At 40.6% G+C, this 265,992-nt stretch overlaps 4 protein-coding genes and 1 long non-coding RNA gene across 10 annotated transcripts; 2 read left to right on the forward strand and 3 right to left on the reverse strand.

Moving 5' to 3' along the window:
- Positions 1-10,564: 10,564 nt before the first annotated feature.
- Positions 10,565-20,241, reverse strand: DAPL1 (death associated protein like 1). The gene is made up of 4 exons (XM_059820560.1): positions 20,184-20,241; positions 15,705-15,792; positions 12,381-12,444; positions 10,565-10,824 (listed from the first exon to the last, which is right to left on the reverse strand). The coding sequence occupies exons 1-4, from the start codon at positions 20,239-20,241 to the stop codon at positions 10,705-10,707; spliced, it is 330 nt and encodes a 109-aa protein (XP_059676543.1). The 3' UTR covers positions 10,565-10,704.
- Positions 20,242-20,477: 236 nt separating this feature from the next.
- On the forward strand, positions 20,478-46,232 carry LOC132317417 (uncharacterized). 2 transcript variants are annotated; one of them, XR_009484076.1, is made up of 6 exons: positions 20,478-20,548; positions 24,588-24,641; positions 27,416-27,504; positions 31,691-31,793; positions 39,948-40,055; positions 45,900-46,232. It is a non-coding gene; the product is annotated as an uncharacterized LOC132317417 (long non-coding RNA). The 2 variants fall into 2 exon arrangements; XR_009484077.1 differs by lacking the exon at positions 20,478-20,548 and adding an exon at positions 23,170-23,183.
- A 3,996-nt stretch (positions 46,233-50,228) lies between these two features.
- On the reverse strand, positions 50,229-126,709 carry PKP4 (plakophilin 4). 5 transcript variants are annotated; one of them, XM_059820730.1, is made up of 21 exons: positions 126,573-126,709; positions 112,573-112,685; positions 100,049-100,083; positions 94,878-95,009; positions 94,529-94,719; positions 93,157-93,715; positions 88,715-88,906; positions 86,910-87,130; positions 83,539-83,667; positions 80,087-80,300; positions 63,460-63,643; positions 61,902-62,019; positions 61,212-61,403; positions 60,893-61,066; positions 59,931-60,081; positions 57,558-57,753; positions 55,502-55,586; positions 55,285-55,402; positions 52,597-52,728; positions 51,775-51,848; positions 50,229-51,201 (listed from the first exon to the last, which is right to left on the reverse strand). In XM_059820730.1, exons 1-21 carry the CDS (start codon positions 126,699-126,701, stop codon positions 50,953-50,955), a joined length of 3,588 nt encoding a protein of 1,195 aa, XP_059676713.1. In that variant the 5' UTR covers positions 126,702-126,709; the 3' UTR covers positions 50,229-50,952. The 5 variants fall into 5 exon arrangements, with proteins under 5 accessions (XP_059676713.1, XP_059676709.1, XP_059676711.1 ...); XM_059820726.1 differs by having other exon boundaries at positions 94,884-95,009; positions 126,573-126,701; XM_059820728.1 differs by having other exon boundaries at positions 50,229-51,129; positions 126,573-126,701.
- A 51,543-nt stretch (positions 126,710-178,252) lies between these two features.
- CCDC148 (coiled-coil domain containing 148) lies at positions 178,253-233,813 on the forward strand. Its single transcript, XM_059820492.1, has 14 exons — positions 178,253-178,304; positions 179,216-179,337; positions 185,638-185,741; positions 186,374-186,456; positions 186,622-186,785; positions 187,048-187,143; positions 187,236-187,417; positions 194,185-194,323; positions 196,437-196,643; positions 216,794-216,934; positions 222,340-222,458; positions 228,812-228,929; positions 231,557-231,697; positions 233,667-233,813. The coding sequence occupies exons 1-14, from the start codon at positions 178,253-178,255 to the stop codon at positions 233,811-233,813; spliced, it is 1,815 nt and encodes a 604-aa protein (XP_059676475.1).
- Positions 233,814-238,438: 4,625 nt separating this feature from the next.
- Positions 238,439-245,998, reverse strand: UPP2 (uridine phosphorylase 2). The gene is made up of 7 exons (XM_059820493.1): positions 245,973-245,998; positions 245,192-245,309; positions 244,027-244,185; positions 241,720-241,834; positions 240,870-241,079; positions 239,109-239,255; positions 238,439-238,611 (listed from the first exon to the last, which is right to left on the reverse strand). The coding sequence occupies exons 1-7, from the start codon at positions 245,996-245,998 to the stop codon at positions 238,439-238,441; spliced, it is 948 nt and encodes a 315-aa protein (XP_059676476.1).
- Positions 245,999-265,992: the final 19,994 nt, after the last annotated feature.

Below are 265,992 nucleotides of genomic sequence, written 5' to 3' on the forward strand. Positions count from 1 at the left end.
GAAAATGACCTCTGTGTAAGGTCTGGTCTTGTAGACAGCAGCCTGGAGAACTCTGCATTGGTGTGTGCTGTTTTCTTGTCTGTCAGGAGTACACTTCTGAAAGGTGTAGGGAGGTAGGACAACAAAGAAGCCTTATCAGTTATCATAGGAACTGCTGTTCTAAAGTCGAAGTGGAGGGGACAGGGACTTACTCTCTGAATATATACTTATACCTGAATGATTTTCTGTTTAAGTATTACTTTTTAGCCAGAATCCACATAGGTTCATTACACAAAAGCAGATGCTGCTTAGAAAAGAAAAAGGTAAGAAGGACATCTCCTACCTCGCTGCAGAAGCTGGACTGACAATGAACACAGAAGGCTAAAGCAATTGTAAGTCAGAGGTAAAGTATTGTGAGAGTAGATCTAAGTTACCCAACAAGTTTTCTATTTCATCTGCAGATCAGCATTAATTCCTTATTTAACTTTTGCATGATTTTTTGGAGGCTGTGTGGGAGATTGTGTCTTTTTTGTTGCTCCAGTGAATCAGAAAACCAGCAAGAGATGGGTAGTAGACTTTGTCTGGAATAAGGTAAGGAATGTTGTTATTCAATCCCTGCAAGTGTAATAGTCCACAAACACATATATAGGCACTGCTCAAAAGACAGCCAACTGCATACATGCAGCACGAGGAACAAAACCTGGGATACATCTCTTCAAACGTGTACTTATGCCAGTAGTCTACAGTCATTTGAACTGAGAGTGGGGGATTTATAGGAGAAATAGAATAGCTGAAGAGTGTATTGCAGGTCCCAATAACGTTAGCAGGTAACTAAGATTCTACATGAGGCCAAAAGCAGGTCTTACACTTTCAGAACAAGCAGAATTTGGATCCTAGCCTTGCTTCTACAGGTCATCTGCAGCATGGTCACACCTCTGAACTCCTAAGGAGCCACTGATGCTTGAAATATTGATAAGGGCTACTAATTAGAAAAATCATATTCATAATACATTCTGTCTCACTTTCAGTGATAGAACTAACTAACATCAGGGAATCTTTTAAGGGAACATAACAGACCTTGAGTATTTAAAAAATTACTCTTGGTTACAGGAAACAACAACAAAGAGCAATACAATTTAGCGAAAAATGTAGGGTGGAAATTTTAGTGCACTTTATGTAGCCTCCTGCTTGAAACCCAAGAAACCACAGGACAAATCCCTACACTTACGAGAACTCTTGTTCATTTCCAATTTCTCATGTAGCCCTCTTTTAACTTAGGAAGCTCTAAAGGCAGTTATTGAAAATGAGTGACCAGTTACTCATTGCCTATGCAATGAGATGCTAAGAAGTTAGAACTAATGATATGAAACGTTTAAAGGTCTGAATTAGGGAATCTTTTACATGATGCACATGGATTTTTAATTACTGTTCAAGCAGCAAGTGATGATTTGGCTACCTGGACTGTCTATGGATTGCGTGTGCCAGAATTAGCTTTATATATATATATAAAAGAATAAATATATGTCAACCACTTAAGTGAAAATGGTATACTCTTAGCTGAAAGAAGAATTGGGTCCAATGATTAAGACCTTTTATCTCCTTAGGTTTTCCTGTCTCTCTGCTCCTTCTATAACAATTCATCTATCATCTATTAACACTCAAGCATTCCAATTTCTTTATAGAGTCATTTGAAGAAAAAAAATACAGTATGATGACAGAATATAATGGTGGAAGCAAAACTGCTGCAAAAGAAGGCAGCAGGAAGAAGACGCTAGTAACATGTCCTAGAGACCAATCTGAGACAAGCTAGAATTTCTGCTTTGCCCTTTAGGCTCCCTCCCTTTCCTTTCCTGTACCAAAATAACTAATACAAACTGGTGCAAAGAGCAGGGTTTGGGTTTGTTTGGGTTTTTTAGTCTTTTTTTTATTATTTACTTTTTTTATTTTAGTGTATTTATTTAGCATAAAGCATCAGTTCAGAAAATGCACTTTAGAAAATGGAAAAAAGTTTTCAGATCATAAAGTTTGAGAGGCTTACTATATTATGAATTATGTGCTCCTACCTACAGTAAAATCAAAGACTAAGGGACACACATGCTTTATATTTGAAGAACTACTAATAGTATTTGTCTGGAAATGAATGCCCATGTGGAAAATACTGAACACAGTAGTAGTTTCAATGGAAAAAAAAGTATTTTGATTGGTAGGAAATAATGCCTTATAACACCTTGTACCTTGGCAATCCCCAAGATGTAACAAAAAAAATTCAAAAAAATAACCAATTAATGTCTTGAAAAGCTGGAAGCACTAGAAACATCTATCTGATGAAAACAATCATGGAAGTAAGGAGAGCTGTGGTTATGGCTAGTAATCTGTGCTGTTTCACTAGGGTATTTTTTCTTTATACTTCTATGGCAATAGGTCTGACATACAGTATTAATTTATGTTTCTGAAGATTCTGTTGGGAAAGACTGTCTCAAAAGAGACCTAATGGAGTTCTTCAGTTACTACAGTTCAGCTCTGTAAGCACACTGTTGAAAAGGTGAGTGCTGCTGAGGTCCTTCTCAGAACAGGGATTTTTTGCCCCACCAAGCTGGAACCCAAGCATAGTGAAAACAGTGTTCTTTCACATTTTTGTTACAAATATTAGAGACTGTTCTTTAAAATAAGAATTTGGTTTTAATCAGTGAGCCATAAAACCAAAATGCTTTGTGCCTCACTGGCAGTGTTTGAAGGCACAATGCATACACCAGGCTACTGAAAGTTTGTGCATGAGCTGGGGAAGATACCAGAGGTGAGTAGTCCTTGTTGTTCCTTTTGAAAGGAAAAGTAGGGTTGGTTAAAAAAAAATAATAATATTCTGAGTTTATTATCATTCTACCATCCCTACTAGCTTCAAACTTAAGGTTCTTCAATGCGTGAAGTGTGAGCTTATTAGTTTAGAACAGTGTATCATTTAAAAGAGCAGATGCATGCAGTATATCCAATTTTGCTAGCCAAATTTCTAAATTCCTTACAGCCAAGGCCTGCAGAGTTTTGGGACATTCTGCCACCCCCTCCCCCCACCCCCCTTTTTTTCTTTTTATTCATTACAATTCAAGGTAGCAAGGCCAATTTTAGACTGCTACTAAAGGACTAGCAGCTAGAGTTTTCAACATAATTGGATGGCTCTTTGTAACGTATTTTAAGTACTGTCTTTAGAAACCTTGGAAGACTTTTGTATAGAAGAGTTCAAATGCATACACACTGTGGACAAGCAATTATATGCCTACCCATCTTTGACTGGCATCTGTGAACAGCTCCAACAAAATCATCATCTCATTCCAAATTTGGCTTTTTGACTTGTTTTACTTTCCAAGGCTGAGATCCATAGAATAAACCAAGCTAAAAGTTTTCGGTTTCAGCTGGTTTTTTAATAGATAATCTTGCTTTTCATTGTTTTTGATGTTTCTTGATAGTAACATATAAAGAACAAATATTTCAGGCTTGTGCAGCTTAAAGATAGCTCAGAGTTTGCTCCAACTCTTTAACTTTGAAGAAACATACCAAATATGGAAAATTTAAACTAAAAGGAATTTAAGAAAGTAATGAACAATGAAAGTAGAAGGTTGGATTTAAATTTGAAAGTCAACCTTAATTTTAGTGACTGTTCTATTTCAGTATACAGTAAAAGCATATTGTGCAACTAAAATGATGGCTATTACATAAAACATTTTTTATAATAGCATAGGAAAAGTCTTAATCATTCCTTTATATAAAACTAACTTCTGAATTAATCACCAGAAGTAAACCCAAAATACAAGAGAAAAGCACTGTGTGTAAATTAAGTCAGTTTCAGAAATTTCATCCCTTTATACCTAAATGTTGAATATAAAATGCTGTATCCAACTTTTCAACATTGCCTGGTTCATGAGGCAATGAATTTGTTCTGAAGTGACCACATTTAGAAACACAATATGAAAGCATCTACAAAACCAGCAAATCTTAATTGTGTAAACTTACCTGATACCAAATATAGTATGCACTTTAACCTGTTCCTTGTTCTGTGTTTCCTTTGTGATCGACTACAGCTGCAAACACAGGAACGTAAGAGGGATAAGGAATCAGATACCACTTTTTGTTACCATCAGGTTATGCCCTTTGTGTCTTTACAACTTCTAGAGTCATGTCCTCTATGAAATACCAAATGATGCTTTCATAGACTAATCTCTTACTTTTTTTCTTTGAAACTTTTTCAGCAGATTAAAATATACCTCCTTGTAAGAAAATAGCTGTGTTCTCTGAGGCAAGCTCAGCTGGCCGAACCTGAACAAGCTGTAGGCATACAGCAACCTCTTGTGGCAAAAATAGTATACACAGAATAATTAAGAACTATTGAAATTTCTTAAGCTACTCTTGATATGAGTCATAAACCTCTATAAAATCTTAAGTGTCAGCAAACAACTGGAGAGTTGGAGACTCTCTTTTAGCTGGAGACTCTCTTAGCTGGAGAGTCAACAATACTCAGACTCCAGAATTGTAATAGTCCTTCTCTTCAATTGAAGAATGAACTAAACATTGGTAGCCTGTTATAAATGAAGTGCCAGACTGAAATTTCTGTTAATAAATTATCTAAAAGTTTTTCACTAAAATTCAGCAAGAGTGGAATAATGGCCAGGAGTAGAATCCCATGACCAGGTTTGACAAGAATAATAAACATGCTATTACCTTGCATCATTGTTCTCTGCATGGTTTTGCTGAATAAAGGGAAAGCTATGACTGGTTTCACCAGGGCAATCAAAGCGCCTTTAGAGTTTACAGTAGCTCAGCAAGACTGAAAACAGTTAAGAGTACAGGCCTAGTTCAATAACGTATTCTGCAGAGTGCTGGCATAGTAGCAGCCCTTCAGCTGACAGCGGGGAGGACAAGAAACAGTGACAAAGCTAGAGGCCTGGAAGGCAAAACAAATGGAATCCTGGTATCTGCAAAGAATCCCATGACACCTACTCTCTTTAAAAAGATTTAACTCACAAGTGGTCCAAAAGTGTGAAGCGCACATTTCTCCAGCTAAACTCATCAGCTGCAAGTATCTGTCCTGCTCACACCAAGCAGGAGAGGATAGTCTAGAAGATGCAGGAAGGGAACAGGAGGAATGGCAGCATGTTGAAACACCAGTCCTCACGGACAGCAAGGTTGTCCTTTACTGTGAACCTGTTATGGGAGCTATGCACGACAGAACAATCACAGTATGAGTATCGCAGATGACACCGATTAGACGAAGGAATTTTTTTACATTCTAGAAATATACTCCTCTAACACTGAAACTAAAGATGAACTCAGTAAATGCTTGGGCTTATGTGTGTACCAGTTACCAGAACTTCTCGGTTTTGTACACTAGGGAGAGGTTACTGTGCTTGAAACTATTTGCAAATCTGTACATTCTACTAAGAGAGGAACAGGCTGAACAAGTATGTCTTGGAAGGGATAGAGGCTTTAAACAACAGTTAATACTTATTTACTAAAATTAAGTCTTTTGTTATAGTTCTCTCTTATTGTAACTTCCCAGATTTGCCATGTGTAATTTCTTTGCCACTTCATCTGCTGCAGTTTCACGCAGGAGTCAGAAGTCACACACTCTCAATTCAGACCTCAGTCTGTACACTTAACAGCAAATATATAGTTCATTCCAGGCCAGTTAAAAGCTGTACACTGCCAAATTCCCAAATACCTCTGTCAAGCACCACCCAACCTGGGAGTGTCAAGTGCTTAAAGGCAGAGACTTCCTTGCCCAAGACGAAATTCATCCCTGCAGAGAAGTCCAGCAAAACATGTACGTCTTACTCAGGCCATCAAACAGAATGTGTGACGTTCTCAAGTTTACCAACATGTTGAACCAATCAACATTTACTGAAATCTGTTTTCACTGCTTTCATTGCCACTTGGCTTCAGTCGTTCCCATCTCTATGGTGTTTGGAGGTCTACAGATAAAAACAACTGCATATTAAACAACATCGTGTCCATCAAAACACGAAGATCAACAGAAGAAACAATTTCCTGAAACCATGCCATTCTTGTGGAATGCCTGCATCATTTGTAATAATCCTCAAGAAGCCTGAAAATAGGCTTCCGGCAAGGTTTCAATTTTTCTAGCAAACCAACTGTACTTGTTCCTTATGTTCTGAATTTAGCTGTAGTTCATATTTAAATAATGAAAGCAAAGTACTAAATTGTGGTGAATGGAGTTAAATCCAGTTGGCGGCCAGTCACAAGTGGTGTTCCAGGGCTCAGTACTGGGGCCGGTCTTGTTTAATATCCTTATCAATGGTCTGGATGAGGGGATCGAGTGCACCCTCAGTAAGTTTGCAGATGACACCAACTTGGGCAGGAGTGTTGATCTGCTGGAGGGCAGGAAGGCTCTGCAGAGGGATCTGGACAGGCTGGAGCGATGGGCCGAGGCCAAGCATATGAGGTTCAACAAGGCCAAGTGCCGGGTCCTGCACTTGGGTCACAACAACCCCACGCAACGCTCCAGGCTTGGGGACGAGTGGCTGGAAAGCTGCCCGGCAGAAAAGGACCTGGGGGTGTTGGTCGACAGCCGGCTGAATATGAGCCGGCAGTGTGCCCAGGTGGCCAAGAAGGCCAACGGCATCCTGGCCTGTATCAGAAATGGTGTGGCAGCAGGAGCAGGGAGGGGATCGTGCCCCTGTACTCGGCGCTGGTGAGGCCGCACCTCGAATGCTGTGTTCAGTTTTGGGCCCCTCACTCCAAGAAGGACATTGAGGTGCTGGAGTGTGTCCAGAGAAGGGCGACAAAGCTGGTGAGGGGTCTGGAGCACAAGTCTGATGAGGAGCGGCCGAGGGAGCTGGGGGTGTTCAGTCTGGAGAAGAGGAGGCTGAGGGGAGACCTCATCGCTCTCTACAACTGCCTGAAAGGGGGTTGTGGGGAGGTGGGTGTTGGTCTCTTCTCCCAAGTGACTAGCGATAGAACAAGAGGAAACGGCCTCAAGTTGTGCCAGGGGAGGTTCAGGCTGGATATTAGGAAAAGCTTCTTCACTGAAAGGGTTGTCAGACACTGGAACAGAGGTGGTGGAGTCCCCACCCCTGGAGGTATTTAAAAGACGTGTGGATGAGGCGCTTAGGGACATGGTTTAGTGGTGGACTTGGCAGGGTTAGGTTTACGGTTGGACTTGATGATCTTAAAGGTCTTCTCCAACCTAAACGATTCTATGGTTCTATGAAATTAAGACTTGAACTAAATAAAACAAATTCCCTAAAACAGAAGACACAACCAATTCATCATAGTATCATTAATAATGGTGCAAACATAAACTAAAATGACACACAGAATGGAAGGCACAAGCAGGATGAAAAACTAAGTTATCTATTATCTAGAAGTTCAAAATACAGTTTTAGTGTCCTGTTTAGCTCTTGTTATTAAGCATACTATTATAAGCATGACACCTTAATAAATAGAAATAAATTAGAGAAAATAATGCACCTGACAGTGCACCTGTTAAAATACAACAGGTGAGTAAAAGACTCAGTTGAAAAGGGAGTGCTCTTAATTATAGAATGTTCTTAGTTATAATGTATTTAAGCAGAAGAGTTTAGTTTGTTCTCTATACAAATCTTTCAGATTCGCTCCAAAGACTAGTAAGTGCTATTGACATAAAAAGCAAGTATGAAACGCTACTTGTAATACCACCACAGGGGAAAACATCCTCCAGAAGCAGGAAATTAAATAGATAAATTGCCAGGATTTCTTGCTCTGCAAGATATGTGTTCTAGCAGAAGAGGAGCTTGCTCCTCCTTTACATTTAGTAAACCCATGAAACTGAGTTTATCAAAATTAGACCTCCTGACTTCTTGTTAGGTCATCTTTTTAGACCTGAAAATTTTACACAGGTAGAACATGGAAGATACTTTACGCTAAAGCAGGCCTTCTGCTAGGCTGTTTGGAACTACCATACCATCGCTCCAGATGTTCCGTACATATACAGATGCTAGGCACTGCTGCAACACATGCACGGATTTGTTTTTCCAGGCTTCTTAGAAGCCTCTTAGAAGCATATGCTGAGCCTATGGTGCATAACTCCAGTTCACCGATACAGTAGACACTACGCTTCCAGAACTTGAGTTACTGTAGATACTTAATTAATCCATATGGTATTGAACTTCCTAAGTGCGCATTGCACAGAGTAGTTCTGTTTAAAAGGTCCTGTATACTATTACACCCATAGGCAATGACTGTATGACTACCTGATTTATGTCACGCAAGTAATTTTCTATAGCTACCTTCTACATTGAGCATGCCATCCCTACCCTGAACATACTACTTTAAACAGTTTAAATAACATTAAAAATAAAAAAACAAACTGCAAAATCAAATAAGGAACAAACACAAGGGTAGTCAGATCCTTTGGTTTATTCACTGCCACTTGCAGCGATGTTAATGTTACATCACAACATGGGTGTTTACAGAACTGCAATGACAAAGCACTGCAGTAACAGGTTGAATTCCCACAGAGTGATTTGCACACAGCTAGAATAGGAATGTCTCCAACCACTCTAGGGATACAGGATAGAAATAAGGATCTCAGATATCTCCATTCCCACAGTATGTGAGTAACTCCTCACAGCAGGGTGCAACTTACCACAGTTACCCATTTCTATTGTGTGCCAGGATATGTCGAATCCCTTCCAGGCACCAGGAAAGGTATATGTTAAGCACAAATTGGCCAGAACAATCGGGCGTCTAGTTAATCTAGCATTCAGGGGAAGGCTGAGTATAACTCGGGAAAAGACAATCCTTTTCCTAGAAGATCTCATTTTGCATTAAATCCTTGGCCAGAATATAAATAATTTTCCAGAAGCAGATTACTTCATAGAAAGTAATGTTCATAAAGGCCCTCAGAATCCGATCCTATAATTTTTCACTAGCCATTGACTTTCTTCAGAAACAAAACATATAAAGATTAGAATTATAAAGATTTTACTAATAGTCCTTCTGTAGGGATCATGCATTAGCCATTGACGTTAGAGTGCATGGTGCTATTTTTGGCCTTGATAGCATGAATAATCATTTCACACACGATGGACAGCTTTAACTCAAATCATGTTTCATCATTTACATTCATATAGATACTCATTTATATACAGTCAGCCTGGGGAGTGGAAAGCGTGCTATATATGAAATAAAATCAGAACTAGCTGTTTTCCAAATCCTGTACCTACTTTAAATACTGTAAATATCCATAAAGTATATTGCTGTTGTTGTCCAGGATAACAGTGACAATATCTTACAAGTAGCTACCAGTCAGTTAAGGAACATGGGAGAAAACCAAGTCATCTTCATAGAAGCAGCACTATTTTAATTTTTCCTACTTATTCAAGGTGTAACCAAATTATTTATTGCACATACTACTAATCACCACCTCCTGTGATCATGATTTAATCTTTAATCAACATATAAAGTTATTTACATTTTATGGATGGATGAAATGAAGCAGACACTCATGTTAAATGGTAACACTAATTCTGGGTAACCCACCTGGAATCCCTCTGTTTAAGAGGGAGTGCGTTTCCTATGTTTGTAATAGATTTCCACTGTAGTCATGTGGAAAGCACACTATAAAAAGAAGCCTCATTGACAATATAAACATTTTTGAGCATCACCTTTCATATTAAGTCCATTTGGACTCCTTGACTACAACTTCAGTGACATGTTCAACTGCAATCACTACCTTAAAAAAAAAACAGTCCCAGCAGAATTCAGAGCAAGAAGTCAGCTGAGCTACCTAACCAACTAGCAGCAGTAGGAGAGTGTTACCCTTGGGACTGGGCAGGACCAACTATTTCTATTCTCTTGATGACAGTGTAAGCAGGCAAGGCTCAAGGATACTTCCTGTACTTGTATTTACAATTGCTCCTCCCCATTATTAAGCTTGACCCCTCAAGACCCTACTACTGCCAGTCCATGCTCAGTCTCATCGCCTTTCAGCTTCATATCACATTCTACCAACCTTAAACTCCATATTCACATCACTGCATTCTCTGCACCTTGACTCCTCCCTCGTATCTGCCCTCTCATCCCAGAGGTTCAGCTCCAAGTCAGGTACTTCCTTCACTCATTCCCCCAATCCCAAAGGAGTTCACACAAACAAAATGTTTTCACTTGGTTCCTCCTACTGTCTGGATCCCAGCAGAGGAGCTGGATTTCCTTACAGAAAGAAATGCAAGGAAAAAAAATAGTTTTTCCACTGCATGGAAATCTTTCCCAGGACTTTCTGAAGGTTCTTATTATGCAGTAAGCCTAAGGCATACATTCAGCATGGAACACCTCAGCCTCAATTAAAACAAAAACCATGCCTTTCAGTTGTGACCTGCTTTTTTAGGATCATGTTCACTTCAGTTTTGCTATCATTAAATAGAAAAAAAAAAAAAAAAAAAAAGAGGGCTGACAGTTTCCAGTACTTCAGTCACAATTCACACGGTAAGTGAAGCTGTTAGACTTCTTGGCACTGAATAATTATTGTACATTAGTAAAACCAGGTTAGACAGAAGCCATGATATTTTAATAAATCCTGAGTACATTTAGTAACTATTCTTATAAAGTACTTTATTGTCAGTAACAGAAATACAGTAAGATACAAGGCACACATCTTTTGATCATTTTACCACAGTGTGCTAAGTGCTACTTAGAATAGAAACTCGCTTTTAAGTAAACATGAGTATTTTAATGAATAGCTTAACATTTTCGTGGCTGTTGAATAATGTGAATTCTTTTAGGCAGTATGAACTTCTCCAAGGCAGGCTGTGGCTTTTGGTGAGCCACTTGTAATGCTGCTACATGAATTTTGTGGCTCATCTGTAACATTAAGGGGGGAAAAAAGTTGTGATAGAATACAGCTTTTCTGCTATTCTCTTGCTAAATTCTATCATATGAAAGTAGTTTAAAAACAGTAGTAAAACCTAATTCCACAAAAAGTTCAAATGATCAATACATAAAACGGTGACTCTGTACCTTTAACTGTAATTTCTGTTTTCAAAGTGATATTAGCCTGACTACCTTCAGTGAACTGTTAATTTTTTTTTCCCCTCCCTTTTTTTATTAGTTTATAGAATGAGCTGTCAAGATAAGGAAAGCAGAGCAAATAGTCAGTATGCCAGAGTTAACAGTAAGTTTCTTCAAATTCTTATTTTGCCAGATTCAAATCATCATTATTACAGTATCTAATTATCACTTTCTGAACTACTGAGGAAGCTTCATGTATGAGATTCTGGAAACCAACAGGAGAAGGAAATGGTAGGTCAGAACAGAGGAGATGGGGACAAGTGGAAGAGAAACAGGATGAGTTGTATTTGTTCTCCTTAACAAACAAGTCTTAGCAAAAATTCAAGATCTACATACTAAAGCTATAATCACATTTGTTGATGAAAGGCTTATGTAGAAATGATGCAACTGATGTTTTACCAAGCTCTATGGATGAGGAACTCTGGTATGCTTCAGAATCTAAAGACTGCAAGTGTATGAGAAATAAATGGTAACTGTTAGATCTTCAGATTAGCGTGCAAATTAAATAGCTGCTTGTTAAATCAGCTCTTGCAAAGAGTCTGCATCAACAGCCTAGCAAGAGGTACTGGACAGTAATTGTAAGCATAATGACCAATAGAAGGGTCCATCAACAGCTTTGCGACACAAAATTTTAAATTATCTCATAGTATTTCCAAGAGAGAAATCAAGAAGATGCTTGACTGTCTAGTGTCAGGCCTCAGGTGAAATAGCTGCATATGCAGCAACAGTGGAATACGCTGTGCCTCCTGTCTCGGGGATCACTTTCAGTAGTTTGACATTAGCTTACCATCCTGGTATCCACTGTGCACTTGTCAGCGACACCACCCACCTCCTGCAAGACGCTATCTTTCTGCTTCTCTAAGTTGGACCCTTATAGAAGTTAAAGCTATTTCCACAGTGGGATAAAGAACTGAAGACTAGGTTTTGTTCTGAGTTGTAATCCCAGCTTTGCCACAAACTTGCTATGTCACTTATAATTCTTCCCCACATTTCAATAAATCTAAATCAACATACCACTTTAAAAAAAGGACACACCTTAATATCTTGCTGTACTTTTCTGTAACAGGTATACATAACTACCCTGGGGCTACTTAGTGTTAAATAGGAATGGAATCAAACATGGCAGAGTAAGGAGGGAGGGCTAGTTACTTTTTAGCCATCTAGATTTTTAGCCACACAACCACTAAAGAAACAGATCATCTCAAGAATATTTAGTGGTAGATGACAAGCCTACAAATGTCAGATGACAGCAGTTTAAGGAAAATTCATTTTTTAAATTTTTTTTTTAATGTTTAGCTTTATGGAGAAGCCCTGACAAACACGTATCTTGTCCTTCCAGATGTACTTACTTTGCTCAGCACTACTGCTAGCAAGACACCCATGTTCTGAGTTTTTGAAAAACTGGCAATAGCACTGTAAAGCAAAAGAAAAAAGTATTTAGCACTTCCATCTCACAGAAACACTCGTCACTTTAATTTTCCAGACTTAACACAAAATATTTCATAACGGAAATTTAGATTTTGGAGCTAAATCCTTTAATCACATTAAAGACTAAAAAAAGGTATCCTGCCTCAGAATAGAAAAATGCAAGATCTGTGTTGCAGGCTGTTTTATTTATATATAGTTTTATACAAAAATCTCTATATAAAATATCCTTACATATCTCAAAAAGGATTTTTTTTGTACACTGTGGAGTAGCTTCACAGAAGCTGAGCACTGATATCCAGAAATATAAAATTTTGCTTCGTAGTTTTCTTGATTCCAATCTAGACCCTCTGCTTTTGGGGAGTGTTTCCTTTGACAGCAGCAAGTTGTCAAGCAAGAACTTTTTGTGCAAGATTATCCCATTAACTTCTTCATATTCCAATAAAGAACAGCCATGTTACCTATATTCCACAAATAAACAATCTGTGGATATGAAATAATTTAGTTCAGCAACAGGAAGAACTATGGACTGCACATTCTTCTGATGATACCATTATTTGCAGTGACACCTCTGTAGCTTAAAATGGAGTAGAAAAAAAATCATTATTACCCTTACACATGGAACCAGATACCTTAAATGTGACTCTTGAAAAAGCAGATACTGCTTTAGTTAAGTTAATGATTCTGTGGATCGGGCAAGACACAGTTCCTACTGAAATGTCAATTGAGCAATCAATAGTTTGCCACACTGACAAATACAAGTTATTCAAGATCTGTTTATGCCATCAAATAACTATGACTATGGAAAATACAGCAGCAAAATTACACCCAGACAACTGGCAATCAGTGAAAATAAAAACCACAAACTAAAAACCTCGAATCAAGTTATTAAAAAACAACAAAACCCCAAGAACACACCAAACTTTGATTCATTTCTCTTAAATAATGAGGTATAGCCAAATGTAATCTATTGTCAGAAAACTGTCAGGCAGGCACCTAGTTATTAACATGATGCGTTACATTCTATTATGCCGTATATTACACAGCAACTTTAGAGCAAGCATGGGTTGGTGTTTTTTTTTTTTTAGAACTGAATCTCAAAGCTCAGCTCCTGCCAAGACCAATCTCAGCTCTGAGTAGCCACCTGAAGCTATGACAGTGACTTTGAGCCTCTCAGATAAGATCATCTGAATCAGAAACTTAGAGGCAAGGAGTCTGTGTATGATAGCTACTAAACTACTTTACAAAGTTCTCTGTGACTTCTGTGATTGCAACCTAACAATGAAACCCATCATCCCAAAAAGGTATGTATACTATATTGAGTAACCATTGATTCTGGCACAGAGAACTAGTAAACAGGAAAGAAGTCAGTGTTACTGGCTCAGCTTTTTCCAAAAATTATATTTTACATTAGTGTCCTCCAAGCCAGTGAGGAGAAAAACACACAAACAAAAACCTACAGTGGTGATTTCTGTAGCCTGACAAGAAATAGTGTCAATATGTCAGTGTTAAATATGGCTAAACCCAGCTAATTTAGAAGTTATCCAACTGATTACAACAGTTTAGAGGAAAAAAATAAAATCACATCTTGGTCCAAAAACTGAGTTCAGCTGTCAGTCTAGTCACAAGCTTCCCTTGAATATTCCCAGAATATTTAATCTTGTTTTGTTTCAGTTTATTTTCATGCATAAAGCTAGTCCCAAATTGGGACTACAGGAGAAGCATCTACATCCAGAGAGAAACCAAAGCCCACACCTACAGGTAAAAATATTTGCTGAAAAGTGCTTTTTCATAGCAAGATGACAAAGTCACTTTTAAAGCAACAACAGATGTGTTTCCTACCCATACCTAATAAAGTAATGCTCAACAGTTTCCAAGGGAAAAATGAATTCCAGGCTATCCTCATTCTAAAGGGAATGAATCTCCTGCCCTCAAGAGTGTACAAGATCAGACTGTGCTCTCCTCTCGGAGCTGGGCCACTGAGCAGCAAAAATTTAATGTTTCATAGGGCTAGAAAAAAGTGTACAGTAGGTGCAGGAGCGCCTCATTAGAGGCAGCTATCGAAGTTCCAGTCTCAATTTACACATTATTTTGAACACTGACAAAAGGGACAAAGGTATGAAATGCACACGAGTTACAATGCCGAGTGGAATTTTAGATGGAGGAGGATATGTACACCACTTCCTTGCACAGCAAGGTCACATCTATCAGAACACAGCAGATTCATTCGAAGAGCAAATCACTGGATCAGGCTCCTTTGAACAAAACCTTAGCGTCACACTGACTGGTGTCTGAATGTCACAGCAATTATGAGGGGTGCTAGGTACTCTGCAATAACTATGCAGTTCTAGATATGCCCCAAAAGAATTGCAGGCTCTTAAAGGGAACTTTTTCTGCAAAAAAGAAGGTATGTGGTGAGATAAGGAGCATCCGAACTGGGTGGCCACTGAGAAATTGCAATAGAAGCAAAAACCTGAGTGTCTAAATCCTATTATGGCACTGTGTTCCATTTAGGATTTGGACTCTAATGCAATTTCAGCAACACTACAAGTCATTAAAATTTTACCCTCTCATCCTTATATTGGTCAACTTAACTTTTTGTTAAGTGATATTTAAGGAAAGTGCATATATTTTAGAAAAACTTTCAGTCTTCATTTGAAAAAGCCACAAGAAAATACTTGTTTTGATGTCCACTTCAACCAGTCACTGGTACCTTATTCAAAAGTAGAAGCATGCCTTTATTTTGGGGCAAAATAGCTTGAGTAACTTTATGAAGTAGAAAACAGAAAAAGTCAAATTAGATTTCAGATTGAAATAGGAGATATAGCCTATACAGAAGATAATAGGCTCTTTGTGGTAGGTGGGAGATGTGGGTTTAATTTCCTTCGGAATGAGGACAGCCTAAAATTCATTCTTATTTCACTGGAAACTGTTTGACTGTTACTTTATTAGGTACAGGTAGGCAACACATTGTTTTAATTTCTGTTTCATAACACATGACAATAGAGAAGAGATTCAGCCTTTGTCCTTCATTGCAAGGCATTGTCCTTAGGTTTTGAAGCTGGGTTTTTTTGGTTTGTTTTTAAGTCGATGATGACCTCAAAGTTGCCTTTTATCTATAAATTGCACAAGTTAATTTAAGAATTAAACTCTTCAGAGATTAAGAGCTGCCTTTGTTTTCAACCTTCAGCCCATTACCTATGAACTTTAACTATGGGGCAGGGGGAACAAGCCCTGCGGTGCAATACCTTGTCTTTTCTTTTCCTGGAGGTTTAGCATTTTTCTCAACAGGTCCGTTTTCTTGCTTTTTAGACACTCTCATACCTCCAGCTTTGACTGCAAGAAAAAATACAATTTATGTAAAAAAAAAAAAAATCTACAGAATTACACACTACATTATGTACACTTAGAGAAGAAAAAAAAATACTTAAACCCCAGATAATTGTTAACAAGAAATCATCTTTCAATATTTAACTCTATGCTTCACTTTTAAACACATGCACACACAGAAGTAAGCCAAAGCGGTCTAACAAAGACTGTAAACTTTTGTGTCATGGCATACTCAAATCAACTTCCAAATACTATAATCAAGAAGTCAGAGGGGTTTTGGTCACTGCTAACTATATTACATCTTAACACCTTATTATGTTAATATGCATTCTTCCTCCATAAATCTCAGATGTAATAGTTTCCATTTGAAATTTTAAAAAGCAAAACAAACAAACCTCTAAACACTTTCAGGTTTTCGAACAATGTCACTAACAGCAATAAAGGTTTCCCGATTTGCTCAAGGTATTCCAGAATAAACCTAACAATGCAGATAATAACCAGCTACATACTTATCTTGGATTTGTGTTCTAACACGTTTAATCATATTTTGTTAAGATATCTGCCAATCACAAAACCAATTAGCACTAATTAAGCTATGACGACCTAACAATAACAATTTAAGTTCTGAGGCATGTCAGAAAATTCCATTCTGAACAAAGAACATGTAAAGTAATCTAAAACATCTTGTTGAAAGAAATACTTTCTCCCTGTTCATGAGGGTATTTTAAGTTTTAAAACTGTGAGGGTAAGAAATAACAAACTTCGTATGCATTTCTCATTATTTTGAAAAAGTTGCTTCACCTTACAGCAAGGTTCCTATTCTTGTTGAGAATAATCAAGACTAGAGTTTTCAAACTCAAATATTTGGGGGCAGAAGTGAATAGGGAATGGAGAAAAGTTTCAAGAATTACTCAGCTAAATAGCATGAGAAATGTATTTGGTCATTTTCGGGGCAGCAGATGTGTCCATCTGTAACTAACACCCATTTTCTATCAAATCTGACTACTCACCTTGCATTTCCTAGTTGCAGGTTTAAGTTTAGAAACAAGAACTCTCCTTCAGTCCTGTCCAAAGCAGCCTTACAGTGCTGGAGTTCTGCAATATCTAGACTTGGGTTTTCTTTTCTTTTTAAAATTACATACATACAGTTAATTATACTGCTGTATAACCAGCAAATGAATTGCCTAGACATCTTACCACTGCAAATACACTAGAGATCTAGGCTGAACCAAATTCTTTTGAGACTCTAACTGCAAAATGCAAAGTCTCCTCTGAAATGAAAGTGTCAACCATTTCCAATTATCTACCAGTGAAGAGAATCAAGATTCTAAATACCCTCATCTCACAAGCTGTGAAACTCTTCCTTGTCTTTGTAAGCAGGAGATAACATGAGAGGCATCTTTAAACAACAATGACAGAGGATTTAAAAAAAGCAAAACCAAAACAAAATAAAAAAACCTCTGGAATATTTCAAGATCTTAGACTGACGTCTTCTTGACATCATTTTCCCTTTATAACAAGTTCAACCAGAACACCAATGCAAGTTATCCCAAGGATTCTTCCACAGCCTATCAGTTGCTTCGATTTTTTTGCTTTTTAGGAATGAGTCAAACCGCAAATGGGAACCCAACTAAAATTTTGGAAGTAGCTAAAAAGCCATAACTGAACCTAGATCCATGACTTTTGGTTTGGGACCTTCACTAAGCACACCCGTGCAGGACTGGCAATTTCTAGATACAAGCGTTTTTTATCGTTTTAATTTAGCAGGGTGAAGAGATCCAGACACACAGAGAGGCAAAGGCATTTTAACACTATGAAGCTTTACAAAAAGCACAAGGGGAAGCCGGGATGTTGGGGGGGTGGGTGGGAAGGAGAGAGATACCCAAATTGGGAAAAGATACTTGAACACTAAGTGGCCAATCAGGCATTGTGTCTACTACCAACAAGCCCACAGAAGCAAGGTTTTTAAAATGATTAGGAATAATGCAGGACTTATTTCAGTCTTTTCACTGACCTGAAAATAGCTGCTAGTAGCAGCTGTCAAACCTGCTCATACACATCCATGGCAGTGGAAGAGTTGTTTTAATATAGAGTTCAATTTTTGCATTTTTATAAGTGCCCTATAAGCCATGTAATCTAACAGTTAAGAGTTAAGAACTAGTGCCAAACTCTTTACTAATTTCCATATTTAAAACACTATATATTTTTAAAGAAAGAAAGGAAGGAGGAACATCCCCCTTCTCCCCCCCCAAAAAAAAAACAAAAAAAACCCAAAACAACCCCCAAAAACCAAACTGAAAACAAAGGCACTGAGCTCTGTTGAATCCCGAGGTTCCTTATGGATACTACGATCAGAATAAGGTGTCCACCTTCAACCTGCTTTGTTCACTAAGTGCAGAGCTGATGCAACTTATTCCTGCCATCCCTACTCCTCTGCCAGCGATGGTCTCCTACTGCGGTGACAGATAAGCCTCACCAAGATGCAGTTTACTGTCCTGCAAATTAATAAAAACCAGTTACCCGCGCTAGGCCACTGACTGTAGCGGTTTAAAGGCCCTTTCAGGTGCAACTCAACTGTCTCTGCCACACACACAGACACAAAAATCCAGGAAAGGACTAGAGACAAGTGAAGCTGAAAAAAAACCTTACATCCCAATTCATGTAGAAGCATGCTTAAAAAAATAAACTTTCAAGAAAACAAAACAGATTTTAGGGGTATGATGAGACACACAAGTTATGCCTTGTGCTCTTCAGGCAATAACTGCTCCAAATAAACCGGGGGGGACACGATCCTAATTGGCTTAGGCTAAGCAGTGACTGTACAACGGTTCTGAAGGCTAAATCTACAGAAGCTCTGTACAATACCCGTACCAATTCAGGCAGTCCGGCAGTTAGAGCTATTACTCAACAGATGTAACCAAAACAAAAGGGAAATCTTTGTAACTTAGAAATCGTTAGAATAGCTGTAAGATAGGGAGCTCCGGAGTAATCTCACTTCAGACAGCTCGGCCTTGGAAGAACAGACGCACGGAACCATAAAAATAAGAAAGTTGCAAGATGAGTACAAAACCAGCCTTGAAGGACTTGGTATACGTGATCCCAGGATGGAGCTTGCGCAGAACTAGAGGTCAACGAACGGACACTAGAAAACGACCCCCAGAGAGCCCCTAAGACCCCCTCAAGAACTGTAAACCGCATGCGTAAAGGCTATGCAAATATGTTAATTAGTTCCCGGAAATAAGATTAATATATATAACAACTCCAGGAAATCTAATGTGTATGTATGTAATGGGCCAGTATAAGCTGGAAACTAACACCGTTTAGGCATGCACGCTAGGTGGAATTATGCCCCGTGCATCTGGCGCCGCAATGAAGAATGCCTGCTTCCTGGAACTTCAAAATTAAGTTTTAGAGAGTGTTACTTTGCCACTTTCCAGTAACGTGTATGTGTACCCAGTACACACGGGAAACAAACCAAGTACGAATGCTAGCTCTGTGTTTTGAGACACCAGCTCCACACCGTTTAGTTAGTGAGGCACCGTTTAGTCAGATAAAGAACTCCAAGGGGGAGGTAGGGAAAAAAACCTGGAAGTTTTTCACGCTATGATAGGAGGCGAGGAATAAGACTGGAATACAAAAAAAAAAAAAATTACTGCATTAGAACATTGATACCTATTTCGCTATGCCTTGCTAACGCACTCCTGAGGAGGAGAGCGGCAGACCCTCACGCCACCCCGCTCCATCAGGTCCGCAGTCAAGCAGTGCAAGTTTAAATTTCACGGAGCGGGTACGGCGTCAAACGTCGCGGTGCGGCGTCTCCGGACGAAGCGGAGACGGCTGAGCACAACGCACCCCTTTCCACGTCCACACCGGGGCGAGTTAAGACTGCAGGCTCCCTTCAGAAGTGCTCCTCCCGCAGAAGGGCCGGCCCCGCGCCCGGCGAGCAGGGACGGGGCGGCCCCGACCGCCCGGCACCCACCGATCCGTCCTCCCGAGCCCCCGCTGCGGCCGCCGCTCCGCCGCCCCTCAGGCCTCGGGCGGGGCAGACCAGGAGCCCGCAGGTGCGGGAGCGCCGGCTGCGGCGGGGCAGCGCAGCGCGGCCCGTCCCGGCGGCTCCGCGGTGTCAGGCGCTGCCCGGAGCCGCGACTGCCGAGGACGGCCGACTTCGGCGGCCGCGCCCCCTCACAGCCCCGCCAAGCCGCCGGCGGGGCCGGCCCCGCACGGCCGTCCCAGGGCGCCGGGGCTGCTGCCTTCCCCCTGCGCGCGGCGGGGCCGCCGGCGGGGGCCGCGGCCCCGGGGGCGCCCGTCCGCGCCGGGGAGAGCGGCCGCTGCGGAGCGGGAGGGTCTCTCACGCCGCCCCCCCCGCGCGGGGAGCCCGGGGCGGCCCCTGCCCCTACCTGCAGGGCTGCGCCTGCCCAGCGGCGGGAACGGCGAGACGCGCCTCCTCCGCGCCATGGCGGGGCCAGGGCGCCGCGGCGGCCGCGCAGCGCCGGGGGCGGGCACGGGGGCGGGCACGGGGGCGGGGCGGCGGCGGGCGGGCGCCGTGGGAGGGCCGAGGCGGCTTTCGTGAGGGTCGCGCGGCGGCGGGGGGCGGGGGGCGGGCGCTCGCCGCCCGGAGCGGGGCGGTCCGGCGGAGGATCGCGGAGGAGCGCGGGGGCCGGGGCGGCGGGGGGGGTGTTCTGTTCCAGCAGGTCAGCACGGGTGGAGCTCCCTGCCGCTCCTGACTGAGGGAGGCGGCAGCGCTGCAGCACGGGGGCATCGCGTAAGTCAGGCGAAAAGGAGGAGGGGGTGGCCGAAGGAGGGAGGTTCCCTGTGTGAGGGGTGGCATTAGATTGATCGCTGTCCCAGCTCACTCCGGCGGAAACTGTGGTATTTAGCTTAGAATTTTTCTCGCTTGTACGTGCCTCAAGTTTTTTACTGTTGTTTTTGGAATTTCACCGTTGATTTGTGGTTTTGTTAAATTTTTTAGCTGCGCTTCCTACAGAATCCAAGGTCACGCGTTCAGCCTCTGTGCTTTGATGCATTCCTTCCCGTGACTGAGGACTTTTCAACCCCCCGGGTGCTCCCGGCCACGTTTGACAGAGGGCCGGGGGTTGCAGATACCGCTCCCTGCTCTGGATTTAGTGAAAATCGGTGTCTGTGCGGAGGAGTGCCTCAGCTGCTCGCGCCCCGGCTGAGGGCAAGGCCGCGGTGGGAGCTCACCCCGTGGCGGGCAGCCGGCGCTCTCCGTGCCACAGGCCGTCCCGTTCGGAGCTGGCGTCCCCTCAGAACCTGAGCCAGGCGCTTACGGCCGCCTGTTCCCTGGAAACGCCCTCTAATACATAGGCAGGTGAGGGAAGAGTCTGGTTTAGTCAATGGAGCTAACGCTGACTTCAGTGGTACAGAAGGAAAATTTCATTTACAGTGCCAGGTATCGTATTACAGCATCTCATTTTTTGCTGTCGTAGTGATAATACGTATTTCAGGCGTATGGGTTTGCTATGCTATTTTGCTGCGCCTGCTAACTACTTCTAATGAAAATAAGGAAGTTAGTGTAGAGTTGGGTACAACTTTGTATCCTGACTGAAGAAAGTATTCTCTTCTGGGACAAAAACTAGTCGTCCGTTTCTCTTGGAGTTTTTAAGTGGTACTGCAGCAGAGCCTGGTTTTAACTGTCAATGATACCAAGTTCAGCTGTGGATTTGTGGTCCAAATTTTAGGACTGATGTCTAATGTTGTAATAGTTACGAACAACCTCCATACTGTTATGTAAATATATGTAACTGTGCATTTGTCTACTAGGTGCCCAATGTCTGGGCAAAAAGCCTCTAAATTACAAATTTTTTCTCTCTAGAGAAGGCTGGACGGCTTTTTGTTCCACTGATCAGGAGATGCACAAATATTTGAGGAAAACTTTACCTTTACAGTTAATCCATATTTGTTGGGGGAAGCCACAGTGAAATACAGAAGCTTTACAGTGATGATAGGAGACTTTTTTAGTCACTTTTCCCCCCAGTTTTAAACAAGTATTTTAGCAGTAAGGCTACAGATAGAGCTTCGAAGGACTATGTGCCGATCTTTTATTTCAAGCAAAAGAATGTAGAACTTGATGTAGTGGGGTAAATCGTATCCTCTTCAACCATTAATATCTGCTTGAGACAGAAGTTAAATGTTGACATTCACAGGCCTTTTTTTAAAAAAACATCTGTGACTTTAACATAAACATTGGTGTTTTACACAATGAAGGCAATTAAAAAATTTTTTTTTACTGTCCATTTTAAAGCCTTGACATATCATCATGACCAATTTAAGTCTTCTGTTCATTAAATACTAACACAAGCCCTACTTTTTTGTATGTCACTTAACAAAATGATCCCCCCTTCCATTTTTCTTAAGAAGCTGCTAAAAACTTGAAAACATTAAAAATACCTCACAATGCCTCCTATTTCTGCATTATTGTATGATTTTACCATCTTTTATTACTAATGCATTACTGATATAATTTATATTATAAGATCTTTATCTTGAAGAGTTAGTTATTCTGTTCCTGCTGCCTATACCTTACTGAAAATTGCGTTTTTGCCTAAGATACAATAACTTACATGTTAATCAACTAGCATGTCATAAATGCAGGAGGGAAACAGCATGAACAGTAAGGACGTAAGTTCCAAGAAAGGACAGCAACAAAGCTGCTGGGCGAAGCCACATGAGGATTATAAGAAGTAGTCTCTCATTGTCAACAGGTTTTCCAAATCCTTTGGAGAACTAAGGCTGAACTTTGTCAGCTTAAATGAGACATTTGAAAGATCCATTTAATTTATTATAAAATCGAGTCACCCATTTAACTTGGAAACAAGTTGGTAACAGACTGTTTATTGCTCACCAGTTGCCTAGGGCAGTGGTCTCCAAAGTAAGGCACGCGCAGCCCAGGGTTGTGCAAGACTGATCCGTTGGTGTGCATAAAGAAAATTTTAGAATTTCTACTTACATTTATTATCTTTAAAAAAGAAAAAAAAGAAATTATGCTTTACTAATATTTAATATACAGCTTGACACTGGTGCCCTCAGTTGGTTGGTCTTTATGTTAGAGGGTCCTGTGTCATGTACGGTACCAACGTCTCCTGGAGGCAGAGGGGTGTTCACAAGGCAGAGGGGTTCCCAGTGGTGCCTTCATTCGTTTGCTCACTTTTAGTGGATCGTGATGTATTGCAGTTTGTGTGTGCCTGGTTGAGTGGATTTATGAGTTATATTATCTAGTTTTAACTAAAATAATGCTCACAAAATGGACAAGTGGCTTAAAGAGATTCCTGCAAAGAATCCATGGGTTGAAGATAATGCGAGTGCAAGCGAACAACAAGAAAATGGCAGAGCTGACGCTTCACCTACTCCTAGTACAAGCTCGTCAGCCACGTTACAAGGTAAAAACAATGACATTCTGATCAGTTCTGAGGAGAAGTCAGCCAAAAAAATTTGAAATTATCAAGAAGACTACTTGAAATACGGATTTATAGCTGCTGTCATTAATGATGAACCTCACCCTGACTGTGTATTGTGCCCTGAGATTATAGCTAATGGTAGTATAAAGACATCACAATTAGCAAAACATTTAAAAATTAAGCACCCAGAAAATGAAGACAAACCTCTACGGTTTTGCAGTGATTTGTTTTAGAGTCATGTGGTAACTCAATCACCTACATAATCACATCAGTAAACTTAATTGTAAATCTTTAGAAGCCTCTTTTGAGGTTTCTTACTGTCGTGGTTTAACCCCGTTCAGCAACTAAGCACCACGCAGCCGCTCGCTCGCTCCCCCCTGGTGGGATGGGGGAATTGGAAGGGCAAAAGTGAGAAAACTCGTAGGTTGAGATAAAGACAGTTTAATATGTAAAGCAAAAGCTGAGCACGACATCCCTTTGGTCAGCTGGGGTCAGCTGTCCTGGCTCTGTCCCCTCCCAACTTCTTGTGCACCCCCAGCCTGCTGGCTGGTGGGGTGAGAAGCAGAAAAGGCCTGGGCTCTGTGCAAGTGCTGCTCAGCAGTAAGGAAAACATCTCTGTGTTACCAACACTGTTTTCAGCACAAATCCAAAACACAGCCCCATAGTAGCTACTGTCAAGAAAATTAACTCTATCCTAGCCAAAACCACTTAATTGATAAACACTTAATTAATAGCGAAAGACAAAAAGGTACATGCCATCAGGGAAACACTTTTTCTTTCTGTGGTGGTAACAATGGCTGAAATAGTACATGGAAAACAATATGGAGACAAAGTAAAATGCATTCCTTTGTCAGCAAATGCTATTGGAAGATTCATAGAAAACATTGCTGAAGATTTGAAGAAACAAGCGTTAGCACACATGCATTGTGGGAGGTTCGCTATACAGTTGGCTGAAAGTCCAGGTTATTTCTAACATGTTTCAGTTTACGGTATTGCTAGATTCTGTTTCAGTAATGACATACAGTAGAACTACTTTTTTGTGAACCAGTAAAGGAAATATATATACTGGATACATTCTCATCAGCAAATGAGTTCTTTAAGAACAGCAGTGTTTTATGGAAAAAACATGTAAGTGTAACCACTAATGGAGCGGCTGTTTTGACTGGAATAAAGGAAGGGTTCTAGAGTAAGCTTACAGAGATTGCACCACACATAAAATTAATGAGCTGCATCATTCATAGGCAAGCTATTGCAGCAAAGAAGTTGAAGCCAGAAGTGCACAAAGTGCTAAAGGATGTCATCAATGTGGTTAATTTTGTAACAAGATGACCTTTAAGTAGTAGAATGAGATGGGGAGTGACCATAAAAATCTTTTGTACCACACAGAGGTTTGCTGGTTATCTCATGGCAAAATGCATTGAAGAGTTCTCAGACTTCAAGGTGAGTTACGCATTTTTCTTTCACAAGAAGGTAAGTGTTCCAAATTTGCTGACTTTTTCTGTGATGACAAGTGGCTGTCAGTAGGATGTAATCTAGCTAACATTTTCAGAAAAATAAGTACACTTAATGTGTCCCTTCAAGGTAAAGGGGACACTTTAACAATGAACGAGAAGGTAACTGCTTTTTGAAAGAAACTGGTGCTATGGAGAGCATTTTGAAAACAGAATCACAGAATCGTTAAGGTTGGAAAAGACCTGTAAGATCATCAAGTCCAACCGTCAACAATATACATAACAATAATTTACAATTCCAATTACAAAACCAATAAACATAGCAATAATTTATTTCCAAATGGACGTTTGGAAATTATTGTTGTGTGATATTGTGCCAAAAATGATGTGTCACCTATAAAACCTATCATATCTGTACACTTAAAAAACTTGGAAACAGAAATTTGTAACCTATTTAAAAATCTTCCAAATGAAGCGTTTCAATGGGGTTTGAACCCATGTGTTAAAAATACAAAAATGCAACACCTTTCCATTAGTTTGCAAGAACAAATGATTAACATCAGGGAAGGTGAAAATTTACTAGCCAAATTTCAAGTAAAGCCTTTGCATAATTAGCAGATGGGAGTGAAAAATGAGTATCATGATTTAGTAAGTGCAGCCAACAATGCACTTCCTCCATTTGGATCTGCGTATCTTTGTGAGGTGGTTTATTTCAGCTACGATGGCCGTTAAAACCGAGTATCAAAACAAACGGACACCTTCAAATTGCTGTTATCACGAAGTGTTAAACCAATATTTTAAAAAATAATGAAGCAATTATAGCTTCAATCATATAGCTCTCACTAAAATGTTATTATTGTTATTAATATTATATTGTCCATTATTAATTTTGTGAGAGCAAAAAGGTTGCCTGTACCATTAATAAATAAAATTATAAAAAAAATTTCATCTTTATCGCATCCTTTTTTAATTTCTTTTTTGTGTATGTTTTATAATGTACTTTATTAGTACTGTAGTACATGTATATAACTTATAAATTAATATACATATATTGGGGGTGTGGGCTCAATATTTTTTTTACTGATAGGTGTGCGTGATAAAAAAAGTTGGAGACCACTGTTGTGGGGGTTAGATTTAAATTTTCTGTTTGAATTGCAATCTTCTGGACATAACTGACTTTGTATTGCTAAGTTTTTAAATGCACAATCCAGCAAGCCTGTTGCTGAAATGCACCCTTATTTTGATAAAAAGAAGCTAGAATTTAAGAAGTGCATATGTAGATGATTTTATTATTCTTATCTGGAATGGCCCAACTGAGAGTCATGGGCAAGTCTGTTCAGCCACTATCTTCTCTGTTACGTTAGCATGCTGGGATCAGACAGAACTGTTGCGTGAAGCTGTGGAAGCTGGAGCGTACCCAGAAACACCCAGCTTCAGTCCTGCTAGTCACTGCTACACCTGTGTGGGAAAAGGGACTCCTGTTCTGTAGAGCTGAGGTCAGAATTCTGCCTCTGTATGTAGTGTAAGGAGTCGTCCCAAACTAGCATTTGGCCTGTCAATGAGGCCAGAAGCAGCCTATTCAACTGAAAAACATCACAGTTTACTTTTGAAAGCCTAAATCCAATTTAACTAAACAGGGCTTTAGTGCTAAAGCGGCGAAGACTGTAATCCTTGAGTAGTTTAAGCAACCCTCCCGCATTTCAGTGTGCAAAACCTACTTAAGTATTCATTATTGCCCTGTGTGCTTAAAGAACAAAGTAAGAGTATGTTGGCAACAACACAAAAAGGGTATGGTGATACTCACAAGCTTTTATTCTTAATGTGTGAGAAAGAATCCATTAAAAAAATAGGCAGTTTCAAAATACTGTAAATACTTTGGATGCATAGTATCCAAAATACACATGCAGCATACCAGTGAATTACTTGCACTCTCAAATCAAGCCTGGAAGACTGTTAGCTGCTAGATACGGATACTTTCTCTCTGTTGTGAGTTATATACATATAAAAAAGAGTTAAAAAAAACCCCTTTGTTTCCAGGCCTGTTATAGTTTACTGTCACACCTCAAAAATACAACAATGCAGCCTTTAACAAACCCTTCTGAATTGTCTAATGCATAGTAATAAGAGGAGTTATACTACTTAACCTGTATAAAAATTTCACAGAATTTATTAAAAATACCCACCTGTCATAATGTTTAAATTATTGAGTATTTCATCACTTCAGCCAAAAGATCCAATTCTGGCATTCAGAAAGTCTAGCCTGAATTTCATTTGCTCTTTGAAAAGCTGTGGTATGAAATTAATTCTTTGGCCACAATGAAGTCTCTTTGCCTTCGGTAGCACCGTAATTTCACCCTTAATTAATACAAAATGTCCATGAAGTGACTGTGACATTTGTGTTAAACAGATATATTTTCAAAGTGGTAACGTCAGTGATAATATTTTATACCAATGAAAATGACATTCAAAACTGCAGTGAACTAGGAACATGCATTATTTTTCTTTGTTGCTTAATATATTAAATACATATAATTAGTCGTAGTAGGCTTCGGTTAAAAATTTTCCAGCACTGGCTGGCACAAGCAGATTTTTCAGGTGTGATTTTACATACTTTCCCATGTATAGTTCATTGTAATTGTTTCCCTTCTTAAATAAGAAACTAGCAACTTAGTGACAGAGTGTTAATGAAATATGATACATTCTGCTTAGATACTGTCATTGACGATGAAGACATGTTTTCTTAAACTGTTTTTATTGCCTCAGATGAGTATCAAGGTAGTATGGCTACTGGAATACCCTGCAAAAGTTGAAGAGAGTACTTGCTAAAAACAACAAAGGACCTGGTTTCAAAGGTAGTGTTCATTAATGTTTTTTCTTACTACGTATGAAGCTTTTTGTGTGATTGATACCTAATTCTAAAATAATTCTACTGTGAACTATTACTCAGATTTTCTCAATCTTTTCTGTGATTTTTATCATCCCTGAGTTCTGGTAGTTAGTCCTGTTTCATCCTGTTTGGAAATAGCATTGTCCAAAATAAATGTCCTATGTAGGAATAGCATCACCCAAGATAAATATCTGATTATAATAATCTTACAATGAAACATAAGAACTGGAAGTAGATACAGCTAATCTGGAATTACTTATTTGCTAAACTTCTTCACAGTTTCATTTTCAGTATTTAAAATGAAAAATTCCATTAAGGAATTATCTTTTAGTGTTTACCATCTATGTTGTAAACCATGTTGTGGATGAAGACATCTTCATCACAAATTTTGGCATTGTGTTGCAATAGTCGGTGGCTTAAAAAGACAGCTACGAAAGCACTGCTTGCAGTTCCCTGACTCATGCAAGAATAACCCCTGCCTGAGTCAGAGAGCAAAATCTGCATATATTGTGATGAGACTGTGTTAATTTTATCTGCAAGCAGTTGTTGAAACCGTAACACATAATGCCAAGGAGATTTTTCTAGAATATTGTAAACATGTTCTGCTCTGCTGTGCCAAAGCATTTCATCACAAAAATTATCTCTTTTAGAGAGCTCTTCTGAAAGCAAAACATGAAAGAAGAAAAAATAGTTAGTCTCATGATTTATTTGGGGTTGTCTTATTCTTGGATCTCAACAATTAAAAACAAAAGAAGAGAGAATGTGAAAATAGGATGTGATGAAGTGGAATCAGAAGAATGGGGAAATGAAGTAGAAAAAGTAGAAGAGAACATGGAATAAGAAACCAGTAGGGATTTACAGCACGACAGCTACCTTGTGGATGACTACTGTTGGCTTGGATTTTTAGAGCAGAAAAAGTTAAAGGACATCCAGTCTAAACCAGATCTATTTGCTATTTTAGTTCTGTATGTTTGAGGCAGGAAATAGCTTTGAAATGCAGCAATTTCCTCCCTAAAAAAGCAACTTACTTTGCAAATATTAAAGTCAATAGTACTGCATGTCTCTGCCAATAAGTGTTTAGCTTGAAATGCATGATGACAATTTTGATTGGGGAAAGAAATTCTTTCAAATAAAATGATCTGAAGGAGAGATAACAAAAGAAACTTTTTCTGAAGCATTTGTTCAGTAGTAAGGGGTTTTCATGTTAATGTTACTCTGCCTCAGCAGAGAAATATTGGGTTTTCAGTTTATTTACGTGACCTTGGGTGTGGTACCTTCCTTATAGCAGAGCTGAATGATTCGGGAGCTTTTCCTTAAGATAATACAGCATTTATTTTCTCTGCATCTACTAATAGCACTGACAAATGAACCAAAGTCAGTATCTCTTCGCACTGGTTAGGTATCAGAAGTTTCTTTTTTCTATTTGCATGCTAGTCACTATTAGATATTGTCCGCAGGTTTCGATCCTAGAAGTTGAAGCATGCAATAGCAAACCTGTTAAATCCTTCTGTCATTCCTTCTCCCAGCAGCAGTGTAGTTCTCAGGCAGACATTGTAAAAGAGCTATGAACTTACTTCCGTATTTCATTATTGACATGTTTTGGAAAGTTGTGGTGGTGATTCCCATCCATGGTGCTTTCATTTCAAATTTAAGGCCCCATTAGAGCTTATCTACTCAGATGAGACGTAACCCTCACCAGTGGATACTTTTTGTAAATAGTTTTATTTTAATGTGCTGGCACAGCCTACTTTACTTTTTTTGGGAGTGGACCTAGAATTCACATAGGAAAATGAGGTATCTTGGAGATGCTGCAGGATAAGGAAGAAATAGATGTGAAGAAAAGCGGGAGTGAGAAAATTAGAATAAATAAAGCACGAGAGCAGAAAAATCTGGAAGACCCATGTGAGCCTGCTAAACTTGGTGCAGCTTGCATCTCCTGCACGCAGGTTCAGTGTCAAACTCTTCGCCATTACTCTGTTCCCCAGTACCCTCAATTCAAACTTGGAGTTTGGCAGTTGAACTGTTGGGATTCTTTTGATACTGTGACAAATAATAATTAGATGTATTGGCTTCATGTTTCTGCTTAAAAAACTAGCTGTGTTAGTGAGGTAACCATCTCTACGCATTGTCTACAAGCATACTTCAGTATCAAAACCTAGTCCTTCCTGGCTTTAGTTAAAAACAAAACAATATTCCTACTAAGGCATAAAAGCCATAGCAGTTCTCATCCATGCTTCCTGCAATATCCATGCTATCCTGCTTCCACAACCTCTATAAAACTAATTGAAAGAAGGCAATTCTGAACAGGTTTAGATTTGTATCTGTTGGTTTGAATGTTTAAGCTTGGCTTTTCAGAGAGTTGTCTAAAAGACAGCTCCTTCACTGCCTCTAAAATCCAGACTTTAGGTCATACAGTAAAAGTCTGTACTTTTAATGCTGAAACTAGAGTGGCAAACTGAGCCATTGATCAATGCTAAATTAATCCCATAGTATGGAAACATAAGTGCAATCATGAAAACCACATTGTGCAATCTGATGAGTGTGAATCATGAAATACATGGAACATGAAAGAAACTTTTTTACCATACAGGTTGTAGAGGTGATGGTTCTTAACTTACCACAGAAGGCAGTCGTGTAATACAGATTTGGTGTGCTGCCTGAAGCGTTAATAATAAAAAAGTTTAGTGCCATTGTACAGCTGTTCCAGAAATTCTTGGGAAAATCGTGGGAACTTGGTTTAAATAAGAAATAGTAAGTCGATGTTGTGGATTTCTTGTGATATTAAATATAATTCACCATTTCTGGTGAATAATACCTCTCTCACTTGTTACATATTTAAACCAGAAGCTGTTGTGAATGGAAATCATATCTGCATAGTACTTACCAGAGTACCTTCTTCTTGACAGGTAGCCCGTGGCACTATTAAAATACCACAACATCAGCATAGATTTGTAAATCTGATTTTATTTAATGCTTTAATTTATTTAGATTTTTTCTGTTGGAAATTATTAGACTGGTTTGTCTTTGTAGGGGGAATAAGTGAGAGAGTCATTCTTCTGTGACCATGGGATAGTGCAGTTGAAATCTCTTCCTGCCATTCTCAGTCCTATTTCCATTGAAGTCACAATCATGTAAATATCAGACTTCAGAGATGTTCATCTAATGCTTGGGATAGATTTCTTTTAATGGTAGTAGTCTGTGAATGACTGAATTAGGAATGGAATTTATATTGTAATGGTTCTATGTATTTTTAGAACGTGGGATTTTTTCATAACGGAGGCACATGTGGGAAAGCCTGAGGGCAGACACAGAATTTTAACTGTGATAAAGAGACAGTAGTCATAGGAAATTTTTTAAGTGGTGTTCTCAGTGCTCTGGAGCTCTTTCACCTTTCATGACAATTCCTCCTTTAGAAGGTACATTCTACAGGCAAGTTATCACCTGATTGCAAATTTTGAAAAGTCACTTGGCAGAATCAAGAATCAACATGTTTCCAAGCAGACTGTCTGATTACTTGATCTAATCTAGCTAATAGCTATTAGCATGATTATATACCAGGCACAGTCCACATCTAAAACAAGCGCTTCAGCACCCAGGCATATGGAATATCTTCCTCATGTATCATGTTTTATTTAATTCATCTCTCTGTGTTGTTAAATCTGTTGCTCATGACTCTACAGTATTTTCCCTTATTCATCTTACCTCCAGTATTGCTATACTGATACTGTTTTTACATCTGGTAATTGAATGGTGAAATGCTATTGCTGTGCTCTTAAGCTCAGTTACAGACAGGCAATACATTTTTCAGTTTATACAGCCATTTTTAGATGCTGCAGGAGCATGATGCAGACAACAAATATTCTGGTGCAGGTATATGACTTATTTTTTATTGATACATGCTTAAATTTTTTTTTCCTCTGTCCTGGGTTTTTATTGTCTCTTTATAGTAGTTCAGCATAAAGTTAATAATGTTGCCAAGAACATTATTGTTAAGTGTATCTGAAGCATGGAGAAGACCAATTAGTGAAGGCAGCCATATGCTCAGTGATTTTTATATTGATATAATTGTTCACTAGTGCATATATTATGTATCTGACAAAATCTGTAGGAAGTCTGGCTTCACATCTGTAAAGCTTACATGTTTCTTCTAGGAAACTTGAGAAGTTCGAGTTCTGGTTCTGATCTGGATGCCAGTTGTTTCACAGATTACAAGAGCAAAAGAAGTGTCCTGGCACTGCACGATAGTGCTGGAAGGTAAAGGCTAATATCATTAAGGAGAAAATATACCTTACTAGCTAATTTTTGGTTAAAGAATCAAACTTTTTAGACAGAATGACCAGAAAGATATACCTTTGTCATCATGTGTTTTATCCACTGAAGTGTCCTTGTTAAAAAAAATTATTACTGGGTAGTGGAATAAGTGAATCTATTCTAAAGAATTAAATTGCAACATACTGAACTGTATGGAAACCCTTATACAGATTTCACTATTCCTGTCATATAACAGCAACACTTGCTTGCTCAAAGGTTAAACATGAGAATTCACTGTATTTTCTTGCTGTTGATCATGGCTTTGGACATTCACCCTCAGAAAACAGCTTAATGGTGGGAAGCAAAAGAAAGCAAAATATTTTTTAGTATGTTGCAGGTTTTACATGTCATGTGGTATTGAACTCCTTGGAGCTAGCCAAGTGCAAATTACTTGTCATCGTATCTATTTTTCTGAACAAGTATACAAAAGCAACCTTTTGTATGAGAGTGACTAGCCACTAGAGGGCACGTGATATTCAGTAATTTAATAGTCATTCTTTACCATACATAACTTCATACTGGACCCAGCTGTAAAGAAGAAATTTACCTTTTTCATGGAGGGTAGAAACTGATTCAAATTCTTCAGTAATTGCCATTGGAGCAGCAGCTTTCTGAAACAGTAGTGATTACGGGATGCTCCTTGGAAGCATATCGATAAGCTGGAAAATGGAAGGAGAGAACTTGTGAATTGCCCCTGCTCTCATTTGGCTGGCTATCACTTATAGCAGGGTTGGGATAACATTGTAGTAGTACGGAGCTAAAATGTAATTTCTGTATTTACGTAGAGGAATAAAAATTAAACAAGAGGAAAATGTTATAATTGATAGTCTTTGCAGAATGTCATAAAAATTATACAAAGGTGCTAAAATTGAATAATCAGAATTAGTTTTAGTATACCCATTTTTCTTCTGTTTGTGTTGTTACGATAGTTATGGGGAGATTCATCTTGCGAGGCAGATGACAGTCTTTCCTTGTTTGAGTGTACGGGTCAAGGTTGAGGTGTGGTGGGTTGACCCTGGCTGGACGCCGGGTGCCCACCAAAGCTGCTCTATCACTCCCCTTCCTCAGCTGGACAGGGGAGAGAAAATATAATGAAAGGCTCATGGGTTGAGATGAGGACAGGGAGATCCCTCACCATTATCGTCACAGGCAAAACAGACTCGGCTTGGGGAAATTAGTTTCATTTATTACCAGTCAAAATCAGAGTAGGGTAATGAGAAAATAAAAACAAATCTTAAAACACCTTCCCCACCCCTCCCTTCTTCCTGGGCTCAACTTCACTTCCGATTTTCTCTACCTTCTACCCCCAAGTGGCACAGGGGGACAGGGAATGCGGGTGGCGGTCAGTTCATCACACGTGGTCTCTGCCACTCCCTCCTCCTCACATTCTTCCTCTGTTTCAGCGTGGGGTCCCTCCCGTGGGAGACAGTTCTCCACAAACTTCTCCAACATGAGTCCTTCCCACGGGCTGCCGTTCTTCACAAACTGCTGCAGCGTGGGTCCTTCCCACAGGGTGCAGTCCTTCAGGAACAGACTGCTCCAGCATGGGTCCCCTGTGGGGTCACAAGTCCTGCCAGCAAACCTGCTCCAGCGTGGGCTCCTCTCCACGGGTCCACAGGTCCTGCCAGGAGCCTGCTCCAGCGTGGGCTTCCCACGGGGTCACAGCCTCCTTTGGGCATCCACCTGCTCTGGCGTGGGGTCCTCCCCGGGCTGCAGGGGCACAGCCTGCCTCACCATGGTCTTCACCATGGATGCAGACAGAGTGGGTTAGTCCTTCTGTCTTGTGAGGTGCCAATCACTTAGAAGAAAATGAGAAGGAAACAGAGGCACAAGGATTCCTCTCTTTCCCCCATCAGACTACAGAGTAGGATCAGCATGTATGGGGCAGTAACACATATTATGCTATATAAATAATATGTGTTGCAGGCTGTGGAAATAGAAGTCTTGGGGAAGCGTGTCCTTGTGATCTTGTTTACATACTGCTTGGAAAGTGCAGGAAGTGATTTGTCTGTACTGTGTTGACAGGGAAACAAAAGTATTTCATATTCTCATAAATGTAACTCTATAGATGAACTGCCACTAGATGGTGGTCATGAAGCAGAGGATTTTAGCATTTGTAGGACCAAGCTGAAATGAGCTTTCCCAGCTCTTCATATCTCCTCTTAACACATAGGCTTTGTAAACTACGCAACTTACACCCCTGCGCATCAACTAGGACAGTTTTCATGCTATTTGAAGAGAAATCTTCATCTTAGCATGTTTGTCCCCATAGCAGGATAGCAGCTATAGCCTTACAATTTACAGCCAGACAGTTTGTTCCTCTAGCACTATAGCAGGATACGTGCACAACACCTTCTGTGCCATTGGACCAAACGGGCTTTATGGTCTTGTTAACTGCCACCATATCTTAAAAGCACTTAGATTAGGGAGGATAATCACTGAGACAAAATTGCATGGCAGCTAGATCTGCAAAAACCACCTAGTGAGCATTTTCAGAGTGACTTGCTTTTCTGTGCAATTTGTTAAGTCAGTAGGCTCTGTTGAAGACTATATTCTTAGATTTCAAGTTTGGTTTCAAATATGGGTCATTTTCAACCTTGTTCAAACAAACGGACTTAGAAGTTTACTTGTGCTGAGAGTGGTTTTGCTTAGTCTTTTTTACAAGCTTCATTGTCAAAATTCATAACTGGTAAAGAGTTGAACAGAGAGTTTCAGTCATGTGAAAGGAGTAGGGTTATGACAGAGTTTCCTTTGTAGCCCTTAGTATGTCAGGCATGAGCAGGGGTTAACATTCCTATAAAATTTAGAAGATTTTTTTTGTTTTCAACGTTTGAATGTTTAATAATATCAGCAAGCTAGACAAATTCAAACTAAATGCCTTTTTGACAATTGATGAATGGCCTTATCCCGGTTTCATTGTATGGGTTTATAATTGTGTGCAATATTTGAAATTAGATAAATCTTCTTCTAAAACAACATAGTAACCTCTCTGGATGAGTGACAGCTTTAAATAGGATCTGGATCAATAGGAGTGCTGGAGAATTTACAGCCAAACTGAAGGAATGTATATTTTGTTCTCTTACTAGGCACTCATATACAAGGATTGTTTTTTGGTCAGGAGGGAGATTGTCAACAGTAGTAATTCAGCATCTCATGTGATATGATGATCTAAGTTTCCTGTATCTCTGGCCATTCTGGGGATGCACTGGCAGACTCTGGATTTACTTAACTATTTGGATAATTTTAGGACATAGTCAAATGAACTGTGCTACAAAGCTTGATGATAAGCCTTCTGTAATGATCTGGAGGTCTTTTGTATTTAGTCCTAACGGAGATCAATCTTTTCTCATACTGTGTGATTACTTTGTGTCGATGGATGTATGTGTAGAGATATTTACTAATATTTAGGGTACCCTGAAGTAGTAAGGAGATACGGTGCCTGAGATTATTGGCCTGCTCTAGGACTCAGACTGGTCAACTTCATGGCTAAGGTCAGTGAACCAGCTGACCCTGACAAGCTGATCCAGCCCTTCAGATGTCTGTGGAAGTGCTACTGCTGTAGTCTCCCAAAGGGAATGCCTGCTTTGCTTTTTACAGCACTATGAATCTCTATTGGCATGAGAAAAAAAAAAGTTGAAATTTCTTCCTGTGGCAGGATAGTGCTCTCTGCACAAACCGCCTGTAGGCAGTTGGACCAGACAGCTGTTGTGACCTTGCTTGTTATTAGCCACTGCCACACCCATTACATTCTTTTATAACCACTTTTATTCCCTAGACTAAGCACAGAAGCAAGAACTTTCTATTTTTGCAATTTAATAGCATACCTTCCCAGCAAACACTGCCTTACTGCGTACTTTTCCTGGCCTGTGTTCAGAAGGGGTGTGATCAACACCTGAAATTTCATCTATCCATGTTAACTAGTCTGCCCTCACTCTTTAAATAATGCGTAGGAGTTGAATCAACTTTGCATGTGGTTTGAGCAGAAAGAAATGCTTTGAACATCTAAAGAGAACCAAAACCTTAATATTATGTATGAATGCCCATGTTCAACAATGGAATGGGCAGTTACGTATGATGGTATCTCTGAAGAAGCTGTTGCATTCTCTTTTTAAAACACCATAAAGTATTCCTGTTCTCATACTTTTTTTCTTGTCCTCAATCCCTCTTTAGAGCTTGCCTACAGATGTGATTAATTCCTCATTTCAGCTTCAGTCTTTTTTTTTTAAACTCACTAGGTTCCACAGACAAGGGAAACTGTTGTCTTAATTGTTTGCTTGCATGAGCCAACATGTCACTGAAGATTTAATGTGCAGATTTATAGTATTCTCATTGGCAAAGTATTTTAGCACAGACCATCATCATCATCATCATCATCATTATTTGGATTACTAAATCCTTTTGCTATGGGGAAAGAGCCTATTTCAAAATACTTACAGCGACAGACTTTGCAGTGGACGAGCAAGTGTTCCATTTTCTGCTCTGTGTGTAGGCTTAACCCTCCTCCTAATAGTTCCATTGATGGAGCAATGAGTGTCAGCTGTTTAATTTCCTAGGGTAACACTGCTGCTGGTGACTGGCAGGTTTTCATTGTTCTTCATAAGGCCTTCTGTTAACACACTGATGGATCTCTGAATCCAAAAACGTCCACTGTGTTAGTGACCAGCTTGTGTGAACTGAGGGAAGTCTACCCTAGAAATTTCAGATCATCTCACATTAGCTATGACATATAAAGCTTTCATGTGGCACGCTGACTTTTTCCCAGCTTATCTTCAGTAACTAATGAAAAAAACCCCATCCCTTATGTGAAAGTATGCGGGACTCATTTCAATCACAGAATCACTAAGGTTGGAAAAGACCTGTAAGATCGTCAAGTCCAACCGTCAACCAACAAACACCACCATGCCCATTAAACCATGTCCCACAATGCCTCGTCCACACGTTCCTTGAACACCTCCAGGGATGGTGACTCTACCACTTCCCTGGGCAGTTTATTCTTGTGCTTCACCACTCTCTCAGTAAAGAAATTTTTCCTAATATCCAGTCTAAACCTCCCCTGGCGCAACTTGAGGCCATTTCCTCTTGTCCTGTCACTTGTCACTTGGGAGAAGAGGCCAACACCCACCTCTCTGCAACTTCCTTTCAGGTAATTGTAGAGAAATAGAAACAGGGATAAAAAATGTTGATCTCTTTGTCCACGATACTACTTTTTGTTTCCTAACATTTGTATGAAGTTTTGTATAAATGCATGTTACAGTCCGAGGACGCATATGTCTTATCTATGATATACAGAAGTTGGCTTTAAATTTGCTAGTGTGAGCCCATCTAGGAATAACAAGAAGCTCAGTCAACACCTTACCTATTTACCCAGCTTCTTGGGTAGATTTTGCAGCCTCCATTGTGTTCCATACTATTGAAGCTACACATTTAACAATAATCAAAGTAGACTAAAGCTTTAGTTCCCAAACTGTGCTACTTGGGCCTTTGGGGTTATTGAATTCGTATTAAGTGTTTCAGAGAAGTGTGTTGTCATTATAGTGTTTCCAGTTACACATACAAAGAGATAGATTGACATGCAACACAAGTTATCAACACGTTAACTGTAACCCATTTTCCTGCTTCTTCCTTTAGTGTAAGACACACATACAACAATCTAATGTAGCTGTGTTACCAGTCTGTTGTTTTTAAATCTCCTTTGTATTCTATAAGCTCCTCTGGCCAGACTATTACTTTCCTGAGTGAAACTTGAAACATACTAATATCATTAGATAAATAAAATAAATGTAAACTAAGGTTTAGTCTGAACTGAATGTTGTCCAATATGCTTTTTCCTTCTCTCATGAACTGTAATTATTCTCTTGTGTGTGGAATATACGAGTAATTCCCCTATTTTGCAGTTCTCCACTGACCTTTGTCAAGTCTTGACCTTTGTCAAGAAACATGTCAACTCTTCCTCACACATTTTCCACTGTGGTGGGCAGTCATACATGTAGATGACAAGGTGGAGCAAAGCAGAATGCCGAAACAGTAGTAGGTCATGAAGGTGGCATCAAAGTAAGTCTTTTGACTTGCTCTCATTAGAACAGTGTTTTGTTTCTCAGGCACAGAATCTCAGTTATGCACATTATGTTTCTGACTCTTGCTTTTTTTTTCAGTGTTTATACCTCAGTTACTTTCATTTTACCTTTTTGCTTTTGAAGGGTAAGTATGACTAATATAAATGAGGCCCAATTTTGTCCAACAGAGTGAAATTCTAAATGGGTTGTGTTAGGTTGGAGTATGTAACACATAAGACCTTCTTTCATAGCTTTTATTTCTTTACTTCGTTTATTTAAATTTAGTTTTATATGAATTTGGTTCAGCAGAGCCTGCTGTTCTCTGTTCTAGAGGGATGCTTGGATATATAGTCCATTGTCTACCTGATGTACATTTGTATGTGTAGGATGGATGGGATATTATCGTGAATATACCTTTCCTAATCTTCATTTTGATAGCAAAACAACTGATACTAGACCTTGATATTATTTACTATAATAAACTCTATTGCAGAATTTGCATTTAAGCAGAGGGTATAAGTGCAGAAGTAGCAAGTCAATTTAAAGCAGAAGGAGGCACCCCACTGTTACATGTGAGACTGATAGCAGGCAATGCTTTTTATAGAATAAGTAATGCATTCTAATGCAGTTTGCTGATATAGTACAAATTTCTTATTTATTTTCTATGATGTCCATTATGTTTTTAGAAAGTGATGCATCCATATGGAACTCTGCCTTTGGTCTCAGTCCAGATGTGAATCATTGCATGGGAAATATGAGCATTCAGTGTGCTCTAAGCCACGGAAGAATGAAAAAAGCCACTTTTCCAGCTTTTTTTTCCTCTTTTCACCAGAAAGTTATGCAGAGAATGTAACTGTTCCATAAGAGAGAGTAAAATGAAATTATGCTAAAATCTCACAAAGCATTAAGTGACTTTCTGAGTAAACTTCTTAAACATATGCAGAACTTAGAAAAATGTAATGAATCCTTTCCCTTCAAACACCCTCCTTGACAACAGGCAAGGTTAAGGGAAAAATAAAGTATGACTGGTTTTCTGTGTTTCAGCTCTTCATCTGTAGGTGGTTTACTTTCTAAAGATCTAGCTTCTTTCATTGGAAAAATGCATGCTATTGCTTTTCACCTACCGTGTATGCTCTAGCTGCTAAAATAGCTGATAGAAAGTCTTTGAGAGGTAGTGCTATGGGTGCTTGCTTTCTTTGTTTTGGCACTGCCCATTTTAAAATGCTGCCATAAATGAAATAGTGCTCATGGCAGATTGAAATTAAAGTACACAAGTCTCAGAGAAGTCTCCATGTTTTCATCTCAAAATTGAGAACACGGGCTTTTGACAGTTAACGCTTACTCTGGGAAATAACCTGTTCCAGATATTCTAGTGAAACTTGTACCGGGTTTAGGGAGATGCAAACACGCTCCCACACAAACTTGAGGAGAGGCTTACTGAAGCAAACTGTCAGTGCAGTAGTTGAGTCGTTGGTACCTGCTCTACGTCTGTGTACTACTTCGGTTTTATTTATTTGTTTGTTTTTAGCAGTATGGTTTCAGAATAGATTTCTAGTGTGGAAAGCTATATAGCTGATGATAGATTTGGTTGTCCTACATCATGTTGACAAAACCCAATCAGAACTGTATTTCTGGAGTTAATCTAAAAGTCCTCTAGAATGTTCCAGTTACACATTTTAAGCATACCTGATTAGGTTTTATGAAAGTAGCACATCTAGGATGATTACAGCAGCATGTCTAATTATGATGTAATTATCAACTCTACTGTTAATTAAAATGCCACAAAGAAAGCTAAGTAAATATTAAAAAAAATTTTGATAGCCTGAAAAACCTAATAAGAGCAAAAGAAAGCTCCATTTTTTTAAAAATACATGCACTTTAAAATGATGAATGCCCTGTAAGTTTCATGCATCTAAATATACAATATTTAGACTTTCTAATAAAGTAATGATATCTTTGGATAAAGGAACTCACAAAATACCACTTTGTTGCTAATTGTGAGCAAATGAAGAACCTTGCTGTCGATTTCTGTCTTCCTTTGCAGACTGTGACTTCTCCCACCTACGTTACGTGTTTGGAGAGAGGTATCCCTCCATATCCCCTGACAGAATGCTCTGAACATTACCCTGCTCCTGATTTAGGCTTCTCTGAGGTAAAACATCAAGGTCTTCTCCTTACCAAGAACTAATTACATACTGCAAACAGTGCTTTATGTACACCAGTCTTATATCATGTTTTCACGAGTTAAGGGCTTGGCTGGGAAAGAAATTGGATTGCTGGCTGTTTTCATGTCTTACATTTGCCAAACTCAGTGACTGACCTTTTATGTCACATCTGTCTTGATGATGAGAAGTGCTAATCTTTTAAGAACTTGAGTTTTGGATCCAGGCTCTGAGAGTATTCCCATCTTAAGCTAATGGTGGGCTGCTCAGAGAATACAGCCAGCAGCATACTTCAGATCAGAATGTCCTGCAAGTTCATGGCTGTGTTTATTCAAGACCACTCACCCAGTGGCCACCCAACAGAAAGCAGACACATACGCTCATGAGAATGTGACAGAAAAAAAAAAGGAATAAATCTACAGTCAGATGTTACAGGAACCACAACACAGTATATATGTTGCATTCACATTGTGTCGAAGGCATGTTTTAGCTTTGGAAAATGCTATTATGTGCTTCATAGAAAATGATTGTGGTAGGTAGTGAATGTTGCTCAGTACTCACCGGAGGGCCTGAGGCCTCTGCAGCCGATTCCTCTGAAAAAGTTGGTCTAAAAGGCATCAGACCTTTTGCTGTAGGTCTAAGCTGACAAAAGTCAGCCTTTTCAGGTCTCCCTTTCTGCAGTCCCGTTGCCATGCTTACACGTTGCTTGGCAAGATGGGAGGCAGCGTATCCCCTGTGAGTTGTCTTTTGGCAGCCTCCTCTACTGGCATTCCATAATGTGATGGTAATTGTACCAACGTATTTCCTGTCAGGCTTCCCATTCAAACCAGTAGTGCAGGAGGGGTGTATAGCTGTTAGTTGTTTGTGAAGAGATTTGCAGAAACTCACTTTGAGAGTGGCTTCTTGATAGTAAAAGCTATTGCCATGTGCGTGACAAGTTTAGAGGAACAAACTTTGCCATAGGTGAGCAGGTTTAGCCAGCCAAAGCTTATGGTTTTGTGGCTGTGGCTATCTCGTTTGGCATAGTTGTTATGAGTAAACCATGGCATTTGCGTCACTAGCAGATCATTTTGAAAATGTTCTCTCCTGAAGCAGCATGCCATGGGTTTTGAGATTATTGAAGCTCTTCTTGGACGAGAGGAAGTATGGTGTGGCTGTCTGTAGAGAATTGCATATGGGTAGAGTTGAGTGTTCATATGAATCTACTAATTGAATTGCTTGAGATGCTGCTGGTCATACAAAGGAAATGTCAGCCTTACAGAAGTCATCATAACTCCCCTGCAGTTTAGGGCATACATAAATGTTGGAATCCAGCTGAGTCTGGGCACTTCTCTTTGGAATGGTTGTACTTTGGATACAGTTTGTCTTTTGTCAAAGTTTCCAGAAGCAGTGAATGGCAAATCAGCAAGAGTATTAAAGTCTGCTGATTGACTGTCCCTTTTAGCTGGAGGAAAAGGATGATGCTTAGAAGAACTGAGAAGAATGTAAATTAATAATAAAAAGCACTTACACTGTACAAACAAGAAATTGCATATCTCAGCTTTAGTGAAAATAAAGCTAGCGTGGCATCTCAGATACGAGCTCAGCTAAGAATCAGTATGGCAAGCCCACAGCTTGTAAATCCTGTTTAATTCTCTCATTACTCTTTTGTAGTGTAAATACAAGGCGGTTTATAGATCATCCGGAAGAAATTTCAGACCAGACAAGTTCTTTCACTGATTTGAAACATGTACATTTTTTAAAGGGGGAAAATCATGTTTATTCTGAAATTATATCTATGCTGTGGCCCTGCCTCTTTTGTGCCAAAATGGGCAATAGAGTGTACATTTTCTGATTTTTTGAGAGTAGGAAAAGATGTGTACGTTAAAAGGATTAATCTCCAAGTGCTTTGATTAACAAGCAGTTATCTTTAAGGGAAGGTCACTTACTGCATGAGGAAGATTATAGGTAGTGGTGTTTCTGTACAGTTCTTCAATGTGGTGTGTTAAATCATAATCCTGGCTATATGAGTGGAGTGGAGCATGCAGAAGTTGACTGTGCTTAGTATTTTATGCAGTAGTTATTTGCCAAGATGTGGTGGGGTTTTGTGTTTGGGTTTTTTTTTTGAAGTGGGATATATTAGGAGTTTATAAGCACAGCGATAAGGAAAATGTGGGACGGGAAGATAATCAACAAATGGGATATCAAGAACATATGGCTCCCAATTGATGAGGGAATTCTCGGTCTCACAGGCCAAGGTGCTGATGCTAGAAAGGCATGACTTCTCCCTGGCAAGAGGTGATTCCATCCCTAGGAGAAAACAGAAATGGGAAAAGCAGTGAGCTGTATGTGTTTGTGTATTCTTCTGTTCACTGCCTGTGTTTAGAAAGGACCTTTTTAAAAGAAAATATACATTTCTGATGAATCAGCCTTGATTTGAAGCCTCCAATTGTTGGTCAAAAATGACTCAGAAGAGCTGGTTCCAATAGAAAGAGAGCTTCCTAGAATGCTATGTGAATGCTATGCAAATGCAGTAGTCTCTAAACACTAGTTTAGCTATTATTCTGGAATGGATAGAACTCTAAATATTAGAAAGAGGAGGAGATAGTGTATGTATCAACTTGAAAACGAGGTATTTGCTGGTCCTTATGTAGAAGCAGAAAGCTGTATTCAATGCTATTTGCAGCTGCTGTGGAGATGAGCAAGTTCTTAGTGCTTTTTCCATCTGTGGAAAGATAAAAAACCAGGCACATTTTCCATGCAGTTCAAAAGAGCTCACCTTTTGTTCTGCCATATACTGCTCAAACTGTGGACTGGACATGGCCCCTTCCACCTCCTTAGATCTTAACTGGCACACTGAGCTAGTGAACGTACGTACTTACCAGATCGTGCTGTGCTAACCATATCCTTTTCCATAATATTTCAGCTCCTGTAGGGAAGGGCATGTTCAAATTTTAGCTTAGCTTAAAACATATAATCACTGCTGTGTATTTTCTTGTAATCTTAGGAACAGGCCATTAGTTGTATCTGTAAAGATAGTCAGAACACACAGACTACTTTGCTGTAAAAAAACAACCCTGAAATACAAGTTTTGACAGTCTTTTTTATATCCCACAGTACAAAACCAGTATATTCAGCTCGGTTTCTTCCCTTAATTTGAGTTTGTCCAACAGGAGATACTTTTTCTGTGGTCAGGTCTGGAAGTTCACATCCCATTTGATACACCTGTGTTGAAAACCATCCCTGTTCTATTTATTAATCAGAGGAAAAACATTTAAAAATATATTGTCTGATCTTCAAACTAAAATAAATAGGGAAAAAGAGTGCATTAATTTAAATATCCCCATGTAAAGTGTGTAAAACACACACACCTCTGGAGCTAGACAGATCTCCTTCTACAGAGGTACTTGGCTTGTATTTATGTTCCAGTTCTTTCATAAAGATGATAAATATGATTGCTGTTCTAACGTTTTCTGAAAAACAAACAGCTTTGCAAATAGTAACTATCAAAATAAAGCAAGAAAATGAGAAAGCGATTTACATAAAAGTTCCAGATGCTTATCATCGTAATGGCTACTACTACTACTACTACTACTACTACTACTACTACTACTGAGAATTATTTTTAATCTGCTAAATGACTCTAAACTTAACTTGTTTTACATAGAAAATAAATCTCAGTAAGAATCTCAAAAGATGTGGTTTTCCTTCTCTTGATGTTTTTAAGCTTTCCTGCTCTCGCTTCCACTTTAGCTCATTAACCTAGGCACTAAGAAACTCAGTTTGTCCTCTTTATCATCTTCACTCCTGTTTTTTTTAGAACTCTGCTAAGTGGGTTTTTTCCTAGTTGAAGGGATGATTTGCATTGCTATGTCTTTTATGTTCCCTTAGCATGGCAGTAAATGATTATACAAGCACAGATGAAGGAAGGGTGTCCTGTGGACCAGTCTGAAGAATATGTAAAATTGCTCAGTCCCTGCTTGCTGCTGTTTTTTTGGCAGCAGCTAGAAGGAGCCTGGAGAAGAAATGCACCTTTTGTCTGAGGCAAGGTAGTATGTGTCAGTGGGCGCAATAGTCTCTGCAAAAAAGGTGTTAAAATGCTTCATTCTAGCCCTGTATAAAGGTATAAAGTGATGAAATATTAGGGCTAGGGAGTCTAAATTCCTTGGTGTAGAAAGAAATCTAGAATAGCCTTAGTTAAATCCGTACAGCAGTCAGACTTGGAGTTAAACTTTGTTGCGGAAGGTGATTATCATAATTAAAAAAATTACTTCATAACAATCCCCCAAATCTGAAAATACTAGGAAAAAAGTTTATTCCAAATTATATATCTATTCCATGACACGGGAGCAAGGTTTGTATTTTTCCAGAATCTTTATAAAGTTATATTGGAAATAGGCCCCAGGTGAATTGTAGACACATGGATAAGTCCAGGTATTTTTGAGATCGAGTTGGTTACAATTATTCAGTGTTACGAGCTCTGGCTATGTAGGGTTAAGTGTGAGGATGTGAATTGGTGTTGCCTATGCTGCAAGTTGAGCAAAACCCATGTAAATGCAGTCTGTCTACCAACTCAGCCTTTTAGAAGTCAAAAGTGCAATTCAGCAGCTTATTTCCCCCCAGTAGCTCATTAAAAATAACGAAGTTTTATGTATTTTTGATCTTCAGAAATGCTATTGTCCACCTTAAACCTAGCAACAGCTTTACACTGTCAGACAAGAGACCTGAGCACTTTGCTGACAGTGACCTGTTGGACTTGGCTGGGGAATAGGGTGGGACAGACGTATTAAACTCGCACTACCTTCAGTGACTGTATTAATAAATACACGAAGGATTCATCTAGTAATGTTTCAGTGTACATGACATTTTAATATCCACGTTATCATATTATCCTGAGGCAAGGGGATATATCTGTTAGATGTTTGGCTTCTTTTTTTTTTCCCCTTTCTTTTTTCCCCTTTAGTACCTTCAAGTATATCTCTGGCAGACTTGCTGTTTCTTCAGTATCTGAAAAAGTAATTAGTGTTTAAAATCCCTTCCCAAGTAAAGCTTTTTTTTTTTGGAAGAGTTTACTGTAGTTTTTTGCATTTAACCAACCAAATGTTTTGACTCTTTCTTTTCCTCATTTGTACATAACTGCAGTCTTTTTAAGGATTGATGTTTACTTCTCTCTTATTCCGTTACCTTGCAGTTTAATCATACTAGCTTTTTTAATTTTTATCTTTCTGAAATGTCTCGATAGATACTATGCATTTGCTTTAAGCCTTTAATATAGTGTCATTAAGTACTTTTCCTTCAATTCACAAACACCCCTTTCACAGTGCTCTTTAAAATTTTTTTACAAACTTTCAGGTTTTATGTAATTGTCATTTTGAAGTTAAACATCATAATAATAGCTGTCTGGCTCTTCCTTAGGCTTGTTTAAAAAAACTGAACTGGAACGGTGAAAAGGGCAGTTCCTGAGTACTAGTTCTGATACACTGTAGTCACTGCTGTGCCATTTCAATTTCGTAATTTTGGACCAGGATCTGGGTGTTCAGGAGCAAGTCAAGAATTTACTTTCCCTCTGATAGAGAAGTTGTGGAGAAATTCCTTTGTTTTTTTTTTAGGGAGAGGTTGCTCCCTGCCCCCCACCCCACCCCCCAGCTTTTATGCTTTGCTTCAAAGACTGCCTCATTCTGAGTTGTGTACTCTTCTGAGCCTGTTGTACGTTGCTAGACTTTGATTTATTAAAAAAAACAATTTTAAAAGTAAATATGTCAAACTAGAAGCCAATGGTATTATTCAGAGATCTTTAGCTCATCTTTGGAAACAAAGTTTTAACCTACAAGGATCACCTAAATTTTCTCTTTCAGTTATATGGATGTAACGTGACTGTGTCGTATTGGACTTAACTGCAGCCTGACTGAGGTTTTGTGAAGAGATGCAGATATCAGGAATATCAGAAGAGATGCAGTATGAGGCTCAAAAGTTAGTCACAGAACTTGGCAATAAAAAAACCAACTCAGCATTTGTTTTCAGCACTTATAAATGCTATTGTTATTCCTGTTGCTATCACTATTACCGTTATAAGTTACTACCTCAGTGATATTTCATTGACTTTATATAAACATGAGCTGCCATCAGATGTAAATTCAGTGAAAAAACATCAGATGGGAGAAAATTAATAAAGGTCATGCTTTCTTTCTGAAGAACTGTTACTTTCATATGTAGCAATGTATGATGTTCAGGGCTGTTGCATAAGATTCACATGTCAGCTGGAGACTGGTTTCTGAAAAAAGGCACAGGAAAAATAACCTTATTGTGTCAGCGATTTACATGAATCGCAAAAGGTGTAGTACCTTTGCCCAGCTTACGGTGGGTGGGTCAGCTTAAAAATTACCTGACTGATATTTTTCCCCTCATGGATGATTCTGTAATAGAGGTCACATTACAACGTAAATGTTTCTAAATACCTATTCACAGGATTTTCTTCTGTGTAATTTCAGTACAGTTAGCCTAGCCAAGTTTTAATTCCCAATCTGTTGAAGTAAGTGTTACAGGCTATGGCACAGCATGACAACTGTATGTTTTAAGTACCTAAATAATCTTGTTGATCTTTCCATTTTATAGGATGCATAGCAATTTCTCCCCTTAAAGTATTTTTAGACCTGTGTACTTCAGGCTTTTGGGAGCCTAACGCTGCTGTATTTACGCAGATACTCAGCTTGATCATGGCCTGCAGAGAACCGCGGTTTGCTTGGAAGACAGGAGTGTCGCTGTCCGTGGGCTAGTTATTCGGAAGCTCTGTTTTGTTGAAAAGGGGCTATTTTCCTCTTGATGAAGACTAGCAGATCTTTTCAAATCTGCGAGGCTGACACCTCAGTAGACGCTGATCATTGTTAGGAAGGCACCATTGTGCACAGTAGCAGTGGACAGTCTTAAACTTCAGTAATAATTGTCCAGGTCCAAGGAATGATGGAGCAAAGTAAGTGGTGCAGCCAGAAATTAGTCCTTGCCTCATTTCCGTCTCATAGCCAGAAATGAATCCTTGCACCTTTATGCCACAGCGTGTGAAGATTCCTCCTATCTGGCCTTACCTACGAGAAATTTCATAGTTGGTCTCAGAATGACAGCTTTCCTTCTAAGCCCTTTATCTACTGTTGTTGACAGCTGCAATAATTGACCCATAGCCACAAACTCATGGTTTGTTTGGGTTTTTTAAAAGTTGACTAACGTTTACATTGTTACCTTTTATGAGCATTAGTCTTTCTCGCAGTAGCTCAAACACAGAATGCACACCACTGGTGTCCTCGGCTGAGGTCTTCTCAGTTAAGCCAGTGCCTCTTAGCTGGGATAGGCTGGAGAGTTTGTCTTTCTCCAGCATTCGCAATCCTTCTTATAGCTAAACCTTGGCTTTCTGCATAACTCATCTCTGCTCCTACCAGGCTCATCCACATCTCTCTCCTTTTGCTACCCTGTAAAGTTGGGTTTGGCCGTGAAGGTTTCATCTCACTTGGCAGTTCACCCATATTTGTTGGGCCTGTTCTGTCTTCACATAGCTGTGTCGTCATGCCAGAGCCCGGTGTTCTCACTGTGTATGTGTCTAGAGCTAGTATTTTAGGATATATCCTAGATCTTTGTGTTACACTAAGATGAGTCACTCCATTTCTCTTCCTTCAAGCATACAGGAGAAATTTTACAAGGCAGTGCAAGACTGCAGCACTTACAAGGGGCTTGGTGTGAAGCAGCAATACCCAGCTTGGGCAGAAGCGATCTGTTGACTAACCTAAATCCCTAGCTGAACAGATGACGTGCACGGTAGTTAAAAATGTTCGCTGCAGTATCTGAGGAAAGGTATGAGCCGACTACAGTTCAGGCGTACTCTTCAAGACAACTAACAGAAGTCAAAGAATCATCTCATGGATGCTGTCCTGAAAAAAATTTCTCATCTGTCCTTTCATATAGACTTCTTGTATGTAATGATACCAATTCACCAAAATTTCGTGTCAGACTGTTGAGAGTTACAAACATTCATGTATGACTTACATTGCCTAACTTGTTCATAATGGACACGTCTCCTTCAGGCAGGAGTAAAGACCACCAAAAAAAGAGAAAAGTGTCTTTTTAGGGGCCAGGATTCTTTTCAGCCTAGTTAACTAATAATCCTAGTTCACTTCGGTTTCATCTCCTTTTTAACCGTGTTGTATTTAGTCTTTTTACAAGATAGAGAATCGTGGACAGGTTACTTTAAGCACTTGTTTCCCATCGTTCTTTGGTGTTTAGTGAACGTAAGTGTTCACTGAGGTCAATGCTACTTTCAGTTGTCCTCCGTGGGAGTGAGTTACACAAAAGGACACACACAAGTCTGCTGCTGAGTCTCACTGTACACCACCTCAATCTGTTCTAATCCAAATCATATTTAACTCCCTGCTTTTGAAGTTTAATTCCTCTTTTTCTTTCACCATATTTGCAATTATTAGAAAGGCGGAAACAAAGTACTGAATTTCCCAGGGCACTATTACTACTTAACTTCCAAATCGGCATCACCTCCTCCTAAGGACATCCACTTTTTCAAAAAGTTAACAGTTTTTATCTTTCTCAGTAGAGCATTAGTCTGAATACAAAATTGTGAATACAACGCATGTTAAAAGCATTCAGCTTAAATTTATGCTCCTGCCATTTTGCAACAGGCCCAAAAGCCAGACTGCACTGTGAAAGTGAACAATGAAAAGAAATTGTGCTGTTTCTTCCCCACTTCCACACATTGACTCTGAAACTACACATAAAGTGAAATTAACCAATACACTGTACAGATAATTTTAATCAGTATAGCACCGAGACATAATGTGTAAAAATACATAAATAAATGAGACCAGTAAAAACGAAAGAAAACTAACATAATGAACTACATATATATTCTACAGCATGGAAGATCCAAATTGGGGGTGCTGTCCCGAATCTTGCCAGTTTTGATCTTGATGAAACTGCCTCGGATGAGAAGCAAAAATAATTTCATCATGCAGCTGTTCTGTTGAAATAATTGCCTCCCTCTTTTTTGGAGAGTTATTAGCAGATTCAAAGCAGCAAATAGTAACAGACTATGACCCATTCAGTCTATTATTTTGTTATCTGAAGCTAATTTAAATCTTCCTGGGAAAATGAAATGCCAAATAAGTATATTTGGCTCGGAAAGCTTACCACCTTTAGTAGGTTATAGGCATACCTGAGCATCAACGTTGATCTGCGTTAGTCTGCGTACCAAATGTTGCCCATGAGACTGAAGGTAGAGCAATGATGAAAGATCAGTGGCGAAATTATTGTTAAGAAACAAACTCAGTCGGGTAAATGGAAATTACTTCCTATCTTAAAAGAAAAAATGAAGTCTTCTAGGAAAGAGAAGGCTCCATCTGCAGAGTGCTGGCCCTCGGCAGCACACGTCGCACTGCAGCCAGCGGGGAACTACATGGCTGCAGAGCAAAGTTACAACCTAACTCGCCGCTTTTACTGTGCTGTTTACCCCTTCATTTCTTTTCCCTTTTACAGTCAGGGGGCTGAGGTAGCCCAACCAGTGAAAGAAAAGTGAATTTGCCTTATAATCTGAATTTGGAGCAGTTCCACTTACCTTTTCTCATTTCACTGAGGCAATCAGGATATTTGGAAACACTGAAAGCTGAAGAAAAGTGCAATGACAGGGAACAACAATTATGATTACAGACAGTATAAAGTTAACAGACTCTATGGCCATAAGGAAAGTGTGATTTAGTTACTTAAAATAATCAAAGACTTTTATTGTAAATAAATCCAAGCAGAATGTAGTAGTCAAAATGGAGACTATAATTTATATGAAAGCAAGATCCTCTTCAATTTCTTGGGGAGAGCAAGGGGAGGAGTAGAGGAGTGATGGGAAGAAAACAGGACAGAGTTCTGAAAGATCTTGGATTGCCCATATCAAAAGTAAAAATACCAGTCTAAGAAATAAAAGGAGGAAAGTGCATAATTTCACACTTTGCCTGCCAGCCTGACAAATTCAGAATATATGCACTGAAGAAAGCTGGGGAAATGGCCCAAATGTTTTGATATATTTAACCTGCTTAAAAACATGCAATTAGAGTTCATGTTCATGGTATTTGTTTCCGACTATCACACACAGAAAATAAAAAAAAAAAAAATGAACAGGGAACAGCTTTCCATGGATGAGACTTCCATATTTATTGTTATTCCATGTGCATAGAAAATGGCAGTGAAGTTTCTTATGAAATAGGCAGGGAATGGGAGAGGTGTAGATATACTGGACTGGACTTTGTGCTTCAAAATTACACTATTCATTTTTAAAAGGTGTTTTTTTTTTCCCCCTTTTAAAATTTGTAACATTTTCTTGGATTTTTTTTTATGCATGATGTTTCAAATTCCTTTTAAAATGACACACTGCATTACAAATGGATGGCACTTTAAACCAATGTGGCATTTCCATATTTACACCAACGAAAGAAATTTACAAGACGTAATAGCATACAATCTTTGACATTTAGTAATAGCAATAAAACAAGGGCATCCATTTTATTTTTTCTGTACAAACTATCAGAACAAGACTTTTATTCACATAAAAAAAATCATTTTGCTCTGACTTACACGCTTTCCAAATCCATTTTACTCAATTCTCAAACCTTTCATCACATCGCCCACACCCTCACCAGACTACAGGAGCTACAAGTAATTATACCTAACATCTAAACAGAGCAAAAAACCCATCCCTTCCAGTTTTTCTTCCTGATAATTCCTCACTCAAAAAAAAAAAAAAAAGAAAAAAATCTTCCTTGTTCCTTCTTTTATTTCACTTTCACATTTCATAACCAGAACAACAAATGAGGCCATTCCATTTCTTCTCAAGCAAGATGAGAAATACACTGTTGTTTCTTCTCTTTGATGCTACACCCAGGAGTCAGGTGAACCTGGGTACTGTTCTGCTCTATAAGAAGATCGTCTGGTGGAATAAAAGTCCACATAATTTGTGGTTGATTTCAGTCCATACTGTGTTGTGTAATCTGAAGTAGCAGGAAAGTGAACTCGATCATCAAAATACGGGTCTTCATAGCTATGTGGGGACTGCAAGTATAATCTGTATGCATCATAGTTTTTTCTGTTGGTGTCTTCTTGACTGTAGTACAATTGCTGATGCTGTGGGCAAAATGATGGAAAAATAAGCTTTCAAAATATAATAAGCAGAGAAAATACTTGTTTCTCTAACTTACACACGTTATACAGAAAAAAAAGTGCAGCTCTACCAATGATGATCGTAATGTGGGTTTCAAACCTCCGTGAAATGTACCTAATTTTGTAATTAAACTACAGGGAGGAAAAACCTCTAAGCCTGCCTGCATGTCTCCTCCTGTATTCACTGGGAAGCTAGTAGCTCTCCCAAAGTAGTCCTTGTAGAGCGTAAGTAGAAACTACAGAACCTGACCATACCTACCAAAAAAAAAAGTCAAGTCAGAAAAGCGGTCTCAGATCCCACCATAAGAACACACTAAAATATGTGACTATAAAAAGAAAACACAAAGGTCGTAGAAATACATAAGCAATTGTCAGTTTAAGTACATTAATGCCCAATAACAAATTAACTATGCTAGATACACTCTATTAAAAAGCACTCTAATATTATGAAGTATACTCAAACTTCCTTAGTTCCATTAAACACTATATGCTGAGTCTTGTTACCAGTGTCATTTCAAAATTAAATCTTGGAGTCACCTGTAGTCGTCTATTTTGTTCTCTTGCTGGTGAGGAATAGGAACTGATGTAAATTGGTGAAGGTTTGCTGGAACCTGTGAGAAAACAGTTTATGGCATGAACTTCAGTCTTTATTCTTTTGTCTACAAGTTGATTTGCTTCTATTTTACCTAGAAAAATTATGTAGCACCCAAACAATTAACTCTGCAGACTGCAGTGTCTACTAATAATATAACAACACAATACAGGCAGATTTTGTCCCTCAGCAGTAGTTAAATTGAAACAAAGAGGCTTTTTGTGTTGCTGTTTTTCGTTTTACAGACTAATAACCTTTAAAACAAGGAATTTCCTTCTTTATTCACTCTTTTTTTATTCACTGTCATCTTTATTGTTTTGCAACTTGTGTCAAATAGTAAGAAGGAAAAGTGAGATCAGGGAAAAGACGAACTCTTGGTGTAATTTAATAATGTAACAATATTATATTATTATAATATACAACCACACGTTATTATTTATAACATAATAATGGTAATATATAATGTGCATAATAAAATAATTTTCTGTAATAGGATTTTAAATAAAAATTCCAAACACCTCTCAGTTCCAATATATAAACAGATCTTCTCTTACTCTGGTAATGTGTGCAATTTCAAAGGAAATAGCAGAGACGGATGAAAAACCTGCTCTGTTCCACATGCAATGAATGTAATGAATAACAATGGAAAACAACATTAAGTAGTAACAAGCCTGCTAATGCAACTGTCCATATGATGATTGTACAAACTCCTCATATAAGGAATATTTACATATTCCAGTTAAAAGTTCACCTAACTGTTATCTTACCAGTATATATGTCTTTATGTGTAATGACATCACCTTGGTTATTATAATACTGCATAGAAGGTTGCGTTCTATCATATTCAGAGCGGGGTTCTCTAATTCCTAATAAAGCCGGTGATGAGGACGTGCTGCCAACTGATGAAAAAAGAAAGGTTATCAGTATATGCAACAAAAGCCTTTCCCGTACCTAACCTTCTCTTTACTCTCTCCTCATCCCTTCCTTCCTCAAGGATTAAAAAATGAGAGAGATGTGGGTAATGGACAAAACTAGTACATAGTTCTTCCTGCATGAAGAACCCCAGCGACAAAAGCTATCAACAACGTACTATGAGATTGTAATTTTATACTTTAATGGCGAGTCACTGCTCGATAATGCTTAAAACTGAAATAAGAGACCTTGCCCGTTCCAGTTTGCATGTGACACAACTTGTTTGCATTTAGAAGAAGATACTCCTGCTAATGCTTATGATTTTATGTAAGCTATATTTAAATAGAATCTTTAAGTCCATCCTATCATTTGGGACAGGACAGAAAAATTTACAGTCTGCCTGGCTGAAGTGATCCATGTACACACTTGTATTACTGTTCTTTGATTAGCATGCAGAAGTGTACCTTGGACGTCTTGTGCTCCAGTTGGCTGACAACCGTTGTCAGATCATAACAATGGATTGATTACTTTATATTCTTACAGTGAACACCTGGATCTCTACAGTAGTCGTAAAACGTTTGTTCTGCTAAATCTTCCCTGTTTTACAGACCACTCACGTTTTGTTGGCTTAGAAAGACTCCAGTGACACAGAAGAAAAAGACTTCAAAATAATTTCTAGAAATTTTGCTTCCAAATATTAATCAATGATATCTTCTTCCATTTTCTGTGTCCATTATGTCGTATCTCACAATTTCGTGTTAGTATGGATAGTTTAATTACTGTTATTATCCTGCCATATTCATGGCTAAAAAGCTAAATTTGGGGGTGGCATTAAAATTCTGACATGGGTCAACATAATGTGTGTGTGTGTTAATAATTGAGTAGCTGAAACAAGAACAACTGTTACAGGCCAAGTGTAACTGTTCTACCATGTGTCTACTGTGCATGCGGTAATCAGCAAGGCTGCTACCGCAGTACCCTCTGTGGACATGTTCTTTGCATCAAACTTCCACCTTACTGGTTTAAGCTTGTTCATGCTCTGGAACAGAAAAGCAGACATTTCCTATTAGGGCTTTTTACTCAGTGTTCTTTGAAGTACAACAGCCTCTGAATATTGTGTTAGACCTGCCCACTTTACTTCCTACTTGTAGTTCAAAGAACTGGAGTAACACAGTTGTTCTGCTAGCGTATCTTGGGAGAGAAAGCACCAAGGTAAGAATTTGACAGCAGGTATTGGAATATCCTTTTACACTTTGGTAGAATCTGGTCAGTTCCCTGAGCCTAAGCCATATTTGCTGCCTTGTCATTGCTTATTTTGAGAAGATGTTTTTGCTCTGGCAATGGATACATAGCTTAAACATTCTGTGAACTCAAGGGGGTGTTTTGATGCCAGTATGTGTGACTTGGTGTAACAGTAAGAACGGCCTTCAGTATTGCGTGGTTTGAGAGCAACAAAGATACTTGGTCAGGACATTCTTTTGCAGTCCCAAAGGGCTGGGAGAAAACCGACCGTGGAGCACAGTAAGATCAGAATAACAAAATCCTCTAGAATTGGTAACTGCAGTCTGCTGTTGTATGGCACTAGACAAAGGAATCAGTCTAGTATGTCGTACTGTGGTGGTTGAGAGGAACTCTGGGCATGAAACGTACACTTTCTTTCCCAAGACACTATAGGTATACTTCTTGCAGGAAAATAAATCCCTGGTTGAGTCCTTGTTTTTCAAGTCACCCATGTCATGAAGAAATGTGTGAGGGTTGTTACTTTTATGTAAAGTAGTAATTAAATAAGAGTATTGTAGGAACTGGTCACTTATTTTAGCAGTCATGGTAGGTAGATATTTCTTGGTATTAACAGAGATCTATTCACATAAAAATAGAAGAGTAAACTGGATAAAATAAAACGCCAAATGAAGACAATATACAAGGCTTCAAGTAGGTTTTGTATCAGCCCCCTCATGAAGATCTAAATCCTACCACTGAGTTAAAGGAACAAAGGTGAGAAATAAATGAGAAGGAGCCAGAAAAGTAAGATTTTTGTATTTGTCTTGCTCATCCTAACGGCATATTACATAATCAGGAATGAAAATAGGTTCCTCACTATTGGTCTGTTGCTTTCTATGCTGTCAACTACCCATGTTACGTGAGGCTACATCTACAATGCCAAGTCCTCAAGTCCTACAGCACAGAAGGAGTGGCTTTGTAGAGGGAAATAGTTGGTAACGAAGTCCAGATGTGTGTACTCTGAGGATTTTACTTAGCGCCAAGTCTAACCTGGTCCCATGAACTGAATGCCCGTTAGCAGTTGGAGTACATTAGTGGTCTGGAAGCACACCATCTGATTTGGTTTCATCTAAAAGGAATACGATTCACACGTTCTGAGACTGCAGTTTGATTTGCATTAAGGAGTAAGTGGGGAGATTTGCTTCAAAGTGCTCCTTATCCAAATTAAAACGCTAATGTAGTAACCTGAGAGGCTATCTGAGTTTAAAAAAATGGGATACCAGGTACCCCTACAGTAAATCTCTTTGCAGTTCTTGACTGACCTGACTGTATGACAGGTGACATCTGTTGATTTGTTGTTGATAAAGAAGGATGCGATTTGAATCTCTCTCGCTCTAGCGTTGATACTGGTGTAATAAAATGACTTTGATTCCATCCATCCTGTGGAGTGGCAAAAAGAAAAAACCATCATAATAAATCACTTTTCATTAAGAGGTTTTGTAGAACTATTTTCCACTGTAGGCTCATTTTGTAATTTACCTTTTTATAAATGCTACGGAGATCTCTGTATTGCCATAATGTGTTCAGTACCTGGGCGGCTGCCTTGACAACTTTCAGTGACGATCTAAGGAAGTAAAGAATATTACATTATTAGAAAGGCACTTAATTCCACTTAAAAAGAACAATGTTCCTGAGCTACATAATAGCCTAAACCTTGATGCTGTGAAGCAAGTCAGGTAATCTCTCCAGGTCCCAATAATGCATGCCTGCATTACCACAGTGTGAACACAGCTGTGTCAGCAGCCTCACCAAAAGGCTGGTGCAAAACCTGATTAAGCATGATAATAATTTCCCTCTCCAGCCTAGGAATTTTCTTTTCAGGTCACCCACGTGAGGAATACAGATAGAAGGCTTGAAATAGCTACTGTCATTGTCTGCAAGAATTAAAAAACATGAAAAAGAACATTCTATTTAGTGCATTTCATAAAAATGAAGACTACATACTTTAAATCATTGTACAAAATTCCTAACTGTAGGAAAAGAATAACCAAATAAAAGACAGCTGGTGTTAAAAGTCTCCAGACATCCTCACAGTGAGACTTTGTTCTCACTTCTTTGGTGCACTACTGAAAACTACCGCGGCTGGGAAAACACTTTTCCACTCTCGAGAGCAAGGCTAGGAGAACTGCTGTAGCTATTATTAAAAATAAAATCATGCCATCTTTCTAAAGAGAAATGGTAGTAAGCTGGTAGCAGTACTGAAGTAGTGATGTGATATCAAATGCCACAGCATGACGTCAGTGTTAAACATACGCCTTTTTCTGTCACTGTGAAGATTCATCCAAATACTTGAAAGAAAAGACTGAAAAAAATCACAGTTGATAGTCTTAATGAATGAGTAGACACTCTCAGTATGTTCACAAGATTCTAAATTTGTTTAGTGAACCCTGTTGCCTCATAAATATAAGTGCAGATGTAACTTTACATGTTGTCTCCACAGACCAATGAAGTCATACGAAGGATCACTGCATTCACACCTGAGTCTGTGTCCCTTCAACATACAAAGTAGTATAAATTGTGGATACTCAAAATACAGCCCACTTCCTTTTGAATCAAAGACTTTGCTAAAAATGTGGTATGTTTAATTCACACTGACCAACCTCTCTGAGAAGAGATCCTTTTCTCTCCTTTACCATCTGATCAAACACTGGGAACAGTACACAGGGCTAACTATATCATCAGCTTTCTGCTATCCATAGAAAGGAGATCTGCGATATCCTGGTTTGTACAGGAGTCCTGCATCAGTCATATCAGACTGCCTATCAGTCATGATTTGCATCAGTCATGTTGCTAAGGAGTACAGAGCAGCGATGCTGGTCCAAGCCAGATGTGGTCCGTGAGGCTGACTTAGTGCTGACCCTGCCTGACCCGGGAGCCATTACATATTCCTGCTCAGCTGCCCAGTTCTGAAAGGTTTTATTACTACTAAATAAACACAATGCCTGATCAAGCCCAGCGCTGAACTCTGCTAACAAAACCCCTAGCAGAGGGGCTGGCACAGCCGTACCCGAGTAAGTCTGCAGAGAGCCTGCTCTTTTCAATCAACGCTTGCTTTGCAATTCTATTCGAGAAAATCCCACTGGCTAGGTAAACTGCTTGGTAGGCCAAGTTTTCTTTACAACCCACCAAATGGCCATGCTAGATACAATTAATAGCTATTGTGATACATCCTGACAAAGGTGCTAACATATCCTGACTTTGAAAAGCTCTAAATATTCTATTAGTCTTGTGGGTGTTTGAGAGGGGACAATTTCTTTTTAATATATTTTAAGCTGAACAGGGCCCATTAATGTGATTACTGCATGCAACTGTAAAAGCCTCCAAAAGCTTTAGATAGAGAACACACTGCAAGAGAACGGTGGTACCGACTGCCTCGTCTTTCTCCATGTGATTCAGACTTTGTTAGCTACTCAGATCAGGACTGCAAAAGCAGATCCTTTTGGTTTTTTTAACTCAGAAAAACATTTCCCACCTTCTCAAGCATTTTAAAGGGAATAGAGAAACAGTTTGGGTAGGAACTTTGCTGCCTACTTGCCTGTCACCTCTTCCTTTCGTTATGTTCACCAGCTTTTCTATTCCTCCAGTATCAGCGAGGGCTTTGGCATTTTCCATGTTTTTGCTAGTGACCTCATGCAAAGCACAGCAGATTGCTGCTACAGTCTCATCAGACAATATGCTTGGACCATTGCCTCCTGGAAGTCGATTAACCAGATCTCGCATAGCATATTTACCTATAAAAACCCATCAACAGAACCAAGTAAAAAAATACATTTTGGTACTTAAGGTTTGAAATTATAGGACTCATCACAAAACTGCATCTGAAAGCAATAAAAAGGAACACAGGATCAAAACCATGGAAACCTTCCAAGAATTCACATTTTTACACAGAGTCAAAAGAGACTAGAGATCAATTTTTGAACTTTTTTTCCTTTTAGCTTAAAAATTTGAGAAGTTGCATTTTTGCATTAAACCAGGAGCATTTGTAAACAGGAATTATTTGGAGAAAGCAGAATCATTCAAGCAAAAATGTTACACTATTTATTATGATTGAAGGAGTGGTGCACATTCCTAGGCTTCTTTTACGGGAGGGTTAAAGAAAGCCTTACAATAACTTGGAATTTTTTTCTTTCAGACATCCTCTTCACCTTATTTGTTACGCATAAGAGATCAGATCTCAGCTCTTTCAGATTTCAGTTCCTGAGTGATGCACAGAAATAATCACACTGCAGACAAAGGAAGTTAACTAAAGCTAAGGTAATTCCGCTCCTCCCCCCCCCCCCTTAGGCTGTGCTGTTAATTGAATGATTAATTGATTTTATTGAAGAGGTGTTTGTACATAACAGTGAATAATGAATAAGCTTTACACAAAGCCATTAGCTATCTATTTGCATAATGTGCCTGAGGGGGAAAAAGTATCCAAAAAGGAATTCTGCAAACACAAGGAACAACTTTTCAAACACTCTGGAACACTATCACCAACAATGCTGGGTACAGTAGTACCCTGTCACTGCCAATCTTTCAGCAAGCTCATCAACATGTTTGCATAAACCAATTTATATTGCTATTTGTTGGAGTCCCCAATCTCTTATTTTCTTCAGTTTAGACCATGTAAACCCATTATTCCTGCCCCTACCAACGGCAGTAAAGTTGCATAAAATAGATTACTAGCATGGGGTAATTTATGACTCACTTCGTGTCTCAAAATATTTTATACAAAGATTAGTTTCAGAGCACATCTGAAAAGCCAGTAATTCTTTCATAGTTAAAGCTTTGACAGGGAGGGAGGGAGAGGGAACAGGTGGAGGTGCATTCCTGAACTGAAAAGTTCTGCCAGGAAGGGAAAAAAAAATCCAGAAAAGAGATTATCACCTGAGTGTGACCTGTGTATGGCTGATGCTGTAGAGCAGAATTTTCTTTTTACTAATTTCTTATGTATGTAATACCTACACTGCAAGAAAACATGTTCTGAACATCCAAGATGGAGAAGCTTCAGAAATACATAACAAAATTCTGTTCACCAGCATTTATCTTTTTGAGTATAATGATACTCTTATCTTTATAGTTGTTATATACTTATCCCACTAGTCTACAACACAGAAAATGCTTCTGTAACACTTTTTTAGATGATGACATGTGTTTGCAGGGTTCATTTAGGCCACAGTAGTCTGAAGCTGAGGGTGAGGCGTGTTGAACACTTACCGTAATAGACTGAGATTCCTGATCAAGGCAGGAAAAGTGTTGTTTGGGTTTTTTTTAAATGCTAGATGAGAAAGGCACAGATGAATGCTTAAAGTACTAAATGTTAAAATTGACAAAGGCACAGATGAATGCTTAAAGTACTAAATGTTAAAATTGAAAAAAGGGAAACAGTAAGTTTTTCCAGTAAACACCCTTGTTGATTACTTAATTCAAAGACACATATATACTGCTCTGTATCTGGGTTTTCATGGAAATATTTCACTAGGAGAGGATTTCTTCCCTCTCCCTACTCAATAATCTTAATAAAGTATTTACTGATGTACTGGCAGCAGAGCTGTCCTATCCTCTTAGAGTATGTAAGGGACCTTGAAACCCTCTGAGAAAGTTACCATTTAGCTCCAAGGAAGTAGAGTTGTGTGTTTCCATCATGTTTTGTACTGACAGTTTCCTGTCCAGTTTAGTTTAGCTGAGGTGACTTCCACCCGTTGTAAGGAGATTGCCATGCAAGATGGCTAAAAGCAAACTAAAATGTCAATATTACTCTGAAAAGCTACTGCTGTCAAAAAGATTAATTTCTGTGACACAACTGACATGATATAGTAAAATCAAGTACACTATTTTGATCGGTAGAATCTCATCCAAGTATTTTTTCAGTACAAGGTCTGACATGTTGGTAATTGTGCTTTCTTCAGTACACTTCGGTGCTTACCAATAAGCTCCTTATTACGAACATCTAATGCCATATTCCTTAAGGCAGTTGCCACAGATGAAACAACTCTATCATTATCCATTCTCAGCAGCTCCACAAGGATTGGTAGTCCTTTTTCTTTTCTTACAGCAGCTCGAATGTATGCTGCAAACTATAATAAAATTCCAGTTACTCACAAATCTACTACAACATTCTGACTGAAATAATCTCTTACTGGATTGTAATTTTTAAGTATGTTAGAGGACATTTTCCAACAGATGACATGTTAAATGTGTATCTTCTCTATTATTATAAAGGGTTGTCTCTTCATTGTTTTTCACTCAATTCCTCATGCAAAGCAGTATTTAAAAACATGGTCTAACAGACAAAATATCTTAATAGATGACAAATTATTGAAAAGGGAATAGTTTTGTAGTTCTTTTTTTTAAAAGACCAATTTGGTAACGGTCATAGAATGAAAAAGTCTTAGCTATTTTTCTACAAGCAAAGGAAGCAATTTTTTTTTTAATCTCTCCATGACAAATACATAACATTAATAAGGCGTTCTCATGCGGTGCAAGAATGTATGGAAATAATACAAATAATAAAGCAAATACAAGCAATTTATTTATGCTGATCTTATTTTGATGGTACCTTCCCACCAGAACTCACAGCTAGAACATGCTAGAAGATTATTTTGACCTAATATACAGTGGAAGAAAGCTTTTTCTGTTTATTTAAAAAAAAAATGGTACCAATGTCAAGGCCAGTTTCCATATTACTCTTCCTGTCTACCATCTTTGTCATTGCTTTTCGCTATGGAAATAACATTACTGCAGCACATAAGCACTAATGATACACACTAGAGAGAAACGCTCGGATGCATATGAGAAAATTACATGTTCCTTCCGAACACATCCCAGTATCTTTTTAAAAAAAGAGCTAAAATACAACGATAGGAGGAAGAGGGGGAATTCACATACCTTCCAATTGCCCGCAGAAAGATTCTGGAGAGATCCTGCAGAGCCCTCTAGAGTAGCTGGATTGGAGCTTTCTGCTAGAAGCGTTAGGTATGGCTTTACCACAGATGGGTGCCATAGCATTTCCACCCCTTTAGGAGACTTGGAAAATCCTGGTATAGGGCCAACTCCATCCCACTGAGAAATGAACATGGATTTGTAACTACATGAAACCTCTGTATTTCCATTCAACATATGATAGTTTTTCTTCAAGCTACATACTGCCCCCCATCATTAGCTAAACTACAGTTGATGTATTTGTAATACAAGGAAAACAGCAAACCTGATCCTCCTGTGAAGTTTTTTTTTTCTTCTTCTTTTTTTTCCCCCAGCAACTTGGCTCTGAATCTTTGCTAGGGGATTCTTTTCCTAACAAGTCATCCAATTCATTGATTCCTAACAGACGTGCCTGAGGTACCTCCAGTTCCAAACGGTAAGAAAGGTTTCTCAAGGTACACACACAGTTTTCCACTGTCTGAAGCCAAACCAGAAAGATGTCACATAATTAGTTATTTTCTTACATGGTGATAAAGCAAACCAAACAAATTAGGTAGAGGTGAAAAGGCATTTGGAGCACAAGCACTAAATTCTAATGCTGGGCCTTGGGCATTGCTTTGCTTCTCTGGGAAAATTGCAATCTCTCTCCTGATTTCCTCAAATAGAAAAATATTTATAACAGCAATCTCTGCTGTAATGGCTTATTTTTTAGTATTCTGAAAATGAAGAGTACAAGAGATTATTATTATTTTATTAAAGAATGAGTACTTCAACACTGATGAAAATGAAAAGCACAGAACAAGTTACGCTGTGTTATGCAACAGAATCTGATTGTGCATCAGTAAACTGGGGCTGGGAGAGAAGACCAGTTGAGCTAAGCACATCACAGTGCTAAATTATACTATACAAACCCCCAAAGATCCTATCAGACATACAGGTTAGCACTAAGAATCCCTTAGATGAAACATGCATGCACCTTGCTGTCATAATCTGATGTGTTCACACACGTGTGGATCACATACAGCAGTGAATCAACCAGCCCTTCGCAAGACCTCATCTGCTTCCGGGCTTCTTCACCTGCGGAGCTTAGATTCCTAAAGGGTTGAAATGATAAAGGAACACAGTGTATTCACAGATAGACATACATACAATCATTTGATTAGATCATTTGCAGTAGTTTTTTTATACAGCCGATTGGTAATTGAGAATTCAAAAGCAAACACACCATATTGCGCAGCAACCCACCCCCGGTTCTTGTAAAAGATAAATATGATTAAAAACTGCGATTTCAAGATAGCATTGACTCATTGACAAAAACGGCCATAAGTAGAACCCCTTTCCCACAGACTTTTCCATTCCAAGCCCTCTCTGTTGAACGAGCCCAGATCTATGGTTTGTGTGTGCTGTAGAACAGATAGCTGAGCTTGTCTGTGTTAGAAATACCCTTTGTTGCCTCTTTTTAAAATTGGATCCATTCAGTGATCTGTTCTGTCATGCAGCCTCATTAACATTTGTACTAGTGCTACATAGACAGACTTCTAAATGCATAAATTAGGGTGTAGAAGAGGAAAAGGCTGCACTGTGCTTTAGAATAAGCACTGAAGGATGTAGACAAATATTGGCCTTCAAGGCCACCATACAGCAAAAGCTGAAGCTTACCCTGTGACTGGATGCACACTGAAAATGGTACTGCTGCTACAAAAATGCCACCGTGCCTGTCCACAGGGGTGCTTTTTCTCTAGACATCGTGTTTGCACTACTATGCTAGCACAACCTTACGTTCAAAAGCAGCATATAACTCGTCATCTTGAAAAACAACCCAATGAACAACAACAACAAAGTACTTTATGAAAGTATTCTGAAGTTTAGTAGGGTTACCAGCAAATACAAAGTAATTCCAGTTCTGTTTAAACACAATTGCCTTACTCTGCTGTTTAATGGAACACAATTTGAAATCTAATAAATTAAAATTATAAACAAACCTACAAATGAACAGAAATAGCTCATTTACTACCCCTGGCCCTTGAATTCTTGCTCCAGACATTTAAGTTTTGCCTGTTATTATTCCAAATACTCTTTTTTCTTCTCACTGCTGTTGGAGAAATCCACAAAGGGAATAGTCAAACACATCTTTACTGATATGTATGAGTATACAAACATAATTATTTAAATCTATACAACATCAAAGAATCACCAAATGCACAATTTTTTTCCTAAATAATATTCATAAGCCCTACACACAATACAAAAATTGCAGTAATGAATAGGGGGAAAGTACAATGATTGTAATTTATTAAAAAAAAACAACGAAAATTTTAACAACTAGTTAGAATCTCTTAGTGACTAGCTTTGTACTTTTCCTATTTTTCTAATATGGAAAAACTGCCACAAATGCAAAAGCTGCCTAAATGATAGAACTATATGTAATTCATAGAATGCAACAACCCTTTTGTCTTAAAAATTACCGTGTATAAAGGACCTGTTGGATAACATGTTTACTCTGTAAAAGGGAGTCTTCTAGAACAGCAAATTACCTCAGGCATCCTGTAGTATTGCGTAGAACTAGGGAAGTCTGAAACTTAATTTTATGATCATCATCAAAGGAAGAACTGTTCCATCCAGAATGTGGCACTATCACAGTGTTTGTTAGTGTTGACAGAGCATCTCTAATGATTGTCATCTTTACTGCATCGCACGAAGACAAGTTCCAGAGAACCCCTTAAGAAAAGATTTCCATTGCAGTAAAGTCAGAAAAGACTTGGCAAACAAATATAAAGCAACATTAACAACTTAACAGACATCACTTTAAACAGGAGAAAGATAATTTACGTATGCAAAACCAAAAGAAATATAATTAGTCTGCGATGTAACTTTAATATTATACCAACATTATTGGTCAGTAAGTGGTCAGCAAAGCTGCCATTAAAAGAGTCACTTTACAGACTGAAATAAATATTTGTACACTTCAGATTGTAATGTACTCAGCAGCCTTCACCTTAGCTGTCTGGCTGCTGCATAAGCTCTTTGACGGAAGAGTTGGAATGCGAGATGATAATCAGAATAACCCTAACAGATCAGCAGCTAGGTCTCCCACAATACTCGGACAGAAAACATGCCTATCTGAGTAAATACTCTCCTCTTTTCTGAAGGAAACAGCAGGAACACACCCTGACTGGCAGGAGATGTTCCCTTCTCTCTTTCCTGAGGTACAGCTCATTCTGCCCCCTGAGAGGCGAGGGGGAAGACCTCACACCGCACTACGGGAGTCTAGAGGAATACTCCCTACAAGCACACAAACCCGTCTCATTTGCAAAACGCCTTTCCATCTTTCTGAAACATATGTGCCTCGAGCTCACTACATCTCTCTAATGCTAGTATCTTTCTTCGATATCTAAAGCTCAATCCCCATACTGACTAGCTGTAATGGGAAGAAAAATCTGTCTTTTTTTGTAGCATGCCAGGCAACATGCCAAATCAGTGCAAGCTGGTATAAACGTGCCATAGCAGATGCTTCTGTTCCTAAAGAGGTCACTAATGCATTTGCCAGATTAATTCAGCACAAAACTTCATAATAAAAAATGAAAGTAATTTAGTCATTTACTATTAACTAGAGTTTTATTGATATCTGTCATCTACATGCACGTTTGTCGGTGCGCACGCACAGTCACTGCAGCTGGAAAGGAGTGGGGTACCAGTGACACTGCTTCCCAAGCGTGCTCCGCAGGAATGGCACCCTGCACTACTAGTTGGTTCCTCTCCCAGAAGAGAATTCCAGTCCAGAAGGCAAGGTGTGAATATTTACATGAACAGAAAAAGTATCTCCGAAGAAAGCAGCTGCTGGTAACCTCCTTCCAATAACTGTTCATATGGAGGTTACATCTACCGGTGACCATCAGCAGTAAGCTCCCGACTTAGAGGGCTTACGTGGAAGAGGTCACTACTGGAACTGTCATTGCTCTGTTAAGAGAAATGCGTCATGCTTTGTGCTTCAGACAACAGTACAGCCTTCAGTGGAAGGGCAGCTAAATCTCAGAAATAAAAATGCTCCTTACAGATGCCATTGAAACTGCATGCCCTCTGTGAGTGTGTAACCTGATCCCTAGTGGTATTTTCATTTGTTGCCTCATTAGTTCTAGCCAGTCGGCAGTCTGAGATGAGAAGGCATAGTTATCAGAAGAGATAAGGCATTTTTCTGAACTCTTCATCCTATTCAAAAAAAGGCATGAACATCTGACCTCCAAAGGGTGAGTCTTCAACAACCCTGTAAGAAAGAGGTTTGGGAGAGGGAAGAAACAGATCGTTATCCTGATTTATATGAAACTTGGAGATTGAGGTTATAAACTACTTCTTACAAAGAAACATGGAAGAGATTTGGCAATATTCTTAAGATATTGTTTACACTGGAAATCTCTACAACTTTGCAGGCAAAATTTAACAGCTAAGAGAAAGGTCGTAAGAATACAAGAGCAAAAATAAAGCAAGAAGAAACCAAATCGATGGACGTCATGGCTGAAAGATCATCAGTGTTTTGCAAACATGAGGTCTCGTGAAAGAATTTCTGAAAAAATGACAAAGAAGATAGATTGGCAGATGGGTGGTAGCCATTAAAGAGTTTTCAGTAAAGGTCCCAAGTGTGTGACGTGACATGATTCTAGATCAGGCAGAACCTGGAAAGCCAGTATCCAAAAAGAAGGAATGCAAAATGAACAATGGAGGGGGCGGATAGGGTTTTGGTTTGTGGTTCCCCCCCCCCAAATGTTAAACATGGAAAGAATGGCCTGTACTGATATTACTGCTTTCTTGCATTGTGTGCCCTGGGATATTAGATACTTAAGTGCAGAGCTGAACATACAGGAGCTAACGTAAAAATCCTACAGAAATGTTCTTCCTGGAAACGATAGCAAGAAGTCTAGAGTATTTTACATTCACCTATTAGCCAAATGAAACTGCTATCAATCTTTTATCCTCAGGCAGAATTCTATAGTTCCCTACCCTGCAGAGTCTTCTTACATGACATTCAGATACAAAAGTATGTGTTCTGATATAAATTATCAGCAGAACTGTATATACAAGTAATATGGTAGAGACAGCATTTAATCATCTTTTTCGTCGTGAAACACAGCTTAAAGTTCATCTAAATTCTCACCAGGTACTCATCTTACTCTAAGTATTTTCCTCACATACAGTATTTTACTAATCGTAAAGTAGTATGGCTGTGTAAACTCAGCAAAAAAAACATTAAGCAGCATTTCCACAATAACTCAATAAAATTGCTGCTATAAACGATACGGTTTTCAGTTTGACTATGTCTTGAACATTTAGTTTCCTCAGAAATAAATTATGGGGGGACAAGACAGTAAATGTTACAAGAGTTAACAAAAAAAAAAATTTCTCAGACAGCAAAAGTTTTTAATACAGCCACACAAAAATAAAGAAAAATCTTTGCATGAAACATCCTGTCTTTTTCTCTTCAGTAAAACAACTAAGGGGGGGCGCCATGGGGGGAATATATACATAAGGAGATTTATGATTGTCTTGATTTCTAGTTATGACATAGGCAGCCAAAGTACTTAACACGTCATACAGTGGTTCCTAGAGATTCTTATCTCTGTGGTATAGCTCACACACAAAGATAACTTGAATGTTTGGATGAAGATTATGGTTGCTAACTTGGCTGTCCTTGAATAATGCAACTTTCTTCAGCAGCTCACTTACCTAGGAACCAGACTTTTTGGCAATTAGACAAAGATTGTACAATGAACTCTCCTAAGAGCCAAAACACCCTCACAGACCTTTCAGCTGCCTTTTCTAAATCCTAGGCAGATTTGTTTGACTGCGGTTGCTTCAATGGAAAGCAGAACAAGCCCAAAGCTTGAGATGGGACTGTTCTGATCATCTCCTTACACTGACTTCCCCAAAGACAGCTAAAAAACTTTTAAACTCAAAAGTCTCATTTTCTGGGAATCTAAACTAGGATATGTATCTTTAAATGCAAAAAAACCCCACATAATGCAGTTAGAAACAGTTTCCAGGCAATTCTCCTGGCTGTATCACTGAAGAATCCAGGTGTGGTTTCACCCAACCAAATGGCTTTTGGAACCTAAGTTACAAGTGAGACAGATGTAAGGACAAGTTTCAAGTTTGTCCTATTGTTGTAATTGTGGCATTAGCTGGGTATCAGCTGGAGAGCAGCCCTGCAGAAAGGGATCTGGGGGTGCTGGTGGGCAGCAGGCTCAGCAGGAGCCAGCAGTGTGCCCCGGCAGCCCAGAGGGCAAACTGCGTCCTAGGGTGCATTAAATACAGCATAACCAGCCAGTCAAGAGAGGGGATTATCCTGCAGTATTCAGCACTGGTGGGGCCTCACCTTGAATACTGTGTGCAGTTCTGGGCCCCACCATTTGAGAAGAATGTGAAGGTCCTGGAATGCGTCAAGAGGAGGACAACAAAGCTGGTGACAGAGCTGGAAGGAATGTCCTATGAGGAGCGGCTGAGGACTTTGGGCTTGTCTAGTTTGGAGAAAAGGAGGCTGAGGGGCGACCTCATTGCTCTCTGCATCTTCCTGAGGACGGGATGTGGAGAGGTGCTGAGCTCTTTTCCCTGGGGTTCAGGGACAGGACGTTTGGGAATGGTTCAAAGCTGTGCCAAGGGAGGTTCAGACTTGATAATCGTCAGCATTTCTTAACCAAGAGGGTAAAGAAATGGTCAAACCCTGGAACAGGCTTCCTGGAGAGGTGGTCAATGCCCCATGCCTGTCAGTCTTTAAGAGGCATTTGGACAATGCCCTTAGTAAGATTTTTCTTATTCTTCATACCACCTGTTTATTATACTCATTTTGGTGTTCAGGTATCCTCTTCCCACAGTTCCTGATACTCACCAAATGACGATAGAAATCTGACAGCCAGTTGCTCTTTTCCCCTTCCTAACTCCAGGCTCTAAAATCTAATTTTTTCCAGCCTGGCACAATCACCTGCTATTTCACAGAAATATTAGTTCCATGAAAATTATACATTTTCTTCCAATAGTTTGACATAGACCAAAATAATAAATTAATTTGTAAACAGCAAAAAGTAGAATCTCTCATTCACAGTCTAGTAATTCTAAGGAACTAAAGAAGAAAAATCTACAACAATAGACAATTCACATGTTAAAGTGTTCAGAGATTCTTGATACTTTTAATACCATCACAGACCCATTTTTGAGCCACGTTAAAAGTATTATTTATGATTTTTAACTCCAGCTCCTGTACAGCAAGACTTCCAATGGCAAAAGAGAATTGATTACAAACTGGGAAATAAAAAAAAAAAAAATTAAAAAAATTATAATTGCCTTTGCCTTCAGGGTTTATTTCTAATAAGCACGAAATTTGGTCCCAATTATCTTAAAATAAGCACTCTTGCCCAACTCTTCAAAGTTGTTGTGTAGGGTTTTTTCATAAAAGTTTTGAGTGATTCTCAAAAATTGTTTATGGCTTCACCAAACTTTGTATTGCATTACATTTACACACTCAAAGTAACCTGAAGTTTACTTATTCTTCAGGTTTAACAGTTTGATTACATAAAGCAAGCTATTTCAAATACATATCCAATTTCATACCATAAATCTCTTCTGTGACTGTATGCCCTCACTAGAGAAAAATACTTCATGGGTAAGTAACAGTGAGAAATCTAAATGCTTCACTGGCCTATGGCGTTAAAGTTTTTGAAACTGTATTTCATGCAATTTGTGATGCAAACTAGAAATTAGATCTCACCTAAACTTCCTCCCTGCCCCCTAAAACACTGGTTGTTAAGGCAAGTTATGCAAGAGAAAAATCCTATTTTGAGTCTCAGACTACTATTAGTTACTTAACACATACAGGAAAATAGCATGCTCATTCTACGTGACCTAGCTTTGAAAATATTACTGTATGGTTATTCACACTGAGGTAAATCTCTCAGCCTTGCTAAGTATGACTGCCTCTAAATATTTACTGGTTAACCTATAGCTTGTGAAAAAGCTGGAGCAGCTGGGTGCTGTTTGAAATGCCAAGGCAACAAAAGATGATATACTACATACCTAGGCATCGTTGGACCAATGCAGTTAGCCACAGCAGCACTCACTACACCTGTACGGGACGTGGCATGCACAACCCTACCTTGCTTTCAGAGGATCACTGTAACTCAGATGCTTCCTAAGAAATTGGAAGAGACTAGCCAGCAGCATCTTTTTTCATACGTGGGCACAATGGCAGACTGAAAAGACCAGCTAGAGGACCTCCCTAAACTTGATCCCTCCAAGAAGCCTGTAAAACTTTTGCAAATATTAACTGTTCCATGAGGATTAGCCTGGGAGTGTTCGAAGAGCAAATCACTAGAGTTCCACTGGGTAACTACGTCAAAATTTGCCCAGAAGCTGGACTCTCAAGGAAGTAGCTTGATTAAATGATGAATGATTTATTACCCCTGTGTTCATTATGCGAAGGCAAAAGCTCTCACCAGGACACTCAGTTTCTTATTTTGGGAGAAGTCTTCAGCTATTTATTTTACAAAGTAGAACTGTGTATTACACAGCCCTTTAGTCTTCATGTTAAAAATGAGGCTACAATCTGACTATTTGTAGAGTGCTTATTTTAAAATAACTGGGACCAAATTTAGTGTTTATTAGAAATAAACCCTGAAGGCCAAGGCAATTATAATTTGGGAAGTTTCCATTCAAAGATAAGGAAAATGGTGGTAGGAGGTGGAACAATGCTGTATTAAGGCAAGGTCTAAGTGACTTCTGGGATTACAGTGCAATTTTGTATGTCACTTAAATAACAGTGTCTTTGTATTCCTACTGTTGTGGAGGTACACTTAAAAACAAGTATTTAACTGTTACAGAATCATTTGCCAAAGTCCAAAGACACAGTAGGTAGGGGATGAATTCCCCCCAAAATTGCTTTTCAACAGCTATTAGCTGCAACTTCCATCATTCTGGAAGACTGGTGAACATCCCATTCACAAAGAACTCTGTGTAGCAAGAGGAGTGCTAAGTCCATTGATCTACCTAAGCAGATCTCTATTGTCCCTAGCATCTCTGCATTTGGAAGGGGAAGACCTTCTGCTTGCTACTCACGTTACACTTTAGTTTGTGTATAATTCAACCAATTGCTTCAGCTGGCCTCATGTCTCTTGTCAACATACTATAGAATACAGCAGAAAAATCACAAACCACTATTAGTGCTTGACATTGCCTAGAGGTGAGGAAAACCTGAGAAGAGAAGGCTAAAGTTAAAATGATAACAGCATTACCAAGCATGGATAATTCTTAATAGAGGAAGGAAATCAGCAGTAACAGCGCCAGAAAAAAAACAAAAAAAACCCCAAACAAACAAAAAAACCCCAGTAAGCTTTGCAGGAGAGTTTAAAATGCCATATGAAAAAGCTTCTGTAGTTCTAAAGAAAAGTGGGTCTTTTTGTTTTCTTTTTTTGACCAGGGATTGCCTGCGCTATTTTTGCCTGAAATTCTGACCCTTACAGCTCTCAGAGGTGACCATGCTAAAATAACATCTCTGTGAACATTGTCCAAAATAATCCTACTCAAGAAATTAAAATAAGTAGCATGATAAAGTTCAGAGCCTTATCTACACAAAAATTTGCAGTTGCTATCATTGACAAAACCGCTTTGGTATTAGCAACGGTTGGACATTTTTGTCATAAAACTTATTTTAGATAAGACAGAGAATTTACCTTGACGTTTGCATCTAAAGTGACAAGGAACATAAATCTTTAACAAACACAAGTACCCATCTCCAAAGTTTTAGCCAGTCATTTAAATTGATTAGATCATAAGAATAAAAATGAAAACAACATTTAAGGAGTACGTTGTTGGCCTTCTTAAAAAGGAAGAAACTTTCCAGGTCATATTTAATATTACCTAGTATAGAGAAAACCTAGATGTCTGGCTCTTGAATGAAATAATCTAGCATAAGTATTAAAAAATAATGAAAATATGTAACCCTGATTTAACTGTAGATAAAATGCTTTCAAATAGCTGAGATGTATGTACAAAATATACTAAAACACAAGCACTCATATCAAGCTGTGTAAACTACTTTGATGAGCCAGAATATGTTGTCCTCTAAAGAGGCTGAATGGGAGAGAAAAAAATAAATAGTTCAAGATCATGTGGGAAGATGAAAGCAGAATAAAAATGCTCAACAGGTTATTCAGAGGTATAATCTAAGTTTAAAGATGTAGATATACATCTTCTATAAGATTGGGTCCCAACAAAATCAGTATAAAAATCCTAATAGCTTTAATAAAAGAATCTTGATGGAAAGCGTATAGGTTTATGCACTAGATCTTAAAATTAGCAAAATTTAGGGACTATACATTGGAGTACTGCCAAAGTCAGGCAAGTCCTTTAAGTCAGCTAAGAGAAGTTACTCACTGAAGGTATTTTAGAGCCCCCTCATCTTTTCCCTATCTTGTCCTGAAACAATTTTTTAGAATTGATGTAACATCACAAATCAGCGTGTTAGACAAATATTTGTCACACAGGTAAAACATGGATGTGGTCCTGGACAATCTGCTCAATGTGACCCTGCTCACGTGGAGGGGGGCGGGAGTGGACAAGGTGACCTCCAGAGGTCCCTTCCAAACTCAACTGTTCTGTGATTTTCTGAAAACAGAAGCCCAAAGTCCTGCACAAGAGGACTCTGAAAGAAGAAACACTTAAAACAGGCAAAAATACTGAATTATACAGCCTCCTAAAGCAGATCAGAGGGATTGTTCTTTGACCTCATCAGTCATCTGCCTTGGCATAAGGATACCTGCTGACAGCAGATCTAGCGATTGTTATTTACAGGGCTTTGAAGTTGTTTTAGACCTTGGATAAATAAATAGAAGATGCAACAAGGGACAGGACCAGCTAGTGGCAGCTGATAAAAGTATTTGGAAGTAACAATAACCTTGTAAATGGGAGGCAACAACAAAACATAACCCTCCAATCACAATACCATGAATGAAGTTGAGGACTACTGATACAAGGACAAGGTATTTGAGGTTTGCCTTATGGATGCAGAACAGAGTTCTGTTTTAACACCATCAACTTCACAATAGATCTCATGTTTGAAGTTAATGGGTGCAGATAGGTACTCTATTCTCTAAAAATGATGGCAACTAGAAATAGTAATGGTAGGTGTTTTCAGGATATTTTCCACATAGATTTGGGACATACATTAACACTTGCAAATGAAAAAAAAAAAACAAAAAACAAAACAAGTCTTGCCCATAAACTTCTGGTTTTCTAGACTGAAACCCCTACTACTTAGAAAATGAAGAGAAGAAATAAATAATTTAGATCCCATCCCTGAACCTGACAAGCCTTGGTTAAAGCCAAATGATCTTGACTATCTAACGTAAACTATGGTCCAGCAAAAAAAAAAAAAAAAAAAAAAAAAAAGGATCATCTGGAGGACTTTTCTGATGAACTGACTATAGAAGTGAGCGCTTAAAAGGGACAGAGATGAACCAAACTGAAGAAACACGTATACACAATAGTGCAGCAGAAAGAGTTTGGTTTAACAGTTTTCTCCTGAAAATTTGAAAGAATCAGCTTTTTGTTCTAAAGGTCCTGGGTGTCTGGCTCTAAGATGCTGGTCGAACTGTTCCAGTACACCTTTAATAGCAGAAATTAATTTTAAGTGATGATGTTCCTTCCTCATGTAGAAGATACTTTAAAGGCACTTGAAATTTCTACAAACTGTAACAGAGCAGAAACAGAGAGACAGATCTAAACCACTAAGTTTCAGTGACTGAGGTTTTTGGAGGTAATTTTCTGTTTTGCTTTTTTTTTTTTTCCCCCCCTAAGGATTCAAAAAATATTTAGAGAATAATGGAGAAAAGGATTCTTCCCAAGAAGGAAATTACTATTAAAAGGAAAAAGGACAAGACTCTGGAGCAATAGAGTAATCTTTTCAGTATTCATGTTTTTGTATCACTTTACTCAGAACCTATCTGGAGGTTCAAAGATCTGTGATGAGGAAATGTCTGCCAGTTAGGTCCAGAGATCAAACTCCTCATGCCAGCTATGATACTCCCTGTAACACCAGTGGACACTAAACAGCTGATCTAACTGCATATAGAGAAGACAACTTGGGTGAACTTCTGTGAGGATGACATATGCTTGAATTAACTCACACAATGAACCAGAAAATTAAGTAGAAACAAAGAAAGACCTGAAGACTTAGGCAGCAAGGATCAAATTTTGTTGTGGAAATGTGATCCGGACAAGGTGGTATGGAGTAGAATGAAGAAAAAAAATAAAAATCCAGAACTGGAACATCTAGTGAAAACAGGTAGTTTGGAATCTATAAACACAAAATGGCATTTAGTGTTTGCAATTGTTTTTAATCAAATCCTACTGCATCTAGATAGGTCACAGAAATACTGAAAAATCAATTTTCATAATTTTCCATAGGGTACTTTAAACTGGGGAGAAATTATTTATGAAGAACTGTTTTTTCAACACACTACATAGTAACAGTCTGTTTCTACATGTTGCTTGCTGCACAGAATACCATGGGGTAGAACGGGTGCAAGCAAAGTATGTGTAGGCAGATGGATCTGTGATTATGCACAAGACTACTATACTGGGCTCAAGAGAGTATTACTGGAACCCATGACCTGACAACAGCTGTGAAATGCCTCACTTGGTGCTGTAATGTATGGAAGATGGTGTGTTCATTTAGATCTGCAAGGGTCAAGATTTGGCCTATAATCAATTGCAGTAACAGAAGGAAAAAGAACAGCTCTGTGTTCTCACAGCACATACCTACTGTAATCTGAGCTTGGAAAGGTGGTGTGTCCAAAGCTATTGTTCTTTGTAAATCTCAGCAATCTGATGATTTCTATTACAGTGTAAATCAAATCAACACCAGAATTTGCTTTTCTACTGTGCTGACATAAAGAACTCCGTGTATATGAAGTATATCTTATGTTACTGTTGAAACACGTTGGTGTCATATACCTCTCAAGAAAAATACGTGGACATTTTCTTTTGATACCTTTAGCATTCCTTCTGCTAGTCCTATTCTAAAACCAGTATCTTCGGGCAAACAATTGAAAAGAATCATTACTTTAGACAATTTGATGTCTTCTCAATTGCAATTATAAATCCTGAAATAAAAGCTTATGTGATTACCTAGTACTAATTCATTTAATCTCTTAAAGGTTCAATATATGCTCTTCAGTAACGAGTTTAAGGCATCTCAGATGTGCAATTAATAATGCTACTCTGACAGCAGACATCAAGACTGAAACGGAGACCCAAAATACCTTCACGTAAAAACCCCCCAAGTAGAGCAATCTAGATATATTTGTTTCCTTACAAGCTGATAAAAGTTTCTATCCAAGCTTTCAAATACAACAATGAAAGCACTGGAACTAGCATAAATATTGAAAAAACAGTGCCATGATTTTTAACACCATCCACCATCTCCAAAAAAAGTTCTCTATAAAATTGCTGGAAATTGCTGAGGAGTAACATATTCAAGCGTTCAAACTGATGGCCTTCTATATAATTAAGATAAATTATATTTAAAACTCCACTCACAGATTAATAAATGCAGTAAGCTTCATCTCCTATACTAAGGTATGGAAAAAGACTAGCATTGTAATAGCACAAGTGTAGTGCTCTTTCATTTACTTTACAAATGGCAGCATCAGCTGAAAACTAATAGCAAAGTACGTAACACACAGTAGAAACTAATAGTGAAGTAGATCATAGCTGACCTTACTGAAACACAAAAGTATGAAACTAATGTATGTGAAATTTCACTGGCCTTTTTCTACCATTATGTGGTAAGGCATATGGAATGCAGAAAATACTGCAATAGCAGTACATCACAAGTAACTATTTCATTAATTAAGATAAAAGTTAATAGCTTGTTAACTAGAATCTCAGATTTACAACAGTTTTGTTGTTGCAGACTGTCAGCACCTCATGAAATACAAGGTTTTATTTTTATTGATTTTTTTAACGTCAATGCCTATGACAGTAATGCTGCTTCAAGTCTTTGGGCCGTGGTGCAAGAAAACCAGTAGATTCCACTTTACAGCAACATACAAAAACATCAAACCTAACTGCAGCAAATGCCAGCTACTTCACTTACAAATCATCGCTTTTCTTCATAATAAAGAATTTTCTGTCCACTTCTGGGCTTAACTTGGACAAGATTGGTTAGCTTCTGTAACAGCAAAAATTAAGCAGGCAAAAGAAATAATGCTGTGTAGATCTTCAGCCACTTTACTAACAGTTGCTGGAGTTACTAGAAGAGCTGCAATCTGTAAGCAGAACTTTGGCTTCATCTTTCTCACTGCTCATCAAAAGTAAGCTGGGACCAAATGAGTTTGTTGATCCTTACTAGCTCCTCACGGATGACAGGCTAGCAATGTTACTTAAATGAGAGAAGTTGTTGCATGGGAAATTATCTCCTAACATCTCCTTGTCGCTAACATTTTCTCTTCAGGGAAAATATTAAGACAATTGTGTATTGACTATTCTGATGTCCAAAATTTTTGATATTTATTCATAATCCTTCTGGACTTGGATCTATGGCAATATTTTCAGGTGACAAATCTGTCTTTTCCAATACATAGCAATGAAGCGTGAGGACAATTAAAAACCACCTTCTCTCTGATTCAGTAGCTTTTAGTGTTGTAAGGATTTTCTTTTGTTGGTTTGTTTCTTCTGGTTACAGGTTTAGTGTTGAATTGGTTACATTACTGATGTAACTTGAGCAACTGTAATAGGATTGTTAAATAATTGCTCTGTCCAGAAAATCCCTTACGTGGCAACTCTTCAAAGCTTTATTTTGTTACCTGATTCAGAGAATACAATTTCATTAGGACTGTAGGACATCAACGCATAATGATGTCTTGTGTCTCCAGTCAACAGTTTTAGCTGTTTAAAGTCAAGCTTACGTCATGGGGTAAAAAAAAAAAAAAGACAAATCTGCAGGGACAATTTCTGGATGGGAAAGAGAAAAATATGATTTGCTCATTCCTTGCTGAATGGCTTTGTACTCTGGGGCGTTGTGGGGGCTCAACTATTCAAGGAACCCTGGAATTACCAGTGGCAAAGAAATTTGTTTCTCCTCTGTACCCAGCCACATTTTTTCATGCTTTATTTTGGTTTTGAATCTTGGCATTTTAATCCAGATTTTTAAGACCCTACGATGAGTTTACTGCAATGAATTCCACTGCTCACACCAAGCAGTGTTAACTAAGCGGGCAGCAGGTTTATTAGGAGTTCTTCAGCAGCTGCACCAGCTTGCAGGTCCGCTGCTGAACGTGGATGATCATATGCTACCTCTGCAGGCTTTACACAGTTGATCACAAAGCACTTTGGATTGTATTCAGACTAGAATTGAGGTAAACATTATAGTAACATCAAAGCTGTGAGGGGAAACTACACCCATTTCACAGACTGCTTAGTTTGCAAAATTGTGGGGGACTTGCAGCTATTTCTGTACCTTCTCAAACGTTACCTCCGGTTGCCTGGAACTGCAAAACCCTGGGTCACTTTTGTGAAAGTACACAAGCAACAACGCACAGTGTCAACTGCTGCAAGAATGCAATCTCTCACAAAGATGACACTGTGTATACAGAAGATCATGCTGCTGGACAGAGAACAGCATTTCTCCGCTGAACTGGCTGAGGTAGTACTAATTTGAAGAAATAAACTATGAAGAATTGCCAGGACCATCAACAACCACCTCCTTCCCCTTTAAGGAAAGGGGCAGAGCTTTACCACACAGCTAAGCTAGTGATTAATTGTTGCTGGAATTTGTGCTCATTCTTCCTTCCTTCCAGCTATAAAATCGTACCGCTCCCCCAAGTTCAGCACTGTCACTTGCTTGACCTTTCAAGGAGGAATCCTGACAGAATACCAACCATTCAAAATAGTTGATCACAGATTTTTCTCTGAGGAAAGCATGGTTTGTGACCCATTTCTGCTGCTGAAGATCTGATGAAAATCAAGAAGCTACTCTATTAAGGTAGGCATCTGACTCGCCTTCTCTGGAAAACTTGCACTAGTGGAGTACACCACTGTTTCTTACATTTTAATATATTAAAGGGCTGTTTCTGAGGGTCTCTTGAAAGCAGATTCAATTGTTAGAAACTGCACCTGGGTTCAAGAACATGACTATCTTGATTTATACCTCATAGACAGTTTTCTGCTGTATAAGCCTTCCAAGACAAGAGATCCTGAAATTCACAGATTGACTCCAGGCTGTGCTGACTGCAACGTCAGAACATAACCAGACAGCATAAACCAGTGCACATCCTTCATGTCACTTGCTAGGGATTGGAGCTCTTGTACACAGTCAGGAAGGCCCCAACAATATTTCTGCTGCCTAGTGCTGAAGTGTGCCGGAATGTGAAAAACAGTAGCCTCCAGGAAGCGCCGGTGCTGAAATCTAATGAAATGTGTTGCAGTTACCAAAAAAAGAGTACTTTCCCTTCTAAGGGCTCTTTGACTGCATAGCACAGGAGAGCAAGGCTGCCATGGGTCAGCGGCGATGAAAACTGCATGCAGCTAGAGCAACCTCAGTGAAGAGTTATCCTCTTCCAATGCATTCCAAAGTCCAACTTTTAAAGACTTTTCTTTAAAAAAAGTCTTCATTTTCATATAATGATTATAAAAAGTGATTTAACACATTTCATTTTCTGAATAATCTACAGCCATTAAAAAGATGACTTGCTTCCCTCTTAAAACATTCTTGTGGTTTTACAGTTACACTTTCTGTATTTTTTAATGTAACTTTCTATTCAGTTTCCACTTCTTTCTCTCTCTGCATTTCAGTCTTCTCATTTCACTGTTAATTAAATATAGACCCCAGTATTCCTGCTGTTTTCTAACTCCTCTAAAACATGTTTGTGCAATTAAACCCTCCCCCAGTATGCTAGCTTTTCAAACTTACCATAGTTAACCTTTAGGGCATGTTACCAAATGATTTCTGAGGTTAAAAGATTGCTTTTGACTAAATAATTCCTCATAAATCTTATATAAATGAATTAATGTGAAAAATATCTATACAGATTGCAAGAAGCTTGTTATTCTAATTTCACTTGTGTGGGATAATAAAGTTTTCGTCTAACTGCATATTAAAGTAAACTGGATGAATTCCACTTGCAATGACACCAGATATACCTGTTATCTTTCAAAGGCAATTGATACTGCTAATAATGAAAGTATAATTTATTCAGTAAGAAAGACAGACCATCCTCAGGAAAAAGAAAAGCATTCTACTTCATTAAGAAATGTTACACTGGAAAATCAATTTTATATGAAAAATTACGCATAAACTACAGCAGTAATGAATAGTGCTAATTTTAAACTAGAAAACAGACATATAGTGTTTCTAGTGGTGTAGATTGATACCAATTTCTCTGTATTTACATTACCTTAATCTGGAAACATAGTAAACTGTGTGTGGTTTGCTAGTTTTAGTTCTGACATAGGTGGGGTTTTTTAACTATTAAACAAATAATCATTGGCTCTTTTCCATTTCTTTTCTTTACATGGCTATTTATAGAAAGCATTTAAAAATCCCTAAGCTCCAAAAGTCTGCTGTGGATTCTTCTCAATCATTCAGCATTGATCTAATTCTAACAGAAGTCAACGCCACTGACTTAACCAGAAGACAATTAGGTCAAAACCTTCCATTTTGTTGTAGCTGGTTAAAAAAATTAAAAATATATCTGTTAAAAAATGAGTCAATTTTTATGAAGTAGTACTCTTTAATTATAATTCAAATTAAATACCATATTTATTTGAAAAATCTTTTTACTTACAGATGATGTGCTGTATCTTTTTTGAAAGATAACAGTGTAGCGTTGTTTTTTTTTTTTAAATAGTGACTAATACCTTCTATAATTAAGAATTTGACATTGGCTTTGTCTGTGGAACCATCCCTAACATCTTAAAAGCACAAGTAATTTAGATGCATAAAACATGAATTCTGTAGAGCAGACAAGGCAGCTAATGTGTAATTCTAGTTTTAAGCATTCCATTTACATAACTTCTTAAGGAAAAAAACATATCCTTCTAGAGAGACCATGAAAGCTACAGGTTATCTTAATGCTTGCTTATGTGGAACATACTTAAGGAAAATAGTCTGCATATGAACTTAAACGCCTTGGATACCTTTTGTACAGAGTCCTTTCTCTACTGAATAGCTTTTCTAAACAAGGAAATAACTTGGAAAGGGTCCCAGCATGACACCTCTGTTACTTCTAACTTGAACACCGTTGTGCAACTTTGCTCAGTAGGTAAGTAGTTAAGCTTTGTAGCTTAACAAAATCAAATGAGGGAGCTACTAAAACTTGAAAGAGGAATTGTTTAAAGAAAGTGAAAACTCTGCTTTTTTTTCTATCCTCTCATATTTTTCAATCCCCTAAAACCTTTATAGACAAATCACTCCCATATTAATAAAAAGAGATAGCAGATGTATGCAGTTCCCAACAAATCCATCTTGCTTCGATGGAAACGGAGTTCCCTCCTGTGTTAGAACTGCAAATCATTTATTATTTCTGCACTTTCTGTCTGCACCAAGTGCCAAGTAGGTTCATGGGTTCTGAGCTAAATCTGCTACCTCATACTCAAGAGACTAGGAGTGTGTACACGGTCACTTGCCATGACTCTGCTAGCAGGCTGGGCACTGAGATGCTTCTACAATTTGAATACTTGCAATTTTCTGTCTGGACTTGAACACACATTTACATAGTCTGGGTCCAACTTACAAATTCTGCAAGATCTTATTTAAAAATGTTGTCCACAGATTACAAAAAAAAAAGCCTGTAATAAAACAAGCGTTAGGAGTCAATAAGGAAATACCTATCCAAGACCTAGCTCTGTATGCAGGAGAATCATACCAGGGAAAAACTTACCCTAAGTGGAGCTTTAGTGCAACTACCTCAAGATTCACTTCTCCAGTGAATCTATACTTCTATGCTAATACCTTACTGCCAGTAATCAAAATAAGTGATTTTGTATTCACAAAATATACCAATGCACAAATAAAAATCCAGTCGATGTACTCAATTCCAGTCACTTACCAGTTATTCCAGTCTTGTCCACTTCAGAAAAATAATCTGTATTATAGTTCTCTGCTTGTTTCTATTCAAAACTTACCTGTTACAAGCTCTTTTACTTCTGCATCAACAGATTTTCTCAACAATCGTAAAAGGGCTGGTATCCCACCAACATTCTTCATTGCTATTTTGTTTTCATCAGTAGACTTTCCGTAAACAAGGTTTCTCAGTGCACCACAAGCATTCTTCTGAACTTCCAGGACTCTGTGATCCAAGAGATCAACGAGGTGCTTGATTCCTCCTAGCCTACATACCTAGAAAATGAAATGTTGGGAACATCAGCACCCACTGATTTCACCCATTTCACTCTACAGATTTAAAAGGCTTTTATTTTTATAAAACCAGCACATTCCATTCTACTTCAGGAAGAAATATTGTTGGTAAATCCTAATAACTTGATTGTTACACTGTACTGAAAATTCCTGTGAACCACTCACATCCTTGTTGAAAAGGCTGACGGACATTTTCAGTCATTTGCTGTGTTCAGAGAAGAGCTGTTCCTGCTACAGTTTTGCTTCCCAGTAATGCAGTTTTTAAAGTAATTTCCTACACCTCAGAATATCTTTTTAGGGAATATTAGAAATAAGAAGTTGCAAAGATTTAAATGCCAACTTCTACACTCAGCTACACACACACACACAAAATCAGTTCAAATTAGCATATATCCAGACCTATTGGCATATCTGAAGTTCTTTTAAAAAGGAAGGTCTACTCTGCAGAAATTTCGTAAAACAAAAAGAAATTTCTATAACGTTTGTTTTAAGCAGGTGAGTTGCATTTATTCTTTGTTATATATTTAAAAAAAATTAACATTGTGTTTTAATATCTCATTTCCATGTAGTACTTTTCTTTGTTCAAAACAACTTACAGAAATGATAAAAGATTAAAGTATTTTAGAATTCTGTAATATTTACTAAATAAAAAATATGTTAAAGAGATAACTAAGTAGTATTACTTACAAGATTAACACTCATTTTAAATTAAAAATCATCACCAAAAGACTACCAAAATACTTTCTATGAACTGTATTAAAAAATATGAGCTATTTTGCAATATAAGATTGATCTATTATAACCTGGTATTATTTTAGCACAGTGCAATAACTTTTGTGCCATACTATCCACAGAATATACCTAATGAAGTTGGCATAGGATCTCTTTAAAAACCCCACCCCTACAGCAGCTAAACTGCTGCTGCCCTAAGAAGGAGATCCCATGGTGAAAAGAAAGAGATACACCATCATTCCCAAATACTTGGCTTATAAAGGATGTACTTCTGGGCCAAACAGTTAGAAGAGATGTGAAACATATCAGTCCTAAGGATTCTCTAGTTCAGCATTAAAAGTGCTTTTAAAGGCCCCCCTTCTATTCTAACCTGTATAATAATGAGTTTGGCAAGCCACAAGGCTATTTGAAATACATTAACGTGTACAAGTTACCATGGATTTTTGGCTTAAAAAGTTCAGTGTCTTTTATTGGCCATAACACAAAGAGAATAAAATTATTCTCAATGAAAACATAACTGAGATTTAGCCAAATCGTTTTAAATTGTTACTTTGAAAAACAGAATCTTCTATTACATTCTTGAAAATCGTATTCGGTATCAAAATGTTTAATATCTTTTCTACGCCTTGAAACAGCCAAATCGAAGAGGCTCAGAAAAAAAATAGTTGAAATGCAAGGTCTATGACCAACACTGTATGTGATTTTTACCTATCAAAACACCTCTTAAGCATTCTAGTTCATTTTTGCTAGGCTTTTAATATCCTTAACAGTCTAGCAAATTAATCTGGTCTTTACCACAGCAATAATGAATGAAAATACAGAAGTAGCCCTCAAATAAGGCTTTACTGAATTTGGCACCAAAATAATTATGATCCTTTCCTATTCCAAATAGTTTCTTGTGCTGGCCTCTGCTTTGAAGGGAACATGAATTGCAACTTCCCTCTTGCCACAGATACGATAATGTTTTCAAAACAAGCTGATCTCTAGCCACCATCCCAACTCAAGGGACAGCTTCTTCTTAAGAGACTGAAAGCCTCATCAGGAAACACTGACTTGCTTTCCCAACAGTGCAGGAATATTCTTTTTCTCCTAGAAGACAGACAATTGCATTCTGTCATATTATTCTAGAAATTTCTAACAGCTGATTATTCCCATTCAAAAGAAATAACTGCCAGTACATAAATCTTCTCTGTTTGAAAAGGAGAAATTCTCTGTTCCAAGATTCCACACACTAGGTGGAAGGCAGGCTACATTTACAGTTGTCTCTCTGACTACTGTAACTCGTCTTCTAAATCAAGACGACAACCTTTTTCTTTCGATAAGGTTTTATGAGCTTGATTATATGCTATGTCTATTATCCTTTATAGACTGATTTAAAATAAACTGATATAAACTGATTTAAAAACATATCAAATACTTCTAATGCTAAGTAGGGTAAACAATTGAGACACCACTTCATACATAACATACACGTCAGCATCACACTCAAATTCTGCTTAAACTTTGGCATATTTCTTTTAGTTTTGCGTACTTTTGAAAAAAATTAAAGCAGACATTCCATAATTTCTAAAACAAATTCTGTAATAATGAAAATGGGAACAGTGAAGAAACACAAGATCTCCTATAGATGACCACGTGCAGACAAATAATATCCCAAGAATTCCTAAATAAGCTGTCACATCCCTTATAACATAGCAAGACTACCTTATAAATCTGTCTACATCACTGCGATTTTTACCAGAACATCAAAACCACCACCATCTTTTCATCTGCTTTCCAGCAACAGTGAATTATGTTGGGCTATCTTCTTATAAAAGTTGCACCAACATTTTATTAACATAAATAATATTTATACTGAAAATAACAGATAACGCACACACATATGATAGGAACGAAAAAGCAAATTCCTTCAGATCAATAACTCATAGCTGACCTGCAAAAAGAGCAGCTCTTCAGATGCAAACAGTTTCTAGAAATTTCAACAATAATCTGAATTTTCACTCAGGTGTATCCTTCCTCCACATCATATTGACATAAATAGTATCCTCTATGTATTTCTAGGGTTGGATTTCTTTCCTTTGCTTGACAGCTCAGTCATTCCCTATGATGCCTTAAAGTATCTTGATCAAAATCAGTGAAAAGCCTTCCAGAATTCCTGTTTTTCTTGGTCTCCAGTCATCAACAGGTTACATAAAAACAGGCTCTGGTAAACATACGTTACAGTTCTGCTAGATTACACAACTTGAATGTAAAATATTTTCACATAATTTCCATGCAGCCTCTTACGACAGGAAAAATCTGTGTGTGTGTAATTACACACACCTAGGTACTTCAATATTATCATACATCTGGTAAAAACAGAAACACAAGAGGGTCCAAAACACTGTGTTCTGATAAAAACAAAAAAAAACCCACAGCAAAAAGAGGCAAGAGGTCTAGTTTTTCTTTTATAGTTTCCCCAGGAACAGAAACGTACTCAGTACAGTACCTCTGTTTTTACTTTGTTATCTCCAAAGCACAGGTGCTGAAGGTAGGCAGCTGCATTTGCCTGAACCGATGGGAATTGGTGTTGAAGCATGTGAATGACTTCAGGCAGTTCCGGATCTCTCCAAGCAAACTCCCTTCATTAGATGAACACATTCAAGAGAAGGCATTAGTTATAAATGTATGTTTATTTACTAAGTAGAATTACTAGAACATCTTAAGTGTTTTTCAACAATTCTGTTTTTGTTCTGGAGTATCAGAGCAGGAGGAAAAACAGGTATATTAGAATAACTGTGAGTCACATCACCAATTGGAAAAGGACGCTTTATATCCTATGTTCTTCAGTTAGCTTGGTTGTTGATCACACAAATACACACACACACACTAAAATTACACCAACTCAAACACTGCAGCCTACATAAATCTCCCCAAACTTAAATATATAATGCAACAGATACCCACTTAACAATGCTGATCAGGTGCATCTCTTCCACACAACATTTTTTTTCTCAGTGCTCAACGGTCTTCCTAGTTTGAAGTCAATTATACTTCAACAAAAGCTGCAAGCCTGAAATTTCATCATCATGATCATATGCAGGAAGTTTGCATAATTTGAGTTATTCAGGGATTGTAAACTTAAAACCATTAAAATCAAATCTCCTTCATTAAACAAAATGATTTTGCACAGACAAATCCTGGAAAATTCATTAAATATATCCATGCCCAATCCACAGATTTAGAAATATCTCCATTAACACTTGCTGGGCTATCTTCCTTCTGTAAAGGAAGGGAAAGTTCAGTTATGTGCCTACTTTGAACTGCACAACAACTTAAGAGGTTTACTTCTCCATACTAATCATAGGAAGACCTTGGGGAAAACTGCCTTTCTAATAAAACTAGTAGCTTTCTGAATGCACCCTAACTCTTATTCTAGAGTGATGCTTTCAAATAGCCCAGTCTGCGGCTATTGTAACACACTAACCTAACCTCACCTCTGCAATAGCATGATATGCAAATCAGAAACTGAAACAGATTAAAATGTAAAGTAAAACTATTCCACTGTGAAATTACAAGATAAGAAGGTGCATCAGCAATGAAAACTGAGTCAGAATGTCTTTAAAGTTCCTTGTTATGAATGTGAAGCGTCCCTATAAGTAACTTTTCACAGAATCACTAAGGTTGGAAAAGACCTGTCAGATCATCAAGTCCAACCATCAACCCAACCCCACCATGCCCACTAAACCATGTCCCACAATGCCACGTCCACACGTTCCTCGAACACCTCCAGGGATGGTGACTCCACACTTCCCTAGGCAGCCTGTTCCAGTGCTTCACCACTCTCTCAGGAAAGACATTTTTCCTGATATCCAGCCTAAACCACCCCTGGCACAACTTGAGGCCGTTTCCTCTTGTCCTGTCGCTAATCTTGGGAGAAGAGACCAACACCCACCTCCCCACAACCCCCTTTCAGGTAGTTGTAGAGAGCGATGAGGTCTCCCCTCAGCCTCCTCTTCTCCAGACTGAACACCCCCAGCTCCCTCAGCCGCTCCTCATCAGACTTGTGCTCCAGACCCCTCACCAGCTCCGTCGTCCTTCTCTGGACACGCTCCAGCACCTCAATGTCCTTCTTGGAGTGAGGGGCCCAAAACTGAACACAGCATTTGAGGTGCGGCCTCACCAGCGCCGAGTACAGGGGCACGATCCCCTCCCTGCTCCTGCTGGCCACACCATTTCTGATACAGGCCAGGATGCCGTGGGCCTTCTTGGCCACCTGGGCACACCGCTGGCTCATATTCAGCCGGCTGTCGACCAACACCCCCAGGTCCTTTTCCGCCGGGCAGCTTTCCAGCCACTCGTCCCCAAGCCTGTAGCGTTGCGTGGGGTTGTTGTGACCCAAGTGCAGGACCCGGCACTTGGCCTTGTTGAACCTCATACAATTGGCCTCGGCCCATCACTCCAGCCTGTCCAGATCCCTCTGCAGAGCCTTCCTGCCCTCCAGCAGATCAACACTCCCGCCCAACTTGGTGTCGTCCGCAAACTTGCTGGGGGAGCATTCAATTCCCTCATCCAGATCATCGATAAATGTATTAAACAAGACTGGCCCCAAAACTGAGCCCTGGGGGACTCCGCAGGACTGACTTTCTTGTAAGCCATGCCAGAACAGGCCAGCAGCAGCATGCAGCTAGCAAGCATTACTACTTAAAGGTAAGATTATCCGATTAACATCATTTAGATGAATGCACCAGTCAGTTAAATGAAATTAATCAATCTCACAATATCTATTAAAAAAAAAAAGAAATATATTAAGTTCCACTAATAAACAGAACAACAAAATCTATTAAAAATAGTGCTTTTTATTTTTGAGACTGAAGTATCGGGCCAAACTAGTAAATAACTGAATCATGCTATGAGCCTTCTGTAACACAGGAAGCCCAAAAGATTTCAGTGTAAGACCCTAGTTTGACCATAGCTATTAGCTATCTTTTTTCAAAGTTTATTTGGTGCCCTGATGTTTCCATATGAAAGACTCCCGAGGCATCACTGGAGTCTACATCCTCCAGTATGAGCTGCTCTGCTTTCAGTTCTTTCTAAACCAGCGGAATGTGTAATCTGCTTTCATGACCAAGGATTGTCCAGAAGCTGCCTCAATGAACTGGCAATCTGAAGATGGACTGGAATTTCTAGCAATCACATACCATAAATCCCTCCAAGCTTTGTATGGACTGGGTTTTGATACTCCCATTTTAAAATACAAGGTTTTAATGAATAGTGTCTCTAATAAATTGTAATGATAATATTACACTTGTCACATGCCCACACTGTGTACATACATGTACTACTTCAAACTAGTAATTATTTTAAAAATATGAATGTGTATTTGCTTTCAAAATGGTACATTTATGTTTCATTTTTAAACTTATGTTGTTTTGAAATTTAAGCAGGCTGCTCATTAAAAATTCATTCAAATAAACTAGGTATGTACTTTCTAATTTTCAAACCCTGATTCCCATTCCCATAAAGAGAAAACTTACTACAATATTACAGGTTGCTCTGTAGAGTTACTAAAAAATAGTTGGAATAATCCAGTCAATTCACATCAAATTTTTAAGTACTTCATTTAATAACTTCTACATAAAAATAAAGATGGAAGAAAAATGGAATAATAACTAAATGCGTAAAAGTTGCTCCTTCTTACTGTAACAAGTAGACTGCATTTATTTGGCTATAAAGGTATAGATCTTAATATCTAAATCAGTCATGATTGTTTAAACAATGTAAAACTGGAATATGCACAACAAAGTGCCATATATATTCAAGGAATGTATTAAAAATCTTATAGCAAATACGTTATGATTCTTGAAAGCACAAATGGACTTGCCTGGGGTCTTTCTGAATGCTGTCTATGGATGGAGATCGCGTGGTCCCATCATCAGCGGGCATTGCGTGCTGCAGCCTGTTATAACTGGACTCTGACAGTCGATACTGCATTGACCTGTAGGGTTCCGCATAGGTAGCTGTTGTGTTCAGAGCATAATTATTTCTTTGGTATGTGAGTGTGCTACGCTGACTGGATGATCTTTGCAGATTTCCGACTCCTAGTATAAAATCAGTATTAAAACAAACTAGGTAACAAATGTCTATTGAAGGGAAGAGGCAATACATGGTTAAAAGTGTAAGCAAAAAAAAAAACCCAAACCACCAAACAATAAACCAGTCTTAAAAATGTGTACTGTTCTCAATGTTGAAAGCTATCGCCAGATTTAAGGGAGCAATTAGTCAGTGTCCGAGGGAAGATAGAGAGGTTAGTTACAGAACTAAAGGTTTGGTGGAATCAGGCTTATGCCTCAGCTTGCCTCAACAAGTATTTAAAGAAAGAAATGCATCTTGTGCCATCAAGCAGAAATGAGGATGCAAAATGTTTTCAAGGTTTATAATAAAATTCAATTACTAACAGAAACATCAATTTGCCAACTGTACTAAAAAGAAAATGGAAAAATAAGTAAAAAAAAATTTATATAGTTTATATCATACTTTCCTTTTCCCAACTACATGTACATTTTCCCTGACAAAAAGCTAACAAAAGGATGATTTCAAAGATTAAGCTGATTGTTTCAAAAACAGGAACATGTATCTTCCTGACTTAACAGAGCTGTTGTGGTAGCTTTTGTTCTTCCAAGGTAAGTGATGTTAGGTAGGAAAGTAAACAGAGAATTCCAATTTCTAGTCATATTTCCTCATTGGCACATTCTGACAAACTTCCTTTGTTTAGTCTAGGTTGTAGAAGATAGGAGAATTGCAAAAACTGTTGCCCTACTTCAACATTCCATACTCTTAGTATTTCAGTTACATTAAAAAACATTAAAAAGCAATTTTCAAATATGTGAAAACATGGCATATGTATCGGACACTTCTCTATAAATATTTCTAGAGAGTTACTTAGTTAAATCACTAATATTTTGAGAGTTTTTGGAAATTACTCCACTATACAAATTACTAATCAACCTTAAAGAACAAACTGCACTGCAACATGTATTAGATTTCTCTTTACAGAAAATCAGTTCTAATACTAATCTAATGCCTATGCACTTCATAATATATGAGTAGCAATTCTATGAAATACTAGAGAAATATTTCAGTTTCAATACAGGATCTTCAGCTATAGTATTTGAACATTATCCTTTGCTGAGAAGTTGGGTAAAAGCAGTATTTTTACTGTGAAAGATATGGTAGGTAATTTAAGTGTGCAAGCTATCATTTTACTGTACTGATGAATAAAAAAAATATGAACAAACTCAATTCGTAAGAGAACGATGCACAGAGAATGCAAGAGGAAGCAATAAATTTTTTGTGTCATGAAATAATGCTTTGCTTGAATGTACCCGAGTGTCTGATATCAAACAGAAAATATTCTGACCCTAAGCTGACACTGATATATAGCCCCAAGTATTTCTTGCAAACATCACAAACACTTTTTAATTCCTGCTGGTTATTTTAAGTCCTTCAAACCTAGTTTCTATCTCCATTAATTTATAACATCCAGTTTCTCCTTTTAAACTTGCATTATATATCTCATATATGTTCTCCTATATGCCATAGGTTCCAGGAAAAACTCCAGTAAGTAAATTAAGCAGGACTTTGGGACACAGTCAATGGAAGAGCTTTGGAAGGCCTTTACCCACCTGACCCTGTTCGATATAACGCTGACTGGGATCCCTGGTGGAGCTCAATTGTTCCATGATTTGGACTACGGTACACAGGACTGTAGTAAGTTCTGCCTTCATAGATAGGGGTGATGTGCAAGTCAGGAGATACAGTTGATCGTAATTCTTGTCCTAGTTGACTGTGTTGACTAGCATATGAACTCCTCAGGCCTAAAACCAAGAAGAGAGAAATATGTACATGGCCCATATCAATTAAAAATAATAAATCTGTCATGCTTGAATCTTTCTTCTTTCAGCCAAGAAAAGGTGTTAGTTATATCTACAGTTATAAAGATTTATTGATTAATCCATTATTAAATGAGCCATACTGAAAGATTCATTGACAAAGCAGCAGTTCTTTGATGAAAAGTTTTGTCCATACACTGACAACTGTAAGTTTTCCAACTCAATTTTTTCGGTAGCATTTATAGTTGAAAGTCTAAAACATACATAGTAAAAGCTAAGTCAGCATGTACAATTCACAGATTCAGCAATGACAAGGTAAGTTGTGAACCTGACAGAAATCCAATTGTGAAATAGGGCACAGCCTAAAGGGACTCATAATCCTGAAAATGAATCAATGTGTAGCAGTAAGAGCAAAAGTCGTCTTGGTAGTGGCAGCAGAGATTTAAACATGTGGAGAAAAGTCTTTATTAAGGTTTGAATAGCCCATGAGGTGGATATATCTATTGCTATGCTGCAGCTGTGTGAGAATCTCTTTTTTCACCTTGCCTTTCAGCTGTCCCTCTTGAATTCCTTTTAAGTTACCTCTGCCTCATTTAACTTAAATTCCTCAGCAGTGGACCTCCTGCTACCACTTCTGCAGCGCTAGATCCAAGTACATTATTGGCAGAGGTGCAGAGCAGCTTTTCAATAACAGCATTTTGAATAGAAATGCACAAGTTCAGACTTGCTTCTCCTTGCGAAGGTCCTCGCTCTATCTGCTCCATAGAAACTTCATTCATGTTGCCTAGAATTTCTTTCTGTGCATTCCAGTGTGTCGCTGTATTTCTGTAACCAGCACTGATGTATCTTTCCCCTGACTACTTTGCTGAATCAGCAACCAATCTCCTATTAAGTTCACTGTTGCCATCCTGATTAGGAGGTTAGTGGTACAGTCTTAATCCTGTATTTCTTCTTTTTCAGCCCTAGAACATTTTTTGACATACAGCACCTCCCCTCCCATTGACTATCTAATGCATCCTTAAATATACTTGGCTTCCTGGTATTGGTGTTGTACTAACTCGCTACCCACCACCAACTTTCTCACCTATTTTTAATGCTTTCATTTAAAGCATCCTAGTTCCCCTATTTTATAAGTTACACTTCCAGAGTCTATAGAGAAGCACTAACATACTAAACCGGGTAGTGGAAAAATAGTTACAATGCAGTTAATTCTGAGAGTTCTTCACCATTTCCTACTTGAGTTTTGTCAGCTTCTGTGCTGCTCCCTTAGAACTGAGGGTACAGAGCTTTTGCAAGTAACAGGATGCATGACCCAAAGGAAAAGCTCTTCTCTACTTATCAGTTTCTCCCCTACCCCTACTCTTAAAGAAATCTTTTGGAAGCATTTCAGAATTGCTGTATTCCAACACTCCTCTCTAAACTCCACACTTCTGTATCGTCTGCTTCACTGCCTTACATGCTCCTAACTGACAGTCTCCTTGGCTAACCCTTTAGCTAGTTAAGTGCTAAACAAGCCTCAGATGGTCATATTTAATAAAATATAAGCCAAACCCATATTTATTTTAAAACTTAGTTTACTTACATATTATATAATTGCCACATAACACTTTTGCCACCTATACCAACTTGGTTTCTGAATATTACACTACCAGGAAAATTCTCTTTAATTTTGAAAAGCTTTTATTTTTAACATTTGTATTCCAGTCTCTTGAATTTTTACTTCCTTTGAAACAATGACACAATACTACTCCTTTTGCCTCTGAGATTTACCTTGCCATGGGGTCCTCTTCCACTCTGACTTTTCTTTACTGCATCTTGCAATGGCCTAATCTCCCCTTCACCCCTTTTGAACTCACTCCAGTTCCTTCTGCTCTTGGCATTCTTCGTTTATTCTGTGATTTCACCAGTTTTGTTCTTTTAATTAAATTATTCAGAGTGAAGATGTCCAAATATACTTCCCATCGTACTACAGTAAATAAGCGTGACAATCACACACATCCCACTTGGTCTCAGACCAGCATTCCTCATGCTTCCCTTCCTAGACTGCTAACCTAATTTTTTTCAATTTTACAACATAATTTATTGTCATCTTTCTTGCCTAAAATTATATGCAGAGTTTATCTACAATATTTACTTACTACATCAAATCATAAATTCTTAACAGAGTTAAAAAAAGTTAGCAAATAAGTATGTAATATATGGGTGGTATAGCCAAGGCAAACACGTTTTTAAATGTTTAGTCATTCACAAATTCAAGTAGGGCATAAAACCAGCATAATTTTTGGTTTTAAAAGATATTTTTTAAACTATTTTATAAAATTAATACTGTTTTGTCCACTTTGGCATTACCACTGTAAGCACTAAAGCTTTAGCAGCTATCAAAGCAATAGAATATGCTAAGTGAACTATGCAAAGGTAATGAAATGATGGAGATTACGGAACAACTTCAAAATACAATTAAGTAGTGATGCGTAACCAAATGTATCCTGCATTTGAGCATTTTCCCCTCCCCCCAAAAATTACAGACCTGCTCTATCACAGTGTCTGCAAGGAAACCTTTGGGGGTCTCACAGGTCATCACTAAGAAAACACATCTATAGGCAGTGAAAACAGAGGGACTTCACCAAAGCAAAGCAGGCAACTGGACCTATACCTCCCAGCTGATGATGCTATCTCCCGGGAAGACACTCATCTTATTAACATTACAGTTTTCCCAGAACATGCACCACACGGATACTCTTCTTAAAGACTGTAGGCACAGAAGGAACAGAGGACCTGATCATATATCCATCCTCTCCTTCAGCTTACTTAGCAGGGAAGAGTTCTGGATTATACTAAAGGCTGCTACAGTACTAACCTTCCCCCGCATCTAAACTTCCTCTCAGAAAACTGATTGTATACAAATTTCAGTTGAAGATTTCAGGTGTTATATTGAACTGTTCCCTCTAAAGAAACATTAGAACTAATTTATAATAGAAAATGTAAGAGGTTTTTTATAATACTGAGGGATTCTTACTCATAGTTTGTAACACAGAGCACAGGAAAGTCATACCATTTCAAGTTTCCTGGAAAGACTACAGTTGAGATTATAAAATAAGGTTGAGGTTATAAAATAAGATGCTATCCAACCTTGACTACCACAGTTGCCAATTACTTCCTTTATACTACAAGCATTAAATTTAAAGCATCTGTTTCTGAATTACTGATTCACTAGCCTAACAACTCTTTTTTTCTAAAGATGTATCAGTTCACCTGTTTACAGACAAGGTGATATTCTCAAGCAGTGGTATTTGTAAAGTACCTTAATAATATTTTAAGAGTACAAGATTACTGTTATATCACAAATTATGCAGCCCACTGCACTGCATTAATTTAAACTACTGAATAGCCTTTTCATATCAAGCTGATTTCTGCCCCCCGCCCCCGCCATCAGACTGGTAGATTACTACGTCTTGCAAACAGAGGTAAGGGAGAAGACACCTTACACCTTTTGCTGACGAATGAGAATATTTGGGGATTTCCTGCAGTATAATAGTTTAAAAGAAAAAAAGAGACATTGCAGATTGTTCAAAAGAGCGTATGGTCTAACTGCAAAACCACCTTGTCTGCGGTCATTTAGATGAAGGTCAGAACAAAACCAGTAACACACAAAGAACTTAAAATGTAAAGTAACTGCATCTTAATAAGAACTGCCTCTCAGATGAATAGATTCTACCTTTTAGGGCTTTATTTTAAGCTAATATTACAGTGGTTACCCTATATTTATGTTGAAGTATTTTGAGATAGCCTAGAAATATTAAGCAAAAAAAAGACTAAAATTCAGTGGTACTAACTTACATACTTTAAGAAAGAACTAGACATAAAACTAGTTCCAGCCTAGTATCTTTTACTTTGTGTTTAACCTGCACATACATTTAAATGTACTTCATCTTTGAAAATACTGAAATGCCTCTGTTTGGAAGACTCAGAATTTCACTTAGCTACTTAAAACATACAATTTAATTTAACACATGGCTAGCAAGCCAGTAATTGAAGAGAAAAACAGTATTCACAGGGACCTTATGGTATGATAGATACATAGTGTTTGACATCAGTATTTACAAGCGATTTGATACATCCACCACAATTAGGTCCTAGTGCTACATTTCATCCATAAAACAACTATTGCATTATGGGTTTTCTACAATTGTAGGTTTGCACCAAGTTTGAAGCTGTGTCTTTACCTTTTTACTAACCTGTAAGACTATCTGGACGTGGAGGGACCATTCTTTCATATACATCATACTGCTGTCCATATTGTTCAATATCATGAATTGTTCTTTGCAACGTTGTTCCCAAATGCTGTGGAACTGCAGTCATGCCAGAACGCTTCGGGGAAGAAGATCCCAGCTGAGTTTGGGATGGAGAAGCTACTCTGGTTTGTACATCAGCAAGGGCAAGAGGAGAGCCAACTCTGACCGATGTTTGGTATTGGGAAGTCCCGCCATTGGGATTTGCCGTCTGTCTGGATGTAACCGAGCCAATGCGCCGCACAGCCGTTGGGGAGGCAGGTCTCTGTGCAGCATATGGGGATGCTGCCCGCTGTGCTGGCAGAGTAGTGGATGAATATGCATGAGAAGTAAGGGATCTTTGCTCAGTAACTGATGGAGAACCATACCCGCTACCCAGAGATGTTCGCAGTGACCCCCTTGAAGGGGAAACACCTGTGCCGACCATGTAAGAGGGAGACTGTGCTCTGGATGGGACTGAACTGACACGTCTCATGACTCGGTTGGTAGCAGTATTTACTGAAGGCTGTTTAGAAACAAAAGCATTTATTAGTTTTATTGTTTAGACCATGTAGTGGATACATAGAGAAGTTAACAAGATATACAGACAATTTAACAATATATAAAAGCAGCTGGAGAGTCGCTTTTATGCCAAATGTAATTCCTTCAAGTTTTCCTATAAAATAACTTCTTTTCTAACCAGTATTTCTTAATATATAAAATGGCAATTTAACATTAAAACAATCATCCGTTCCTCATTCTTATTTAGCTTTTTATGTTAATATGCACCTGTGCTTTCTTTCCTCACTACCACTTTGGAAATTCATGAACAGTAATGCAAAGAGTTCTAATAGAAGCTAATAAAGATTTGTCGATTACTGTCTTACTATCATTCTGATTAATGAAAAAGGAGGGGAAAAAAAGCAGAAACAGCAGAAGGTACAGGATCACAAATACCATCTTCCTTTAACCACTATGTTTACATGCAGACTAAATTCTAGGAGGTTTTCCCCAATATCACAGCTGAATTTTAAGTGAGTGATACTTTCTTGATATTGTATTAGCAGCGTACTCTGCAGTCAGGAGTCCTCAGAAGTTTTGCTTCATTTAAGCTGCAGTGAGTGAACCAGATTGCATGCATGCTGATTTCAGCAAACAAGTCTATGTCTGCTGCAAGCCATTTCTTCCTTTTAACCAGTGAAGGTGTTACATAAAAGTGTAATTTAATAACATTAATTCCATCCTATACAAAGGTAGGTCCAGCTATACAATTACTGTCTTTAAAGCTGTGTTACAGACAGTGTACAGACAGAGGTAAAGTGTACTATTTTGAGCATACCTGGACTGATGTCTGCCCTTCAGCTCGCGAGCTTCTCACCAAATGGTTATTAGCAGTTCCAATAAGGGAATGCTGCTGTCTGTTTTCTGATTTGCTCAAGTTTTGGCTGTTATGGAAACTGCTTACTTCCTGGTAACCACTGTCAGAGTAAGAATTCATTTGTGTTGAACTTCTGGAGTTACCTATGGACCCTGTAGATATGAAGCCAGCATAAGAATAAAAGCATCAAACAACTTCACAAAAATAAAATATTATATAACTTTGTTATTTGTTGTATTCATAATTGTATTACATTTTTATACAGTCAATACAGAAATATATTCTAATATTTAAAATGCACACAACAGACCCTCACTTTCATGGAGAGATGTCTGTTCTGGTGAGTAGAGGTTCCCTTGTTCTGGTTCTGTCCTAATGTCATAGGCATTGGTATGAACACTCTCTGACACTTGGGGTTTGTTTACACTGGTGGTTGGAGGATCTGAAAGAATAAATTAATTAGATAAATCCAATGCTTCATACGTAAGTTTCCTGAAAAGTCAATCATAATAATTTTCTCACACATACTAACTAAGAAATTACTTCCAACATAAATAGAGTCTACTGGTAGACAGGTATCATCTACCAAACTAAATGAAAAGAATATTAATACTAATGCCTGAGAATCTTGTTTCCTGTAGTTTTGATGTAGTTCTACAAGTCTAATTTTTCAAATGTACATTCCAACCTATTTTAATGAAAAATGTAATTGATCACCTAGTATACTTTGCAGAGTAGAAACATTGTGCAACTGTGTTGCAGTGCACAGAGGATAACTATCACTTGTCTTAAGGTCCTGTAATCTCAAGAGCTTCATAAATAAAAGGCTGAGTTGAATTTCATCATTGTTTGCATACCATCAACAGAAGCTGCTGCAAATTTTATACATTTTTAACTTCATATACTACTATCCAAGTGTTTACTTTTTAACAACTCTTAAGCTAACTTCAGTTCTCGGAGTATTAGCTGAACTTTACAGACAGCAAAGGAAAGTGTCATCATACATAAGAGAAAGCAAAGGAGACATCACAACACTATTATGAAGAAAGGAAAAAGTTAAACACAGTCTGGAAAAAAGGACAAAGATGAGGACACAAAACAACAAGAAAAACTAAATCAAAATTATTTCGACAGAATTATTAAGCATTCAATTGCCATCATGTTACACTTATTGATGAAGAACAGGAGTCAGAGATGCAGTATAGAATCATAGAATCATTTAGGTTGGAAAGACCTTTAAGATCATCAAGTCCAACAATTGACCTAACCCTGCCGAGTCCACCACTAACCCATGTCCCTAAGAGCCTCATCCACACGTCTTTTAAATACCTCCAGGGATGGGGACTCCACCACCTCCCTGGGCAGCCTGTTCCAGTGTCTGACAACCCCTTCAGCGAAGAAATTTTTCCTAATATCCAAACTAAACCTCCCCTGAGGAAGGGGAGTAGGAAATGTGGTTTACGTTTAAAGGTAACACCAGGTACCTAAATTTGTGCTGAAGAAATATATGAATGAGCCTAAAGTGGAAACCAAAAGAAACATGCTAAGAAGCAACAGTCTAGTAAAAACTGTGACTGCTATGCATCAAAAGTTGTGAGGTGCGGACAGTGAAGCCTGCTAAGTGGTCTTTGAAAATGAATATAACAGCATGTTACAGAAAGAGGCAAACCTGTTAGGAGTTTGCAGAAATTTGATGCTAGGAGGAAGACGGAAAAAAGGGCTGAAATAAATTCTATGCAATAGCTAACAAAAACTCTCTCAGACTGACACAGAATACCCTGATATAAAATCTAGTGGCACTCATGGAAAAAAGTCCCCCACAAAACCAACAAAACACAAACCAAAAGAGCCCTGACAGATGAGCTATTGGAAATTCTTTATAAAAGTTGTTATTACAGTATACCTCAAAACAGAAATACAAAGCATAGAGTATTTGTACCTATCAAGCTGTAAAGAAATACTCTGATTTTTACCAGTAGCTGTACACAAAATGCTGGTGTCTCGCTATTTGCACCATTAGCCATAATGGAACATTCATACTAAAAACATTACTCGTTAATTGCTATTACAAGGAATGTTTGAACACTATTCAAATACCAGATTAAAAAATCAATACATTGTAGAAATTACAGGCAGTCAGCACAGTTATTTATCAGTAGTACATTCTTACGTCAAAACCATCTAGTAAAATTTGATGCTCATTAATTTATTATAATAGGAGTATTATGAACAAATTTAATTAAGATTTAATAAGAAATGTTACTACACTTCTATTAATTTAATCATCAGTATGCCTAGAAATGATACAGAGAACCAACACTGAAATAACTCACTTCCACAGCTCCTGTTACACTAACTTGACAACACATCGTAACAGACATCAGTGGGTATTACATATTCTTTAGAATAAAATACTTGCGGGGACTGGGACATTTAAATTATAATTATATTCAACTTCAATATTTTAGTCGTCAATCTTTTTTGTTTAAATAATACAAGGCCCTGTTATTGTAGTTACTTGATATTACATGATACTAAATCAATGTCAAACTGACAAATAATCAATTTTGGGGGAAACACACAGGAAGAATAAAGTTCAATTGTGCAGTGCCGTACAGATGTTCCTAAGAAGAGGTCTGAACCAAAACCTCACTTCTATCACACATTTGCCACCAAGCAAATGCTTTCACAATGCTAAAAAATAAAGATTGTTTAGGCTCTCCAACAAAGGCAAGAATGCACAATAAAATGAATTGTTGTCTTTCTATCTCTCTCTCTGCTACTATAAATCATGAGGAGAGTGCCCTGAATAAAATAATAGCCTTTTTATAAATGGCTGCTGATCTAATATTCTATTTACAAGCATCTGCAAAACAACATCATTTTATATTTCTGTTAAAAATTCTGTATAATTCTACTGATTCATAGAGCAATTACAGCTACGGTCACATCTTATCACACCGTCTACTAATGTTTTTTGATATAAACTACTATCTGCAGTCAGGAAAAAAAGGTGATTTAAGGGAGTGCTTTCATTCACCTTTAACTTCAGTATTTTTCACATTGCACTTGGTAAAGCATCACCTAGTGACGCTTCTTCAAAACATAGCTCAAGAGAGAATCTGTAAGTAAGTAAAAACCCTCCAAGCATGCTTTAATCACAGCATAAAATGTAAACATTAAGTGAAATGTATATCACAAAAGTCTAAGCAAAAAATGTATTTTTTTCAAACATGCCCACTTCTGAGCAATTACTCCAGAAAAGCCTTACTTTAGATACATAGAGATGTGAGAAATATACATCTAGATTTACATTAATGCATACAGTATTTAAATAGAAATATTATGTTTGCCATATGTTAAGTGACTTCTTAGCAGGGATGTGCACAGGGGATTTTTAAAGAAAAGAAACACACAAATGGCAGGAGAGAATTAAAGGAGAAAACAAAAATATGAGCTGGATAGATGAAAAAAAGAAAGAGGAACTAACAGAAAGTTAAGGAGAAAAACAAACAGTAGACAAAGAATAAGTTACAGGAAAAACTGAGGACAAACTAAAGAAATGGAATGCAATTGGATGAGATAAATCAGTAAAACAATGACCGAGATCTATCAGAAGGTATCTTTACCAGTTGTGAACTCTCGCTGGAACACTACAGAGCCAGGGAAAATAATGTGATTAAAAAAAAAACCACCCACAAAAATAATTTTCACATTGAAAGAATAAGTAAAACTAATTTCTCAATTACTTGAAAAAACAAATTTGACTTCTGTTTAAAAACATTGCTAAAAGAATACCTGAAAAGCACCACCATGACTAGTAAAAACAAGCAGGCTGTTGAGAGTATTAGATTTAAAAGAAAGGAAAAAAGCTAATGTGTGCCTCACCTCAGCTGAGACAATACCATGATGGCAACTGAAACCATGTAAATACAATTATACACAAGTTTAAGAGCTTAGTCTCCAAATAAAACAAAAAACAGGAAGGGGAATGGAAAGCAGATAGTTTGAGAGACTTATTTACCTAAAATATTCACAACTATCATAATTATGAATATGCTTGAGTGAACAGGTAAATACAATGTCATTGTTATTCTTTGTAGAGCAGAAACTGGATAGCTCTTAAAAGTGCATGCATCCTTATATAAAGATATGATAGTAACACTATGCAGAACTTGGTTAATAAAACTTTTAGCAAGCTACCTAAAATGCTAATTGCATTTTGACTACATTAGACCTGTTTTGCTTAATACGACATTCCAGCAAGAGTACATGACTGAATTAAAGAAACACAATACAGTGCAAAAGGCACAAGCCTTATGAGGAGAGGCTGAGGGAGCTGGGGTTGTTCAGTCTGGAGAAGAGGAGGCTGAGGGGAGACCTCATCGCTCTCTACAACTGCCTGAAAGGGGGTTGTGGGGAGGTGGGTGTTGGTCTCTTCTCCCAAGTGACTAGCGACAGAACAAGAGGAAATGGCCTCAAGTTGCACCAGGGGAGGTTCAGGCTGGATATTAGGAAAAATGTCTTTCCTGAGAGAGTGGTGAAACACTGGAATAAGCTGCCCATGGAAGTGGTGGAGTCACCATCCCTGGAGGTGTTCGAGGAACGTGTGGATGTGGCATTGTGGGACATGGTTTAGTGGGCATGGTGGGGTTGGGGTGGTGGTTGGACTTGATGATCTTACAGGTCTTTTCCAACCTTAGTGATTCTGTGATAAACCAATTCGCAGGGAGTCAAGGGCCCATTTCTGGTCCTGCTGTGTGGTTTTGACATGTTGACTTCTGCACATACACTTCATCAATCTAAAGAGATGACCACTGTTCAGAAGATTGACTCTTCAACATTAAGTATTTTAACTGATGTAAAAAACCTAACTAGTTAAATGCTCTTATCTGTGAAGGACAGATTGGATTGTTTCAACAGACACCTGAATGTCACTTTTAAGATACAGTCTTATCCATTCCACATAATATAGTCAAGAGTAGATGTGAAAGTACTACAAGACAAATGTTTCTTGTTTTGGAAAGAAAGTTCTAGCTATCCTGAGATACAGAAATAGAAAAAGCACTCTCAGAAAAGCCTTCGCTTATTGGAGATTTTCCCAGTTAAGTAAGAATATCTGTAACAAGAAAATCAGTTTTCAAGCTTAAAACATACAGTATTTTTTCATGATCCTTACCTGCCAAGGGGAAGACTCAAAAGGATTTTTAATGAATTGCAAAGGAGACCCAATACACAAGACTTGTTACAGACACATCACACACAAAAATGCAAAGGCACAAAAAGGTGGCAGAAAAGTACCTGCAACTACCTCTATGCCAAAACAACCCTTTACAGTAACAGAGGAACACAGAAGTCTCTTCATGTGCGAGATAGAGGATATTAATGTTATACTTTAGAAAAGATACTTGAAAAACATATGTAGCATTGCTGCTAATGTTCAGTTCACTTCAAAACAAGCAATGAATGCAAAGAAAATACCTGATGATCTCCAAGGAAATGACTTCTCAGTAGAGCTGCAGAAAGGGAAAAAAAAAAAAAAAAAATCACAAAAATGAACCATGTGGCTAATTTGCATTTATTTTTAATTTTTTTTAACTAAAGCGTACAAAATTGTACGAAAAACTGCAGCAGATAAAGTTTCAATAGCCCATGTAAATAATACTCTGCAGCACTTTACACCTGACAACTAAGCCGTTGGCTATTGATTTTAATTTTGTATTATTCAGTGGGAATGCCCTGTAACTTACTGTATGGCAGATTATCAAGCAGCGTAACCTATCTGCAACAGGACAGGTAAGAGCATGATTTATGATATGCCCTTCCTATTTAAGGTGTAATGGCGTAAACAGAATAGTATACAGCAAGCCTTCCCAGTCACATGTGTATGATTAGCAGTAAACAAACCACTTCAAAGACAGAAGTGTTTGCTGCTCGTGGTAGGATCTAGCAAAGGAAGTTTGAGAATCACAGTTCTAGAGCATTTTGCTTCTAAATGTAAAGAAAATGAAAAAAATGAACAGAAACAGACCTACAATTTTTACTGTTATTTCATCTTCCAGTTTTCCAGAGATAATTCTGATCTTTTGCATATGATGAGAAATCAGACCATTTGACATACCAAAGCATACACACCTCTAAGTGTAAACAGGTAACAGATTTTACATTGCCAAGGTTAAAGAGATGCCTTAAGAAACAAGTATCAAAGCAGGTGTTTAATCAGTGTAAACCCCTACTTCTCTTGCATTTTTCCAATAACTATTTTATATGAAACTATCTTAACCATTTTGTTTCTTCTACAAAGCAATGTTCTTTCATGTGTTGATAATAGTATTGGTGCACGACTACCTTTGCAGACAAATGCAAAATTCATCTATGTATTAATAAAATTATATAAATTTTTCCATAAAGTATGTAGAGTATTTCCTCACTCTGCATATGAACTATCAAACTTTGAATATTAAATCATTTTTGCAATGATTATAAGCTGCTATTTGCCAAACAAAAAGCTATTTAAAGGAAAAACAGGCAAGTCCATCAGATTCTATGATGTCTAAATATAAGCATGCAACTGATTTTGGGTAAGATGTATCTATTTCTAAATTAGTATTATTCATTTTACTTCTTTCTACCACAGCTACTAATTACGAAAAACTTTAGCACAGCAACATGAACAATACTAGATACTTATTTTCTCAAATAAAAACAATAATTGAGGAGCCTTTTTTGGAAACAAAGTATTAGTGTATAAAAGAGTGCTAAACTTGCATACTAGCACAAACTGATCTACAATTACAACGAAATTTAAAGAAAAAGGAGAATTCAAATGCAGGCTTAAAGTGCCTGAAAGCCAACTTCATATCTAGGTAGTGACGGAACTTTTACTACGTATTGGCTACTCTTTCCCTCAGTCTAAAATTTTAGTGTCTTTTGTGGTGCTACACTATTTTTTTCTTTAGAACGTACATAAAGTGGGCCAGTTAAATAGACCGAAACTTGGTGTATAGAATTACAAGTGAGGAGCTGAACTCCAGACTGAGACCTTCCAGGTTCATCTGCCTTCACAAGTTTCTTTGCATTCTACTGTATTTCTGAGATGCTTGTGGAGAGAAGGGTGCTCAAACACAGACTCCATCAAATTCAGATGCATGCCTGAACTTTCACAGATATTCCTGAAGAACCATCTTGACCAAGTCCAGAAGCACAAATATCTTAAGTTTAGACAAAGACGAAACAACTTAGCAGTACTGGAACACAAGTCTAATGTCAGAAACACTAAATAAGTATATAAACAAAATCAAACTACATGCCAAAACAGGATAAGCAACTAGTTGAATAGAATGTCATCCTATGTTTTTTTAACTAGGATAGTTTAAGAACTTACCCTACGACAACCTGCCGCTACCTTCCCCAAAACTCAGCTGCTGTGACCATGTGAGTTCTGTCATCCCACCTGAGTGCAAAGATTAGTTTAAACTACCTTTGGTGGTATAGTTTAAATTAGGATTTAAACAAACCCAGATTTTGCATGACAGAACCTGCTAAGGCATTTCAGGAAAGAAGGTCATAGCCTCCAGCTAACAGGCGGTAATAAACGGCTATGGATGGTGATTTCTTAAGCTATTACAACTTTCTCCGCAGCAGAACAGACTAAGTGAACCTGGTACACAAGCTAGACAGCTCTGTGAAAAAGCAAAAGTATCTAGAGACACCTGGAACGCTGCAGCAAAGGAACTGTACTACCATCACCTGGCTATTCCAGAGCAGGAAGCAGTGTCGACACCACCAAACCTCCATTTTTGCACGGCCTTGGGTTCATTCAGTTTAAATAAAACATTAAAAATATTTCTCATTTCTAGTACACTACCATTGAATTTAACTAGAGCATTAACTCCAGAATGTTTCTTTGGCGTATTTTGGGGATTGTAACTACATGCCAAAGTAAATTCTGTGCAACTTTAATGGTTTTTTCGCTTGCAGACTGAACCTTGTAACTATTTTGATGAAACCTTTAAAAATATTTCTACTGTTAAAAATTCACGAGGAAATTTGTACCAAAACTGGTATTGAATTCAAAAGAATTTGTATAAAACTGAATGAATTTTAATTATTGAAAGCCAGCTTCTGAATGTTAGTTAATCTACATGAATTCTTTACAGAGTACATTCTTTACTCTTCACCGAGCAAACTGGGATATAATGGGTTCTTTAATCAATTACTGTTAGCCTATTCATTAATACTTTGCGCCACTGAAATGAAGAAATATGAAGACTGTTTGACAGATACTGTGAACACTGGCCCCAGATTTCTCACGCTAACTGAACATCAAGTTTTACACTCTTCACCTTTTACTTTATTCCTCAGACTTTCTGGAAACTCAATGCCTTATAATGAGATGACACCATTCTTTGGTGCTAGCAAAGGCAAGAAGCGCTAAGCATAGAGAAATACTTTACACTTACATACACAAGATTATAAAAAACCCCAAACGTATCTCTACTCAACACATCTGGCTAACTGAACTGTCTTTACATGTACAGGACTTACAAATGATAAAGGTTGCTCTGACTATGGGTCATAAATAGAAAGCTACTTCATGAACAATTACACTGGTTAAAAATTCAACTTGATTCTTATTAAATTATTTTTGCAAAGTCCAGCATCTACCACCTACTGACTTCATCATCTAATTTTGTCACCTTACAGATGAAATGTTTTGAAGTTACCAAATCTTTCTGCTTTGATAAGTAAGTCTAATGCATTTTATTCCACTGTTTAAAAACCAGGGTGGTCAAATACTGCACTACCAGTGAGAAGCTGCTGCCATTAACTAGTCATTATGCTGTCTCTTCCTGATATTAACATGTACTAGATATCTAAAGAGAGCCCATATATGGTGCACTGCACTTCTAAAAATACTTAATTTTAGCCCACTATTATCCTTGAAAAAGAATTAGGTTAGCAGGGTAGACATGCAGAAATTGTATTTTTCTTTCAGAACAGTCTGGTATGATGTATACAGTTTTCGATTAAAGAAGTTAGAGATAAATACTATTCCAGTATAGCAGCTATTTTTAAATGCTATGGAAGGAAAGCATAGATAAAATATCAGACATACGGTCATGTACGTGAAAAGAATCTTCTCTTCCCTTCTCAAGCTGCTTCATAACAGCACAAAGAATAAGTGAAATAAAAACATAACTCTACACTAAGTGCATATAAAATACATACACCGAAACACTAATTTTTTAGCCAGTAACACAAATATTTGGTAACTGAAGATGAAGCATGCATACAAACTCTGCTGAAATCCATCTATTCACTTTTTTTTTTGTCCTTTGTATTTTTTTTTCTCCTCACTTGTATTTCCTAAGTATCTGGAGTTTGTTGTGGGGGCTTTTTGGTTTGTTTTGTTTGTTTTTTGGGTGTTTTTTCAGTCCCTTTCTTAATTCCACACCTTTTCTTTGCCATCTTTCAGCTTTAGTTCAAAGCTGATGTCTTAGACACAAAATTAAACCAGCTGCCAATCTGGAAAAAAAAAAAATCTGATAAAAGGAAAAGGTTTTGTATGAAGTCATTTAGAGACAAAAAGTACAAAGTATCACTAGTACCATTTTACATTCTTCAAGTGATAGCTCTCAGATAAACACTTTCCAACTTTGGATTTCCAAGTTAGAAAAGGAGGTCAACATTCATCTCAGTTGAATGGCTGTGACAGCTCAAGGACTTGGCCACACTTCAAAGGCAGAACTGGCCAGTCGAGGTCACGGCCAGGTCTCTGACAGTACCTGTGTTTGGGATAGCAAGGCTACAGGAACAATACTAGAATTTAAGAAAATTGCATATTTCTAATTTTTTTTAAGATGTCTTAAGCAGTATGTTATCTTTTAAAAATTATGTAAACACAACTATGATCTTCAGTTTCTAGACTGGACAGTTAACTTAAATTCTCAGTGCTACATACATCTTTTGCAGCTGTTATATGTCATGAAACAGTTTAAGCCTATTATCTTAGCAAGTATTCCGTAAGATGAAACATATTTCTGATTTAAACAGTACCGCTTGAGAGAAAAGTAGTGATTTCCATTGCCTATCTTAACTGCTTGAATATACCGCTGTTGTCACCAAAAAAAGGCAACAGCTGAAAAAATGAAGTAATATTTATTAAATATTTCTAAAATGGTGAAAAGCTGTAAAAAGCTAAATATGTAATTCTGTTGAAAACGTATGTACTTCACACATATTTCTTTAGTATTTTAGTTTACTGCTTGGCTAAGCTTTCATCATTGGAATACATCTGTTCTGTCAGCCACCCAGTAGCAAATGGTTTATTCACAGGGATTCGTGCTTGCTGCTTAGGCGGAGCTGCCAGCCAAAACTTAAGTGCTTGTTAAGACTGAATGTGTTGTTTTACTTATCCTTTATCTTCCATTTTAAATATCTACATCAATAACACGTTTACAATTTTATGCAGTATGAAGACTTAAAGCTTTGTATAACTGTAAATTCTCAGTATAGGGGGATTTTTCTAAAAAATGGCATATATTAAACTCCATAAACTTGTAAAACACATCACAAGCACCTGGCAACCATCAAAATCAGTATAACAAGAATTCGTATTTTTGCTTTTCTTGTTGATACAGGTTAGCAGAAGTTTTCACAAAAATTTAAACTAAACAAAGTAATTTTCAGTCTTCAACTTTTCTAATAGCTATCTTCTTGAGTTCACTAATATGCCTAATTCCTGTACCCACTCTGCTAGACACTGTACGAAGAACCATAGCCATCTTATGTCCCACATACAAAAATTAAACAGCTCTGCCATCAAGAGCAAACGGTCCTACAACTCGCTAGGTGTTTTCAGCTGACACAGGCAAGCACTAATGCTTTGGGTATTAATTTAGAAAGCTGTATCTGGAATACTACACCCGGATGTAGTCACTAATACTGAAGGATGCTATTTCAGTTTGAAAGATTGAGACTCCCAAGCCCCCACAGCAGGCAGCCACGCAGAACAGCTGGGCACGGGAAACACCAGCCCTACGGACAGCAGAACACTGCTGCCACCCTACAGTCCTATGCTGTCTGACACCACGCACAGTTGGCACTGTGACAGTATTAACAGCACACTGCCCATTGCCAACATCTTCCTACCAGTACCACAAAATAGTATTTCAAACTGCAGGTCTCTGGCATGTTTAACTGTCTTCGGAAAGAATTAAGAGTCCTTCAAATATTATTTTAGCTAAACGATGCACCACAGTAACTACCATGACACTCACTGCCTTTTCAATACTTCAGGCATTTTCACAGGGTGACCACCTGATCAGTCACAATTGTCCACTAGAGACTTTAGGTCATCTTGCACGAGCACTCGTACAAGCAGTTACCATAATCCAGCTGACACACAGTCACTTACTGCGTCTCAGTCTGTAGTGCGCGGTAGATGTACATTCACAGAAAAATAACAATCCTGTTTTGTAGCACAGTCTACTATTGGGTAAGATAGTAAGTATTTACATATGCAGCTGAAGTCAGCATTAAATCATCACTCTTCAATTGATCACCAGAGCAAATAATCAGTAAATTACAATTTTTTTTTTTATATTTGAACATCAGCAAATTGCATATAAGAAACAAAATTCCTCCATTCTACTGGCATTCAAAAGCTTTGATGGAATTTCAGAAATGCTTACAGTCTGGGTAAACAGAAAACAAAAATATGAATACCTGAGCTATAACAAGAAACTTTGCAAGTTTCACTCATTTTCAATGTAGACATGCAAAAAATAAGCATTTCTAAATTTCTGTGGACTCAAGACAAGTGATAGCACACCCTGTAATTTTAAATGAACAGTTGATGCTGCCTGAGTGCCACAGCTGAAGTGTGACAGAAAAGACATAGCATTCAACATCAGAGACTTGGAATGATGTCTTCTGTATCTCAAGATAAATGCTTTTGATCACCCACCCCCTAAGCTAAACATCTTAATCAGCCTTATTAAATGACGGATTGACTGGAAAGATAGTGACTCTTTAGGACCTAGAAGTTAGAGTAGGGGACCCTATAACGCTTCCTGAAGTCATCTGGTAAAACTACAACCTAGAAAATATGCAACACATATTGCATACACATCAAAGGTTGTATGTCCACTTTAACCACTAATGAACCTACCTATAAGCATGATTCTTATTGTATTTACATTCCCAGGACTGCGTGAAGACCTGAAGTAAGCAAGTAAGAAACTGTGCAAACCAGAAGTAAACACACCAATAGAAACTTCTGTCTAACATGTAGGTACAATCAAAAAAGCAGATCTGAACAAGGCTGTGAAGAAAACATGAAAAAATCATGAAAATTTGCTGATGTTTTAAGACCAATGGCTCTGTTCTTGTTTTTTCTTTTTCTTTCTTTTTTTTTTCCCCCCTACTAGGGAATTAGCAGAAATGAAAGATAAGAAAAAATAAGTTCATTACCTAAGAATTCTAAAGTAAGGGCATTTCAAAGCTCAATCAAATAGTAAAGACAGAGGAAGAGATACTCAATGAGACTGTTTTTAAAACAGGAGAACAAACCTAACACAGTCCATTCTCAAGTTCTGAAATTCAGGTCACAAGATATCATTACAGTCTAAAACATAATAAAATAAACCCCAAATCTTTATATGTAACTATTTGTAATACAGAGAACAGAAACTCTACAGCTAGATTAAAGATTTATAATACACTAAGAACTGTAATGCCTAAAACAATCATAGCATGGACCAATTTCTAACAAAAGGAGACTCCTCCATTCTGCAACAGAGATAGGTACTTCCTCCAACCGTTTAGCATCAGCAACTGTCAGGTGACCTGATGACCGGTTATTTTATCTAACATGGCAAGTGGTTCCTAGCTAGCTACTTATGAAGGAATTACTCATAATTTCTTCTAAATTGTTAGGATAAATTGACTATTAATATCTGTACCCAAAATATTCTTCCAACAGCTCTATGATGATCAGCTAGAAGATCTTGATTTAAAATTATTCATTACTTAGCTAAATTCTGTCAAGTACACTTTAGCCCTGCTTTTATTGTACGCTGAAGCTCTGCAAAGAAAATTAAGTATTTTTTTCGCTTACTTTTAAATTTAATATAGCGCTTTAATTGATTTGTTTTCAAATTTCGGTAAGTGTAATATTAGTGTAAATAAATAAATAAACAAGTAATTTAAATTACTGTGATTCCTTCCTTCTACCTGCCCCAAAAGCACATACTGATTCTAAAGGTAATTTTCATGGACCTTATAATTTGCCACGAAAGTTTGGTGACATCATATACTTCAGTATATACAAGCAATTTCAAATACACCTTTTGGAAATGCTGAAATATTTGATATGTCATAGGAACAAAATGAAAATCATTTCTGTAAGGATAATTACACCCAGATCAGCTCACTCCGAACAGTCTTGTCAGGATAAACTTGCTGCTGCATGCCGTGGAATGCCCCGAGCGTGGGGGCAGCGCAGAGTTTGGAAGTGTTTCGCATGTTACTGCTCCTCAAGTGAAACAAAAGTTACACAGCTTAATACAACAGCGTGCTGGCTTTCAAGCAAAACTACTTGCTCTGTTTACACTCTTCATAAGCATTTTCCCATCTTATGATAAAAAAAATTGTGTGATCATGAAATGCCATACACTGTCATCTCACAGAAAGTTTATAGTGTTCAATCACAGAGTGCAGTATTTTACTCAATCACTTTGGAATATTTTCTACTACTACAGACAGTGCACACTGTATTTCAGTTGGCATTGGGAAAAGAAGATTATCTGCTACTTAAAGCAGTGAAAATAAACCATCCTAATAGCTCTGAAATACATTTACTTTTACAAAACTCAGAAGACTTCAGGTAGGCACATTATTATTCAAACTGACTGTTCAGTACTTTAAGCGTTAAAATTTTTTTGATTATTTACTGTACTGCCAAAAGGGCTTGCATTCTGATGAACTCTAGTGTGCCATTTATGTACTTTTCTTTTGTTAAAGTGCTTGTGACAAGCTGCTATTATGAGTGCAGTATTTTACAATTAAAATAACAAGTATGAGCCTTTTGGTTTCCCAACACCACTCAGTTTTCACAACATACACACAATAGATAACTCACAAAAAGAATTAGTCGGATGTGAGAGTCATACAGCCAACTCCCACCTGAGAGGTTAGGGAACGTGTTTTATAAAGTGAGTCTGACTACTGACCCTTGATACATACTGATATCTACCTGCATCAGCACATACTCCAACACACCTGGCAGCCCAGAACTGAATCCAACTGAATCAGTAACACTACAGATGGAAAGTTAGCTGCAATACTGTATCTGTTTGTACCGGAGGCTGAACAGCCCAGTGGCTTCTTCATAGAAACCTGCGCATGTTATAGCACGAAATGAAAAGTAAGAAGATACAACTGAAACCTCACATTGTTTTTCCCAGTCTATCATCTCCCATCTTGTAGTGTATAACAAGGGTAAAAGTATTTAATACTTACACGTAACACTAATCATGTATCATTTCAGGCTCTTAAGAGGTTTGAAAGTTTAGGGGATGCCATGAAAGACCTTAGAAGTGTTGAGCCCAATACCCGTTTATAAAAGTAATTATGAGAAGAAATAATTTTAACAGGCAAATAACCTACAAGTACACAAAAATAAAGCTGTATTAGAATCCAGGGCTGCAGCTGATCTAGTGTTTCCTTCTCCATCCATTACACTACAATTGATTAGGATCTGCAGATCTGCTCTTGTTCTCATCTTTCACACTCCTCTTAAGAGAGCAAAAAAGCCGACTACTCCTGTGTGTTGCCTGCACTTACAATATAGTTGTAATACAGGTGGGCAACAGACTAACAAACTTAAATTACAAGTACCCTCTGTTTGTTCCGCTTTGTTCATGTGTACAAAGCAATACACGCATTTCTTAAGGACTAGCAGTAACAGAAGGAACCATGCTTCTGAAATGAGAGTCCTTCTCAGGCGCACTTAAGTAGGTGACAGTCTGATCACCGGTGCCTACCTCCAGATGGATTTATCCAGGTGTACATCTGCACGGGGTACACTTCATACTGTGCCAGTGTTTGGGCTCACAGCCATGAAGACTGGCTGAGAAGCTACAGGTACTAGTGCAGAGAAATTTAAGTTGGTTTAAAGTACCGATTTCACATTTCCCCATTCCCTCACCAGCTGTTACCACGACTTCCCTTGGGCTGGCACTTGTGCAACTGGGTGATGAGCTGGCTCAGAGGGATGACGTGACTGACATCCAGAAGAGCTTGAAGCCTAAGCTGAGACCACCAAGACAGGCCTGTGCTGCCGCAAAAGTACCTGTGACTTCATGTCAGCATCTGTTCTGCAAAGCAGCACCACTTTCAGGACAATGCTGGCTTGCAGGAATCCAGCTCAGAAGTGGGTAGATCAGAGGCATTGCTTATGACCACCGAAGTCAACAAAATCTTCAGCTGGACCTCTGAAATTAAATGCTCCCAAATGTTTTAACCACATTAAAGGAGACTAAAGCATTATCTTTGAAACAAAGCATTGTTGATTTCCTCAAGGGTGGAAAACTTGAACAAAGGATAAAAATAAAAAGGTGTATTCATCGTTTAGTTTTGCTTGATTTTTTAGATTTTGTCATTGTTTTTTTGGGGTTTTGGGGGATTTTTTATATAAGACTATCAGACAATTCTTATATCTGGCTAGGAGAAACACCATCTTGCTCTCTAAATGCTTAACTTGTCTGTGTTTCTGGGAGCAGGCTGTTAGCTGTCCATGACCAATCTCTCAACACAGCATTCAGTTTCCAAGCCTTTTCTCCATATCTTCTTCCTGTTTATTTAATTTCCTGTCAGCCTTAGCAAAACATTTACATCACCTAGTTTGGAGAAACACACATACCTTTTTATGGCTATAAATTTCAATGCTATATTTGTGTCTGCTGTGATACTGCTCTGAGAGATTGTTTTACCTTGATTCTTTCAACAACTCTTCTAACTACACTGGAAGCAACTGGTTATGAAGAAAGGAAAGCATCTAATTCAAATACAGATTTTTTTTTTTCCCCAGCTTCTCACCCATCTCTTAAAAGGAATATCCACATTAAAGAATAAGTCAAAAAAATTAACCAAGGACACGTACATCTCAGAACACACTGTCCAAACCAAGTTTTAATCCTGTGTCCTTCAGTAAAAAAGTAATGTAGCATAGCATTCTCATCTATACAGGACCAGACTCAGCTGGGATAAGAAAATTTAGGAAAACAAAAACAGTGGTCAGAATACAGAGGTATCTGTAAGAACTAAGAATATAAGTAGGCTTTAATTTTAAATGTGTAAAATACTTTATTAATAACTACAGAAAATTTATGGCCCAGAAAACAAGAGCTTGAAGAGTTTATTTAGATTCACAAATGTACTCATACTGAAGTATACTACAAACCAACTTATATGCTGATATTTTCTCCCCCTAAACTTTCATCATCTTTTTTTATACAAATAAACATCATTTAGCTGTTAGGAAGCAAACAAAAGAAGACATGACTCCATGATGTCATAATCTATAAATCATGTTTTCCATCTTGGTAAATGATAGTACTTGATAGAAGTATAGAATCTAAATTATTGTGTAGATACTGGTAATTGTACATTATTTCAAAAACAACACAATCTTATTTGTGGCATAAGCTAACTCTGGTCTTTGTACGTGAAATTCTCTGGACTTGGGATGTAGAAAAACCTTTTCCTTTGTATTACTCAGGCAGATTCACTGAAAATTAACATTTAAGACTGAATGAAAGGTGGCTGGAGGCATAAAATAACTGAAGCTTTTTACTTATTCTTCAATAGGAATTTAACTTTTTTAGCTTTCAAAGCAAAATCTGAGCAACAGCTGTAGAAATATGTGGATCTAGAGAAAAGATACGCAAGCATGAAGGGTATAAAATAGTCATCTTATCCAAGGAATATTTTTTAATATTTCAAAGTTTCTTAAACAAAAGTTCTCATGCTGGTAACAATACTGTCAAATGACAACTCAGGTCAAGTAGTTTGATGTATAAAAAACAGATGTTAGCTGGTACACTGCATTTTTAAAATTTGTTTTTAAATAATCGCCTCCTGTTTCTTAAGTTTTCATAAGAAAAATTTTCCATTTATCTTGCAGAAATATTTATTATGGCCACAGGAGGAAACATTTCAGAATGATACCCAAGTTTATTGCTGAAAGAATATAGAAACAAACAGTATTTAAGGCAAGAAATTATGCTGTAACCCGAAATGGAGGTATAAATGTTTCATAAGAGAACACATTGTTATCAAGGCTTTCAGAATAAAGAGCTACCAATCATTTAATATGCTTGAGATAAATGAGTGCCCAAACACATTTAGAGTTAAAAAGTTTGCTAAGGAATTAAAAAAAAAAAATTTAAAAAATCAGAATACTAGTTAAAGCTGAAATATTAACAAAATGCTTTGCTATAGTTATTGTCATCGTATGTAAAATATATTAGGTATGTTCCACACTATTTAAATATGCTAACAATACACTTATAGCAAGATGTTCCCTGAAAACAAATGTAACAACAGAAAGTATTGCAGAAAAGCTGGATGAAACGCAATAGTTAATTCAGGGAAAAAAAAAAATTGATTAGGGCATTTAACTAGCACTGTTACTTTGATACAAATATGTATAAGTCTACTGTGTTTCTCTTTGGCTGAATCTTAAAAACAAACTTCAACATACTTAAAGAGAAATTAAAGCTTTACATACACTTTATTGAAAATGTAATCAATGATTAGAGCGGCCTCTTTAAACTGTCCCATAACTCTTTACAGCAAATCTGCATTATTTTCATACGTCGGATATTAATGGAAAGTGAACAGCTATCAGTGAAAATATATGTATGTAGGACATAAGCACCGCTAAAAAGTCCTTTAATTTATGGGACATATGAAAGTAAAGTCATCAGGACTTGTACCTTGTGCTGGCGATACTTGGTGATTCTGCTCCAAGCCTACATCTTTCTAGCTGATTAGCCACAATTTGCCTTTCCACTTCCAGTTCTCTGGTAAGTCTTTGAAATTGGAGCTCCTGAAATTTCAAAATAAAAAGAAAAGCATTCTTGATGTTAAAAAATGGGTGTGGATTAATTCTGAAACAATCACTGTTTCATCACAATCATGTTTCTTGTTTTGACTCTTCTCCTTAGTGGAATAAACTATTAGAAGATTAAAGTGGGAATTTAGTGGTTCTTTAAATCAGTGATTCATGCAAATATTGATTTATCACCTGTTACAAAAGGAAAAACGTGTTTAAGCAGTTGTGGATTTTATTCCTGCAATTAAAAGTTTTGTATCTCCTTATGGTGCCACAATCTAACAAAATCGGTGCCTATAAAGTCAGTCTTCAAATTAATCTATAACAGAGGTATACCAGAAAATATTGTATCCTAACCTCTCCAATTGTAAAACTTCAAATCCTAAGCTATGCTATGTTCTGACTTTGGTATTCCAAAACTTAATATTTATTATTTCAAACTGGCTGAGGGTAGAGATGTGCTATCTTTCACCATTCCCGATTTCAGCTTTTGTTATATTCTTGGTCAAAGGCACCAAACCTCAGCCTTTGTAAAAGGCTTTCGGAACATAATGCTCAGAGGAAGACATGGGAAATACAAGCACTGCACAGAATGTTTGTGTGTTATTACAATCTGGAAACATTTTCTATAAACGTGATACTCTGAAATCTACACTATGTCATCAAGGGATATTAGTGGTATTTTCATCCACAGTTAGCTTTTGTTAATGATAGAAAAGAATTCTATCAGAGCAATTGTATTATTTTTCAAACTGATAATTCTACATCCCCTGAAGTTTAAGTAAACTCTTCAATACTACTTAAAAATAGATGAACACCAATATTTAATAATCTGATTAAGCAAGTCTTATATGCAAGTGAAATGCAGCACAGAAGCATTCCTTTAATTTTCAAGTGCAAATTACTAATAAGGGGTTTTCTTCTGAATGAAAATAATGTAATTGTATTATGTAGTAGTTGCATGCCTTGCCGTATTACAAAAGTCACCTTTCACTCATAGATTACAGTTAATGCAAACTATTCTTTCACACCTCACATTACATGGAATGAGGCTTAAATACTTCACTTTCATTAATGGTCCCTGAAAGAGCTCTCTACTTCTTGCTGTTTGTACACCTTTTCAGCAAGGTAAAGCATGGTTCAGCAATGTACCCTATGGCTTTCAGCACTCTGCAAGTACCTCTCTACCTCTCACAGCAGGGCAAAACAGAGGTCAAAGTAACAGTGTACTTAAAAAGCTACTCTAAAACCAAGATTTACCTTGCAAAAGTAAGACAAAGTTTTTTCTACCAACAACAAAATGAGATCACCTCCAAGAACCCCAAACAGAAGGCTAATTAGCACTGATTTCATTAAGAACCCAGCTGAAGGCTAAGTCAAACAGCAGCTGCCGTACTGCTGAAACTACTCTATATATTAGATGACAAAAAAAACCCCCAACCTACTTCTGAAATTCTGAGTCAAGCTCCATAGACCAAACTGGCCTGTTAAAAATATGCCACACAAGCTACTGCCCCTCCCAGACAATATAAAGAATTGTCAACACTTTCAAACATTTCTCAGAGCTCACTAACCAAACTGAATAAACACCCCTTAATATTCCAAATATTGGCCAGCAAAACTGTTTGCCTCCAGGATGTGGAACTCGCCCACTACTGCCATGGGACACAAGCATCCACAGAACAAGACTGCATTTTTCTACTACTGCTCTACGAAGAACGGTTCAACAGAACAGAATATTCTGTAGTTCTGTTAAAGATAAATATGCAAACCATGGGAGGAGCAGGAGGGAGATGTGGTCCTCAACTTCCTCCTGGCCACCCCTTCCGTTAGGTTGGCATTTACTGTCAAGCTTCAGCATTAGAGAAGCTTAGCACAGTCAATGCTCAGACATGAAAGAGCATTTTAGGACATATGTCCTAAACTTGGATTTTATCAAAACCTGCTTCTAGACAGAACTCTACAGCCAAATCCTTTTAATCCTGAGAGCTGATATGAAAAGCCTCATGAACATGATAACCTGCAGACCACAGCAAATCTTATGGGCCTGCATATGGACTAGAAAGTATGGATACTATCAGAAGGTTTGTATGACATGTAACTGCATCCAGTAGCAGAGACCCAGTCGCCACAGTCTGACACCAGGTCTCAGCATGATTCAACTTCATGTTATATCAAAGAGGTACACGTGCACCCAGTCAGGTCATTTGGACAGTCTGTGTTTTGGAGAGAAAATATTAAAAAGTGTATTAAGCAAAAAAAGTAAAAGACATTTATAAATGAGAATTTATTTTCCAATTCTAAGTCTGAATATAGGTAATAGACCCATCTAAAAGCTGATTCACCAGCCAGTCATTAACATGCTAGTGGAGAATGCCATGATTTCCAAAAAACATCCAGATGCTGAAGCTCTGTAAGTTTTGAAGCAAATGTCAGCAACACAACCTTTTCCCCAAGTAAAACATGGTGTATTATATAACACGTAACAAACATAAATCTTTAAAATAAACAGTATTGCACTGATTGTTTGCAGAAATAATATAAAACATTTACCCTATGTTTAAAGCCGTTTCCTGTTCCTTCCTTTTAAATCAATATTTAAATAGCAATGTCATTGATACAGATGAGGAGTTTGAACACAAGACTCAAGTTGCACATTGTTTTTTACTGATCTTTTAATTAGATTAATAAAATAAAACATATTCTAGCCATTATTTGCTTCCATCCAAGCAGTCTCTATTAATTTGCCTTTTCATTACAGGCAGAGGCATTAATGAAAATAACATTATTCTAGAAAACATACTCTTAATACATGCTATGAATACACATTCATCTGAGCTCTCTCCTCTCTTTACTATCTTCTCCTGCACTCTAACACAGTCCTTTACACCAGCTCACGTGTATTTCTGCAGGAAGGCATTTTATAAGGCAAATGTTATCACTAGGCAACTTTTGCCATTTTGCATTCCAGAAGGAAAAAATTACAGTAAATTACCAAATCCTACAAAAAGGTTGACATTGTCTAGAAAGCCTTTTTACATAAAGTGAATCAATTAAAAAGGAGCATGTAACAAAGAAAACAGGACAAAGCTCCAGTTCCAACATTTACAATGGCAGAAATCAGATACACAAGAGGGAAAATAAAATCTGGGCTTGTCAACCAGGCTTGCATCTACACGATCACAGCTTTTTAAACTAATTTGTCACACACTTCTGTCCTAAAGGTGTTTAAGAGATGAAACAGATAATTAAGATCATCAGAAAAATCAATAATGATTTACATTTTACAACTGTAAAACAATTACAGGTTTAAAAGACAAAAAAGCCCCATTGAAACTAAAAGAATGACCAAAGCAAGAGAAGTCTTCTCTAAAACACTACAAAAGTGTACCAGCTACAGAAAATACTATTTTTTGTAGCACGGAAAAGGAATCAAGATAAAATACAGAAAGAGAAAATGGAAGATACGCTATATTTTTCTCATTTCAGTGTACTTTCTTTATACAGTATTAATAGGTACACAATTTCCTTCCCACCCTCCCTGAGAACTCCTCAGAGTATATTCAAATTCTTCATCTGGAAAATAAAGGTCCACCCAATTCCAATAATCACCTCAGAGTTTTGAGGATTTCAGGCAATAAAAAAACCACAGGATTAATGAGATTTCAAATCACAGAATGGTTTGGGTTGGAAGGGACCTTCAAAGAGCATCTAGTCCAACACCCCTGCTGTGGGCAGGGACATTTTCCACTAGACCAGGTTGCTCAAAGCCCTGTCCAACCTGACCTTGAACCCTTCCAATGATGGGGTACCCATGACTTCTCTGGGAAACCTGTTCCAGTCATCATAAAAAACCTTCTTCCTTATATACAGTCTAAATCTGCCCTCTTTCAGTTTAAAACCATTGTCCCTTGTCCTGTCACTACAGGCCCTGGTAAAAAGTCTTTCTCTGTTTTTCTTATGATCCCCTTTATATATTGAAAAGCTGCAATAAGGTCTCCCTGGAGCCTTCTCTTCTCCAGGCTGAACAAGCCCAACTCTCTCAGCCTTTCTTCACAGGAGAGGTGTTCCAGCCTTCTGATCATTTCTGCAGCCTCCTCTGGATCCACTCTAACAGGTTCTGGTCTTGTACTGGGGACCCCAGAGCTGGATCTACATGGGGTCTGGCGAGAGCTCAGTAGAGGAGGAGAATCACCTCCCTCAATCTGCTGGCCACGCTTCTTTTGATGCAGCCCAGGATACAACTGGCTTTCCAGGCTGAAAACACACATTGCTGGCTCACATATAATTTTTCATCCACCAGGATCCCCAAGTCCTTCTTCGCAGGGCTGCTCTCAATCCATTCATCCCCCATTCTGTACTGATACTGGGGATTGTCCTGACCCAGGTGTAGGACCTTGCACCTGGCCTTTTTCAACTTCATGAGGCTTATGCTGGCCCACCCCTCAAGCCTGTTAAGGTCCCTCTGGATGGCATCCCTTCCCTCTAGCAAAGTGAATCAACTGCATCACTCAACTTGGTGTCACCTGCAAACTTGCTGGAGGCGCACTCAATCCCACTGTCTGTATCACCGCGAAGACAGTAAACAGTATCAGTCCCAGTACAGACACCACTCATTACTGGTTTCCACTTAGACATTGAGCCATACTATAACTCTTTGGACATGGCCATCCAGCCAACTCCTTATCCATCTAACAGTCCATCCAACAAATCTGTCTTTCTACAATTTAGTGCCAAGAATGTTGTGGGGGACCATACTAAAGGCCTTACAGAAATCCAGGTAGATGACATCAGGAGCTCTTCCCTTGTCTACTAATGCAGTCACTCCATCATAGGCAGCCACCAGATTAGTCAGGCATGATTTGCCTTTGGTGAAGCCATGTTGGCTGCCTCCAATCACCACCCTGCCATCCCTATCTTTTGACATATCTTCCAGGAGAATCCGCTCCATGATCTTACTGGGCATTGAGGTGAGGTTGACTGGTCGGTAGTTCACAGGGTCCTCGTTTTTACCCTTCTTAAAAATGGCTGTGATGTTTCCCTTTTGCCAGCCACTGGGGTCTTCGCCTGACTGCCATGACTTTTCAAATATGACAGAGAATGGCTTGGCAACTACATCAGCCAGTTTCCTCAGGACCCGGGAATGCGTATCGTCGTGTCCCATGGACATGTATGTTCAGGTTCCTCAGGCGGTCTCAAGCCTGATCTTCACTTACAGTGGGAGGGATGTCATGCCTGACTTGAGGTTCAAGGACTTGAGAGATGTGGGAAGAGATTGAGGCAAAAAACTTTTAACTTCTTAAAACTAAATTAATTTCAGTTACTTTAACTGAAAGCAGCACGGTAGGGAAAGGGAAGAACTCTTATCTTTCTGCTGATAATTCATTTTCTAACTTGATATATAACCTCTTAAACATATGCAGTTTGGTCTCCACAATGAGCGTGTAAGCCCTATCTAGAAAATGATACAATTTGGTTTTTACTGGCAGAATGATGCAAAGAGATACACATTTAGTATTGGACTGTTGTGTGGCCTGCCTAACAGAGTTCTTAATGCAGACAATTTTTCTCTTAAAAAACCCCAACATTGCAATATGAAATTGGTATAGGTAGTTGCACAACATCCAAAGTAACAAATTTCCCATTTAAGTAAAAAGCCCTATTTTTTCCCCACACTGCAAAAATCCAAAGCCAACTAAAACAAAAGAACCATACTTCTACTTTTCTTGGAGGTGGCAGAGGTGAATGCAATAAATGGACAACATAGCAATAAATTTTACTTAATTTATTTATACTATGTTGAAAAAGCAAAACTCACTAGTATTCTTACAGAAAAACTGTGCTAAGTAGAAATAAGAGGAAAAAACCCACTAAGCAATGTTTGGCCACTTCTTCTGAGGTACCTGCACTGTTATTTTGGATGAACACCATCAGTTGTCTATTTACAGTATCTTTCATAACTTTATATTTTGATGCTGACAAGAAAAAAAAAAAAACACAGTGCACTGAATTGCAAAGGTATAAAAGGCATGCAACTAAATTGCCATTTTTAAATCATTCTCATGCTCAGGAAGATCTAAGGTATTTTTGCAAATGCAAGCAAAGCAGCAAAAAAAATTCAGCTCTGTTTTCTAGTCTGAGGAATGTTCTTACGTGTGCAGCCTGTGGTTCCAATGAAGTAGCAAAGTTTACATAGTTTTTGAAACAATGAGTGCTGGCTTTTGTATGTCTCTTCCTAAATTTGTTATCTGCAGCGGTAGTTGATGTGTCTTAAACACCCGCATAAATACATAAGAGAGATAATTTTAGAGGTACCATCTTCTTTACAGCTGGAATACCTCATGTTTTAAGCCTTTTTTTCTTTTAGCTTAAATCATGGTATTATTATAGAAAACTAAATCCTAATCATTCTAAATAAGTGCAATGATCACCTTCATAGTTTATGCTTCCTCATAATGACATTTTATACGACTCTGAACGGATACCTACCACCACCATGTTTATCTGTCAGACAGTATAGTATTTATTGCAGGAATCTATTTAAATTTGTTTCTCTAGCCAGCTTGTCTGAAAGCAGTGGGAGAGCATGCTCCTCGAACAGGATGCTCCCATACAATGCTGGCTGCTAGCAACACAGAGAAGCTGCTGCCCTAGGCAAAAATCACAATTAACTGATTTTAACGATACGGCTTGACAAAATGACACGACAGGCCTCAAATAACACAATAAGCTTGTTTTCATTTGCAGAAGAACATCTCTGTAGCAAGAACACACTAAAATTATAGATGTAGATTACAGAATACACTGCCATACGGCATCAAAAGGACAAACCAAATCTTCTGAAACATACACACTACAATGCCTTGGCCAGAGCTACTGTTTTCTCAAAATTATCCAATATACATCAAGGGGAAAAAAATGCCCTATAATTCTATTCACCTGTTTAGCAGTAACTACTTAATCACCTTATAAAACTACAGTTTTTGTATTCATAACCTAAATTCCACTGCAAAACCACAGACCATATTTCTTAACACAAAGCTACAGAAAATGCCAGCTTTAAATACAATTACATTCAAGGAACAGGAACCATACACCTGGTTCAAGAAAGAGAAGAAAGCAACTTGCTTTGGAAAGGTAGTCATACAGACTGCAGGCAGACAAGCTTCTATGAGCTAAAACCAAAACCCATCAAATTTTAGAGCTGTGTAATTTCCTTTTGGAGGCTAAAGTTTCTGGAGGAGGGACAAACCCTGCATGGAGTGTTGACGTGGTAGTGTATACTCCAGGAGACCAACAACAGCTCTTACTTGGCAAACTCTGCATGCCAAGTGGTAATTCATCTGCAATGACGTTAAGATCTCATTCAAGAAGACACTTAAAGGTCTTCACTACCACAAGATACAGATGAGACAAGTTATACAAATCCTGAAAAGAACATACTCTTTTCATTTGAAAGCTGAGTACCTCTGACACGCTTGTGGCTCCCTGGCAAGTGAAAACAATGGCCAATACACCATGCTGGGCTATTAACAGCATATATTTGAAAACAGGTAAGTAATGGGAATGTAACTTGTATGGCTGACCATGAAGACTGCCATTCTCCTGTGCAGGCTTTGGATAACAAAAGAATGTTTAGAGGCAATTCTGTGCTTTCTATCTGCATCCCATTATGACACCATGTTGCAGAGATCCAACATCTTCAACTTTGTTAACATGGAACTTTTATCCCTCAGTAACACGGATGAAAATGAGGAGTCTACATTCACAATGTTGAAAAATGAAACTTGCTGTCTTCCTGTCCTGTTGTGATTTGAAAACTTCTGGCAAAACACAGATAACTTGGAACTTTAAACAAACGGTGGTCCAATTGGCTAACTGAAGGTTTTCTGGTGACAAGTGTGCAAAAATCAGCAGCAATGGCAGAAGCAGTGAAGACAACTCACAAATTGTTTTTGAATGGTACATGCCTGGCTAGTCAGACCAGGATCAGGCAAGTTGGGACATCTGAGAGAGACGATGCCATTGACAAAGAGATGCACCTCTTGCAGCTTCTTGACTTCTACCAGTTCTCAGTGGTTGCTGTGGTAGAAGACAGGGCTAGGATGGGATGTTATTTCAAGTTGTAGTAACAGTGGGATATGCTAATTTGCTTCAATTGCCAGATGTCACTGTCTGTGAAATATTAAGGTAATTGTAAGTGGAACTATGAAATGTTCTCTAATCTTAAAAATGTTGCCCGTTGAACAACTCAGCTGAGCATCTTCCAGTAGCTCAAGTTGATGATCTAAGAAAGGCTACATTTGACAGGAATACTTTTACCTTGCATTTACTATTTCTCATTCAACTGCAACATACAGTGCAGAGACACACAACTCTCATTGCCTATGAAAGTTCAAAGGGTGCTAAAGAAAAGAAAATTACATTAGGACATTTTTATGATACAAATGTGCAACAAAGAAGAGGACAAACGAAATTAAGTTCATTTATACCTTTTTCACATTAACCTCCTGCACTGATCTATGCACAGTTCTACACATTTCCACTTGCTGTAATTCGGAACTAGATCAAGCAACTGACTACTTAAAAACACACTGAATACTGTATTTTTCCAACATGAACAGCCTACTGCAGTGACCTAATATTTACATTCTCTACCAGAATCTGTTGAGAAAGAACCCTGTACTTTTAATTAACCATATTAGATCAACCTTAACATTTTCTGTAAAAATAAAGTTTACTCACGCACACAACTGCATTTGCATGCTTTCAGTATCTCAGTATCTTCCAAAATAGAATACAAAAGACAAAAAATTGGACAGGGTAAAGAGAATCACACATTCCAGGATGTGAAATGACGCAGCTACAATTATTGGCTGATCACACTTACTCTGTATTCAACAGCAGTAGACCATTAAAGCCCTTAATACTTTTATGCCTGCATTGTTCACTAGTCTGGTAAAACAGTTTAGTGCTATTCTAGCTGATGCGGGATCAAAATTTAAGCAGTTCATAGAAAGCTTACTCTTAGTCAACGGTAGAAAGGAAGAATGCCACTGGAGGTATTCACTGACTACATTTGAGCAGCATCCTCTTTGTAAACTGTTTGTTACAATGCTAGGTTGTTTTAAATTGGTGCTGAAGCGAAGTATTCTGTTCTGCCAGCTGGTCATTAGAGTTCAGTTGCTGCTGAGTAGACAGGCTGGTAATCTAAATGTAAAAGGTATAAATATTCCAGTATATTTCAGGGGTACCTACAGTTCTAGGCAGGCTCTTTTTCAAGGGGAGTTTCTCCTCAAAAGCCTAACAGTACATGCTAGAAAGCAAAATTAATTTCTAGACCTTCATACGAATAAAGGAGCACACAGAATTTTGATTAAGAAAATGAGGTAGTCATTTCATCTGAGACAAGAGTGGCATATATTTTGTCCTAGAATAAGAGCCTTGGGAAATGGACTTCTCAGACTTGATTCACCAAACCTGGAAATGCCTGTAAACAGCAGAAACAGTAAACTTCAAAGTTCTGGGATTAAACAGGGAAGAATGACCTATGCAATTGAAAACAATATTAAGAGAGTTGGGAAGAAAAACATTCTTCCAGTCATTCAGAAAATGTTGACAAATATTTTTGTTTCACTCACGCAAGGCTTGGAAGTCCATTTAATAAAAAGTACCACCTTCATTTCAGAACTGATACACATTTATCCACCCACTTGATCACTAGATGCATGCAAATCAGAATTCCAAAGTGAAACTGTTCAATGTTCATGCCTAATTACTGAAAGTGCATTTAGTAAGTCTTTTTTTCAGGTATCTTGTTGAAGTGACATGCCTACACAGTCGGACTACAGAGTACTTGATATAAAGCACTATATATCTGAATTGGTAAAGAAATCCCCCAAACTTAATATCAAAACACTGCCATTCTGGTAAAGATGTTTTAAAATATGCAATAATGAATTCTTTGCTGTATGGAGAAGGCACTCTTCCCTCCGAAAAAATTAGGTTCTTGCCTTCCCTCTCTCCCCCCCACAAACCTTATAAAAAACATCTCAAGAACTGTGTAAAGAATTTTGTACTTGAACAATAAAGAAGGGAAAAAAGTGCACACTTTCTAAGAATATGATATGGTTCAATACAGTTATACAAAAGGAAAATGTTTTGCTGAAGTGTTGAACAAAAGTGAACACTTCTAGGAAAACACTTAGGAAAACCCGGGATATTTATGATTATTCATCTGAAAACATATCCAATCATTCTTACTCTATTGTCACCTATTTACAAAAGAAAAGGTGAAAAGTCGTCCATCTTTTAGGTGTCAAAACCAACTAGACCAAAGAAACTAAAAAAAAAACCTGCCACTGCTGCAAGTGCTTCTTTCGTCGCAAAGAAATTAAAACCAGAATATTCATGTTACTTTTGAAAACTGGATTGATGGGTAGTTTCATCTGTGAGACCTTTTCTCAGCCCAATCACTGAAAACTAACATGCTAAGCAGGAAATTCAATTCCAAATGATCCCATTTAATCTTGCCAGTTCAGCAGCAATTCATTCCAAATTCAGCAGCATACAGCTTGCATGTGTAAAGTAGCAGTGATTCCACAAATCTATCTGCAATAGGTGGCAACCAGCTGCCCCTACATTTCCTGTCCACCCCCCTGCCCCCCCAAGTTACCGCTACGATGCTGCCCCTCCAATTTGTAACAACTTGTTATTTTAGTATGAAAATAGTCAATCTACTTTTAATATGGATAAGAGACTCCCTACGGAACTCAACTAAATTTTTATCCAAGTACTCCCCAGGGTTCAGAAATATAGACACTTATATTTTAATGCTTTAGTTTTACTTAAAACTTGTTTCATCATTTCCTAAGATATTTCTATCCATTACAGCATGGAAACTTTACATTTTAGAAGTGAAATATATGTTTTGAAACAAACCCCACACCTCCCAAACAAACCCACAGAAAACAACTGCATCCCCAAACCAAAAACAAAACCAAGAATCCCATGACCCATCATCAAATCCACTAAAAGAAAAAAAGAAAAGGCCAAAATACGGCCCAGCTTCATTACAGCTAGCCTTGGGATTTCCCTACATTCAGAAAGGAATTCCACTAGTGTATCCACTACTGTATCCGCAAACAGAGTAACGTAACCCGGTAAAAGAACTATCCCCCCTATCCCAGTCAAAGCCAGCGGTGGATGTGGTGGTAGTGTCATCATTTATACTAATTAAGGATGTGTTTTCACATTAAAACAAAACTTGAGCTTTGTCAGAAAAGCACAAAGTTGTAGTAATCTAAATTTCTTCACAGATTACACTTGTTCTGCACCTATTGTTTCAAAACACTAAAAGTTAATTGAAATGTTTCTTTCCTAAAATATAATCAAAGCAGATTTACACAGCTGTCTGACAATTTTGTCTCAATGAGAGACTGTTCAGAGTTCAGGGGACACACTCTAGTCTGGTAAAAAAATTGCTTTAAACTGATTTAGGGACAAAAAAGAAACAAATGGAGAGTTTATTTAAAGTGGCTTGTAGGGTTCATAGACTAATTACTGCAACTTTTTATATAATTGTATCTACGTCACTAAGGTAGAAAGCTTAACAAAGTCATTCCATAAATTTATCTACCTATTTCAGAACTACTGTAGTAATTGGGAAAGTTTTTATTACGTTAAAATCTTGCGCAATTTGACAAGTAATAATAAAGGCTTTTCTGAATTTTGCTTCCACTGTAGTAAGTGTTTCTGAAGTAATGAAGTTAAGGTGTGGCAACTCTATTTTACAAATACAGACCTACTGCAAATAAAGAGAGATTCCTGTATAAAAGGAAGTTAGGCTGTAGCAAACAGCATAGTAGTTTCTGTTCAAGCTTAATAAAGTAAATAACTGCACTGGAAAATATTCTGTTCTGGGCTTTCTGCCATACAGGAAGGGTGTTGAACATGTCAGTGTCCATAATTATTATCAACAGAAAAAATACCAGAAAGCAACAGTTCAGCTCTTAATTCTTTCGCGTTATCATTTTCAAGAGTGAAGTACACTTTACACCTTCCTCCACCTTGTATTCATTCTAATGTGTCCATACATTTTAAAGTCAGGCTACAGTTCTGAAGTTTGTGTTTCACTAACTATTAACACAGTTTTAATTTTATTTTTTCCCCGTCATCAGAACTGAGTTACTTAACAGTCCACATATTTAATAGTCTTTTTATGAATGGAAAGGGGGAAGAGGTTTTAAGGTCCTTTTTAAAATGAAGAAATATTCCATTATAATATTTTCTCTAAGAACAAGAAAAAGATAAAAACAATTTTTGAGTAGGAAAGGGGATGTTAACAAAAGCCTTTTTACTGTATACTTATCATGTGTCAACCCAACATAGACAATGCCATCATAATTGTATGTTCAGTTTAAGCAATCACTATTGTATCAAAACTGCACAAAAGCAATTCTGCACAGTAATCACAGCAGTCAGATTATTGGCTGGTGATCACTAGCAATTACAGTACTGTCATTTATTGCCATGCTGCTCATCAACGAAGCTACCGTTATGAGTGTGTTCTTTGTGAACTGCAAAATAAAATGGACCAACTTAAAATCACCACAAATGTACTTCAAACAAATGAGTTCTAACTGACATTTGTGATAAGCTAAGACGGCACAAAGGTAAGTTAGTGTCTCAGACGATGAGGGGTGACTCAAGATCCCTGTAACTCAGATGACTGCGATTACTCATATCTCAATATACTCCAGCATTAATATCCTCTGCATTGGAAGATTTAATATTAGTTTTAATATCACTAAGAAATTATTAGGGTTGCTATTGTCATCTTGAAATACTTTTGAAACTATTAACTTAGGCATGAAAATAATGACCCAAATTTCATCATCCTACAGAAAATTTTCATTTAAGGCTGGAAGTTCTATGGGTACGAAATCTGTTGGTATCAAGACCATATAATCTAACTCTCACATTTTTTTTTTTTTAATATTAATATGGGACAACATATAAGAACTAATACATCAAGTGTTTGCATTCAGAGTTAATATCTTGAATCGAGTACTGATTTATTTGAAGAAGTTCTGAAACAGAGACCGCAAAGCAGATTTATTATGAAATTCAGACATTACAATTTATGTATTAAGCTGAGAAAGATGATCATTATTTCTAGTTCTGACAATGAAAGCCAAATTATCACTTCTCTCTTTGTGGTGTGGTTTTTTTTTTTAAAAAAAAAAAAAAACAACAAAAAACCCCCAAACTTTAGTTAGAATGTTTCTTTGTAAAACTGCAATTTTTTTCCCCTTGAATGATCTTTACAAATTAAGGCTGAGCTTCATTTCAAACACAATTTTATTTTCCCTACAGAGACTATCACTAAGATATATGTCCCTAAGTGTGTTGCAGATTTAAAACATATTACTACCTTGGTATTGATAACTGAAACCAAACTCAAAGTTTAAAACCCATTCTTTAACAAAATACAATTAATCATACCAAAACCTTCATGTGCAAATTTCTGTAACATTGTACACAACTTTGCAGAATGTACAAAAAGGAGTCCTCCTCAATGTTGCATCAATTCTACACTAGCTTTTCTTTTTTCTTTTTTAAACAATAAACCTGCAGTTCAAGTCTGATTTACAACAGTGCATACATTCCAAGGGATACAGAACACCATAATGACGCTTCTGTTCAATGCAATTAAATGAAGCCTTTATATTCAGATTCTAACACTCTGACCTACAAAATATACTATACCAACGCTAGCCAACACATTTTAGAAACAATGATGGTTTTTTCCAGCAATGCAATAAAAGACAATGGTTAACTCCACAACACATACTGAATTGCTGAAAACAAGGCATATACCTGTTCCTTTACAGAAGCTAAAATGGTAGTGGCAGTAGTCTCTGGTTCCATGCCTGGGCCTGTGGAAGTTTCCTGCGTTGTCTGCGGCAGCCCCTCCTCCACCATTGGGGTCTGCTCAGGGGCTGGCATTTTGCCTGCAATAACAATATTTTAAAACAGTTTACATTCTGAGCCAGTGATATTTAAGAAAATTCAAGTTTTCAGGATTATAAAGTCTCTTATCTTTTTTCTAAAACCTTTCCAAACATAACCAAATTAGCAGAGAACTTTGTATTATTAGTATCAATATCAATAGCTATTACTGTGCTTCACCTTCACAAATTGAAATCAGAATTACATACAGAACATGAGGGTTGGGCAGAAGCAACCAGACAGCATGACATTTAAAGATTATTTTGTGGTAGTTACCAAAAGTAGCAAAATCCAAGATGCGTCAAAAATACTAGTGTTAAACATTAAGAACACCCAGGATCAGCAGAAGTTTACCACATGTGCAGTTTTTAGCATAGAAGAATGACATGTAACAGCAGAGTGCTTTGCTGTTAGGAACAAACCATGGAAGAGACTAATTACGGTAATAAAAAGTTAATGGGAATAACGCTTCTAGTGCTTTTTTTCAAAAGAGGAAATTAAAATACTAAAGTTAAACCAATTGCCCTGGGTTATGGATAGCGTGGAAAGGACAGACAGGATTAGCATTCAAGAAACCTAAGCCTCTATCGAGGAGGCAGCACACTAACAATTCCAGTACATGTGAAAAAGGCAATTCATTTGTTTAACTATAGAAGTCACTATTAATTAATATTAGAGAGATAGTTATGAAGCGTGTTTAATACTTTGAAAATAGCAAGTAGGTGGTATTGATGTAGTTTCTGCACATGTACCATGCTTTGATTTCCTTCAGAAAAAAGAAGATAACGCTCGTGAGGTCTAATCTTAAAAGTAGTGAATATTTCATTTTAGATTTTCAGAACAAACAAACTTAATATTCCTAGAGGAGACAAATGTGAACAGCAGCTCCCTTCCCTTCATTTCACAAGGAGCAGTTTACACTGCAAACAGGCTCCAAGGCTGGGAACAGACCAGTAAGACTTCTGTCCTGACCTGTTTTAACCATGACCATCCCTTCTCCACCACCTGACTTCTAAATGCTGAATCAGCATAAAGCTGGGCACACACTACTCTAAAAAGACACAGGACAATCCACAAGATCAGTGGCTGTGCTATAAAGCTGCGCATTTCTGATTTGGTTGGAAGAGCAGTTGAGTTGACTCTCAAGGGACCTCTTCTGGAATTACCCTATGGGATCGCTCGCCCTCTCGGGACTTTTTCTGCATTGGTGCCTATACACAGAGGCCAAGTACAGGCAAAGCCCTATGTTTTCAGAGGACTTTTATGCTACTACAGGCAGCCCTGGGCAGACAAGATGAATGGAAACCAGAAGAGAGATGATTTAAGAAAGTACTTTTGTTCCATTTCACATACAGCAGCACAAGCACCGTGAGATGGACGACTTCTGTTCGAGCTTATGAGACGCTTCAAGTGCATTAGCAGGCGGTCTTTATTAACCACACTATCCAGTCTGCTAAAAGAGGTGGTAACATGGCTAACGTGCAGTTTCCCACCAGCCACTGAGGAAATCAAACAACAGCTTCAGAGAAACTAAAGTGAGATGAGTGATGACAGGCAGGGGAGTACTCATGGGGGTAACATATGGTGCAGGAGCCTGGTCACCCATCAGCTTCTGCCACTGTGAACGGAAATAGAAAAGCTGCTTCCAAAAGCACGTTAGAGCAAGAGCCTCGCTTGGGCTCAGTTACTTTCTGGAGAAGGGCCTCTCCTCCCCTGAGCGACTGCACAAGCCACACAGGGAGACTGTCCAGTAACCTGAAGAGAGTATGTGTAAGTAGCCCATTCTCACCTTATGTCCATATTGCATTTATCTTCTGGAACACAGAAAAAGAAATCACACAAATACCACGCTGCCGGGTTTCTGGCACCAGGATTACAGAGGGAAATCCGAGCATTCTAGCTTCGCAACACGAAGAGCAACTCCTTTTCCTTGTTCCCTCACCCTGCCTTCCAACAGGACCCAACCACCATCGTGGCAACATAAAGACCATCCACACTCTGTCCTTCTCCTAACAACACAAAGACTATCCACACTCTGTCCTTCTCCCAATCTAAAAAAACTTAAGTACACGTTTCTTCCCCTCCCACCACAACCACAGCACCTCTAGGCCCCAGCAGAGCCCTTCCCGCCCGGCCCCGCCTCACCTCGCCCACGCCCTGCTCTCTGAGGGCGGGGAGGCCCCGCCGCCGCCGCGCCCGCCGGCTCCAGCCCAGCACCGCTCCTCGCCACCGACCACCGCGGCAGGTGCTCGGGCCCTGGCCGCAGGGGAGCGGGGCACAGCGGCAGGCTGCGGCGTGGCGGCCCCCCGGCCCTGCCCACACAGGCCGCCAAGCCCCGGGGGGCGGGCGGCGCAGCCCCACCTGGACCACGGCCTCCGCCCGCCTCCCCTCCCTCCCTCCCTCCCGGCCGTTCCTGGCTAGCTCCGAATAAACACACTCTTCGCCCAGACGCCGGAGATTTGGTGGGGAAACGGGGAGGAACGGGAAGGGAGCAGGCGGAGGGAAGGCGAGGCGGCGTTTTCCTGGCCCTCCCACGCCCGCTCTTCCTCGCCCTCTCCCCCGGCGGCGCGGCCGCACCTGAGGGAGCGGGGCGGGGCGGGCAGAGGCGGGCAGCCCCTCCCGGCGGCCCTCTCCCTTCGTGCCCGGGGGCGGAGAGAACGGCAGCAGGGCCGCGGCCTCCGGCGGCCGCAGTCCTACCGCTACCGGAGAAGCCGGAATACGGCAAGTTGATTTTTTTAACAGCAGCAACAAAAGGAAGAACGGAAGAAAAATGGGTAAGAACCATTTCTGCCACTGTCACTTTACCAGACTCAACTGATCTCACTGGGCGGTGAAAGGCCTGGGGGTACCGCTGAAGGAGACCAAGGCGGCTCTCGCGCCCCAACAGAACTTACTCTTGGAGAACGTATATAAGGCGGTCTTGGCTTGCAGAGTACCACCAGACAAATAACCAGCCATACCTGGCTATTTTTGACACAACACTTTTATTCGTTTCAAGCTTGCAAATGCAAAGGCTGCCACACGGAGATTTTTATAAGCCAACTGTAAGCCTGGCCTACACCTAACGCCCCAAGGACCCTCGCTTCTACAAGAATGAGTTCAACGGCATTCAAGAAAGCAGAATAAAGAACGTGCTCTAACAGTTATATAATGGCATTTTGAAAAGTCAAAGATGTAACTTTAAGGCTTTAGAAAATAAAAATACAGTCTTTTAAGGTTTTGCTTGTAAACCCCAACTCTTTGATCAAGCTGTAATAACCCAAAGAATCATAGAATACACGTTACAAAATTCCCCGGGTCACACCTGCTTTTTGAAATGCCTTTTGAGTTCTTTTATGACTAGAACTCAATGTTTCAGGTTGCTAAATGCACTGGTAAATTTGCAAGCCTGTCATGAAATAATAAGACTACCCAGTCAAGCTTTTCCTTCATTTAGGAATATTTGCTAATAATCAAAAGGCCAACTCTCCAAGACTCTCCCAAGTTACACGGGTTTCTTTCAGAAATGGGCTGCTTTCTTGTCCATACATCCCAACATGTCTTCACCTGCACAGTAACCAGGGGAGTGTCCATTGTGTTTTGGGACTTCAGGTGAGAATCACAGAACACGGTACAATAACAAATAAAGCCAATATTTTAAATAAAAAAAGCAGCACTGAATTCTCAGTTATGCATGTCTGTTGCTTTAAATCAATTAAATATTTAGATGTGTTGTGTTTTAAGCCTGGTGGGCAGATCAGCCCCACGCAGCCGCTCACTCACTCCCCTACAGTAGGATGGGGAGAGAATCAAAGGGCAAAAGCGTGAAAACTCATGGGTTAAGATAAAGGCAGTTTAATAGAGAAAGCAGAAGTTGCATGCACAGGCAAAGCAAAATAAGGAATTCATTCGCTGCTTCCCATCAGCAGGCAGGTGTTCAGCCACTTCCAGGAAAGCAGGACTTCATCACACGTAACGGTGGCTTGGAAAGGCAAATGCCATAATGCCAAATGTCCTCCCTTCTTCCTCCAGCTTTTTTATTGCTGAGCACGATGCCATATGGTCTGGGATAACCCTTTGGTCAGCGGGGGTCAGCTGTCCTGGCTGTGCCCCCTCCCAGCTTCTTGTGCACCCCCAGCCTGCTCGCTGGCGGAGCAGGGTGAGGAGCAGAAGAGGCCTTGAGGCTGTGCAAGCGCTGCTCAGCAGTAACTAACACATCCCTGGGTTATCAACACTGCTTCAGTCACAAATCCAAAATACAGCACCATAAGAGCTACTATGAGAAAAAATTAAACTCTATCCCAGCCAAAATGAGTACATGAGACCATGCCATCATGGTCATGCTTTTAAGTTTCCATTTCTTTCCAACGGTTTAACTATGGTTTATGAAAGATAAGTTATGAGAGATCTTAAAACACTAGAATTAGTGCAATACTTATTCTATCAAACAAAAGAGACTTAATTTTCTGTTCTTTAAAACATATGGGGAAGAAAAGCGCGTTGTTTTTTTTTTTTAACTTTACGAAAAAAAAACCCCACCTTGACTTTTTGAAGCTTCTATGATATGCCACAAAAGTACTATAAAAATGTAGTGCCGATTCCTTGTAAGTGATAACTTTCAAAGTATATTGTCTAAACGAATGCTTGAAACTGGACTGAAAACCTCTACAAAAATATGAGCACAGATGTGAAATGATCTCAATTTGCCTTTTCCATAATTTTATCTGTCACTCTCTTTTCACCCCAAGACTGTGAAATAACTCCTCAACCTATCTGTAGTAAATTTCTGCAACCAGTCAAGAAAACATAAATCTGAACTAGTTGGAGGGTATGGTAATTTCTCTGAACAGAAAATATACCCGGTATTGAGTCTCTAATAATAACAATACTCAGATGAAAACCAATCAAATTAATTATTAATGAAGACATCAGTGTTAAATGTACATCCATCTCAGTGTTAAAAGGTATAATTAGAGCGCTATACCCTTCCACACAGGCAGTTGTTTTAACTGCTGTTCTTTCAATTAACACATTCTTGGCAAAGTTACTGATTTTCTAATCTCGATTTCAGGATAAGGCAACCCTTGGCTTTGATCCTACAAACACGTACATACTTAAGCTATCGCAAACGAGTATGCTCATTCACTCGGACCTCCTGTGAGGCCAGGCAGCTGCCAGGCGCATGAGCTCGGGTGACGTGGTGCAGGAAAGGAAGGAACGGGGAGATGCTCTCCGAAGCCCAGCCCCACAGAGGCCCCCGTCCCCACCACCATGCCTCCGTCTAGGCAGACTGTTTGAGGAAAGGAACTCACAAAGTCAATTTAGATTCTCATATTCACCTTACAGGAACAGGAAATACCAAAAGCAGAATTTGTGAGAGCCTTAAAATCAGGTACGAGTAAACCTCAGAGGAGTTAATAAGAAAACCTCTTTCTTCCTTACACAAGACTGGGATTTACTGGCTGAAGATACTTCCCGAGTTGTGTTACTCACTCCTTTGGGTCTGGACAACTGGTTCATTATTGGAAAGCAAGCAACCAGACTTCATCCCTCAAAAAATTAGGTCCATAGTTATATTGCCTGCCTCTTGTGTCATGGCCCAGCAGTTAGATCTCACCCAGAATGGGAGACTTTGTTCCTAGATCTTTCCCTGTCTGTCCAAATCCTCATCCCCTACAACCCTTCACTGCAGTATCACAGCTACTAGGCTGCAGTCAGGATGTATGCAGGGCTGCTTTCCACAAACCTTATGGGTGGATGAATCAGACTATACACAGGTACCATTTATAAACACACCTTAAAGCCTCCCTGTATTCCAGCTCTTTTAATTCTCAAATTGCTCTTGCACAGGAAAGACACTGAGATCTATGTAGCCATAATGAAAACTCAGAAAACCTATTGTACTGTTCTACTGCTTTGTGGAATGCATTTCAGCATATCTTATTCACATAACTTCTTACAATTCCTGAATATGAGAGAACAGTTTACAGATTTAAGTTTTCTGCTACAGCAAAGAATGCATGAGAATTGAAAGACTTAAATGTTCTGAGATGATCTTTTGGTGGATGTTGCAGAACTACAAATTTGTGAATGGTGTAAAAGGTTCTAGTATAACTCAAAAGTGTAATGTGAGATCCTTTGACACTTTTGGGGGAGATTAACAGAAGACTTGAGGAGAACAGTAAGAATTTGCTGCTATTTTCTGTAGATTTCAGTCTCTGATCAAAATAATGTATTTTTCAATCATTTAAATGATTTCCAGAAAAATTGTTAAATGCTTCATCTTGTAGCATAAGTCTAAGAAAATTCTTAACACCTATTCTGAATTTTGAAATTCTCTACTTAAAAGTAAAAGACAAAGTAACAGAAGCAGTGACAATCTAGCTCTAGGCTGGCCTGCAGTTAGATTTTCAAACTAGATGCAAGTGTGCCAGGAAAATAAAGCTGTTCAACTTGAAGCCTCTGGTCTGAAATGCCGTACAATAATTCTGAAAATAGTGGCTTTTCCATCTTACCTACCATGGAGGCTCACTGAAATGGTTTCATGAAACCACGAAGTAAGTTGGATCAGACCAAACCAAGTCATCAAAAAGTCAGCTTTCAATCCAACAAGTGTACAGCAGAGACCATCTCTCTTTAGGCAACTGCAGGGATTTGCTTGAGTAAACCACATTTAAACAGCCACTTTAACTGTCTCTTTAGAGGATACCTATTGCCTCCACTATGCACAATTAGCTTGTTTACATCTAGCACACAAAAGCACCGACTCTTACAAACCTCCCAGATGTTCTCCTTTTGTACAAATGCAGCAGACTTCTTGGCACCCCAGCACTGATGGTGGGGCAGATTCACCAGTTTTCTTTAGCAGCTTGCCAATCCTGGCTTTTACACTGGTCTCTCTAAGCATGCACTGAGGTTGTAGGTTGCCAAAATGGGTAGTGCTTTCTTTTGTGTCTGATGGAATGGTCAAACAGCTGCAAAGCAAATAGGTTCAGTGAGTTCATCCAACACAAAGCTATGCTTTTCTTTTCAGGGGGCGGGGTGCGCGCGCGCACGTGTGTATTTTTCTCAACCAGCTGATCTTGCAGCCGTACAATCACTGATGCAAGGAAGGAACAAGAATACACAGTTGAGAAGGAGAGAAGAAATAAGAGAAATCACTAAACTGAGTGTAGGAAACCATGCTTTAATTCTTCATTCTCATTAGTCTCTACTCCCCACCTTCCACTGCTCCTCCTGTTATTTTCTTAGAGATATCCAGATAGTTTTGCCAGCACTGCGTAATCCCTCTCCTTGTAGCGCAGGCCCAAGGAGAACTCAGACCTTTCCAGGTTCCCTGGAAGACAGCACAAGCAGTGCTTTTCCACAGCTCCCTACTCACTTCCCTTCGTACTCCTCTTGCCTTCCTTACGCAGGTGATTCTCCCAAATGTTCTCCTTTCCTGTCTTCCCTGTTTCTGAGCCTCCCATTGCTGACCTGAAGTCAGTAACAAAAGTCACCAGAGTCATTCGCACTGAAGAGGTAATATAATTCTTATGAACACCGTGAACTAGGATAGAATAGGCTGTATCTATTTCATGAAAGAAAAATGAGAAAAATAACGAGCAACATCTCATCTCTAAAAATCCTCGTATTTATCAGCTACAAGATTAACTCAAGCAACAGGAGTAAATCACCAAGGACGTCAGAGCGATACCCATTAGTACAGAAGAAAAAAGCTCCAATAAGCTAAAATCAACTTGCTGGGACACTGACATGTTATTTATTATACAACTAAGTTTTTCTTATAAATCTACACTTAAGCAACAAGGCACATCTCAGCTCTTGGGCAAAGATTCTTGGTTTTTTTCATCCTTTACAGTATATGTGAAAGTCAAAACCAAAACAAGACTTGCTACATTTCTACAGTTTTTAGATGAAGACATGATTAAAATTTATCTGATTTTTGGAGTTACTTCACAGACATGTCAGTACACTTCTAGGTGTGAGTAGCTCCTATTAGCTCCATCCTGCTACAAGGATGGAGTGTTGCTCGCCTACAAACTAGGCAGTGATTTACATTCTCAAGCTTGGTGCAACCAAGTGGCTGAACTAAGACAAGCTCTGTTTTATGTCTACCAGCCTGTAGTCATGTGTTTGGATGACAAGACAGCAGATGACAACTTACGCACTTGCAAAGATGATGCAAGCAATTAAAAATGGATTATGTGAAAGATGGCTCAAACTTTTACATGAAAAATAGGTTTTAAAATTTCCAGATGCAGTAAGTCAAGAGACTTCAAATATCCCACTATAGGCTAAACATGCTGTTAAGATACCACTTTTCTTCATGGACATTAGTAGTGCAGAAGTTTTGTTCACATGGGCTTAAAGATGAAACCAGGGAAGTAAATATATTATCTGATGAAAACATGGAAGAAATTGACTTCTGTAATGACAGGATGAAAAAAATACACCTGTGAAATTGTGCAGACCGAATCCCTCAGTAGCAAAAGAAACCTACGTGCCACTGATATGCTGCCTGAGAAATGCGGGAGATGCATTCAACCATCTTACTGCTAAATTTATCATCTTCCTCATCCCCCTTTTTTTTTTTTTTTCAGGATATATTTTTTTCCTCTCTCTCTTTTTTTTTTTTTTTAAATACATGCAGGTTCAAAAGGCATCTGGTGCTATGTTATTTTTAAAATGTTAAAAATTATTACCCAAGCTTTTGGATAAATGTATTTTTGTTACAGCTCCTAGTAAAAGACAGCCCTTTTTTTTTTTTTTGGCCGATGGCTACATACTTTAACTCCACTCTAGTGAGCAGGCAAGATTCTACATCCGCAAATATCCAGTCATAACACGCTCACAAGATTAATATTTTTATAGCTTTCAAACTAACCATTCAACAGAAGAGATCAGACAGGTATAGAAGACAACCATTTTGAATAAAGACATACTGCTACCAAATGTTTGCAAAGTGCAGGAGCTCCAAACTGACACTTTTCAATCTCCCACATGAAAACTCCTATAAACAAGCAAATGGGAGTTAAACTGAGAATAACTGTAAGTAAAGATATAAACATACCAGGCAGAAAAATAGCTGCAGGTATTACTCAATTTCCACTTATATTTTCTGCTAGCCCTGTAAAATGATTACTGAAGTATTACTCTATACATTATTACTAGATATAATGCACACTAACTGTAGGCAGATATATTTCAACCAGAAGCATTATAAACCCAAATTTATTTTATATGCATTTATACAAGTATGCTTCTCAATTTTGTCATATAGTATATTGGGGGGAAAAAAAAAGTATTATATAAACAATTTTCCCAATGATAAAAAAATTAACAGCTACAACCACAATTTTAAAAGACAGCTGAAGAGTTACAGACTTCCACAGCTCCCCGTTTTGCCAATGCAAGTTTTTGAGGGATGTGGTATAAGGTGTATCACTGAGATGGTCTGGAACTAGACACTGCCAACCCCCTGTTGCATCCTGCCTTTAAAAAACAATCAGATTTGATCAGTGGTGTGATTTCACCTAAACAGAGACTCACATATTTTTATTGACACTGCAGTCTCCATCTCTGCTTTGAGAACTGTAGTTCAGGAATGAGTGACGAACGAGCAGCAGCTTAAATTGGGTTTACCAGGGAGAAAAATCCAACTATAGCCTTGCAGAATTTAGAAACTGATGATGTTAAAACTTCTGCTTTTACTTGGGACACATTTATAAGTTCTTTAATGCAACCTATCGTTGTTCTTGCTCTACAGAAATGTCAAGTTCTTGCATACCATAAAGAGAGATTGGGGAATACCACTGGTCTCTAATAAACATGGCTATGGATTAACAAAAGGTTTTACTACCATGAAGTTTTATCAATTGCTGAACTGTAGTTTACTCTTCATTTTGCTCTGAAACAGAACTGCACGGCAAAACTCAGTTTGCTGCTAGGAACACTCTATGTGCAAACTTCTGTATTTAAGCAAAGGGAGCTCTCTCCTCTTCTGTTCGCCAAGCTAGAGGCTTTTAAGACCAAAATTACCAATACTACAATCAGTTCTCCGATCTCCCAAAAAAGAGGTATCATTGGTATTATTTTTCTTCAAGTATGTTTGACTTTGTTTACCCTTAAAAACTTTAAGTACTTGTGGCAGGATTACACATAAATCTACTCTAGAAAGAATTTAGTATTTCTACTAATACTTTATAAAAAGAGATGAAGCACTGTGAAACACCAAAATTTACAAGTGACGTTACGACTAGAGGAGCTCAAAGACAACCGAGTAACCTGAGGAAAACCAAAAACCAAGGTGAATGAGCTGATAGTGATAAATACAAAAATATAAACTGTTCCCATCAAAGTCAACCATACGCCTTCCCATAGTAGGGGGTGGATGACAGAAGGATAACTATAAAGGTAGACACACTTAGGTTAAAATGTTTGGCTAGGCATGAAGACTTTTTACAGAAGTGCCATAAGGGAAAAAAGTCAGGTTAATGGTACATTAAATGTTAATAATTTCAACCACACTCTGAAATAGATGCCCACAGAACAAAATGTAGACAGTTCAGTACACGGCAAGAAGAAAATTCAGAGGGATAGAAAGCTATATACCTAAGGAATGACTTAAGGGTGGAAATGGTCAAGGGGGAAAACAAATACTGAATGATGGCAAACGGTTCAGGTTTTTTCCAGATGTCCAGTTAAAAGAAGAAACTCTCAGACCAGTATTCACAGGCTTTCTGTTTGTGTGGAAGTACTGCATCTTTATGCAGCACTCTACGATGATGCCAAGATGTGATTTTCTTCTCTCAGTGAAAAACATCTCTTCCCGTAAACTCTTCTAGAGGCACAGAATTTTGTCATGAGATGGCAATATTTTGCATCAAATTTTACCAATTGGAGACACAATTTAGATAGCTTTCCAGCCTCCGTTCCTGAAAGACTGAAAATATGGCTCAACTGTATTTTAAAAGCTCAAATCCAAAGTTTCAAAGGAAGCTCAAGTACTGGTCACAACAACATCATTCTTATTTCTACCTTTTAATTCCCTGCCTCATATTCTAGTCTAATTGTAATTTCTGAGAAGGGAAAATTAAGCACACCAAAACCAGTAACAGGCTGTCTCGTAAGCACTAGAACTTCAAGTGTTAAGAAAGAGCGTGGAATAGTCAGGAGCAGATTATACCAAATCTACTTAATTTTGTTCTATGACAAGAGCGCTAGAAGAAACACATCTTGAATGTAAAGCTTTTGACGCAGCCGCCGTGGCCTAGACAGCAGAAGTGAAAATACCACGGGGAGAAAGAGGTAACCCGTGTAACTTGTTAGAAAGTTGTAATCAAAGCAGTAGTTAATGGTTCACTTTCATCGAAAGGCGGCTTGAAATTGGGTTCTGGCCCAGATACTGTCCAGACACGGTTACCGGGGATAACAAATGAAAGCTGGCACCACTGTAGGCATTTTGTAGATGATGGCTGGGGGCAGGGGAGGGGAATGCACGTATCATTAAGTGGTAGGGCCAGCATCTGTCCAAAAACAAATACCAAGCTCAAAAGCAGCTGATCCCAACTCAAACTGTACGTTGAAGCTTGCCTATCCATCCCAGTGATACCCACTGATTTCATATTGCCTGCCCATGCATCATCCTGCCTTGCCTATATTCACGTTCACCCAGGCGATCAAAGACGAGCAAAGTCCTGCACTGAAGCAGGAACAAATGCTGTACAGAAGACAACAGCTCTGTGGAAAACAACATGAAGCTGGGATGCCTGTAATCAAAGCACACTTTCCTGTGATAAAAAAAAAAGGAGGGGGAAAATAAAAGAAAAAGAAAAAAGATAACTCAGTTATCAATCCTGCTTACTCTCCATTTCCCACTGCACTGAAATGCACAATCTTTTCCAGTCTGCTTAGCTAAAGAAGTATATCCAGTTTTGTGCACCCAATTTCAAGTTAGATCAATTGAAAAGTCAGAAGAGAGCAACCAAAGCTATGGAAATTTTATGTAGGAGTTGCCCATGTTTGGATACAAAACGGAGAAATGGGGAAAAGCGGTAACAGCTGAAATACTGAAGTCACTGCAGGAAAGACAAAACAATAATCAAGGAAAATATTTAAAAGCTATCTTCTTGCCAGGTATCAGACAGTATCAATGACATTAATTATGCGTTACTGCCTCTTCTGAATGGGATACTGGGGTGCTCTTCCCCCCTTCCAAATTCAAACAAACTTTATTTTTTAGACCTTTTCAAAACTACAGGTAATAGAAAAAAATAAATGCTCACATTTATGATTTAGATATGCCTGACAATTAATACTGATATATTTAAACAAGCAACTCTACCACTAGAAAAGTTACGAATGTAATCAGTTGTTTTCACTGTGCTTGAACATAAAGCTCAAAATAAGGTGTTTAAAACACAGCTATCAAAAGCTAATCTTCTCAGTAACATGAAGTAGTTGAAAAATTACACAATCTTAAGTCTTAAAAACCACAACAATTAATTACTGTTTTAGGGGATTTCCACTTTCAAAATAGAGAAAGCCTGCTCTTGCTTGCACTGTGCAAGTCCAGGAAAACGTCAATATAATAACTCAGGAAATACACTCAGGGATGACAACAGCAGAAAAGAATGCACTTCCAGAACTTGCAAGATTGCTATTTCATATAACGCTTACATAGTAATTGTAGTTAGAGGCGTATCTTTCCATTTTTAGAATGTCTTACTTAAGCTTCATAAACATATATACAATTTCAGATAGCTGATATTGAACCGAACTGCCTGAGCACTGTAAAGCGGGGCAGAAGCAGCAGCTGAGCACCAGGCAGGAGCACCCCAAGCCAAACACAGCCCAAACACCCCTCAGCAGCATGAAGTACTAAAACCAGTCCTATCTGAAAGGGAGGAATCAACAAGAAACACCCACATTACTGTACCACAGGAATTAAAAATGTGTTACATGTATCATTTATGTTACCTAAAAATGACACATTTCAGCAAGGTGCTTCAAGTCAGTCGCGGGCTACCTGTTCAGTATCGCGGACAGCAGCACAAATCACAGCTGTTAACAGGGTACGTATCCACCTCATTGCATTTCTTCCCTTTCTGTTTGTGAGCGAGACCACTTCAAATCAAAAAAGTTTAAAATAGAGCTTTTCAGCAAAGGCACAGAAGAGGTTCTACAGAGGGTTTAACTCTCTTTGCTTTTTCTTTTAAAGCTCACCTAGTACATTCTCTGTTAGTTCAGCTCTCGTATGACCAGACAGGTAAAGCTGCAAATGCCAGAGCAAATGTTAACGTGCCTAGCAAAGGAGAGGCAAAAATACGCTCCAAAATCTACCTCACGCTTCTCTTGTTTAAGGGAAGCGTATAACACTCAGCTTCTTTTGTCAAACAAAAGCACAATAAAAACTTAATTAAAAATGTCTGCATATAATCATTTCTTCAAATAATGTTTTTAAAGAAATTTCTTCCTTACAATGGCAAATACAGTTTGTAACTTGTTTCTCCAAACATTTGTTAAATCCAAATAACACTCAACACACCTTCTGATGAACATTGTTAAAATCTTTTTTTTGTATGTTTTAAAAATAGACTTCAGCAAGGCTATTAATGCAGACTTGAGATCAACATGTCCAAATACAGCAAGGTAAATACACACGCACACTCAAATACTACCTTCTCCCATTTTTATCTGGTTTTAATACTGACGCTGTTGCTGCTTGTCAACATCCTCTTGTTGAGCCACAGGAAGGATATGCCCAACAATTGTGTCGGATAGGTGGAATATGCCAGCAGTCCCTTAACTTGTCATTTATGGTCACCTTAAGAGACAGCATTTACTTTGCAAGTGAACTGATAGAGTAACATGCCCATGGTGTTCTGGAGAGTTTCCGTCCTCAGACTAGCAAAGCGGCACACAGGGATCTGAGCAACGCCGGCACTCGGCACAGGCCAGCCGCCACGGAGCAAAGCACGCGTGCCTGCTGCAGGGAAATGCAGACACAGAAGAATCACGCGAGCTTGACGGCCTGGCCCAGGACAACCTAGGCTTCCTCCCAGGAGGATTATCCTGCCCACAAACTGCTGCTGCTGCAGCGCTCCCAGCGCCGGGGACGGCGGGAGGACCTCTGCACCGCGCTGTGCCTGTGCTGCAGGGCTCGGGCCGGGCTCCAGGGCTGAGACCGATGCCAGGAAGCCAGCCCTCATCTCCGAGAAGCCGGTTAGAAATTCTTTCAAACCGAGGTCATCACCATCACTACTGCTACCCTCAACAGGAATCAGAAACAGAAAGCATTTAAGCGAAGGAAAATGCGGTAGAACGGGCACAGGACAAAGCTCTGACATGAAGCTGGTTACTTGTTCCATACTTGTCACCCACTCACACCTCACAGGGGTGGGCCGAGTCTTTAGGCCTCATTATCCCCAAGTGAGTCTTCATGGAAGTGAAACACTTTATTTGCTGATATGGCAATACGAACTTCAAATTTCATACTGAATTCTGAAGAACTGATGATCTAACCTCACTGATGACCTATTTGCAAAAGATGGAAAGACTTGCGTCCATGCCAAGTATAGCATGCTCAAAGCTACAAACTTTCAACAACAAAAAAAAGTCTTCCTTAATAAACTATTGACTCAGTGTCTTCACAGCAGACTGTTTTGTGATATTTCCAATTTATTAGTTATAAACTTCATCCATCGGTGAATTGTAAGTCCCACTGACCAAAGCAAAATTTAAAAGAGAGGAATAGTCACGCTAACAGCTTTCAACTTCAGAGAGAAGTCATCTCTCTGGAGACTATTCATTTCTGTAATTGGTCTTCCTTCATTTGAAAAAGGACAGAATTTACAGCATAACCATTAATGCTTTTTAGTGAACCTCCAACAGCAGAGAAGAGATAGCTGGCCACTCAAACTTTGGGGTGGAAGCTCTATTAGCAACAAATACCACAGCAAACTTGGTCCTGTAAGACCCAGCTCTTCTAGACATCGATTGATGCATGAATAATCATCATAATGGTGGGGCACAGGTATTAATTTCATGGATATGGTGACAAAAGAGCAATTAAACCAACAAAAAAGGTTACTTACTCAACAAACTTGAGCCTAAAAGCTAGAACAGAAAAAAAATCAGTTGCTGAAATAGCCACCAACCACAATGTTATAGACTGATTTAAATTTTAAATGGAAGGATAATTTAAGTAGGCAGACCTGTAACTGAAGTCATCAATTTGAGAAGAACAAATCTTATGACCTAGAAAACAATGTGTTGAAATCAACCAGCTGAGCTCAGTAGAGCTGTCTGATGCTAGTGCTACCAAACAAATCTATCCAAAGCGGTGGAAGGGATGACGTGCAGAAGCACGCAACATACAGCTAAGCCAACAAAGAATTACTTATCTGGGAAGCCTACCTACTTTAAAAGAGAAAAAAAAAAAAAGTAGAGCACCCTACGGGGAGAGAATTCTACACATCCGTGAATTTTGAGAACTGTTGTTTTCCATGTCAAATAATAATGGAATTATGTGAAAGTTACAGACAATCAAGCCAAACAAGACTTGCTAAAGCAATGAAGAAATTCCAAGAGTAACAAAAACATCTGTCTGTGGAGAAAACACAGTCAGGTAATACCCTACCAGGTACCTAAGACAGAACAGACACATGGTCTCTATTTTCAAATGATTATGTATTCAGCCTGTTTATGGGAAGGAAGACAAAAAAGTAGGATTAATGAGAAGCTCCATCTGGAAAGAAGTTTCTCCACTAGGAATTCGCTTGTGATTGATCATGTTTAACACTGTCAAAACAACTGGCCTTCACACATTGTCCAAATTTGTGGGGGCTCTGGTAGGCAAGAAGGGCTTGGGGCATTAAGTAGGCATGTTATTATGGAAGACCTCGAGGAATTAATCTCGCCGCTGTTCTTTAGCCAAGCCACAGGTGGTGACCAAGAAAACTTTCTGTAACAGACAGTAAGGTCATCCCAAAGAATTGACTGGTGAGAAGGATATGGACTCACTAGCTGTTACCGTGAGATGGCCACAGTAATAGCACATGCCACTGTAGAATACATCAAAAAATACACTTCCAGCAGAGATTCTGAAGTGTTGCTTCCATTATAATGAAATGAAAGTTAACCCAGTGCCTGGCATAGGTCTTTTTTTCTCCTGTTTGCAGCCGGTTGTGCTGGTCTGACTGAATTCAAAGGCTGTCATGATGATAAAGGGACCAAACCTTCCTTTTTGACAGGCAGAAACCTTACAAAAGAGAAAACAGTATCTCCTCAGTCTCTATGAATACTTGGGGGTAAAAATGAGGGTAAGGAGATACTTGGGAGAAGACTGAATAGGTCTTATAGAGATACATTTCTTTATTGTCATTTAACTAGAAATTCGGAAATTTCTTAGTATAATGAACATCTTGGAAAAGTGAAAAAAATATACTGAATGTATTACTTTAGAATAGAATTATTGGTGGCTATTTTCTTCACTGTTGTAATTGCACTGTGAGGATCCTTAGAGTTGGTTCCTATCATATTGGTATATCAAATTTATTTTTTCTTATGGCAAAAGGGCATGTTGGTATACAAACAAAATTGTCTCGACTATAAGGAAAGTCAAACTACTTCAAACACACAGGTAAAACATCAGAAAGTAGCCAGCTCCACTGGGATGTGTTTACAGTCAGTATTGTTTTGATTCATATCCTGCTGGCTTCTTTGGAACCGGAAAATGTTACGGTCAAATCAGGGTGATTTGCTTGCTTTCCTTCTGTGGTAGGGCCATTTCAGTTAGGGCTCTTGAATAAAATATTACAAATATCTTCATACAGTGACTGAAATTATTAATAATCAAACTACATTTAGCATCCCACCCGTAGCACTCTTAACGTTAAACACCAAGTACATCTGGTCATCCACAGGACTTTTAGAATCATGCGTTCAGGTTCCACCATGCTTAAAGGTACAAATCGGCATTTGAAAACAATTAGTTCAAGCCACTGCATCTCAGTCTGCCAGTTTTATGGTGAGACATTTTGGTTTAAGTTCACCTGGGATTAAATGGGGATTTGATCCTATCTGTTCAGTTTAGAGCTAGTCAAGGTGGTCAAGGCCATAGCTGCTCTAACCAATGCAAAATGAGTAGCACAAGAGAAAAATCTACACAAGTTGTAGTTGTGTCACGATAAATGATAACTTACCTGGGGGAGATGCTAAATGTCCCCTACCCAAGTAAATCTGCACACGTAAATCCCCATTCTATTTGAAGATATCATACAAACGTACACATAAATCCTATACTGCGGAAAGTTTAACAGCCATATATTCTTTCATCTAGATGAAGAAACGATCTTGATGTTGGCCAGGTGAGAGGCCCAGTCACTGCATCTCCTAATACACACTTTGAAATAAAAGAGGCAAAATGGAAATAAAGTCAGACATTAGTGCCACGTCATTCAACGTTACCGAGTCCACTTCCAGTGTACTGGACAAGATTAATTATATTGAACATTAGCGCTACCTTCAAGGAAAAGCAGGGCAGAAAGCTGATGTGCACTTAAAACTGAAAAGGCGCAGTTTGTGTTTGTACACCTATGAAGTTGTAAGTTTTAAAAATTTAACACATTACACCATGTGGCAACATCACACCAAACTGTTCCACATTCATATTAAAAAATACAGTGGTGAGAAGTCTAAACTTTGGACCATACAAGGCTGTCCATCAGTAAGGTTCTTTGGAAGGCAAACTAAGTCACCAATACTACTGTAAAGAGAGCTGCTCACTCCATGCACTATAAAAGAGATTATGAAATGCATCAAAAATAAGAAAGCATTATATTTCAAAAAATAACATATCCTCAGTTACAACCATTGTCTTCAGCTTGGATTGTCCTGTTTCAAACGGAGACTGAAAAAGTCCAAATATCAAACGCATGTAGTAAGTCCAGCTACCCGTAAGAACTTCAGAAAAGCTACGCTGCATCAGAGTAGCGATTCCTCTAGCCTGATCATCCCGACTGCCGATGGCCTACAGCGGATGCTTGAGAGAAAAGGACCAGCGAAGTATGCAGTTCTGCGTCCCCAGGTTTCTCTCCCAGCCACCACAAGGAAACAAGCTGGCTGTACAAACAAGATAGCTTCCAATCTTGAATCACTAGGTTCAGCTGAATTATGGGAATTTAACGGTAAAACAGATAAAAAGTCCCAACTTACAGTATCTTTTCAAAAGTTGTGTAAAATGAAGGAGAAACATTTTGAAGGAACACAGAATATTAGCTGTTTGGCAGGGTGTTTTTCCCCCCGTATTCTGTAAAGAATCTTCTTTTAAAACCTTTAAATACAAGTGCCAGATTCTTGCAACAAAAGAAGCTGAAGAACAGTGGTTATTTATCTGTTGTCTGGAACCAAAACTTGATTCTGAAATACAGGCCAAGCAAGCTTAAGAGTTCTGAATTTCAATAGACTAGACTACTCCATTAGGATTTTCACCTGATGCCTTAGTTTAAGAAATTGTAAAACACATTGACAAGTGCAGATATAAAAGACAGCGGTACAATGGGAGGGTTGATAAAATAAAAGTTGTAAAAATTAAGAAAGTTAAGATTGTTTAGCTATCACAACTACATCTTTGCTCTCCTTCTGTTTGAGGCTGTTATAAACCGCCAGAGCAGAGGCTGTGTAGTTGGTTGTTAATTAGTTAATGAATGGTAGTAGAATGACATTGCAGAGGTTTCACACTTAGTATTTATTCATACTGGGGGGAAAAGGACACGTCACACTTGAATTTCTAGAATTAGAAGGCATTTTTGCAGCCAAGATAAAAACTTCTAGCCTGGCTCTAATTCTGTGCGACGGGCAAATCATTTCAGTCAGCTACAGGCTATTTTTAAGTTAGGAGACCGAAGCTAAGGCAGCCTCCGTGAGATCCTGGGCAGGGAGGGAAAGAGCAGAAACGGAGCTCATGCAGCGGTATATCCTGTCTCCCCTTCCTCCGACATGTTTAAGTTTGCCCATCTAAAGACTTGGAAGTGAGACAGACACGTCAAATATTTTGAAAGAAAAGCCTAAGCAGGCCGGTGGCTGTTTGCCACGCAGACAACAGTAACATGCTTTTACCCACTGCCTGCTCATTTCAGTGAACCAGGGGGGAAAAGTTTGCTTAGGATCATACAAAACCAATTATTGGCTCCGAGAGAAGCACGAAATATTGAAGAACTTACCCGCTTAGTGTTAGTAGCTCTTGATTTTCTAAGAGAAAAATTCTGTACAAGAATGCGTTCGGCTGTCGGACTGCAAGGCGAAGCATTTCTGAACTGCTATTCTGATGACAAAATGCGGCTGAAGGAGGTGCTGTCCTAAGTTTTCATACAGTGACATTCTTCTAAAGCACGACCAAGCTCAGCTCCCATTCACAAGGAAAAGATAACGTCTACGCCTCAAAATGCAGAAAGCATCTGCACAGCAAGACACTTTGTTTTCACAATACTCCATCATAACATGCAAGCTTGAGAACAGCCAATTCAGAGAGATGTTATGCAGAAAACCCCAGGAAAAAAAGCCCCAACAAACATTGAGAAGTTGAGGGCTCCCAGGTGTTCTTCAAAGCAACTAAAAGAGCAACTGAAAAACAACTTGCTACAGACTGCTGCAGAAACATTTCTACCGGTGACAATACAGTATTTTTATGATTTGTACTGATCCATCCTGACACTGAAGTTGCATGTAAATTAACGAGTCTGCCAACCTGGTATTTTTCCATCAACCGTGTTAATCTGCGAAGATGAGCACACAGGACTGAGTAACTAATAAACGAACTTTTAATCAGATGCTCTTATTGAAACTGTTAAAACTTGAACACATGAAAATAACATCACACAGTTTGTGATGCTACACAGAAAGCATTATTTTCAACTTTCGGTAACAAAAATTATCTGGAATATTACCATAGTAAAATATTTTTGTTCTGTTGTAATACGATGCCTGTGATGCTTTGAGATGAAGGGAAAACAAAGGAAAACTCTGGAAAAATTGCACTAACTTGAATTTTCTCTTCTATCTAAAATAAAAAAAAAAATGTATCTTCCTTTTCTATTTCAAATTTCAGTCCTTCTGAAATATATTAATAAATAGTTATATTATCGAATAAATTCATATACTAGTAATACAAGACAATTTAATAACACAATATCAAATAATCCAATGAACTATATCACTAAAACAGCATTTACTCAAATTCACAATAAGGCAAGGCTTCCTAAACCTGATGAACTACACGCTTCCTGAAAGCGTGCAAGTTGTGATCTTCTTTTAAGTCTATTACAGTAAAACAGATATTAAAAAAATCTAGTCATTATGAATACCAATAAATATATTAAGTTTAATAAAAAGTGTTATCTTCCTACACCATGTGAGTAAATTTTCAGACTTTATTAGTGCAGGAGCAACTGACTGAAGGACGGTGGTCTTCCTGCTCCTTTCTAAGCACTCAGCGTTGGCCAAAATAAAACTCAGTAGCTAATCAGACAAATCTAATTCCTGTATTCAGTCTGCCTTGCTAATGCAACGTATTTTAAGCTACTGAGTATCTTTGGGGTGGGTTTTTTTGTTGGTTCTGGGTTTGGTTTTTTATTCTGGTGTCAGTACATGACTTGGTGAATTTTTTGCATTGCTTAAAAATAACCTCTGTGTTCAATGTTTTTTTATCTCTTGTTTGAGATATAAACACGCTCCCAGAAACAAGTGATGTATTGTATCAATCATCTCACATGCCAGCATTTTCTATTTCAGCTAAAATATGGCACTGGTTATTTTCATTACATTAGTTATGAGGACAAAGCTTGATATGACGGCTGTAGAGCAGCAACAGATGGCAAATCTTGCTAGCCTATCTTCAATTAAGGCTATATCAAATAATACAGACCAACGATTCGGCATTATTCCTGGACCACAAGCACCCTGGATGAAAGTATGTACTGCAACAAGTCATGTTCTTGACCTCTTCTCCTCCACTGGTTTCATCTATCTGTTTAAATTTTGCTCTTTTGTCTGCAAGTTCTACAGAGCATGGCTTTCCCTCTACTTCATAAAAGGGCCCATCAATTTGGAGTTTAGGCACTATGACAGTACAAATGAAATCTCCTTTCATGATATACTATCGTTTTGATACTGTTGTCTTATTTCTTAATAACAAAACCTGGCAATTTTGTTTTTAAATAAAACCAAGACAAAAATATTAAGGTTTTTTAAGATCTGTCTCCCTATTTATCTTTAGCCACCATGAAAGACTTGAGTAGGAATCTGCAAAAGACAATCAGTGAACAGTGTCACACACACACATCTGTACGCAGAATTTCTCCAGTTAACACTTCAGCCCTTCACTTATCCAGAAGCCCTTGAAATCAATGGCTTTACATACATCTTGGTTTTACTTTTGCGACAGAGATGAAACACTTCATTTTAAGTGTGTCACACTGACATGGAAGTCAAGGAGTTATCATTTGTCTGAAATTGTTTCAGAGATCAGTGAATTTGATTTTTTTTTAAACTGGAATTACTACAAAACCTGCCACTACAGAGTAAGAGAGTTAATTCTAAGTGGAGATACTGTATTGAATTTCAGGTAACATATATCAGTACCAGCACTGTGGGCACAAATCGATCCAGGAGGAAGTATCCGGCAGTTTGTATCCTGTGCTTACACTGTATCAGCAGCCAAAAGTTTCCAAAGGATACCTCCAAGAAAGCAGGGAGCCTGCCAGCGGACCCAGCCCGTACACACCATGTCCCAGCCCACCAGCAAGCTTCTGCAAACCGTACTCCACAGCAGGCTGACGGGAGCGATTACAAGTTTACTAGTTTTCAGCAATCAGATTTACCTCCGTGATAACAACCGCACGAACACTCCATTCACGTGTTATACAATAAGAGAAAATTCTGCCAATGCAAGGCGATGAAGACGACGATTTTGGAATTGAAAAGCTTTCCTTCAGAGGCACTAAGGATGCGTTGCCTGCTGCGACTTCCTGGGCAGGAAGAGGACAGAAATCCACAACAAACTGGGAAGTCTCCTGTTCGCATTATATTCCTAGCAGAGATGGCATAAGTGAAATCATTTAAAGCAAATTAAGGTATCGTTTAGATGCTTTCTATTTGAACACGTGTAATGCAAATGCTTTTGAGTACATTTACAAAAAAACGTTTAAAATATAGCACAGGTGATAGCCTAAGGCTTTCCACACCACTTGTGTGCCATAATGAGGTTTTGTTAAGAAGGTGAAGAGAGGAAAGGTTTTTTGCACCCACGCAAGCAAACAGAAATCCAGAATTTTTCTAACACTTCTTCCCCGTTTCCTTACAGCTGAACCTCATTTGAGAAAAAGCGATGTCTGACACCACCCAGCGCAGCTCCTCCCTTTCCTCACCTGCTCCCCAGGTCTCTGCTGCTTCTTACCCTGCCTGGCACCAGGAAAACTGCTCCTACCTTCTTGCCTTCAGCCCCTTCATCCCCTTCCAGGACACTCTCCCTCTCGCTCCTACTGCCTCTGGAGACGGCTCCAGCTAAGGACATTTGCTGGACCGACCTGACGCTGTGCAGAGCCACTCCTGCTGCATTTCGTCCTGCTGCCAGCTAGCACAAGCACCCTCCAGACAAGTGAATCCCACGGGAGCTTCCCACTTAATGCTCCAAGATGTACCTCACTCATAAGGGAACGGAGACCTGGCGCTCTAAACTCCTATTTAAGAACTCAACGAAAAATAAAGGCTAGCTAATTATACAACCTACACAATATCTACGAACCATCTGCTTTGCAGATCCAATAGCTAAAGGGTAATTTTATTCACTGCCCACAATTACCATCCCACGGTTGCATAAACAGTAAATACATTAAAAATCCCCCCATTGAGCTGTGATGCGGAAAGCAAGTTTCAGCTCGTAGACCTTCAAAGGATTTACAATAGATTCCTTTCTTCTCTTTAATAATGAATTAATCACAATACCAATCAGAATATTAGATTAGCTATAGTGTTGATGTAAGGTGCACAAAAAAACACTACACTTCAGTTATAACACTTAGATCACAAGTCTTTTATAAGCAGAAGACCCCACTACATGAGGGTGGGAGGGAAGAAGTCTTAATTTTAATTATTCCTTGAAGAATGAATCAATCACTCTTAAATAAAGTAATAGCTAACAGTTTTATTTTCTCCACTAAATAAATGCATAGGTAAAATGATTTTTTAAAGCCATTAAACAGAAAGTTGACTGGTCTTCAATTTCTAGTGCTAAGTAAGAACTTTGTAAAGTGCTATGCAAATTATAAAGCTGGGGGGGGGGGGGGTGTGCAGAAGATCTATAAGAGATGACCATGGAGACATTTTGGAGAAAAATAGTAATTTCTTTTTCTTCTGTAACCACTATATCTTAAAATTGCAATTATAGGAGGAAAACACATGTATATTAATAGTATGCCTAACTTTTTTAAATTTCTGTTAAAAAGGCATCTTGTTTAAAAATACTGAAACACTAAGAACGGATTTTCCCTAACTTTTCCAAAAGTGATGTTGTCTTCATTTGCCTGTACGAGAGGGATGCAATGAAAAGGACTAGAAAGTTAAAGATAGCCCCAGAAATTTTCCATGGACCACTTTAACAGAGGCTTCTGCGTTTGCTCTTCTTCACTGCTGACTCAAGGGGAGGAAAGGCAAGGCAGGCAGCAAACTGGCGGAACGGGTCGACAGAGTCGTGCTCTTCCAGCCGCAATGCTCTTCAGGAAGCGGAGGGCTGACTCACCAAGCCGATCCTGAAAGGAGGACAAGCCCGTGCTAGAGTCACCTCCCTGACCCTGTGACACATGCCTGCTCCACCGCAGAGCGCGGCCGGACTGGAAAGGCATGTCCTCCTGCCTTTTAGCGGCTCGGGGAGCAATTAAACCTCTGCAAGATACCGTTCAAAGAGCTTTCTCCTTAAGCCTTTCCTTTTAATGATGGTGTTGGGGATCTCATTATTAAAAAATAAATAACCTACTGTGAAACTGAGGGAGTCCTTCCTCCTTCCTGAAACGCACATGTCTCTCCTCTGCCTTGGAAGAAAAGCAAGCAAGGTACTAGGAGCAGCGAGGGAAAGAGGCAGCGAGTGGGAAAGGAGCAAAGGTCTGAACACTGGTGCCAGCCGCGGAGACTTTAACTGACAAGAAGCTGTGATTTCGTCCGTGAAAGCAAAAGCTTTGGGAAAGTCACCAGAGGCAGTTCTTGGCTGTCCTCATCCACCTCCTCCCTCCCCCTGCAAACCTCCCCCGAGCAGAATAAATGAGTATTCCGTTTGGATAAGAAGAACATGAAAAGTTATCCAATGAACTAGGCCATATCACAGGCCTTGGGAAAAGCAGCTGAGACTGAGAAAAGCTACCAAGCATGGCCAGAGAAGCGCTCAGTGCTGGCAGCCCCTCCAGCCCCATTCGGTGCGCTTCCGCTGCAGGAACCGAGCGCAGCTTACAGCACGAAGGGCTGTTTCCACGGCCTTTGGTCCTGTGCTCAGCTGTTGTCACGTATTTACTCTCCATCTTCACTAGTATTTGAGCTGCCTTATCATCAGCAATATTTGCAATCAAGATAGGAACAGGAGCAAGCGATATTTACAAGCCATGCCCAAAGCCCCAGTTTCGGGTCCAGCTTTCTATTCTCTTGCCCATAAAGCTATGCTAGCTCAATTATTTTTTTTCTCCTCCCTAATTAGTAAAGTTTGAACCAGCTCAGTTTACTTTTGGAGTGACAGTATATGCCATATTCACAATGATTTGCTGTCTTATTTTCACTAGAGAAAAAAAAACCCACACAAACTTAACCGAAAACTGAAAATTCCAGAATTTTGGACCGCAGCAACACGGGTTACTCAGGAGATGTACAGGCACTTTTTAGACAAGATGACAAAACACGTCCTTTCTGCAGCAACTCTTACAAGTCGTTTCCCACCAAACCCTGGCAAATGAAGTTACTGTTCCAAACTCCTTAGTTCGGCAGCCTTTCGCCCCGCGTTCCTGGACGCCCGCAGCACACGGGCAGCAGGCTGAGCCCTCAAGCCAAGGAAGGCACAGACGGGCTGCCCGGCAGAACAGGGTCCCAGGTCACCATCAGGGTTTCCCTGCCACCACAGCCCACTAAAACCTTGTGTACCGTTTACAAAAGCCCCTCTGCTTGTGGGGACCGCTCTGTTTAACTCAGTTGTAAACAGCTTAAAAGGAGTGCAGCTCCTCATACAGAGGAATCCAATTTTAACCTAGACTCACCGATTTGATTGAAAATAATAAGTGAGAGCAATACAAAATACATCTGGTAACAGGCTCATAGGTATTTTTTTCCAGACAAATATCACGAGTCCTGCTCGCTTTTCAGAGCTCTTTTCTATACCGTATTACAATACCTACATTCTGGTAATAAACCCAATTATTCTTGATTACACTTTAGAACAACTTCATTAAGCTCACTGAGATCCCTGAACTAGTCAGTGCTTTCTTGCACCAAATAAATAATCAGATAAAGGCTTGCAGAACTTGCTCATTTTTAGCATCGCAATTAAGGGAAAAAAAACCCAACACAACGAAATTAAGACAGTACTCAGGGAGTCCCATCTTTTGGAATTGCTTTAGCCTTTCATCTGTTATAAATGTATTTAAGTAATCTACATAAAGTGAAGCAAGCAGAAGTACATGATGTTCTTATTTATGTTTCCTGTTTTGTTAATATGCACAGTTTCTTCCACAGAGGCTTCTCTCAGATTTCCTATACTAAACACCTGACACAGCTTACTAATTAAAGACTACTATTATTTTTACATACCACATGCTATCATTCAATATAAAAAATACCTCAAAATGCATTATAGATGCTATTTTGTTAGTAAATGAAGCTGCTATAAAAAAGTAATGTATCATATCACTTTCCTTGTTTCCATTGTATGATTGAATTCATCTGTTCATTATAAGAGGATCCGGCGTTGCTATTAAAAAAGCCCACCAAAAGGTGTTATATTGTCCACATTTTAAGAAAATCTAGAACAAATTATCCCCTCGTATAGAAGACTACTCTCTCATGAAACTTGCTCCAACTGTGTTTTGTAGCAGAACTCCTATTATTACTGCTGCTATTTATCCTTAACGTCTAAGAAGATGAAAGGAAAAAAGATGTAATTTTTACTGGAAAAGGCCCATCAGCTGTTCTACCTTAATTAAAAATATTGATAGCATATTTCAGTAACAAGATAGCACTTTACGAGCAATTGAAACAAAAGGAGGAAGTTATTGCAATCTGTCTTTTCACAGACCGGTTACGTTCATTTGCACGTAATGTTGTAGCATTTAACTGAAGCGCTACAGCACCTCAGTGCCAACGATTTGCTTTTGCCCCCAAAACACCCTCCTCCCATTCTACATGTGATAGACACGACAGAGGTAGTGTACCTCCATAAACGAAACAGGTACACTTAGTAGGGTCCCATATTTTCATCTCAGTGAACTTATTATTTGGCATTTACCTCAAAAATACAGTTATTAGTTAAAAGGGAAAATGTTATCATCCTTGTCTTCTCCTAATCGTTAAATGCCAAGTTATCAAAAAATGAGAATGCTGAAAAAACTGAAAAGCTAGTTAATGAAACATTACTCCTGCAAGTCCAACCACACCTTTTCCTTGAAACAGTGACATCTTGAAGCAATGACTAATGTAACATGGAGCAGAAGGTTATAAAAAAAAAAAAAGTAGTACAAAGGTCTACAGGCCGAACACAAGCACTTCAGAAACACACAGTTCTTGTTCATGAGATACTGATACGTTCTGAAGCGTTAGCTGGGAGGGGAAAAGGACTGGAGAAGGCCCAGTTCCTAACCTGTTTTTCTGGGGCATTTCGTATTTCTACCTTCCGCACGAGTTACGATCACATAAATACAACTTTGTGATGAAACAGCCTGGGTTCAGTGTCAATACCAATTTTATTCTCCCAAGACTTCATTTCCCAGCTGTCCTAGCCTCAGAGACAGGAGTTGCATTCGAGAACTCGTATCCACAGATCCGCTCACGCTTTCTGCGAGACCACGCCGAGCGCCGTGGCCAGAGGCAGGCCCGCGTCGCGGCCGCGGGAGAAACCCCGCCGCCAGCACACCTCCACGTGCGCCGCAACGCTCTCCTCGACGCGTTCCAACTGTGGGCGCTGCTCCTCTCCTGCTCGTTTGCGGTTTTTTGATCAGAGAGGGGGGGAAAAACTACACGAAGTCACCAGCCTCGACAGCCGCGCTCCCAACGCGCGGGCAGGGGACCCTCTGCAGCTCCCCGGCGTTTGACCAGCGCCACACGACCCCCAGTCCGGCGGCGGCACGGGGTCGAACAAACAAAAACACGCCGCCACACACGTACATCACGTTCGGGGACGGCGGCGACGGGACCCCGCCTCGGCGCGGGGACACAAGGCAGCCCGGCGCGGGACGGCCCACTGCCCCCGCCGCAGCCGCCACGGGCCGCGCCAGCGCGCAGCCCGGCGGTGCCCAGCTGGGCGGCCGCCGCCGTCGTCCCGGCGCTCGGCGCGGTGACCCTGCCCGGGCGGGAGCACAGGCCCGCTCCGCCGGCGCCCGCCCCCCCCCCAAGCTTCCACCGTGCCCCGCCCGCCCCACGCTGGCGGCGCCGCCGCGCCCCGCGCCCCCCGGCTGCGCGGCTCTGCGACGGCGGTACGGCGCGCTCGGCGCTCCGGCGGGGCGGCCCCGCCTGCTGTGGCTCGGCGCGGCTCGCGGCTCCCGGCTCCCACCCGCAGCGCCGCGCACCGCCCCGCGCAGACGGCGCCCTTCGGCGCACGGTGCGGCCACGGGCCGCGCACCCGCCGCGGGCAGCCGGCGCGCCCGGGAGGCAGGCGGCCGCGCCGGGCCCGGGGCTCCGCGCCCCCGAGGCGGGGCTGCCGCGGGGCCGGCCGCGACCCCCGCTGCGGGCTCCCCCGCCCGGCCCGCGCGCACCTGCCCCCGCGGCGCCCGCCCGCTCCCGGGCTCCCGCGCTCCGCCGGCCGGGTGTGCGGCGCCGAGCCCGGGGCAGGGGCCGGGCGGCGTCGCCCTCGACCGCCGGGCCCGCGCGGCGCCTCCAGGCACTGCGCTGCAGCGCGGGTTCGGAGGGCACGCCGTGCTCGGCCCGCGCGGAAAGGCGGGCGGGCAGCGGCGCCGCCGAGCGGGCGCGGGTCCGCCCGAGGCGACGGCTCCCCGGCCCCGCTGCCCCGGGCCCCCAGCGGGCTCCGCCGCCTCGCCCGCGCGGCGCCCCGGCCGGCCCGCGGCCTCCCCCTGCCCTCGCCCACTCACCGCGCGGAGGGAGGCGGCGGCGGGGCGGCGCGGCCGGCCCCGCTCAGCGCGCCGGCGGGCCGCGGCGGGCCCTAGCCCGGGGTCTCCATGGTGGCGGCGGTGGCGCCGGCGCCGCCGAGCCCCGCCGCCCGCTCCGCCTGGCCCCGCTCCGCCCCACTCGCGACGTTAGCGCAGCGCCCTGCCCTGCGCCCGCGCCCATTGGCCAGGCGCGGCACAGGGCGGCGCTCCATTGGCTACTGCCGCGTGTTAAACCCGCCAGTGGCGGCGCGACTTGAGGTTACTATGGTTACCGATGCTGTGAGGCGGCGGAGGGGAAGGTGCTGGTGTCCCCTCAGCGCGGCGCGCGGGGGTCGTGGCGGAGCTGGGCCGGGCCGCCACCGTCAGCGCCGGGCGGAGGGACGCGGCGGCCCCGCACCGCGCCTGGGGTGGCCGCAGGCGGGAGCGTCCGCTGGGCGGGGCCGCCTGCCCGGGTGAGGCCGCTGGGGCGGGAGGCTCCTCCAGCGCCACCGCAGCGCCGCCGGCCTCCTCGCGGTGAGTGTCCGTGCGCGGCGCGGGAGCGGGCGGGGCGCAGGTGGCCGGAGCAACCGGTTGCAAAATGGCCGCTGCGGCGGTGCCCGGGGGGGTGTCCGCGCGTGCCGCGAAGGCCGCTGCCGGTGGTCGGGGTGCTCGTCCTCTCGCCGCCGGCCGGGCTCTCCCGGCGAGGCTGGCCGCCGCGGGCTGCCTCTGGGGGCTGCCTCCTGCCCCGTCGAAGGTGGCCTGGGAAGTCGTGGGGGGCGGCGTTGCCGCCGCAGGCGCGGTCGCGGGAGTTTACTTCGGTTCGGGCTCTCCGGTGGTTCCCGGCGGGCTGTGAAGAAACAGAAACGGGAGACCCGCAGCATTGGCAACGCGGGTTTCCCGGCAGGGCGCACAGCCCTTGGCTGCTCAGACCCTGACGGACGAAGTCAAGGCGTTTGTGAAAGACAGGAGAAACACTTTCTATAGTGTTTTACAGTCTCGCCTTCTTGAAGCTTCTAGTACTGGCCAAACTCTATTTATGGCGCGGAGAGTTAGAGATGGAGAAAAGGAAAGCCAATATATCTGAAGATACTGTAAAACACTTTAAAAATAGGTTTTCGGTGAGAGGGGGTGTGTGTGTTAAGTGCTTGGTCTTCTTTTTGAGTTACGTGACCATCCCGAACACAAAACCTCCCTAGGTTTCTCAGGGTTTTCTGACTGATACTGTCTCCTCCTAGTCTACTGCTGTTATGGTGGCGATAAGACACTCGCCACTTCATTGACTATTATGATGACTACACTGTAAACGGCTAAAAGAAGCCAAGACCAAATTGCCACTTGAATCTTCCCTGAAGTGCATGTGTTTTCAGTTTATTATGCTTTTGCCTTTTATCTTTTCCTCATACTTGTCTAGCGCACCAAGAAGGATCCAGATATTCTCCTGTAGGCAAACTTGTATTTGGGGCGTAATTCAGCATGCAGCTGTTGCTGTCTTAAGAGGTTGTCTTACTCAACACCTTTCCCTGTTGCGTTGATGCAGACTGTGTAAGAATCCTGCTGAAAAATAACCATGAAAATGGTACCTGCATTTTTACTGATGTCTTTTTTTCCATCCAGGTTAGTTCTCCAGTTTAGTGCGCAATGGGATGCACTGTATTTTTGTCTTGGCATAAGGACACGTAACAACTCTGATGTGGTTTTATAGTGCTGACACTACAAGTAGAACTACCTTCTTACCCTCTGTTCAGAAAGGAACTGCAGGTAAAATGTAAGGGAACATGGAGAGTCACCTATGAACTCAGAATTCATATAGTCCTTTCTCTTAATTTCCCACTTGGAATGTAATCTGCTACGCTGGAAACTATGTAGACTATTGGTATAATTTTTAATCTCTGTAATATTTGTTGCCATTTGTATGGATTAATACAGTAGGAACTCCTACAGTATGGTCATACGCCAAATGGAAAACACTTGGCAGATGTAAACAGGGGTCTTGACTCCTCACTGCCCTGAAAATCTCATGATTCATACTACGTTAAGTGGATATAAAATGTTACCAAACCAGAATGGTGGCTGCCTTCTAGGAAATAAGAAACAGGAATCCAGAGGAATAATAGCAGAAATTTAGTAAAACAAAGAGTAACAAGGATGAAATAAGGTAAACAGGGGAAGAGTCAAAGGAGAGTGGAGAGCAAGAGAAAAGGAAAAATAAAATGTGAAATCAGAACAAGTAGATCTGGAATAAAGGGAGAAGAAAGCACAGAATCTGTGAGAGCAAGGACTTTAATGAGTTGCAAGGTTGCTTCTACCAAAGGTGTGCTGCATTAATGAAATCGACTTCAAATCAGTATCAACTGGTTTTAATCTGTAATTTGGATATTGTTACATTGGCTTAGCTTCCATAGATAACAGCTTTTAGAAAATGAAGCTTACTTGCCTCCCCTGGTAAATTGAACAATTTCTAGAATGTTACTGTTGTGACTGTGGAAGGTGCAGTCTACTGGCAGGACATGAAAGGTGGCATAATGCCATCTCCAGGCCTTCCAGATTCTGGGTGGTTCCAGGTGGACGGCTGTAACCCTCAATGTTATTAGGAACAGGCTGTTCCAAGTGCCTTGTATCCTTGCAGAGCCATGCATTGCAAGGTCTCTGTATTTTAGAGTTTGCCACTGGGGCAAGATGGGAAAGGGTAAGAAATAATGGCGAGAAGGAGAAAGTGATCTTGAGCCAGTTTGTTTTGGCACAACAGAAGTATAAAGAATTAAAAATAATATTTTGAGGTCCTGTCAGATTTGCAAATATATTGAGTGATTGTCAGTGAAGAACAGCTATTTCATTCTGTCTGGGATTAGTCATATAGTCATAGCTTTTTTATTTGTTTTGGCACCAAGAGCAGCCAATACATTATCTAATTTGACTGCTGTATATCACAGGCCATCAATTCCCACCCATTTATCACTGTACTGAGCCCAATAGGGACAAAATATGTTATGGAAAGGCACCCCATTTTAACTTTCCAATACAAAGAGCTACATGGTGAAATGATTCTTTTGATTTCTTACTCCATTAGCTGATAGTAACCTTTGCCAAATACATTTTTAAACTCTCATATCAATTTTAGGATCAGCAACAAACAAGTACTGTTTCTTTTTATTCACCTTCTTCAGGATGTGATTTAAAAGTAAGATGATCTCTCTCTTTCATTCTCAGCGTCATTTGGAAAGCACCGATTCCTTTATGTTTGCAGATCTTATAAAAATCTAATGGCATGTTTTCCTTTTGAATTTTCCTGGTTTCTTATGAGCCTTAAATCTGATCTCTTAAAATGATTGTGCTCATTTTCCAGCTTTTTAGACAAGCAATTTGGTTAACGGGTATTTGCTGGTTGTTTTGCTGCTGTTGTGCTCCTCCAGTATTTCAAGTCATTAATATGTTTTTCTGCTTCGTTTAATCTATACTGAAATTAATCCAAATTGGAGTATTTTTTTTTATATTCCACAGATGTTCACAGTCCTTGCAGAACACTGGCATGCCTATCTTTAATTTTAGTGATTATTTCCCTATTTGGAAGATTACTGAGGTTTTCTCATTTGATGTAAGCACACAGGCACTGTGGCTACAAAGTGGGAATTATCGGCACAGAATGCTTGGTCCTTGGAAGTGCGGGATTATGAAGATAAATATCGGTCACAAAAACAGTATTGCCTTTGTTTCTCATTTTGTGGTTTGTTTGTTTTTTTTTTTCTTCTGGGTACTCTTTAGTGCTGTTTTATCTGTAATCTCTTACAGGTACTGAAATTACAAAGGTTTGGAAAAAATAACTGGAGAAGAGAGTGATGCTCATAGCAGGCTAAGTGAACAAATGAGCAGCTGTTTAGCGTTCACAGGGGAAATTATTTAGATGTGTGGGTTTTTTCACCTCACTAAAACCTACAATTTTATTTCAAAAGTTACTGCAAGCCATTGTGGTGATGTCACAGCAACTCAGTCAATCAAGATACAATTGACTTTGGGTAATTTGGAAACTGTAATTTCATTTGATTTAAAAAGCAGTAAATGTTCTGCTTTTTTATTGTTGAACTGGGGAGGTGTGGCACCTAATAGAAGGTGTATTTCTGAAGTAGCAGTGGACTGACATTTTGCTGTTTCAGCGAAGGTTTTCACAAAAATTTTAAGTTTCAGATGGTGGCATTCAAAATTACTGCTCTATCATAGGTATAGATTTCTCTCTCCCTGTGGGGAAAAAAAAATACTGAGGAAAACTATTTGGATACTGCCAAGTTGTTTGCGTTTTCGTCATTTTTTTTTCTTCCATGGCTTTGAAGCATCAGGTGTGAATATTTTATTCTAGATCCTGCAAATATTTTATTCTAGATCCTGCAAAGTGCTGGGCATGATCACCAAGCTTCTGATGACACAGCCACTTTAATCTGGCTCAAGCCCAGCTACAATGAAAGGGACAATGCTACCCTGTAATGGTATCTTTCCAGCTTTCCTTCTGCCAGCAAACATGATTCTGCAACTGTGCAGTGAGCTAGGTTAGAAAATTGATCCAGTTTCCCCAGAAACCTCCCCACAACATACGCTCTTATTTTTTTTAGTTGGATCAATTTCCTGATCTAGCTCATTGTTCCTGCCTCAAATGCCTGCACTGAGATATTTGCAAGTAGCCACGTACAGGGGGAATGGGGGACCTCCTCTTCTGGCAGCAATGTGAAATGTTTTGCCCTGTGTACCTGTTTCAGCAAAATGGAGGTTTGAGTAACACCAGCTTGCTGGACCGCAATATAAGCTCAGTTGCTGAGTTGATTCAGGTTTAAGAAAAGTAACCTTTTCTTGGCAAAACAAAAGAATCCTATACCAATATATTTATTCAGCTTATAGTGTGGCACCATGAGTAGGTTTGTCAATATTTTGTTTGGGCGTAGCGTACTGCAGTGGGAGGGTAGGAAGAAGTGCCCAGTGAAGGGAAGTCCCTCAGTAAGCTTTGCTGCTGAAGCCAGCTAATTGTGAAACCAGCCTTCATCACACATGTGCATCTGTAAGTCAGGGTTGCTCTTGAGTATTTCTGAATCTGACAAAACTGGGCAGCTTGGCAGCAACCGAATGGATGAGTTGGTGAAAGGATGTGAGGAAAAGCTGAGTGGAATGTCCAATAAAGAAAAAGTGATTAGCAGTCATTCTTTTCTGTGGGTTTTCAGGTCCAAAGCTTCTAAGTAATTTTTGCAGAAACTAACAACCTTTTAAAAAAGAAAAAAAAGGCACAAAACACACCCCATACCACCACCCCTGCACCCAATCCCCCCAAACCAAAAAAAGCCATCTCTGGAGAATGCAGTTCCTACTGACTGCTACAATTCTCAAACTGAACAAAATATTACCCATCTTCTTACAAGACTGTATTTGAGGCCTGGAAAAAATGTTGAGAAGTTTACTAAATTGTAATCTTTCTTACCAGACTAGGGATACAGATTTTCAAACTGAAATCTAGAGATCCTTATGAATAAGGAGGCAACAATGAAAATGTATATGCAAAAAGATGATTGATTCTTATTTATGGGCTGTACATTTCCAAGGGCTGTAAATGAGAGGCTTCAGACAAGCATGCTTTGTTTTTTGTATTAGGATATCAGACAACATGATGCATTAATTTGAAGTGAAGGTGTGCTAAATGCTTCCCTGCACATAACTCTGCAAATCTGGCCTAGCAGAAATGGCAAAAGCTGTACAAAATGGTACTGATGCTCCTGACAAAATAACCTGCAGTGGCTTCTAAATCATGAATTTTTCTATCCCTCTTTCTTGCTATCTTGTAGGCTGCAGACAAATATTACTCTCTGACTCCAGCTCTGCTACTGTCAGACATACCAGCTAGGCTAGCTTAAGGTACGGTGGTACGGAGTCTTTGGTGTCAGCACTAACTCACAAGGTCCTGCTTCCTCAAGTTCCTCGTTCCCCACTGATGGCTATTAGCCCTGTTTGTGTGTCTTCACCTCAAGCTCAGTTTGTGAAGCATTCTGTTAAACTCTGAGAGGACTAATGCAGAATTGCTTTTAAGTATAATCATAAATGTGCAGATCACTGCAGCTGAGAAAACTGTAGCTTCTCATAGGTTATAATATGAAAAAGTATCTCGGCTTAAGGAGAAATTGGACTTATTCAGACAGAGTAATGTGTTCTTGAAGCACTGATAAAGAAAATCTGTACCTGCATATAGTATCAACTAAGCCAGCTGACTTCTGCCTGAAGTTCATTAAGAAATGCTTACACAAATTGGTCTGTCAGCAGAGCTGTGGGGAGGAGGCCACCAGCAGTGGGTCAGCGAACCTTTCCATACAGGTTTGGTTTTTTAAAGAAAAAAACATCAGTAACAAAGGTAGCATGAAAATGGGGTAGGTAGAAATGCTTTAAATTAAAATACTACACAGAAGGCAAGAGCAAAGACAGGAGCATGTGCAGAAGGTGAGGACAACTTAAAATCACCTATTTCATTCTATAAAACAAAGAGTTTGACTTCTGTTTCCCTTCCTGCTTTGAGAAAATTTGAGCTTTAGCTAATTAAAGAAAATAAAGCCAGCATGACTCTGAAAACTCTGTATTTCTAATTGTTCATTTTGCAGTGCTGGAAACAAAATCACATCAGTTGGTTATCTGAAGAGCAATGGGGCTGTGATTTAACAACAGTAATCCAGATGCTTTGTACAGAATTTTTAAGGCCAGTCTTCAGTAGGTGGGGGGGGGGGGGGGGGGGGTGTTGAGTAACTTGATGAGTTCTGCATACTCTGAGCTTCTTTAGCTGTGTTCCACTGAACTTCTGCTACTACTTCGTATTTATTATTTTAGCATCTGATGGTTTAGTAGATGTGATGCCTCTTATAGGACACACTTTGTGCTACAGCTCCTTTAAGGTCTACCTCCTTAACTACCCTGCCTGGAAAATTGCATGCTTATTCCATTGGCCCTGCATTATGATACGTGGAATCCATCTTTGAAATGTCTGTGGTACAGTGCATATCCTACTTCTTTATAAGAAGTCATTGTAATTGAATCTTTACCTACTGCATAGGTACAACTTGTTACCAGAAGAAAGGAGGCCTATGCTTATTTTGTGTAAGACCAGATTGCCTTTGGTGTTACAACTTCATTGACACCTGTTGCAACTAGGATCCTCTGTATGAGGAGACGGGTGCCTGTTTGGTTCAGTGAGATTAGAAGCAATCAAGTACTGTGCATTGAAGGGTAAAGAGATGTTTGTATCTCCTCTGCAAAGATGCCTCTTCGCAGAAACGTGTGGTCAGTCCTTCCCGCATTAGGGTGGTCATTTGGTGGCAGGAGGACATCATTAATTGAGAGCACTTCAGTGTCGCCTTCCAAAGTGAGCCACCTGAGAGCCAGCCCTTCTGCTTGCATCGGTTTACCTTGCTGACTGGTCTGTCCCCAGGCTGTGAGCTCTGTAATGTCCTTAGTTCCTCTTGTCATTCAGTTCCTTTTAGTCTCCTGAATATCTCTTCTGAAGTATTTTCTACTCTCACCCCAGTCCTTTCCTCCTTGCTGTTCTTACACCTCTAGCAACACATTTTCTTTTCTGGTAAGTCCTTCTTTTCTTCTATGAAAACTGTAATGAAAAGATGCTTCTTTTGTAAAACCTTACAGCTTTTAGGTTATCATCAGAAAGTTATATGTTAGCTGATGGTATTAGTCCTCTGAAACCTTTCTTTCTGGTTTCTTACAGTTTTGGTGATTTTTTTTTTTATTATTTTTTTTAATGTATGCTAGTTCTCTTAGCAATACAATAATTTACTTCCTCTTGTATGTTTGTGTAGTATCAAGAATATTTAATACTGACCCAGACTTTACAAAATACTTTGCTGTGTTTAAGCTTACACATGCAGCTCTGTGCTGTGTTGGATCAAGACTAGAAGGGCCATTATCTTGCAGAACTGCGTCCTCAAGAGAAAGTCTAAGTGCATGGGAAGAAGAATGGCATAAAAACTTCTATATGGAAATAAACAGACAGATATTTTTTCTTACGCAATTTGGAATGATCTGTATGGATAATATGACTTTGTTCTGAAATATATTTTAAATGGTGAAAATACTGTCATTTTTAATTTACAGACAGGTTCAATTTGAAGTGCTGTGCCTTGCACAGCTCCGAGTGCTATTTGTTAGTGAAAGAATGCATTTTCTTAAGTTACCAAGGTGATAGTTTTATTTATTTGTTTTTTTACCATGAAGTTAAATGTTCTAGTTACAAACAAGCAAGAAGAATGTATTTGATTCATTTTAGTATTAGAAGGCAGGTCAAATTTTGGACCAGGAGCATAATTTCATTGGTGGCATTAAGCAAAGAAATCCTAAACAAGAAGATTACTTCTTTCAGTACTTTTCTGCACTGTTAGGTCTAGTCTCCTTGTTCACATGAATCAGATCTTTGTTTGATTTAATAAAGAAAAAAGACTATATCAGTTTTATATGGGTGGCTGAAATGCTTGATTCCAAAACTGGTGGGCCTTAAGAGATAATGAAATTGCAATATTTTGTTCCACTAATATCAATCTCTTTATAGAGTCTCAAGTTACTGCTTTGCCTTTGTTTTTCACTAATAGAAAAAAGGCAAAAAAAAAAGTCAAGGCAAAGCCCAGATACTGTGTGGTAATGCAGGGAATGTTGATTCTGTGGCAGTTTTCCATTGCAGCATCTTTACTCCTGTTGTGCTAAATGAGTAATGTAGATTTAGCGTTTTATCTGATGGATGCCAGAGCAGCAGAGGGGTAAGTTGCTCACTGCACCATTACAAATATCCTTCTTTCCACACAGGCTAGCGAATAAGCAGATATGGTTTACGAGTCAGACAGTTAAAGGTTGATTTAACTATACAATTGTTATTTCTTAAGTAATGGAAAAAATTGTAGGGTGCTAGAATGGATAACTCAGACTCACATCTTCCAATAAATCTTTAAATTAATATGTTGAAGCATGTTGTTTAACTTACAACTTTTTGTTATACATGGAGGTAATAAATGGGAGGCTAGATGGAGCATTAATAAAAAAGTATATAATAAAACTCTCCAAATTTATTGTGTTCAAATCCAAAACTCTGTAAATGATGCCTCAGGATTTTTGCCTTTAGCTCAGCAAAGCAGGATTTTGTCCAGGATTGCCCAGCCACATGCCAGGAATTTCCCAGAGAGGTTGTGGATGCCCCATCCCTGGAAGTGTTCAAGGCCAGGTTGGACGGGGCTTTGAGCAACCTGATCCAGTGGAAGATCTCTCTGCCCACGGTAGGGGGGTTGGAACTAGATGATCTTTGAAGGTCCCTTCCAACCCAAACCGCTCTATGGTAATTAACTACTGAAAGCATCAGAGCATTTTCTCATTTCATCCTCTCTTTCAGTTAAACTTTGAAATTGCCAGGTGTGCTGTCTGGACCTGGCTAACTTTGAAGTGGGTGCATTCGGTCAGTGAAAATGGATTGTGCATGTTTTGTTCAAAACAAAACAAGAAAATGCCAGCTGACTCACTTGATTCAAGGTTGCATGGTGGACATGGGTGACTTCATCTCCTTACCCTTTTCATGTCAACTTGCTAACTTTTAAAAAATTTACTTCCTTTCTTTTATTTGCTTGCTGCAATTTTTCCTATATGAAGTGCTTTTTAAGTTTATTTTATCTTGGATTTGCTACTTAAAATATTCAAAGAACAGAGGGGGCATAGTAGGTCTCTTGTAATGTACAGATACTCAGAAAGCAGATGAGCTATTTCCCCCCCACCTTGCAGTGTGACAGAGTATTCCAAGAAGCTGATTGTTTTAAGTGTTACTCAAATTGATCTTCCTACTTTGGATTAAGTTTTACTTAATGAGGCAGTAATGAGATTATCATAGACAAAAAGGACTATGTCTCTTTTGGGAATGTACCATTTCTGATACTTGACTTTATTTCAAACAGATCCATAATTCTTTCTTTAGGGAATGCAAATTTAAATGATAATCAAAGTATGGGACTTCTCTAGCAACTGTTTTGACACTGAATGATTAGTATTATACTGCGTATTTTCTTCCTGGGGAAAGGATTGACTGCTGCAAGATTAAAACGTTCTGGATGGGTGCCATTTTCAGATAGTTAGTTCAACTAGAAGAAGAGAATGGATCTGATTAAAGGATAAAGCTGGTTATTTGTTTGTTGTTTTTAGTCCATGCTGTACAATGGGAGTGATTCTCTGCCTCTTTCCCCTAACAATAATGAGGATCAGAGGGTTCCAAAACTGCATGTTAATATTCCTCATCTTTCAATGGAAACATGCAGTAGCTAAGCAATTAACATTCCTTTAAACTTTAAAATCTAGAAAAAAACTTTCCACAAAATATTTACGAAATTTCCAGATATTCAAAAGAGAGCATGGAAAATAAGGGACTTCTATGTTTGGGGTTTTTTTCCCAGAGTTTGGATGTTGTAGGAAAACATCTCTCCTAATGTATAATCAAAGTTCCCATTGATGTTGTATTACAAGTTTTTAGTGAAGTCAGTGGTTAATTTCTGGTTTTTAACTGTGTATGCCTACTACTAATTTAGTTGAACAACTGACAGGATTGTAACACCTGCTGTTGCAAAATTAAGCAACCTTCATTTGTACAAAATATGAGTAGCTATTAAACTGTCATTGATTATGCTGTTAAATTGTATTTTGTGTAAAGTTGATATGGCTTCATATTATTGATTTTACATTTAATAATTTGACTGATTTAAAACTTGCACAAAAAGTTTTGTTTTAAATAGCATGTCCAGATCATTAAACACTGTGCTTCCCCACCCAGTAATTTTGCCCTTCTGTCGATTAGCAGCAGTTTAGCTGCGAGGAAAAAAAATGACACTCGTGACCAGAACCTGCAAAGATTTATTTATGCAAATGACTTGTTGAATTGAGGCAGTGAAATCTAGGCTCCTTTTAAAGTTAATGGTTAACTTATTGGGAGTACTCATGCTTGTGGAATTGGGACCTTAACTGGGCATGAATCATCCCCAGCAGCAACATGTGGCAGGGTGTGATTGGCAGAGTGCATGCTTTGCTTGCTCCGGAAATGCTGACTAACGCTTGTAGAGTTTAATTTCTATTTACATGAAAAGGACTAGGATCTTGCCTTAATATTTGGTATTCCCATATTTAAGGATATGCTGAAGTCATATACCTCAGGCACAAGCATTTACATTAAGGATGCACTGAAGTGTTTAGTTGAATTAGAGGCATAATCTTTTAAGATGTCGTATTTGTTATTAAGCAAGAGAGTTCTGAATTGTAGTGAAATAGAAAATTATCCATAGGAGGAGAAACAGAGGATTGGTAAACCTTGTGCTTTTTACTGTTACTAAAAGGTTTAGTCATGGCTGGTTGTAGACATGGCTGATTTAGCATTCTGGGGGAACAGTTTTCTATGTGGTAAAGGCTTCTGTTTGATGTCTGTTTTGTCTTTTGTACTTTTTCTTTCTACGATGCATCAAGACTTCCAACCTAGAGGCTGTATTGAAGTTTGAAACAAAGCCTTGAAGCAGGGTATCTGAATTCAGGTTTAGATGAACTTTTATAGTATTGAAGAGGTTTTTAGATATATCAGTACTAAAGCAGAAACAAATTTAACTTGCAGTGCTTTTATCATTTTGATTGCTACATTTTCTAGTTACTGAAGATAAAATACAGGTTTATACAGATCTTGCCCTTTCCAAAACCATCTTACCGTTCATTTTCAGTGTTCTAGTGAAGTCGTAATGTTGAATTTGTGATAACAGAAAATAATGTTTGTTAAAAGGCTGTGATCGAATACCAATGTATGACATCATTGCAGAAGAGAGAAATGGGTAGGCTGGAAGGGAATAAGCACTTATTTAAACAAGCACAGTTGCCCTAGAATTACAGAAAATGGCCAGTAAGTTGTTTTTTGCATCAGTTCTGTTCCTGCAGATGTACTCTCCTGCTTTCTTTTAAAAGGAGTGGAAGCTAAGGCAAATATGTGAAGTTTTGTTAAAATGCTGACATTATATCAGAAACAAGTCAGTAGAAGGAAGAGATATTAACAATTTGCCAAAGGGATAAATAAATAAACCGGAGGGGTAGCTATGCTGCTGCTAATCTTACTAGTATCCATGGTTATTTTTCGAAAAGGATAGCATTTCTTGTGTTGGAAGAAGCTTGTAATTTAAAGCTGGCCAGATGGACTCAGATTAGGATGATGGTTCCCAAAATGTGTAATACAGGAGAATGACGCTAACGTGGCAGCTGGGCAGGGAACAGGGATAAAAGGTTTTTATAGAGAGAAGTGGGTGCGATAGATCCAGTCATCTTAAAGCTTTCAAGTACTCCCAATTTTTCATCAATAAGTTATTTTTACCTTCATACAGGGTTAGACGAGAGTCATCGTGTAGTACTCTCTTTCCAAGTCTATCAATAGAAGTAGTGCTAGGATGGTCAGAAACTCAAAAAAGCAGGCGGGAGGAAGGCTGACTGTCTATAGCAGAGGAATAGAATTTCTTTTAAGCTTGTGAGACTAGATTGTTAGCTCCTTGTACAGTTATTTTTCTAAAGACAGATGTTTTGTCCGGCCTTTATATTACTCATAACTTTGAAATGTCTCTTCAGCCTGATTTCGTTTATTTAACCTAATAAAATCTTAACCCTACTGAAGTTTTGGTGCCGTAATGAAACTGTCAGGTGGTATCCCCTTTCTCTTTATTTCCAGCTGAAGTTCCTGACCCTGACCTGTTTTAATTTATTTTTAAACCCCATGCTGTTGTGCTTTGACCATGTACAATAGAGCCAAAACAGGTACTGTAAGCTGATGGGGAAGGCAGGAGAATAACCAGAACCCAGCTTGGAAATCACACTGGGGCTGAAAAGTATGGGTTTGTGCAAGACACTGCTCATTCTGTCAAACTTGGATGCAGATTGCTGATATTTACAAAAGATAGTTTGCATCCTCCTGTGCAATTGTACAGCATGTAATACCAATTGGCAGAGCTCCCTAATGCAGCTTTTTTTCTTCTTCTTTTAGATCTTTCCTCCAAATCTGCTGAGTTGTCTAGTTGTTAGTTCTCCAGCTAAAATGCTCCTTTGCCCTTCCCCTGCTGCTTGGGTCTCCAGGCTTGGACTCCATGATGGTAGTATCTTTAGTAAAAATGCCATCCTGTTTATCATAGTATAGGTGGAGAGGGAAGCACTTCTCCATTTGTGAGGAGTTAATCTGATTTTGCTGTTAATTACAACTCGTGACCAGTCCTTGCACTCACACGGTGACAGGAGGTAGCTCCATGTCTAGTCAGTGCTCTCAGGTACTTGAACTGCTCTATTTCAGCCTGGCCTTGCTTGTTCTTGAGAACAAATCTGAGCTGAAACTTCATTGCATTTAAGGTATTTGGAGACAAACTTGCACTCACCCATAGGCTTTGGAGCACCTTGCAGATTGCAGAGTGAATAGGAGAAAGGCCTTAGCTTGTGCTGCCTGCAGGCTTAAGTCTGAGCTAACATCCACCAGTGATGTGGGAGCACAGTCATCCTGGCTTGGCTAGCTCCACATATGCCAGCAGTGTTAGGGCAGGCAATCATCCAGGTGTTTTCCTGGAAGGACCCAGTATTATATGACACAAAGCATTAACAGCTTTGTAAGTACAGCTTAGGATCAGCAAACAAAGCATAGCATCTCCTAGCTGCTTTGGATCAAAGCCGTGTGGGGCATTATGGACAAAGTCAGTACGTCCTAATGCTGCTGTCCCCGGGGGCTTCTGGAGTTTTTCTGTTTCACACTCTGACCAAACTGGGGCAGAGCTAGGAAAGGGAACCCAGATGGATTTTTTTTGTGTGTGTATTTTTTAATTTTCAGTTATTGGATAAAGTGTTTTGGATTAAACACTCAAATGACATGATCTCTCATTTTGGTTTAGGAAGTTTGCATGTGAAGTGTAGGCGCTATTCAAAAACCTTCAGAGCAGATTATCCCTTAATATGTATGCATAAGACAACCATCCAGTATGTGGGAATCCTTGTGGTTCCAATGCTTAGGAGACCCTTCAGAAAGGGCATTGGAAACCAAAGTTTTCCTTTATCCCTAACCACTGGGATACAATGCTTAAAGGAAGGGAAGGTCCTTTTCTCTTTTGTGAGTGGTACCCAAATTTCCTTGTGGCTGTATTCTAAAGGGTATTTTAAAAGCGTAAATGCTAAGATGTCAACCTTCCTGAATCTTTTCTTAATCTTTCTGGTTACAGATATTAAATGGCTTGACCAAGTTCCTGGATAGTGTGTTTGGTTCAAGCTGCATTTTATGGTTGTTAATAAACTAATCGCTAAAAAAGCCCACAAAAACAAACCTATTTCCAATGAAAATATACTGAGTACCAGAGCAAGAAAAGTGAAGGTGCTCTTGTTCTAAGGAGTACTACTTACTCAATAATCTTCCTTTAGAAAAGAAGTATGTGAATTAAAGTTACTCTGTTGTAATTTGTGAAGGTGAAAAGATTCTGAAGGCAGTGAACTCTTACTGAAATTGTTATTTCTACTCTTTAAGTATTTTAATTTCAAAAACACGTAGGTAGGTATATGGAAAAAATCATTAGCTGTAACTCATTAGCTCTGTTTAAGCAGCTGCAAACCTTTAAAAATTAATAATTTTTATCATGAACTCTAAAGCCTGAGTTGTAAGCTGTAGTGTTCATTCAGTGCAAAATTTCAATTGAAGCTGGCAGGGGGCTTGCAGGGTAGAGGTTGAGCAATCACCCCCAGAATTAACCCACTGCTATCAATGAAATTTGTCATCTTTAAACCTATAAATGATTTGATCTTTGTTAAAGTGTCATTATGATGTAAATATACCAAGCCTCACCCTAAATTGATTTCCTTTCCCCTTTTAATACAGACTTCACAACTAGGAGAAATATTAACAGATCTCAGAATTTAATGAGAGCATTGACATAGTGGAAATTACTCTTTTAAGGTTATAAAATGCAAAAATTCAATGTTGTCTTCAAGAGCAAAAGAATGAAGATGCTTAAAGACACTGCCAGATGTATTGAGTTGCAAAATCCAGTGGCTTTTGTTAAAAACTAAAATACCCCCTGAAATATTTGTATTACTTTCCATGAACTAGAATGGAAATGCAAGAGGAAGTAGAAGAAAATTCTGCTATGTATGGTGTTCCATGGGTTATGCTTGTAACAATGAAAAATGGAAGTAGATTTTATGCTCTTTGAAATTGCTGAATCACAGTTATTCTGCTTGGCCCGGGGAGAATGACATCAGCAGGGATTTCCTCAGACTACTGATGCAAACCTTATGCTCTGAGAATACTGCCTGATAGCAGTTTGCCCATATCAAAAGAAAGTATCTCTACTGTAATACTGGCATGAATGAATACAGACTGTAGAATGGATAATGGAGGCTTAAATGTCCTTTCTAAGGACTAATCTTGTGAAAAGAGCAGAATCAGAGAATCTTTTGAGGTAAAATGTTTATTTTGTATCACTGTACTCAAATATACCACTGAATCCCTCTCTAACTTAAGCATGGGGAAATCAGACGCCAAGAATTGCAAGTGCTAGCAGGCAAAGCAAAGCCAGTTTTCATTGTTGCAAATCTCTCGTTTTGACTTTGCAAGGAACTTTGATATCTCACTCTGTAGTTAGGACTATCCCATGTTGTGTTTTCCTTTGTAGATCTATTTTCCTGCCTTTAATTTGAGGAATTCTGGCAATGTGGTTGAAGCTGCTGCTGTCGCTGGGGTGTTAGAAATCTAAAAGGTCCAAATGGTTCCATGAAGTGTGTGCAGCCAATCTGCTTCAAGTGTAATATATATACATTTATTTCTGTTTGCAGAATCTCAAAATGTGGTAGCCTTGTTGATATCTCTGCTAAGGAAAATCAACATTGCTGTGTAAATATTAGCCATAGCACCCAAAAACCCTCAAGAGAACTTGTTGTTGTTTAAAAATCATGCTGCTGATCTGTAGAGCTCGAGTGGCTCCACTGAAGAATGGTCATACGCACTCAGAATCCTTGTGTTGGTTCTTCCCCCTTGTTTTCTTGGCCCTATGTAAATATAGGTTATATCTGATGGTATAAGAGACTTGGTGCAGTTATTCTTCATTTTTACGTCAGTAACAATATCAGTAGGGTTACAGAAATATCAAGCTACAGTTGAATATTCACGGCATCCTGAATGAGGCTAGGAACTGTGATGACTTATGATCTTTCTAAGAAAGCGATATGTGAAAGTCTGTTTTAGACTGGTCAGTCAAACAAGCTTTATAATAAAGGATTTCAATATATTGTGATACTTTCCTTTTTCTCTAAATTCAGGTATGTGGTTGATTTACTCTTCAAGGGAAGGGTAAAATTCAGCAAAGAAAAAAAGTGGGTTTGTTTCTTTGTGTTTCACATTGAAAGCTTTAAGAAAAAAGAATTGAAACATAGTACTAAACAAATATTTTTAGTTTTCTTATAGTTTTTTCTACTTTTTGAGCTTTTATTATTAGTGTTTTAAGTTTTCCTGTTCAACCTTAATGACTATAAATTTAGTGGAAGATTGTGTCACAATTGTGCTGGGGTTTCCAGAAAGTGCTGAATATTATACAATTCCATGGGAAATATGCCAGTTTGCAGGGTTTCACTCTTTGTTTTAAGATTCCCCCTCTGGCCCCTTTTTTAATTACAGAATTTCATGATGTGTCTACTTCCCCCTCCTCCTGTGAAGAATTTGGAGGCTGGAAATCTAAGGGAATTATGACACTAGAGATACTAAACTAAACCTAATTTACAGACTTGTAAACAACCTGAATAAAAAGAATTTTCTTTAAATGCCTTTTTAAATTGATCAGCCTATAGTTTAAAGATTTGTGCGTTGGTGATTGAGCATTTCTTGTTCCAGTTATACTACCAGTGATTCTTCCAAGATATAGAGAAAGACAAGCCTGTGCATAGTTGACCTTTCTAAGAAGAAGCAGAAAAATATATTTTGTCTTTAGGGGAAAAAGAAGCAACATTTAAACTGTCTTTGTGCATCTTAAAGAAATAAGTAAAGTAAATCCCATACTTTACTGTGTTATGTCAATCGCTACCTTAAGGATTTACATATAGAATTAATTTTATTTTTTAAAAAAATCTATTCCAACCCAAGTATATATGCATTTAGAAAATTATATGTAGATAAGTTGATGTATAGATAAAACATTACCATGACAAACAGGCCAAAGTTGCTTCTGATATGGAGGATTGCCTCATTTGTCTGGATGAATTTGGCAGTATTATATGGTTACAAGTTGAAACCAATTACTTGGTTTCAAGTGGAGAAAAATGGAATCAACAGTATGAGTGTGCTAGCCTTTTTCTTCCTTTCTTTTTCCCTTGACTTTTGAGGAGTGTGTAGACTTTGGGGTAGAACTGTGAATTTATTTACAGGTGACTACTAGATTGTAAAATGCACATTAATCTTTCAAAAAAGGGAATGAACTCCCTCATGTATTGTCATATTTTCTTACTTTCGTGTATCTTTAATTTCAGTCTTTGTGATCAGATGATGACGTTCAATGTAGCTTCTGACCAATTGATACTGTCGATTACTTTCAGAACAAATTTGAAAAGGTGCCTTTATTGTTGATGAATGGTCACTCTTGGGTGAAGACAGATGACGTTTAGACTTTGATATTTTTGGTTTAGTGCAAGGGACGGTTTTGTAGCACTGTTAAATAACACTGAAGAATATGCATGAAGAAGCATTGAGAAATGCCACACTTTATCAATGAGTGTTCTCTATTTTCTGCTTGGTTTGGTCATGGAATATTCACTGTACAAAGCCTGGTGGTCATGAATTTTATTTGCCTTGTGACTTGCATAGTTAACATGTACAGAATTAGTATCAAACTGACCTTGAGCCACAGGAACAGTAGTGTATGTGTACTGTTGTGGCTGTAATTTCAACTGCACTTACCATTTGTTTGCAGTAATAATGGAAGCTCATTCATGAAACTGTTGTCCATCTAGGTCAGATTTTTACACTTTGGCTGTTTATAGCGCTCTGTCAGAGTAGTTCCCTTCTACTGCTCTTCCTTCCCTCCTTCTTGTTGCATTGTGCCATCCCTGGAATTTGTACGGATAAACTGGTTCAACTCACTAGAACAGCAGAAAAATAATTCCACAATACACAAATTAACAGATTTTGCTGGTGTCTCCTGTTTACTGTGTTGCTACTTGTAGTGGGACCAGACAAATGTTAAAGGTGTGACAAAGTGGATGGAATTTTGTGTGTAGGAAATTTTGGTAAGGGAGAGGGATTTTGGGGAGGCTGGTTCAACATGACCTTCCCCTTCTGGTGTTATTCAGCTGTTGACTCAATTCAACTGAAACACCTTGTTTTGATCTATTGCTTTTCCTTGTGTGCAAGACCTGTGATGGTGCCCATGCATGCTTAATTAAGGTGAAAGTATAGGGTTTTTTAAGACATCAAGGTTTTTTACGATGTTATATATCTTATTGCATCTTAAATGTCAAGTTTATCCCAAAATGATGCGAATGCTTGATACATGCTGCCTGTCATAGTTGCTCATCAGGAACTAAGCCACTGTTGCTGAAACAGCTGACTTGGGTTGACAAGTGTTAATACAGAGTCTCTTAAGAGGGGTGTATAGGGATCTATACATAAATGGCAGTCTCTAAATAGAAGAAGAGAGTGATCTTTTCAGGCTGAATTTCTGAAAAGCAAAGTACACCTCAAAAACTTACCTTACATTTGGGTCAATTGGATTGTTATATTTTGAAAACCACAAAGCAAAGAATAGGTGACCTATGTGACAGCATTACAGATTCATCAAGGAAATAATATTTTGCTTTCTTTTTCTTAGCTGCTAAATGATGAGACACATGAAATCTCTCTTAAAATGAAAGACAAACTTGTGGAATTTCTGTCTAATTACATTTTGAGTGAGATGTGTCCTCTCTCCTCAGAAAACAATACGTATTTTTTGAATGTGTTTTTAGCTTGCATCCGCAATGTTGCTATTCTCAAAACATGTTTGTTTCTCAACAGATATAAAGACGACATTAAAAAAAAAATGAGTGAACTGGACCATGGAACATTCTTTACAACTCATAGGATTAGTGATGTAGGTATGTATGCTATCTTGTTCAAATTTAATTGTTTTATCACAATCTAGAATAATATTTCTTATGAAATACTCTGTGCAATTAATAGCTGCATGTGGAAGCTGCTATAGCATTCTTATCATAGAATCATAAATGGTTTGGGCTGGAAGGGACCTTAAAGATCATCTAGTTCCAACTCCCCTGCCATAAGCAGGGACGTCTTCCACTAGACCAGCTTGCTCAAAGCCCTGTCCAGCCTGGCCTTGAACACTTCCAGAGATGGGGCATCCACAACTTCTCTGGGCAACCTGTTCCAGTGTCTTGTAAAAAAATCCTTCCTTATATCCAATCTAAATCTGCCCTCTTTCAGTTTAAAACCATTGTCCCTTGTCCTGTCACTACAGGCCCTGGTAAAAAGTCTTTCTCTGTTTTTCTTATGATCCCCTTTATATATTGAAAGGCTGCAATAAGGTCTCCCTGGAGCTTTCTCTTCTCCAGGCTGAACAAGCCCAATTGTCTCAGCCTTTCCTCACAGGAGAGGTGTTCCAGGCCTCTGACCATTTCCATGGCTTCCTCTGAACCTGCTCTACCAGGTCCATGTCTGTCTTGTACTGGGCACCCCAAAGCTGGACACAGTGCTCCATGTGGGGTCTGATGAGAGCACAGTAGAGGGGGAGAATCACCTCCCTCAATCTGCTGGCCATGCTTCTTTTCATGCAGCCCAGGGTATGACTGGCTTTCTGGGCTGCAAGCACACATTGCTGGCTGATGTCCAATTTTTTGTCCACCGGGATCCCCAAGTCCTGCTCCGCAGGGCTGTCCTCAATCCATTCAATGTCCAGACTGTACTGACACTGGGGACTACCCTGGTGGTTGGCTTGAAAAAAATCTTTCCACAATGAGGCATCATCTGGGGTCATGTTATCAAACTTTCTGTAGGCGTGTGGCAAATGAAAATCCCTAGGGGAGCCTTGAAGGAGGATCATGAGATATCTTTGCAGGATTTATCTTAACATTTTATATGGGACCCCTCTGCAAAATCTTATGTCAGTCATACCACTTCCAGCCATTGTGGTTTTAATAGTGAATGGAAAAAATCTTTCTACTAGTACCTAATGGCAAGCTTCACTACTAAAGGAACCTAAACAAGAGGTTGGAAAGAAAAGGCCCACTCCTTATCCCTATAAGCTTCCTAAGTTATGTAAAGTTACTGAGGATCTGTGTGCTAAAACTTTACAGTACTGGGGCAAAAGTTCAAGTATTTTAATTTACCATTATAATTGTATCTCAAGCTTTAGCAAATATTTGTTGTAGAAAATTGTGAAAAAGCATTTTAAAATCTAAAAGTTTAATATTTTATATTTTTATTTGTGTGTATATATGTGGGTGTATACATACATATAAAATCATATAAAATTTATTTTCTTTGTAAAATATAAGACATATCCAATACATTACCTATTAAATACAAAGTTTGCATCCTATATGGAAAGACCCTAATTTTGCAGTTAATCTCACATGGATAGATCCTGTTGACTTCATAAAATTCCTCAGAGTAAGGTCCTCAGTAGAAGAAACAGATAAAGATTAATAGCAGAGATTCATAAGGTTCAGATATACAAAAGCATATCAAAAGCAAAGATAAAATTAAATTATTTGGGGTTAGAGATTTGGAAATTGAACCTGTCTTTCACTCCTCATTCTTTTCTTAGATGTGAGGGACACTATTAAGTTGGTGAAGATGAGTTACCTGAGGAGATACCTCAGGTACCTACTTTCTCTTACAATAGTTCTATATGTAGCTATGTGTATTTATATGTTTTATATAAAACTTTTAAGGGTGTAGAAAATGTCAGATTATGTTGCTAAATTAAACTTGGGACTTTCAAAGACGAATCTAAAGGTTCCAAATATTGCTGCAAGCTTTTTTGTTTAGAAACCCAAGATAGTAACAACTTTTTTTTAATCTAAGTACCACCAAGTTAAACCTTTTTAAGTAAACAGATTCTCTCTGTTTATTCACTGTTCTCCGATACATTTTTCTGTGGTTAGAACAGATTAAGACAACCCAGTCAAAGAAAACCAGTGCTTCTCCCTGTTGTATTATAGCATTCCTTGTTCTCCCCATCTATTCATTCAGTGGAATGTTTCATTCTTAGCAGTGTTAGGTTTACGGTTCGACTTGATGATCTTCAAGGTCTTTTCCAACCTAAACGATTCTATGGTTCTATGATTCTCCCTTCCTAGTTGTTTTCTGCACTGTATTTGTTATCGCTTCCTGTACATCAGTATACACTTTTACATTTTTTAATCCTGTTTTGCCATGCTTTTTTTGTCAACCCTCTTCTCTCATTCTATATTGTGAGAAAGAAAGAGTACAAAAAAGATTACATGGATTTGTTTTTTGATCCTTTCTCTTATCCTTACTACACTGTATTGAGGAATAAAGCTGGCATAGAGAAAGCAGGGTTTCAAAAGCCAGTGCTGAGTGACAGCTGTCAAAGAGGGACAGCAAACTGTAATTTTACTGAGTAGTTTAAGGAGGTGACAACACTGACATAAAGCAAAGAAAACTGGTCAGGATATTGCAGTTTTGAGTGCCATACCCAGACAGGGTTCCTACCCCTGGATGTCTATACCACAATTCAGAACAAGTGGTGTGAGAGATCCATGCTAATGAAATGATTTAGGAATAACTTCTGATTCCTGATCTGAAGGAGGAGTGGCAAGGCTAAAAGCTGACTGTAGCATGAGGACTTTGTCAACGCATGCATTGACATGCATGTAGAACATTTCTAAAAACATTGATGCTACATACTTAGTTCTTTGCAACAGGTGCTGCAGGGAGAGATTTAGAACTTTTATCTCCTCAGGAAGGTGACCATGTCCCACCTTTGTTCTGACACTTACCTGCATCATAGTACGCTATCCCGGAATCAATTGAGGATCTCTGATGCAAGAACATCCACTATCATGCTTTTCAAAGATAATGAGATTCACAAGCACCATACCAAGGAGTTGTACTTAATGACTTCTAGCAGTAGTTAATGTCATTTAGTTGTACTAGTAACAGTTACTGATTCTTTTCTAATGAGCATGACAGGATGCATCTGCTAACTTATCTCCCAGGTGCTCCCAGGCATTTGCCTGCAGGGAGCCTGAATTAGAAATGTTACGGAATTGCTCTGAAGCTGCTGCCATGCCCTGCTGCTCATGTTTGTGGACACTGATGTTACTGCCTGAAATGACTCCTAGCAGACTAGAAGTGATTGCAAGCCTTTGGGAGCAGTAATGAAAAAGTAATAGGCTTAGGAGGAAGAACTGAGTAAGTGGCTTTTCAGAGCGTTTGGCGACTAAATTTTTGCTTCTTTGAACGTGTAGTGATGTTCCAGAATCCCTGCTGGACAACGTTGTAAGCAATCTCGGAAAGAACAAAAAAAAATCTTCACATAAAATCTTGCTAACTTAAGGATGAGAACTTTAAATTTGAATTGATGATAAGAGCCCACAGATGAACAAAGCTACCTGAAGGCCTAAAAACTGGGAGAAAGGAGATTATTCATACTAAGCTCATAGGAGGGATAAAATGGAAGAAATTAGTGGATCAAACTACTGAATGTTTTTTGTGTAAGGTATATGGAGAATAAAAAAGTAGTCATAATACAAGATCAAAGCTGTAACCTAGTTAGCATAACACTGATTTGGTGGAAGAATTCGCATGTTAAGATTAGTGGAGAGGAAAACAGGATTAGCAAGCAGGAGGAAGGGAGGAAGCCTTCCTCTATGTAGGTGGTGTACCCTCTCAAGTTCAGAGAGTGGAAACTGCAAAGGGATTGCCTGTGGAAACTGTACATGATGATTAGAGGGGAAGAAAGATGCAGTTCTGTTTTGATGGGAATCTGGCACAGGCCGATAAGCCAGGAAAATCTGTTGATTAATATTAGGCAGCTATGTATCTGGGGTTACCTTGAGCGTGCTCATCTCTTTTTTCTGTTGACAAATCTTGTTCAGACAGGATTTGCAGCCTTGGTTTTCTGGATTCATTTTGATATGGCTGCTGGTCTTCTCAGTCCTTGCCTCACCCAGTTTTAAGTGCATACATAATATGCTTTGGATTAAAGTGACCATGAAATGGTGGAAGTTATCATTCGTAGGAAGTTAGTGAGGAAGAAGAGAAATAAAGGTAGTGGATTTTAGGAATGTGAACATAAGCTCAAAGTAGGACTCCATGGTAAACTTGAGGTAACTGTAGTTCAGCGAATATGGCAATCCCTCAATGAAACTTCTTAAAGGTATCATTGTAAGTTATCTTCAGTATGTGGTGAAAGACCAGCTTGGTTAAATCTATTGACTTCAAATGCTTTTTTGGCAGAACTACTTCCTCTGGGGTTTTTTGGACGACACTCTTTCAATACTGTCATGGTCTTTCAAATACTGATGATAGGACTGCAGAAAGTGGACGTTATAATCCATACTGCATGCGGCAGAAACCAAGTGTGATGTTTTCCTTGCAATTTAGTGACTTTCTCTTTTTTAAGGAAGTATATTTTTTTTCCCAGGGGCCTACAGAAGTTTAATAGCAAAATTATGATGTTCTTATGGCTGGAGATTCAATGGGAAATGCAACTGCAACTCATTCTGTTTACATATAATTAGTAGTTTATATACCTTTTAGAAAAAAAATTACTCCTATTGCTCAATTCATAGATTACAATAAATATTGAGGTAGTTTTCCAAATTGTGAAATAAGAATGCATACATTGAAACTTACGTATTTCTGTATTACAAACTTACTAAAATTCCAGTAAACCCAGTTTAAAGTGAATTATTCTTTAAGTTCACATATTAAAAACACCTTTTTAAATAAGCTCCTTGTAAACAGACAAATGGTTAATGTTTCTTATATAATTTCTACTAGCTTAGGTTTGTTTCAAATTCTTATTCACCAGCTAACAATCTCTTTGCTGTGGAAACTTTTAATGTTTAAAATGTACTGTTTCTAATTTCTATCTATAATGCTTTCAATTTATGACTCACGCTTGAAATATTTCTCCAGAATTTGGAATGACTGTATGTGTTTTATGTGATAACTAGAAAATGTGGTTGTTCCTACGAGAAATGGTCTTTGTAGCCAGAAGTATAAACCTGTTGACTACAAACATCTATATGAACTTGCTGCAGTAGAAAAAATGGCATCTGCAAAAATTCAGTTAAAGGTATGATTTTTATATTATTTGTAATGTGAATGATTTTAAAATTCAATTATTGTATTTCTTTTCACTGCCCCAAGGAATCTTAGAATGAATAGGGATAACAAATTGTTCTAATAGTATTCAGCAAAAGGGGCAAAATATGAGAGTTTATCACAGCGTTATTGTGATTTGGACACATTAATGTCAAAGTGTGGAACTTCTTTGAATCAGAGATGCAAAATATGTGTGCATTCTGCTTCCCAAAAAGACAGGAAAAGTTTGTATTTGAGTGTTTTGAGGAAATTCATCCAGACTCATCACATAAACTACTCAAAATAGTGGGGGTAATGAAGAACTTACAGGAATAAATAGGAAAGGGAGATTGATCCAGAAAGAAAGAAAAGAAAAAGATTTGAAGTGAGGATTCCCAAAAATCAAGCTGAAGTAGATCTCAAAAAGAAAATGAAAAGGGTTTTATAACCATAAAATGTAGAAGTAGAGCTAGACAGTTAGAAAGGTATAAATAGCTGCAGTATGGCCCAAAGGGTACATAAGAAGGTAGTCTATGTAATACTAGTGAAGTTTAATGAAAACTTTACCTCTACTTTTACGAAGAATGATGATTTATAATGTGTGGACAAAGCAGGGTCACTAGCAGAACTGAAGAAGCAGTAAAGTCGGGGCTGTCAAACTAGAAAGAAGACTAAGTACCAGATTTTCTCCATCCACTAATGCAATTTCACATACTCATATTTTCTGTAAGTTTGATCTTAGAGACATTTAATAAATCCGTGCAACAGTGGGTGGTACCACATGAGTTGAAAATAGCAAGGTAATTTAGAATATTAGGAAAGGAGATACGATTTTGGAAGCATTTTTGGCAACGATACACCCGAAGTTTTCAATGATGTTAATTAGAGTATAAGGTGAAGAGAAGCATTTATAAACCCAAGAAAGAAAATGGAAAGTGGGGACCAGTCTTTAAATATGGGGGAGGACAGGGTGAATACTGGTAGCTCTCCAGGCAGCCTCATTTCACCCTTTATATTAGGCATATGCCAAATATTATGACAGAGTTTTACCTTTGTAGAAGGACCAAATATTAAAGAAAATGTAAAGAGAGAACTGGAAAGATTAAGATATAGCTCAGATATAGCTAACTCTAGAATACTGCATATGACCTTCATTATAGTACACCCATCCACACACCCATCCACGTGCCTGCCCCGCCCCCTCCCCCCACCCCCACCCCCAATAACAAAGGAAAAAATCCTCATAGGAAAACCTGAAGGAGTTAAAAACTTTCAAGTCCTTTGAGTAACAGTATTGATTATACTTACTAATGTTAATACAAGTCTACATAACAGGTAAATGAAATTTGACAACTTGATACTAGAACTACCTGCAGATAAACCACTCATGTATGGATCTGTTCCAATTTGCTTAGCTTTAAACTACCTTTAGGCAAGCAAATGCAAGGATGCAGATCGGCATTTTGTTCTTTTCTTCTGCCAAAAACCTAAGCAGGACTTTGGAGCATTATCGTATTCTCTTTCTTATTCCTGTCCTTCAAAAATTTCCCCATCTTTATTTTAACATAATATTAAAATCAATAATGTATATCACCACTTTGAAAAGAGACTTTGTAAAAATGACATTCTATTTTTACAAAGCTTTATTGGTTTTACACTTGCAGGAACAAAAATGTACTTTTTCCACAATATCAAGGAAGATCTTACCTTAAACACACAGGATGCTAGCCTGGTGATCAAGGTGTCTTTTCTTTGTGTCACATTCCAAAGCAGAACTGCTGTATGAGACCTGCTTTGGCACGTCATCTCTCAGGTGCCTTGTTTATCTGGAATGCAGTTTACCTTTGCTGCTGATCTAGCCAGCAGATTTGGATTTAGCCTGGTTTATTAGCTTAGGTTCAGTGCTGCACAAACACAGCTCTTCTGCCTCCAGAGGTACATCTGTTTGAGAAACAGTTTAGCTTTCACGTGACATGACAACTAAACTCTTGGGTCCTGTTGGACCTCAGCATGGAGCCATTCAGGTGCCTTTGTGGCATGCTTCTGGATCTGGGATGATTTTACCACTTGTGGACCTGGGCTGGCTGCTGATACTTGGTTGCATTGCAGGTTCCAGTAAGACTGACCAGCTGCTGTGTGATATGGTGCAATTAGCAATCAGACTAGGTAGTGTGAGTTCTGAGACCTACAGTATTGGGGAAATCATAGAGTGGCTTTGATAGCAGCCAGACCTCATTAGGTAGAACCAGTCCGGTTAAATTGAGGTAGCTTTTAAAAGATTATGTTCTTGAGTGTCTTTGTTTCTTGCTTCCCAGTGTGTCCTCTATGAATATGTATTGCCTGGCTTGTCAGTCTTGGTTACATACAACATTGGAGAGCTAATGAATGTATTTATTTATTAGATTTTGTGCCATTCTGAGGTGGTGGTTCTGATTGCTTCCAACATTACATACAAACCAACAGGATAAAAATGGAATATTTTTATAAGCAAGCTCCTTAAACACTAAACCCAAGTATATGAGAAGACTGTGGCTCATCTTAGCTCTCATCCAGCTGTTCACTAAATAGTTTGTTCCTGATTTTGCAGTGGGTAGAAAATAACGTATTTCAATCTCAACACATTTGTCTTGAGAAGAGAAATTCTGTGAAACCTATTTATGCGTTTAGGTCTTTTCCACACAGCTTATCATCATGCTGTGGCTGTTAAGCCACAACAGAATTTGAAGTGTTACACTTCTTGGTTTTTAAGGGGACAGCCAAGACATGGATGTTCTTTTACACTGGATTGTGCATAAGTACTTGTATATTGCAACTGGTTGGGGCAGGGTTGGAGGGTCACGGTGGTTAGGAATAAGCAGGTTTTGGTTTTAGCTGTGGATGTCCAGAAACATTCTTTGGATTTGTATTTTTAAGAGCTTCCCTTTAAAAAATTGTGCTTTCTTTGAAGGAGAGTGTATGTCAAACTGCCAGAAATGCAGATGTTCAAGAAGTCTCCCACCTCTCTGGAGTGTGTGTTGCTGGCTTTGTATGTTTTCCTTTTCAAGTTGTGTGGAAATAGTGTAAAACATTGATCCAGAAACACTGTAGAGTGATAACTCCTTGTGAGAGTGGAACTGCTTTCAGTGTATAACTGTTTCACCGATGAGTGTAACATGATTAAAAAAGAAAAAAAAATCAAATTCACAGAAAGAAGTGATTTCTGAAGAAATTGACGCTGATACACATTCAGCAGAAATAGTTCCTTTACGCTGAGAAACAAAATAGAAGAGGAAAAAAATTATCAATTTGAAACAGACCCCTCCAGCAGTAATGTTATTTGAATGCTTTTTCAGAAAACTGCAAATCCAGTGTAAGGATAACAGAGTTTTGTGTGCTTAACCTGTGCTAACATGGCAATTTATTGTCTCTCCAGTCCTTGGCCATTCCTCTGAACAGTTGCAATTTTGTGGATGGCCTTTGGAATGAAAGACTACGCTGAAGAGTATAGAAACTACGCAATATGCAGTGACTATAAAGTTTTCTTGTGTAGATGACTAAGGGACCTGATCATCTGATGTCTTTGGCATGTATAAAATATAATTCAGAGTCTTTATTCAGACAGGATTGCAGAGGTCAAAGGGAAATTTGTTGAGGAAGTGTGGGATTATGATAAAGTTCTTAAAAAAAAAAAAATCCTTTATATTCATGTCTAAAACATATTTAGAAGTTCTTTGAACAGGTTATTAAATGAAATATATTGTTTAGCAACATAACCATATACTTTTCTTTTTTTGTTCCAGTGCTGTTTCTTAAATCTTAGTAAATGGAACATATACAGTAGCAACAAGCATAGTTTACTAGTTCATACTACTATCTTAAAGGCCTTGCAACTAAAAAGGAGTTTGCTCATGCAGTTCTCCTCTTTGAATTTAAAATAGAAAAGGGTGACAGTGAATGAGAGAAATACATACTTTCTTTATAGTATTGCTTTCTTTAATGCATCTAAATAAAATATATCAAAAGCTCTGGCAGATATTTCTTCATGGATTGGCAGTGCAAAATTCTACTGAATTCATTCAAGCTTTAAACTAATTTTTCATTATCCGTCTTTTGGTATTTCACATTTTCAAGTGTTTTCCAACTGAGTAGGTAGTAAAATATATATACTGAAAGCTCCACAGGGATTAGAATGTGTTCCCACTCTACTACTTTTTTGTTGTTGATTCAGGCCATCCAAATTTTGAAGTGTTGGGTTACTCTTCCACTGAGGTAGAACCAAAGAAGCAAATGGTAAATCCGTTGTTGACCGTTTCTGTATCACATACAGAAAAAAGCTAATATTGCAGCAGTTATACATAAATGTCATTGCTGTTGCTATAAAATAATTTCAAGAGCATATTAAACTTTATGTATAGATCTACTTCAACTTTTATTTCACTTTAGTTTTAGAATTGATTTGAAGATGTATGTATTTTCAAATTACTTTAAATTCAGTATTCTGTTTGCTGAAGTCTGGTTTTAAGCATCTAGTGGTAATTAAGGGGAAGTTATAAGTAACTTTTTAAACATGAAAATGTGTAAGCAATAAAAATAAGCAGACATTATAGTTGATTCAAAAGCATTGTAACATACTGATTGAAAGCATAAAAGTTTTTTTCAAACTCTCTTATACTACAGTCACACATGCTGTTTCCTATAAACACCTTGTTTCTCATTCACAGTCACATAATCTCTCCATAGCACTTGTTGCAACCTCTTACCCAAATAATACCACTGAAGCAGGTTTGCTGCAAAAGCACAATGGATTAACCACATTCTAGTTGTGCTTCTTCCTTATGAGACTATCTAGAAACCAGATATATTCAACCGGATATATTAAACTGAGATACATTTGAGAGGTGTAAATGTTTCTAGTTTCAAAGTTTTAGGTATTTTGTTTTAAAGTAAGATCTTAGCTTTGTTGGTGGGTGAATGAGCGGCTCTGATTCAAGAAGTGATGGGATTCTTGCTTACCTGTGCATGACTGCTGCAAAGAAAAGCGCTGCAAAGAAAAGTTCTACAACTTTCCTCTTTGAGAAGCCTGCTGGTATCACCTGCCCAGCCCTGGAGGGAGGGAGAACTCGCCTGGAGGGGTATTTGCTCTCTGTGTTCTTAGGCATGTGAACGCAGAGGGGGCAATGTGTGCTTTTGTCCAACTTTCACCAGGCACGAAAGTTGACTAAGCATTTTAAACAGAGCAGATTGCTTCCACCTGAGCCAAGTGGAAAACCAGCTTTTTTGACTGAGAACATCATTTCTGTCCTGAACAAGATGTGGAGTGAGATCTTCATTCATTTCTCCCTGTTATGAACTAGGACAAGAGTTTCCAAAATTTTTTTTCTTATCTTGCTACCATTCTGCAGTAAAATAATGCATCTGCATGAGGGAAGGTCTGGGGAGGGAAAAAAAAAAAGGGGGGTGGGGAGTGAATTGTGGGAACCTTGGGAATCAGAAGGGGTTTTGCAACTAGAAGAAGTTGGCTTGCGGTAGGGATGAGGTCAGGTGTTATCGAAGAAGGCGGTGGCAAGGCAGCAAAAAGAAGTAGCAGGAAAGGAGCCAATTCCAAACTGAAATGTTGCTTTGTCCTGAGTATCTACTGAGAGGCCAGAAGACAGTCGTGCTGGCGGGAGGATGGGAGAAAACTGACTTGTCTCAGGGGCTTCTGACAGCCACAGACGACTTCTGATCCTTTTTCCTTCATTGTTGGTTGGTCGGAGTCATCTGGCTACCACTTCATCAGCCTTTCCCTGACGGCTTTTCCGCTAGTTTAAGCAGTTACTCCATCTGTCTCAAAAGCATGTATTTCTATTTTATCTGAAGTTGGAAGCAATGTTTTTGTGAAGCCCTCAGACAGTTTCAGAGCGTCTTTAATTGGATAGATTTTGAAAAGGCACTCTTTTTTGGTAACCAATTTTTGAAATTCTTTTTCTTAAAGACACACTTTCACTCTTTCATCTTCCCACCTGTAAGAAAGTGTATTTTTCTTTCTCCGGCTCATCTTCTCCCCTTCACCTCCTGGGAAATAGGGATGGGAAAGAAAAGAAGAAAAAGGGAAGGAAGAAAATGGACTGCATTTTTTTTCACTTTCTCCTCTCATTTAATTGTGACTTGAAATGGAATAAATTTTTTTCAGGAAAATTTTTCTTTAGAAAAAACGAGTTTTGAAAAAAGCCTTTAGGTTCACCATTCTGTAGTTAAAAGTTTCCATATGAGGCCATTTGATAAAGCTATTGAACAGATTCAAAAAACTTACAAGCTTTAATTTTTCCTGCAGATTAAAAAAACAGAGCAAGTTTCGAAAATTAACAAAGAGCAAATGCTGCTGAAACAGCATCGTCAAGTGTGGTGGCAAGAGCATAAAAGACTGAGTGAGAACAGGTAAGAGCTGAGGAATCTTAATTAGCCATTATTAAAGAAATACTTCAGTAGACAAAGATTCTGGTGTGGCATACTTGATTCAAGGGACATTAAGAGGAAAACATTAAAATACCTGAACTGAAGGTAGTTTTTTGCACAGGGCATGAGAGTTTGCAATCTACATTGAAAGGGGTCTGTAGACATGAAGAGAACACATGAAGGGAAGGGAGAATAGAATGGATGTTGTTCTGCATGTAGCTCTCCATGATGATCTCATAGCTGTTTAGTTGACCTATCAACATCTGAAGGGCGTGTATTTATAGGAATATCCGAAGTTTTCAGATACTTTTTAGTTCCTTCAGAGTCTATTTCTAGATGAGCATATTGAGTTCACACTTACAGCAGGGAACATTAATATTGTTCTTGTCTATTAGCTTGCGTATTGTATATGCAGCAGATCAATGAGAGCATTTTTTGTTCAGAGGAGGGTGGCTTCCATACCATTTTCATGTCCAAGTCCTGCACTTCATACCTTCCCAGGCAAAGAATCCCCCTTTTTACTTAATAATTAGAGTATTTGAAGCTTATCATTCTTGAAAACTTACAGAAGCTTTAATTTCGTATTCATTAAAACTAATGTTCATACCTTCCAGGCAAAAAGCAGAAGCAGAAATAAAGAATTTTCTTGAAGAAGAAAGCCATAAGCACAACTTTTTTTTGGATATGAGGGACTTGGGTAAGAATTTTTTATTCATTTCTTGATTATTTATTATAGTCAAAATTATCTTGATTATTTGTTTGAGTTTTTAAATCCCTGTCTTGACAGGTTTAGATTTAGAAAGCACAGTGCTGTGTAATATTTTGTGTGTTTGAGAAAGTTTTATGTTTCATTTGGATATAGAGCATAAATTATCAAAGGAGCGGGATACATACCAAACAAATACTGTAGTTCCTATTTGGCAGCTAAAAGAGAATTTGAAAGTCAGGCTGTCTGAAATGCAGTGTTACCTCTCAGAAGAATCTTGTCAGAAATCTGAGTTTGATCCGGTTGAGATCTTACAGCAGGTTGGTATTTTAACTTTATTTTTACAGTTTATCATCACTGTATTTTTAGTATTTTAATTTATTTTTATGTAATACTTTGAGAATATAACTCACAATTCAGAGTATCCAGTAACCTCTGTACTTGCCATAGTGTAAATCTGCTTCACTAAAATTTGTAAAAGCATAGCAGTGTAGAACTGGAAATCAGTCTCTTTGTTTCTAAATAAGAGCTTTCCTATTATAACAGTATAAAGAAGTAACAGTAACATATTTCATGAAATAGATCAAATTTGTGAAGAAGCAACAGAAGGCAATTTTGGAATTCCTTATCCTTGAAAGTCTGGCTTTGGAAAGAGAGCTTGAAGACTATAAAACAAAAGTAAGCTTTTCCTGTATAAGTTTAATTAGCAAATTTTTGAGAGAGAAAATACAATGTAGAGTAGTCTGCTGAGTGGCATTTTTTCATCACAGGCATTAGCGCATTCTTTTGAAGAGAAAAATGGACTTTTCCTTGAAGTTCCTTCAGCACTGCTGTCTTTGGAATGCCCCTACCCTGATTTGAAGACCTTGGTTATCAATGAATACCAAAAGCTTGCAAGTGGGTACTGGTCTAAGCTTCAAGAGATTGATCAACAGTTAAAAGTTTTATATAGGTAATGACATCTCTTTTTGGATTTCTTTTGTTGGGTATAAAATAAATAACTATGATGCATTTTGTAATCTATAGATCCTGCGGTTGCCTTTACCATTAGAGTTGGTTCTGTTTTATGCAGAGCAGAGAATAGTTGACGGACTGCCCAGCTCTCTGGGGTTAAATAGTCGGTAACTGTTTGCACAGCTGAGAGAATTGAGGCAGTCCTTTCAAAAGCTCTCATCTGAAATAATAAGCAAAATGTTTTGTGGATTAAAGAACCAACAATCTGCTGTGCATCAAATGTCCTCTTCACATGCTTTTGTATGAATAAAAATGATTCTTTCTGTATGGTAATTACACGATCAAATTTATGGCAAAAAAGTACAGTCTTTCTGAGAGAGATCTAGGATGTATTTATCAATAAAGCAAATAAATAGGTCCAATCTTGTCACAAATTTTGGATCACTGCAGTAATTCCCATCACAAAGAAATGTAAAAAATGTATGTAGCTCTGATTCAGAATAACTGAAAGGAGGAGAGATTTTTCCTCAAATGAAAAAGTTTATAGAAAGAAAACAAATATTGATAATGATCTAGAAATGTAACATACCTATATATTAATAGTATAAAGCTTAGCTTTTCTGCTGAGGCTAACTTGAGTCCAGGAGGTACCGAGTTGCAAATATTGGACCAGCCTTGACTTTTTTGCCATCTACTGATACTGCTCTGGCTTAGAATGGCATTGGGTTTTAAGAAGACTGAGAATAGGAAGGTCAGTGGAATTGTTTGAAGCCTGGGCAGAAGAAACTTGGGAGAGCAGGGGAGTTCCTAAGTTTCTTTGGTAAAACAATCACACACTGCTTCTAAATCTCCCTCTTTTTCTATATACACCTGCAGTGCAGCACTTAAATCTTCTGTCACTGCTGCTGAATTGTTTGGGGGTGCTGAAACAGGTTTAAGATGTTGGATCCCATAGAAAGTGATGTTATAATCTACTCATCTTTTGTATAAATTGTACAGATATTCTGTAGGTTCTTCTGTTACCTGAAACCTGTATATTACTGTAATGTCCTAGCTATTATAACACGATACTTATTAAAAATTGTTCTGATCTTTTGCATATTCATAGCATTTGTTAAGCAACAAGTGGCAAATTTACAGCAGTTCCTTTGCTGCAGTCTCTGATATTTTGTTACAGTTGCTCTTATGGAAGAAGTTTTAACAACCTCTATGAGAAAAATCTGTGACAAATATTAAATCATTAAATATGTACAAAGTCTTTCTAGTGGTTTTAATTAAAATTGTGTTAAAGTTTATGATCAACACAATTTTGGTGAAAATTCATAAATTTAAATCCCTTGATCCACACAGCATCTGTGCTACTGAATAATAGGCAAACATCAATGTAGACAACAGAATCTATGAAAATGGTTGGAAAATCTACCATGATATTTTCATTGATTATATGCCAGGCTTGAATTTAGGTCTTGAGCTAGCTAATTTTGCACTGATAATGAAGTAACATCAAGACTTAAAGATAAAATACCATATTTGTAAAGGAAGGAAATTCAGTTGTAGGCATGAAAACATATGCAGTGGTACATTGAAGGAATTAAGTTATGATATCTAGATGGGAAAAAAGAAACAGATGTAGCTGGAAGAAATGCTGGTGGTAGTGGCAGCAATCTGCTGGTGGGACACAAGGGTAGGGCAATTTACACAATTTGGATCAGCATATGCCAGTATTGTTAGTTGCGAATTTGTGAAATCATAAATGAACCATCAGCAATTATCTTAGGAATTTTATTTAAAGCTAGATCTTGGTCTTTTTTTGTTTGCCTTCTGGTCTCCAAATCTTTAATGCATTGCTCATTTATGTTTCTATGATTTTATTCACAACAGTGTTAAAAATGTTTTCAGTAAAAAAAGCAAGACTTTGTTCTTGTAGAATTGCTTACTTCCAAGATCTGGGTTTTATAAAAGACACAACACTCTTTGTCACTTCTTACATTTATATTGGCTAGTTTGCATTAAAATATTTTATGAGTTTGCAAAGATACAGCCTTGTGATTTAAGTATTCTATAATTCATCAAGCTAACTTTGATCCAACTAACACAGATAATACTGTGAAAAATTGAGTGACAGATTTTTGACCTTGTATGTATCCACTGTACTCTACTGATTAATATAGCCTTAATGAAGTCTTCGCAGTTATTGTCATTGCTCTGTATCCGAAGATACCAAACATTCTCCTGCAATATATTTTTTATCTCATTTTTGTAATTTGAGAAGTTGCTCAGTAGAACAATATGATTATATGATAACATGATAACTTAGTCACTTCATCTGAGGATTACTTCTCTGTCATTATTCCTCTCTTATCATATGCTTGAATGTACAGTAAAGAAACCTTAAGTTAATACCAGTCTTCTGATGTTATACATCTCATTGTTTAACTGTTCAGACTGTCTGGAACAGAAAATTTGGAAAATGTGCATAGAATTTCCAAAGAAGAAAAATCAGAATAAGATAATATTCTGGTCTGCTATATTCTTTGTGTGCTTTTCTATTCTACTAGAAATCACATTACAGTGTTTATTGCTTTTAGAAACCAAAGAAGAATTTGGGTTTTTTCAAGCATAATATAGGATTATAATGTTCTATAATCCAAGCTCACTTATTTTACTGATGCTAAAACACAAATTTTTGTGTTTGAGAAATACCCAAGTCCTGAGTTATCCCACAAATCGTGGACTTGGAACTTATGTGCTTGTTATAGCTGATGATTCTCTAAGCACTATTATATTTTTGCCACAGTTTCCAGGGATGTCTGAATTATTTAAATAATTGAAGGATGACTGGGGTATTGCATGTTCAGCACTGTATCCTCTGCAGCATCCTTTCAAATGAATGGGATATTAGGACTAAGTCAAGTAAATTTAGTTCTTCTTTTCAGGCCTATTACCAGGATGTTTCTGGTACAGCAATCGGCAATGACATAATTAATAGTCAGGGAGGTTAACATCTCACTTGGTGGTATTGTTGCAGTGTGTGTGTCTGCAGATTCAACAAGACAGCAGTGCATCAAGTACACATTGCTATTGCAAAGGATATGTGGGGATTATAGGGTGGAGAGGGTAGCTTCCCTTCTGAGTTGTTTATATTCTTTAGAATGTGTAAAGCCAGGGATTAATGCTGGGTAAATCTGTTTCAAAGGAAGCAGCTGCCTCAGGGTTGCTGAATATAAGACAATTGCTGTGTTTCAGTTCAGGAACAAAATAAAGATTGTACTGTTTTCTAGTAGAATGATACATGCAAGAAAACCAAGCACTACATGTAAAATTTGGGTCATGCATTCAGCCTTGTAAAAGTTTGTCAATATCTTGACACTGAAGAAGCCTGATATTAGCTTAAATATTAATGTAAAATGTGTTGGCACTTCTCAAACTCATTTTAGATGAGATCTTCCTTTCTGGAATTTTACAAAAATTTAAGTGAGGTGACATCTTGAATTCAATCAGGCAGGATATTTTTAAATTCTCCATGCATTTAATAGTTATGAATACATTGGTCTGGATCATGCTGCTTTGGGGTTTTTTTCACTATTTGTCTATGAACATCTGACAAAATCTCAGCACAGCTGAGAAATTTTGGCACAGCTGACAAACCGAAGCACTGGCAGTCAGTTTGTCCCTACTTACAATAAACTACTTGTAGCTCTAGCTATAGCTAATTGCTCCCCAGAGTATCTTCCTCAAACCTGAATTTCTCCATCTTGTTCCTGAGAAGGGTAGAGATTCATTGTTAGCTGGCCATTAGAGGAATATACAAGTCAGGGAACCTTGAGAGATATGTGAGATATAGGAGGCAGAAACACATGCAGCAACTGGTGCATCTGCCCTTGTGTGCTGGAGGCAGAGGAGATCACCAGACTGGCCTTCGGACCACAGAATCTGTGGTTTTCCCTGCTTTCACGTTCATGGTGTAATGTTTCCTGATCAACGTGTGTCTTACTCTGCCTTATTCTTGTAGACAGAAGACCTGTATTTGTTCATAAACCTGTATGGTCAGAAATTTCGAAGGTAGATAGTTATGAAAGAGAATCTCAGTTCTTAGAACTGTCTCATTACTGTCACTAAAATAACGTGTTCAAACAGCACCATACCGAGGTGTATCAGGTGTCATCGAAGAGCATTACTGACTTCTTTCAGAAATTACAAGAGGTAGTTCAAAATCCATCCCATAAACTAGTAAACACTCTCTTAGCATGGCTGGTACTCCCTGTGAGTAAAGGCTAGCAGGGTTTTATGGTGGTTCTTCTAATAAGTAAATAAAATCTTGGGGCTGGAAAGACAAGAATGCTAGGTGTTATCTTAAGAAAAAAAAATTTTTTGTACTCACTTAGTTCAGCATCAGTAGGAGCAGTTGCAGTGAAAGAGATTTAAATCATAGCAAAGAATAATTAATTTGTTCACTAAAGTTATTCTTCAGAAAGCCTATACCTCAGAATATCAAATTATGACACAGATTCTAAAATTAATAATTGAACCCATTTCATGGAAAAGCTCCCTCTAGAGAAAAGGGAGGAGTTCAAAACATTAATTTCTAAGGATCAGTTGCAAGACATTTTTCTTAGAGGCAGTAAATATTGCAGAAATAGCACATCTTTCCAATACCACCTCTGTGTCAAAGCTCAGGGACTCTTGTCTTTGGAGAACTTTGTCTGCTGTTCAAGACCTGCAGCTTGAAAGTTACAAGATATTACGGCAACCACTCCCACTTTGAAGGATTCCTTAGCCCCATTTCACTTTCTGGGGCACTATTTCTTCTTTAGACTTAGCATATGAAAAAAACCTCAGCTCAGCCATCTATATTCATTGTCTGTCTTGGGAAATTTAAACACTCACCTATAAAGAAATACTTTCATTGCTATCCTGCTTTCGCTAATGTAATTTCACTTTTTATATTGTCTCCAACATTTGCCTGGTAGTTGTCAGTCACTGCAAATAAACTTTTTGTAGGAGCTAGATCTTCTCTCCCCCATTTCGAAGCCACCTCCATTTCTTTTCATGATGGCTGGATTTAATAGCCAACAGCTGGGTCCTAAAAATAGTTTGTCAGATACACACAGAGTGCAAGAAACAAGGTGTTCATTACTAGGGAACAGTAATTTTAATGTTTCCTCATCTTTGGTTGCCACCGTTCTGATCCTGGAGTAATGATTCTGTGCTGAAAATGTTATAGTAAGCGAAGAATCATTTTTGTTTCATGAAAGTCAGCAAATGAAGAATTGAAGCGGGAAGGAAAGAACCTCTGATCACTAGCTGTCTCCAGAAAGATGGGTGAAGGTTAAATCCTTCTTAAGACCATAAGGGTAAAAATAAAGCCCATTAGTCTGCATGAAGAAAACTGTAAAATAAACGCCTTTAGGTAGGTGAAGATAAGTGGACGTCTGTCCAAATTTGTGCAAACTTCACAGTAAAGCATGCAACAGGGGAAAGTGCCAGCAGAGAGGAAAAAGGTGAAATGCATATCATCAAGAGATTGGGTTCCTTTGCCTGACATTTGCAAACAGTTTGTTGAAATGGGATATTGTGTCTTTGCATTCTTGATATGTCTGTAGGTGAAGCTTTTTATTTCTTAAAACTAACAGGTCTAGGGATATTTTCTTGTATCCTCCTTTGGTGTCCCAGAATATTGTACGGTGATAATGCACTGTGATTTTACACTGCAATGTTTTTTAAAGGAAAGTTGTGTTAAACTGGATTACACAGAATTTTTTTAATGCTTGCCTTCACTCTTCTCTCTTTAGAGATGATGCTAGATCGTGTCATAAAATCTAGTTTAATATTAATTACATATAAGCATCTCACAAAAAAATCCCCTTTTTTAAATACGTGATCTTTCTGCCTGCATAAGGATAAAGTTGTTCTAACATCTTACTGAATGCAGTGCTATTAAATAGCAAGACACCATTGCTGGCTGCAGGAATTTGGTGGGGGGTAGTCATACGATTGCCTTTTTTTAATTTTTTCTAGGCTTTTAGTCACTTTTGAAAACAGGTCACTGGGATATAGAGACCTTTTGGTCTGACTCAGTGTTGCTGCTCGTACATTAATGCTGACAATAAAAGCCTGACGTTAATCTCTTCAAGGCCAAGAGTTCAGATTGAGGGTAAAATCTAATCTACTAAATCCAAACCTGTGGTACGCTGTATTAGGTTTATGTTACTTCTTGCTACTCTAATATTCTGAAATAAATGAATGCATACTGATTACTACATCTCCTATTTTAAAAAAAATTGTGAATCTTACGGCTCACTGATGAGTTTATGGCTGTCAGAAGTTTGTTTTTAAACTAGTTCCTGATTTAGCTACATACAGGTGTTATCACTTCATTTAATTTTGAACATTTATTTAGCGCTCAGTGGTAGAGACTGATCATCATCTTCCTTTTTCCCCGTTGTATTTTCCATGTGGTGTGACTATTCATTAATGTAAAGTATTTGAGAAACACAGTATCGTTTCCCAATAAAAAGCCAGGGTAGAAAAGGAACAATTCACTTGAATGATGGCACGATAAATGGTCACATTAGAAAAGCAATATAGGTTTGCTTTGCTTCATTAAAGTAAATCTAAATTTCTCAGCTGTGATCCAATATCGAGTTTACAGGTTCAGGATTGTGAGCCCACTGAAAGGTTAGGCCTTTAAAAATAAACTAGAACCAAACTCCTTCTTTTCAAATATTAAGTTATACTGGGGCTGATTGTTTTGCATTTCTATAGGAACACTGAATGGAAGGAAGAAGATCAGTGGGTTTTTCAGACTGTTATCAATCAGTATCCAAGTGATCTTCAGAGGAGAAGGATGTTGTACCTCGATGTGCTGCAGAGATACCTTCCTCACAAATCTAGGCATGATCTGGTCAGTGTTGTTTTAAATGTTAGATCAATTATATGAATTCGTACATAAATCATGTAGTGAATGTTTGTATTGAAGAATGTTTATCAAAGTTTTTTATTTTAAGATTTCTTAATTATAAATTTTATTCTGCGCAGTGAAGAAGGGATGTCCCTGTCTTCAAAATGTATGAACTTGAAAACCTATCACTTCATCAAAATAAGCCCTGTGGAGATTTTGTAGTTCCACATGCTCTTACAGCCAAATTGACAAAATTAGTTTGTTAGCATTGCTTTTGCTGTACGGTTTTGTAGTTATGTCATGCTATTCTGCTTGTCTTGGTATTTTTATTTTTTATGAGGATGCATAGCATTGTCGCACTGTCTAGGAATAGTTATTTTAACTGGTCTGTGGCACATATATAGCAGGAGGAGTGGAAAGTTATCTCCTGCTCTCAGGGAGAGGCTATTTTTATATGCATAATGCCTTTCAAATTGATTGCTGATTCCTTTTACGCTCCACAGTGAATAAGCACATAGCAGCTAATAGAGAAACCCATTTCAAGGCCAGAACACTTCAGGATGTCATAAGTAAAGGTGGAGTCTTTTTTTATCTCTGCATGTATTTTTAGACCATCTACTTCCTTGTGTTTGAGGAGTGCCTAGTGCAAAGGAGTGACAGTGAAGTGATACTGATAATTAGCATAGTTTCACCAACAATAAAGTTCTTGTGCATTTCAGAACTTTGGCCTGTGAGAACTGGGCTAAATAATTACATGCTTTGTACAATGTAGGTATATTTTAAGCGTAGCCATTATTAATGGGTCTCCCCAAATCTTTGAAGGTTCATTTAAAATTTAAAAATCATAATTCTGCATTGAATAGTTATCTCTTAGTATGTATATTAGCATGGCAAATACAGAAATGTTAAAACAGTACTAAGAATTTATTCTTAAAACATTTGTGTTACATTAGAAGGCTCTAAGTTTAGTATTCTATGCCTTCTTCCCTCTGAAGAAGAATGGATCAGTGGACAAGCACTGAGTGCTTGATCCAGTAGCAGCTCATCAGAGAGGTCTGTTTTTAGAAGTGCAAACTCTCCATCCTCTTTCTTGCTTATGAGGTGCTTGCTAGCAAGGCTCACCTGAGTTTGGCAGCAGCAATGGCAATGTGAACTTCTGATACCATGGCATATGTGCATTTAACCAAAGAGAAGCTCCAGGGATAGAGGTACCACTTTGTCTTCCTCCAGCTATGAGGTGATAGGACTATTTGTAAGCTAGGCGCCAGATGAGTCAGCATCCCCTGTCCCCTGCCAAAAGCCTAGAAATCAGCATCAGGAATGGTCCCCTTGACACTTGCGAGCAGACAGCCATCTCTAGAATCTCCTTCATCCCTGTAACTTGTATTTTTGGGGATATAAGACAGGTCCAAGACTCTAATGCCTCTGCCTATGCAGCCTTACTTGTTACTACTTCTGTCAAAGTCTTGAAGCCAGAATGTCCTTGGGAACCTCACTAAATAAGGCCAAAGAAGGTGTATTGAAGATAAAACACTCACCATTTTTGTTAGGTGGTGACACTGGTGGTGGCAGTATGCTGCTTGGCAAACTAAAAATCTATTTCCAAATTTCCTGTTAGGAAAGAAAAAGTGGAGCTCATTCTCATCTGTATTGCATTTGTACAATTGCTTTAATTGGTGTTCTGTTTCTCTGTAGATCATAATTTGCTACGAAAAGCCTCATCTTGCTAAAAGTGCTCAATATCTCTGAAGATGTATTGAAAGGACCTACTTTCATTTCATGTACTTTAGAGCAGGAAGGAATCATTGCATTTAATTTATTCATATTGCAAAAGCATAGTTCAGAAAAGAACAATGGGACATCAGGATATTGAAGTGCCATGTGGTACAAGCAAACGGGGAAAGGCTGGAGTGGTATCACCGCCTATCGACACTGGGAGAATGCAGTGTACCTGCACCTGCCAGAATACTTTTGGGCTCTAAATTGTGGATTCTGTAGGAATATTGGTGATATAATAATTAAATCAATTATATTCTAGGTTTGCAAAAATGTCTGGAATTTTTTATTTTATTAATGCATAGTTCTTAAACCTTTCTGAAATGCTTTGCTTTTTTAGGTTGTTCATGAGAAAGTTTGGGATCGTTACTGTTTCATTAGGAATCAGCGCAGAGTCTTGCTATTAAATTGGGCTCAAGCTAGGAAAGCCTTTTTACTTAAGGCAATGACGACTGTTGCTGAAGCCTTTGCTGCTCATGAGGCAGAAGTAGCGTTGGCTAATACGAGACAACAGCAACAGGAGATTTGTGCTGATCTGAAAGCAAAGGTAGGTTCAGTTATAAATCTACCATATGCAAATCTGGTTTTTACTGGTAAATTCAAAATGAAGTTACAGTGTTTAGTGAAGAAAAACTAACTGAAGCTAGTTGCCATAATCCTGTTTTTACTGGGATTGAATTGTTTTGGGTAGTTGGGAGGGGAGAAGCAAACTATAATCTGTTGGCAGAGATCAGTATGTTTGTGAAGCTTGACTTGCCAAATGGTTTTGAAGGTGCTCCGTTTCATTACCAATTAGGACCCTTGTTAGTGTTTCAACAAGCTCTTGAACTTAGTTTGTCTGTTTTTGATTAAGAATTTGATTACCTAGCACACATTTGGCCATACTGTGGGTATAATCTCTGTATAAACTGTGATCACATTTATTTTGGTGGATTTTGAGCGCCATCGAAGAGTTTGAACTGTGTTTCAGTATTGGAAGAACACGATTTGTTCTGCAATATGAGAGACTGTAAGCAAGCTACAGGAGTAAAGGTCTGGCATCATATTTCTTGGGTTCCTTTGTAACATTGGCAAATCACAAAATATTTGTGTGTTTCTGTTTCTTCCTCAACAAAGTGGGATTGATATCTATACTGTGTGAGGCTTAGTTCATAATTGCTTTTAACACTAGACTCCTCAGAAATGGAAGCGAAACATTCCATTCATCATCACTACCATCAGTTTTTTAGATTAATGCTAGTCTGTTTTCAGAGAAATAACGAATATCTGTCTGCCCTTCTGTTTATTTTTAAGAATGCTTTCCAAGACCTGAAAAAATGGATCCCATAACTTGTTTGCCCTTCTTATGGAGGTTTCGCAATATTCTGAAAGGTGATTTACTGTGTTAAGGGGTGGAAAAAGATAAAAAGGGTGGGTTTTGGTAAGAGAATAGAATAAAATGGGAGGAGTCTGGACACAAGAGGAAAGTGTTATGATGTTGATGCCTAAGGCATTTGTAAGGGGAATCCCGTTTCTGGGCATGAAAGGCATGTTAAGATTTGTTTAAACTGCTCTCTCTGATTTTCCACTTGCATAGAAATTAACATCTGAAAGCATACATGGTGTATTATTCTCACTTTACCAAATTATCTCTGTTGAACCCTTACGTTTCAGCGAGATACTGAACATTTGCTTTTGGTTTTCTGTAAGTAGAAAAATGCAGTAAAGACCTGTACTGTGATTAAGGTTTTTGATGTTGATGCTAGTTTTTCACTGTAGTAATAATAGAGAAAACCTTCTGTCTCCTGTTCCTGGAGCTGTCCGTCATAGGAAGGTTTGAATCTAAACACTTTAGGGTTAGAAACTGTCTGGGCTTGACTCAGTGGGGAGTACCCCATCTTAACTCCTGGGGTAGGCTTCTCTGGAGCCAAGTGGAGTAAGGAGTGCTTCTCTAGAGTTAGTAGGGGGTTTTGGGTTTTTTGGGTTTTGTTTTTTTTTTTTTTACCTAGGCCTCCCTTTCTGGAATTGCTGTGTGTCTCTTATCTGCACAATTAGAGGTGGAATGGCCATTTATTCCAGAACTGTGAATTTATGAGTCAGCCTTTTTTTCTTTTTTCTTTTTTTTTTTCTTCCCCACAAAAAGTAACAAGCAAGTGTTGGAGTGTTTATGTTGTCTCCATGTAGTTTAAGATTCTCACTGAAGCACTGAATGTTGTCTGAAAGTTTTTCGGATTCTGACTTCCTGTTTCCAGTAACCTGGAACTGTTTGAAACTTAAACCTATTAGGCCTACACTCTTCAAGGATTTCTTTCAAAGGTGGCTTTGTTAAAATGTTGAACCTTTGAACAAAAACAATTCACCTGTTTCCCAGAAAAGAGGAATGAAAAAGGTACATTTTTTATCATTAAAGAAGGTTATCATTGTGACCTTGTTTTGATCAGCTCTACAGCTGGAAGAACTGGGGGACGGAAGCTGAAATTGGGCAAGGAGCTGGCTGTTTTTCAAATAAATTATTCTGAATGTATCCATGGTTTTTGTTTGGATTTGGTGGGTATATGCATTTGAAAAGTCATACTTTACCCAGTTATAGTTCATTTTACAGACTTGTCTTTCTACACTTCTGAAGTGTGCAACTACAGAATGTCATACTGTGGAAAGTGGTTGTTGGCAGTTCTCAGGTAAAAAGTAACTCTCAGTCTAGTGAGTTAATTTACACTGATAGAAACCCCTCCTGACGAGGACCCATAAGATGGGGTGAAAAGTTAATCTGTCTCTAAGGGAATGAGTGTAGAGCTGGAAATCAGGGATTAGGGCTGTTCTCCCACTTTTTCTTTTTAGCCATTAATTGACTTAATTTTTTGCATTTCAGTAAGTTTACCATAAGGAAATCTTACTCGTACCACTTTGCCAGAGGGAAAAATGTACTTGCTATAATGATTTAGCTGTATAGTAAACTCTAGGTATGCTTGTGAAGGGTTTGTATCCTGAATGTGAGAGATATAGATCTCCTTCATTAGACCAGCAGGTTTCAGAGAAAGTCATAGCATTTATATGCCTACTTACATCAGATGTAAAATGAAGTTATGACACACACGCACACTGTAAGATATGTAAGGAGTTCTAGAAATGCAAAGGATTGTTATATCCATTTTGCAGACAGAATATGCAGAAATACTTTAAAATCAAAATAGATTGTTTAAGCAGCTGTTAATGATAGAGTGGGAGAAGACTAGACTCTGAATATGACACCTTTCATTTAACTTCCAGTCAGTATACCATTTAGCCTGGTTTACTTATTTGGTTTAAAAGGGATATCTTTCTATAAATTTCTATGCTTCATTGAGTTTGTGGGGTTTTTCGAAAGAGTTTTTCTTTCTCTATGTGTGAAAATCAGGTTGTTCCTAATTGTAGGACAGATTGAGCAATGCAAAAGAGAAAGAAAACATTCATATGTGACAGGATATGCATTTTTTTTATTACTGCAGAAACCCATATGATATCACTTAACTTTTATATAGTTCTTTTCATCTGTCAACAACAAACTAAAGGCATAGCAAACAGACTAAAGAATACATTATTTAAAGCTGTTTTAAATGCACTAGAAGCAACTATGTCATCAGTGAGGCCTTGTAACTGACAAGAGGTTATAACAATTAAAAAGTAAAGCAGCAGAGAAGTTAAATTAATGTTTATAGCAGTTTTTACTTGGGGAAAGGACTTTCAAATTCTTATTCCATGTTCCATCTCACAGAAGATCAATGTGTGTCCTTAACAGAAATCGGAATCTCTAAGGAGGAATTTTGAAACAACTCAAGAAGCTCAGGTGAAATAAATCACGAGGGCCATATGGTAGTCATCTGAACGAAATAGTGTGAAATGGATAATACTAGTGAGGATATACTGTATATTCTTAAAGAGGAAATGTTTCGGGTACATATCTTTAACACCCCTGTTTGCCATGGGAAAACAAACAAAACAAAAAAACATGGGGGGGGTTACACTTTCAATGAGTGATCAAGAATCACTCATATTTGATATACTTTATACTGTCTGGATTTAACCACTTTCAGGGTTCTGTAGCAGATGCTGTGTAAAAAATTTCTCTTTCTGTGTAAAATTCCTCTTTCTAAACAACATCAAGAAGCAAATTCTCCCATGTCACAAGGTAGTTAGGTAATGAAGTGAGAGTGCAATCTTTTAAGAGGGTTGGTAGGGTGCTGCTTTACAGCTGGTGTTTGAAGGATCGAAGTACTTGCTATAATACATTCAGAAATTCAGTCAAGGTATCTGCATTCATTCAAAACATTATTTTTCTGTTGAATTTATCTTAAATTATTTATAATCCAGTACTTTCCATCTTCATATAAACAATTTTAAAAGGACATTCAAGGGAAGACCTACAACAGTAGACAAAAGGACAGTTGAATCTCCTGTGTATGATGCATAGAGTGGGCTTTTTCTTGCATAGCATAAAGCTATGTGCCTGCCTGCCTTTAAATATTTTCCCTTTCTTGTTTTGTGTTCCTGAATTAATTCCCACTCCAGTACTAAAATCTCTTGCAACACATTGTGAATTTTTGGAGAGCAACTCTTGCATTCCTTATCCTGGCAGAAACTAAGAAAAATTAATTTCAAAAGGAAAAGAGTTAGGTGGAATTTACTGGGGTATTGCAAATCATATAAAGCATGTTGCAGATAGCCTTCCTTCTCCCTTCCTGTATAATGAGAAGAAAGGATGTATCCGTAAACTCAGGAAAAAAAGTTGTATCTCCCTATTCAGCATATAGTCAAGTCACTGATTTGAATAATTTGACTGCTGTAGGAGATCAACATTGAAATACTGCAACTGAATGTTGAAAAAGTCTGAATAGGTATCAAATCTAGTACTTTGACTTTAATCTGATCATTTTCCAGAAAACTTTAAAAAAAAAAAAAGAGTAGTTTTCTTTTTCACAAGCAATGTATATTCACCACTGAGGTGACCTGTTCATTTGTTGGATGTGAGAAATACAAGGAAGTTTCAATAACCTAAATTTTAAATATAGATACTCATTCAGGAAGTATGTGGTGAACTTAAGAGTTGTAGGATCACAGAATCACTACGGTTGGAAAAGACCTGTCAGATCATCAAGTCCAACCACCAACGAAACCCCACCATGCCCACTAAACCATGCCCCGCAGTGCCATGTCCACACCTTCCTTGAACACCTCCAGGGATGGTGACTCCACCACCTCCCTGGGCAGCCTCTTCCAGTGCTTCTCCGCTCTCTCAGGAAAGACATTTTTCCTAATATCCAGCCTGAACCTCCCCTGGCACAACTTGAGGCCATTTCCTCTTGTCCTGAAATGCTGAATGTGATAGTATTTCTCCAAAGTGCATGTGAGCAAATATGTAAGATTTTAAAACTCACCAAAGATGAGCCAACCCTGACTCAGGAGTATGTTTTTAATCCAGAGCTAATAAACCTGGATTTATTAGTTTGAGGTCAGCACAACATTGATGAATTAAATGGCTTCTGGGTCGGATAAAGCTCATACGCAGTAAGCTTGAAGCACATACAGAGATTGTCTCTGCAGATTTTCCTTGCTTGTCCTTTCACCCCTCCTTTCCCCTGCCCCGTTTTCCTATACCACATGTGTTCTATCACATGATGTTGTTACTTCTGAATCTACCAACCTCTCTATTGGAATCTTCTCATAATGTATTACCTAGTATTTTGTCTGAGGACATGGCAGATTTAAGGGTTACCATCCCAAATGTTTTTTCTTACCTCCTGGTGCAGTTCACAGCTCTTTGTTATGATGATCCAATTGTAAGACCTCAATAAAAAGGCAGAAATGTTACACACACAACAGAAGTAGTTGATAAACTAATTTATGAAGTGTGTAAAAAGCAGACATTCTCTACGTTTTAAGCTACAAATGAAAAAATAATTGTCCTTTTTGCTAATTAAGAAAAAGTCATTAGCAGAATATGAAGATAAATAACCGTATGCTCATTATGTTAACCAGGTCCTTACATTGTATTTACAAGGGGTTTAGTAAATACTAATCTGAGAGCAACAGAAGTTCAGACTTTAGCTATTGCCTGTTTCATAAATGGTGTTTGCAGCGTAATTTATAATGACACATTCTTTCTACTTCCAGGGATTTAGTTATGTTGTTAGTTGCACACAACACATTGTAAGTTTGATGGCTGTGTGAGACAATGCACAGGTGATTGCAAGTGATCAGCTTAATGTAACTATTGAGTTACCAGCTGAGCCACGGCAGTGGACCCCCTGCGCTATGCCAACTGTGTGGCAAATGTATTAGTTTAAACTGCCTTCATGGTTTGCTCCAGCACTATAAGTAGAATTTATGCTATATGAGACAACATACGAATTTGAAAACGCTTTCTTCATTATTTGACCATAACAGATTTGGGAAAGACTAGGAGCACACGCAAAGCCACACGCTCCCATGAAGTTGACAAGGGGCAGTTTGTTAAGCCATGGTAACTCCGTTATGTGTGTTTGTTTTTCTTCTCAGGATGCTATCACGACTGCATGCTTAATCTTATGTACTGGGCATAGAATCACAGAATCACTAAGGTTGGAAAAGACCTGTAAGATCATCAAGTCCAACCATAAAAAAAAAAAACACCCCCAAAAAAACCCCCAAACCACCCACAAACCACAAAACACACCACAACCCACACCAAAACAACCCACCCACACCCCACAGCACCATGCCCATCAAGCCACATCCCACAATGCCACATCCACACGCTCCTTGCGTGTGGATGTGGCATTGTGGGATGTAGCTTGATGGGCATGGTGCTGTGTGGTGTTGTGTGGGTTGTGGCTTGTTGTTGTTGTTGTGTGGCGTGGGTTTTGTGGTTTTTCTTTTTGTGTGTTGTGTTTTTTTTTTTTTTTTTTTTTTTTCAGGTTGGACTCGATGATCTTACAGGTCTTTTCCAACCGTACTGATTCTGTGATTCTGTGTGATTCCTTGAATGCCTCCAGGGACGGTGACTCCACTACCTCCCTGGGCAGCCTCTTCCAGTGTTTCACCACTCTCTCAGGAAAGAACTTTTTCCTGATATCCAGTCTGAATCTCCCCTGGTGCAACTTGAGGCCATTTGCTCTAGTCCTGTCACTTGGGAGAAGAGACCAACACCCACCTCCCCACAACCCCCTTTCAGGCAGTTGTAGAGAGCGATGAGGTCTCCCCTCAGCCTCCTCTTCTCCAGACTGAACAACCCCAGCTCCCTCAGCCGCTCCTCATCAGACTTGTGCTCCAGACCCCTCACCAGCTCCGTCGCCCTTCTCTGGGCACGCTCCAGCACCTCAATGTCCTTCTTGGAGTGAGGGGCCCAAAACTGAACACAGCATTCGAGGTGCGGCCTCACCAGCGCCGAGTACAGGGGCATGATCACCTCCCTACTCCTGCTGCCACACCATTTCTGATACAGGCCAGGATGCCGTGGGCCTTCTTGGCCACCTGGGCACACTGCCGGCTCATATTCAGCCGGCTGTCGACCAGCACCCCCAGGGTCCTTTTCCGCCGGGCAGCTTTCCAGCCACTCGTCCCCAAGCCTGTAGTGTTGCCTGGGGTTGTTGTGACCCAAGTGCAGGACCCAGCACTTGGCCTTGTTGAACCTCATCCAGTTGGCCTTGGCCCATCGATCCAGCCTGTCCAGATCCCTCTGCAGAGCCTTCCTGCCCTCCAGCAGATCAACACTCCCACCCAACTTGGTGTCATCTGCAAACTTGCTGAGGGAGCACTCAATCCCCTCACCCAGATCATCAGTAAAGATATTAAACAAGACCGGCCCCGAAAACTGAGCCCTGGGGGTCTCCACTTGTGACCGGCTGCCAACTGGATTTCACCCCATTCACCACAACTCTCTGGGCTCGGCCATCCAGCCAGTTTTTAACCCAGCGAAGATAAATTGCAGGGGTTTGGTAACAGGGGGCTGCAGGGGTACCTTACATGGGAGGAGAGACCATGGACTGATTTGTCAGCTCTGAGATCCATTTAAACAACCCATTGCACCCCAAAACTTCAGCCAATCAGAGGAGCACACAGTGCCTCAGCCTGAGACGTATCTTGCTCATTTACCTGGCCGCTAGGTTTACTAAAGTTTGTAGAATCTTAAGTATGTTTGAGACATACACTCATCTGTCAGGTTTAGTTGAAATTGTCCAGTCATCCCGAAAATTACTTGAGGATGAATAGCTGGACAGGTGGACAGCTCACACTAACCTTGTTTTCTTAGGAGAATTATCTTCCTTCTTCAGCTAGAAAAGTGGCACCTCAGGCAGGCAAAATAATTTGCATTAAAATTTTGCAAAAGTAGTAAAGGATCAAAGGAGCTCTTCATACAACTGCAAAAGGAATTAGAAGAGATAGTACTGTACATAAAAGGACAGCAAATTTAGCTAAGTAGTTGTAAACAGAAATGTGGCTTACTTAAGTTTACGCATGTGTGAATATTTAAGCCTACATAATATTTAAAAATGTTAATAAAATGTTGACACTCCCATTGTCAAGAACAGAAAGATGTTCTGAATAATACTGACTGAGAAGAGAGAGGAAACACAAGGACAAGTGTGCGAACAGTTTAGTTTTCACAACTGTCTTGAGCAAAGATGTTGTGATGTGCTTTCAGCTCCAGGGAACTAAAATCAGTCCTATCACAAGTTTTATAGGTACCAATCCTAGCCCTTGTGACTAAGTTGCCTAAATGAAAGCAATGTATCTTTTTACTCTTCAGGTTATGACTGAGGATTATGCTCAGATGCCTTTCTATCATATCCCTTTTTCAGATTTAAACACTTTTATAGCTGAAGAAAATGTCTCCAGTTCTGTTTATGATCAAAACAGTTACTTTTAGCTACTTTCTGATTTTCAAATTCAAATTTTTCTAGAGGTAGATAGGGATTTTTTTTATGTAACAAAATTAATCCTAGTGCCAGTAGCCTTGCTTTTCTCCATTATTTCTTGCAAACCTCATAGAGGTAGACTGTGGAGCACAAGCTGCTCAAGAGTACCAGTCAAAAATCTGCTAGGCATGTGAACGTTCATTGTTTTTCTAATCACAGCCAGAATGAGATTATCTTCTGAGATTAACAAACTTGCAAGTGTATTATTTCTTAATTATCCCATTGCCAAATGCTCTAATACTTCTCATAGGTCTTGTGTAAGTCAGTGAGAAGCAGAATACAGTTAGCTTGTACCATTTGCTGTTATGCCGTTCAAGACCCTGTGGAGTCTGGACATGATTCCAGGTGCTTTTCAGAAGGTTTCAGGGTGGAAGGATTCCCAGTCTAGAGGAGAAGATACAGGTTTTTAGAGTTGAAAGTTATTGGAGACTTCAGACCACCATCTGTTAATATCACAATAGTTTATGTTGTTGACATACCAGTTGATGTCATATGTAACTTCATGTATTAATTGTGTGGTCTCAGGTGGTGCTGCACTCTCTCTAAAAGTAATACAGACGAGTTCTTCGCCATGACAAAGTCCTGTCCCCAAGGAAAGTGCGCATCATTCTCACTGTTGGACTGCTGAGTGACCTGCTCTTTCAGAGTGTTTGCTGCCCTATAACCTCTGTCGCAGGGGTGGGTGTTGGGTTTTTGCATTTGGGATTAGGTGTTAGCATGGATTTTGAATGCTTAGTGTTTGTTGTGAAGCTAACGGCCAGCAGAATTTTAAGCATTGTATCACAGAGCACAGACAGCAGGATGTCTGATCAGCGTGTTGCTTAACCTGCTGGCAGGAGACAATAACTCATCACTGCAGCTCTCTGAGCTGCTACCACCAGCATATGAACTAAAACATCTAAACAGCAATGATTCTTGCCAAATATTCCTACTTGATCATGATATTAAATATGGATCCTCCCTTGTAAATCTGAATTTCTTTCCACAGTAAACTAGTAATTCACACATTTGCTATTTTAAACATTCATGTCAGTTCATAAGGCTACTGACATACAAGAAAAGGAAAAGTATATTACACTTACAAAAAAGGACTTTCTAAATTTAAAAAATGATGGCTTTTTCACATTGTTTTGACAAACTCCCCCCTGCCCTGTAGTACTTCAGACTCCAGGGACCTGTTCTTAATATACATTTTAATTTTTTTCCTTTTATAAGCTCTAGTATTCACACCCTGAGGCACTCGTCTCATTATCTTTCCATTTAGGAATATATGCACACACTTTCTATTCTTATTTTATTTCCAAGAATAACACTGTTACTATTTTATATTTCAATGTGTGGTGGGTTTGATTAGTACAAGGTGGTTGCTTTTTTATTATTTTCAGTTGATACAGTTATACATCAGTAGCAGGTCTACTATATGTCCCAGTTTCCTTGGAGATGTCAGCTTTGTTGGGGCAAAATTTGCCTGTGACTTCCAAAGTATTGTCAAACAAGTTATTAACGGGAAATCTAGAAATCCATGAGGTGCCCACTGCGCAAGCATAAATCTACTCTTCACTCCCTGTGCTGTGAGTCCTGCATGTCTGAGAGCTGTTGGAACTACTGTGCATCGGCATATGTTACCAGTAGGTCCAGTGTTTCCTAAATTTCATACTTTTCATGCATGCCCAAACCATCTATAAAGAGCGTATCCAGCTATTGCTTCCTGTGAGTGTCGGGGTTGCTGTGCAAATACTGTGGAGGCTCACATGTTTGTCTAGGAAAAGCTGTAGCAATCCTGTCCTGGAGATGCAGATGTTTTACAACATGCATTCATTTCCTTTTTCCTAGTCACCAGCAGAAAGTCTTAGAAGTTTGACTAGTCAAAGTAGGGTTTTAAAGAGAAATTGTGGGTGAATGCAAGTAAGTTCGAAAATACTTTTTTTTTTAAATGAAATGCACCACTTTTTAGCAGTCATTGAATAGACATTTCTGTATAATTAGTGACTTAAATTGTTTTAGTCTATTTAGTCTACAGACTTCTATTGTCCTGTTCCATTTATAAAATATTTAAGTCTAAGGGATTTATTATCCCATTAACCCAAGTGGAATTTATGTGCTTAACTTCTGTTAACCTTAATAGAAATTATCTGGGTGAATCCTTGTTCTTCTATGGGAGACTAGGTCTTTAATTTTTTATTTTCCTCTACCTTTCCTTCCCTCTTTTCTTAAAAATCTTTCATTTTTTTCCACCTTAGAATGGAAGGTGGTTGCTCAGGCAAGAGACATAGCTCAGCATGCACTAATTTTGTCTGGAGTATTAACAACTATGTTGCAAGTGAAGAGGCTACGCTGCTGGTAATGAAAGTCACCATTTAATGAGTTTTCCATGTTAATCTTCTAGTGATCTCAGTTTGACTGTGCTCTTTAGCCAGTTCTGTAGTAGATAAACAGTAATGACCTTCGCTTGTGTGGGGAAATAAGAAGTTTGCCAAATTTGTTAAATCATCTTCACTGATTGGATGGTGTGTCCATTAGGAACTGAACTGAGAAGAATTTCCTTACTGAAGACCTGATGTTGCAATCCTGTAATTCCTTTAGCCCATAACTTCTTATCACTTAATCACCTTTTACATCTGTTTTGCTTAATTCTGTTTTTCAGGACACACTAGAAATGCATAGCTCTAAAACGGCCTTTTCTCCGTGAACAGAATTCCTTAGGTCACCAACTTGTTCTGAGGCTGCAGTCCTTACCTTAAAAACATGAAGGAAAAATGTCATGGTTGACGTGGTTTGAATCTAAACTTGCAATTAAGGCGTTTTTTCCCCTCTGTGCCTTGTGGCTTCCATCTGGAAAAATGAAGAGGTATCTCTTGACTTAACATAAATGGGATAACTCAATTCCATATTCAGCAAGAAACAGGGCAGAAAAGCTGGGCAGAGAAGATGACAATGACGCAATGAAGTTGAGAAGGAGGGTAAGAAAGGAGAGGACCTAGTCCTGTCAATAGAGGTAGATCAGTCTGCTTAGCTGAACTGTGGACATTTCTTGCTGTGCTTTTGGACTCTGTTGATTTCAAGCTTCCTCTTTCTTTTGATCTTCATATGAGCACAGTGTAAGTAGCTGTAGGAAAGCCTTAGATGACCTAGAGGACTCTAGCCTGAATAATCCTATGGAAAGAGAGCGGATGCAGGTTCCCATGCAATTTGGCGCTTACCCTTTCCAGAGCTTATTTTGTGGTTCTGACTGACTGCTTGGGCTCTATCTGGACAAGCTGAAAAGCTGCTGAACTTGTTCTCTGTTTTCAAGGGTACCTTCAGTAGCCTAACACAGATCTTTGCCCCACAGTAGAAATTTTATTGCTACTTATACCAATTTTTGGCACAGACGACATGCGCTATATAACACTAAGCTCAGGTAGTCTGTGCTGTCCCAACTGTGAAACATGAAATAACACTTCATGGCTATTACTTGTTGGGATTTCCTACCCACTTTGCAGAACAACCAGTGAGAACTGTGGGACAAATACGTGTAGATGCATTCTGTGATTCCTTGTTTTATGCTTAGGATTTTTTTTATACTGGATTCCTTTAAATAGTATTTGAATCTCTAGTCATCTTGTAATCACATTTCAATGTTTCTGACCATGCAACCCTGATTGCTGCAGCTGCCATTGCTTTCAGTTGCATCGTGATGCCACCATGAAAATGCTGGTTCTTTCACCAGTGCTGGAATAGCATTCTGTGGCATGCTTCCTAAACTCACTCATGCAAATTTTGCAGTGGTACTTTTACTATGTAGCATCTTCATTTGAGAAGTTATTTTTCCTGAAGAGACCCTCTAAAATTTTTTTCCAGGGCATTCTTTGAATCAGTTGTGAACAGTTTGAAGAAGAAAAAAAACCTGCAAACCATAATAAAAATAAGGAAAGTTGTGCAGAAATGTTTCAGAGAGTAATAAAGCTGTGGGAGATTCTGAAAGTGTATTGGGATTGGGTCATTTTATAACGTTGAAAGAGTGAGCTAGAGAGAATCAGGGTGGTGATATCAGAGGATTTTCTTTTTATGCCTTTAGTTATGACAAACAGTACTGACTTTATCACACGATTATTGGGAATTCTTGCTTTGAATTTGAAATCTAGCAGCTTATTATATCTGCGTAGCACAGTGTAGCCTGCGACAATACTGATCTGAAGCTCTGTGTAGTCATTTTGTGACGCTGTTTCTCCCGGTCATTTTATGTCCTTTTGGTTTGTAGTATATTTCTGCCTCAGTTTTCAAAGGCTGGTTTTACTCCTTGCATGACCTTTACCATGCAGACCCTCTCTACACCAGTCAGTTGTCCTGTGCTCCTGTTTACCTAGCTGTGCAGTTTAGCTGCCAGAAGGAACTTGATGCCAACTCTCTTGTGTCACCCTAGGCAGCTTCAAGATCTGTTTATAATGTAAGTCAGTGTTGCTTAAAGAGAGAACCTTACATGGCGCTGTCTTTATATGTAAGTCAGTGTTGCTTAAAGAGAGAACCTTACATGGTGCTGTGTTACCATGTGCTAATTTAATGGGAATTCCCAAGGAAAGTCTCTCAAAAATTGTTTTGTCATTAAAAGAGATGTTTCTCTAGCATTAAGTACGTGGTAAATACATTATTACTATTCAGATGTTAAAGAACTAATTTATTGCTTTAATTAGTTTGTAGCATACTTTACATTATTGCAATATGCAATATTGAAATAATGAACTGAAAATAGGTATGTACGCATTCTGTTCAGCACAGCAATTTAATAATTCACTTGGCAAAAGCTCCTCTAATAATACATGAACTGTGAAATGTACTTGAAATGCCGGTTGTAATTAAAAACTTAAAAATTAAAATACTGGCAGTGCTTGTACTGCTAAAATGTAAGCTTTTTTGTGAAACAGGCAATAGGGGATCCAGTTTTCAGTGTATTTTCCATGTTAGTTGAACTACTAGGATTTTTTTAGTATTTAAACAGAACTTTTGCCGTTGACACAGTAAACTCTACCCTTCTGATTTTGCACTTGTAGGAATGAAAGAATGCGATCAAGAACACATTAATTTTTTTGTGCATTCTGTGGTCCTAGATCACTGCCTTAGTGAATCAGAATTATTGTTCAGGATTTTTTTTTGTTCTTCAGATCTGCACGATACTACCTCTGGAGGAAAAACCTGATGAATACAGTGGGTTTTCTTGAAAAGCTTAAATTGTAGGAATGCTAGAAATTCAGCATCAGGTAGTCACTTTTAAACAGCAAAATATTAAAAGTATGGAAATGCGTGCCACAGAGATTCCTCCACTATTATGCTCCATTTCACTGCCTGCCCTTTGTTGTTGTTTTTTGTTTTGCAGCAGTGCCCAGAGGCTCTCAAATAGGACTGGGTTCCCACAGTGCCACGTGTTGTACAAACTCACAGTAAAGTGTAGCTTGTAAGGTAAATACAAATGCAGGCTGGGTTTCCGCAGGAGGCAGTCCACTATATCCTTTGTTATCATGAGTTAAGATAGTCTAGTTCCTAATTTTTGAACCTGTGACAATATGAACAGGGGACTGGCTTGGGAATCTTTTCATTCTGGCCCCTGCTATCTTCTGTGATGGTACTCCCTATTTAGCTCATCTCTGTTAAGAGCATTTTATCCTATATGACTTTAACTCTTCATGTGGGGAAGACATGGCATAATGCCAACCTACTGAATCACGTTTTATAAATATTTTGCAGGCTGCTTTTCTGGTTTTTGCCAATTCTTCCTTTTTTGTTGCAATTATGAATAATTTTTTAAAGGAAGTGACTCCTCTTTTGCCTTAATGAAAAAGCATGGATTAGATAAACATGGGAGGGGCAGGGATAATATAAACTAACTGCATATGCTGCCTACAGAAAAAAATAAACAGGTATTGTGGGAAAGTATAATACAATGAAACTTTCCTTCTTTCTGTCATTCTTACTACCTGCTTTCTTGACTGGCAGTGGGCTCATGCATTCAAAGAACTAACTAGATAAAAATGGAAATCAGATTCTACCCACTGAGTAAATAGGTGTGTTTAGTAGCGATTTAGGGCAGTGTAGATAGCATTGTAGAAGGTAGAGGAGATATCCACTGAATTACTGGCATATCAGTTTTGTTTGGGGAACCTCATTGCATGATTAATGTTTTGTCAGCTGAGTGAAATTATATATTTGATGCTTGGTTATGCTCACTTGTTTGTATGAAACCTGTTGAAAATCTAGATTGTGCCCCAATATTGATTTCTGACTTGAATGAAAAGGCTTTAACAGAAGAGGTATGTGAAAATAACTGGGGAAAGTGGTTGTGGCCTGTCATGAGATTGGTGTGTAACGTATGCCATGCAAACAGCTGCTAATCAAAATGAATTAATAGGGATGCTTGAGATTATTTTAGACTAGATTAGTATCTGTATCTGCTTACTGCTTTACTGTTGATTGCATTCCTTCAATCAGTTGTCATCTTGACAGACTCTCTGCTGGGCCAGTTCTATTCTCAACATCCATTTCCAGTCAGTAGTTCCCCTGAAGTTATCAGTTAACTTCAACTTTTATTGAGACCAATTTAATGGACTCACCATGCTAACTAATGGCTGCAGTCAAAAAACTGAAGAAGATCCTTGGCTGATAGGTAAATTAATATCTAGAGAAGACCAGTAAAGGATCAAGAGGGTTCTCAGACTTGGAGGAAACTGGAGCTGCATCATGTCGCGAGCCCACTTACATTGGCATATATCTCATTGTTGAAGAGTTTGAAAGGAGTGTGAAGCAGGATATAGGAAAATACAAGCTTAAAAAAAGCAAATTTTTTTTGTTACATGGTTTGACTGTTACCTCATTTCAGTTCAGAAAATCTCAATCGTGTTATTACAGAAGTTTAAAGTTCCTTCGAATGCTTCTGCAGTTTATTCTAGGTCCAATCTGAGTAGACTTTTGGCAGATTTCATTCATTTTTTGTTTGTTGTTAGATTTTAAAGCTTCATGTTTATGTTTTTGCTTCAGTTTGTTTGTCAGTGAGGTAGAAATGATTGTATGTTCTGCCACATTCATTTTCAAAATATTCCTTTTTAAGTTTATTAGTGTAGCAAGTGAAGGGTAACTGAAACAATTTAGCATTTTATTTAGATTCTTAAACTGCTAAAATGCATGAGCAGACTGCTGTCAAAATTGCTAAATAAAATTTTCTATTTAGACAAGGACCTTGTGTTACAAGTTTCATACTGTTGGGGAGGTTTCATTTAGGTATTACAGCTAAGCTCCAGAAAAGTAAGGCCTTATGAAAATTGACACCTTCCCTCTAGAAGTCTCTTAGCTGCTAGTATGGTCATCTCACGTCATCGTTGTTCTATTTTTATTATTTTTCCGTATTTCTGTTTAGATGGATGGTTTGAAATTGTAATTGGCTGTTTTCATTGAGAGTGATACATATTCTTCTGCTGACACTTCGCTCACTTCACTTGGAACTTGCTTGCTTTTGGATGCAGAGCTGCCGTGGATTTCTTTGTGTACTTGATGGTATTCTTACTCTTGTATGGCTTAGAACCAATCAGTTTGTCATTCCCTCTGCATGAAACAGGCCCAAACCCCCTGGCTTCCTCTGTAGGATCCATCCAATAAACCTCTGCTACGTAGCAATTTTTTGCTTAAGTCCTCATTTATCCATTTACATTCTTGCCAAGCTAAGCAAACTGTTTAGACCCCATCTAGTGCTGAATTTGTTATCAGTGTCAGAACTATAGAAAACCCGGAAATAAAGGTCTGAATACATCTTTCTCCTTATACTTGGCTGTTCCTCACCTTCAGTGGCTCTTTTCAGAACTTGGGAGAGTTCAGACAACTCTCCCAAGAAAACATGTTAGATCCTCTTACCAGCTTCTTTCCTGCCTTTTTGGTAGGGCCCCTACGCTGAACTACTTCACAAGAATCTTTGCTTTGCATATTCCTCAAGAAAATGCATTTCTGTTATGCCTAAAAAGATAGCTAAATGCCTGATTCTTTTTCTTGGGACTTGCTTAGCTCTTACAGCATCTGCTTGTCAACTTGATGCTTTTAACTTACGAACAAACTTACAGAAATAAGATCTCAGATGATAGGAGAGAAAGACTTGAGTCTTAGAACTGAGTATGGGAACTGGTATGGGAGAATGATGTGAGGACTGAACTATAGAGAAAATATATTCCTCTCTACACCAGAGTCATTCTTCGAGATTAAAGAAAAGACAGTGGGCAGCAGAGAAGACATTCCCAAGTGAATGTCTGGACACTGGAAGAGAGACGCTCTTCTGCTGCTTGGTGATTTTTCAAGTGGAACAGCTACAGTATCAGAGAATGAGAAGACCCTGGCTAAAGCTAGTCTAGAAATGAGGATGTTCTTTTTAATTTTGAGGACAGTTGGATACAGGTCCCTGCCTCAAAAAGTGTTTCATTATTGCTTTCTTACTGGAGCAAGTCCAGCGAAGGACCGTTAAGATTAAGGGTCTGGAGCACCTCTCCTATGAGGAGAGGCAGAGAGAGCTGAGACTGTTCAGCCTGGAGAAGAGGAGGCTTGGGGGGATCTCATCCATGTAGATAAATACTTGAAGGGAGGGTGCAAAGAGGACGGAGCCAGGCCATTTTCAGAGGTGCCCAGTGACAGGATGAGAAGCAACGGGCACAAACTGAAACACTAGAAATTTCATTTCATCCATCACTTTTCCACTGGGAGGGTGGATGAACACTAGAATGTGTTGGCCAGAGAGGTTGTGGAGCCTCAACCCTTTGGAGATACTTAAACCTCGATTCAACATGGTCCTAGGCAACCAGCCATAGTTGACCCTGCTTGAGCAAGCAGGGTGGCCTAGATGGTCTTGAGAGGTCCCTTCCGACCTCATCTGCTCTGATTCTGTTTTCTGCAACCTGGAATAATTTTAACCATAAACATGGCTTCATATTCCTTTTTACAGAATAAAGACTTGAATGTGGATCTCCCATAGCCTGGGTAAGAGGGCTCAAGGTATTTATGCTGTGATATGGCAGTCTTGATTAATCAAGTCATTAAATAAAAGTTTGGAAACTATTTGGAACATACTGCTTGAATTCATGAATTGGGATGACTAAAAGCATGATATTATGGGGGGGAAACCTACTACTTAGCAAAAATTTTTGCCCAGTACTTCTTTTAATAACCTGTTTTGAGGAAATTAAGGTAAATTATTCATATGCAGTATATATTCAAGTGGGACCAGTCATATTTAGTTCTCTTTTCTGAAAAAATGAAATGATTTAATGCAGATGCTTAGAGCTATTTATATTACAGTACTTATGTCTCTAAGGGTTATTTATGTTAATATGTCACTTCTAATTAACGGAAAATAGGGGTGTGGGGGGAGAACAGGTGTTCTATGTGTCCCACAAGTGTTCAGTGTGCTCATCAGTTCTTATAGAAACTTAACATACCTATGACTGGCAGGTTAAAGGATTTGTGGGGTGTGGAAGGGTGGTGCTTTTTACTTTTTGGGAATGAAAGGATTGTAAGAATAGCTAAAAAAAAAATATAGCTGTTTCTGTGCTGTCTGCCATTACATTACTGCACACTCAAATACATATGGACAGGTGCAATTTGCATATAGGTACCCTAATTGATCCCTCTTGCATATTTTCAAGCATCCATGACCAGCTGCAGTTTCAATGTGTACATGTTTGCATTCCCTCCTTGCAAACCATCCCACCACATTTTTTGATGTTCATTCAATGGCATTAATACTTGCTGGCACAGACAAACTTATCCCTGTTTCTATCTCCCTGCCCCATAAAATAGTTAGTAGCATTGTCCAAATAAGGTGGAGAGGGAGGGAAGTAGAGAGGTTTTGGTTTTCAGGATGTTGTGCCTTTTTCCTCCCAGCTGTCTACATTTTCCTAGTGACTTGGGCCTTTGCTCTCTTCCTGTAAAACATCTAGTTGGTGAAGATGGCTGTTTCCTAGTTGGTTTTGGGTTTTTTTCCTAGAAAGGAGAGAAAGGAGATTTCAGAAGGTGAAACAGTTATGAACAGGCCTCCACTGAGAATTAGTTACAAAAATGGAACAAAAGAGGTTAAAAAGAGTTTAATGCTCAGCTAAATCATAATTCTTAACTTTGGGGATGGAGTTGAAGCTGGGAAAAGTTGTGTGTACTCTGAGAGAGTAACAGTATAAATGAAAGTTGCTCAAAGAACCCGAAAACTCAGTAGTTTTTATTAAAACACGAAAACACCAGTTAATGTTTATGCTTGGGTATGGTAGAAAACTGCATTGAACTTTTAAAGATAAACTCAGGTTGCAGGAGACCAAAGTCACTGTTCGTTAGTCTGTGTACACATGGCATTCGTTACAGGCAGAGTATCTCTTTAACAAGCTATCGTTACCTCTTTCAATAAAGAGAGAATTTAATTTTACAACCACTGTAAAATTTCATGTTATTTTCATGTTATTACTTTGCCTGTGCTACATGAAAAGTCACAGCAGTGTTTAGTCTATGTGGACACTTTGCAAAGAACAAAATATAATTGTTATTTGAGCAAAGAAGTGGGGCAAACACAGCATCGCTCAGAGATGCAGCTCGCTGAGAACCTCGGACCACAGGGAGCGCTGGATTTCTGAACAAAAATCTTTCACAAGCACAGAACAAGAATTAATAGTCTGTGCACACAGCTAGTGAAATGCAGTAAAGGTGGGAAAAAAATATTTTAGTATCTTAGGATTAGTAAAGTACTTACTGTAGTATAGAAAACCAGATGAAAAATGGCTGAAATGCTTGTTCCTTTGAGGAATAGAGAGTTCTGTTAGCACTTGACAAATCCATTGCAAAAAGAGCTGGCAAGCCAACAAAAAGGACACATCGTTAATCCTGTTGAAACCACTGTGAAACAGATGAGCATACAACTGCTCTTGACAATACCAAGGTAAACCGGGGATCCACGCTGACTGAGAACAGTCTGCTCGAGAGCACTGAAAGTAAGTCACTACCCATTACCAGTTACTGAGGACGTGTTGTCTTGTTTAACCAATCCAGTGTGTCAGGAATATGTCAAGAATGGATTTTTGGCATGTTGAGCTAAGTGATCCACCCTGTCCCCAACACATTTTGTTAAGAAGTGCGGCAGGCCCTGTAATGAGAGGTGCTGTGGAGCTGGTCCCTGCCGTGCTTCTGCATGTACTTCACCAGCGGCCCGGGAAGCTGCTGCGCAGCTGAGCTGCAGCTGATGTCTCTTTTCCCACAGAAGAGCGGGATGTCAGGTATACAAGACCATTATGGGCACTGGTCACAACCCTTGAACAGGTGGCAGGCATCCTAGACTAATTTTGCACAGTTTGAAAGCTAAAAATTGAAGACTCTGTCACTGGAGTCCGTCAATTTTCGCAGAGTGGAAGCAAAGTGCTGTTACAGAAATGCCTGAGTTGAAGGATGGGAGCGGACTCTGGTCTGTTAGCATTGGTTTCCATTCATTCATAGGTTCGTTAAGAAATGTACATGTTATTGAAAGTCTAAGCACTGAAGGGGAATTTAAGATCTGATGTTACTGAGATGGTTTGGGCAATTTTACCTAAAATCTTTTCATATGTGATTTTATTGCATATTATGCCAGTCAGTTGCGAATTGCACATTAACATGCGGAAAGGTGGTGCTTACTAAATGATTATCTATTGCTGGTAAGATTATAAATCTTAGTTTGTAAATGGATTACATGGGTTTCCTTCCCAGACTCAGTTTGGCAGGATCACAGTATTATACAAGTCTGCTGCAGGACTCTCTTTTCAACTGTTTCTTCCAGGTTCTACAGTGGAAAGCACAGCAGGAAGAGGCTGCTAAACTAGAAGCTGCTGTAGCTGCCAGAAGAAAAGAAAAGAAAGATGAGAAAGAAAGGCTACAGAAAGAACAGGAAATGATTCATAGAGCTCAGGACAAAGAGAAAGTATGAGAAACTTTTATACATTTTTGCATATGTTAATGTGTACAATTGCCTTTAAAATCTTTAACTGATCTCACTACCTTGTATTCTTGTAAAGTATTAAGTATTAGTATAGGCATGAGCAAATGATTAATTGACTTGTGCTGCTGTCCATTTTAGCTTTAAAGCTGCCTGTTCTTACACACCAGTGATGTTACTTCATTACGTTTCTAAAAAAAAAAAAAAAGGCATACACAAATAAGTGTATGTGACTGTCTCTATGTCACAAAAAATCAGCACAGAGGCACTACTGGATTTCTGACTCTTACAGATTTGTGCTTTTTAGCAATGTGGCAAAGACTCTGAAAGCTTCCAATGCTGCAGTTAAGTATGCTGCAATGCAGCAAATGAGCTTTACAGTATATTGTCTGCAAGATAGCGCACTGCACTTCGCAGCACAAGGACCTTAAAAGTGGGCCTGAAGTACAATGGTAATATTAACCATTTCAGGATATCAGAAGTCTATGTTACATTAGTCTAAGTACTTACGTGGTGGCTACTTGGGAAATGGCTTTGATGCATAAGTCTAAACTTCTTCAACTTAATAGAAAATCAGAAATCCACTGTAGTGAATGTAATGCTTTTAGAAAATCAAGCTGTGTCACATATGTATATGTGTTGACCTTTTTATTTAAATAACATGGCAAAAATCCAGGAGGTTGTTTTATTAGAACTTTACCTCTTTTTCTGATTATTTTTTACACTGAAATCTGGCGTGCTTAGAGTCCAACTCACTTGTGGCATATTTGTTGAGACTGCATAATTATTGCTGGAAAAAATAAGTTGGAGAATGTTGTAGATTCTTATTGCTTTGTCTTTCAAACGCTGATCAGTAAATAGTCTCTTTTACTCTTACGGGACTACTCGTGCTAACATGTTTGCAAGAAGGGGCACTAAAAGCTGTGCTTATAACATGCCAGTTAGAAGCAGAGTTAAGAAAACAAGGCTAAACTGTTCCAAATGGAGTATTTTCATGATGCATATGAAGGCTTTAGTGATGTGTCACGCTACAGAAAGCTTGTGCAAAAGAAGGAAGGAAACAAAATCTTTATATATGTTACCACGTTTTCTCTTTAGATTTTGCCTTCTTGTCTTTATTCATCTGCCACGTTTCTGTGTAACATATCTTACTGGGGGCAAACGTTTACTGATGGGACTACAACGTGGCCAGTTAGACACCGTAGCATTTGATGGATCCTCGTGTTGGTAGAGGTGTCTCTTGCAGTGATATTCCTTGCAGGGAGAAAAAAACAAACACAAAACTATCCATACTTACAGCAATTTGATTAAGTTGTTACTAAAACAATTTCCAACACTTACTAAAAGCAGAAAAGAAATGATAGCAGAGCAAAATAAATGACTTGCAAGCCGGTGAAACTGACTGCCTTAGCAGAAGAATGAAGATAAAGTCCTACACTCCTTGGAATTTCCCTATCTATTTTTATAGCACTCAAATATCTTTTTCCTTGTTTTGTCCAAAGAAATATGTCTTCATGCCTTGTCAAACAGGTCAAGAGCAGAAGCTCTTGCAGTTTATTGTATTCCTGGTGGTGGGTTGCCGAACTGTTGAATTTGGTTATATCAACAATTCTGCAAAGAAGCACTTGACTGAAAGTGCTACCTGGAGAAAAGAAGCTGAAGCTGCTGAAGCTGCCTTGTCTCCAGATAAGAGATTGTTACCGCCTCATTATTTCTCATTGCTGCAAGTCCCCAGAGCCAACATTTGAAAAGCTGCCGAATTTCAAATTGATTTTATTTGTGAGTTCATTCTTCTTGGTCATGACTGTATTTGCATATTGTATCCAGTTTCTTCTGTAGCTGAAGAAGGCTCTACTTAACTTTGGTCACATGATTTTATTATTTTTTTGCCATTTATCTTGAAGATGAAATAAACATTCTTGGCAGAGCCCAGTCTTTCTGATAAACTATGCTAAATCATATAGTTAGCACAATTGCATCTAATTGTCCAAAAGTCAGTTTCAAGAGATGTTTCTCTTTCCTTCAAAATGCACAGAATACTCTCACTTTTCATAGGAATCAGAAAAGTTCAGATTGGAAGGGACCTCAAGAGGTCTCTAGTCCAGTCTCCTGCTCAGTTATGAGATCTGCCTAGGTAACTCATGGTTTTATCCTTATTTTAATTTGTTTATCCTTAAATTTCTCTCTAATACTTGAGACTGTCATTTCAGGTTTAAAAGTTGAGAAAGCCATATTTATGTGTTTGCAAACCATGCACTTTCAGAGAAATCCTGGCTCAGTTTAAATCAATATTGGTTTTACCTTTAGTTGGCTTATTGTAGATATTGTTGGTGAACTATTTAGACATAAACCTCTACAAAAAGACACAGGGGAATTTTTTCAAGATTATGTGCATTGTGTTATTGTATATGTGATTTTTTTAATTTTTTTTTTTCACACTGACATATGTTTCCTGGTATTCTTGGTTGATATGTTGTTACTGTTCTTACATGCTGGATTTAAAGTTATAAAATAACAAATTAAGGCAGAACTTCTACATTTGGTGTCTACGCATTCATCTTCTCTATAAGAGTTTTCAGAGTGAGAGTTGCCCGGTCTTTCCTGAAACATGTGTGAACTTCCTGCATCCATCAGCAAGGAGCTCCACCAGCCTTCCCCCCATTGCATGGAGAGCTGTCTCTTCTCTTTGTTCCAAATCTGGCTCTTGCTAGTGTCAGCTGAAGCCTCCTAGTTCTCATGTTGGACAGGCAGAATTGATCTCCAACCAGCCTCTTTGTGACACTCGTGAATTTGTAGGCTTCTTATCAAATCTCCCATAAATTGTCACTTCTCCATCTGAATAGCCCCATCCTGTTCCTTCAGTGCCTGTACGAAAACTCGTTCGAACACAACGAACCTTTGATCTTTACTGTTTCTCTTCTCTTTCCATATGAAAATGTTCCTTTCAGAGAAGGAGGGATCAGAACTTCACGTGGGACTATAAATATATTTTCTGGGTTTTCCTATTCTTTTTGTACCACGTCCTGATGCTAGAGACATTTGATTTGCCTTTCGACTGCTGCTGTGGGCTGAGCTGATGTGTCACAGGAGGGGTGGAGGTGCCCTCTCAGTCGGTGGCACTCGAATTCGGGGTGTAGTGCTCATTCAGCTGCGCTGTTCATGGCGCTGTGCACTTTCTGTTCCCCAGAGGATGGTTCCTTGGCCTTTGTGAAAGTTGCTACGTGCTGTCATCAGCATCATCAGGAAATATTCTTGGATTGCAGAGCAAGATTTACAGGAGGCATTCCCTGCATTTTGCTCTGCAAGCAGAATGGCTTTTTTCTGTTACAGGAGAGGAATTTGAAGTTCTGTGCCCTTACCAGGTGCCTGAAATAAGAGAGGCTTATCTCTGTGAAAGTGACAGGCAACAGCTTCTTGTAAATGTAGCTGAAAAATAAAAAGGCTAGAGAGTTGTCTGTACTGCAGTCACTGCTGACCTTGTACCATATTACAGATACTATACTTTATACCTAATTAGGAGCAGTACTGCTGGCAATCCAACTATGGCAGTTGGGACTTGCTGAAAATTAATAGTAATAGTTATCTCAGAAGCAAAGTAAATACATTTGTATTTCTGGGATGTCTTGCCTAGGCGGGAATGATTTAATTGATACTGATAACTGTGTAGGTTAGACCTCCTGAGATCCCTACAAACCCTGAGTTGTAGTGGCTCCAGCATTTGTGACCAGTACCTGAACAGGTTCACCTAACACTAGCTTAGGAATGCAGTGTTGGAGTCATGCCCCTGAATTTCATTGTAATTCAGATTTTCTTGAAAATTGTATTAAAAAAAATCTGAACTCAGCACTTCAAAGATGAAGGTGATTCTTGTTCCTGTGTCTAAGAAAACCTGCTCTATCAGCTTTCTGAGCTGGTTGGTGGCTCATGAGGTTAGCTCGAGTCACCATTCGAAACTTTGGGAAGTGTATCACTGCAGCAGTTTTCTTCTTAAGTTAGCATTAAGGTGTTGATTGATAGCCATCTGAATATGAGCCGGCAGTGTGCCCAGGTGGCCAAGAAGGCCAACGGCATCCTGGCCTGTACCAGAAATGGTGTGGCAGCAGGAGCGGGGAGGTGATCATGCCCCTGTACTCGGCGCTGGTGAGGCCGCACCTCGAATGCTGTGTTCAGTTTTGGGCCCCTCACTCCAAGAAGGACATTGAGGTGCTGGAGCGTGTCCAGAGAAGGGCGACGGAGCTGGTGAGGGGTCTGGAGCAGAAGTCTGATGAGGAGCGGCTGAGGGAGCTGGGGTTGTTCAGTCTGGAGAAGAGGAGGCTGAGGGGAGACCTCATCGCTCTCTACAACTGCCTGAAAGGGGGTTGTGGGGAGGTGGGTGTTGGTCTCTTCTCCCAAGTGACTAGTGACAGGACTAGAGCAAATGGCCTCAAGTTGTGCCAGGGGAGGTTTAGATTGGATATTAGGAGAAGCTTCTTCACTGAAAGGGTTGTCAGACACTGGAAGAGGCTGCCCAGGGAGGTGGTGGAGTCCCCATCGCTGGAGGTTTTTAAAAGACGCGTGGATGAGGTGCTGAGGGACGTGGTTTAGCGGTGGACTTGGCAGGGTTAGGTTTACGGTTGGACTCCATGATCTATTGATTCTATCATATCAATGATTCTATGATTTGTAACGTATGTCATGGCAAGGTGGGAATTACGAGCTTGCTGCAAATTCCACCAGTTGTCTTTGAAGAACTGCCCTGGTTTTAGGAATGAAATCCTGTAGAATTTATTCAAATGAAGAATTCAGACTCTCACTTCAACAATATTTACTTTAAATCCCAATTCCTCATTTTGCATCCAAAAACCTTCATCTTTCTAGATAAGCTTCCCTGCTCACGTTTCACCTGAGCTTGAAGACTTTCTTTCTCACTCAGCTTTGGAAAAGCTTCATACTTACATGAGGCCCACTCATATGCTTCTTCCTGTTCCTCAGCAGGCTCTCCACCTCAGTCAAAATGAACTGGGCTGGCATGGATCCAGCCGTTTGAGCTAACCTAGGACATTTTAACTTAAGGAACATTCACTCACTTGAGCAGCATAGTTGAAGGCTTTGATGGCAGAGTAGGAAAGCAAGGAGCAAATGAAAGTAGTAGTCTTTAGTTTGCAGTTGAAAATTATATTCAAATTAATGTCCACAGTCTGATTGTACTACTTCTGTTGTGGGGGCTCCACACCCTCTTGATCTCCTAGTAAATCTTTTTTTAGCCCATACTGTTCTAAAATATAAATTTTATTCTAAAAATATCAAAGTTGGATTTTCTTTAACTTAATGCTTTTCTTACTTTATTTGTTCTCACTACCTTGGCTTGTGAATGATTGTTATCTTGTTTACTGTATTTGTTCAAACTCTAGGTGAAAAAGTACTGGGCTGAGAAACAGCTCAAGTGGCAAGAACAGGAAGAGAAAGATCTACAACATCTGGAGGAGTTAAGAAAATTAATGGCTGAACAAGCAGTTAAAGACAGAGAAAGGTAAAAGAAATTAAATGTGAATACCTATAGTATCAATAGGAACTTCTTATAATCTAATTTGCTTTGATCTCTCAAATTTCTAAATTAGAATAAATTGAGATAGGTAATTGGTTTTTTTCTTCCTGTTTGGCAGTTACCTCAGTCTATCCACCAAGGTTGCATCATGATTGTATCCTGGATGCAATTTATTTGTTAGTTTGAATTAATTCATATCCATCAAAGTTTTAGGCCTTTGTAAGCGCTAAACTGTTGTAATCATGATAGGGTACACACATTAAAACCAGCTCCCTTCATGATTGTTTTAATTGTAGCTGGGTAATAATACTTTATACATTCCCACTTTGCAAAATTATTTATAATCAGGTTTGTTTTGTTTGAGAGGCAGGCGAGAGGAGCACATAAGCACTTAACAGCCTCAAAGATATTTATTATTCTTTTAGAGAGTCTTAAACTGCGCATCTAGTTGTAGATGCTCTTCACCCTTTTGATGTAATTTAGGACTTCAGCCCGTTAACATCTGAATCCTTGGCAAGTCTTCGTTGCAGAATATGGCCTCTAATGACCTGTTCAAGAAATACTTGATTTTATAGAGGAATTCCTCTGTCACAGAGGAGCATAAAACCCCCCCTGTATATAGTCTGGCTATAATTGCTCTCAAATCACAGGCTTACTTTTTTTACATAGAGGGAGCCACCAAATTACATGGACCAGAAATCTAATTAAAATCGGGTTAAAGTACCATTGGCATTAGAATATTAAACTTGGTCTTAAGCATTCTGTGGGAAACACTACTTCGATCTTACTTTGTTACGATACCTTGCTGACAGCTACATTTAAATATCTGTATCCTTATGCTATGAATATATCTATATATTTCCTTAAACATACCTGCAATGAGTTTAGCTCATAGCAAAAGAAACACACATACTTGAATGACTGAGTTTTCAGCAGAACTGATGAGGGAAATATTACTTTTCTTTAAACCTATGTACTGCACCATGCCATACACTAGGGGAATGTTCTTTTCTTATGCTAATAATCGTTGCAGAATAAAATATAAGGAAATGACACAGCTCATTGAGGAATGCAGAAAAGAAATAATCACACCTTCGGGCTATTGTGCCTCAAAACTTGGTAAATGCTTAGCATTATGTTTTCCAGAATTGGCATACTGTACAAAATAAAACAGTTTAAAGAAAAATGCTTACTGTTTGTGGAGATTAATAATTCTTTGAAATTACTTAATGCTTTTCATCTTCAAAGCCTTCAGAAACATTAATCAAAGAAGGGCAGAGAGATGTTACTGTTATTAGGTACTGTAGTGCTACAAGTATGGTATAAGGCATTTTAAAATATGTGTTGTACTGAACTAAGGTGGACACACTGGCATAATGATTTCACAGTGCAGAACTGCAGTCCTGGAGAAACTAATAGTATTCTTACATGTTTCACCTGTTGCAGCACATAAATTGGTTTTGAGTCTTTGCAGAACTGATCATGAAAGATGGGGCAGGCCAGTACCACAGTTCTGATCCGACACGTTTTCAGGCTTTTTTGGGAACGGAAAAGATTTTTGGATGGTGAGCTGACTGACTATTCCAAGTACAAGATACGGCCTGGGTAGTGCATAGAGTTTCTAATAGGTACAGTAGGATATTAAAAATTGTCTGCTGTTATCCTGAATTGCTTTTAAAATTAATTTTAAATTATGTAATCAGGTTTATAAAAAAGAAAATTATTATCACAGAGTCACTGTGGTGCTCTGTTTATTCAGGTCTCACTTCATAATTGCAAGATGCTGAATAGCCAGAGCTATTACCAGATCAAAGAAAAGGATTAAAGGCACCTGAAACTGGATGTAGAATTTCAAGTGACTAAATCCAAATTTGCTTTCTACAACTCCTCTGCTTAGTGACTATCTGACATTTAACTGATTGGACATTTAATTTTTTGGCCTGGAAGTTTCTAGGTAGTTGCAGTTTTATGTTGCATGCATGTCTTCAGGGCAGCTGGCTACCCAGCACTTGCCTAAGCCCTAGTGGGTTTAAGTTTATGTAAGTTCCCATAGATGTTGATCAAGTAAAAGATGGTGAGAGTAGCGAGTTCAACACAAAATCCTAATACGCAATACTATCTGCATTCAGAAACACGTGAGAGGGGAAAAGGATTGTGCTGTGATTTCTGCTCCAAGCACAATAGATATTCTGTGTTAATCTTTTATCCAACAGTCATTTCATACAAAACTTGTAAAACAGTGTTTAAAAAAATCACGGGGGCTGGGGTAAGAACCTAGGTCTGCCCAGATCCTGTCAAATGCCCCAACAGGTAAGCAAAAATCATACTCCTTTTTTTGCTTTCTTCTACTCCCATTCATTTTGTATTGTTTGCTGATAGTGATTCAGCTGTTAAAACAGGGGTGGAGGTGCCCTTACCTAGACTATTGTATATTCTCGCTGGTTGTGATGCTTGCTGATAATGCAGAAAATGCAGATTTGAACTCCTTCAGGCTAAGAACCCGAGACTAAAACTGTCTGGACAAGAGCTCTGATTACTGGTGTGTATCATAAAAGGGCTGGTATGGGCACATTTGAAAAGGAAAGCAGAGAGTTCTGATCCTTTTTTTAATAAAAATTAAAGGTTTAGTAGATGACAGCTCCAGAGAGAGAAATGCTCCAGAAACATAACAGGTACTAGATAAATAGTGTGTGTTCTCCTTGCTGGCATTCAGCAGGACTTAACCCCATTAAGGTGGGGTGGCTGGTGGGACTACTTCAAGGGTAAGAAGTTAGTGTTGGCAAGATATGTCTGCATGTGACCCATTGAAAGTAGAGATGTAAGCATGGATGCAGATCTACTGCAGTTGGTCCTTTGCATGTACACAGGAACACACAGTCAGCTAGTCAAAATGTCTTAAGTTAGGTCTACATGCCTATGTCTTTAGGACACTGAATTATAAGTTCTCTCTGAATGTGGTATCAAGAACTACAAACTGCATTTAAGTCTTATTGTGCTTCAAGAATTAGCATGCAAAAGGGCAGATGTTTGTCTGTTGCTAACAGTCCACTTCTCCCTTTTTTAATCTATGCGGTGAATTTCAGTCAGGTCCTCCATCGGGTCCCTTAGGTATGGAATAGATTGAATATACATAAAATATTCTAAAAGAACATTCCCCTCCAAAGCAATAGATTTTACATTAATGTTGCAGGGTGAGAATTAAATTGGCATGAAATTGTGCAAATATTTTCACCCACTACCTGTGAGAAATAGATTGGCACAGTCCTGTTCTCCAGTGAGGCGGTGAGTGGGAAACATTTGCAAGCATTTTAACCCAGCACCTGTACTGCTGCCAGTCCTGGCCCTGAATTCAAAGGGCAGGGGTGGGAGAGTCAGGAGGAAAGGATTGCTCTTTGCAGGAATTTTATCTGACTAACTGTCAGAGCAATGGCAGCTGTTTGCCATGCAGCTCTGTTTATCACATGCTGGGGGTGAAGGTGCTTATGTATTGCATCTCTCCCTTCCCTTGTGCTCTTTGCAGCAGTTCCTTGCAGGGAACGTATGCAGATAGCCTTTCGTCTCTCCCATCTTGCCACACCTCAAGGTTTTCCCCTTCCTGAAGCACAGCTCTCACAAGCTCTCCCAAAACCCTCCCACTCTCGCCAGTCGGTGCTCCATGTTGAAGGGACGCAGAACAGACAGAATCCAGAAAAACTGTGGACATATAATTGGGTGTTAAAGCCATTCATAAAGCTGGGCAAATGAGAGGGCTGTTGGTGGAGTCGATGCTCACAGCATCTTTGCCTCAAGCTTGTGCTGTTAGTTTAAGAACGTCTTTAGAGCTTAGGGCTGTGTTAGGCTGTCCACCTCGACATAGCCACAGCGCTTTGACTGCAGTTGCAGCGTAAATTAGCAAAGGATCTGGCCCATCAGTTTTGTCATGGGAACCAGTGGCTACTTCTGAAATGTTCAAATTACGTGTAAAACACTTTATATGCCAGCTGCCTCGTGCCTTGTGCATCAATTCAGCCTGTCGCAGGTGGAAACACAAGCAGACCTTCTTAGCCACTAAGATAATGCTCTCTGCTGTTTATATGAGATTTCTTCAACTGATAACAGTGAACAGGATAAGTTGTGATATAGGGCAAAACCCCTATCTATATTATAACCCAATTTTTTGAAGTTTTGCTAAAGCTTTCATAATAAACATAGTAGTTCATTATTTCCTATTGAATATTTATGAGACAGTGTCTGAAAGCAGAGTTTTAATGAAATTATGCTTATCAAAAATTACATAAGTGTGTACCCACAATACTTCAAAAAGGTAGCTTTACTGAAACTAATCAGCTAAGCTAATTTTTCAGCTGGTGACTTATTAAAATTGTTACTTACTGTGGCACTTAAAGTCAAAATTGACTATTAAGACATTTTAATTTTAAGCTTTTCTATAAAATTAAGTTTACTTTGAAGAAATGGTAGCTAAAGTATTACTAAGTATAATAGAGTGAAAGAGAATTAACAACTTTTTTGGATGTGGAGACCGTGAAATCAAAGCTCAAGTAAACATTTAAAGCCAAGTATAAGAAGTATTGGAAGAATGTTCCAAATTAGGAACACAATGTACAGTTGAATATGTATTTACCAGGTTCTCTCCTTTCCCTGAGTGTGGATTTCATAGCTCTGCCATTGCCCTCTGACAATGAAACTTAATCTTTGTTAATGCTGATCTTGGTCTCTCCAGCATGAGCAAGATGATGATCTCCTTAGGATAACATACTCATGAAAACGTGAACCACCTTCTTAGGAGCAACAAATGCTGCATCAAGATGCGAAGTCCTTGCTCTGGCCTAGTCTGCCTGTCAGTTAGTTTGGCAATCAATTGCAATCACTTACACCTATTCAAACTGGGTATGGAAATGCCATAAAATGTTTCTATTTAGTAATGCTTTACATTCCTATGTACATGAAAACTTCCACAGTAGAGACGAAGTATTTGAAATTGGATCTGGATGAGTGCCCCTCAGTTTTCCTTCTTGGTAATTTACAGCATTTTCCAGGGTGCTGAATGTCATATTTGATAACACTGCAATATTTAGAACATGTGTCATAGTAGTCAGCTCAAGCAGAGTGAAAGGTTTTCAATATAATACAATTTTTGTCATTTTTCAGAAAAATATGAATATCTGCTTTTTATTAAATTTTATTCATATAAAAAGAAGATTAGGCTTTCTCCCTGGAACAAAATTACCTCTGAAGATTGAATGTGAGCATTCATCTGCCTAAATTACAATGGCTACAGTAAGAAACTGAAAGCCTCTCTGGGGCATCCTCAGGCAGCTTTGTACCACTCTCTTGGGACAAATTTGTTTGTCCTGATAATTGTTATTGGATTATTGATGCAGTGGTCTTTTCTAGCTACCAACATAACTGTACGTTTAGTTCTGATTTTTGCAGTTTATAGCACAAGTTATATACTCCTTTGAGCTTACTAAAATTTTGAGAGTAAGAAAATAAAAGTATATGTTTTATTGTAGTTGAAGCAGCTCGCTCTTCTCCATTTCTCTAAAGGCAAGTTAAAATTTGAAGGGCAGAAGAAGGATAATTCTCTGAATGCAAAGCATGGCAATGGCAACTCCTATATAAGGACTAAAAGTGGCATACCAAATAGCCTACAGCTTCACAAGAAACAGAGTTTGGCAGTGGACTGAGGGTTATTAGGAAATACGGTCATGGTAGTACTATCAGGGCTATAAAAACCTACTGCAAAAAGTTGACCAGCAAAAATAATGCCGTAGGTGAAGTTTCAGGATTATTTGTGCTAACCTCCAGTTTTTTCCTTTTGAAAAAGGATGCCATTCTCAAGTTTTCTTGCTTCTTCCAGTAACAAGATTGGGAGTGATGCGTTTCTTTTAATGGAAGGGATTATAGGAGAGAGTTCTTCTGCCATACACAGATGTAAGAGAACATTTCTTCTTGGCAAAGAAAATGAGGAGAAAGAAAAAGAGTAACAGGGCTATATAAAGCATGCTAAAGAAAATCTGTGTTCTAGAAATGAGATCTGAAAGGTTAGCCAAGTTGTTTAAAAAAAACAAAAGAAACAACCCCCCAAACTAATCAAAAAATACAACTCCCCAAACACCTCTTCGCCAAAAACCCCAAACCAAAAAACTCCAACAAAAATAACACATTCAAATGAAAAAGCATTTTTTGCATTTTTCAGGTATTTTGATGAACGACCGTAGTATTATTAAGTGGATATAGAAAACATCAGACTAGTTTTCAAACTGAAATAGTATAACAAAAATTTTAAATTACACTTGAGCGATTTTTTTTCCATTTGTATATATGCTGTTTTGCAGGGTAAAGTTTAGACAAGCATTACTAGAAAAACGGTTGCTGGAGAAAAAGAAACTGGCCCTTCAAAAAGCACGTGAAGAAGAGGAAAAAGAGAAATGCCTTGAAGCACTCCGACAACAGGTGGTTTTATTTCCTATATATAGTATTTTCATATACGGTAATGATAGAAGCACATACTGTTCTATTATGTGAAAGACAAAAAGAACAATCTGTCAAATGCAAATAAATGAAGAAGTTAAAATGCACTTTTGGTCTGACTTTAACAGTAATTCTGTCATGTTATAAATCCTATGTGCTTTGTAAATCTGACAACAGGAACGTTACGATGTTAAATTGCACTGTAGAAGCTGTTGATATCTGAAAATAGATACTATTTTTTTCTGGGTTGGATGTGATTTCTATTTTCTTTGATTTTTTTTTTTGTTTGTTTTTTAAATAATCTTAGTCTATCTTGAGTCTTAGGCAAGATTTATGAGTAATTTAAATTCTTTTTAAATTCTGAAAACTTACAGACTTTGGACAACTCTTTGTCAGAGCGAGATTTAACTCTTTGTGAAACTTCTGCACATTATTTTAAAAAGGACATCCCAGAAAATGCTCACTGATGTTTGTCATAGTAAATGTAGTGTTATTTTTTTTCTACTGCTGACTTTTGAAGGAGTAATTTTACCTTCATTTATATTTTTGTATTTAATCTCCATGTTTTTTCCTCCAAAGATTAAAAGGGAAAATCTGGAGTTCCCATTCTTTACACTTTAGGAACTGCAGCCTAAATGTGCAGCCAAAGGAAAACAAGGGAGGGAGAAAAGGTGCTCTTCAAACCCTTTTGATTTTGGATAATTTAAAGAGCACTAATGCAGCTTTCTCCCTGGGACTACCCGTGGTTAAAAGTATAGTATTTGATGCAGCCTTGACCTCACCTTCAGCATGTCCTTTGGCTTCAGGATTAACCATTCCAGTACAGTGTGCATGCCAGTAAAATTCTTCCTTAGTCCCTCGTGGACTGTTTGCGGCCTTGTAAGTGCTTTCACTTCAGCATTTGGGTGTACAAAGTCAAGAAGAAAGAAAAATATAACAGAGGTCAAATACTCCAAGCTATCTTCTGTGGGAGAGCTGAGCATAACAGGAATAAATAAACCTAAGGGATCATTGGTCTGTTATTTCAGTCATTTTTTAAACGGTTGAACTCGGGCTCATTTCCAGTCAATAATCCTTTATTTTTAATAATCTGATTCAATTAAATATTTTGCAGTATTAACAGTGTTATTTTAGGTTGTCAGTGCATTTTGAATAATAACTCTATTAGGTTTTTTCTAAGTTACTGGTTTAATTGCATTGACTTTTGTGTCAGATTTTACAGGAGGCTGGTTGAGAGTCATGATGTGTTGATGTCTTCTGAGTGACTCAATTCTCTTACCAAAGTAGAAAATGCTTCTAGAATGGCCTTTGACCAGGATGGTAGAGTTCCCACTTCATTATATTTTTCTAAGTAATATTTATTCTCTGTGTTTCACACTAGTGAAATACTGCTTGATAAAATATGCCCCTTGGTTGTATGTGGAGAAAAAAAAAAATCTTTAGTAAAGTCATCCAGTCTGTATATTTTGACAGCCTGTAAAGACAAAGATGACATTTTATTAAAGAGATGGGGAAAAAAAAAATCATACACAATTTTAAATACCTTTTTCTGGTTTTAGCCATTCAGATGGTGTCCTGACTTTGATCATTTTGCTCATGCATCTTTCTGTATTTTCCAAAGTAGTATTAGCCTATATCTGAATATTTTAACACAAAGAAAATAAGCAATTAATAAAGGTTGACTCTTGCGCAATGTAGTGTCTGAGAGAATCTGTGATACTGATCTAGCCACAGGGAATTAAACAGTTAAAACAGACACACCTAAGAAAAAAAAACCCAAAGAATTTTGTTATTTGTGGCATATCACTCAATGTTGTTGCCCATGACTCTGTAAAAATCGTGAACTACCTATCTGAACACCTTTGTTTCCATCAGAAGAAAAAAAAGAACATTTGAACTTCCAGCAGTTGTGGGTATTGCTAAATTACGAGTCTGCTGGTTCCTTTTGGCTAGAGGTTTTGAATGTCAGAGCTCATGTCAATCTCTGCTAGAGAGCCGAGGATGCTATTGCTTCTCTCTTACAGCATCCTTGCTCAGCCAGGGCCTCCTTTGCAGCCAGGACCACACGCCGCTGTTACGGTGCAAAGATCAGTAGTGCACATATTCAGGAAGTGCTGTTTTCTGGTAGCCTAAAGCTTAGCATAAGTGTATTTCCTACCGGGGTATGACAAGGTAGCAACATAAGCTCTCTCTTCATGGAAATGCTGGCCAGCTTTCAAGTTTATGTTTTCAAGGACTGACAATTGGTATTCACAGTATGCAGGTTATTGTGTGTTAAGCCTGCCCACATAGCAGGCAATTCTCCTCTTTATAGCAGTCCTGGGCATGTACAGTGCTGTATTAAGTCCAGCCAATTAAATTGTCTCCATTGGGAAACAGGAAAAAAATCTCCCTGATTATTATTCTCTGTCAAAGTGGTTTTACTCTGGCTTCAAGTTTTAAGCTTTACGACTTTTATATATGGATACAAGGTGGTTTAAGACAACTTTAGAAATTTTTAAACCAGGTAAATGATCGTTTTCTCAAAGGATGTGTTATTGATAATAACCTTTTCTCACCTTAGGTCTACATAGGTAGAGTAATTGTTATTTTCATATCATGTATTTTAGGTTGCTGTTGTTGCAAAGTTAGATCCAGCTAGAGTAGTGGCTGATACAGTGGCATCTAGAGCTCGGATGGGCATTGGGACAAAAGAAGAGTTTGATCTTCAGAAGCCACTGTTTAAGTTGCATACATACAGTGAACAGCAGGTAATTGTCTGTAATCATACTGTATAGTTTATTGTATGCACATATATCTTAATAGTGATATATGATATTAATATTAATAACATATCCTAAATAGCAGTATTACCAGTAGAATATAACGTGTGTGAAAATAAAAACATTAGGAGTAACAGGTGGGGTAATCTCTCTGACCCAATGCAGATGCTGGAGGAGCACAACAAGAGTGGACCACAAAGGTCCATTCAGGTCCAGTGTAGGACTCCTGGGCTCCCCCTGAACCGCATCTCCCATTGCCACCACTGGAGAGAGGATACTGGGCTAAATGGACCATTGGGCAGTTCCTGTGTTTGCTAGGTGTTTTGACGGATGTGTTTGCTATTTCTCATTTCAAAACTCTCCCTTTTTACATTTTTATGCATTTATTTAAAAGAGTGCCTCCTTTTCACCTGCTCCAGTTAGCGTTGTGCTAAGTATTTGAAGTGAATTAACTCAGTATAAAAGTTCTCCTGACCGTATACAAAAGAGCTATGTCACAGATAACTTAATTACAGGGTATTCTTTTTTCTTGGAAGATTATGCACAGCACAGATCTCTTCATAAGTTGAAAATTAGTATCTTGACTATCTTTACGCTATTGCTGGATTGAAGATCGGTTGGGATGTGATATGCAAGGGCTAAAGGAGAAGAAAGCCCTGAGGTGTAAATGAAGCAGGAAACTGAAGTAACTATACTCCTGTTTTCAGGTCACTCAGATTGCTGAGGACAGTGCTAGCTCAATTTCAAACAAAATTAAGTAACACAGGGGAGGATTTTTTGATTCCTTTACTGTTCCTCACCTGCTCGGTCTATGCACTTGAAATTATTCCCACTCTGGAATTTGAAAATTATGTTTCCAGAAGAAGTGCTATGATAATAATTCTATGGCATAAAAGCTTTCTTTTAGCACTGAAAAAGCTGAAATTTAACAGTGTCTGTATTTAAGCTTGTCCAGCACTTCCCATTTTAAGACGTTTTAAAGCTTCTCAGTTTGGTAAAGGAGAGATGTGGTACAAGAGATGTAGTTTTTATATGGCTATTAAAATTTACCCAAATCTGACCGATGTATGAGGTTCTGAAAAGCCTTAGCTTAAAAATGCTCTGAACATGTGTATTTGGGCTTAATACCTGAATTCTTAGAATATTCTTCCTGTTTCGACTCCAAACATGTCTTGGTACTGCTCAGACTACAATAGGTGATTCCTGCCAAGCATATTAGTGTGCTCCATCCCAGAGCTGCAGTGGTTATGGATAATGTTCCCCAGTGTTGGTCTTCCCAGCAGCTCTGGGCACTGTGGCAGGGGATGCTAGAACTGAAGGCGATGTGGCATACTCTCTTGTACTTTCAGTGCTCCCCCACTGTAGCCCACGGAAGAAGGATTTGAAAGAGGCTTACAAATTTTGTCAGATAACCTTTTGACAAAGTTTAGAAGTAATTTCCCTGGGCATTAATTGTTCTTATGTAAAACGGAAGCGGTACTGCCATGTAGTCACAAGGCAACGCTGTGCGAAAAATCATAAATGTGTTTGTAGCACTCAGATCCCATAGAAACAAACAGGAGGGGATTAAAAGTCTTGTGCTGAAAGCAGGGCTGTATTGATGGGGAACATAAGAGAAGCCAGCAACTCTTCAGTGAGTAGGCTAAATTAAAAGTCACTCAGTTTCTCATCTACCCTTTGAGTTTTGCTGAGGAATGACAACCAGCGCTCTTTGTTAAAATAGTTTGTGATCGTTAATATTAAAAAGGATGATATCAAGGTATGTGCAGTGAGATAAGGATCGTTCACTGTAGAGTTTTTCTGCTTTTGAAGGCTTAATTTTATGACTATAATTTTCTGACTGTCTTTTAAAACTTTTTAAATATATACATCCACAGATAACCTGTAAGATACATTGTGTGGATGAGGAAAGTATTGTTTTGTTTCTGTTTGTCATTGCTGTGGTTTATTTTAACAGATCGTTTCTGACCCTAGACTTCGTGTTGAGCTAGCTCTTCGAGAAGCTGGACTTCATAAAACACTTTATGCAAAAGAGATTTTACCAAAAATTCCTCCATTGAAGCTTCCAAGAAGAGATATGGAATCTACAGCCTTTAAAATGTAGAGCACCTCTCATATTAGGAATAGAGAAGCTTCAGGGGTATTGTCTGGCCTATAATGTGAAAACTTTAAATACATTTCTCTTAGGCTGTGTCACAGAACTACTTAGTTCTCAGTGTGTGCAATCATTCACAAAAACAATGTGCCTTTCTCACACAGTGCTACACCATTTTACACCTGCCTTGGTGAAGGTTGTATAGAGGTTTGGTTGTGTGGACTGTTGTAGTAGAATTTCCCATGTCCTTTTCTACTGGGAGATAGACTCCTACAGACCTTACAGGCCAGTCTGATACATCGCATCTTGAGTAGGAACTCTGTTTTTTAATTGGCAGCATAAATCCAAAATAGCTTTGCAGAACAGTCGCTTTAGATTATATTATGACATGTGAATACATCCCACAATTTTCATTCCAGGTTTCTTGAGAATTTGATTTTTTTAATTATAAAATCTTCATTATCATGAATGTTTCTATTATTCCTTGATTTATTTATAAGAAGAAACTTTACCTTTGTCTATATTTAGAAACCAATTTGCTGCATCATATTTACTGCAAACCAATTTCATATTGCAGATTAGTCTTTCACTATAAATTATAAATTAGAAATAACGTTTCAGATCTGGGGTCTTTATTTTGGAGCTGAAACTACTCAATATGATTCTATTAAATGAAAGGGAAATTGAAGTAATGTCATTTTGTAACTGGTTATGTTTTAAAGCCTTACATAAGATGAGTGTAAAATATATATAAACAAGTTACAATTTGCAGTTTAACCAAAAATTTCTAAGGACGATGAGTATCAGAAAGATCCGAACATCCATAGTTGTGTATCTAGATAATTATAGGAATGTCATTAATGTAATATTGTAGTGCGTTATAGGTGTTAATGGATCACGTACCTACAGTGCCTTGTGAAAGAGTAATTCCTCACTGTCGAAATGAGGCATTGAGGATCAGGGTAGATGAGAGCCCCATCTGTGTTGTCCCAGCAGAGCCCATGGTGCAGGTCCAGCAAACACCAAGAGAGCAGTTTTAGTGCTAGCCACTACATGCTACCTCCTTACCTGGCACAGGCAACAGGCCCTCTTCTCTTGACATACTCAGCGACTCTGCACCAAATGTTTTGCAATCAGAGACAAGCAATGTTAGGTTTTCACACCTCAAACTGATGGTAGCAGTGGCAAAATCTTGTAGCGTACACCTGATCTCAGCAGGTGTCTCTGAGCGCCTGGGGGAGGGAGGTTTGCTCTGGCCTGGGTGTTCAAGGGTGCAAAGTCAGAAGCAGACAGAGAGTCTAAGAAGGGTGCCAGAAAGGCAAGGGAAGAGCTGGTGCGACGGACTCCCGAGAGCATCCAAAGTTTTAGACCAGGAGCAACATAATCCGAGTATTGAAGCGAAGTTATTTTAACAGGAGGAGAAATGCTACAGAGACTGCCCAAAAGCAGTGAGAGCTGTATGTCTTCCGGATTTAGCTTTTGCATGTTTGTGCTAAAATTACAATTCTGTGTATATTTGTACATTTTATGTTGGTATTTCATTCGAGGGAACTCGTTATTTTTAAAACACACTTGGCCAGCTTCACAACTTGTTGGCTGTTCCTGCAGGGGAGAGCAGCATTGCTTTTCTTCTCTTTTGGAGACCAGATTGGCTGCTAGACTGCTTCCCAGAAATGGAAGATCCTGAACTTTGAGGCAGTTGACTTTTTTTTTCTTGCCTTTAAAAGCAGATCTACAAGATAATTTCAGTAGTGCAAAATCTTTTCAGAGTATAGTTGTCTTGTCATCTTTTATAAATACCAAGACATTTATGAAAGAAGAAAGTTTAAATGAAGCAGACAGTTGTTTTTGAAATAAAGGGCACCGATTTTTAGGCACTGTCTTGTGATGGTCTTCACGTCTGTTGTTTCTCAGGGAACAGATGGAGTAGAAGTCCACTTACTTTGATAAGTCTGTGCCAGCTCACTGCAACCATGAATCGGGGCTTGTTATTGATATGGTGAGGCCAGAGTGAGGATTTTTAGAGGGATTTTCATGTAGCAGTGGAGCATGGAAAATGTGCAGGTCAGTGAAACTGGCTTCAGGTATTTTGCTCTGCACAACCAGAGGCTGCTTTTGCCAGGAGAGCTCCTGCAGACCGCCTCGGCCACTCTCCCTGGCCTGGCCAAGTGCCTCTCTTCCGTGGTCCTGCGGGAAGGAGGTGGATGTTTCGCCTTACTTCGTTGTCCTCACTTTAGCACTGTTTGCAAGAGATGATCAAAACCCTTCAGGAAATGGAGATGCTTATAAGGGCATTTGTTTTCATGATAAATGCTTTCTACGCTTTTTTAAAAAATGAAATTTTGCAAGTTATTTTTGTACAAAGATGTATGAAATTACTTGCACATAATTTAGAAAATGTTAGTGGGAAATAGACTTCTCAGCCAGCATCTCTTGCAGCCCTGCTTTGTTGGTTTTGACTCAGTATGGGTAATGTTTCAGAATTCAACTATCCTTTATGCCAATGTATGAAGTGTATGCAGTTTGACTGATTTTTTTAAAGCCTGAGAAAAACCTCTTTGTGAAAATTAAGTTATTTGGTTTCAAGATATACTACTCATCTGTGAATTTTGGTAGTGAGAAAAGTGGCTTAAATAGTGCCTGAAAGTCAAGTACCCAGCTGGCGCATGATCAGTTGGTGCGGTACCCAGCTGTTGCAAAACACTTGAGCAGTTTGTGCCAACTTATGTCCACATAAGCTTATATGCACGCTTATGTGTGTACTTACAGGAAAAAAAAACCGTAAGTGATTGCGATGCCAGTTCTGACCCCTCTGAGAATAGAGAGGGCTTTGCAGTAATGGTCAAAATTTTGAGAAGGAGCTCACCAAGGACACGCATTCTGAGCTCTAAACTACTGACTGGTTTGAAACCCTTAAAGAGTGTCAAACTTAAAATATGCAGCAGAAAAAGCATTTAACAACCTAATCATTAAGCTAAAAGCAAAATAAGAAAAACACAAGTCTCTTCACTGGACAATGTTCTGGAAAATAGAGAGTTCACTGTCTCCTGCAAAGCCTAAAAAGTGCAATCTGGGAATGGGAAGTAGGAACCAATCTCCTTTTCTTGTAAAAAGTGGAGTTTGTTCCAGCAAACTGAATGTATCCCAGATCAAAGTGCTGGTAAGTTGTTGGAGTAGCTCAGGGGGACCATGGAAGTGTGGTCCCAGCACCAGGGGAGCCCATCGGGGAAGCACCCCGGATGGCCCCACGCCACCGCTGGCCCCACGCCCCAGAAACGGCCCTCTGCAGACAGGAGGAGGCAGTGTGATGACGTGCAGTGGGGTGACGAGAGGGACACCAAGAGAAACACGCACATTTGGGAGGCCAGTCGAGCTGTACGTGAGTGCCTCAGTGTGTGGAATTATTTCTGGGACTAGAGGGGCCCTGAGGTTGCTGATGAAGCAGACTTTAGGATACTGACCAGAGAACAAGTGCCTCAGGGGCGGCCCCTCAGCATGTCTGTAAGCATCTTTAGACTTACACGATTCATGCTCTACTGTCGTTAATATCTTAAGATCCTCTCCCATGTTTTTTGATATGTTAAAACTTTGTTTACCAGAACTCTTAAATCCTGTAAGTTACTGTTCCAAAGGTGTCAAAATTCATTTGGAAGCAAGCTTGTTAGTGAACCTTAAGAACTGGAAGTGATTTCAGTGGGAAATTCTTCAGGCTATTGGTGACCCTCCGCAAAACACGCCTCGACTCAATCCAGGTGCAGTTCAGTCTCTTACAGTGTTCTTGTGGAGAACACTTAAAGATGATTTTCTGGATTGTGGATGCGTGTTGATTAGCAGATGAATGTGAAAGATGCAGTCCCTGGCAGTTACCTGAAATCAGGTCAAGGTTATATCGGTATGTAAGGTGTGCTCCCCATCCCTTTCCCTCTTGGGGGTCCCCATGTGTCCCATGCCCAAACCTGTCGACCGTGCGACGGGGGTGAAGCTGCTCCTGCGCAGCCGGGACAGTCTGTGCAAGGTGGGCTTCCCGCACACCGATCTCGTGTTCAAACACTCTGGTACACATCAGTTTTCACAGATCTTTAAATACGGTATGAACGAAAGTCTGAACGGCTTTCATAACAGCAATGAGTAACAATAATGGTCACAAATGCGGATTAATTTTGCATGCCATTTACTTAGGTTTTGGCTTTATGCCAAATGCAAAGGGATCATATTCCTAGAGGACCGCTGTGGATAGGAGCGACCCTAACAGGACAGTCCTTTGCGACCACTGAAGACGGGAGTGAGGAGTGTGCAGTTTGGTGACACAGTCTTAATTTCTGTGCAAATTTTGGCTGGAGCTCTCCTTGGGTGTGCAAGTGTGTTGGTGCAATTCAGGCCGTATTGGAGGTCCGTAGCTCCTGCACGGCAGTGTTCGCTGGATCCGGCTGTCCTGCTGGGCCGTGGAGGGCACCTGCCTTGGGGGAGCGCGTGGTGACTGAGTCTGTCTTTTTCCATTTCCCTGAAAAAGGGTCCGCGGTGTCCCGGTGTGGGTAGGTCCCACACGCCCGCTCCTGGCACGGCAGCGCCGAGGGCACAAACACGCGCTGCCCCCGCTGGGACCCGGTGCCCCATTGCTCGTGCTGCATCGCCCATCAGTTGTTGGAGAAAAGTGCGTTTCCCGCCGGAGGGCGCGGCGCCAGGCGCTTTCGGATGAAGGCCGCGATCAGGCGCTGGGGCCGCTGCTGGTACTCCCACAGCACCTCGCGGGGCGCCCGGATCTGGTCCCCCTCCAGGCGGTCCAGGAGTGCCACGCAGACGACGGCAGCTGCAGGGCGGCCAAAGCGCTGCGTTACCTCGCGCGTGACAACAGCCCCCGTCTCCTTAAAACGCTGCCCCGTGGGGAAGGGGAGGAGGCCCTGTTCCCGCTGCCCTCGCTGGGGGATGCGCCCTGACGTGCCGGAGGGGCGAAGCAGCAGGACCCCTGGGGAAGCCGCTGGCCCCAGCACCGCTCTGCAGGAGCCCTCCACTCACCCCTTTCTTTTCCAGCAAAACGGGGAAAGGCAGCTACAGTGCAACAGCCAGGACTTGTTGTAAGGCTGGGAGAGGGATGAGGGGGGATTAAGTTTTGTTTTGTCCAACATGCGCTCGGGCCTTTTAAAACAGACTTGTTTTTTATTGAGCCACAAAACTTGTTTTAGCATACTCTTCTAGTGAAAATCATTAGGAATGCGCTTCTGGCCTTCAGGTTGTCTGAATCTAGCACCAAACCGAACCCTCAGATCGGGTTAAGCCGGGGAGCGCGGGGGTGCGGGAAGGACCCACCTTTCAGGCCACACAGCCCGCAGAGAGCAGCGAACGCCGTGGACTCCATTTCAATGTTCCTCACGCCGGCGTCATAAGCTCTTTTTAAGTACTCTAACTTTTTTTCACTGGAAAAAGAGCACAATGCTCCATCTAATCTCCCCTGACCTTGAAAGGAAGCAGAGAAGTGTCACTGCTGGCCCCGCGTGGGTTTACGGTCACGCTGAACAGGGTGTGGTTTCAAATGGGAGGCCCAGCAGGGCCTACGTTGTGTCTGAAGCCGACTAAGTTTTCCTTTGAATAGCTACCTAACTTGTATTAACCCCGGTGTTTAAAGCCCGTGTGCTCTGTCTCTGTACAGAGGAGAAAATCACACCGGTTTTAACATTTGTAGAAAGGACGAGTAAGCCCGCGGGTGTGAAGTGCAGGGGGTATTACGGCACTCTGCAGGGGCAAGTCATCACAGCTCCTCTGCGGTCAGCTGTGAAGGTCTTCCAGGTGAAATCCAAGAAATGCCAAATTATGGGGAAGAGGGGCATAGCAAGCTGTGCAGAACGGGAAAACGGGGGAGAGGAAAACACCCTTAATTTAGGTCTTATTTTTCTTAAGGGGCTGCCATGGATGGCAGGCAGCTGGAGCTGCTGGCGAGTGGCATTCCCTGCTCAGGTGGCATCGGTGCTGGCCGGGGAGCTGGGTCCCGGGGCACCAGCGCTGCTGCTCCCTCCCACTGCTGCCACAGCCCCGGGGCACCGCTGCAGACAGGACCTGACGCTGTGCTCAGTGCTCAGTGCGTCCAGGCGTGGGCACCCACCCTGACCCTCTCCTCTAACTCCACTGGTGGCTTTGGCTGTCCTGCAGCCGCGCCTGGGTCCACAGAGCAGACCCGTGCCCGGTGCAGCTACTCCGCTCGCAGAGTATGTAAAGTCCTTTGTGCAAGCACAGCATACCTGTGGCTGTGCTAACCTGGGCAGAGCGCTTCATTTTATTGCTGTTCCTACTGTTAATCCTCTCAAATGGCTTTTCGTTTAAATAAAACATGGTCTTGAGCAATACACAGATGGTCGCATTTGCAAGCAGATCCAAAGGTTTATAAATAGTCCTCAGATTATTAATTCTTCATTTATTACATTTCATCTACTCTGCAATCAGCATTTAATTTTGCAAAGGAAATGGTTCCAGAGTAACCAAAGTTTGTTTACGTAAATGTCACATGCCTCCTGACATTTTTCTAGTGTTTGGTAGCTCTGAAGTTACAATCTTGTTGTAGGAAACAACTCGGCATAACCCATCTGCTAGGCTCGCTACAGGATTGTGGACAAGGGACTGTTCTCTTTGCCGGGGTGAGGCTACTGGCCTCCTGCTTTTGGAGGGTCTGCAACCGCACGTGGCTCCATGTAACGGCTAGGCTGGGGGGCAGCAGAGGTTCCCCCCGGGCACCTGCATTGTCCCAGGGAGCAGCCACTGCTGGGTGGATCTTCACTCTTGATCCGCCACCGGCTACGGCAGCGCTGGTCTTGCACCTGACATTACAAAATTTAACTGTCGGATGCACGAGAGACCAGTTTGCAGAGTAGGTCTCACCCTGGCAAAGTGCTGGAATTGGTACTGCGTGTTCTGAACGTGCACCCTGCTCTGGCCGCTGAACAAGCTCTAACCGATCGGGTGGGTCAGCTCCTGCAGCACTTCTTAGGCTTTGGTAGCGTGGGTAATTTTGCCTACGTAAGAACGTAAAGACTTGACATTATGTTTGGGGGGAGGAAGGGCAGTAGAAGATCGTTTTACCTTCGTAGAAGTCATAGGTGCACATGGTATGGCCAATGAGCGTGGGAAAGTCAGGAATCTCCTTGCTGCAGGCGAGGAGTTCCTCCGCGAGGTCCTTGTCCAGCTCAGTGCTCCGCACCACCACGTCATCCAGCACCACCTGCTCAAACCGTGGTTTGAAGGAGGAGTCCACCGCTGTGTCCGTGATCACAACAGATCCGGCCTCGATCCCTGTGACAAAGAAGGCTGAGGCTAAGCCAGAGCTCGTAACACTTGTGACCTGCTGCAAAACTTCAGCATGACAGAAAAATATAGATGTCTGTGTGACTGTGGGGTTCTTCTTTTTAGTGAGTAAAACAGATGTGAGAGAATAATTGAAATTCATGCAGTAGCACAGATGTAGAAGTAAAATGCACTGAATCAGCACATGATGAGTGATTGTGGGAACATGCTGAGTGACAGCGTTTTAATTGCTTCTGGCTTGCGGAGATCATGCTCCACCACCAGCCTGTGCAGGCACGAGCAGCACCACTGCCCCAGCCGGGGCTCCCACCAGCGCAGAGGGCTACAGGCATCGGGACAGCCGGGAGGATCTCAAAGCATGAGAGTGACTTCCAGTCAAGTGTTTTCTGCTTGAAAAGTGATAGCCAGCTGTTGTGAATTCAAGGCCTTTGTTCATTATGAAAATGTGCACTCTGCTAAGCCAGTTGCTAGAAGTTTGCTGGGTTTTAACCCAAAACAAAATATCATGTTGTTTGATATTTTGGGGACCTGACAAAATCCTAAAGCTCATAATTACATGACCTATTGCTGAGAATGTTCTTTTTATTAATACCCTCTTTGCCCAGAAGAAAGACCATGGATAGCTTACCTAAACCTCCAGAAGTACCCATGCGTATAATAGTAACGTCTCGGCATTTTGCGTGATGCAGCAGTTTGATGAGTTCATGAAGCATGATGGAAATGGACGGGATGCCCATCCCGTGCTGTTGGGAGGAGAGAAAAGAAAAACGTCACTCCCCGTGATGCTGCAGCAGATGACAGGTACGTGACTGCGATGAGCCCGGGGCTACGCTGCGGCCTCTTTCCACTGATGAGGCCAACAGCGATTTTTTGAGGGGGGAGAGACATCTCAGGGTCTTTGTAGCCTGTCCATGTAAAGCATCTAACCCTCTTCTCCTTCCCTTGATGCTTTTAAGGCTGCTCTTATCAATAGAGCTGACATTCATCCCTGGGGACCAGTACGTCAGGTGCACAGATGGCATCTCTCCTTCAAGAAAGGTCTCTCCATAAATGCATCCCGATGGCTGAATGCTCCAAGACCTTCCCCTTGCGTTGCCCGTCCTTACGCCACGCGCTGACTTCCATTCTTCGTCGTGTCCTGCTCGTGCTCTTGGAGTGGTGAGTTTCAGTGAGGACAACCCGAGCCTCTGCTTCTCCGGGCACCTCCCAGCCCGTCCTCGCCCCATGCCGGAGCACCTCTGCCCGCATGGCTGGGCGCGAAGGACAACGCGTGGCTTTGTGCCCCTTGATGAGGACCGGTTTCAGGGTCAGGCTTTTGCTGTGTGAAGCCTCGCGCCTTGCAGGCCACCTGTCCCGCTTCCTGGCTCACATCCCCACGCTGGTGTCCCTCCGTCCCCAGCGCCTGCCTGGCTGCCTGCAGGCTCTCCCCTCCGCTGGCACCAGGCTCTTCCCCGTCCTCTGCCACGGCCCGTGGTGCCCCGCTACCCCGTCTCCACTGCCGCTCCTCTGGGCTGGCAGATGTTTTGCAAATCTCGAGCTGTCGAGGCCGCCTCTGCTTTCTGCCCAACGCTCCCTCCTGTGATCATCTTAGTTTTCTGCTCCATCGCTCAACCGCCGTCCTTTTCTCGGCTTTACTTTTAAAAACAAAAGGTGTTTGGCGGTGTGGGGTTTGTTTTTTCCCCATGAAAAATGCCTCACGTTTTTTTGGTTTTGCTACCGTGTTCAAAAACCTGAAGGAAGCATATGTAAAGAAGTACAGCTAATTTAACATATGCAGTTTTCGTATTGCTTCGTCTCTTTTCGTTTGGCTGTGAGACGGATGGTCTATTAGGCTTGTATCATGTTTTAAATATGAAAACATTTTGCATGTTGTTATTCTGGAACATCAGCCTGGCTTATTTGCCAATGCCTAAAAAATTTATTCTCATTGTAAATATTCAAAGCAGGAAGCTGTGTTCCTGCCTCCGGTATGTTTGAGTTCATTTGTGTCTCTAAGCAACTTGCAAAAATGTGATGTTGGCAGCTGCTCCGCACAAAACATTTTGGGGGAGGCTCGCTGCGTGCTCTGCCCTGCGTCCCTTCACAGGGGCGAGCCCGGGGGTCGCTGGCTTCTGCATTGGCGCAAAACTGGTGCATGGCCAAGAGCTCAGCGTCGGCTTTTCTTCTATCTGTGTCGCAACTGCTGCCAGATTGGGGAACGGCAAAACTTGGGGTTTTTTTCCCCTTGGATCCTGTCAGATTGATTCCCTCAGGCTTTTCTGTCGGTCAGGTTTGGTTTGGTTTTGTCAGAGGGACCAAGCGTGAGCTCTGTTGTGTGAGTGACGCCGTCTCCTGTGGATCAGATTTAAGACTAATCTTGTGCCTGAGGAAATGACAGCAGGACTGAGCCCTGGGATGTAAGCACCCATCGGCACAGCCTGTATGTGCTTTTCCCTTTGTGCAGTGCCAAAAATTCTGCTGCTCTTAAAGGATAATTAATAATAAAGCAAGATTTTTACTTTAGACCTCATGTCAATGTAATACTTCCAGCAATATTTCGTAGTTCATGCGTGGTGGGAAGTGGTCTTCGCCTCTTGAATCGCTAGACTGCTGAGCTGAGCAAAATACGTGCGTGTTCATTTTTAATACGATGCTTTTTAAACGGAACGTGTTTATATCATTCAAACAGAAGAAGCTTTACCATGGTTGAAAGGTGCTATTGGTGGTAATGGCTGAAAACTGAGAAGAGGGGAAAAAATCTGCCGGTGGGTGTTGCGGGAAGCAGAGGCACGTGAGAGGTCATGCCAGCCTCCCTCCCTTCCGCCGGGGCAGCGAGGTCCCTGCGCCAGCTCGCGGCGGGACCGCGCTGGCAGCAGCAGACCCCGGGGCAGGGGCCGCAGCAAGCGCCTGGGATGGGAAATGCATGTGGGGCGGTGCAGCACGGCGTGGTACTTACACTGATGGAGAGCACCGGCCCTGCCCGGTACATGGCGTACCGGTCCGTCCCTGCGCAGATGTCTGCCAGGTCCTCGCCGCCACCCGTCAGTCCCAGCTCCTTGTGCATGAACTGGGCAAATGCCCTCATCCTCTTTGGGCTGCCACCGACGCAGACAAACTGGATGTAAAATACGATTGTGTTGGTACTTTTTCGCTAAAACAGGTACCGAGATTCAGTCATAATGTGGCAGTGGCGGGCTGCACCGGACAGCCCTGCCCAGAGAGCGCGGCGGGATGCCGCTTCCTTGCAGGCAATCGGGGGACATCAGAACAACTGAGCGTCGCAAAACCAGGAATTAAAAGCAAACTGCTACTCCCTTAGGGTTGCGACTACGCTAGGTCCAGACAGCTGTACAGCTGCACATGCTTGGGTATCAGTCCCAGGCCAAGAAAATGTAAAATAATTCAGCAAATTTAAGCTGTTAGTATTCCTACTGACAGCAAAGCGAAACCAGATGTTAGAGTAGCTCGTCATTTAATTTATTCTATCAGCAGTGTCGACTGCAATTAGTGAGCACTGCTGATGACATGGAGGCTGTAAAGTCAGGGAGAAAAAGGACAAATTTTACATATTAAAAGAAAAAACGCTCCCTGAACATAGGAGGGGGACCAGCATGTGTCTGCAAGGGCAGCACTGCTGACCCGGCTGCCAGCGGCACAGGGGAGCAGGAGCCTGCACGTGGCTGCTGAGGAAATGCTCCGATTTAACATGGAAGAGGAATGAGGTTGTGACAGGCTGGTTCTGATAGCAGGTCTCAGCCAAAAATACAACATCCTCTTTCCCTTGTCTCCAGTAGATGATGATCAGATGCTTTGGACAAATGCTTCCTCCGTCTGTCCTCTAACATGGAGGCTGATATAAAATCAGGTTTTATGGAACTACAGGTTTTTAAAAGGATAATTTTCTATTGGGATTTCTGCCCAAAACGAGCAAGGACAGACGACCTCTCTGCCCGGGCTGCCCCGGGTTGCTGAGTCCCTTTGCCGAGCAGCCGGACCCCGTCCCTGGTGGGAGCATCCGCAGCAGCAGGGCCCCGGCATGAGACAGCGGAGCTGTGGGATGAGGGGCTGGAGAGCCCCGGGGGGCTGGGAGCTGCTGCCTCCCTTTTGCACCTGCTTTTTACCTTTATGTCCCCAAACATTGCAGGCAGGTTGTGTGTCTTCGTTCCCAGGTCCAAGTGATACAGAATGTCCTCCTCCATCGTGTCCAAGTGCGGGTTTTTAATGTGGACAAGCCCACTGCTGCGGGGAGACGGGGTGAAGATGGGTCAGGGGCAGCGGGCACCGGGCAGTGCCCGCAGGAATGGGGACAGGGCAGGACGGGGCGCGGGGTGGCCTGGGAGCCCCCCGAGGGGCGCGCACAGCCCCGCTGTCAGGGAAGGGACGGGACAGGGACAAGCGAGCTCTGCGTGGTGTCCGGGACGGCTGCCTTCCTGGCAGAGCCCTGCTGCCAACAGCTGTCCCCCTCCTTACATCCATCGCTATTGGTAACCTTTTTGATGACTCTCTTACTGCATCTGCGTATTTGGCAAAAAATGTTTCTCAATATTTGTCATCAATTTTGTCAATGGCAACCTTAGCTCTTTCTTTCATATAATTCTGTCAGAAATATGTAGTGGGTAATGTACTGTGCTGTTTTGTACGTGACAGCTTATTAAGCTCTTAGCAAATTGGGATTTTATATTTATATTGTCCCAAATAACCGCCTAGCCGTACAAGTGCAAATTAAATTCAGATTCTGCAGATAGTGGGAGGCCGGTTTGCCTTCCCCTTCCACCTGCTTTAATAGATGGAGAGCAACTAAGTAACAATACAGGTCAATTTTATAAACAAGGCTTGGACAAAACCCAGAGAACATTTTTCTTGTCTTATTAAAGCAAATTCAAACCCTCCCCTGTTACTCACCCGGAGTAACCTGATGTTTCGGTCATAGCCGCTCTACCAGAGTCAGCTGAAAGCGATACTCTGCAGAAAAGGTAAGGAAAACACCCCGCTATTTCTTCAGCTGTTGGGTTTTTGAGCTCAGAAGAGGTTTTAAAGGGCTCTGCAGGGGGTTAAATACCCTCTCTCTGCTTTGTGCGGCTCCCAAGATCAACAGCGACCCGTCCCCCTCTGCCCGCTCCCCTTTGCCCCATCAAGCGCGAGAGGCTCCTCTTTGGGGCCGGTGCCGTGGTTCATCCCAGATTGGCTGTTTTTGCAGGTGTGTCACTGTTAACCTCAGCTCGCCTTCCACTGCCGCGCTCAGGCGGCGAGGGCGGGGGCCGGTGACCCGCTTGCCCTCCGGCCGGTGGGGCGGGCGCCGGGGCACATGGCAGGCACACGTGCGCACTGGGGCGCAGGCGTGCCCCACTCCGGCGACGGCTTCGTGCCAAGGGTCTGTCTGAGTTGGCTGCCGTGGCGCTCCCCCTGCCCCGGGCTGTGCTTCCCCCGGGAATCGAAATGGCGCTCCCACTCTGGACACCGGCTTCAGACCGTGCCTTTCTCTGGCCCCGTTCGGTGCAAATGAAACCGCCCTGTGTTTTTCTCAGGTGCGCAAAGAAAGAGTTAATGCCGTAGCGAACCTCTGCGGGCTCTGCGAGGGGTGGTGGTGCATTAGGAGCGGCTGTGCTGCAGCCCCCGGCTCAGCACCCCGGCTCGCAGCTGCAGCACCCCGGGCTGTTCCGCGGGTCCCCACGCGGGTGTGGATCAACCCGTGCCAGCGGAGTAGCTGCCTCGCACCCGCTGCTCGCGGGTCTTGCAGGTCCCAGGTGTCTGCCTGCGTGGCGTCAGCCTGCCGGGGCGCTCGGAAGGGCTGCGCTCCCCAGGAAGGACAGGGCTTGGGGGGGTGTATGGCTCCAGGGTCGGGGCTCGGCACGCTTGGCTCCCCCCCAGCCCTGGCCAGCCTATCTGAGCGTGCGGTCACCGGAGGCCAGGGCACCCTTCATGGTTTGAACCGTTATGGCCCTCCTGGGTGGCCCAGAAAACTGTCTGAGAAGGAAAACACTCACGACGTAAGCGTCAAAAGATGGATGTGCCCATTCTCACTAATCCCCGTCTTCACCCTGAAGGCACAAAGAAGCGACGTGCAATAGATTTGTTCCTCCCGTTGTCTAAGCTCCCCAGAAGGCAGCGCTGCGGACTGGCACAGCGGTGCCCAGGTACGGCGGTGGACAGAGGAAGGCTGCTCCGCTCAGAAACGGATCCTGGAGTGGCTGATCCTGGCCTGGAGGGGCTGATTTTATTCTTGGCAACGTGCAGACAATGATTTTTGTTCTCGTTGTCCACACCTGACTCTGTCTGAGCCCAGGAGCCCTTCAGGACTGTTTGCCATCAGGGGTGCCGGCGGCAGGCTTGCCCCGGTCCCGGGGAGGCCAGCCGGTGCTCTGGGGCTGAGGGAGGGGTGCGTGCTGGCTTTTCGGGGGCCTCTCTCCAGCACAGCCCTTCCCTCGGCTCCCCCAGTTCAGGAGCCACCTTCGGTGCGGCGGTGCCCTGCCCAGGATCACTCCTCAGAGCCCTCCGAAGGACAGAAGGGACTCTGCCCAGCAGCCCCTTGCACCTAAGCACCCGATGTCAGCTGCGGGTGCCACGGCAGTGCTCGGTGACCGTCCTCACGCGCGACGGGCCCGGGCAATGGCTGCGCTCCGTGGGGCACACACCGCTGCCTGCTGTCCCCCGGGCCACGGAGCACGTGGTGGGATGTGGGGCATGCCGTGCTGGAGGGGGCCTGGGGAGCAGGCGGCAGTGCCGGGGCAGCACCGCAGCCCCTGCTCGTAGCTCAGGGCAGCATGGAGGCAGCGCTGCGCCGGCCAGGCCTGGTCCCCCCTGCTCGCAGCGTGAACTGCGGGACACCGAGCAGGGCTGCGGGCGCTCGGTCTCTGCCTCGGTGCTTCTCGGGTTCGTCTCGTCAGCCATGAGCTGCCATTTGAGACGGATGTGCACAAGCATCCTCCACTTCAGGAGCGGGAGAAGACTGGAGATACTGGTCCTGCTGCCTGTCCTGACAGGACGTGAGACATTGCCCAGGAAGATACTTTTGGCAGCGGCTGGAGGGGCAGAATCTGGCATTCGCCATTGGCCTCTGGGAATGGTAGATGAAAGCTCTGGTTAATTAGATAAGTGCGAGGTAATTAATTACTGTGGTGAACTGAACCAATAAACATGTCTGATTTCAGTGCAGATTTTGTCAGCCAATGCTTTTGATCTGCTGCAGTCTCGGATCGCTTCTCTGTGATTTATGTGATCGCCATCGCAGGTCCCCCGGCTGTTCGGCAAATGCTCATCCTAGCAGTGAACTGCGGAGAAGCATGGAGAATCTGCAGAAGCAGCCAGCACACTCGTTACAGCCTCTGGCAACCTTAATTGCCTACAGAGGCTTTTATTATTTTCCTTTTTTAGCTTTGACAACTTTTGTAATTGGAGCCGTGTGAACACGGCAGGGCCTGGCCGGCCGCGGACTTTGCAGGCTGAACCGTTCAGACCTGGGCTGGGGGGCCGGCTGTCCTCGGGTGCTGGTGTGCGCCGGCAGCCAGGACCCCGGCCTGCCCACCCCTCTGTGCCCAGCCGGGGCCGGCCGCATGGCCTGGGTTGCCTCCCCCAGCAGAGCCGATGCCCCCCATGCCCCTGGTTCGGTGGCTGGTCCCCCGCTGTCCTGCCTTCACCCGGTCCCGGGCTGTGGGGTGTCACGGGAGGCCGGGTGATGGGGCTGCCGGGCTTGCCACCCTGCTCCTGTCCACCTCCCCTCCTGCTGCCACGGCATCCCTCCATCTTTTGGACTGGTACTTAACGATGGCTCTGGCTTCTTTCAAAGTGATTTGCCAGGCCCTCCCCATCCACATGCCTTTAGCCTTTGTGCATAGTGGTTTTCTTCCTTGCCATTTAGCCGGTTAATAAGCGCTAAAAATAAATGAAAGAAAATCAAAGCATGACTGCCATCCATTCAGGGGTGCAGCCCGAGTTAAAAACATACCGTGTGTGGCCCAACAGCAGCACAGCATCCAGGCGGTAACGAGCTCCTGTTTCGCTAACCGGGTGGGGAAGGTAATTGCTGTAACTGCGGCAGCCTTTTGCTGGGCAAATACACGTCCAAGCCCTTAGAATTGCAAAACACTGTCTAAAGGCAAGTAAGTGTTACAAACCAGTGGTACAGAGAAGTGTAAATTGGGTATCTTGCCCAAGACAGGGTCAGGATGGATCTGAGGAAGGATGGGAGCAGAGCCCTTATGGATATTTCAGACTTGCTGGAGTCGCACCAAAGTCAGGCTGGAATGATTTCTCTGCTCTGATAAAGTTCTCCCCTCCCTGGATGCTGTTAACATACGCCTGCCAAAGATGACTTATTACTGACGCTCCACAGCACTCCTGAAGAATAAGAATCTGAATAAGAATCCTTTTAGTGTGCGTCATGAGGTACACAGAAAAAAGCTTTCCTTAGGGACACACACACATCTTCCTCCCGCAGCCTTGAAATGCCTAAGTCACTCAGTGCAATTGCTGTAGTTTTCAGCATAAAACTCAACGTTTCAGGCACGCTGCAGTTAATGCGGTGACTGTCACGCAGATCTTCACAGTTTGTCCAATTAGCGTTACTCGATTTAGAGAATACAATAGGAAGGTTTGCTGCTCGCAAACGGCAGCTGTAAACACTCCGGGGAGGTGAGATCACGGTTTAGGCTTCCCACGGGTTCGGCTGCTTCCCTGAGCGTGCGCTTGTTTGGTGGAGGGAAACGAGGTTCCTCTGCCCCGCGCCTGCCTTTAGCATCCCTCCTCCCCAATGGAAACACCTTCCCCGCCTGGGGCTCCGGCTGTGCGGGAGGAGCAGAGCTGGGGGGAGCACCGGCTTCTGCCCCTGCCTGCGTGCCGCGAGCCCTGCTCACCACGTGCCCACCGCCCGCACGAGTGCGGATGGGGTGAAGCTAGGGCAGGTACCCAGCCGTCGGTGCTAGGGCAGCTACCCAGCCGTCGTTAGGAGGCTAATTTGGCATGCAGGACCCATATTATTGTTGATGATGCACGAAGAAGAAGGAACAGCTTGTGCGTTGAGCCCAGATGAGTCTGTGGGATGAGTGGGCACACAGATCACCTGCTGTGAAGGGAGCGCAGCTGATAGGGAAGGAACGGCACAAGTCCCTCACCCTGCGCCGTGTTTTCCAACGGCTCCAACGCTGACTTGCAATCCAGAGCCCCGAGTGGATTCGGAGGAGGAGGGACCTTGGTCTCCCTCCCGTGGTGTCACGGCCCCTGTGAAACGCCGGTTCTGTGGCGGACTGAGCCCATCCGCGGGCGCTCTTGGCAGAATGGTGGATGGACAGACGGATGAATGGACAGACAGATGTTGTCATGTGAGTGACCCTGCAGCAAGGCGGGAGCGCGTGTGGCCCCGAGCCAGCACGCTCCCGTGGGCAGAGGTTGCTGCCTTGGTCTGTTACATGCAGTGCTTCCCTGTCTCCCCCTTCTCCACACTTCATGGCGGAGTATTTTTGGACACGCCTGGCAAGGTCTGCACCTGCACGATTATAAACTGTCTCACGATAAAATAATTTCCCGGAGCACACGGACAGCTTCTTAAGTTAAATATTTACTTATGAACTAAAAATACTATTCCCGCGCAGCCAGCTGCCCTTCGTGACACCCTTGCCTGGCGGTCAGTGAAACCCCATCCCTGACCCGCCGCAGCCTCTGCCCCTGGTGTGCGCGGCCCCGGGCAGGGAGCACCCCGCGCCCGGCGTGTGGCGAAGGGGCACGATGTTGGAGGATGGCCCTGCTGAGCGAGCAGAGACAGGAACCTCCCGGAGCCATAGCCCTGCCTGGAAAGGGAGGCTGAGAAGTCGTGAGTAAGCAATGTTCCTGGTGGTGTTTGTCCCCGCTGTGTTCAAGGTAAAAGGAACAAGCGTGTTCTTTTTAAGTAAACATGATTGCACCAAAGGAAACAGTTGACTTGTGCTTTTGGCTTCCCAGAACTGATGTTGAAGGGAAGGGGCAGCGGCCGCCGTGGCTGCACGGGTTTCGGTGCCTGCATCCGTGCAGGTCGGCTCGCTGCCTGGCTCGTACAAAAAGTCCCTCACTTTTGGTTTCCTCCCTTGTGATTATTTTTTCTTGTGGTTGTTCTCCTTTAGGATGGCTTTAAATATATCCCGAACTGAAGTGTGTCTGTTCTTCTCTCCCTGACCGTAGGGCAACTCGTGCCTTGTGGGCACAGTTTGCCCTCCTGCTTGCCACAGCAGAGGCTGCAGGAAAAGGAAAAGAGAAAGAAAAAGGAAAGAAAAAGAGAAAGGAAAAGAGAAAGAAAAAGAGAAAGAAAAAGAGAAAGAAAAAGGGAAAGAAAAAGGAAATATTTTCAGTTGAAAGGACCTACACTGATCATCAAGTCCAACTGCCTGACTGTTTTCTTCTTTCGTGAGGCAGCGTCGGGAAGTGAGGATGGTGAGAAGCAGAGATTGTTGCCCCGAGCGAGTGTTTGTTTGTGACTGATTCAGAGCTAAATTCAGACTTTCTGAGTGCCAGGCAGTAGAGCTGTAAGCATATGTGCCAAAGGATGACAAATAAAGCCTGATGAAGTATACGGCAGAATAACATATGGTAATCTAGACAGGCTCTCAGCAGGAGAAGAGCTCGGGAGAGCCAGCGCTCCTGCGCCCATCCAACACCTCTAGTCATGTTAAATGCTATTTTAAAATAGACAGCCGCATGTCAGCCTTTGCACAGCAGAGAGACGTTCCACCCGCTGCGTCCTGCCCGAGCTGCTGTAATGTCTGCTCTGAACAAGCCCGAGCAGCTTCTTCCCAGGTCAGCTCATTTCTGACTTCTCTCCTGTGGTACCTCTGTTGCAACACGGTGCTCCCCGGAGCTGCTGCGGAACGAGATAGTCAACAGTTTGGCGCGCAGCCCTGGTCTAGGAGCGAAGGCAGGCAGCTGCGGCAGCCCCTTGCGGCTGCGGGTCGCGGAGCTGGGCAGGAGGGAACAGATCGTGCCTGTAGCAGGAGCAAGCTCTCCACCGCCGTCACGGCGGCCTGTGCGAGCCCGTGCTCACGCAAGCGCAGCAGTGTCAGCTTTTAAATTAGCAGTTCTGGTTCGTTAGCAGAGAGCTTATGAAAATTTGCAATCTAAGAGATGCCTGCTGTATTCCTCTAGCAATGATTTCTGGCAATCAGCACGAAGGAGCAGGAAAAGCACCGGGGAGGGGTTTTACCTGACAGAAACAAGGCTGAGTGCCAACAGTACAGAGCTTTCCCTCTCCCCTTCCTGGGCCCCTGCCCCTTCCCTTCCCTGCGTTGCAGATCTAGAATAACAACAAGGGGGGCAAAATGTGGATTTTTATCAACTGTTTGCTCTGGTTCTTTGTTTTGCCTTGTTTATTATTGGCATAAATCTGTTCCTGGCTTTGGGAGAAGTCAGTAAAACGCTCTCTGAAGAAACCAGGCACCGCAGATCCTCGGGGCACGCGAGTTAACTACAGCTTGTCAGGACATGTGTTCCCCTGAGGAGAAACATTGTCATAAACCCATTTATTTCAGGCAGAAATCAGCTGGCTGACGCGTGTAGATACTCAAGGAGCCGCGGATCGGCCAGTCACTGCCTTTGCTGCGCCAGAGGGGCTGCGCGTTGCTGCGCTGTTGCAGGAATGTTTCTTGGAGTTGTTGTCAAGGTGGAGTCTCTTTTCCCTCCGCACCCGTGGTGTAGCCTTGAACACAGGACGCTGGCTCCCTCCCGGGGACGGGCAGCAAGCCTGCCCGCTCTGCAGACCCCTTTCTGCCCAGATCCTGCCCGGACAGGGAGCAGGGGCCGTGCCCACGCCGCGGCTCCCTGCCCCGTCGGGCAGCCTCAGCGGTGCAGGCGCGAGGGCGCAGCTGCGCACGGGGGCTCGGGGAGCGCCGGCTGGCCCCTCGCGTGCCTTGGGAAAAGCTGCTCCGGGTTGGGTTTAAGCCCGCCAGTTGCTGGCCGGAGTCGGCACTGGCTTTGTTGCAGGATCACGGGGCGCTGCCCCAGCCCTGCCCAGCTCCGGCGGCCTCGGCACAAGCAGCCGCGTGGTATTTCCCTCCCGGAGCCCAGCGGGGTCTGGCCCGCTGCTGTCTTCACAGTCGGCAGCGTGAGGGTTTGTTGTGGTCAGTGCCGTATTGCTGCCGCCCATCGGTGCCCTTCCTGGACAGCTTCCTCCCCAGGCCCAGCACGGGCGATCAGCTTCAACAGCAAACACCGGTTTTGGCATATCGCTTCTCCAAAGCAGAGTTCCTTCTGTGCCTTCACGCAGGGTGGAAGCGAAAGTGAGGGGAAGGCTCAGCAGTGGGATTGTTCGATGGCAGGGACCCCACGCCCAGGCTGGGTTAGGTTTCTCCTTGCCTTCCTTGAAGCTGCTCTTTGTTCCTGCCCGCTGCAGCCACAAAACGTGCTTTGAAAGCGCGAGGGCAGCGCAGCAGGTCCCTGGGACCGCGTGGTAAAGCCGCGTGAGCCTGTGTTTGGGGGATGGCCACTGCAGTCACCCTGGGCTGTCCACACAGGGCTGCTTACGGGGACGGCTGGAGGGAGCTGCGCTGCCTCTCCCCCGGGCACAGACCCCGCATGGGCACAGGGACAGCCGGGCTGATGCTGCAATGGAGACTGGCACAGGGCGATGCTGCTGCTGGCGCTATGGGATCCGATCCTTGAAGACTTCAGGGAACGCCAGAACAGCCCATGGCAAGCAGAAACCTTGCCTGTCGGCTCTGCCGGTCCCCACGCCGTGTCACCAGCAGAGCCCCGGGCAAGAAGCTGCTGTCCCATCCCAGCATTAGCACGGTCCCCTTCTCCTCCGGTGTCCGGGGCTATCCTCTCCTGTCTCAGATGAGGTTTGCAGGCTCAGAGCAAGCCACCCCATCACGCTGCTCTGTGATGCTGAATTCATTCACCCCACCCCATGGGGCCCTCTTACTGATGGCCAACAGTTTCTACTTTTGTTATCACATTTATTTATCAACACTGCCAGCTGGGAACTGGGCTCATCGCTGCCTGCGAGCTGCCGCTGCACCTCCTGTGGATGCTCAATTACAGCCATATTCATGTAAGGGGAGCTAGGAAGATGCAATAGAGGAGCTTATTTATTGCTCGTAGTGCAACCAAGCGCTGCAGCCCAGCTGGAGACGGCTCCTCTGCTGACAGGGCAGGGGGACCGCGGCACGCTTGTTTCAGGACAGTTAGTGCATCCACTGGAGCAAACATTCCCCATCCCAGAGCAGAAACCCACGGCCTGGAGGTAGCTGATGGGAAACGGTCCAGCTCTGCCCAGCTCTATCGCACCAGGTTACCGCTCCCGACCAGCAGCGTCCCCGCTGCGGAAGGGGCCGTGCAGGAGCTGGTGCCACCTCGCAGCCCCTCCGCCAGCCCCCGCCACCAGCTCCCACCCAGGCCGGTTCTCAGCGACGCCAGCGCAACCACGATGTCTGAGCTCTGCCAGTGGCCGGCCCCTGCAGGACTTTGGGGTTAAAGCTGGGCTAATTCCTGTCTTTTTTACTGCTCATTGAGTAATCAGAGTCACTAGAGACTACAGGAATTTGTTTCTTTTTAAAGTGCTGTTTGGTTAAACAGAGGCTCAGGGAGGACCCCGCTAAGGGAGGTGCAGAAGGAGAATGACCGGGTCCCGGGCATGGCAGCCGGGCAGCCTCTGGTCCCGCGTATCCCTATTTCACAACAAACTCCATCTCCTCGTGACCCGACTGGGCAGAGCCGAGCCGGCAGCGTGCCCAGGCCGGGCTCTCACAGCCCTGTCCCGCACGTCCCAGCGGTGCCCGTCAGGGTACCCTGAGCCAGGCGCCATCCCCGCAGCCTGGCAGACCCCACGGTGGCCGCTCTTGCCGGAATCACCACCGCGCTGCCTGGTGGGGCCGCAGGGACCAGCGGGGTCGGCAGCGCCGAGCTGCTCAGGGCCGGAGCACGCAAGGCAGCGAGGCACGGTGAGGTTGTTCCCGCTCCCTCCTGTGTCATGGTCGTGCCATCGGCTGGCCTGCTGCCTCCCTGCGCCTGCTGCCAGCAGCACTCTCCCCCCACCCTGAAATAGCCCCCGGCTCCTGCCAGACCTCTGCCATCACCCTGCAGGTCATTTGCCCTCCTCACCCTGCCTTGGCTGGTAGCGTGGAGAATAAGCATGCTTTATCCCGTGAAGCATTATTGTTCCAAAAAGGCAATTTTCTTAAGTGCTTTGTAAACACGGTGGGGGTGGTGTGATGCTGTGCGGTTGTCGCTGGAACCGTCGCTGCTACTGGTCTCCATCCCATAGCTGAGGTCCTGCGCCGATGGGCGCTGGGTGCCCAGATCTGGTCATCTCCTCCTCCCCACCCGCCTCGTGCCCCTCTGTGCAAACGTGCCTCCTGCCCCGGCTGACCCTGGTGGCAGCTGCAAACTGCACGGCCTTCGCGAGGGGAGCGCTGGCGTGCGAGGAAGACAGAGCCGCGGCGGACGGAGAGCCCCGCCGCGTTGGAACAGCCCCCGCTCTGGCTGTGTCCCCCCACGCCCGGCTGCAGGCTTTGCGCAGCCACAGCGTGGCTGAGGGAAATGCAAGGAAGAGAGCAACCTTGGATGCGAGCGCTTTGCCACTAGCGATCACAAATTGGTTCAGTGGCATGCCAGGGCAGGGACATGAAAGCAAGCACAAAGCGGAGGCGGCAGCAGTTCCTTCTGCGCAGCAGAGCAGAGTCCCAGACTTCCCTTTCTTCAGCCCTCGCAAGCGGAAAGCCTGCTGCGGGGTCAGGCGAGAGACCCCTTTTCCTTCCAAAAGCACAGATGCTTGTAGATGATAAAATGATGGTTTGTGCTTAGAAGCAGGGGCTGGAGAAACAGCCTCGGGACATGGTTTTGTTAATTGGCAAAGACGTCATCTCTAGTAGGGTTCTGTCCCCGCTTAGAAATCAGCTTGTATGAACTGACTCCAGCTGGGGCTGTTCGGGGGTTCGCGTGCCTGCAGAGCCAGCCCGGTCCCAGGGCATGGACCCCTCCATGGGCATGCAGGGCGGGCACGGGCTGCGCTACCCCTCCATGGGCATGCAGGGTGGGCACGGGCTGCGCTACCCCTCCATGGGCATGCAGGGTGGGCATGGGCTGCGCTACCTCTCCATGGGCATGCAGGGTGGGCACGGGCTGCGCTACCCCTCCATGGGCATGCAGGGTGGGCACGGGCTGCGCTACCCCTCCATGGGCATGCAGGGTGGGCACGGGCTGCGCTACCTCTCCATGGGCATGCAGGGTGGGCACGGGCTGCGCTACCCCTCCATGGGCATGCAGGGTGGGCACGGGCTGCGCTACCCCTCCATGGGCATGCAGGGTGGGCACGGGCTGCGCTACCTCTCCATGGGCATGCAGGGTGGGCACGGGCTGCGCTACCCCTCCATGGGCATGCAGGGTGGGCACGGGCTGCGCTACCTCTCCATGGGCATGCAGGGTGGGCACGGGCTGCGCTACCTCTCCATGGGCATGCAGGGCGGGCACGGGCTGCGCTACCTCTCCATGGGCATGCAGGGTGGGCACGGGCTGCGCTACCCCTCCATGGGCATGCAGGGCGGGCACGGGCTGCACAGCTGCATGTCTGGGCTGGGAGCTGGGCACGAGCAGTGGGGCAGTGGGTGTCAGTGCGCCCACCAGAAACCACGGCCTCAGGCAACGCTGGCAGCAGAAAGCCAAGGATCAGCAGAAGAGCCAAGGCTTGTGGAAGAGGGTGGACACTTCTGGGTGCGATACTGGTGGTAGAAAGAGACATTTGAATTTTGAGTAAGAAAACTGCCTCCTGCATTATGTGCAGAAAATAAAAGAATTTGAGATTTATTTGTTTTTAATTAACAGATTGCAAGAAATTAATACCAGACTTCATTATGAATTTCCAGTCTTAACAGGAACTACCTGCAAGATCCTGAATAAGGGCTATATTTAACCCAATCCTGAAAAAAGACAAGATCTCAGCTTAATATTTTCTGTGTTGCTCTGTGTTGCCTATGGAGGGTACGTCCGCGCAGGTTTGTGTTGTTCATGCATCATTCAGTGCACAGGGAGGGTGGTCCTGGGGACAGTGGCTCGGGAGCCGGCGATGGAGGTGCTCCCGCGGCAGAGGGAGGACTGGGGACTGGCTGGAAGCACTTGCCACGGGGCTGGACCCTGCTGTGCCCCAGGATGGGTGTGAGACACGTGGGGGAGCGCTAAGGCCTGAGGACCGCCAGGTCTCTCCTGGCCGACCCATGCTTGCTTGGTGCAATGCATGTGCCCACGGTCAGGCTCATCCCTTTTCTTTTCCATCTGCTGCTCGTCTGCTGTCCTGCGGAGGGGCTCCTCTGCTTTAAGAAGAGCTGGGGACCAGGTGTCCCGGGATGGGGTTCTTCCTGGGCACTGCGCGCTGTGACGTCTGAGTTTCACGTGTCTCCACGGCCGCCCTCCAACCACCCCATGACCGCTCACCCGGACATCAGTGGTCCAGCTGCCGTCCCTGTCCTACGCAACAAGAAACTAATGCAAGATTTTGTCATTAACCTGTCTGCTCCCCTGTGCCTCTTTGTATTAGAGTTACCTGTTCCAGTCCTTCCCAGACCGTGGGGACGTCATCGCTAGCAAGCTCTCGGCTTGCTCCATCCCCTTTGCAGCCAACAGCAGCCCCTGCCCGGGGGCTGCCCACCTCCTGCAGAGCCACCAGCCCTCCCTGGCAGCCCCACGTCCCCTGGTCGTCTGCTGGGAGCATCCACAGAGGCTTCTGCAAAATACAGATGGATGAAACGCTGTCCGGTTTGCTGAGACGGAGCAGGGAAGTGGCTCTGCCTCACCCAAGAGACCGGCTGCGGTGAGCGTGTCCGTGGCTCGGCAGTGCTCCCCAGCTCTGGCACCAGCAAACGCAACGCACTCCTCTCTGCCTGCTCCCTTCCTGCCCAGCGCTTTCCTGCTCTGAATCCAGATGGTGCCTGGTTGTGGGGTTTTTTTTCTTTTTTTCTTTTTTTTACATGGGTATTTTTATCCTTTCGTCCTTCCCTCTCTGGGCTTGTGGGTGCATGTTACAGACGCTGGTGCCTGTGGGTGCAGGCACAGGAGGGAGGGCTGGGAGGAGATTTCGACCACAATAAGGCAAACCGAGGCAGGGCCTGAGCGGAGTTCATAAAGCCACTGTGCTTGTCAAGCCCAATCACAGCTCAAAAACAGGACGAGAAACAATTTTTCTTCAGGCAACATACAGGGGTTTGGCTGACCGTGCCTGCTCCTGCCTGCACGCCCCATGCCGATGGGGAGCCCGTGGCTGGCACGGGGGACGAGCTGGTCCCTGGCCTCGGGGGGCACGGCTGGGCTCGGTGGTAGCTGCTGTATCGCTTTGCGTGCTAAATTTGTTAGGAGCTGAGTTTTTCTCTTTGTGTGGCTGCTCGGGCAGTTTCCTACACCCCATGGTGGATTAGGGGCTTTCCAGGCAACAACAAACCTATGCTGGCTCCATTATTTTAAAATGAGGTGTCCGGACCTCACCTTATCCAACTTTATTGAGATGGAAATGCATACAGGGAATAAATACTGCTTTCAGAGGAGGCGTCCTGGTCCTGCCAGTGCTGGCTCTGCATTCCAGTGCCTCGTGAATGCGCATGCAAGAGTATTGAGAAACCATCCCTGCCCTTCCTCCCTCTTCCCCGCACCCAATTCAACCAAGCAGGCTTGAAATGTGTATTTTTTTCTTTCCCAGACAGTTTCTTTCCTTTTCCCTGTATTTATCATAATTTCTCTCTTTTTACACATCTCCTTTCTCATCCTTGGCCACGTGTCCCCATGGCCTTTCCCCTTCTCCTCCACGGAGGCTGGAGAAGGAGGGTTTGTCCTGCACCCCTCCCCAACCTGCCGTCCTACCGCACAGGCGTGGGAGCCACTGTGGCAGCACCAGGCAGGCGAAGACCATGGGGCTGGAGACAGGTGAGAGAAGCATGAGGGGGGCTAAAAATAATAACATGGAAATCAAAGCGGTTTCTTGCAGCCTTCAGGACCTATCCTTGCCTTTCTCCGCAACTCTGAGGACCGAGGACCTTCATGCAAGTAAGGAATCTTGCAGCTTCGTAGCTTCACTAAGGTTTTTAAGGTTTAAATACACCAAACGTTTCTGCCGAAATCTCAGAATCCATGAAGGCAGGGATTTAGAAAGCCACAGGCTAAGACTGGAGGCTGGAAGTGGGTAGAGATAAAGGGTGATGCGGCCTTACAGGTCCCCCCAGCCATGTGAGCTGTGTTTGGAAAATGTGCGTGAAAGGGGTGCTGCGGTGGTGCTGTGTGCCACAACTGGGCTGTTGGCAATGCTGCCAGAGGAGATGCTCGGGAAGGGCATCCCTGCGCCCATGCCGGGAGCCGGCTGCCGGGACGGCGGGTCATGACGGTGCCCAGCGGGCTCTGCGCAGGTAGGGTAGCGCAGTACCGGGGTCACCAGGTGCCAGAGGACAGCCCTGCTCCTTTCTTACCCTGCCAGCAAGGCTCAGAAAGACTTTTCATTAGTGTGACTCTTCCGCATAAACCCAAATTACCTACAGATGGAAGTAAATGGGCCAGACGACCCATAAGATTCTTTCCTTATCCAAACGTAGTATCTCCAACGGCTGTAGATCGGAGGCACTGTTCATGCCTCATTTGCACACTAAGACAAGGGATTTCTGGAGTTACGGCATCTCTGGTGCTGTGGGAGATGTGGGACTGAAGGGCAAGTGGCTTTAGTCATTCAAGAAGTGCGATAACCCTCTGAAAGTACACTTTTGGCACGTCCCATTTAATTTTTGAAGTCTTTGTGCCAAGCACTTACTGGATGCAGATGAGAAGTGTACAGTAAAGCAGACAAATATCCCAGAAGAATCATGGTTTATCTTAAGACTCTTCCAGATTTGCTAAGCCTGTATTACAGAACAGTCACCTTACAGTCCCTCTCGCGTGATGTTCATCTGATGTTCAGTTCAGGTAGGAGCAAGCTGATCAGTTCATCACCCTGAAAGTCATCCACAGAACCGACCTTCTGATTTTTTTTCTTTTCTAGCTCGAGATATGAAAACCTCTATGTTCCTCTGTTCTTGTAACAAACAGAAGGGAATAGAAGTGCTCGAAAAAGTCTACTTTTATAAAATTGAGCATTTTAAACAAATGAGGTACTCAGCCATTCAAACCAGAAATTCATTAGAAAAGCTGAATAAATGACATGTGAAGCCAGGGCAGAGAGAAGTTGATTAATAACTTGCCCTGTATAAATCAGAAAAATAGAAGTTCATATATTTTCATAATCACAGAGCTCAGAGCTCTGTGACTTTGACTTTTTCTCAGCCTGCGTGTAATGTGCAAAGAGACTTCAGAAGAAAACAAAAAAAAAAAGGCAGAAAAAGTCTAGTGAATGAGTCAATACGTGGCTGGGTTTGGGTCTTGGCTCCCCTTGCGGGCACTGATCCTGCTCCCGAAGCCGAGCAGCGAGCAGGGCGTTATACAAACTGGGTGAGCAGCCTGTGTTGCTCCAGTCCTGGCTGGCTGGTGTGTGGCTCAGCATCCAGAGTTACTGGGCTGCAGGATTAAACACAGCTATAGCGACAGTTGGAAATGACGGGAATTAAAGGCCCTTGCACAGCGCTGCCAGGAGTGAATGAGCAGCACAGGACAGGGGAATTTCCTCGGCCAAGAGACACTTCCCGCGAGCACATCCAGTTAGCGACTGCGGGAGAGAAGAGGTTTGCATCGCCACCTCCAAGTACAGCGTGGGGAGGGTTTTGCAATGACTTCACCGGCGGGGACGTGGCAGAGTGCCGGAGCTCAGCGCCGGGGATGAGTTTATCATCAGAGGACCTGAGTGTTGGAGCATCTGCGTAGCTGACTTCGGCAGATGTTGGCCCCGCGGCAGTTTCTGGAGAACACTGAGCCGTGGGATGGCAAGGCTGGAAGGGACTGAGGCGGTCGCCTGCGCCAGCTACTGTCGAATCGGGGCGATCGTGTGAGGTCAGACCTCACCTGCAGTCTTGGACAAGCTAAACTGTGTATGTAGATTTGTATATGCAAATATTTCAGCAATTCAATTTAATGCCATCACTCCAGCTGTTCTGCAGAATATGCAGGTTAGTTAAGTATGCATAAGCCATCACAGAAACTCTGTACCTCCGTAGGCTGCCGTGTGCCAGGAAAAAAGACAGTTTTAGCTGGGGAAAGAGCACTCTTTTGTGAATTTCCTCATGCTGTATTCAAATCCATTTGCAGCGCAAGAATTCTGTGCCCTGCAACTCAGGAATATGAAAATTCACTTTATGGCAGCAGCGGTGTTTGGTAAGTGCTGGTGTGATTTTTTTGATGATTTTGAAATGGGACATTTAACAGTAACTACATGTCACGAGACAGGAATTTAGATAAATTACTTCTCAGACCCAGAACCAGCCCTCACTTACACGGGTTTAAATCTGAACTGATTCAGCTGAAGTAAGTGCAATTCCCATGCAGTAACGCCCTGCCAGCGTTCATGAGATCTGAAATTAGCCTTTCACAGCTTTGTCTGCTGAAATGGTGAATCAAAACTAACGCCAACCCTGAAAAGTCAGGTGTGTGAGCAAGGGAGAGCACAGAGCGCGCGTGGTGACGCCTGCCCTCTGCCCCAGCCTGAGCTCAGGCTCCCATCAGCAGTCCCTGAGAGTACAGGAGCTGACCCCAGGTCCACAGGTAAGTTGGGAAACGACCAAGCTGAACGGAGTCGGCGCACTGGGACAGAACACGCCTGTCTAACAGCACAACAGAAACCAGGTTTTTCTATTTGCAGTACATCGCAGCAGCATGCAGCAGGCATCGCCGTCAGAGTTAATGGTTAACTTCTAAAACAATTGGCGCCGATACGTCTTCAGTGCCAAGGTATTTGGGGTTGACCCCTGGGAACGCAGGAGCCGGGGAAAGCGCACTGGCACGGGGTGAGATGCCGTGAGCGAGTGCAGGCTGCAGCCAACAGCAGTCATGTTTAGAAGGGAAAAAGGGGCTCGATAGCACCTTGTTGGCTGGGGCGGCTGGCAGAGACCATTTTCCCATTGTAAAAGGCCAATTTGTCAAAAGCGAGTATGTTTCAGTGAAAGCAGTTTATTTTGATGAATTTCCCCGTCAGCAAAATACACAAACAAAAAATGATTCATTAACATCATCCCAAGCTGACATTTTCAGAACATGATGTCTAGATTGCCATGTAGGAACTTCATTACTTTGAAATATATTTCCTTTTATATTAGAAAAGGCCATTTTTTGAAAGTTGAAATTGGAGCACAGTGCTTTGGTACACTAAAAAGCCTACTCCTTCCCCAACCCAGTTCTGGTTTTAGAAGAAATACCGAAACTTTAACTTCCACTCAGTATCGGGATAAACATTAACCGGCGCCGCTGGCAAGAATGGCATTTTGTACCCCGCAACAGGAGCAACGAGTCTAGCAGCAGTTCTGCATTGCAGCATGCCCAAGGCTCTGCGCAGCACGTTTGCGCAGTCAGAGGGGCTGTGCGTGCCCGGGGCTGTGCGTGCCCGGGGTTTTGGGTGCCCGGGGTTTTGGGTGCCCGGGGCTGTGCCCTGCCTGCGCTGCGCCCTGGCCCAGAGCGCTGTGTGCTTTCCCCCATGCTGCCCCGGGGAAAAGCATGACAGGTCCAAGCTGGTGCCGAGCTGAGCTCCAGGGATGCGCTCCCGGCGGCCAGTCCCAGCCTGCAGTGATGTATTTATTGCATTTCAAGAGGAGTCTGAAGAATGGGAAGCATCTGTCTACAACTGGAGCCTCCTTGCCAAATAATCCAGGATCCTTACTTTCTTACAGAAAACATGACAGAGGCACTATCTTTGTCATTCCTTCATAACTCTGCTGTTCTCTGAAGTCTGCTAACCTAGACAGATCCTGCCAAAAATTAACTCCCTGAGTTTACCAGCCATGGGACCAGCTCCAGGACAGGTCTGGGATGGACCTGGGGACGAGCGTGGGCACATTGGGCTGTCAGACTCGGGCCATCCCGCTGGCGTAGGCGGCGAACACCTCGCTCCGCGCAGCCCAGGCATCCCAGCCGGGCCACAACGGTGTTACTGTCCCACTATTTGATGCAAGAGGCTATTTCTAGCTACACTGGATTTCTAATACGTAATAATATTTTGCATTTTCTTTGTGTGGAAAGGTCAGGATCGAAAGCAAAAGCCTGCAGTGGAAGGCAGGCCTCTTCAGCATCCCGCACTTGAATGCAAAAGCATGTCGTACGTCAGCAGAGCTGTAACTCAGTGTACGAAAAAACATTCTAAAATACCTTAATTGTGATTTAAAATCAGACGCACACGACATTAAGCTCCACCAGATAAAGCACAAGGCAGATATGCTGCGAGTCCGTAAGCCTCTTTGCCCATCTGCAGCAGGACGTGAAGTGCCTGCATGGGGGGGTGTCCCAGGCGGGGGGCAGCCGGGGCTGGCCGGGCAGGGCTCCCCTTCGGCTCCCCCTCGGCTCCCGGGACCGCGCTGCCTTGGGAGGCTCTGGGTGAAAGCCGGCCTGTCCCGAAGCCGGGGGGCTCGGGAGCTGACCCGGCTTTGGTTGGCCTCGCCCGCCCCGCCTGCCCCTCGCTGCTGAATACCAGTGCTGACCACGGCAAAATCGACTTCTGTTCCCGACTGTCAGTGCCTAGGGAAAAAATGATAGCTAATGAGTGAACGGATGAGGAACCATCCGTCCTGTTTGCTAGGAGTTAATTTTCAGCGAATATTTCCAGGTGCCTTTTAGCTTCTCCCCAGGGAGGCTGGAAGGGAAGGAGACAGGTGCCACCTTGTGTGGAAACGCTTCCTCACGCCGTGGGCACAGAGAGGGAACATCTCGTCTTCTTCTTCAGCCACGTCTTTGACAAACCCTTCCCCTACCACTGCAACGCAGCCAGCTCTTCTCCAGGTCGGGCCCGCTCGCCAGGAACGCTGAGCGGCATGGAACTGCTTTCACGGAGACCACGATGAGCGATGCACTTTGGATTTAAGCACTCCGTCCCAGGGAGATGCCGAGTGCCCGCAGCGGGTGCTGGGTGCCACGCGCCCTCTCTGCGGAGCAGAGGCTGCACCCCCGGAGCCCCCGCGGGCAGCCGGTGCCCCACAGCACTCGGCAGAGCTGCGCTCTCCCTGGGGATGCGGACTCCTCTCCCGCGCTGCCTGCGCTGGCGGCCGCCGATGGGCCCGTCCCCTCCACTTCTGCCCGTAGCTCGCATCGCCGCGGACTCCCTGAGCGCGCTGGAACTCCAAACAAGACGCCCGTGAGGTGGGACGTCTGGAGGGTTAACTCAGGCTGTCACGTTTTTCATCAAGACGTTTCTGCCTTAAGTAAAATCCGGCCCGTGATGGCTTTCTGCGCCGAATAGCTGCAGGTGTTGGGGCGGAATCGTGTTCTGTGAAGACGGCCCTGCTGGGGTCCGTGGTGACGAGCCTGAATCTGCCCCGTGGCAGGCGATCCCCACGCCACGCGCAGCCCTGTGGAAACGGGGGCTGCTGCTGGTACGGTGAGCTCCTGCCAGGCCGGCTGGCTGGCTGCAGCACGCGTGGGGGACACGCGTCTTTTCACGTGCCCGGGGTCTTCGGGCGCACGGGGACGCTCAGCGCCGTCCGTCCGAAGTGCTGTGGGGCGTCGCGTTGCTCTGCAGCCGGCAAAGGCTCGGCCAGGCTGTGCAGCAGGCGCGCTGCTTGCTGCTGTCACGGACGGCAGCCTTTGCGTGAAGGCAGCAAAGTAAACAGTAAAAGCGCATCAGTGAACGTGCTGGAGAGTGGCGGCAGAACAAATGCGCTGTAGCTGAGCTACTGAGAACCACCTGAGGAACCGTGATGTAAAAATGAGGAAAACGGAGCCATTTGGTTCTTTCTTGAGGAGGAGCAGGCTCTCCTCCCCGGCACCGTGCAGCTGAACATGAAGCAAACCGACCAAAATGGGACAAATCGTAAGGGATGAAAGTGGACAGTGTTGGCGCTTCTGCCTTCCGCAGCGCTGCTGGGAGGGAGGAGCGGCGTGGACGAGCCGGAGGGAGGACGGGTCCCTCTCCCCAGCCCACGTGTCCGGCTGGGTGACGCGGGGCTTTGGCAGAGCTGAGCCTGGCGCACTGCGCTCTGTCTTCTCTCCCTGCTGTTCATCTGCTTCGGTTATTAATTACTTGCCTCACGGTTGCCATGAGGCTTACTTGAACGGTCTGGCGGCCTCTCCGCGCTATGGTGCCTTTGCACGGTAACAGGCGCTGCTGCTCGGGAAGCCTTACCTTGTCTGTGCTGCAGGGGCTGTGCAAACTCCTTCTGTAAAGCAAATCCAGCTCCGGGTGGGATTATTTATGTGCTGGCCAGCAGACCGGGCAGGAGTGCTGATGAAATGTCCGTCCTCACCCGAGCTGGCAGTGCATCTCCATGTCTGCACGCAGACCCACTAATAAAAGTTTACATCCCTGCGCTCACCTCCAGCTCTAGCAGTAATTATTTTATCAAGGTGATAAAAATAGCAGCCTTTGAGACAGCACTAGCAGTTGACTCTTGAGTTGTGTCCCCCAAGCCTTTATGAAAAACTAATTCAAACACTGATCTCGGACGGGAGGCGTAGGTCACCCCGGGCCAGGGCCAGGGCCGCCGGGCTGGGGCGGGCAGGGGGCCGGAGAGGTGAGCGGCGCAGGGGCAGGCGGTGCACCGGAGGTGCCCGGCTCCGGAAGCCACGTTGCTTTTGGCATTGATGGCATTTTGAGGGCCACCGGCGGTTGCTCGGTACTCCAGGACCGGTCGTCCGAGAGCAGGCGGGTGCTTTCCCGGCAGCTAAGAAAAAATCACAGCTTACGCTTTCTTCCTACCGCGGTTCCAGTTCTTGTATCTGCGTGCTGGGCCTGAAGAGGCTGCAGGTGACACCAGGCAGGGAACAAAATGATGCAGGGCGATGCTGCTGGGCACGCAGGGTCTGCGCGTGGACATCTTCTGGGGACCGCGGAGGAAACCCAGCGAAAATCCCGAGCGCTACGGAGGAGGCCTGCCCTGCA

This window comes from Gavia stellata, chromosome 8 (genome assembly GCF_030936135.1).
Source record: "Gavia stellata isolate bGavSte3 chromosome 8, bGavSte3.hap2, whole genome shotgun sequence".
In the NCBI taxonomy this organism is placed as follows: domain Eukaryota; kingdom Metazoa; phylum Chordata; class Aves; order Gaviiformes; family Gaviidae; genus Gavia; species Gavia stellata.

Coding starts and splice junctions, on each gene's coding strand:
- DAPL1 (XM_059820560.1), bottom strand. CDS start 20,241: ATGGCGCGGAGGAGGCGCGTCTCGCCGTTCCCGCCGCTGGGCAGGCGC. Junction 12,445..15,704: donor CCAGGAAAAGAAAAGACAAG/GTATTGCACCGC, acceptor TTTGCTTTACAG/TGCTATTGCCAGTTTTTCAA. Junction 10,825..12,380: donor TAGCAGTAGTGCTGAGCAAA/GTAAGTACATCT, acceptor TTAATGTTACAG/ATGAGCCACAAAATTCATGT.
- PKP4 (XM_059820730.1), bottom strand. CDS start 126,701: ATGCCAGCCCCTGAGCAGACCCCAATGGTGGAGGAGGGGCTGCCGCAG. Junction 80,301..83,538: donor ATAACAAAGTAAAAACAGAG/GTACTGTACTGA, acceptor TTCATTTTCTAG/GTATGTAGGCTAGGAGGAAT. Junction 55,587..57,557: donor ACGAAAGGAAGAGGTGACAG/GCAAGTAGGCAG, acceptor TTACTTCCTTAG/ATCGTCACTGAAAGTTGTCA.
- UPP2 (XM_059820493.1), bottom strand. CDS start 245,998: ATGACCGAAACATCAGGTTACTCCGG. Junction 244,186..245,191: donor CAATGTTTGGGGACATAAAG/GTAAAAAGCAGG, acceptor TTTTACATCCAG/TTTGTCTGCGTCGGTGGCAG. Junction 238,612..239,108: donor CGGGCTGTGTGGCCTGAAAG/GTGGGTCCTTCC, acceptor GCCGCCCTGCAG/CTGCCGTCGTCTGCGTGGCA.
- CCDC148 (XM_059820492.1), top strand. CDS start 178,253: ATGGTGGAAGTTATCATTCGTAGGAAGTTAGTGAGGAAGAAGAGAAAT. Junction 179,338..185,637: donor CTGCAAAAATTCAGTTAAAG/GTATGATTTTTA, acceptor TTTTTCCTGCAG/ATTAAAAAAACAGAGCAAGT. Junction 187,144..187,235: donor TTGAAGACTATAAAACAAAA/GTAAGCTTTTCC, acceptor TTTTCATCACAG/GCATTAGCGCATTCTTTTGA.